Below are 243,976 nucleotides of genomic sequence, written 5' to 3'. Positions count from 1 at the left end.
TTTGTTTACATATTGATAAACCCTGTATGTTGGATGTATAATTACTCTTAAAATATAAATTTCCCTCATTAGTTACTATTTCTAATCATAACGTATACTTTATTTTTCTCCCTCACTGTGGGAGGCTGCTCTTTATCTTCTCTTGGACTCCTTCATCTGCATGAAGAATGGAGAAATCACAGTGGCAGCTGACAGACTCCAAGGACAGCATGATGCCATGGCAACGTCTTCCATCAGTAACTTAATTTCATCTCTGCTTTTACATCTTTCTCTCCTCAGCCCTGAAGCTGGGAATTTTTTAATTTGGAAAGAACCGAAGATGGCTTGTGGTTGCCATGCCGACAGCAACAGCACTCTTCCTAATGGGCTTGAATCTCATAAAGGAAACTTATCAGCAAATCAGAGAATTTTAACCCCAAGGAGCTACAGAGAGACTTGATCCCCTGCTTCAGCGAGGAGGGCCCTGGGGCTGGGAGCTGAGGCTCCCTGTCTGCTGAATGGCAGCCTGCCAGCCTGCTTTGAAGTCACCCCTAAGCAAGCTGCTCGGCCTGGCCAACCCTAGGGGTTTCGGCAGGATTTGGGGACAGAAGGCAGGCTAGAAGCCCCTTTAGGAGAATTACTTTAAGTGCTTTTTTTTTTTTTTTTCACTGAGCTTTATGCCCAACATGGGGCTTAAACTCATGACTCTGAGATCAAGAGTCGCAGACTTGACCAACTGAGCCAGCCAGGCACCCTGCTTTTGGTTTCTTTCTGCCCCCAAAGCCCAGTGTATTCGCTTGCCTAGGGCTGTCAAAGTAACACAGGCTGGGTGGCTTAAACATTACTGTCTCACCGTTCTGGAGGCTGGAAGTCCAAGATCAAGGTATCAGCAAGTTTGGTTTCTCCCGAGGCCTTTCTCCTTGGTGTGTTGATGGACAGTCATCTTCACCCTGTGTCCTCACGTGGTCATCCCTGTGTGTGTCTGTGTCCTAATTTCCTCTTATAAGGACACCAGTCACACTGGATCAGGGCCCATTCTAACGACCTCGTTTTGACTTAATCACCTATTTAAAGGCTATCTCCAGATACAGTTACATTTGGAGGGACCCAACTTAGCATATAACAACCGGCCAGACCAGATCCTCTGGGGAGGCGGACAAAGCCCTAGCCCTCAGCCATCCCTGAGTGTGAGAGCCTGTGCGGGTCCAGCTCCAGCACATGACCGCGGACGCGCCATCGTGTTCACGGGCGCTGGAGAGTCTCCCATGGGCACTGAGACAGCTGCAATGTCTTGGATCCCATACGGCAATCCACCTTCGACGTGTATAGCCCGATCCACTCAGCCGTGTCAGGCTCTAGTCTGTAATCACCAGGCAGGCCTGCCAGCAGCTTACAACACTGCTGAGCACCAAGGCACTGTGCCATCGCGGACCAGGGTCTCAGGGACTCTGCCGTCCCTTCTCCTCCATGGTGCTACTTCCAGTGCACTGGGCATCCCAGGGGCAAGAGCTGGGCGTCTTAGGGCTCGTTTGCCCTTCAGTCGTCCTGCAGGAGTGGCTCATTCAGCAAATTATGTCCCAAGCACTGCAGATACAGCTGAGGACAAACCAAAACCCTGCCCTCAGGTGGCTCACATACTGGTGAGAGGAGCTGGATGATGAACCAAACAGAGGAAGACACAGACCAGTTGTGGTGATGTTGGGGGGGCTGTTAAGGAGGAAAGCCAAAGCTGGGTGAGGAGGGAGAGGGAATGGTGGGCCAGAGCCCCTGGTCCGCAGGGCCTGGATGAGACCGCTTCTCTGGTGAGGATGCATTTGAGCAGAATCCTGAAGAAAGAGGGACCTTCCAGGGGAAGGGACAGCAAGCACAGAGTCCCCTAGAAGGGGCAGCACGGGGGTGGTGTGTCTGAGGAATAGTAAGCAAAGGGAGGTTGTAGGAAAGAATTTAAACTCACCCCCAAAGAGTGGCTTTTGCCTTCTGCTTTTGGGAGGCAGTTACCAAGCTCTACCAGGAGTGCCTGTTGGCCTGGGGGCCTTGCAATAGCCTAACAATGTGATTTCAAGTAGGGGCACGGCGCCAGATGATATTCAGGCTGGAGCTGAGCACACAAGAAAGACCAGCATTGTGATGAGGGGCTGCAGACTGAGATCGCGAGGAGGACACTCAATTAATCACACCTGTGTGATGAACACCAATAAAAGCTCTGAGCACCGGGCTCTGAGGAGTCTCCCTGTTGGCCGCACTGTGCGGGCTGTCCCTCATGGGTGCCGGAGAGGAGGCTTGCGTGCAGCTCCAAGGACGGAGGCAGCTGACAGCTCAAGTGTGGCACTGCCCTAGACTCTCCCCCGGGTGCTTTTCCTGCAGCTGGTCTTAATCTGCATCCTTCCTCTGCTGTAAACTGTAACCGTGAGTAAACAGCTCTCTGTGAGTCCCTCCAGGAAGCTGTCAACCTTAACTAAGGGTCAGCTTGGGGACTCCCAAACCTGCCGTTGGTGTCAGAAGTGGAGGTGGTCCTGTGCGGACTGGTCCCCCCCAAATGTAGTTGGTCAAATGCAGGGATAGAAGTAGGAAATCAGGAGGGACGGGGAGGTGCCAAGTCTTGGGGGGGCATTGGAAGGACTCTGTTTTCTTAGTCTGGCACAATGGAAAGCTCCTGGAGGCTTTTGAGGGGTGACAGATCTGGCTTTTGTTCTCAAAGAGTCAATGTGTGAAGAGTAAAGGAGGCAACCCTTGCTGCTCACCTGTGGCAGTCATCAACATGAGAGAGGAGAGTGGCCCAGGGGCTGGGTGCTGGTGGCAGGAGAGGGGCCGCTGAGGGGCCGTTGTGGGGCATGATGAGGAGAGCCGAGGTGAGGGGCTCGGAGGTTTTGGCTGGGCTGGAAATTTGGCTGTGCCTTTTACTGAGGTGGTAAGAGCTGTAGCTTGATTTAGGGCACACTGGCTTTGAGGTGTCTCCTAGAGCTCCAAGGTGGTTCAGAGTGGGTAGATGGACTTGGAAACCTGGGATTTGGGGGATGCGGGTCCATGCTGAGGCACACCCTGGGAGGCATCAGGTTGTACAGAGTGCTGCTTGACCACCCGTGAGACATGGCTGAACGCAGACATGAATTCTGGCAAGGAACAGGTGGAGCGGTTGTGGAGGGAGCCCGAGAGTGGGAGGAGCCCAGCTCAGCTGCTCCTGAGCAATCTTGCTCTTGAAGAATTGGAGAGAAGCGTGGTGATGGAGAATGTGGATACGGAGATGACACTGTGTCTCCTATCCTGATGGGACAGCCCAATAATGTGGGGATTGAGGACGCAGGAGAAAGAGGGCGCTGTGACTGAAGCCGACTGGCCAGCATGCAGGGGGGTGGGCCCCACGTGCAAGTGACATGCAGGTCTTAGAGGACAGAGCAATGTGTGCATGGTGGTGGGGGTGGGTGGGTGGAAGGTTTAGTGTGGAAGCAGCAAGGAACGTTCTCCTGCTGATGTTGACGTCTTCAGTAAAGTAGGACACAGAGCTAGTACAGGCAGAGGGCAGGGGGAGGTGTGGAATCATCTTCCCAGAAGGTGGGAATCTGAATTGCCACAACAGGTGGAGCAGGTGTAGGGTTGCCACAAGGACTGTTCTAGAAACTAGTCTCCCCAAGGGAAAGAATTTCTCCAGACATAGCAGAGAGAGTCACATTTACCCAGGACCAGAGTTCGCTGGGCAAGTCTGTGATGTGAGAAAGGTGCTAAAGGGAGGTGAACAGAGGGAGGAGGACAGCCTCCAGGTAGGTAGGTGGTGAGGACAGTGAGTTGTGTGGCTCCCAGTGCAGGTAATGACAGCTGTGGTCCTGCTAACAGGAGGGGGCCAGAGCGCCCAGTGGTGGCCCAGAGTGGGCTGTTTGAAACTGAGCTTATGGAGGGTGGTGACAACAGGGACCAGGCAGTGGGTGGCCGGCCGCAGGCCATGGTTGATAGATGCCTCATGAAATCACATAGTCATGTGCAGGATGTCGTCAATAAAATAAAACTGAAAAGGATAGACAATATTAGGGCATTACACAAGACAAGAGTATGTATTAAATCATGAAACTTTTCTCATGTATGTGTACTAGATCATAATGTAAAATTAGGGTTTTTAAAATTTAATTTAATTTTATTATGTTAGTTACCATACAGTACATCATTAGTTTTTGATGTAGTGTTCCATGATTCATTGTTTGCGTATAACACCCACTGCTCCATTTAATACATGTCCTCAATACCCATCACCAGGCTAACCCACCCCCCCACCCCCAAAATGGGTTTTTAAAGCTTAAAATTTGCAATTTTAACTGTTCTTAAGTGTATGAAGCCACAGTGGCATTAGGTACATTTATGCTGTTGTGCAATCATCCACACTATCCCCCAGATTTCTCATCACCCCAAATAGAAACTTTGAACCCATAAAATGTATTCTTTACTGTGGTCATAGTTTAAAACATTTGAAAGGCACTGGTCAGTGATCAGGAAGGGGGTCCATCTTAGGGGTCATGAGGGACAAGATCCTTGCAGGAGAGGGGACAGTGAGCTGACCGGCCAGGGCACTGGAAGGATCCTCCGTGATTCACATACATCAATTCCTTAGATTTTAAGGGAAAGATGTGTTTTCTAAGAATGAAGCTAGGAACCACAATGCAAAGAACAATAGGAAAACTGGTGCTAAATTTTTCAAAGAATGAAGGAATCCAAAGAAACGGAGCAGAAATCATTGATGTGCCTAACCACCACATAGTTATTTGGGTATGTTAAGTTTAATATTATCTGCAGCCACTAAAATCATTCATTAAAAACTGCAATAAGGGAAAAACGCCCCTTCTCAAAGCAGGATACAAAATTATATTTGAATCACATAAAAAATTAGGATTTTTTTTCAACAGAGGACTGGCTGAGAAAAGATATTTGCGGTAGCAAAAACAATAAAAGCTTGATATTTAAGACAATCTAAGGAATCTCTAAAATTCACAAGAGAAAGGAGCTCCCCTAACCCCAGTTGGAAACTGAAGATCTGAAAGTTGGAAATTGAAGATATGAAAGGCTTAATAATTAAGAGATGCTAACACTCATCTGAAAAACTCATCTTAAAAACGATCATGAGTTCCTACTTTGCAGCCAGGTTTGTAAAAGGAGAGTTGGAGACATTGCTAGGAAAATGGCTAAGTTCTGACAAATGGACAATATCCAGAGACCTTCTAAGTACAGTAATAAATCAGATGCATATCCAAAGACGCTGAGAGATCTTTACAGATACACTGCATTGCAAAAAAGAAACAAGATCTAAAGGATGCTAACATGTATAAAAATGTTACATACATTGTGACCTCAACACTGTGGTTTCTAAAAAATGATGTAATTTAAGAAACAACCTATAAAGGAAAGCTGTGGGACCAACAAAATAATGACATGAGAGTCGTGGGGGGGAACGGAGTGTGGACGTAAAGATGGGACGATCTGCCTGGGGGGCCGGGAGGGCCCCCGGAGAATGGAGCTTCCTATCGAGTCCGATTTGGGGGTTCTGGAGCAGAGGAGAGCCAGATGCAGATACAGAGGTTCTCAGGTGGAGCGGCTTGGAGAGTTCGGGGAGGATGGTCGGAGTGGGCGAGCACGGAGAACCCCATATTCTGGGGACCGAGTCTGCGAGTGGTCCGGCCAGGGAAACCCAAGTCCCGCGCACGGCCGGCCCATGAGCCCCGCTTCGGCCCCGGAAGCTGTGGGCCTGGCGTCCCTCGGCCGATCCAGGCGTGCGGAGAGAACGAGTGACCCGCGGGTTTCCCACTGCGGGGTAAGCCTGCGGGCGAAGACGGTGGGCTGACAGCCCCAGTGCGGGCCATCCCGCGCTTGCGCACTGCGATCCTCTTTGAGCCCGCCCCACGCCCCGCCCCGCCCCGCGGGGCCCCGCCCCCGAGCCTTTCAACTCTCATAGGCTGGCTCCGAGGCCGCGCTCGGCAGGCCGACCAATGGGAGCGCGGCGCGCCCCGCGGCACGTGCGCCCCCGCCCAGCCCGGCCGAGTGAGAGCCGGTCGAGCTCCGGGGCGCGGAGCGCGCGGGGAGGGAACGCGCGGGCGGGGCGGGGCGCGGGCGGGGCGCGGGCGGGGCGGCGTGCTGATTGGCCGACGACGCGTTCCGAGGCCGTTAACGGCGGCGCGGCCGGGCCGCGGCTCCAAAACAAAGGGCAGGCGGCCCGCGGGGCGGCGGCGGGAGGATGCCTCGCGCCCTGCCGAGGCGCCAACGGCCGCAGCGCGTCCCGGGCCGCGCCGGCGCCGCCTGAGAGCCGAGCCCGCGCTGACCGGGACCCGGGCCGGATGGGCGCTGCGGGCCGGGGCGCGGACCGCCGAGCGGCCGTGAGTACGGGCGGGCCTGGACACTGTTGCGCGGGCGGCTACTTTGTGGCGACCCGAGGCTCCTGAGACTGCGGGCGGGGCCGGAGGCACCTGTTGGGCGTCCGGGCCGGCGGGCGGGGCGCGAGCGGGCCGCACCTGTGGATGTTTTTGTTCTGATTTGATTTTTTGCTGTTATTTGGCTCACTCCGTATTGGAGCAGACCACAAAGCCTAATCTTTGATTTTGCCCCCCTTTCTTCCCTCCCTTCCCTGTCTCCTCCCCACTTCAGCCGCGAAAAAATTTACAGAGAGAATGAACTAGATGCCTGATGATAATAGGCTTTTTCCCTCTTAAAAAAAAAAAATGTTGCGACCGGGGAGGGAAATGAGGACAAAAGAAGGCTCCTAGGAATGTTTACTGAAAGAGGGGGATGTTTTCAAGTTGCCCACATAAAGATCGTGACTAAAATGAATTGTCCTCCGTATCAGTTCCCTGCTTGTAGCACTAGGCTTTTATTAAAGCACAGCTTGCAAAAGCCATAGCTTGGGAAACCTGCTAAGTAAGGTCCCCCTCCCCCAGGCCTGCCTCTGATTAACATCTTTGATGTCCAGATAATGTACTGAGTTCCAGGATGGAGAAAAAAAAGGCGGGGGGGGGCTGTAATTTCATTTTGGAAAGATAATGGCTTTGGAAGATATCAGTTTCCCCACCCCCAAGCTTTTTTGTTGAGTTGCATTTCTTCTTCCTCTTTCTAGCCAGATCATACACTTTAACCTGTTGTTTCCTTTGCCAAGAATGTTATTCTTTCCACCCACCTCACTCCTAAACTCCTACCCAAGCCTCAAGAGGAGGCTTACCTCCTCTAGGGAACTCTTCCAGGTGCTTCACCTGAGCAAGCTGCCCCTCTCCCACCTATGCAACCTCCAGCCTCTGCACCATTCTAGTAGATGAGTCCCTGCTCCGTGCCAGGAGCTGTGCTGGTTGCTGAAGTGGTTGAGTTTTGCAATCGTGCATTGGTTCCCCCCTATCCCTAGCCCCGGGCTCTTGGGTGACAGTAGGGGCACACTTGAGGAATGCTAATACTGAGGCTCTCCTGGACACTTATGCTCCCTCCCCTTGCATCTCACAGGGTTAGAGTGTCTTCTACTTGCAGGAACCTCCCAGAGGTAGGACCAGAGCAAAATCATCTCCTACCACAGACCTGTAGCATGGGTTCTGGCCTCTACTGAGCACTTAAGAAAAAAAAAAATAATAAATAACTGAATAATCTTAATTACCAATCTGAGCAATAGCCTTTGCTTTTTTTTTTTTTTTAAGATTTCATTCTTAAGTAATCTCTACACTCAATGCAGGCTCAAACTCACAACCCCGAGATCGAGAGTCTCATGCTGCACCAACTGAGCCAGCCAGGCACCCCAATAGCCTTTGCTTTTTAAACAAACTTCTTGTTTTGGAATAACTTTAGATTTCCGTGAAAGTTGCAAAGATAGTACAGACAGTCCCAATATGCCCGATGCCCAGTGTTCCGCATTGTTAACGATCCTCCACTGCCATGGTGCATTTGCCAACATGACATGGAGACATTCTTGAACTGAAGTCCAGACGTTAACTCTTACCATTTTTGAAGCCCTGGAATGTGTAAAGCTCTTTCTGTTGGAAGCAGTGTTCCTATAAAGTCTGTTCTGGATTTCCTGCCTGTCGTCCCTAAGTTTCACAAGGACCCAGTGTCCAGGGGGCAGGAACGAGAGTGGAGAGGGCAAGGGACTGCCATAGAGTTTAAATGTATTTTTTCCCCCTGGGAGACTGATAAATGGAAACTAGAATATGAAGAAGCAGTATTCTTAGTTGGTAGCATAAATAACCACTTCAGCCTCCCAGAGCTGTTCTGACGTGCAGAGCTGGCAAAACCAATCCCCAGCCGCTGGGAATGCTTGAAATGCTGAGGTCAAATTGCCAATAGAATCTGCCTGGGTGGGGGCGCCTGGGTGGCTCAGTCGGTTAAGCGACTGCCTTCGGCTCAGGTCATGATCCTGGAGTCCCAGGATCGAGTCCCGCATCGGGCTACCTGCTCAGCAGGGAGTCTGCTTCTCCCTCTCCCGCTCTCCCTTCTTGTGCTCTCTCTCTCTCTCTCTCTCTCAAATAAATAAATAAAATCTTAAAAAAAAAAAAAAAGAATCTGCCTGGGTGGTTAATGCCAGGAAGCTATAAAATTGGCATTTCAAGAAGCTACTTGGGCTAAACTTGAATAACACAGATTCTGTTAACCTGGGAGCCCCAATTCAAACACAGAGAAGTGAGGAAACCCCTATTGTTAACTAAGCCCATTTTGCCTATTTATTGCTATCCCTTTTAATTTGTGAGGGCACGTCAGACTGCATAGTAACATTTGTTCTCAACTTGCTGGGTCTTTGATTTTTGCCTTTTCCATGTGTTCTGTTAGATCTAGGTGCCTGATGTAACTTCAGTAGCGACTTACCTACATTTGTAGAAAATATGAAAACTTTGGAAAAGAAAGAAACAATAGAAATCCTCCTTTCAGACCATTCTCTGATGCGTTTCATTTGAGTTTAATTTGGTTTTACATTTGTAGAAAAGTAGTTAAATCTGCTAATCAGCAAAACCTCTAGGGAGTGGAAATTTTGACATGAGATTTTGGGGGAGGTTGGGAGAAAGTTCTGACCAACCAAGAGATGGAGGGCTAAGGATTCTGGGGAGGACAGCATGAGTTGGATTCAGAAAAGAAGTCCCCATTCCTCCCGTGATAGAAACCCTCTGAAAAGCTGTCTGCTGGTGATAGTGAAATGAAAATCCTGGAGCCAACCCACCTTCGTCCACACCCGGGGAAGGGGCCCTTAATCTGGCACCTGAAGAGCCTCAGGACCGGGACCAGGACCCGGTGGGGCTTGTGAGGTGTGGAGATGTGCTTGCCAACCCTCTGTCTCTCTGACATGACCTCTTGCGTGATTGTCTGGACCACCCTGTGAATCGCAGTTTACCCACATTTTACAGAGAGAGCACAGCTTGGCTTGAGGTTCCACGCCACCAAACACAAGGCAGGGTTTGAGCCAAGTGCCCTTGCAGCTGTGTCTGCCCTCACCCCTGGCAGCCTGTCTCCTGCCAGACCTCACCTCCGGGCTCCCCCGTGCTGTCACGTGGCTTCCCGGTGTTGGCACTCTCACCCCCAAGCACTGGCCCCCTTCGATTGCTCTTTGCATCTCTGGTTTTTCCTTCTCTTGCCCCAACACAGGCCCTCAAATGTTTGATTATGTCCTTTTTAGCATGTGATTAAATAATTATAGGTTAAGATTCCCACCTTCCGTCCTGCTTCCATCAGCCTTCTGGGTCCCACCCTTTCAAGTGAGAAGGGCGGTGGCATGAGGGTAGCTAGCACCTTGGTCTCTCCCCCTGCTGATAGCAAGCAAGCCAGTAACCTCTGCTAGGAAGTGTCCCTAGGCGCTGACTCTGGGGAACTTTGTTACTAGTGGGAGAAATACAAAGGGCATGTTACAGGTTGTTGGAAAAGAAGAGCTCCGTGCAAACACATTAATCAGTCTTGCAGACAGGTGGTAGGACTGAAGAAATCTTCTTGCCACTCCCAGTGGGCCTGCTGATCACCAAGCCTGCAGTTCCTGAAATGTGTGGAGAAAAGCGTTTCACCCTGTAATTCCAGTAAGAAGGCAGACCGTGCGTGTGAAGGGACGCTGGTTCTGCCAAAGGCAAACTAGACTCCTGCTATTGCCCTTTGACGTGAATCCTTCCAGGCCTTTCCATGCCCATGCTCTGTGTGTGTGTGTGTGTGTGTGTTTGAATAGTCAGTACGTACATTCAGTATCAACAATCTAAGGTTACCGGGACGCCTGGGGAGCTCAGTCGTCAAGCGTCTTCCTTCGGCTCAGGTCATGATCCCAGGGTCCTGGGATCGAGCCCCGCATCGGGCTCCCTGCTCAGTGGGGAGTCTGCTTCTCCCTCTCCCTCTGCCTGCCACTCCCCCTGCTTGTGCTCTCTCTCTAATAAATAAAATCTTTTTTAAAAAAAATCTGAAGTTACCAAAAAGCAGATGGTGAAAAGGAAGCCCCTTCCCCGTGCTTCCTAGCCCCCAGCTGAGGTGCAGGGGTGTGCACCCCAGGGCGCTGATAGGTGTTACCAGATGGCTGCATCCCAGCCAGTCCTCGCCAGTGGTGGTATCAACTTTTTAAAAATCTTCGCCCACCTGCTAGGTTGTCGGACCTACCAGACTGCCTTTAATTTGCATCGATGAGTGAAGTTCACACCGGTTCATGTGTCTGCAGGCGTAGTGGTCCAGGGCGTAGACTCTGGCTTTGAATCCACAGCTTCCTAGCTCTGGGCCCCAGTTTCCACAGTGGGACTAATAAGAACCCCCACCTCTGAAGGTTGCTGCCAATTCGTTTGGTTCTCATGGAGTCAGCTGCTTAGAATGGCGTCGGCCTGGGCTGGGGGGCTCAGCAGAGCCCCCGTGTTCCGTTTTCTGTGGAGGATGTGGAGCCACCCACCTGGGGTCCCACTTGCGCCATGAACTCTGGCTGAACGCTTTGTGTGCCCGGTGCCTCTTTCCCCCTCTCGGGGGAAGTGGAGGGCTGGGACTGAGCCTATCTGCCAGGTAGTGGTGGTGCGGGGCGGTGGCGTGGGGAGTAGAGAGAATGGGTGTCCCAGGGTGTGGGGCCCTCGGGAGCCTCCACTCCATCCCGGAAATGTCAGAGCTGCTTGGTTGGGGCTTTATTTCTCAATGTTTTTGTCTTTAGAAGTGTGGTAACAGCACCATATGGACTTGGGCCTGATTCACGTTCTCTTAAAATAATTATACATGTTTATTTTAGGAGAGAAATTTCTGGAATCCAGAATATTGTTTTTGCTCCAAAAAATTACCCCACAGTAGTATCTTCTGGGGGGATGGTTGCTGCCCTCCAAACCTAGGGGAAACATAATGTCCTGTAATAAACATGATTCACTGGATCCGTTTGCCTTTTGATTACTTCACAGCGGCTCCTAACTTGCCAGTAGATCCTGTTGTAAAAGCCCATTTTGCACACTGGTTGCCTGAAAACTTGGCCATGATTTCGCCAATGCCACAGTGGATACCCAGTTTAAAAGCCTGGTAAAAACACAACCTGATACCCTTCTCCGTGACCGCGAACCCAGGACCCCCTTTGCCGGGCAGTGACGGGGCTGGCTATCAGGACGGAGACGGTGAGATGTGTGTGCATGAGGCCCCCTCCGGCCTTGGAAGGGCTGGCCGTGAGTGCTGAGCACGGACGAGGCTCAGTAAAGGTGACAGGAGCCCATGAGGTGGGCTGTTCCGCAGAGACGGGCCTTCTGGACACTGGCGACTCCTCAGGCTGAGGTCACCCGGGGTGAGGGAAGGCACACAGCCTTGCCATGGAGCAATTCACAATAAGCAGAAAAGCCTTGGCAAGTTGCCACTTTGAAAGGTGTTGTGTTGTCCCATACAAAGGGAACCGCATGTGAGCTAAAAATGAGAGGTGTTACCCCCATTCTTATTATGAATAAAAGTGAAATCACTTTTTTAAAGTAATCTCTACACCCAGCGTGGGGCTCGAACTCCCAACTCCGAGACCAAGAGTTGCACACTCTGCCAGCTGAGCCAGCCGGGCGCCCTGAAATCCCTTGTTTCAAGGCTGGAGGGCAGTTTCTGTGGGTTCTCCATTCGGCCACAGGGAACCGTGTTTCTGCCACTGAAGGGCAGGACTCTCAAGACCTGACGAGCCAGCTGGTGCATGGTCTGAGATCCCTGTCTCTTGGCCCCTTCACTGCGTGCTTTTAGAATCTTCATTAGAGGGAGTCTGAGGAAAGAAGGGACAAAACTGAAGGCTCCTTTTGATAAAGAGGGAAAAACTCAGGTGAAGGTATTAAAACACTCAATGTGAGTTCAGTAAGAAGTCAGGTCGGGAAGTGCCTGGCCGGATCAATCGGAGCATGGGACTCTCGATCTCAGGGTTGTGAGTTCAGGTGTGGGGCCTACTTAAAAAAATATATATATATATTTCCTTCCTTATGGGTCATCACCAAATGGGACGGGGTGCACGTGTGGGTTGACAGTGTCTGTGGGGCCCATGTGGGACATGGGGTGGGAGCTGGGCTGCTGCAGGTGGGATCCATCCGAATTGACCCTCATCCCCATGACCTGCCTCCACAACCTCCCTCAAAACTGGGAGGGATGCCAGGGTTCAAATTCACAGAGTGCCCAGTAGTTTGGGGCAACAGATAAAACCTGATAAAATGTATTGGGGCTAAGGTGATGGCTTGAAAAGGTTAAGGTTTGGGAATCACTGGGAATATCAAATACAATCAGACTTCTTCAGAACTCCCTTAATCCTTGGTTGAGAAGACTTTTAGTGGAGAAAGAAACAGAGCTTCGTTTTGGAGGACGGGTGTGTAGGCGTGGGTGTATGTCCCTTGTATGGAAACTTCCTCCACAATATTCTTGCTAGCTGGTTTTCTCTGTTGGGAAATGGGACGAACCATTAATTTTTTTTTAAAGATTTTATTTATTTGACCGAGAGAGACAAAGTGAGAGAAGGAACACAAGCCGGGGGAGTGGGAGAGGGAGAAGCAGGCTCCCCACTGAGCAGGGAGCCCTGATGTGGGGCTCAATCCCAGAACCCTGGGATCATGACCTGAGCCGAAGGCAAACACTTAGTGACTGAGCCACCCAGGTGCCCCTGAACCGTTAATTTTTATTTCTGGTATAAAATAGGATCCAATTTTGTCTTTTCCTGTAGATGAGTATCTATAACATCCAGCACCGTTTTTGGAAACCTCTCTTTTCTGCTGTCGCTGTATCTGGTGTCCATCTGTGCATAGGTCTGTTTCTAGGCTCTCTTTTGGGTCCCATCCGCCCATTTTCCTGTCCCCCACCAGCAGTGCCCTGCCCCATGACTGTGGAAAATGGCAGGACGGCTCTCTGTCAGACTCAGGTATCAAATGGGCTTCCTTTGTGCTCTTCAAGAGCATCCTCACTAGTTTTGACCTTTGACATGATGGGGCTCAGGACGCACTACCCTAAAAATGTCACCTTGGCATATTGAATATCTTAAGCTGGAGAAATTTGAGAAAATGCCAGAAGGAGGAAGGTCATTCTGACCTCCCCTTTTGCCCTTATTCCCCGGCACAGGTCATAAGACCCCCCATGGGAAAGGTGTCCTCCCTGTACCAGAAGGAGGGAAGACATCCTCATCACCAGAGACAGGGAATTTGGGGCTGAGAATTGCGCACCACCTTGTTAAACCTACCCTGTCTTTCTAGTTGCTTCCTCTCCATGGACTGCCCCCTAGACCAAAGCCGTCTGCCTCGTCAGTTCTTCACAAATAGTTTCTTTGTTTAAGTGGTAGAAAAGCTTCCTGCTCGGCTGCTATTTTGGTTCTTCATTCTCTTCTGAAGGTTCCCATGGACATGGAAATGTTCAGTAAAATCTGTGTGCTTTTCTCCTGCTAATCATCTTTGCCAGGTTAATTTTCAGACCCAGCCAGGGACCCCAAGAGGGTTGAGGAAAACTTTTCCCTCCCCTATAGACATTTGTAGGGTAAGTTTTAGAATCCAATCTCGCTGCCTCTCACTGGCTCCCTGGCTTGTATATGTGTGCGTATACACACACACACACACACACACACGCACACCAACACATCTTTCTGGATTTTGATTTGAATTGCATTTAATTTAAAAATGACTTTGGGGGGCGCCTAGCTGGCTCAGTGAGCAGAGCGTGCAACTCTTGATCTTGAGGTCATAAGTTTGAGCCCCACGTTGAGTAGAGATTACTTAAATTTTAGGGGCGTCTGGGTGGCTCAGTTGGTTAAGCATCCAACTCTTGGTTTCGGCTCCGATCATGATCTCAGGGTCATGGGATCAAGTCCTGCATCAGGCTCTACACTCAGCAAGGACTTTACTTGAGACTCTCCCTCCCCCACTGCCCCTCCCCCTGCATGCACACTCTCTCGCTCTCAAATAAAATCTTCAAAAAAAAAAAAAAAGTTAAAATAATAAAAATTAAAAAATAAACACTACTTTGGGGAGTATTCATATGTTTACAATATCTTCCGGTCCTGATCTTGGTATATCTCCATTTATTTACGTATTCCTTATCGTCCCTCAAAATTTTATACTCTTCTCTGTCAAGTCTGAATTTATTCTTAGATACTTTGTACTGTTACACTGTTGCATAAGTCTGTATTTTCCATTCTAATCTGTATGCCTTGTTGCCTTGCAGAGCTGGCTGGGGCTTGTGGTAGGGCTGTGTGGAAATGGTGGTGTAGAGGTTCATTCCTGATCTCAATGAGGATGTTTTCTAAGTCTTACCATGAAGCATGATGTTCATGGTGGGTTGTTTCATTTTTATAGATGTCTCTTAACAGATAAGGAAGTTCCCTTATATTCTTATTTTGCACAGAATGTTGTTAGAATTGAGAATGGACGTTAGATTTTATCAAATGCTTTCTCTGCATCTATTGAGATAAACAGAGAACAATAGGTGGTACATTGTATTAACTACATTTTCTGACATTAGATGATTTTGTATTCCTGTGATAAAGTCAACCTAATTGTATTTTATTATCCTTTTAAAATAGTATTAGATTCTGTTTGGTAAAGTGATTTAGGGTGTTTGCATCTTGGTTCATGAGAAGAAAATCGTAGTGAATTTCATTCTTGGCACTGCCCTAATCAAGGTTTTGTATCAAGTTAAGCTAGCGGGTTCATTCCCATTTCTTTAATGTTTATCAGATTGTTTAATCTGATAACAAAATCAGATTGTTTAATCTGATAACAAAAATGTTTCTTCCTGAGTCCCATTTTTCAGTTCTGTTTCTTCTAGGAATTTATGTGTGTGGTTCACATTTTCAAATATATTAAATTGATCACAACATCCTCTTACCCACAAATCTCATCCAAAGAAAGTGATATTCCATTTCCATTTCTGCCAGGTTATTACTTATATCCGATCTCTCCCCAATGAGTCGAACAAAGCTCTATCAGTTTTATTAGTCTTTTCCAAGAACAAACTTTTGGCTTTGTTGATCCTCTCTTGCATATCCATGTTTTCCTTGTCTGTTGCATAAATTTTTTTCCTGTTTATTTCCTTCCTTATATTTTCTTTGGGTTGTTTCTCTGTTATTTTTTTAACTTTTTAAAAGATTTTATTTATTTGACAGAGACACAGCAAGAGAGGGAACACAAGCAGGGGGAGTGAGAGAGGGAGAAACAGGCTTCCCGCTGAGCAGGGAGCCCGATGCAGGGCTCGATCCCAGGACCCTGGGATCATGACCTGAGCCGAAGGCAGATGCTTAACGACTGAGCCACCCAGGCACCCCTATTTTTTAACTTTTAAAGATGGGTGTTTACTGTTGGTGGGAATGCAAGCCGGTGCAGCCACTCTGGAAAACAGTATGGAGGTTCCTCAAAAGGTTGAAAACAGAGCTACCCTATGACCCAGCAATTGCACTACTGGGTATTTACTCCAAAGATACAAATGTAGTGATCTGAGGGGCACCTGCACTCCAGTGTTTATAGCAGCAACATCCACAACAGCCAAACTGTGGAAAGAGCCCAGATGTCCATCGACAGATGAATGGGTAAAGGTGATGTGGTATGTGTGTGTACACACACACACACACACACACACAGGAATACTACTCCGCCATCACAAAAATGAAATCTTGCCATTTGCAATGACGTGGATGGAACTAGAGGGTATTATGCTAAGTGAAATAAGTCAGTCAGAGAAAGACAATTATCATATGATCTCACTCATATGTGGAATTTAAGAAACAAAACAGAGGATCATAGGGGAAGAGAGGAAAATAAAACCAGACGAAATCAGAGAGGGAGCCAAACCATAAGAGACTCTTAATCATAGGAAATAAGCTGAGGGTTGCTGGAGGGGAGGGAGGTGGGGAGATGGGGTAACTGGGTGACGGGCATTAAGGACGGCACGTGATGTAATGAGCACTGGATGTTATATAAGACTGATGAATCACTGAACTCTACCTCTGAAACTAATAATACACGGTATGTTAATTAATTGAATTTGGATTGAAAAAAATTCTCGGGGGGGAAGAAAAGTCAACCTTAAAAAAAAAAAAAAAAAAGGCATCATCACAGCAAGATTCCCTGTGTTGCCATTTGACATCCACACCCACTTCCCTCCCCTCCTCAGCCTACCCCTTAACCCCCGGCATCCTCTAATCAGTTCCCCATTTCCATGATTTTGTCACTTCAAGAATATTATATAAATGGAATAATATAGTATGTCACCTTTGGGGGTTGGCTACCCTTTTTTTCTTTTTTTTTAAGCATAATCCTCTGAAGATTCCTTCAGGTTGTTGTGTATGTTAATAGTTTGTTCTTTTTTATAGCTGAGTGGTACTCCAGGGTATGGATGTACCACTGTTTGTTGACCTGGCTTGTTTCCAGTTTCTGGCTATTATGAATAAAGCTGCTGTATACATTAAATAAATAAAGATAGGTGTTTAAGGGCGCCTGGGTGGCTCAGTTGGTTAAGCGTCTGCCTTCGGCTCAGGTCATGGTCTCGGTCCTGGGATTGAGCCCCACATCGGGCTCCCTGCTCAGTGGGGAATCTGCTTCTCCCTCTCCCCCTCAACTTGGGAGCTCTCTCTCAAATAAATAAATAAATAAATAAATAAAATCTTAAAAAAAAAGATTAGCTCATCAATTTCACCTGTCGTATTTTCTCATCTACATCCTATAAGATCATACATGTCCCTTTAAGTATTAGAAAGTAGTTATTTTATTGTTTTTTTTTAAAGATTTTTTTTTTTTTTTTTTTTTTTATTTGAGAGAGAGAGAATGAGAGACAGAGAGCATGAGAGGGAGGAGGGTCAGAGGGAGAAGCAGATTCCCTGCCGAGCAGGGAGCCCGATGCGGGACTCGATCCCGGGACTCCAGGATCATGACCTGAGCCGAAGGCAGTCGCTTAACCAACTGAGCCACCCAGGCACCCCTATTTTATTATTGTTTAATAATATTAATAAAAATATCTTCTAATTTCCATTCTTAGACACATGGGTATATAGACGTACATTCCTTTCTCTCCTCAGGTTATACTTTTTTAAATATCGGAGAATCATCGACACACAATATCCTATTAGTTTCAACTAAAGATCATCATATTGATCTTTTTATTGATCTGGATATTTTTATACATTATGAAATGATCCCCACCATAAATCTAGTATCCTCTGTCCCATACAAAGTTATTACAAAGTTACTGACCATATTCTCTATGCCGTACATTGTATCTCCATGACTTCTTTATTTTATAGCTGGAAGTTCATACCCCTTAATCCCCTTCACCATTTTGCCCATCCCCCCACCCAGTCCCCTCCGGTAACCAACCATTTGCTTTCTGTATGTGTGAGTCTGATTCTGTTTTTTCTTCCATTTTTTTTGTTTAGATTCCATATACAAGTGAGATCGTATGGTATTTGTCTTTCTTTCTGACTTATTTCACCTAGTGTAGTACTGTTGACGTTGATCCATGTAAGATTTCATGGTGAGATGGCTGCATAGTATTCCATTGTGTATATACCCCACATCTTCTTTATCCATTCTTCTATCATGGACACTTTGGCTGCTTCCATTGCTTCCCTTTTCTCCACATCCTCGCCAACTCTTATTTTTTTGTCTCTTTGATAATAGCCAATCTGAAAGGTGTGAGCTGATGGCTTACTGAAAACTACAATAAGGGGCGCCCGGGTGGCTCAGTCGTTACGCATCTGCCTTCAGCTCAGGTCGTGATCCCAGGATCCTGGGATCGAGCCCCGCATCGGGCTCCCTGCTCAGCGGGGGGCCTGCTTCTCCCTCTCCCACTCCCCCTGCTTGTGTTCCCTCTCTCGCTCTGTCTCTCTCTGTCAAATAAATAAATAAATAAAATCTTTAAAAAAAAATACAATAAAATCAAAACTAGATTGGTATTTCCCAGATGATGAGTGATGTTGAGTCATCTGTCTTTTCACGTGTCTGTCGGCCATCTGGATGTCTTCTTTGGAAGAATGTCCATTAAAGTCCTCTGCCCTTTTTTTTTTTTTTAAGTAGCCTCCACACCCAACGTGGGGCTTGGACTCACAACCCCGAGATCAAGAGTCACATGCTCTTCCAACCGAGCCAGCCAGGCACCCCCCTGCCCATTTTTAATCAGGGTGTTTGTTTTTAATTTGTGTTAAGTTCTTTGTATATTTTGGCTATTAACCCCTTATCAGATGTATGATTTGCAAATATTTTCTCCCATTTCCTAGGTGGTCTTGTGTTGATGGTTTCCTTTGCTGTGGAAAAGCTTTTTAGTTTGATATAATCCCATTTGTTTATTTTCTCTTTTGTTGCCCTTGTCTGAGGAGACTGGCCCAAAAAAACATACCGTTAAGAATGATGTCAAAGAGCTTACTGCCTATGGTTTCTCTGAGTTTGACAGGTTTGGGGTCTTACATTCAAGTCTTTAATCCATTTTGAATTTATTTTTGTGTACGATGTAAGACAGTGGTCCAGTTTCATTCTTTTGCACCTAGCTGACCAGTGTCTCCAAGACCATTTATTGAAGAGACTCATTGTGTATTTTTGCCACCATTGTCCTAGATTGGCTGTACACGTGTGAGTTTGTTCTGGGCCCTCTATTAAATTCCATTGATCTCTGTGTCTGTTTTTACGCTGCCTTGATTACTGTGGCTTTGTAGTATAGTTTGAAATCAGGGACTGTGATACCTCCAACTTTGTTCCTCTTTCTCCGGATGGCTTTGGCTATTGGGGTCTTTTGTGGTTTTATACATATTTTAGGATCCTCTGTTTTATGAAAAATGCCACTGGTATTTTGCTAGGGATTGCACTGAATCTCTAGATTGCTTTGGGTCGAATGAGAATTTTAATAGTATTCTTCCAATCATGAGCACAGAATATCTTTCCATTTATTTGTGTTAGAAGTACATTTCTGAATTTCTAAGCATACAAAGATTTTTCTTGTTCTGTTTTCCTATTTCTAACTTAAGTGTACTGTGGTCAGAGAATATACTGTATTTTCAATTTTTGGAAGTTGGTTGAGACTTGTTGTAGGGCTGGCTTTTGTAAATGTTTGTGTGCTTTGAATGAATGTGGATTTGGCAGTTCTTACAGCTTTCTCCATGTCTTTTAGGTCCAGTTTGTTCATCACATCGTGCACATCCTCTTTGCCCGTAATCATTTGTGTTTGTTCTATCAGTCACTGAAAGGCATAGTAAAATATAAATATATTTATATTATATATGCTATATTTTAAGTATAAGATAAATATGCAATAAGTATACCACATTTACACACTATAATCAGTAATCTTATTTTTTTTTAAACTGAGCTTTATGTCCAGCATGGGGCTTAAACTCATGACCCTGAGATCAAGAGTCGCATGCTCAACAACTGAGCCAGCCAGACACCCCCAGTAATCCTATTCTGATTAAAGATTTATCTGTTTCTCTTTGAAGTCATGTCAGTGTTTGATTTACATATTTTGAGGCTATGTTATTAGGTGGTAAGATTGACACTTGCTATTATTTCCCTGCTATTTTTATCATTATGAAGTAACCCATTTTTCTATCTAGTAAATGTTAATATATTAATATAGTTTTTCTTTTATTATTTGCATGTTGTATCTTTTCTATCCTTTTACTACTTTTTTTTAAAGTAATCTCTACACCCAACATGGGCCTCAAACCCACGACCCCAACATCAAGAGTCACATGTTCTACCGACTGAGCCAGCCAGATGCCCAATCCTTTTACTACTTTAACTTCTTTATTGTGAATCACATACATATAATGTTAGTAAATAATTATAAACCCTATGTCTGTGTTGCCACCATCCAGGTTTCCAGCCTTATCTTTCAGCCACTCTGTGTCCTTATTTTAAGGTATATCTCTTGTAAATTGCATCTAGATGAATTGTTGAACTCACAACTCCAAGATTAAGAGATGCATGCTCCACCAGCTGGGCGCCCCCTTTCTTGTGTCCTTTTAGACTGACATTTTATCATTCACTGATACACCCCTTTGTAGGTTTGGAAGTTAGTTAGGTTTTGTTATAGAAATTTCATCAAAATCACAACATGTATCCTACTTTACCAGAATCTGAAGCTTAACCTATACTTTATCTACTTTTTTGAATAATACAAGGACTCTAGAAATTTTTCAGCGGAGCTCCCACCCTGAGTTATTGTGCTCATGTATTACAGTCCTGTCTTTTTCTTTTATTTTTTTAGGGGATGGGTAAAGGCAGAGGGGGTGGAGGAGAGAGAGAGAGAGAATCTTAAGCAGGCTCCATGCCCAGCGCAGAGCCTGAGGCCAGGCTCAATCTTAGGACCCTGAGATCATGACCTGAGGGGAAATCGAGAGTCTGACAGTTAACCAACTGAGCCACCCAGGCGCCCCCTACAGTTCTATCTTTTCAAAGCTCTATGAGCTACTGCTGGTCTGTTTACCCAAGGACTTAACCATCCTCTATTCGCCTTTCCTTTTTTTAGACTCTAACGTTCTGTGTTGTTTTTCTTCTGTCTGAAGCACATCCTTGCACTTCCTTTAGTGATATTTTGCAGAAGTCAAACTTTTTAGTGGTCTGAAAATGTCATTCCGGAATTCTTGAAAGATATTTTCACTGGATTCTGGAATAGCCATTATTGCCTTTCAGGACCTTAAAGGTACCTTTCCCGACTGGCTTCTGGGTTCTGTTGTTCGGTAATTTTCCCTCCCCTTCTGGATCCTTCTAAGACTTTTATTTCTCTTTCTTTGGTGTTCTACAGGTGCTCTGCCCACATTTTTCTCTCACTTTACCTTCTGTAAATTTAAATATGTGTCTGGGCCTTTGTGTCATTTGGAGGAAATCAAGCCACGTCAGTGTTGTGGACGTTTTCCCCTCTAGTTTCATCTAACAGTTTATAGTTTTCATTCTTACATTTAGGTCTTTGATCTACTTTTGAGTTAATTTTTGTATAGGGTGTTAAATAAGGGTCCAACTTCATTTTTTTGCATGTGGATATCCAGTTTTCCCAGCACCGTTTATTGAAAAGACTGCCCTTTCCCCATTGAATCATCTTGGCACCCTTGTCGAAAATCATTTGACCATATAAAGGGTTTGTTTCTGGATTGATATGTAACTTCTTCAGGATTAATTAAACTGGATCCCTCACGCATATTCATAAATGTCATGGTGCTTTGAGTCATTAATTCCAGGATTCGGGACAAGCTGTGTGCAGGGCTGCTGGCCTCACTCAGACGGGAGGCTTGTTGGCTGTTCTTTCTTTAAGGCCTAAAATATACTTAATCAGATGTTTTTCTCAAAGTATTTGTATGTAAAAGTAGTTCACTTTGCCACTTCCAGCGACATTTAGAATGGTGAAACAGTGACTGATATTAAAGAATCCGATCTTCTAGTTCTGCTCCCCCAACCCTATTCCTCAAAACACACACATCCTAAACATGCCTCCTTGAAGTATTTCGTTCCCTCCATAACCCTCTGCTTTGTCTTGATTCGTTGACAGGTTGTGACATTTTTCTCTCGTCCCAGCTGTGTGGACAGTGCCACACGCCCTCCGAACAACAACGGCTCTTGCGTGCATCTTTCAGTGTTTCTTTTGTCAGAGAGCCCAGCAGAGCCACCAGCCTTCCAGTGCCAGCCCTGAGCTGAGCGAGGAGTGCCCAGCCGAGATGGTGAAGATGACAAAATCCAAAACTTTCCAAGCTTATCTGCCAAACTGTCACCGAACATACAGCTGTGTCCACTGCAGAGCCCACCTGGCCAATCACGATGAGCTGATCTCCAAGGCAAGTGGTTTGTGTCTGGGAAATGATGAGATCCCCTTAAGGATGATCGTACCTACTCCGCGGACACACATTTAACCATCACATGACTTCCTGGGTCGGTTGTGTTCCTACAAGTCTAGAGCCTTCTGGGCAGCGTTGATGAAAGTTTTGTGCGTGACTGAGTGTGACTGCGCTGTGATCCTGGTGTGATGTCGGTCATGGTGTTTGCACAGTGGGTGGGTTTTGAGGGCTAGGCAGCTGGGATAGAAAATTACAAAAGGCAAGATGAGTAGGTTACTTGCCAGAGCAGTAAAGTTCATGTAAAACCAAAAAACACTGAAGGAACAAAGGAAGTCTAGAAAATCTGGGGAAATAGTTTAATAATAGGGAAATTAAGAAATGTTAACTCAGAATGCTTAAGAAGAAAACAGGCTATCATGGGGGAATGGGGGCAATTGGATCTTTTAGAAAAATACCCAGGAGGGATGCTGTGAACAGGCCCACAGCAGCTGCTCTGGGCACTCTGCAGGGCCTGGAACAGCCTCGTGGATGTGAAAAGAACAGTCCAATTCATTATTATTAAGTTGGACTTCTTTTGGGCAACATGTGAGGTCTGTGATCAACCACTTGTGAACATGCAAAACGATAGATGAGCGAGTGTGCCCTCGGGAAACTGGGACCGTTTTCTCCTACCCATCCTCAAGGGTCATGACCACCCCCCGCGCCCCCAATCCTCACAGGTCTCCCTTGCCGGGGCTATGTGAGCCTCCTGCTCCTTCAAAAGCAAAGTCCATCAGGAAGTTGTGCCTCTCGGGAATCTCTGCTTAGGCTTCCCGTTTTACTCAGAAGAACGCTCACCTGCTTGGGTTTTAACTAGGTGATCAGGGCCGGCATCGAAACCTAAATGCGGTGGAACAAGGCAGTTTCTGCCGTGGCTCCTTTGTCCATTCTCGGTGGCCTCCGAGGCAGGCTCCGGGTGTCACGGCGTCCGAGTTCACGGAAGGCAGAGCCGCTGCGGGGCCTCCCCGGGGAGCCGTGTGGCCTGCTGACCCCCCGGAGCCCGGACGGCGGCGCGGACCGGTGCTGAGGTGGGCCCGAGGGGGTTTGAGGTGCTGCCTTGAAGGAGCCCGAGAGCCGTGACGCTGTTTTCTGATTCCACGGAGAGTAGAGGCCCGCTAGGCGGACACAGCCGCGGCCTCGGCGGAGCATCCCCGGAGGAGAGCCCTGCCGGAACCTGGGCGCCCCCGGCGCATGCGCGCTGCCGAGACGCGTCGGGCCTCGCGCGCCGGCGGGCGGTCCCGGAAGCGGCCGCGTTTCCTTCCGCGCATTGTTTGTCCACAGCACTTGCCACGTAGAGCAGAGGCCGGTTCACCTGAGGGCAGAGGTCCGGCCAGGGGTTCCCCGCATCCGGGTCCATCTTAGTCAGTGATGCCCTGGCCCAAGGGGGCCGTTCTCGGGGCGGGCGGGTCTCGTTGGCAGGCTCTGGTTTTACCTGTGGGCCACGGCCGGCGTGCCACCTGTTTCCGTGACGTGTATCGGGCCGCCGCCGCGTTCGTGGGTTTCCACAGCGCGGATGGCTGCCGCCGTGCCCTTCGGAGCGCCAGCGTCCTGGCCACAGGGGCTGCGCGGCCCCCAGAGCCTAAAACGCTTCTCCGCGGGCCCGCATTTAGGGCGGTTTGCAGACCGCGCTCTAGTGTGACTTCCGTCTAAAGCCGAGCCTCAGATCTGGCCACATCACTGATCCCAACCCTGTTTTAAAAAAAAAATAAGGATTTGGCGGGGAGGGGGGAGAATTTGCAGAGTCGGCAAGAGGCTTAGGAAAATTGGTCTACAGAATTGAAGGCTGATAAGGATGTGTGGGGAAGCCCGTAAGTGGATTATTTGGTAAATTGGACATCAAGTAATATTCCTAATTCTAGAAAGCCACTTGAAAAGGAAACCCTTATAAAGGATTTTTCTCTTTTTCTTTTTTCTTTTTTAAAGATTATATTTATTTGAGAGAGAACGAGAGTGTGGAGAGAGTGTGAGTGAGAGAGAAGGGCGGGGGGGGAGGGGCAGAGGGAGAAGCAGATTCCCCACTGAGCAGGGAGCCCGACGTGGGACCCTGAGATCATGACCTGAGCCAAAGGCAGACGCTTAACCCACTGAGCCACCCAGGTGCCCCTCTTTTTTTTTTTTTTTTTCCTTTTTCCCTTTTTCTTTCCCCTCTTTTTTCTCTGAAAGCTGTGTATTTAAATCAGAACACTGCTCGCCTCAGGCTAGGTTATGCCGCAGTAACAAGGAGCCCCCAAACTGCAGTGGCTTAGTAGCTTAGCATAAGGGTCTCTGTGTTGCTCCAGCGAACGCGTATCCAGGGTCAGCAGGGGGCACTGCTCTCTGTACTCGTGGAAGGGACTGCGAGTCCTGGTACAGCTCAGTGTCACCTGCACGTGAGGCAGGGACGGATCTGCTTTCCCCTCCTTACCCCTGACTCCATTCCTTCTGCTTGTCTCTGTTAGTCGTGTGGCATACATGGTCTCTCTCTCTCCTATAAGAACATGGTTTTCCCTTTTCCCTTTTTTTAAGATTTTATTTATTTGAGAGAGAGAGAGCGCATAAGCAGGGGAGGGGCAGAGGGAGAGGGAGAAGCAGACTCCCCACTGAGTGTAGAGCCCGATGTAGGGCTCCATCCCAGGACCCTGAGATCATGACCCGAGCTGAAGGCGGACGCTTAACAACTGAGCCACTCAGGTGCCCTATGGTTTTTCCTTTAACTGAAGGGCCCCCACGACCTGGCATTTTATGGCTAGCTCTCCTTCATTTCCCAGGGTCTCTGACTTTCTCCCCATACCCTCTCGTGCCCAGCTGCTTCCGTCCCCCTCTTAATGTCTGCGTGAGTCCTGGACGTGAGTGCCCTTGTTTGCTCACTTGTCAGTGGGTATCGCTGTCCCACCTTTTTGCAACTGCAAACACTTACCGGTGACCATTCTTGTCACACTGTTCCCTATGCATTCTGGTTGTTTGTCTTGATAGTGAATTCTTGGGAGTGGGGCAGCTGGTCACACAGTGTGTGCCTCTTACATTTAGATATTGTCACCCTGGGCTCCAGTCAACATTCCTCACCCGTCTTTTGAATTTGTGCTGAGGTGATAGGCAAAAAAAAAAAAGTTCTCTTGATTTGGTTATTTTTGAGGTCCCTGTGTTCCCCTCGGTCACTTAAGCCTGGCACCAAAGCGGACGAGCCCCCCCATCTGCCTAAGAGGGAACTCACATTCCCTCTTTTGCTGAGAGTGAAGGGTGCGGGCGCTAAGTCTGGAACTGACCCAACTGTACCCCATCCTGCCTCCTTTATCATCCCAGACTACATGAGAATGCTACAAGCTGTTTCTTAGCTTATAGCACTTTCCTGGGGGAGATGTCACTGGAAGGTCCCTTCCTCCAAGTAAGGGGTCATCTTGGGATGTGGTTTTGCTTTAAATTTCAGTGGAAAAGCATGGGAACATCCCCTCAGCCCTACTACCTGACCACGGTGGTGCTGCTTGTCCTGGCCGGGGGAATCGGGACGCTGAGCAGCCCCCCGGGGCTCTAGGAGCGCTGTGACTTCTGGGTCCTGTGTGGGGTCCGGGGTCCTGAGGGCCTATGGTCACTGCTCCTCCTGGGCGCTGCTCGAAACAGCCAAGGCGGCCCTTCCACTCACATTGAGGTCCATGACCTGAAACAGGCTCTCCACCTTCATCCCAAAATGCCAAACTTTTCATCTTACCGCAATAAATCTGTTAAAATCTTTTCTTCCTTGCAGTCTTTTCAGGGAAGTCAGGGACGAGCCTACCTCTTCAATTCTGTGTGAGTACTATTGCCATTGGCCATGTGGACATGCTGTGTTCATGGTCAGATCCCATCGAGCGCTTCTGTCCATCCCTGCACTTAATTACTCAAAGCCGGAATATGTAGATAGAATTCCCCAGTGGGCTAGAATGACCCAGTGGTTTTGTTTTGGGTTCTTGGGGTTTTTTTCTTAAGATTTTATTTATTTGAGAGTGAGAGAGAGAGAGAGAGAGAGAGCACGAGTCGGTGGGAGGGGCAGAGGGAGAGGGAGAAGCAGACTCCCTGCTGAGCAGGGAGCTTAACTGACTGAGCCGCTCAGGCGCCCCTGGAAGGACCCAGTGTTTTGATATGATCTTCAGGAATTCCTCTCTCTCTAGTGTGAGAGTTTGGGGGAGAGGTGTGCTCTTACCTGAGAATGAGCTCCCACACGCGGTGTGGTCTGTGACCCATTTGTGGTGGGTTTGATTTTGACCGCGCTCCATACAGAACTGTGGTCACTGTGAATCCCATGTTGGGATTCTCCTGGGGAAATTCTCCTGGGGAAATAGAGTTGTTCCTTCTCAAAGGTGGTGGTGGGCAGGGGGCGGTGCCTCTGGTAACCAGTTAGCTGGAGAAAGAACCACCCAGGGCGGGGTGGAGGGGGACCGGTGGAGAGTTGCGGGGGGCGGATCCTGAGCACTGTCCTCCCCTCCTCCCCTGCAGGGTGAATGTGGGCTGCGGCCCCGCAGAGGAGAGGGTCCTTCTCACTGGCCTGCACGCGGTCGCAGACATCTACTGTGAAAACTGCAAAACCACGCTCGGGTGGAAATATGTGAGTACCTGTCCACACCAGCCTCGCGGAGACTGCGCAGACTTACCACGATGAATAAAACACATGTCACAAACAGAAACAAAATTTGCAAAGGAATAAGACCTCCCGCTGGAAGTGTCAGAAAATCCGTGTTCTCGTAACAGAATCTCTTTTGAGCTGATTAAAGATGGAGGTCCCCACGTGGGCGCACCCGCGCTCACCTCACTCCCAGGGCAGGGGTGACAGCCACACTGGTTGGGGGAGCATGTGGCCCTGCCCTGCAGACCTGTGCCCTCCGAGGGCCCCCTGAAACGAGGGGAGTGTCCCCCACGCAGGTGGCTGGTGACGTTACTTTGCAGTAGTGACAGCAGACCCCACTGCGGTGCTGGGCACAGTTGCTGCCGGCCCACGGGGGGCTTGGCCCATGCACAGCTTCTGCCCACCCCACACACACACACACTCCCTGCTCCTGTTGTTCCCCACCCCTCCCGTTGACTCCCAAGTTTGTCCCCAGTGCCCCCGACCACCCCTGGTGGCATCCAAGAAGTGCGTGTGGGTGTAGCCGGTGCCTGCCTTCATTCAGTTGTCCTCTGCAGCCATTCTGGCCATCTTGGGCAGGGCCTCCTGTGCTCCCTCCTCCTGGAATTGCTGATTGTTCCTGTTCTCCGTATTCCCCATCACACACAAGGAGACGCAGTCCCCAGTATGGAGATGGGCTCCGTGAGGCCTGCGCAAGAGTGTGCATGCACACACACACACACACACCCCCCACAAACACACACATATCGCCGACCCCTATTCTGTTCCACCCTCACTGCCCATCCAAGGGTCTTCTCTTCCTCCAGCATCTTGGAGGAACAGTCCCCAGGGTGCTTGGCATAGTTGCCTTCACTTGCCTTTTACCTGCAGTCCCTGCAAGGAGTATCTTGCTCCTCTTCCTACCTCCCAGATTGCCTTGCGCATGGTAGATGCTCAGGGACAAACGTGAATTACCCTTCCCCTGTGAGTTGATCTGTACGGTAAGGAGGAGTAGAGGTGGGCTGTCCTGGCCCGCCCGGGCTTGTCATCGAGACCGATTCTTCCCCCGTCCCTGGTCAGCAGAACAAGGAACACCTGGGGAGACTTGATCTCATACACTTATCTTCTTTGCCAAGAGTGTAATGAGGTTGAAAAGTGAAATCGATTCTACCCTGAAACCTTCTTTCTACTTTTTTTCTTTTTCAAGGAACATGCCTTTGAAAGCAGTCAGAAATATAAGGAAGGAAAATTTATTATTGAGCTTGCCCACATGATCAAAGACAATGGTTGGGAGTAAAGTGAAAACTTTGTTCTCTTCTGAATACTATTTTGTGAAAGAGACTGTAAGCGTAACGGAGGCATCCTGGATGACAGTATTTCTTGAACTTGAACCTTACGGCGGGCTGGCCTCTCCCGGCCGTTCAGGTGGTAAGGTGTCCCTCCAGCCTCTCTCCTGTTCACGTACATGGCTGTTTCTGAAATGTTTCAATGACCTTTTTCTAACTTCTCAAGTTCTAGAGAAAGAATTAACCGATGACTTACCTGTCTAGTTAATACCTTCCTTTAAGCTATGCCTTTAAGATAGAGTTTGGCTGTGCTCCTTCATGTTTGATAGAAACCAAACCAAACTTCCACGGACCACAGGGTTAGGGGCTTTTTGGGGAGCAAGCTCACTCCCCTCTTTTTTTGAGTGAGGGTACTGTAGGCCACTTTTTTTTCTATTTGTGAAACTACAGATGGGTTATTCCTCTTGCATATGAGCTGTTAAGGCATAGTGCTCATTTAGGAATCTTCCAGAAACAGTCAAGAAATCTATACACCAAGGGACCATTTTTTTTTAAAGCCTTGTTGAGAACTAGACGACATCACTGATTACATTTTAGATAAGCTATAAATAGAGAAATCTGTCTAATGGAACATCTTGTTTATTTAAGCCAACAGCCTCCTTATCTAGAAAGCGTCAGCAAAGACTGTCCTCGCGGGCCGCAGGTGCACATGCGCATAGGGCTGCAGGCCGGCAGGGCTCTGGAAGTGGGGCTTCTGTGGTAGGTGCTGATGGGGCGGTCCACGCAGTTAGAGGTTAACGCACTGGACTGAGTCAAATCGGATTTCCTTTTTTATTCTGTTGTACTTGAAGAAAATGAATTACTTTTGCATATGAAAGAGACCAGAACTAGCGGGATGAACTTCCAAACTTGAGATTTGGGAGATTATTTTAAAATTTTTTTCAGGAAAGAGTCAAGTTCCAAAACAGATTTAAACTTTGTAAATGAATATGGGTCTCCCGTGCCCCACTGGTTCTGTCCCTTGAGCTGACACAGAAGCGACTTGGGCGGTCTTCTATGCCCCGTGTCTCTGCAATGTATTTTAAGTTCTGATCCACCTGTGCCTCCGCAGGGAGAGGGCACGAGGCAGGGTTATGGCCAGTTTTCAGAGAATGGAGGCCAAAAATCATTCCCAAGTAAGTTTTGGTTTTCAATATTCTGACCTGACTCCGGCTGCTGGGCCCGACCTGCTGCTCCAGGAGTCTGGTGGGGCCTTGCGTGTAGCATGGCATGAAACTCCTGAGACCCCAGTGCTGGGGGACGGGAAAAGGGCCCAGCGAGGCAGGGAGAGAGAAGGGCAGCGCACCCCGGCCCGCGGCTCTGAAACCACCTGCAGAGAAGGTCAGCCCAGGGGCACGTGTGAGCTGGCCAGGAAGGGTGGGAGAATGGCTTCCGGTCCCTGGGAGGTCCCTTCCCTCCCCCCAGCCCTCCCCTGAGCCCAGAGCCCACGGCCCGGGCAGGCACTGGGCTCCCGACTGGTTCTGGCACAGCTGCCCCCCTAGAGCTTCCCTTTTGGCACCCTCTTTCTGGCTCAGAGCGAAGCCTTGGGATGTGGGGAGATGCGGCGCCCTGCTCCGGGCAAGGGGACAGGCGCCCGAGTTAGCGTACGCACGTCTCCAGGTGTCAAGGGCAGGTCTTCGTACAGCTGTGTGAGCCTCTGCGCGTGCAGGTACTCCAGCAGGCTGCTCTTCCCCGAGCTGGCGTCCCCCGCAGATTTCGGTTGTCCCAGCACAGTCCCCGTGTGTCTAAGTTCACGTTCAGCTGTACAGCCTTCAGGCGCCCGGGCCCGCAGGCGCAGCGCACTCGCTGCCATGCTCTGAAATCCGAAGACGCTACGCCCTCGAGCTGGCACGTGCAGCGTGGACATCTGCGGCTTCCGTCCTTAGTGGCCACTTTGAAGGGACAGAAAGGCCCCTTCATTGAGGAGTGAGTACTCATCATCGAAAACGTCGCCTAAACTGACATTTCCCTTCTCGTCTTAGTTCCTCCGTAAGCCTCTATGCTGCGCCCGAGGCCCAGAGAGGATGAGGGCCGGGGGGTCCCGGGGGCGCCGAGGGCAGGGCTCCCGAGCGCTTCCCAAGCTCACTTAAACTGAAGAATCTTCTCAAATTTTTCTGACCGAGTTTTGTGTATACTAAACCTATATTTAAAGCTTTTGTATGTTCTGGGCAAGTTTACTGCTCCTTCGATTTGAGCACTTTGGTTTTTGTATTGTCTTTTGTGATGGCATTGAAACATTTTTACTAGTGGTCTTCTGCCTTATTTTGTAATTTTTTTTTTGTAATTGATACCAACGAAAACTCTTACCACTTTTTTTGTTGGTCTTCTGAGAAATCCAAGCTCCTTTCGAAACCAAATGAACGGACCGTGAGCTGGCTTCAGGGAAGGACATTCATGAGACCACAACCAGATGTGCTGGTAAAGTGTTGGAATGTTCCACCCTCTTAAATTCCTAAACAGTAAATATCATCCTGTGACTTTTATTTAAATTATTTAAAATATTTTTTTCCTTAAAGAATGGGAGGTGATGCCAGGATCATAAATGCATTTAACTTGAACTATGTAGTGTTCTCTGGCACAGCACATCTGCTTTAGAAGTGTGGTTTAGTTTTGTTGCCGTTTTATATATACATATATATAGTATTTTTGTACCTAATGCTTATTCTTGATGGCATCTGTCAGATATTAGGCAAGATCAGACATGGGAATTTTTCCAAAAGCCCTTTAATTTACCTGAGGACCTCACCAGGTACTTATAAAATCCAAGTGGTTTTAGTATCTAGAAAACTAATTTAAGTTCCAAAACGACCTACAGCAATGTAAACCGTCCTTTGTTAAAGGCTCTTGGGTGGACCTGCAGCCCAGGGTGGCCTGGCCGTCATGCCTTGGGCCAGGTAGGTGTGGCCGCTGGGCACAGCTGGAAGGACGGACAGATGGACAGCAGCCAGAAGGTTTGCCCCTTGGAGCAGGACTGCCACGCTCACGTGCACAAGCCTCCTTCAGCCTCCGTGTCCAGCCCTCTGTCCTCTGTCTTTGTGAGGTTGAACAATAAAGCTTCCACTGTCAGATGGTGTCCTTCCCCGTAGCACCTCCTGTCTCGGGCGCTCTGCTCTGATGCTGGGAGCTTTGGGTCTGGGGTCTCCGAGCTCCTCCTGTGGCCACTCCGGTCCCATGTGGTGACATGCAGCCCGCCGTGTCCCGGAGCACTGAGCCACCGGGCTCCCCACCCGGCAAGTCTGGGAGGAGGGTAGGGGGCTGGTGCACGTAGCCCGAGAAAGCCTCACCTGAGCTCCCCCCGCCCCCAAAGGCTGAGGAGTCCGGGAGCCTCCTGGGACCCTCCCTCTCCAGGGCCTCCACCCGCACCCGCACCCTGAGCCACCAGCAGCTGTGCGTTTACACGGCTGTCCCCGCGCGCAGCCCTCTCCTGGGTGAACAGGCTCTTGGCATCCTGGGCACAAACACTGCAGTGTAAGCCTTTCAGCAGCTACCTGATGTCTCGGTGTAGCCGGGAGGGGTCGTGGTGAGGAGGTCGTGAAGGAGGATGACGAGGGCCTGGCCCCGGGCAGAGGGGTGAGCGGGCGCTCTCTAGAGCCCCGGCCCCCGGCTGCAGGCTGCCACAGGCAGAGGACTGCAGAGGGACAGGGTGCACGGGGAGCACAGCCCTTGTTCTCCACACACAGGACAGCCCGTGACTGGTGTGAAGCAAGAGGACAACGGGCGGATGAGCTCTGGGAAGGGGGCCCAGATGGCACCTGCATGGACGTGCACGAGGGGCTTGAACCGAGGCAGCGAGAGACCAGGCTTGGGTCTGGGGTTCAGCATCAGAGGTGGAAAAGGGGGAGCCCAGGTATGTTCTGGAGCCGCTGTGGACATCTGAGGCTTGGGTGAAGGAAAGAACCAAGGACCGAGCCTGAAGTTTGCAGTGTGACCAGCTGGAGGGGGTCGTGGCCTGTGCCGGCCCGAGGACGACAGGCCTTGGGAGTGGGTGTGAGGGGTGGACAGCTGTCGCCACGCTTCTGCAGAGGTGCTCTGGGAAAGCCGAGGTAGCGGCGTCAAGGTCAGGAGCAGGGAAGCCACGCTGGCACGGGCTACAGAACGAACAGAAAACAAAGGGCGGGCCTGCACACGTTAGGGTTTTTTTTTTTTTTTTTTTTTTTACATTTATAGAAAAATAAAGTCAAGGGAAGGGATTCTTTAAGTCCGGAAACGCTGGTGAGGCCGGTCTGGAAGCCCTAGTGCTGGGGTGAGGGATCGACTGTTTGAGCACGAAGTCAGGCCCGGGGGGCGGGGGGTGGGCAGCTGCTCCCACGTGCGCTCTGCTTACCATCCTGGGGCAGGGGGTCCTGGGCACAGCCCCCACCTGGGCCGGGCGGCAGGAGCTCCCCAGCATGGGCAGCACGCAGGTGCAGCGCCCAGCCCGTGGCCCCAGGGGAGGAGGTCCGGGCTCTGCAAGCCGGTGTTTCTAACCAGGTCCCAGGTGCCCCACTGAGTAAACAGTCCCCAAGTCAAGGACGCAGACGGGGCGGGGGAGGGTAGGAGAGCCAGAGGCAGGAGACTGCCTTCCTCCCCGGCCGGGCTGCAAGGCGGGCCTAAGGGCAACAGCCCATGCCCGGCAGTCTGAGACGTGGGCTGGGGCTCGGCCCGGGGCCACTGTACCCGGTGAAGGCTGGGAAGGCCCGTGGACTCCGAGGGCCAGGAAAGGGGACTCGGGCAACAAGTAAGAGCTTTAGTGAGCTGTAGTCGGAAGGGCAGAGAACTCTGTGATGTGGACACAGGCCCCCAGCCCTGAGTCCCTCCGGGGCTCCAGAGGGGCCGACCTGCTGCTACCATGAGCTGAAGTCCCCAAAGCCTCGGCTGGGCTTCTTCTTGGCCACAGGGACAGCTGTGCTGGTGGAGGGCTCTTCCTCTGCTGCCCGTTTCCTGGAAAGCGGAGACTCGCTCTGGCTGCTGGGCGTGGACCAGTCCCCCGCGCTGGGAACCCACGCCCTCCCGCAGCACCTGCTCGGTGTGAGGTCACAGTCACATACGCAGCCCCCCCCCCCCCCGGGTCCCCATGCCCGGGGGCGCGGCCCCCCCCCCCCCCACCCCCCCCCCCCCCCCCCCGGGGTCCCCATGCCCGGGGGCCCCCCCCCCCCCCCCCGGCACCTGCTCACCCCCCATGCCCGGTGCTCGCTCGCCACGGGCAGCGTCTGACCCGTGGGCACTGGGAGGCTGGGAGAGCAGCACGCAGACGGGACGCGCGCCCTCACTGCACTCACGTGGCCGCTGGATTGATGTACTTGCCCACCCCCTGGCGGTACGTCTGGGGGCCCTGGCTCCCCGGCTTGGGCTGGTGGGTTTTTCCTGTGCTTTCTGGGGCTGCCTCCTCGAGCTGCGTCGTCTTGCGCTGCTCAGCAATCTGTGACGGAGCACGGTGACGGCTGGCCCGGAGCCCCGCAGGCCGGGCAGGGTCCCCGCAGCCCCTGCCCCCCTGGTGGCCCCCTCACCTGAGCATCGGCCTCCTCGTAGGGGTCCACAAACACCGTGGTGGAGTCGATGCGGATCTCCTCCTAGCAGCAGAGGGGGGCAAGTGAGGGGACAGCAGGAGGCAGCAGGCCCCTCCAAACCCGCCTGCCCGGTGCCCAGCCTGGGCGGCGATCCCCCGTTCTCTCTCGGCACATACCTTAGGGCGGTCGGTTTTGGGGTCGCTCTCCACGTTCTCCATGGCTGTCAGTGTGTCAAAGCCCCCAACAACCCTGCGGCCGAGGGACAGGGGTACCTCTGAGTGTGCCCCAGGGCAGGGCACCCCCAAAAGCCAAGTCCCTGTGGCATGGCAGGAAGAGGGGCAGAGGATGGGCCTGAGAAGGTGCCACAGGGATGAGAGGCCTGAGGTTGGGCGGGGGGGGGTCAGAGCAGGGCCAGCGGGCCACAGTACTCGCACTGCTTCCATGCACCCTAGCGCTTTTTGTGTGACAGGCTGCCGAGCTGAGGGGTGTGACACGCCACGAGGCCACAAGCTGGAAATACCATCTGGGCCTTCATAGGACAAGAGGACAGAGAGGCGAGGACGTGCCCAGACTTGCAAATTGGACCCAGCCAGAGGGGAGCCCAAGGGGGGCGAGTTTGGACACAGCAGCTGGCCAGAGGGGGCTAGAGCGGCCCGCCCCTCGGCTGGCAGGTCTGCGGAGCCACGTCCCCTGGCCAACAGAAAGGCCCAAGTCCCCACTTCTGTGTGGCCGTGACCGCAGCAGTGATGGTTGTGGGGGCAAGCAGGCACTGAGCCAGGTGTGGGGGCAAGGCAGTGAGAGGGTCCCACTGGGGAAGAAGCCTACCCGCACCAGCACCCCAGATCTCTTACCGCCCGAAGATGGTGTGCTTCTTGTCGAGGTACGCGCAGGAGCGAAAGGTGATAAAGCTGGGCGAAGAGGAGAAGGGGAATCAGGAAAAGCCTGCGAGCTTCCCCCGTAGCCTGCTTAGCCCCCAAGACTTCTGGGCACACACCAGGCATCCCCATCCCCCCAAAGCAGCTCTGGGAAGCTGGAGTTCCTTGTGTGTGCGGCCCCCACACCCTGCCTGGTCAGGGCAGGCCGTCAGCCAAGGCCGCCCAGGGGACCGGGACCCCAGCTCTGCCTCCAGCCCCGGCTGCTGCCAGCTTCTGGCGGACAGACACTGCCAGAGCCCGCGGGCAGAGGGGGAGACTGGACACCTGAGCCCGTCCCATTGTGACAGCAGCTGAAGAAGCAGGGATGCTGAACTGAAAGAAAGGACACGGGCAGGAAAGGGAGCAAAGACGCCAAGGAACGTAGGTAAACACCCCTAAATGCTGACCTAGTAAACTTTCACATCGAATAAATTTAAATGTCCAGCTATCTGAACCTGGGAGCTGGCTGGGCTGGGGGGACGGCTCGGGCAGGGTCTGTCTGTGAGGAAAGGAGAGAGAGATTAACTGGTAACTGCAGACTTTAAATCTACTTAAAGCCAGAAGTGACACTTAACTTCCACAGCAGGAGAAAAATAAGAAATGAAAAATTTAAAAAAAAGGGGGAGGGAACCAGGAAGTACAAATTAGGATAACAGAAAATATGGATACTGACTGGAAGTATGCACCTAAGACCGTCAGTTTGAATTAAAATAACCCCAAATCTAAGTGTGTGTCATTAAAAAGACGGCCCTAAAGCTTCGAGAATCTGGAAAGCTCCAAGTAAAAGAAAGGAAAGAGGTCTAACAAGAGATGGAGAGAAGCAGTGTGGGCAGGGCTGCCCTCCCGGGACACCAAACGATGCCGCCCACGTCCCGACGGCCCACGGCACGCACAGTCAGCAAGGGACAGAGGCCCTTTCCAGAAACCCACTCCACCGGGGACAGCACCACTTCCGAGCCCACCAGGCCTGACCAGACACGGCCAGCGGGCAAGTCTCCACAGACGCCAATGCCCACAAGTGTGCAGACCTGAACTCTGGCCACCAGGTGGGTCTCTCTGCCATGCGTTTCTAACACAGGTCGGGAAGCTTAAAAGGGAATGAAAGAGTCCTGAAGAGAAGGAAAGACAAGCAATAACAGGGCAAACAAAGATATACCAGAAAGGAAGTAAAGTCTATGATTCGTTCTTTGACCTAAGAAGACAGTGAAGCTGGGAAGTGCGTGCCCGTCAGCATGTGCAGACCTGGATATTTGTGGAGGCGGAGCCTGAGAAAGGAGAGAAACCGGAGGAAGCCAGTGAAGATGGAAACAGAAGGAAATTACATAAAATAAAACCAGAAAAGCCCTCCGTAAACCATTAAGGAGAGCGGGAATGCAGACACCACGGAAGTTTGGAAAGCTAGAGATGGACCAGTTACATTCTGGCAAAACAGAAGCTACCCAGATGGCGCACAAAGTGGAACCCGACTAAGGAATTAGTGTGAAGAATCCGCAAAAGCTGTCCTTGGCAAGCTACCTTACCAAGCAGACCCCAATGTAAGCTAACCCTCCCCAGGCTGTGCACACTGGGGAGGGTTAGCTTACATTGGGGTCTGCTTGGTAAGGTAGCTGACCAGCCAGCCCCGGCTCTGGGGTGAGGACTGTGGCACGCGGCCTAAAGCAGTGGCCGGTGGACCACCCGGTGCGGCAAGGACCAGCCCAGGTTTATTCCAGGACAAAACAGTGACAGCAAGGCTGGTCAACCCAGAGCTTCTATCCACAAATTCCAGAAGGAAGAGAAAATGCTCTGACCAGAGTAACAGATGCTAAGAGAAAAGCATCTGGAAACACAGCCTCTCCCAAAAAGTAGGCCCAGCAACAAATTTGATCAGATGGCAAAAGAGCATGTAACCTGGACAGCAGGACGCCCACATCCTCTCCTTACAGGCCTGACCGGGAGGGGACTGGTGTTCACGCTGGAAGAGCGGAACACCACCTTGTGCTGATAAACGTGAGTATCTAGGAAACCCAAGACACTCTTAATAAAAACCATTCCAATTTTAAGAGATTTTAATAAAGCAGTTAGATCTAAAATCAATTTTTTAAAAAAAGGTTGTTTCAGAGAGAGAGTGCGTGCATGCACACAAGCAGGGGGGCAGGGGGGAGGGGCAGAGGGAGAGGGAACAGACTCCCCGCTGAGCAGAGAGCCTAAGGCGGGACTCGATCCCAGGACCCTGGATCATGACCTGAGCTGAAGGCAGATGCTTAACTGAGCCATCCAGGCACCCCCCAAAATAGACTTTCTCTATATGAGCAACAGAATTGGAAAAGAATTTTGATTTTAAAATATCAAATTAGGAGCACCTCGGTGGCTCAGAATATATACTGGAATATATTTTAAAGTACTATGGGTGATTTTTCCAACTGGAAATACCTGGAAAAAAATATCTGGAATACAGACGCCTAATCTAAAAAGCTCTGAAGAAAAATACAAACCTCCTCATAAAAAACAAAGAGGAAGGAATTGACAAAGAACAAGCAGAAACAAAGAATTTTTAAAAATCAGAAATAATGAAACTCAGGTGAACTCCTACAGCTCCCAGAGAGGGAATGACAGACAGGTCAAGAGAAACCCTGGCTGGATGGGCACCCCCATTCCACCCAACCGGACGGTTCTGCAGGGGAATCCCATCAAATGTGCAGGAAAGCCGTCACCCCCGATGCCACCATCACCAGCCGCCACGTTGCGCAGACGAATCTCCCCTGTCCTGCCCACCCCATGGCGTGAGGCTCCTCCAGAAAACTGTCTTGCTGGGCGCCTGGGTGGTTCAGTTGGTTAAGCGACTGCCTTCGGCTCAGGTCATGATCCTGGAGTCCCTGGATCGAGTCCCGCATCGGGCTCTCTGCTCAGCAGGGAGTCTGCTTCTCCCTCTGACCCTCCCCCCTCTCATGTGCTCTCTCTCATTCTCTCTCTCTCCAATAAATAAAATCTTTAAAAAATTAAAATAAAAAAAAAATTTAAAAAAAAAAAAAGAAAGAAAAAGAAAACTGTCTTGCTACCACCCCGAAGATGCCCCTCCACCCCTGCCCTGCCAGGCTGGGTCTGGCCGCTCCCCTCCCCACACTCACTCCCGTTGGGCCCTCACCCCCTGCCTTTCCATCAGAACACGGGGCCACCCGGGCCCGTACTTCTAGCCCATTCTCACCCCCTCGGCTGACCCGCTAGGACCAGCCTAGGTGTTGCACGCATCAGACATTATCAGCGCTGCAAGCACAATTCTCATGCCCTCCCCAGGTCTCCCCGTTTCTATAAATGCAGTGCACATCCTAGGCCACCCCCTGCCTGGGGCCAGCATCTGCCACCTCCCGCGGCCTCCCTGGGTCTCTGAGCAACCACCCACGTTACTTCGTGGGCCCGCGCCACAAGGCACACACATGGGGGAGGTAGGAGTCTCCTCCAGGGCGCTGCCCACTTTCTGGGCGAGATTCAGGTTGAGCACACCCTTTAAGACAAAGCTGAGAGGGAGGACCCACCCACAGGCGCCCGCTGACTCACAACTGAGACTTGTTGGCGTTGGGCCCCGAGTTGGCCATGCTGAGGATGCCCCGGCCCGTGTGCGAGAGGTTGGGCCGGAACTCGTCTTTGAAGGGCTTTCCCCAGTACGACTCCCCGCCTGCAAGAGAAGCAGCATGGCTGGCGGCACCGACGCCGGGGTCCCGGCCCCGGTGCCGCCAGTGGGACGCAGCCCAGCTCCAGAAATGTGTGCTGAGTGCCGAGGGGCACCGCCGAGTACTTCAGAGGGCAGCCCTGGCCCCAAGGGACCCTCGTCACCATCTCCCCATGGATCCCTCCCCAGCCCCCTGGCCCCTCGGAACCCTGCGTGGGGCCGGACCCCTAGTTCAGGGAGTAAAGGGTGGAAGCTGCAGGTCATGACTGCTCACACCACACTGGGTGAGGGAGCGGCCTGGGCCTCGGAGCCGACAGGCCCAGAGGGGTCTCTAGAGCGACCAGAGGGCATCGTGTTGCCTCTCCCCGTCCATCCAGGCCTTGCGACCCTCTCAAAGTGAGAAAACTGAGGGATGTGCCTTAGGTCACACAGCAGGTTGGTGGCTGGCCTATCGGATTCCACATCTGGAACTCTCAACACGGCCCTCCCCACCAGCCCCCCGCCCCCCCATGGCCTACAGAGAAGCCAAAGCTGCCGGGGGAGCCCTCGGCCTACCTGTGCCTGTGCCGGTGGGGTCACCCCCCTGGATCTGTGAGAGGAACCAAAGCCAGTCAGCAAGCTGTGCCCATGAGCCCGAGCCCCTGCCCGGCCCTGCAGCCGCGGCCCACCTACCTCTGGTGAGGAGAGCGCCCTCCCGGGCCACCCCCCTCAGGACCCCAGCGTGGGGGTCAGCCCCCCGCACGTTCCCCGCCCGAGGAGCAGGGGCTCACGGGTACGACTCCCAGGAGTCACCTGCAGCACGCGCCCCGGCCAGGAGTCCCACGGCCTCCACGGACGCGCAGGTGTGCGGCCAGTGCGACTCTCGTCACTCACCACAAAGTTCCTGATGGATCTGTGGAAGATGGTGCCGTCGTAATACTGCTTCTTGCAAAGCTTGATGAAGTTTTCACAGGTCTTTGGCGTCTACAGAACAGCCCAGATACCTCTGTGAGGTGAGGAGCAGCCGACGGGAGGAGCGCAAGCACCACCGGGGCCCCTCTCAGCAGGGCTGCCGGTCAGCTGCGCGGCCCGGACGCGGTAAAGCAGGACCCGTGAGGCTGAGCTGCGGACACCGGCATCTGCCGTGACCCGGAGCGAGGGCCGCCGAGAGACGCTCAAGCAGGTGGGGGGCAGGGGGGTGTGTGTGGGGGGAGCCTGACCCCTTTCGTGTGATGGGTGCACACGCCCCTGCCCAGAACACGGGCCCAGGAAACACAGTGCGCGGCTAACGGGGTCCCTTCCGGCGAGGGAAGTGCGGGTCCCAGGCCTTCTAGGGACCAAGTGGGACATTCGTCCTACCACAAGCGCATACCAAGGGCAGCTACGGATTTAAGACCCTGGAAGGGAGCGCGGGCTCGGGGCGGGGACGGCGGCCACACGCACCATGTCGCAGTGCAGCTCCAGGTTGAGGTCGCCCTTGTTGGTGTGCAGCCGCACGTAGCCCTTCTTCTTCACAAACTGGTAGCGCAGTACGTCCTCGTCGATGGCAGCTGCAAACCGAGGCCCGAGCTCTGTGCTGCCCTCTGGCTGGGGCAACACCCCCCGACCCCACACACCAGGCTCTGGGGAGAGCCCAAGGCTCGGCCCCAGCCAAGCCCGGGCTCACAGGACCCTGGCCGCAGGACAGGGTGGGTGTAGGGGGCAGAGGGACGTGGCGCGGCTCGGCAACGGGGGGGGGGGGGTACTAGAAAAGCCTGGACACGTGGGGTCGGTGGGGAGGAAGGGGAGGAAGGGGACCTGTTAGGCCGAAAACACGAGAGGAAGGGGTGCAGGGCCAGTGCTGAGGTGGGACGTGGGCTGGAGCCCAGGGTGGTGCAGCCCCGACGGGTAGAGGGAGGACCTCCTGCCCCCGGCCGGGCCCCTGCTGCAGCCCGTCGCTGCCTGACCACGTGGGAGCTGCCGAAGCCCCCGTGAGGGCCGGGCACGATGGAGTGACGCTTGGGGGGGGGGGGGCAGGACGCCCGCCCTCGGCCGCTGTGAGGCAGCACTGCTGAGGACGCAGGCGCACGGGCAGCTACCTGCTTCGTGCGTGGTCTCCGGAACCATGGCGGTGGAGGTGAAGGAGGCGCTGACCTTCCCAGTGGAATAGTGCGCCTGCACAGGAAACCAGGGGGCCCATGAGCAGCGGCCCGGGAGGCCGAGACCCCATGGCTTGGGGCCGCTCAGGGCCCTTCCTCCAAAAAGCTGTCCCTGGCCGCCACCCACAGAGCCCAGCAGGGGCTTCTGGGGCGCTTGGCCCTCTCCCTAAAGGCTCAGGGAGTGAGGGGACCGAGCGGGGGCACGTGCGACGAAGGGCCTGGACCGGGCAGGAGGCTGAGGCCCAACTGGCCAAGACTCTCATGGCAGCTGAGGCCCTGGACTGAACTAGGAACTGGTCACTGCTGAGGTTCACAGTACGAGGGACTCTAATTCCTTCTCAAAGGTTTCAGTCTTTTACAGTAAACAGATTGCTTTTCCAATCAGGAAAAAATAAGCCCCAATATGTTGTATTTTTATCCAAGACAGAGAAGGAAAAAAAAAGGGGGATTTCTCCCCATCAGAAAGAAATACACCAAAATGCTAAGCGCTATTGTTTTAAAGGGGTGGGACTGTGAACAAACTTTCTTTCCTCTTGCAAGTTTTCCTGGATAATTCTCTGGGAGCCACGCTATCCCCCATAGCCCTGCCTGAACAGGGGAAGGAGCAGCTTTGGGGCCAGACAGGCCGGGGCACAAATCCTGGCACCATCACTGCCAACTGGGGGCCTCGGGGCCAACCAGTGGGTGTTGCAAGAAGCAAACGTGACACCCAGGCGGTGGGCACCAGCTGTGCCCTCCTCTCAGCACCACTGCACCCTCAAACACCCCTGCAGTCTCTCCCTGGGTTTCCTCTGGGCACCAAGGGACCAGCTCTGTCCCTTCCCCACTGTCCCGAGGCTACAGTGTCCCGTGGTAACCAGGCAGAGGTCCACCCAGCCTCCCCACTCCAGGCTGCTGAGCTCGGGCCAGGGTGAGATAGAGACCCCGTGTGGCCCCCAGCACACGCCCTGCCACCCCCAGCCTCAGTGCAGGCCACCTCTGGGCCCCCAAGGGGTAGCTGGGCTCTGAGGGGTCCTGGCCACCTCCCTCCAAATGTATGCCAGGGCCCCCACGAGTCCCTTCCCCCAGGACCCCTCTGAGCGCAGGCTGGCTACGCTGGCAGCTGTGTGGCCCTCTGCCTACTCACAGCATTCAGCTTGTCCACTTTCTTCTTCTCGGGGAACTTCATGGTGGCCGCCAGGACCTCGTCCCCTTTGAACTCCTTATAGAGCTCCTGCAGTGTCTCGCGGGTCTCGGTGTTCGTATTTTTCAAATAATAAGATGGGTCCTGTCTGGCCTTTTCCTCATCTACAAAACAGCACAGTGTCCCTGCTCAGCCAGCCGATCCCCCAGCAATGTCCCCAGACAGGCGTGACAGGGACAGGAGGCCAGAGCCAGCTGCAACAGCAGAAGCCCGGAATAGGACGCAGGCCAAGTAACCCAAGCCTCCACATGGTGACACTTTCCTGGTGGCCACGATGCAGGGGAGGGGGTGCGGGGAAGAGCTCGAGGCAACAGCCCGCAAGGATGGCAAGTCAGCCCGCCCACAGTTTCGGCTGTGGTCAGCTCTGGACTCCGTCCCCAGCGGTGCCCTGGCCCCAGTCACACCCCCTCCCAGGACCTGCGTCCACACCAGAGGGACCCAGCAGCCCGCAGTCATCACCTGTCCCCGCAATGGGAACAGAGACAATTTCTAAGGAGCGAGAGGAGGACCTGGGAGAGGACGTGGCCTCAAGGGACCCTGGGGCGGAGGCAGGAGCCAGGCCTCCACTGTATGCGGCTGTGGGCACCAAGCATATGGGCCCCAGCTGGGACTCCCCACATCAGGCCCCTGTGGGCGGGCGTGGGCGAGTGCGGTCCTGCGAACCTCGGCACAGAAGCGAAGCATCAGCCGGTCTGGGATTGGGCAAGGCTCCTGGGTGCTCCCGCCGCCAGCAAGGTGAGGGCTTTACCCAGAAAGCACTGACCTGTTTCACCCAAACCCCTGGCACCCAGGCCAGCTGTGGTTGTACCTACCAGGATCTGTTATTTTTAGGTTATTCTTCACATGGAAGAAATTGGAGACGTTGAATTTGTCCAAATTGGTGGGGTCCTGCAGCAAAAAGAACACACGCAGCAGAGTGAGCCGGGCAGCAAAGGATGGGCGGGCGGCCTGAGGGTCCTGGGCCCAGAAGGAGAGAGGCTGGGGGCAGCACAGAGATCTGGGCTATCGAGCAGGGAACGGAGGGCACCAGGTGTCAGGAGCAGGCTCTGCCCGGGCAGGGCCACAAGCAGGGGTGGGGACAGCGGCACACTGTGTCCCCTTCTCCCCGGCACACGGCTGATGAGCACGAACGGACGTTCATCTAGGGGATGTGGGCAGGCATGGGGCAGCCACCTTAGGCCTCCCACAGCCCCCCGCGCTCCCTTCAGCCCGGATGCCACAGGGCCTGCAGTGCCTCGGGCCCTGGTGACGGCAAGCCCACCCCGTGGGAGGGAGCACACATGGACCGCTGAAGAGGATGGGACATGCCAAGGACAGGAACGGCCCACGAAGGCCATCTCCGAAGTTTCTAAGTCCAGGTCTTTCAGGAACCCACTCAGGGCTGACACCTAGAGGCACGCCTATGCTCGACGCTGGGGCAGGGCACACACCAGCCTGTCCTCTCCCACTTGGATACGGACATGGCTTTGGGGGCAGAGATGAGCGGCCCTGACGCAGCAAGGACAGGCATCGGAAGGAGAGATGTGACAGCCAGATGGAAGCGGCCGTGTGAAGACCTGGGCTGACAGAGAGCAGGGGCGCTGGGGCTGGGGGCGCTGCCAGGAGCTGGGGGCAGCTGGGAAACCGCAACCAGTCAGGCCCCAGAGCCTGGGCAGGGAGGTGGGATTGACAGAGGGCACCCACCTGGAGGGTGATGATGTCCTGCCGAGAGAAGGGCTCGTCCGTCAGCAGGTCTCGGAAATTCTTGGCCTTGATATTTAGCTGCTCCACTGCCTGCAGCCAGGAGGGAGCCCACCGTTATGGTGCCTGCCCCAACCCTGGCCCTGGGTGGGTGCCAGCGCCACTCCAGGGGTGAGGAAAAGGACGGCCTGACCATGTACCCACTGCCGAGAGCCCCACCACGCAGGGCGGAGCCTGCTGAGCCCCCGGACACTCGAATCAGCCATCTCAGCAAGGCTCACCGAAGGACACTCCCATTACACACGTGACATCAGCAAACAGGCTCAACAAGGCCGGCCATGCAGCTCTACCAAACCCCTTGCACCAAATCTGTGTACTCTTTGGGCAAAAGCGACCCCGGAGCCCCTAGGGCAGCGCTGGCCACCCAGACCCTGCCAATGGCCAGGGACAGGTGGGAAAACAGCTCAGAGGGGGCTTCCCTGCCACACGGCGCCAACACGGCTGCTGCTGCGCCCTCTGCCGGCCCACCCGGAGCAGCAGGCTGGGGGCAGGGAGCGGGGCCTGCCCACCATCCTGCATCTGCCCCTCCAGGGGATGCCAGCGGCGGTGCAGGGGGGGGGGGGGGGGCGCCTGGCTCAGCACTCCCCTCAGGCCTGGGCCTGCCCTCAGAGCACAGATTCCCTCCCAGGGCCTGATCAATGAAGACAAAGACTGTGGGGCAGACCCCTGGGGTACAAAACCACACGCCAGGTTTCCGGTCTGGAGGCCGCAGGAAGGGCACACCTCTTCCCGACTGCACTGACGAGGCCAGGCTGTGCCCACGGTGCCTGGTGCAAACTCAGCGCCAGCCCAGGGTCGCCCTGAGCCACACACCTGAAAAGCCTACATGTGACACAGTTCCTGAGAACCCACCTCATAGGTGTAGACGTTACCAGTGGTCCTGACAGCTACGATGTGGGTGTTGTTGGTGAACACGGTGAACAGCACTGGGCAGTGGTACTTTCCTAGAAAGAAGGCCCATGCAAAACCAGTCAGAGAAAGGGCTAAGGTCAGAGCAAGGGAGGAGGCAGAACCCCGTGTCAGCAGGCCCAGAATGGAGACCCAGAGGGACAGTCAGCCGCTCACGCCCCCTGCTCCAATCCCAGTGGGGAACTCCCAGTCATCCTGCAAAACCCAAGCCCTGCATGGCCTTCCTTGGAGGAGTCTGCACCATCAGCCCCCAGCCCGCCGCTAGCAGCCACCACCCTAGACAAGATCTTCCTCCTCCATCTCAGACCTTGCCACGTTCCCTAACCTCCTTTACCCTCGCCTGCATTACTGCAACAAACTCCCACTGCCCTCCCCACCCCTGCCCTGCTGACTCCACACCAGGCAGCCAGGAAGCCCATTCAAGTAAGTCCCAATGAATACATTGTGGAAAAAAAGATCAGAGATTGAGGAGATAGCAATCACACGGATTTGTGTGGACTTTTAAAAAAATCTTGATTTGAGGGGTGCCTGGGTGGCTCAGTCATTAAGTGTCTGCCTTCGGCTCAGGTCATGGTCCCAGGGTCCTGGGATTGAGCCCCACATCGGGCTCCCTGCTCGGCGGGAAGCCTGCTTCTCCCTCTCCCACTCCCCCTGCTTGTGTTCCCTCTCTGGCTGTCTCTCTCTCTGTCAAATAAATAAATAATCTTAATTTGAAAACTATAAAAAAAAAATTATGAAAGCATTCCAGAATTTTGACTACGGGCTGGATATCTGATGATACTAAAGAATTCCCGTTAAATTTTTAGGTGTGATGATAGTACTGATTACTTTTTAAGTCCTTATCATTTACAGATACACACTGAAGTACTTAGGCATGAAATGACATGGTATCTGATACTTGCTTCAAAATTACCGAAGCAGGTGCCACAGGGGAGCAGATAAAATCACACAGCCCTGAGTGGACAGGAACTGAAGCTGGGTGATGGCTACGGGGCAGGGGATCACCATACTAATTCTCTCTACTTTCATGTGTCTGCAGTTTTCAATTAAAAACAAAGCCAAAGGGGCACCTGGGTGGCTCAGTTGGTTAAGCGTTCGACTCTTGACTTCGACTCAGGTCATGGTCTCAGGGTCCTGGAACTGAGCCCCATGGCAGGCTCCGTGCTCAGCGTGGAGTCTGCTTGAGGATTCTCTCTCCTCCTCTCCCTCTGCCCCTCCCCCTCCTCACGCACATGCCCATGCTCTCGCATCTTTTAAAACAACAACAAAGGGCGCCTGGGTGGCTCAGATGGTTAAGCGTCTGCCTTCGGCTCAGGTCATGATCCCAGGGTCCTGGGATCGAGTCCCGCATCGGGCTCCCGGCTCAGCGGGGAGCCTGCTTCTCCCTCTGACCCTCTCCCCTCTCATGCTGTTTCTCTCTCGCTTGCTCTCTAAAAAATAAATAAAAATCTTTAAAAAAAATAAAAAAAAATAAAACAACAACAAAGCAAAAGGGGCGCCTGGGTGGCTCAGTTGGTTAAGTATCCCACTCTTTAAGATTTTATTTTTTTTAATTTTTTTAAAGATTTTTTATTTATTTATTTGAGAGAGAGAGGACATGAGAGGGGGGAGGGTCAGAGGGAGAAGCAGACTCCCTGCCGAGCAGGGAGCCCGATGTGGGACTCGATCCAAGGACTCCAGGATCATGACCTGAGCCGAAGGCAGTCGCTTAACCAACTGAGCCACCCCCAGGCGCCCTATTTTTTTTTATTTTTTTTAAAGATTTTATTTATTTATTTGACAGAGAGAGACAGCAAGAGAGGGAACACAGCAGGGAGAGTAGGAGAGGGAGAAGCAGGCTCCCTGCAGAGCAGGGAGTCTGACTCAGGGCTCGATCCCAGGACCCTGGGATCATGACCTGAGCCGAAGGCAGATGCTTAACCTACGGAGCCCCCCAGGCGCCCCAAGCATCCAACTCTTGATCTCAGCTCAGGTCTTGATCTCAGGGTTGTGAGTTCCAGCCCTGCACTGAGCTCCATGCTGGGTGTGGAGTGTACTTAAAAAAAAAAAAAAAAAGTGCTTGCTGGTAAAAAATGTTAAAAAAACCCCAGGTGAATGGTCAGATCTCGTCTCTCCTCTCTGGCTGGCAGCGGAGAGTCCTGTGGTTGCCCATGCCCTGCACGACTGCTCTGCTCGCCCCAACCCAGACCCCTCTGACCGTAGCCCCCTGCTTCCACCCCTCACACTGTTCCAGCAATACAGGCCTCCTCAGGGCCTTTGCACTGGCTGTGCCCTCTGCCTGGAATGCTTTCCCCCCACATCCCCTTATGCCTCCTCTCTCATCGGACTCCCACGCAAACCCCGTCAGCGTGTCTTGCTATGACTCTCTCCTCCCCGCTCCTTATCTTCGGTTGCTGGAAGCAGCAGCATCTGACACGCTATGGGGAGCTGTTTTCCAGTTTCCTCCCTCACCATAACGTAAGCTCCTTTTATTCCAGGAGGGATGTGGCCTGTTCTGCTCTCTGCACATGGCAGGCACTCAGTAAGTATGTGCTAAATGAGAGACACACTGTGGGCCTCTGAGTTAGCCGATCTCAGAGTGGGGGGTCTACAGTGCTTGGCTACCAGCGTGGAGCTCCCTGACCTCCAAGACCGTCCACAAAGCGCTGTGCTTCTGTTTTGTCGAGGCCACTCCCTCATTTACGGTGAGCTGGCACCAGCTCTGGGGCGAGACAGGCGTGTCAGGCCCCAGCGTCAGGTGCCTCAGCATCTTGCCGGGAGCGCAGACAACCTCAACCGTGGCATCTACACGGGCTGAGAGAACTGTGCCAGACCCACAAAGAGCCAAGAGCAAGGTCGGTGCCTGCGAGTCACCTCAGCTCTGGTATCTGACAAGACCAGCGGAGGGTGTGGAGGACTACAAAGCAAGATCCCTGGGCTGGGGTGGGCTTCACAAGCAGTGGTGAGGAGAAGCCCAGTCGAAGAACCCGGCAAATCCATCACACCCCCACACCCACCTGCCCTGGGCCTCTGAGCAGCTCCTGCCCCCAGCAATGAGCAGACCAGGGTCGCAGCTAGACAGGGTCCATGCCCACAGGGCCCAACTGTATGCACAAAGGCCATCAGCAACCCTCACGGCCCCACTGCCCTCGTGGGAAGAAGTGCCCAAACTCAACATTTCATCCCCCACCCCATCCCCAGCTTTAAACTACCTAGACCTTTAAGGAGAAATTATGTTACATCTTTTTTTTAATTGGGGTAAAGTACACATAACCTTTGCCACTTTAACCATTTTATTATTTTAAGTAATCTTTACTGCCAATGTGGGGCTTGAACTCACATCCCTGAGATCAAGAGTTGCATGCTCCACTGACTCAGTCAGCCCAAGGCGCCCCTACATATTTGAAAAATTAAGTGTCCAGCTTGATCAGAAAGGAATGATGGATTCTGCAGAGAACTTGGTGAGAAGCAGGGGCATTGGGGTCTGTGGCACAGTCTTTGAATTGGCTGTAAAAGGGATCACTCACCTTCCTTGTTCTTTGCAAAGTTCAGCTTGATCAGGGACCTCCCGTCCAGTTTCTGGAAGAAGAAGAATTAATAATTAGTAATAACAAGTAAGTGGCTGATGTGAAGAAACGCGGGGCCTATGAGGCTGGGTGAAGCAGAGAGATGGGCAAAGTCTCTGACCACGCAGGCCTTCACAGCTGCAGGCAAGAGGTAAAGCCGCAGGGGCCGCCCCACGGAACCCCCAGCCTCTGAGCGGCACCCTGACCCGCTCACAGGGGCGACCCCCACCTAGAGGCTGAGGGTGGAGGTGTGTTTTATACTTCTCAAATGTTGACACGTTTTTATTGTGAGCCCTGATGCACTGACTACTTCTGAAGTTAAAAATGAACGTATTTCTTCATCTGGCTGCGGGGCACACAGGCGTGCCCCTACTGTTCTGCTGTAGGACTATTTAAGAAAGAACATTAAAAAGTGGGGGGGGGGGGGGGGGGGATGGGTTGGCCTGGTGGTGGGTATTGAGGAGGGCACGTTCTGCATGGAGCACTGGGTGTTATGCACAAACAATGAATCATGGAACACCACGTCTAAAGCTAATGATGTAATGTATTGGGATTAACATAACAAAAAAATTTTTTTAAAAAAAGTAGAGGGGAAGGAATCAACACCCCCACATGCTGAGTGATGGGTCCTCTATTTTTCACAGTTCCTGCACTGTCTGCGGTTTACCTCTTCTATGGCAAACCTTACAATAAAACAAAGTCCAGGCAGCCAAAGGAAAAAAGCTGCCCTGGAGTCGGGGGCCTGGGTTGGAGCAAGTGAAGGGGGCCGTGGAGAGACCCCAATAGGGGGAGGCAAGGCTGCGTGCCCAGGAGCGCCTGACTGAGGGCCCACATCCTGGTGGCCCCTGGCCACTCTGGTGCAGGCCCGGCCCTGCCTACCCGAGCGAGGCACAGAGGAAACGCTGGTGGGCATCCCAGGGCCGGGCCCCTGTGTCCTCGCCCTCCCCTCCCCGGCCCAGTGCAGGTGAGCATTCAACTCAGGGCAGACAACAGGGTCCTCGCTCCGAGGCTGCTCCCATCAGATAGCCCTCCTCCTTCAGGCCCAGGCGGCCTGGGTCATGACCCTGCACATAACATGCTCCTCCTGGGTCCCCGAGAAGTGACATGGGCCAAGCCAGCCCTTGGTGAACTGCCCTTGGTTAGCTGCCATATTGGGCCTGGCCAGAGGCCGAGGTTTTGGGGCCCTGCAGAGCACCCGTGAAGCAAAATGCCCAAAGCAACAAAAAGCGCCCAGAGGCAACCGGATGACAATATCCACGGGGAAGGAGACCGAGGCCGTGAGGACAAGCATGGACAAGAAGACATGAGGGAGTCCAGGGGCACAGTGGGGCCGGAAAGCCACCCCTGGGAGCGCAGAGTGCAGACCCTCAGCCTGACCCCGGCTGTTCCACTGAGGCCGGCGTGGCATTCGTATCAGGGAAGGCAACGGACCCTGAACACAAGCCAATCACGGGGCACAGGCAGGCAGCACGGACCCCACAGGAAGCCCCCGGAAGCCCACAGTGGCTCCCAGCAAAAGGCCTCACAGGAACACTGCCAGTCACGCTTCCAAATGACCAAAACTGAGAAAGACACAGCAGACACCCGAAGGACAGCGCTCTCCTTAGGGAGGCCAGGCTGCAAGCATCACCTCAACCGTCTGAGAAAAAAGCCCACAGGCTTTTTCTGGTGGCCAGGCCCAGAACGTGCACCCCAGTCTAGCCCCCTTTCTTCCAAGGGCAGGGAGGGACCACTGATGAGTCACCCACCTGACGCGAGGGGCCCACAGCACCCTACACTCTGTCACAGGGGCCAGCGGAGTCCAGACAGCACAGAAGGGCCTCCAGGAATCAGGTAACAAGACCTCGGCTAAGTAAAGAACCAGTGACATTTCACCTGTCCTACCTACGCTGGCAACCAGGACACGGTTCACACGGCTTGGCCCTCACTGCCTCCCCGTCAAGCCTCACAGAGCCCAGGTCCTCCTGGGCCTCCCTGACGGCGGCCTCCACCCTGCACGGCCTCCAGGGTCTCCGTCACAGAACTGACCTGGCCTCACGCAGCCTGCTGCCTTCCCCATCAGGACAGGGCCTTATCCTAGCAGACACAGCTCCAAGGCCCTGGCTCTGGCCGGCTCTCAGCTCCACGGTGCCAGAACCGGCCGCCTCCGTATTTCATCAGGTTAACCTCTCAGCCTCACGCACCTCCCCAGACACCCTGGAGCCGACTGTCCTCCAAGGTCACACAGAAGTGCCCACCCTCCCTGCTGGCCCTCCTCATTCCACCTCCACCCCAACTGCCTGCCCCTACTCGTGCACCCAAATCCCTCCTGCCGCTCGGGGCTCTGCTTCTGAGGGGTCCGCCTTCCTGCTGAAGCCCCACTGGCCCGGAACACCAAGCACAGGCTAGATCACCTGGTTCCACCTGTCCGTCCCTGGCATCCCTGGCATAGGACATGCTAACTGATCCAGTCCTCCAAAGATGGGACTGCACTAAAAGGCCCCTACTGGGCTCTCCCCGGCCCCGGGGAAACACAGACCCTGATGTGATGGCCCCGCAAGGCCCACAGGTCCATTTGTAACAGCAATGGTGGGTCCGACCTCTCTGTGCCACCTCCTCAGCCTTCTTCCTGGTCCAAGTTTGCACAGCACCTCTCGCGCAGACAAGTGCATAGCTCCCTGGCTGCTCTCCCACCTTCCACCCTTGCCTCCCTATAGTCCTGTTTCCCACACCGCAGCCAAGGCGAGCCTTTAAAACACAGTCCCAATCGTGACACGCTTCTGCCCGAAACCCTGCCCAGTTCCAGCACCCCCAAAACAAACCTGAGCTCCCCCAGGGCCTTCAAGGCCCCCGTGACGTGGCCTCTATCTACCACCATCTCCCCCCTCCAACCCCGGTCTCAGCTTCGATGGCACTGCTCCACAGACGCTCCCCAAGACCACCCCCCCGCCGGCTCCCTGCCGGTGACCGCCTCCGCCTCCCACAGCCAACAGCTCACAGGCCCTGCACACAGCACAGGCTCACACCTCGCTGAATAAGTGGCTGCAACTGAGGAACTGAAGAAATGGGCCTGCAGTGTGAGGGAACGCGAGGGCTCCGAGAAGTAAAGGGACCACAGGAAAGTGGGAAACGTAGCAGCCCCACGGGTTTATGATGGAGGCAAGGCGGGGGGGCAGAAAAGGCGACTAAGCTGGAACTTGGCTCTGCACCCAACCCGTGTTGGGTGCAGAGATTACTTAAAAATAAAATCTTAAAAAAAATTAACGCTTTCATACTGAGGCGAGGCAAGGAAAATGTCTAAAACCTGCTGATACTCGTTGGGGGAAAGGGGAACAGGCGTTTGCAACTTCCCTGGAGGACAATTTGCCAGTAGCTACCAAAACAGAAAATGCACCCACCCTGCGACCCAGCAGTCCTGGGAGGACACTCGTATATGTGTCCAGAGAAACGTGCACAAGGGTAGTCCCTGTCCGCCGTAACAGCGGGTGACTTCAAACACGCCGCGGCAGCCCCCCAGGAAGACGCATGCAGCCACCACAGAACACAGCAGGGCTCGACGCACGGGTGTTCAGATCTCCAACACTCCAAGGGGTGTGAAAGCAAGGTACAGAGGCGTTTGCATGTGTGACTGCATCCATGGCCCAAGGAAAGAAGATGTACACCTGCACAAAAGTGTGCACGTGAGGGAACATTTCCAGAAAGGAACAGTGTGGGGAAGGGAGGGGAGGACAGTCCCATTCACAGTGCCCCGTGAACGGTCCTCTACCGTGCTTGTGTGTACGCGAAAACCACAGACCCAAAGGACAGACGCGAGGATAGCGTTCACTCGGCATCACTTAAACTCCTGCCCGGCCACCTACCTCTCCATTGCTGGGGTTGGTCCCATACTTCTTAAGCCAAGGGACGATGTTACTGAAGGGAAAAGAGGAGAGAATGTCGGCCAGGCGGACAGGTGCGGCCCGGTGGCAAGGCCACCATCCAGGAGGGCCCCGTCCGGGTGAGAGCTGCAAATGGGCTTCGCTCCGCTTCACTTCTGCTAGCACCTTGCCTTGACCAAGGAAGTGAGGAGTGTTTCTAGATACGTGGGTTTCAATAAAAACACACCTAGTGTTTTTTTGTGGTTACGGATAAACAACACAAACCAGCGAGAAAAGATACATGTAAATGTTGATACGTCCATACAGTGAGATACTGGGCCAGCATCGAAAGTCAGGCTTCCAGAGAATTCTGAACGACACAACTGAGTGAAAAATGGATTCAGAACTATCTTCGCGTGGGGCGCCTGGGTGGCTCAGTCGTTAAGCATCTGCCTTCGGCTCAGGTCGTGATCCCAGGGTCCTGGGATCGAGCCCTGCATTGGGCTCCCTGCTCTGCGGGAGGCCCGCTTCTCTCTCTCCCACTCCCCCGCTTGTGTTCCCTCTCTCACTGTGTCTCTCTCTGTCAAATAAATAAAATCTTTAAAAAAAAAAAAAAAAGGAACTATCTTTGCAGTATTATCTCAACCATGTACCACAAATAAACTCACAGAAAAAGAGGAGTATAAATGTTGACAGTAGTTATCCTGGATAGTGTGATTATGATAAATTTTTCCTTTTATTTTGAAGTATTTTCCACATTCTCTAAAAAGAGACTGAAGCATGAAAAAGTTACAGAAGCTGGTTTATGTTGGAACATAAAACTGAGCATCATGCTTCAAAACACAGCACTGGGAAAGTATGTACCTAAATTATGACTCTGCTTTCATAAAGTGAAAAGTACTCAAGTTCATTAACATCCAAAACAGGTATAGGTAGGCCAATTAGAACCCTAGGCTCCCCCATGCGCGGGGAAAGGTCAATGCCACCCCAAGCAGGGACAGTAGCGCCTGCCAGCAAGGCTGCCTGGCCAGGGGTCACACCAACACTGCGGCCTCATCCCCGAGGCTCTAAAGTCTCTCCTGGGTCCCCAAGAGGCCACCCAATGCTCCCGAGGTTGCCAAGACCCCAGTGTGTGGCCTGGCTTGGCACTACCTGAAGCCACAACCCCTCCAGCTGGTCCCATACCCCCTTCCTGAGTGGGTGTCCACAGTCTCACCCCTTTTGTTAACTCTAAAGTCAAGGGAAAACTCACAGCAAGTCAAAGACGACGCCTTCAGGGGTGCAGACTGGGTAGACGAAGGGCTGCAGAGAGAGACTGAGAAAGGCCAGAGTCACTCCGGGTCACGCAGTGGCTCCCGTGACTTCTCCCTTTGTTCCTCCCTGCTTCCCTCCAACAATTCCGGGGCTCCTCTGCCCAGCCGGGGCCAGGGGCCAGTACAGAGGTGACCCCCACATCCTCGCCCCTCAGAAGCTCCCTGCACACACCAATCAATACAAGGCAAGGGTCCCAGGAGGTGCTGAGGGGGCCTTGGGGGAACAGCAGCCGAGTTCTCCCCACTCTCTCTGCCGTGTCACCTGACATGTGTCATCATGTTCGAGCCCAAAAGAGGTTCCTGAGGGTAGCCTTGGGGCAGCAGGACTGGAATTCACTCCCTAAAACCTCACATGGCATGCAGGCCATACTCTTCTACTGAGAGCTGCCCTCTCTCATCCCAAGAGACTCTGGTGGACCTATCCTGGTCTGGGGGTGCCCTGCTTGCTCCTGCTTAGAGTGTGCACACAATTCCCCCCACATGTCCAAGGGGTAGGCACATGACTCAGGCAAGTGCCCTAGGAGCCCTGGGTAAGTTCTAATACATGGATATGGGGGTAGATGGGTCTGCAGAGACCCAGACTGCCATAAGCCATTTACCACCTCATGGAGCATCTACTTGGGAAAAGCAGAACATACAGATGAAGGGAGACTGTACATGGTGACCTTGCTTGAGCCAGTACCCTTTTTCCTTTCACAGGAAGGAAAGGAAAGGATGGATCCTTTCCATCGCTAGCCATCAAGAGCCCTGGCTGACCTGGCTTATTTGTAAATCGGTCATCTCTAAGTTTGGTCAGCACAGGTCAGTCCCCCGGACCTGGACAGCCTGGCAGTGACAGGGTCACCTCCCCAGATGCTGCTCCAGAAAGCCCTCCCTCTCTGGCCCAACCTACTACTCTAACCCAGTGGTGATCCTGCTGGGGACTGATGAAAACAGGACCCAACACTAAAGCAAGCTCCAAATGGCAACACACCATACATGCATTTTCTCCCAAACGGGTCTTGAAGGGCATATTCTCAAAGCACATTTTTACCCAGAACCCAAGGTAGTTAAAAAGTGGGTGAAACACAGTTTAGAGACCTCTTGGAGGAACTAGGAACCAAGGATGAAAGTATTTCCATAAAATCCATTCATACACACTCTGAATGAGAACAGATTCCCATGAGGCTGATGACAAAACTTGGTGGGGAGAAATCCAGCCAATGATGCCTGGGTCTCACTTGTTGACCCTCCCTGAGCAAGTGCCAGGAGCAGGGAAAGCCCTCACTCAGTGCTCCGAGGGAGCCTCCAGGGGCAGACCAAGTGGCTGCATCCTGGCCCTTCCTGCCCTGTGGTGTCTGGCGGAGAACACTAGGAGCGCTGTCAGTTCTCAAGGCTCATCGTGACCTACGGAATCAGAAACCAATGGGACACACACACATGATGCATGTGTCCAGAGCAGGGATGATCACAGCTTGAGCTTGGGGAAACTGAGGCCCAAATGGACTATCCCCAAACCCCCAATGTCTTGAGGTTCATTAATGCTAGCCCCACTTCTCCAGCAGACCCACCTTCTGTTCATACACATACTAACCATGGTAGGAAGAAGCCTCTGAGTGTCTCTACAGCTGGGTCTCTCCCCATCCCCACCAGTAACCTGTGTTCCTGGTGGGGGGGAAGGGGTTCACAGTATCATGACTATTACTGATGCTGTTACTACCTAGACTCTGGACTAAAAGTAAAGCATGAAAGACATGGGCCCAGAGTCAGTCCACGGGGTTCAAGCCTCGATGGCATCACTTTCTAGATGTGACACCGGGGTGAGGGACTTCCCACTTTTAAACACTGATCCTCTCAAGTGTAAAATAGGCTTAATGACAGAGTCTACTTACCTTGGAAGGTAAAAAAGAAGCTAAAAGAAACAATGCATAAACATACAGACACAGAATGAACAGAAAGTAAGTTATTAGTTCTTATCACTGTTAGGTCACCTTTTCTCAATTCAAGGAAGATCTAGGTAGGGGAACACAGACAGAACCCACATCTGCATCTCCAAGGATCAGATTCACTGTCAAATAATGAGTATCAGAAAACAACTAGGAGGGACAGATTAACACTCAAAACTCTTACCTGCAGTGATCAAAAGGTAAACGACGAAAATTTGCTTGTGGAATATCTGTTTAAGATGAAAATAAAAGAAAGTTTATTCTGTGAATAACCTCATGGATGTGTTCTTACCAATAATTCAATCCCACGTTAAGAAAAGGTTCATGTAAACTACCTACTGCAAAAACTAGTGTAGTTTAAAAAACCTTTCAGTAAGTAGAACACATGGAGTACATCAAGAACATACTTAGAGGAAAAAGCACATACTTGCTTAAGCCACTGCAGTTGGGTTTCTCCCACAACCCTAACACCTTTGCTGTGGGGTCTGGCTTGGCTTTCCAAGACAGCTGTGCTGGTTTTATCCCCAACAGCAATTAATGAGAACGTGCTCTTTTTACTGCAGCCTTGATAGATTTGGGTATTATCATTCTTTTTATTCTTTATTAACTTGACAGAAAAAAGAATGTTATTTTAATCTATGTCAAAAAGTATCACCACTGGGGCGCCTGGATGGCCGTCAGTTAAGCGTCTGACTCTTGATTTCAGCTCAGGTCATGGTCTCCGGGTCGTGAGATCAAGCCCCACGTCTGCTCCGTGCTCAGTATGGAGCCTGCTTGAGACTCTCTCTCTCTCTCTGTCCCTCCCCCAGCCTGTTTTTGCTCTCACACGTGCTCTCACACACACAAAAAATATCACCACCAAGATTAAACATTTCTCATGTGTTTAGTATATTTTCTCTTTTGTGAATTATCTGTGTTCTCAACCTATCCGTCTGCTACACTTTGTGTTTTTTTGTTTTTTTTTTTAAGATTTTATTTATTTGACAGAGAGAGATACAGCGAGAGAGGGAACACAAGCAGGGGGAGTGGGAGAGGGAGAAGCAGGCCCCCTGCGGAGCAGGGAGCCCGATGTGGGGCTCGATCCCAGGACCTTGGGATCATGACCTGAGCCGAAGGCAGACACTTAACGACTGAGCCACCCAGGCGCCCCTCTGTGTTCTTGTTCATTATTAATTTTTACAGTCTCATTGTATAGTGAAGACATCATTCCTTAATTACACCCCCCCCACACACACACACACATACATCCACACCAAGGGAAACAGAAGGATTTCATGCCTTACCTGGTTTCTTGCCACCATAGAAGTGAGTGTATTCGGCACAGGTAATGTACCTGAAGAAGAGAAAGAGAATATTACTACCACCCCCCTTTATAAAGAGGACAGTCTCTGGAAGTAAGTGATGACTGAATCGTTTCACTCATTCAGCAAATGCTTATTAAACACCTACTTTGTGTCAGACCCATAGTGGTAAATACAACAGAACACAGGGATACACAAATTAATAAGCAAATACAAACAATCCTGCTTTCCTCTGAAGAAAATGAACAAAACTTAACAGAAGTCTTGATGATGCAAAGGAGCTAGCCATGGGAAGATCTCGGGGAAGAACTTTTCAGGCAGAGGGACCAAGCAGGCTTATCACATATAAAAGCCCTGAGACAGGAACAGCTGTTGTGTTTTCAGAAAAGGGTGAAGTCGCTGAAGAAGAGTGTGCACACGGGCATGGGGCAGCAGATGAAGAAGGGTGGTGGTCGGACCTCTCGGTCTTACCCAGAAGCTGGGTAAGAGCTGTGGATCAGCTTTAAGCAGTATGGAAAGCTGCTGGAGGGTTATGAGTAGGGCCCTGGCATGATCTAACATAAGTCCTCAAAGCCTCACTCTGGCGCCTGTGTAGAGAGGGACAAGCAAGAGAGGCAGCAGAAAACCAATCAGGAGGCAACTACAAAGGTTCAAGGAGGAGCGGACATAAACTCCACCTATGGGAGGGTTGGTGGATGAGTGAGAAGTGGTTCCTGGAAGAACCACAAAGATTTACCGATGAACAGGGGGAGGAGAGAGCCGCAGGAGAGAGGCACCAAGGCTAACTCCCAGACTTCTGACCTAAGAAACTAAATAGCAGTGTGACCACTGAGAGGGGGGGAAATGAGGGGGGAGCATATTAAATTTGAGATGTCTATCAGACCTCCAACTGGAGATGTTGAGTAAGCAGCTGACTATTTTAAGAGAAGAGACTACAAAGAAGAAGGTAAAGGGAGGAAAACGTGGAGAACATGGATGTATGAAGTCTGGGAGAGAGGGAGGAGGATCCAGCAAAGGAGACTGAGAATAGAGAGGCCACTGAGGCAGACATAAAACCAAGACCATATGGTGTCCCACATACTAAAGAAGGGCTTCAGAAGGAGCGAGATGGTCAGCTGTGTCATATGCTGTTGAGAAGCCCAACAAAATGAGAATTGTGAACTGACTACTAGACTTAGCAACAGAGAAGTTACTGGGATCCTGACAAGAGTAGTGCTGCAGAGTAAAGCCTGCCTGGAATGGTTTCAAGAGACATCAGAACACAGCAAGCAGATGCAAGTGTTTCACGTCTTGTTAGAAAAACAACAACAAACCACAGTGGCAGCTGGAGGGGAGCACGGGGCAAGACTAGTTTGTTTTAAACTGCAAAACTCGGAGCATGAGTGCAGCCCGACGAACCAGCACGCAGGGAGACTGGAGGAGCAGGACAGCAAGGGGCTGATTCAGGAGCAGAACTCAAGAGTGCAGGGGCCCGTGCTCGCCCAGCGCCGAGGTGGTGGGTGGGCCACGCTCGGATGAGGACACCTACGGTGCGTTAGAACCGGGAGCCCGGGAGACCTAGGCGCCGGGGTATGGGGTGGGGGGTAATTCTCCGCCTGGGGAAGGGGTCAGAGGCTTCTGGGACGAAGCGGCATTTGAGAGTGGCTCTGGGAACCAGCTCTGAGAGAGGGAAGGGGTCGGCGCGGAGTGCGGGACAGGCGGGCACCGAGCCGAGCGGGGCTCCGCTCCCGGCTGCGGCTCAACTTACATCTTGTCCTTCTGATGCTGTCGCTTCCCCATGGCGGCGGCGGCTGCGGCTGCGCTGGCAGTGCCAGGACCAGCGAGCGCGGAGAAACGACGGCAAACAATCCAGATTCCGACTTCCGGGCCCAGCTCCCTAATTACTTCCGGGTCCCGCGGACCCGCCCCGGAAGTGGGCGAGGGGCGTGAGGGAACGGTGGCGCTTGGTGCCAAGTGCGCATGCCCAGCAGGTACAGCCTGGTCCTAGGGTGCCAGGGCGGAGCTCGCGGTAGGGCTTAGGTGCTGGTGGGCCGAGAGGCCTCTGCCTCGAAGCCCCACTTTCCCGGGCGGGTGGGGGATGCTCTCTCTGGACCTTTCGCATACCAATCCAGCCCTGGCTATGTGTCGTCCCTGCTCAAGCCTGCCCTGGTTTCACCTGGATCTTTACAAAAAGTCTGCGGGTCAGGGCGCCTGGGTGGCTCAGTTGGTTAAGCGACTGCCTTCGGCTCAGGTCATGATCCTGGAGTCCCTGGATCGAGTCCCGCATCGGGCTCTCTGCTCAGCAGGGAGTCTGCTTCTCCCTCTGACCCTCCCCCCTCTCATGTGCTCTCTCTCATTCTCTCTCGCTCAAATAAATAAAATCTTAAAAAAAAAAAGTCTGCGGGGCACCACAAGTCCCACCAGCGTCTGTTTCCTTTCGTGGCAGACGCCTCCAAAGCCACGTCCACATTCGCTGTATGCCCGTTCTCCCATTCAGTCCTCACCGTCTCCAGGCCCCTCTCCTGGGCGAATTAGGGGCAAGTGGCCATTAAGCCCGAAAGTCCAAAGCCCTCACTCATCTGTTCCCCTTTCTTAAGGACCTTTCCCTCGACCAGATCACTATCTTCCTGTGCCCCAGCCTAAGCCCTGGGCCTCCGTCTACACCCAGGCTCGTGGCTTTAAATACCACTTGTATCCCTTGATTCTCATCATTAAACGGCCAACACTCCAGATTCCTGACCTCTACTTAGGTACCACTGATCTCAAATTTAACGTATCTGGTCAAAACAGAATTCTCCATCCCCCCTGTACCCCCTACTAGTCAACTGTACCACTAGCCAATCACCCAAAGCCAGTTGTCCTTGTCCTTTCTCATTTCGTGGCTGCCTCCTTCTAATTTTCTAGGTTTCAATATAAAGGTCATCTCCTCAGAGACGCCTTCCCTGACAGCCCACCACATACATGCCCAACTCAGCTCCCACAGGACTTACCACAACTTATAACCCTGTTAATTAGATCTATGCACTGGTTACACACACACACATGAGGATAGGATGTGAGCTCCTTAAGAGCAGGGACCCCAACCACTTGGTTTATTATCTCCAGTCCCAAGCAAGGTGTGAGGCATACACAAGGGTTCAATGAATATCTGCTAATGTCCAGCAGTCCCCAAGTATTCTGTGAGGACTCACATCTCACATGCAGGTTTGATTCTCAGGTTGGTGTGTGAGAGGAGTCACTGTCTCTGAAACTCCTTACGGAGGTGCCAAGTTGGAAACTAAGACACCAGCTTATTTTCCTTCAGGGTGGGAACAGATCACTGTTTCTAAACCCACACCAGGATAAGGCTTGAGTTTAGGGGCCAAGTGCAGGAAAAAATGGTAGACTTGCAACTCAGTGGGGTCAAGTGAAGCCTAAAGGGGCCACAGACACTGTAGGGAAGGGCAGCACTGTCTCATCACTCATTTCTCTTTCACACCGCCATGGCTGGGGCACCTGGGTGGCTCAGTTGGTTGAGCGGCTGCCTTCGGCTCAGGTCATAATCCCAGGGTCCTGGGATCGAGCCCCGCATAGGGCTCCCTGCTCAGCGGGGAGCCTGCTTCTCCCTCTCCTCCCTACTCATGCTCTCTCTCGCTCTCTGTCTCTCAAATAAATCTTTAAAAAAAAAAAAAAAGTACCATGGCTGAATTCCCATGTTAGAGTGCAAGCGAGGGGACTTCACAGTAGCACTGACCTGACCAATTACTGTATGCAGGCTCAGGCTGAGGGGGAACTCAGGCTTGCACTAGCCTGAACACCTCTTTCGACTGGAGGAAGCCCATGGGATTGTACAGCCTCTAGGGAGCCCAGCGCAAATAAGGCACCTCCGCGGGAACTTTATTCATTCCTTTAGCCACCTTCTGTAGGGGAGAGGTTATGGGCCCCTCTTGTGGGGCTCAGGCTCTGTGCTGCTAGGGTCGTTCTCAGAGTCATCTTTGGGTCTTGGCACAGGCTGGAACTTGAGCAAGACAGGCGGGGTGAAGATGGAGGCCTTCACAGGAGGGAGTGGTGTCTCCTCAGCATTGGGGGGACCACTACAAGCCGAGGTCCTGTGCAGGAGACAGCCAAGACACGTCCGTGAGGTGGGATACTGGCACAAAGAGCCACCAGAAGTACACATGACAACACTTCAGGCTGTGGGATGGCTTGCAATACATTTCTACTTCCAGAACTCTCTTCCATAGATGGTTGTTCCAGGCTGTTCACTGCAGCAATGTTTGTGATTGTGAAGACCTGGAAACAACCTAGATGCTCCTCAGGGAATGGCTAAAGGAACCACAGGTGCCATGTGGCAGGTGGTTCTGCAGCTGTTGAAGGGCTGAGGTAGGTCTGTATATCCCAACAAATAAAGATGCCCCAATGGCACAGTAGTGGAAAACAGCAAGCTGCTGGGAAGTACATGCAATATATAATCCTGTTTTGGTTACAGAATTAACCAGTGTATTTGTGTGTGTGTGTTAGAAGGGTACACGTGAAACTCTTAGCAGTGGGACTCCTAGAAGCAGGAGCCTCTTATATTACACGTATTCATTTCTCTATTGTGAACTTTTTCCCAGAGAACATGTCCTGCTTTTGTAAACTTTTTAAAGCCAATGAAAAATAACCCACTTTTGATGATAGCATCATGAGAACACAGCTCACTCAGAAAGCAATACGTAACAAGAGCCTAAAATTGTCCCCATCAGTGCAATGTTTCAACGAGCAAGAATGGTTGAGGAAATATTCCATCCATACAATGGAGCATTTTGCATCTATTATTATTGGTGAACTTAAGTATATTTCTAAAGACCCGAGGAGTAACGCATTCCAGAGCTGGCTACAAAGCTGCCTAACGGGACACTCCCAGTTAGGTGACAGACTACCATATGTGTATAGACGTGTTTCCACAGGGAAAAGACAAATATATGCTAGTGCTGGTTATTTCTGGCAGTGGGCGTAAGAGTGATTTGGTATGGCTTTTCCTCTCCTTTGTGTGCGGTTTTCAAATTATCTACAGTAAATACATATTTTTTAGAATCTGAAAAAAGAGTCGTTTTGAAAACTGTTCAGACCATTTCCCTCATAATTCCGCTTCAGGAAATTCATCTGAAGTTCAGGAACAGCTTCGCACATAAAGACTTTAATCCCAGCACTAACTATACTCGTAGAGAAGACAACTAGAAGCACCTCATGTGTTCGTGGAAGCCTGTGGAGTTAAGTGATAGCCCTACATGCACAGGATATTTATTATGCAGCCAACGAAGCTCAGCTTCAAAAGACCATCAAGAAGTGGACCAGTCCCCATGGCCACCATGGTAAGTGACAAAGGCAAGATAAAAGAAATGACATTGTCTAATTGAATCACACCCTTATAAAACTATGCCTAGGGGCACCTGGGTGGCTCGGTCGTTAAGCGTCTGCCTTCGGCTCAGGGCATGATCCCGGGGTCCTGGGATGGAGTCCCGAATCGGGCTCTCTGCTCGGCGGGGAGCCTGCTTCTCCCTCTCCCACTTCCCCTGCTTCTCCCTCTCCCTCTGCTGCTCCCCCTACTTGTGCTCTCTCTCTCTCAAATAAATAAATAAAATCTTAAAAAAAAACAAAAAACCAGAGCAAAGAATTTGAAAACGTCTATGGCTCCTGATGTTCTGATAAACTGCCTTTCAAAAGGACTAACCTTATACTTTTGTGCCTCAAAAGACACCACTGAAAAAGTGAGAAAACCACCCACACAGTGGGGGGAAATGTTTGCAGATCCTGTGTCTGATGAGGGACTTGTGTCTTCGGCAGTTCCTCAAGATACAGACTTACCATATGACCCAGCAATTCCACTCTTAAGGGTATACCCAAGAAAACTGAAAACTATGTCCTCACAGATACCTGGCCACAAATGTTCCTAACAGTATTATTCACAAGAGCCAAAAAAATGGAAACAGCCCAAATGTCCATCGACTCATGAATAGAGAAAATGCAATATATCCATACAATGGAATACCGTTCAGCCATAAAAAGAAAGTCAACCCATAGAATGTACAGCACCAAAAGGGAACCCTGATGTAAACGATGGACTTTTGGGCGACTAGGATGTATGAGTGCAGGCTCATCAGTTGTGAACACACGCATCACTCTGGAGGGGATGTTGATAATGAGGGAGGCTGTGCACGTGGGGGTGTAGGGGGCGTATGGGAACTCTCTGTACTTTCCTATCACTTTTGCTGTGAACCTAAAACTGCTCTAAAAAATTTTAAGTCTTAAAAAAGAAATTTAAGGGGCTCCTGGGTGGCTCAGTCGTTAAGCTTCTGCCTTCGGCTCAGGTCATGATCTCAGGGTCCTGGGATCGAGCCCCGCATAGGGCTCCCTGCTCCGCGGGAAAACCTGCTCTCCCTCTCCCACTCCCCCTGCTTATGTTCCCTCTCTCGCTGTGTCTCTCTCTGTCAAATAAATAAAATCTTAAAAAAAAAAAAAAGAAATTTAAAAAACAGGAAATTCATGTTAACTAACCCAAATTTAAATTAAAAATTTTAAAAATAAAAAGTAAATAAGGGCGCCTGGGTGGCTCAGTCGTTAAGCGTCTGCCTTCGGCTCAGGTCATGATCCCAGGGTCCTGGGATCGAGTCCCACATTGGGCTCCCTGCTCTGCAGGAAGCCTGCTTCTCCCTCTCCTGCTCCCCCTGCTTGTGTTCCTGTTCTCGCTGTGCCTCTCTCTGTCAAATAAATAAAAATAAAATCTTTAAAAAAAATAATAAAAAGTAAATCATTCTGGAGGCGCCTGGGTGGGTCAGTCAGTTAAGCATCCGACTCTTGGTTTGGGCTCAGGTCGTGATCTCAGCGTTGTGAGATCGAGCCATGCGTTGGGCTCTGTGCTAAATACAGAGTCTGCTTGAGATTCTCTCTCCTTCTCCCTCTCCCCACCCACCACCACTCACAGGAGTGCCCTCGCTCTCACTCCAAAATAAATAAATAAAATCTTTAAAAATAAATAAATAAAAATAAATTATTCTGCCAGGAAATTCAGCAGTAACACATGCTATGACATGGATGAACCTTGCAAACATTATGCTAAATGAAAGAAGGCAGTCACGAAAGACCATGTTATTGTATGGTTTCATTTATATGAAATGTCCAGAACAGACAAATCCACAGAGAAAGTAAGTTAATCGCTGCCTAGGGCTGGGGGTGGAGGACCTGGGGGTGACAGCTAAGTGGTGCTAGGGTTTCTTTCTTTTTTTTTTTAATTGTAGTAAAATATACATAACATTTACCATTTTAACCATTTCTATGTGTACAATTCAGTGGCATTACATACATTCACAATATCCTGTGACCATCACCGCTATCTATTTCCAGAACTTTTTTATCACCCCAAACAAACTGTACAATTAAGCAACTCACTCCCTTCTCCCAGTTCCTGGTAACCTCTCATCTACTTTGTCTTTAGGACTCTGCCTATTCTAGATATTCTATGTAACAGGAACCATACAATAATTTGTCCTTTCGTGCTGGCTTCTTTCACTTGTTTCAACATTCTATTACATGGCTAGGTCACATTTTGTTCATCTTGGATACACTTGGGTTGTCTTCTCCTTTTGGCCACTGTGAAACTGGTGCTATGAACATTCACGTGCAAGCATCTGTTTGAGTCTCTACTTCAGTTCTTTCAGCCATATACCTGGGAGGAGAATTACCGGGTCGTATGGTAATCCTATGTTTAACATTTTGGGGAACCACCAAACCTTTTTGCCATGATGGCTGCACCATTTTACATTCCCACCGGCCACACACTAGAGTTCCAATTTCTCCACATGCTCATCAACACTTGTCATCGTCTGTCTCTACGATGAGAGCCATCCTAGTGGGTGTGACGTGGTATTTCACTGTGGTGTTCATTTGCATTTCCCTGATGCCTAATGACGGGGAGCATCTTTTCCTGTGTTTATTGGCCATTTGTATGCCTTCTTTGAAGAAATGTCTATTCAAGTCCTGTGCCCATTTTTTGGAATGGGTTTTTTTGTGGGTTGTCTATGGGTTGTCTTTTCACTCTCTTCTTTTTGACACAATGGAAATATTCTAAAATTGGACTGTGGTGATGGCTGCACAAATGTGAATACATAAAAGGCACTAAAGTGAACACTAAATGGGTGAATTCATATGATGCTATGCAAATTATCTCAATAAGAGAATTTTTAAAAGGACAAAGCCAATTTATAGTATTTTCACAGCTAAAATGAGTCTCCTCCTAAAGCCTTGATAGCACAGGATTCTCTTTACTTGGGGCTTTTTGATAGGTATAGAGCATAAATCTTAGTAACCTTAACGTGTACATCTTTCATTACTAAGGAAGCCAAAAACATTTTTAAAGGTTCGCTTACACTTTGGGTGTCTTCGTGAATATACTTTCCATCAACTAAATTTAGAATCATCTTTACAGAACTGTGTAGGTTTCTTACACATAAGTCATTTACATTCTCACTCATTGGTAGTGGGAATACATAATGGTACAACCACTTTGGTAGTTTCTTTAAAACTAAACATATTATCACCATATAATCCAGCAATCATGCTTCTTGGTAAGAGAGTTGAAAACTTATGTCCACAAAAACCTGCATGTAGATGTTTATATAGCAGCTTTATTCAAAATTACCAAAACTTGGAAGCAACCAAGATGTCCTTCAGTAGGTGGATGGATAAATAAACTACAGTATACCCAGTTACTCAGTGCTAAAAAGGAACTAGCCAGCCATGAAAAGACATGGAGGAACCGTAAGTGAAAGAAGCCAATCTCGAATGGCTATATACTATAGGATTCCAAGCATATAACATCCTGGAAAAGGTCAAATTATGGACACAGTAAAAAGATCAGTGGTAGTCGGGCGTTAGGGGAGAGGGATAGATGAACAGCTGGAGCATAGAGGATTTTGAAGGCAATGAAATTGTTCTGTAGGACACTACAATAGTGGATACCTGTCATTATAAATTTGTCCAAGCCCATAGAATGTACAACGCCAAGAGTGAGCCCAAACATATGGACTCTGGGTGATAATGATGTGTCAATGTAGGTTCACCAACTGTAAGGTGGGGCATGTTGATAGTGGGGGAGTCTGTGCCTGTGTAGCGGGGAGGGGGACATGGAAACTCTCAGCACTTTCTCAGTTTGCTGTGAATCTAAAACTCCTCTAAAAAATAGCTATTTAGGGGCACCTGGGTGGCTCAGTCATTAAGCGTCCGCCTTCGGCTTGGGTCATGATCCCAGGGTCCTGGGATCGAGCCCCACATCAGGCTCGGCGGGAAGCCTGCTTCTCCCTCTCCCACTCCCCCTGCTTGTGTTCCCTCTCTCGTTGTGTCTCTCTCTCTGTCAAATAAATAAATATATTTTTTAAAATAGCTATCAAAGGGCGCCTGGGTGGCCCAGTTGGTTAGGCGACTGCCTTCGGCTCAGGTCATGATCCTGGAGTCCCTGGATCGAGTCCCGCATCGGGCTCCCTGCTCGGCAGGGAGCCTGCTTCTGCCTCTGACCCTCCCCCCTCTCATGTGCTCTCTCTCTCTCATTCTCTCTGTCTCAAATAAATAAATAAAATCTTTAAAAAAAAAAAGCTATTAAAAAAAAATTATCTGATGCAATGAAGTAGCCAGTCTAAATACATACTTTGAAATAACACTCCATGGAATGACATAGGAAATAACACCACCATAAATGGCAAAAACAGGTGATTAAAACAAACAAGCAAACAAACCACCTATTCAGTAAATCCCTGCTTTGCAAAACACATGTGTATAAACCTTAGGGCTACCCACAGTTGATGGAATTGTTCCCTTTCTAATGGGTCTCTGAGCTGCTTGTTTCCAACTCTCAGCATTTACAAACACTAGGAATGGGGAGCAACTTTTCCAGCACCCGATTACATTAGGGTCCTTTCATGAAATGCGAAGGACCATCATACAGAACATTTTTCTAGCCCTCGTGCACACTGGCATGATGCCATCATGCCAGGTAAGCCAGGACGATGTCCCACCCCAGATAGGCCCAGAGGCGTGCTTACCAGGGGAAGCCAGGGCAACGGAGCTTGTGTGCACTGTTTCCAGCCAGGTACGAGAAATGGAAGCCTCCGGGGTTGAGGACCAAGGGGGTCAGATCAACCATGTGTCTGCAAGACCGGAGAGAGAGGGAAACATCAGCTCTGGGCTCCTCCCCGGCAGGCCCTCCCACAGGGACTCCCGGGCACGGAGCAGACCTCTGAGCCTTGACTCCATCCCTGTACAATGGGAATAACCACCCCTCAGGATTGTGGTGAGGATTGACAACAAGGTGGGGAAAAATTGGGAACCAAGCGTGGCACACAATGTGCTCCCTAAAATGCTCTCTTTTCATTTGCCCTAAGCCTAGAATCAATTCCTTCCACCTCTTTGGGTTCGATGACAGGCCAGGCCAGTTCAATTTCACTTCTGACCTTGCAACCTCCAAGTTCTCCATCTGCAGGAAACAAAGAAAATCTTAGGACAAGTCTGGGGGCCCACTGGGAAGAAAAACACCTTACACAAGAACTAGGGAAACTATGTGACTATCACTCATTCAGCAAATACATCAGGGTCATCCTTAGCGCCCACCTCAAGCTTGGTGTTAGGGACGAGGATGGGATGGGGGCTGGGAGCTGAGAGAGGACTGGGGGCTGACTGGCATGAGAGTGCAGGAGGAGGGGACAGGAGAGGCATGTGGTTAGGAAGGCACTGCAGAGACAAGGAGACCACCAGCCACGAAGCGGGGCAGGCGTGGGGCTAGAGATGTTGGGGGGCAGGCCATGCTTCTCCACCTGTCCTTTGGGCACCCCAGGATTCTGCCCCATGTTTTGGCAGCTGCCTTGCTCAGCTGAGGCCAAGCAGGTGAAACTCCGTGCCTCCAACCCTTCAACCAGAGCAGACCCCCTTTTATCTGCTTTATCCATCAACATTCTACCCAAGACTTTGCCTCCAGAGAGCATTCTGCCGCTTAAAAACAAAGTTCTGACAGTCACTGCCATGGGCCCGGGGAAGCCGCTGGGGTGGTTCTGAGCAGAGGGGTAGGGGCTGCCGCTCCTGGGACCATGCGGACTGGGGGATGAGCTCACTGACCGACTTGCTGGGCAGCGGAGGGAAGGGGCCAAAGACCCGAGGCATGGTGTAGACAGGGGGTGATGGGGCCACCACGGAGGCCATGGTGGTGGCAGGTGACGGCAGCGGTGGAGGTGGCAGCAGGGCTGGTGGCAGGCATGGGGAAGTTGAGTGGTCTTGCAAGAGGACGGGTTCTGGTTTCTTCAGCTTTGGCTTTCTTCTCTTCTTCTTGGCATCTGTGACAAAAGGGACCAATGAGTGCCTACCCCATGGCCAGAACAGGGTAGCGTCGAGGCCAAACAATGGTGCAGGTTCTTCACAAGGTTCCTCCCCCAAAGGGCACCACATAAGAGTGCCTGGAGCCACGGCTGACAGGCACCAACATGTACCAGCTCACCGACCCCACAACTACCCCACGAGGAAAGGCTATTTTTGTCTCTCTCTTACAAGGAGAAAGGGAAGCTCTGAGTGTACGAGGCCCAGGAAGGACCCATACCCCAACTGTCTGACTTCAAGGCCAGAATTTCAGAGGAAGTAACATGAGTATCACCACCAAGGAGGGCTGGGCTTGTCCCAGACATGTCAGTCAGCCACCTACCCCAAGCTCCTAAGTCAGCCAGCACCTTCCTGGGGTATCCAGGCCCTGGACGGGGAGTTCACCAACGACACCCAACCCCAGGGCCATCCTGGGGGTATGCAAAGGCCCTTTCCTCTGTAAGGAAACTCTTCTGTAGGAGGTCTTACAGAAGTGGGCTCAGGGAGAGAATCTTTGAGTAGCAGGACTCTGGGGCCTGCCCCCTCTCCTCTTTCCACATTAGGTTTTCTTCCTATATTTGATGAGTCTGGCTATTTCTACTGGACACCAGCAAAGCGGGTATGAACAAGTGCCTCATACAGCCCATTAAAAGCGCTCATCTAGAATGACAATCACTACCACCAGGGAGCACTGACCTGGAGGCTAAGAGCCCGAGCCCTAGAGCAACCCATACCTGAGTTCAAGTCTAGACTCTACTACTTACTACGTGACACTGTTGTCATATCGTTGGCTACCCTCCCTGGGCCTCTATGTCCTCTTCTGTAAAATGAGTTTAATAGCACAGACACTACCTTGGGAGGCTGTGTAAGAGCTACACATGCTGGGGGTCCTTCAGATGCAATGGTGATGTGGAACACTCACACTCAGCATCATGGAAAGTGGGACCCCCAGGTGAGCCAAGCCTCCTGATACAATGAAGAAAGCTGCTCCACCACTAGCTAGGGTATCACTGAAGACAAATGCACCAAAAGAACTGAACCCACATCTAACATAAGGCTTTAGAGCAACTATCCAAGAAATACAGGGAGCAGGGGACAAGACAAACGGCACCAGGGGGGCCCTAACAACAGATATAAACCCATTGAGTGCAACGCCCCAAAGGACATCACAGTTCTTCAAGGTGATGGCATGGGGGAGTAAGGTGAGAGCATCCCACCTCAAAGGGACTTCAACAGACGTGGCCATCCCTCACTTGCCATCCCTACGTGGTCACTAGTGTGGCCCCCTTCCATTTCACTCTCACAAGTGTGCCAATGTGGACTCGAAGTATATGGCCATCCTAGTGAAAAGGAACCTCAAAGGACCTAACATCCAAACCAAGTATCAGCTGATATTAAGAAATTGTTGTCATGGGTGCCTGGGTGGCTCAGTTGTTTAGGCGACTGCCTTTGGCTCAGGTCATGATCCTGGAGTCCCGGGATCGAGTCCCGCATCGGGCTCCCTGCTCAGCGGGGAGTCTGCTTCTCCCTCTGACTCTCCCCCTCTCATGCTCTCTCTCTATCACTATCTCTCTCAATAAATAAATAAAAAATCTTTTAAAAAAATTGTCGTCGGGCGCCTGGGTGACTCAGTCAGTTAAGCATCTGCCTTCGGCTCAGGTGGTGGTCTCAGGGTCCTGAGATCGAGTCCCACATCAGGCTCCCTGATCTGTGGGGAGCCTGCTTCTCTCTCTCCCTCTACCCCTCCCTGTGCTTCTGTGAGCACGCTCTGTCAAACAAATAAATACATAAATAAATCTTAAAAAAAATTGTTGTCAATAATATCTAGGTAACATTGTGATTACAAAATGTCTTTTTTAAATATATAAAACAGCATTCTAAAGGATCCAAGAATACAATGATGTCTGAGATTTCCCCCCAAAATGCTCCAGAAAAAGGGAACGGGGTAGTAGAGTGAAGCAAGCATGGCAAGATGGGGATAGGTGCTGAAACTGAAGGGTGACCGGTACTTGGGTGTTCACTGCAGCCTCCAGTTTTGTATATGTTCGTTTTCAAAATACTTTAAAAATAAACACCAAATTAAAAAAAAAAAAAAAGTGCCAAGCACAGAACCAGGGATAAGGGAACCTGAGTCAGGTTTGCTGGGCACTGGAGCCTGGCAGAGGCTGAGCCTCACCCTGAGAGTAGAGGTGCACGCGGTGAATGCTCCTCTTCAGCTGCTCCAGGCGCTGGTGCATCTCCAGGGCACCCATGCTGTTGCAACAATTCAGCTCCCCCTGAACCGCACAGAAGAACTTTGCCTACGACAAGGGGACAGGCAAGGCAGGAGGAAGCCAGACAGGTGAGACGCCCGCCGGCTGCACTGTCCAAGCTGGGCCGCCTGGGGCTTCTGGACGAACCCTACTCTGCAGCTCCAGCTAGGCCCGAAGGCTCCCTCCACCCCCAACCCCCGCCCCACCCCGCCCCCAATCGCCTATCCTCACAGCCCCGCCCCAGAGGACAGCGAGCTGGAGCCGTGTGAGCACCCGCCCCCGTGGTCCCCACCCCGCCTCCCCCGTTGCAGCCCCGCCGGCCCGCTCGCACCCAGAGGAAGGAGAGGAGCCCGCGCCCCTCGTACTCGGCCAGCTTGCCCTTGCGCACCACCCTCTCGGCCAGCGCGGGGTTGCGGTCGATGCTGCGGAAGAGGCGGCGCAGCGCGCGCTCCGTGTAGGTGGCCGCCTGCCTCTCGAAGTCCTCCTCGGAGATGAGCTGGCAGAAGGTCACACTCTGGGGGAACTCGCTGTCGAACTCGTCCAGGACCTCCATCCCTGAGCGGCTGCGGGCGGGCCTGGGTGGCCTGGGGGCGGAACGGCCGTCGGGGCCGGGCCACCGAGGCTCCAGGCGCGCCGACCCCCACCCGCCTCGGGTCGGGGGACAGGGGCAGGTCCCGAGGGCCAGGGACTGGGTCGCCGTGGGCTGCGGGGCGGGCACCGCGAGGACGCACCTGCTCTCTGCCCCACAGCCGCCGCGCCGACGCAGCCTCCCTCGGCGTGCCGCCGCCACCGCCCCGACCGCTCTAGCCAATCCCCCCGGAGCTCGCGGGCGGGGGGCCAATCCGCGCGAGGCGGCCGCACGTGACAATGCCCACCGCTCTGGGCATGCGCTCTGGAGCCTTCGACGGGGCAAACGCTGACGGGGCAAACGCTGCCGCGCACCGCGGAGGCCCCGTCGCGCTAGCGTGTTGCAGGCCTTAATGGGGGAGCCGGCTATGACCACGCAGAGAACATGGTCAGCAGCCATACTCTTTAAACTTCTTTTTTTTTTTTTTTTTAAGATTTTATTTATTTGCGAGAGAGAGCATGAGAGGGAGAAGCAGACTCCCTGCTGAGCAGGGAGCCCGATGTGGGACTCGATCCCGGACTCCAGGATCATGACCTGAGCCGAAGGCAGTCGCTTAAGCAACTGAGCCACCCAGGCGCCCCTCTTCAAACTTCTTTAAGGCTCTCTCCCCTCCCCATTCCGTGTGCTCGCCCTCCCTCCTCGCGGTCTGTAGACAACACCCCAAGGGCTTCACTCAGTCCCTAACTCCTCTAGTCCCAGACTTCACTCTTCCTCTCCTGATTTACTCTCCAGTATCAAACCCAACCCTCCTCAGCTTCTGTCTTCTCTTCCCCTGTATAACCACTCCTTTGCTCTGTACTCGCGGTTTCCTCTTCACGAGCATCTCCAGCTGCTCCTTATGCATTTCAGAAGGCCTCATCTTCAGGGTACCATCTGGGACGATCTTACCCCACTTCTTGGTCCCAACTCAGAGCTGACTTAACTAACTCTAACCTGCGTCTCAGGCTCAGACCTCCCTTGAATTCCAGAACCACATCCAAGTTTCGGCTGGGGTTGTTTCTTGGGCGTCTCATGCTGAACATATCCAGTTTGGCATACAGCTTCTTCCCTCCCAACCCCAAACCTGCTTCTCTTCTCCCTTCCTACTTGATCAGCGATGTCACCACCAACCACCGCAGCCACATTGATTGATAAGGGGGTCCACCCTGGATTGCTTCCTCTCTGTCGCCCTCCACACCCATTCACCCCGATCAACCTGAGATCCATGGAGTGTATCTGAGAAGTCAAAAGAGATTTTTCACCTCCCACTGCCAAACCACCAACCCTCTCCCAGCGTAGGCCCTCACTTCCTCCTGCTTTGAGGTCAGAGAGCAAGATGGAAACAATCAAGGAGGAAAAAAAATTTTAGCCTAGGGGTGCAAACAGATATGATACACATGGGTTCAAATCTTCATTCTACTTCCTGATGCTGTGTGCTTCTCTCCCACTCCCCCTGCTTGTGTTCCCTCTCTAGCTGGGTCTCTGTCAAATAAATAAATAAAAATCTTAAAAAAAAAAAAGACTTTACTTTGAAATATATAGTATTTGCCTTTATATACAGCACAAATCCTCTGAGGGGTCAAACAGACCCCTAATTAATCCCCCCCACCATGTTATGCTAATAATACTTCACACTATATGTACTTATTTGTATTTTTTAAAGTTGTATTGGCCCCCTCCTCTGTGCCAGGCACTGCCAAGAGAGATATAAAAAGGGACATTGTCCCTGCCCTCAGGGCTCCCAGTGTAATGAGGACTTCAGCCACAATGAGAAATTTCAATCTAACAGGCTCTGCTGGAGGGATATTGGATGCTGTGGAGCCCAGGAAAGGCTTTCCCTAGGAGGGAACATATGAGCAAAGCCCTGAGTTCACAAGCATCCCCCAGCAAGGGCCAGAGACAGCTGTATGAGGGTCTCCAGCTAGTGGGCACAGAATCTACCCAGAAATAAGGATGGCCACTTCCAGCCATGGATGCCCGGTCTTCTACCCCCCAGGGTGGGGGTGAAGCTGACATCTTGATGTGCTCAGCCAGGGGTGAGAGGTACTCCCAAATGCCCATCTGGAAACGTAGGCCTCCTCTCAAAGGAGACAGGCTTGAATGACTCACTGGGCACATAAAAAAGCCTTTTGCATTGCGGCAGGTCCTGATAGAGGAGGTGGCCTTGCAGGCACGCCTGGGGCCTGGCTCCTTGGCAATCCCCCTAATTGTAGCTGTTAGGATGTGCATGCCAGGCACCTCTTGGTCCCTCCTGCAGTCTCAGGGCAGCATACCTCCCTGTAAGAGAACAAACTGGCATGGTTGATGGGTATCACCTGTGGGCTTCATAGCCCAAGTCCACCCACCCACCCCAGATAGTGCTGCTCCTAAGAACCCAGGAGAATGTTCTCTCCAGAGTCTGACCCTCCCCAAGCCCTCAAGGAGGACTGGGTGTAGTTCACCTGCACATGCTCAAAGTTGAGCTGGGTCTGAGCCAGGCAACACAGTGCGTCTCCATTTCTCCACAAGGCCCTGACCGAACCTGGAGTCCCCAGTCTTACCCAGGGAGTTAGTGTGGAAAGATCTTCTTCAAACCAGAGCTTTTCTGAATCCAGGGCCTCTGCCCCTTGCTCCTGTCCAGCCATAACCCAGAAGGAGAATTTATGGGAGGATCCCCCAGCTCTGCACTCACCTAATCCTCTGATGAAGGGTCCAGCCCAGTTCCGCACCTGCTCCTAACTGCTAGGAAGTGGAGTGAGGCCCCAAAACTCCCTCCCTTCAGGCGCTATGGGTGGTGGGCTGGGCCTGACCGATGCCCTTTCATCATTGCACTGCTTCCCAGTGGCCCACAGTAGTGCAACAGGGAAAGAGTGTCAGGCAGGCCTGCCAGCGCCTCTCCCGGTGGTGGTCCGGTGGTGGTCCGTGAGGATCTGAGACCTGGAATGCAGGCCCACTGGGGTGGGGCTTCTCTGCCTTGGGGGAAGGGTGCCCTCTGACCCTAGAGGCCCAGGCCTGGCCAGGATCTCAAGTTTCCATGGAGAAGGGAGTGAGGCCAGGGAAGGGGGGGGGAGGGCCTGCAGGCCCAAGGGGCCCGGCCTGGGGAGGGGGTTGGTAGCGTGGGGAAGGAGGGGTTCCCAAGGCTGGTCCCAGATGCTTTGACAATATCATTGCACTGCTTCTCAGAGCACAGTAGTGCAACCTCGTCAGAGCACCTGGGGCCAGCTGGGGGGACCCCTACGGCCCCCAGTAAGCTCAAGGCGGGAAGCTCAACCGTGGGTGGGTGGGGTGGGACTAGGGGCCCTGTCCTGGACCTCAAGGCGGGGAGGATTTCCGCAGGGCTGTGGTCCTGGAGGTCGTCAGAAATGTCCCGGCCCTTCCCCAGCACGCTCCACATTGCGGTGCGGGAGAGACCCCAGACTGAGGGGTAGCTCCAACCCAGGAGCGGGAGCGGACGGGGGAGGGGGCAAACACACAAAGGAGAGGGACCCGCGCTCCACCGCAGTCCGAAGCCCACTCGCGCACGGAGCGAGGGTGGGTACAGCCCGACGACCCTACGCCCTCACTCGGTCTCCGGCTCCGAGAGAAGGAGGGTGGCCCGGTTCCGAACGACGTTCCCCTGCCGGCTCAGGCCCCCATCCCTGGCCCCTAGCCCCCAGCTTGGGCTCCAGTCCTAAAGATTCTCTTCCTGGCGGCCCAGAGCGAAGCAAAAGAACAAGGGAGGCTTCCCGCCCTTCTGGAGTCCCCTGCCCGGAGAAGGCGCCCGGGGTCCGAGCTGCGCCCCTCCGCACAGTCCCGCCGGGTAGGGCCGCCCTGCCTGTGCCCTTCACCTCGGACCCTGCTACTCACGCGGCGGAACGCCCCTTCCAAACCAGGCCGGGCAGGACGCGGAAGGTTAGCGAGAGAAAGGTCCTGGCGGTTGGTCGCCCCCGTCATCCCCATCAGGACGACCCCGCACCTCGTGGCGCCCTCTCGCTCGCCGGCTCCATCTTTAACTCGCTGACAGTCGGCGGGGCCCGGCCCCCGGCTTCTTAGCATAACGCCGCGCTCATTGGCCGGAGCCGGAGCGGGGCTTCGCCTCCTGCACGCCTATTGGCTGAAACAGGAACGATTTCAAAATAGCCTCCGGGCTCCGATTGGCCGGGAGCGGGCCAAGTCCCCGGCTCCGTGGTTTTAACAATGAGTACTACAAACACTTTCTCCCCATTCATAACTTATCAAAAGGAATTTTGCCCGCCTTTTCTCAGCTCGTCTCCGCGAGTTTAATAGCGGCGCGGGCAAGAGCACTTGGAAGGCCGGAGGGGGGCGCCGTCCGCGCAGCTGAGCCCACTGGGAAGAGGGCTGCGATCCTGGGAAAACGCCCGAACCCTCTGTCTAGTTCTCTGTGGAGCAGGGCCGCGGTCTGCTTCATTATGCGTGCTGACATCGCTCCCCGTGCCTCCCGGACAAGATACTCGGCTCCAGTGGGCTTCCCGGCTGAGGTAGCCCCCGCTCCCCAACCAACCCCACCTCATCGCCTGGCTTGACCTGAAGCCACCCGGTTAGGCCTGGGCTGCAGAGATCTGGTCCTGGAGCCCGTGAAGCCTTGTGGATCTGGGGGAGGTAAGGGGAAGAGGGTGCCAGCTTGAGTCCCCCCGCGATTGCTATCCACTTTGTGGATACACATTAAGTGCCTACGCAGAGCTGATGACCCATAAGGATACACACCGTTCAGCCTTCACACAGCTGCAGTGTGTGTATGTATGTGTGTTGGTGCGGGGTTGGGGGGGGGTAGGGTTAGGCTACAGTGCATCGCTGCTTCCCCCCCCCCCCCATTTTATTCTCTCAGTCCAATGGCTGAGAGCAAAAGTTTCTGAGGCAGGTATAGCTGGGTTAAATCTTTACCAACCTGCTGCCTCCTCCGCAAAATTAAGACAATTGAACCTGCTTCATAGAATTGTTGCCAGGAGCAAATGAGATGCTGTGTAAATCGTTGGCCAAGTGCCCGACACTTAGTGTTCAGTAAATGCGTGCTCTGCTGCTGCAATTTAATTTTTGGTCTTGTCCTGCATTCTGTCTAGAGCCATCTTAAGTGCTCCCACAGCTTCAGCCTTGGTTCCCCAAGGATCCTACATGCTGTACACTGTTTGCTTCTGCTATTCGTCTAGGTGTACACAATCATGTCGCAGGTCAGGTAAGTGATGGGAGAGGAGCTTAAACTTGTAGACAATGCTTGAAGCGTTTGGCAATGGAGGGATCAGGAGGTCTATGTTTGACCAGAGCAGGAGCTCATGGGTTGAAAGGGTGGGGAAGTAATGGTCCAGGGCCTACAGTGTGAGCCACCTCTCATCAAGTCTCACAATTGGCTAGAGCTTTTCTCACACCCCCATAAGGCCAATTGATTTCTCACCTGCAAGGTGCTCTGCCCACACTCCTCCAAGCCCTTCCCACCAGCTGCTACCCCCAGCTTCTCCTTGGGCTCTTGTATTCTCATTCAGAAAGTGGCACTCTGTACCCCCAGCAGCTCCCTTAAACCCCTCCCCTCCTACATATACAGCCCCACCTGGGCCAAGGTAGCAAGTCCAAGAAGTCTGTAGTATCCCCCATAACCTCTAGAGGTCACCTACACACCAGCAAAACTAACTGTTCCCTTCCTTTATTAGGGCCCTCCTGTTTATTGTTCCTGACTTTAAGTTGCAATGCTTTGCCTGCCGGAATTGTGCCTCTCCTTCCAGGAAGCCTTCTCAGGTCTCTACAGGTAGCAGGTCTTTGTGGTTACCTTCCCTTGCAAAATCTTTTGAAGTTTTGTTATCTCCTTGGGACCCTGGAAAGTTGTAGTGGGGGCTGGAGATGCCACATGCCCAGGCAGGCTAGGGTGTGAGAATTTAACACGAAGGCTCATGGACCTCAGGGGCTAGGGAACTGGGGTCACCTGCCATCAGACCATCTAAGGGTGGAGAGGGGTGTTGTGATGGCAGTGTTGGAATACTTGAAAGAGCATCAAGGTTTGGATGGGTTGAACTGTCATTCCGTGCTGGCGACAAGAGATTTTGCACTAAGGAAGAGATGGTGAACCAGGTCAGGGAGGCTGGCACCTCCTGGTCACCCCCAGGCTTACAGCAAAACACAATCACAGACTAACATTCTTTAATCACAAAGGCACTTGAGAACCCCTACAAACCCAAAGTCTCCACCAAGAGTGGTCCTGCAGATGCCCCACCCTGCTACCCTCCATCCACTCATCCATGGCACTCAGAGTTCATCGTGACCTGCAGAGGGATCCACACTGGGCTTGATGAAGATGCCTTCCATGGCCTTCCACGTGTTGTGTGTATTGGCACTGGACATGCCATGCACTTCGTGCTGCCCACGGATGGGGCTCCCATACTGCTCTCCAGTGACTGACAGGAACACAGAGGTGCCCACGTGCTGGAAGCGCACAGTGGCCTCTCGCTCCCAGTGCTGCCCTGAGCAGCGCACGGTCCACAGATCCAGGTCGTCACCCTCACCGTCTTCCCCAAAGGCGCTCACCTCCTATGGGTGCAGGGGATAGAAGGACAGTGCTCACCAGAGGCACACTGAATCCCCTGTGGTCACTTTGGCAGCAGCACTCACACCCAGGGCACTGGGCCTTGAGTCGTTCCCTGTACCCTTCTGAGCCTCAGCTTCCACAGCTGAAAAATGGGACACTACTCCTGTCACCCCCAGCATCCAGTAGGCTCTCCCCAACACGGTCTCTTCAAACACATGCACATCCTACCCCATCTGTCTGGGCGATAACCACTGGCACCCAAGTAGCTAAGACCTCCTCCTCTCTCCTCCATGTTCCCCTTCCTAACCTCTCTGAGCCTCACTCAGCATGACATCCAACCCCTAGGCCGATAGGTCTCTATTTCATACTCTCTCTTCTGACAAGTCCCCCAAGCAGCCTCTATTCATTACTCCCCAATCCCTCCCTGACCCCACAACCCCCTTATACCCCAACTCCACCCCTCCACCTCTCCATCCTCCAGTTCCAGTGAATTCCATTGGAGCACAAGCTCTTCCCCAGGCCGGGCAAAGCCCCAATTCCTCCCCTCTGTGGCCTGGAGAACTACTCATCCTTCCAGACCCAACCTGCGTTTCTCCTCCCCTGCCAGGTTTCATATTCCCCACCCCAAAGGCCTTGTGAGTCCCCTTCCTGGGTCCAACCCAACCCCAGGAGATAAGCTATCCAGCAAATCTCTCTTCCTGTCAGCTGCCCCGCAGAGGTGGTGCTCAGTAAACATTTCTTAATTGAAATTCGCATTTCACACAGGAAGCTGAGGCTCAGAGCCACTGAGAGGAAGAGTCTAGATTCTGTCCCTGCCCCCCCCCCCCCCCCCACACACACACAAGGAGCCTCTCTGGGGCGAGGGCTCACCTGGTTGTTGGACAGCGGCGACGGAAAGTGGTGCGTGTGCAGGTTCTTGCCAGTTAGCACGTGCGTGAGCCGAACCGCCTGCCCGCAGCGCACCGGGGACCCGCGCGAGCACCCGCCGTCCGACCCACCGCGGATCCGCCAGTAGCTATTGGCGTCGTCCGACGCCTCCACGCCAGTCACCGACTGTTGGCCGCTGCCTGAGGGGCGACAGCCCACCCCACCCCGAGGTCGCGGTCAATCTCTGAACTCCCTACCCTTGACCCGGACACCATAAACTTTCCAAGACAACCTCAATCCTGGGACCCCAACGGCTCACTCCCAGCCCCCAACTCTGGCCCTTGGCCCCTGGCTGAACTCCCAAGTCCCTTGGCCTGCAGCTCCCGGACGACCCTCCTCGCCCCCGATATCCCGACGACCCCCTTAAAACGGCCGGTCCTTGGCCCCATTGGTCACCCAGCCAGGCTCCTTGATGACCCCCAGACTCGTAGCCCTGCAGAGTCCCCCAAGACCACCCCACCTTCAAACCCCCGGCCCCGGGCTCCGCCCCCTGATAATACCCCAGTCCCGGGCCCCGCGCACCGGATCCGTATTTGATGTCATGCGAGTGCAGCCGCACCCTGTGTTGCGTGTTGAACAGCTTCAGCACCGACCCGCAGGTCACGAGCCCTGCGCCGGTCTTGGCGGCACCGCTGCTCGGCACCAAGAGCGTCAGCAGCAGCCCCAGAAGCGCCGGTCCGGCAGCTCTGCCGCGGCCCGCGCTCCACATCGCCCCGGCCGAGCTCCGGCAGCTCAGGCCCATGGGACGCTTCCGTCTCCGCCACCAGCCAATCCGGCTCTGACAGAGCCTGTATGGGCAGCCAATCGCCAGCCAGCACGGCGCTCCGCCTGCATTGCCATTGGGTCGGCATTGAGTGGACCCGCCCCCGGCTTTCCAGAGCGGCGACTGGGAGGGGGCTGGAGACACGAGGAGGGCTTTGATTGGTCCACGCTTCCAAGGACTCACCAATGAATGCTAAGGGAAGGTTGGTGCGGCGCCGAGAGGTTAGAGAGACGCTGCGGAGCGGCGCTGTAGTTTCGGGCGACCCACCCAGGGGCCGCTGAAACCCTGGACACCTGGCTGGGGATCCCAGGACCCTGCGGGCACGTGTTCACAAAACCCCTTGATCTTGGATCGTCGGGCTTTCAATCACGATCTTTCCTCTCAACTCTGGGTCCTCAGCTTCAGGGTTCCTGGACCACTAGATTTTGTGGTCACGAGGTCGATGGATCTCAGATACTGGATAACTTGGTTCTTCAGTCCCTAGATCCCAGGATTAGTTAATTCCCCAGTCATTCGGTCATTGCCACCTTTCTGAGAATGGGTCACCTCAGTCCCTGGACCCTGGGGTTTTTTAATTCCCCTGGCAACTCACTGACTCTTTCCAGGGCAGAATCACATGCACTCGGCCATTGGGCAGCAGAGGGCAGCAGGGATCTGTGGTGTTGAGGATAATGATAGGTTCTCACCAGAAAGCCCCAAAGTGTCTTAGGAAACCAGAACCCTGGGAGACCAAATGACTGTGGGTACTAAGTGTGCCAGGTTTCCGATATGAGTGGGTCGCTGTCTCAGTGCCTTCTCAGAGGGCTGTCAGCTCAATCTGCAAGGGAGGAAAACTTATACGACTGTTTATTTATTCATTTGTGGAACATTCTTATGTTGACTTAACTCCAGGCCCTGTGCTGGGGGCCACTGGGGAACTGGCTCTGGGCTACATTACTCAATGGGCTGACTACCCATGCACTTGAGGCACCAACAAAGCAGGGAGAAAAGTTTAATTAAATCATTCAGAATTTTGCATTAAAAAAATCCAGAGTAAAGTCATTTTAATTACAGCAACATGTAATTTGGGGGTTTTTGTGTTTAATAGTGTTTCTATTTTGAATTACATATGGGATAAGACACTTGATCTTTTCAGGGTTTAGGGTGTCTAAATTGCTAAAGGTCTGCCCTGGCAATGGCAGACCCTGCACTCACTTGAGGGGCCTCCACTCCACGGTGGAGGGGCTAGAGTATAATCTGGGAAGCAATGGATATGTCCTCTTGGGCATACCAACAAGCATCTCAGACTTAATATGTCCAGAGCAGAATTCTTGGTCTCCTCCCTCAAACTTCTCCCCCCTCTCCCCAAGGCTTCTGAGTCTCAGTAATGGCACCTCCATTTGCCTTGATTCAGCCCCCAAATTGGGACTTATCTTTAATTCCTCTCTTTACCACATTTCTCACATCTCATCCAACACATCTTGATGGCTCTAAATCCAAAACAGATTGTAAAGCATCTCTCCTGCTTTCCTTATCACCACCCTAATCCAAGACACTCTCCAGATGGATATCTATCGATATCGGTATTGCCTCTCCAGATATGGACCATTGCCTCCTGATAGATTTCAGTACTTCCACTGCTCAGTCCCCTCCAAATCACTCTCCACACAGGGAAATGATTTATACCTTAGAAAGCATATATCAGGGGGCACCTGGCTGGCTCAGTCAGTAGAGCATGTGACTCTTGATGTCAGGGGTTATGAGTTCATGACCCACGTTGGGTGTGGAGCCTACTTTAAAATTTTTTTTTTAATCAGGGGTGTCTGGCTGACTCAGTCGGTGGAGCATACAACTCTTGATCTCCGGGTTGTGAGTTTGAGCCCCATGCGGGTGTAGGGATTACTTAAAATCTTAAAATATATATATATATCAAATCATGCCAAGCACCTGCTTAAAGCTGCCAACAGCTTCCTACTGCATATAAGACCAGAGGATGGAGAGGACACAGCAGGCAATCTCCCCCACAGGCAAAAACGGGATTCCAAGTATAGCAAAGACCCCAGAACTGGAGTAAGAGAAGCCAACGTGGTTGTCCCTCAACTTTCTCAGGGCCTCATGCCTTCTCACAGCTATTCCCTTTCCCTGCCTACCCCCTGCAGACCACCTTCCCCAGCTCACCCTATGGGCAGATGCTCAGGGCGGATTATGGTGTCTCCACAGACCTCCACTTTCCAGTCACAGATTGTCTTCAGGTTCACATGCTCATCTGCTCAACTTGGTTCCAGGGATTGCTCAAGGTGCAATCAGCTACGGGGCGGGGAGCGGGGGGGTGGTAAGCTGGCCTCCAAATATGGCTAGGAACAATTCCTCCCATCCCCATAGGTGTAAGCTGCTTCTCTCATCAAGACATGGACTCTCTCATCAAAACACTGAATCTGGGCCGGCATGGCAATTTGCTTTGACCAAGAAAATGGCACAGAAATGCTGTTTTGGGACTTCAGAGCACAAGCTGCAAGAGGACTAGTGTTTCTTGCTTCACATTCTCTAGATATGTGCTTCTGAGGCCAGGGTGGGGATATGTTCTCTTCCCCCCCGCCTTGAGGACTTGGCAGAGAGCCTTGGAAAGTTGGCAGGTATCGTGCAGGCTACCGTGTCTCAGAGCCCTAGGGCTCCCCTCCAGGCTCTTTTCTTCCCCCCCTGCCCCAGGCTCTTTTATGCAGACAGAGTTTCTTTCTTTTTTTTTTTTAAGATTTATTTATCTGAGAGAGAGAGAATGAGAGAGAGAGAGCACACGAGAGGGGGGAGGGTCAGAGGGAGAAGCAGACTCCCTGCTGAGCAGGGAGCCCGATGCGGGACTCGATCCCGGGACTCCAGGATCATGACCTGAGCCGAAGGCAGTCACTTAACCAACTGAGCCACCCAGGCGCCCCAGACAGAATTTCTTGCCTCTCTGGGGAGGGCTGGGAGATGGCCGCGCCACACTGTCCACACTGGTCTTTAGCGATCAGTGCAAATTGCGCCAGAATCTCCCAGTCTATCTTGGGGCTCCTGGCTGGCTCATTTGGAAGAGCATGTGACTCTTGATCTCCGGGTTGTGAGTTCAAGCCCCACGTTAGGTGGAGAGATTACTAAAAATAAACTTAAAAAAAAATCTCTCGGTCCATCCCAATTACCAGCTCCTGGGGAAAAAATACCTGACTGGCCTGGCTTGGAATAGGGATGTATCAAGAGGGCTAATCAACTGTGGCCAAGTGGTATGGCAAGAAGGTACAAGAATGTTGTGGCCCTACACTACAGTGGTGGTGGCAGTGGGTGGCCTCAGGGAATGGGCCTTATGAGCTGAGCATATGCCCTAAAAGATCCTTGCCACAAGAGCTTTCTGGAACAATGGGTCCCTGACCCACCCACCTTAGGGCCCCGGTCCCTCTTGACTGGAGCAGAGGAAGTGTTTCCTCCCGAATTGCAGAGCATGGATGTGGTGTGGAAGGTCCTCCCTGCCCGGCTCCAGAGCAGCTCTATAATCGCTTTGTCTTCACACGTGGGCCACTGAGCACGGTCAGGCTGGGTTCAGCAGACTTGGGCTCTGGTGGGATTCACCCAGGCGGGATCCAGGGGGAGGTGTGGGACACCTGCCAGTCTCCCTGCACTGGCAGCCTACACAGCAAGGCAGAGTGGAGCATCTTCACATGCTCTCTTGGCCACAAGGGTGACAGGGTGGTGGTGAGAGGTCAAGCGGATCCCTGGGTGAAGATGTCTGGATTGGGGAACAAAAAGGCTGCCCTGGGAAGGCAGAGAGGGAGAGGGTGCTGAGCTGGTGGCACAGGATGGCCAGAAGCCCCAGGAGAACCTTGGAGATGAGACCTGCCAATCACAACAGCAGCCAAGTCTGCAGACCCTTCCAGAGAGAGCTGTCTGGCCCAGGGGCACTGCTGAAAGGGGGTAATCACATGGCCAGCCTGGGGCAGCCAACTCACAGTTTGCCAGACCGGCAGCCCTCATGGGACCTAGCTTGGACCCTCCAGATTCGGGAGTTGGAGATGGGAAATACAAATTAGAAAGACAGGGGGCATCAGGAAAGGGCGACTGCATGGTTCCCCGAGAGGAACGTGAGGGTGCAGCATGTCAGAGGGAGCATGATGCTGCCCTGGCAGAGGAGGAGCCCTCTGGAAGCAGGACCATGATGCACAGGGACTGTTAGGGAAAGAGACCATGAGTCCTAAGAGGCTGGAAGAGCCAGGAAGGTGCACACTGGAGTGGAGGAAGAGCCCGGAGCAGGGACTTGTATTCAAGCAGAGCACGTTAGGTCAGGGGGTCGGAGCACGGCAGCTGTCAGGAAGGCCTGCCGGAGGTGTTACTCCAGGGCAGGTGCTCAGGCCTGCAGAAGTGGGGCTGCAATCTCTGGTCGAGAAAACTGTGCTCCATCAACACTAGCTTTATTTCCCCCACTGGCTCCCCTGACAGGCCAGCAGAGCTCCTCGTGGGCATCCAGCCCACCCTGACCTCTGCTCAGGGCAGGGACCGGCTGGGGGCGGGGGGGCAGGGCAGCAGTCCATTGGAGCAAGAGAGGAGCAGGGAATCAAGTGCTGGGTGCAGCTTACAGGGGGCCTCACGGAGGGTCGCTGCGGCCCACGTTTGTGGAGTGGCTGAGCCCCATCTCCACTTGAGGCTTGGGGGAGCTCTGGGATGGGCCATTTTCCCCTAAGAAATCCTCCTCCTCCTGCTCATCCTCTTCCTCCTCATCACTCTGACTGTCCATGTCTACTACTTCCTGATGCTGATGAGAGCCCATGCCTGGGCCGGAGAACACGGAGGGCTTGGGCTCTTGCTGGCTCGCGGGTTCCTGCTCCTCGGCTGTAGTATCCTCCTGAGCCGTGGGCAGCTGAGAATCGGGAAACTCACTGTCGAAGCTGAACTCCGTGGCCTCCTCCTGATCCGCTTGGGTGGCCGGCTCCAGCAGCGTGGAGAGGGACTCCATGCTGCTGTGGGGCGCCCCGTGGTGGGGGGCCCCGTGGTGCGGGGCCCCATAGTGGATGGTGCCGTGGTGGGAGCTGCGCTGGGAGGCGGAGTCATGCTGGGATGCTTGTCTGGACAGCTGCCGGGCCCACTCGGCCTCCTCCAGCCTGCGCAGCAGACAGCTCCAGTCGATCTTTGAGGACAGGCAGATGCGGGAGCCCTTCACCTTCTTGAAGCCCAGGAAGAGGTCCATGAGCGTCTCAGTGACAGGGAAGGAGATGAAGCCCAGCTGCTTGGAGAGGTTCTTCTCGAACTTGTACTTGTAGATGAGCAAGGACACGACCTGCTCCACCAAGTAGCTGACGAGCTCCTCGTACAAGGGGTTGGAGAGGTGGGATATGGTAGACTTGGAGGAGATGGAGGGTAGTGGCTTCTTCCTCATGAACTTGTAATTGGGGCTCTGTGCAACAGTCGGGGAGGGAAAGGGAGACACGTCATGCCACTCCCAATGCCTTAGGGTGCCCCTCACACCCAGAACACCCTCCACGTCACCCACACAGATGCCACGCTTGTCGTCACACTAGCCGTACGGCCTTGCCCCATCTGCTATGCTCAGTCCACAGCTTGAGCACACGTCCTGCGTGTCAGCCGCACCCTCACACTTACCACAATGGCCTCCTCACGCTGACCACACCAGTCAGGCCTGCGGCAAGGCTGGTGACGTCAGTCATGGCGTCAGCCAAACTGGAGCCTGGATAACCTGGGCTCTGGTAGGTTCTCCCCCAGGCTAAGGTTCAGAGGAGGGAATCCTGCCTGGGCCTTGATGGGTGAGACGAGAGTCAGGGGCTGTGGTGGGGACCTACCAGGGTGAAGCCACCTTTGTCTTCTCCATACCCTTCCTGAGTAACTCCCTCTCAGCAGACACACTGGAGAGTCCTGGCCTAGGTAGTGGAAGCAGAGGGAGCTGGACCTAGGATGCAGAGCCCCACTCTGGCTTAGGCTGCTGTCCACAAGGGACAGGACACTGCCCACATAGAAGGGCCTCTGAGATTCACATGCAAACATTACAAAAATACCCAGGATAAAAAATAGGCTTTATTCATCTTTGACCACACCTGGCAGTAGCTAGGCCAGGATTTCTGCTCCCCATCAGCTTGTCACCTGCTCAGGTGGTTTCCACTGCGCAGGGCAAGATACCTGGGACAGTGGTTGCTAAAGGTGGTAGTTGAAGGAGCCTTTCCCATGCAGATCTTTCCTTAAGCTTCCTAGCCCCACCCTTGAGGTCTTGTCTGGGTACAGTGAAACAGGAGATGGGGAGAAACTTCTTACCGAGGAGGCAAGTGGCGAGAGCACAGGAAGGTGGTGGGAGAAGCCAGGGCAGGGGGAGGTGAGAGGAGCTATGCCCCGGGTGGTGGGCTGGGTCTGGCTGGAGGACCCTTCCACCACGATCCTAGGGGCAGGCAGGGTGGGGTGCATGCTCCACCAGGGATGGGCCTTCTGGCTGGAGCTCAGGGGCCCAGAAGAAGGTATGTGTGGTCTCTGTACTTCAGGGTCCTGGTCAGGAGCCTCCTGTCTGGGGTGGGGTGAGGGAACCTTGGGTTCTTCTGTGGGTGTCACCTCGATCCTGAATCTGGTGGCCACTTGGGTACTAGACACAGGGGAACCACCTTCCTTGGGCTGGGCCCGTCCTCTGCCCTTGGTGCTCTTTCTTGGAATCATCTTGGAGCTGGAGACTTGGGTGGGAAGCACATCGTAGGGCTCCTCCCCGTCGGTGGGTGTGGCTGGCTTGGAGCCTGTTGTGGAGTCAGAATTGGGCTCTGTTGGGGGCTCCCATTCTGATGGGAAGAGAGGGCAGCCATCATGGCGGCAGGCTCCACTGAGCTTGTCCACAGCCTGGCGGACCACACTCTGCAGGGCGGGGAAGAGGTGGTGCTCAGCCAGGAAGTCCAGGGTCTGATAGGGCTCACGGAATGAACAGTAGCCAGGCAGGTCAAAGGACGCTGGCTGGCTCAACAAGGACTTGATCTCCTTATCAAACCCTCGCTTGAGGAAGGTCAGTTCCTGTTCTCCAGGCCCGGGCTCTGATGTTTGCGGTGTCCCTGTACTTGAGTCCAGCAGGCCTGAGAACCAGGACAGAGGTGGCTCCTGGGTCTGGGTCCACTGGCTGCTGGCCTGGCTGCCCAGTGAGTCCCACAGCAGGGAGTCCCTCCGGAAGCAGGACTGACCCAGGCCTTTCTGCAGAGAGAGGGGGGCTTTCAGGGGCATCCAAGAGCAGCCAAGCAAGGCCTAACCCTGGCCCTGGGCTCTGGACTGGGGTCCATCCCGCCCACCCTGGGCCATGGCCCTAGATCTCACCCCTCTGTTCTCCAGCTTCAGCAGCCGTTTGAGGTTCTTCTCCAGCAAAAGCCTGTCCCTCATGGATGGCAGTGAGCCCTTGCCACGGGTGCCCAGGTCACTGTCCTGGCCGTGGGAGCCCAGCCAGCCAGCTGTGAAGCTGCTATGGGAGTCAGATGTGGAACTGGAGGAGGATGGGTAGTTGTTGGGCCACCCAGTGCAGAGGCTGGGCCGGGCCCGGTGCCTGTGCGCGGTACTGAGGCTGGGCCGGGCGCGCACCCGCCGCCCACCCCTTGGCACCTCTATCGGGTCCTGCACCTCCACCAGTGGCACCCCAGCCTCTGTCTTCATAGTGGTCATGCGCTCAGTTGCCTCTTCCACCACCGTCTGTAGGCTGTCTAGCACCTGACCCTCGACGAGGAAATCCAGGAAGCTACCAAAGGGCCGAGGGTCCCTTGGGTTTCGTCGGTGGCCACGGAGCCTTAAGCTGTCTGTGGGGGTGTACCTCGATGGTGGGTGCGGCATGTGGCCCAACTTGGAGGCTTGCCCCATTTCCGGGAACAGTGGCTTCTTAGGCGGCTGCACCAGAGCAGACAGGCATGTCACATAGGGCAGGGATGTTCCACAGGGGTAGCGTCCCTGCAGGTCTTCCTAGGGTGCCAAGAACTAAGTGGGAGTGGGCAGTGGAAGGAAGTGTGCTTTGGAGTCAGGAAGTTCCTGGATTTGGACCCTAGCTCTGCCACTGCAGGCTGACACCTGGGCACGATGGCCCCTCTTGAGATCCAGTTTCCTCTTCTGCGAAGTAGGGATCGATTTCGGGTCACCCTGATGCTTCCCTGACACATAGATTTCATATATACAAGATGTGGCTAGGGAGCTTGCAAGCCCACTTCTGCCCTCACACAGGGCAGGAATGGGCAATCACAAACCCCTCTGAGTCCTACTTGGGCTCCTCATCTGTACTTTGAGCAGACCAGCCCTGTCTCCACTATACAGACCACCTGTAGTCCTGACCCCTGGGCCCCCCGTGGCTGCTTCTGAAACTTTGAGGCTTGGGCCCTGAGTAGACTCCATGCTCCCACTCGGGTACCACTCTACCAAGCTCCTCCAGAGCTGCTAGAGGTCAGGGGACACGGTGAATGAAATTGCAGGTGACTAGGGCCCAGCGGGCGGTCAGAGGAGTGGTCAAGGTGATAAGGATGTCACTAAGAGGCTCAGAGATGAGGTCAATAGGCACTGAGAAAGAGGGGCTGTGATCTGGGGTGCTGGAGCTGGTGGAGAACATTCTGGGGCATCTTGGGAGTCAGGGCCCTGCCGGACACACTTACCCGGGCCACGTAGGTGGTGTGGCCGGCCTCGTCGTCTGCCAAGTATCCGGAATGGTGGCGGCAGCTGGTCATGGTGAGGATGCACCGGCCGGCTATCCTCCTCCTCTCGGGTTCCGCAGCGCAGCCACTGATGCCTCTCTGCGCCGGGCGGGGAGATGGCGTGAGGGTCTCCCTAGGCCTCCGTGAGTCCAACTCTCCCTTCGTCTGTCAGCCACTGCGTCAGCGGTCCCGGGGTCCGCGGGTCCCTCGCTCCCCTCACCCCACGTCCTTCACGCGTCGGGCCCTTCCGCTGCTCGGCGTCCCCTGGGCGTCTGCGCACCGTCCGTGTCCAGAGTCGTCGGGGGTGGGGTCCCCAAGGACGTCCGCATGCTGTCTCCGACCATCTCTGGGCCTGAGTGTGTCCGACCCTCCCTCCTCCTAGACCCAAAACTCCCTGGCGTCTGCCCCTGGCCCAGAGCAGACCTGCTCACCAGAGTCCGCGCCTCGCTCGGTGCCAGTCAATGTAGTCTGCGCCCTCTCCAGGGCGGCGACACCGGGCTCTGGAGTCGCCCCCACCTTCCCCGCTTGCTCATTTACATGCTACGTCCTGATTGGCTCGCAATGCCTTCTAGCCCCCCATCCGACACAATGGCTGGGGTCGGGACCCAGACCGGCCCCTCCCTCGCCGCTCTGTCTTTGCCCCGCCCACATTCGCAGTGGTGTCAGGGAATGCTTCTGACTGCTCCCGCAAGCCAGGAGTCAGGCTGCGCACCTGAGGGGAGCCCTAAAGGGTCAAAGCCACGGCCTCCTCTGGTGACAGAAGCACTTTCCTCGACTCCACTCTGGTCGCTGCGTTTCCTGGGCTCCTGCTCTCTGACTGCTCCTACCTAGGGTTCTCCCCTCCCCCAGCGTGGACAACCCCAGTGGGGGTTGGGGGTGGGGGTGGTCTTCAGCCCTCCCCCCTCTGCGGTGTCCCTGAGCGCAGCGTACGAGTCCCAGTTCTAAGGCATAGACCTAGCTTCAATTCCTAGCTCTGCTGTTTCCTGACAGTGTGACTCAACCTCTCTGATCATCTGCTCCTCCTCTATAAATAACTGAGCGTCCTTCCATATGGGAGTATGGAGATTAAACCAAATCTGCGTACAACACACCCAGCACTCCAATAAGAGCCCTGGGTATCTCTCTCTCCTTTCCCTCCTTTCCCCCTAAGCCCAGTAAACTAATGTCCCTTCCAGGTGTCACCTCCTCTGAGAAGCCTTCCCAGAAGGCCTGCCACCCCAAACAGAATTACCAAAAGCCCCATTCCAGACTCTGCCACTTGTATTGCTACTTGTCTACCAGATGGTGTTCCTTGGGGGTACGAACTGAGGCACTCCCCCCTAATCTCTAATATTTCCAATACCAGTAGGTGCTGAATAAATGTCAATTTCCTCTTTCCAATCTGCTTGCCATCAGGGCCTCTGGCTTTCCAGGATCAGCTTCCCAGGGGAGAAAGATAGTTGAAGTCCAACAATTCAATAATCACAACTGAACACAACAATCCTTATGCCAAGAGCTTGATGAAGAGCACGATGAGGCCTCTGATCTGTACAACATCCCACGAGGAGCATATGATTTGTTATGCTCAAGCTCAGCTCTGCCCTCTCTGCCCCTGACCCAGAGGAGAGCTAGGGACTAGACAACCAGAGTAGGCACAACCAGAGTAGGCCCAGAGCTTTGGAGGCCAGTCCCAGCTCCACTACTCCTGGCAGGCTCACTTTGGGCAAGACACTTCTCCCCTCTGAGCATCAGTTTCCTCATCTGTAAAACAGGAATGACATTACCAACCTCATGGGCTGGACACAAATGCTGTACTTTCCATTGGGAACATCAGCGTAGCCACATCACAATAAAAACTCTCTGTCAACCATGGTGACTATTTGTATAGTCATCAGTAAGGCAAGTTTTTCTGGACTACAGAGGGAAAAAAAATGAGATTATAAATGTAAGTTGTAGCCTGACACAGAGTTCAAGTTGTGGAATCAGGGACTAACACGTCCTCAAACGAAGCCATTGGTATACATGTTTTCTAACTTAGAACTTTTATTTTAAGAAAAAGAAAGAACGAACGAAAGAAAAAGCCTCTTCCTAGAAAAAAATGTAGTCAATGTAGTCTGCGCCCTCTCCAGGGCGGCGACACCGGGCTCTGGAGTCGCCCCCACCTTCCCCGCTTGCTCATTTACACATTGCCTATTTGGCAATTTGAAAAAGTTCATAGTCACTATCAAAAAATGACACATTACAAGAACGAGATAACATTGATGTGATCATTATCGTCTCAAAACAACACAAAACTTTGGGGTGGGGGAGAAAAGGAATCGGGTTTATTTGCTTAGAAAAGTATTGGAAGGACACTATCCAGAAAGTTAACAGTGGTGAACTTACGGAAAGGTACGATAATTTTTTTTTCCAACAGGGTTTTTTTCTCCCCCTATTTTTCATATTTCTTTTAAAGATTGTATTTACTTGAGAGAGCACGAGCAAGGAGGACGGACAGAGGGAGAGGGAGAAGCCCACGCCAGGGTGAGCAGAGAGCCCCATCCGGGGCTAGATCCCAGGGCCCTGAGACCATGACCTGAGCCGAAGGCAGACGCTTAACCGCCTGAGCCACCCAGGCGCCCCTGTATTTTTCATGCTGAATAACGTTTTTGCAGTTGCTGAAAGTTCCGTGTTGCAATATCCAGCCATGGTGTTTGGTTAGGGCGAGCGCACTGTGCGGTGGGAGGGGATCGCTGCTGGCCCACACCGGGACCGGTAGGTGGCGAGAACAAAGACCAAGCGCAGCGGCGCCGGGGCGTGCGCGTCGGGGCGGAGCCTCGGACTGCGTCTAGGGTGGGGCTTGGATCCAGTCCTCCAGAGTCCTGAGCAGTCCCTAGGAGTAATCCATGGCTCGACCGCGCGTGCTGCTGGTGGTCACCGCCGACGACTTTGGTTACTGCCCGCGGCGCGATGAGGGCATCGTAGAGGCCTTCCTGGCAGGGGCTGTGACCAGCGTGTCCCTGCTGGTCAACGGCACAGCCGCAGAGAGCGCGGCGGAGCTGGCCCGCAGGTGAGTGGCTGCACCCTACAGGGTCTGGGCGGGCTTGGGGAGCCGCCGCTCCGGCCGCCAGTGCTCCCGTTCGCGCTCCGCCTGCAGGCACCAAATCCCCACGGGCCTCCACGCCAACCTGTCCGAGGGCCGCCCCGTAGGCCCGGCGCGCCCCGGCGCCTCGTCGCTGCTCAGCCCCGAAGGCTTCTTCCTCGGCAAGATGGGATTTCGAGAGGCGATGGCGGCCGGAGACGTAGCCTTGCCCCAGGTGCGGAGGTTCGGCTGCAGGAAGAGGCTCGCGTTGACCCCCAAGGCTCGTCCCGAGGGTACCGTGAAGCCATTAGGGGCAGGGTCGCGCGATGGATGCTTTCCTGGTTCATACTGGAGCAGTCACGCAGAGGCACTTGGAGGGAGTCCTAGGTTGCTGCTTCCCGACATTCAAGGTGCCTTGTCGTTCTCTCTCCAGGTGCAGGAAGAGCTGGAGGCCCAGCTGATACGCTTCCGAGAATTACTGGGCAGGGACCCCACTCACGTGGACGGGCACCAGCACGTGCACGTGCTCCCAGGTTGGGGGGTCGTTGTTCCCTGGTGGGGCGCCCGGGATGAGAGGTGGTCCCAGGTAGGGATGAGAGGTGGTCCCCGGTAGTAGGCCGTGCTACTTCCTGACTCCTCCCCGCCCGCAGGCGTGTGCCAGGTGTTCGCAGAGACGCTGCAGGCCAACGGGGTGCGCTTCACACGGTTGCCGGTGGAGCGTGGGGTGGACCGCTGCGCGTGGCTCGAGGCCCCCGCGCAAGCCTTCGCCTGTGCGGTGGAGCGCGACGCCCGGGCCGCTGTGGGCCCCTTCTCCCGCCACAGCCTACGGTGAGGCCCTCCGCCCCTGTCCCGCCCATATCCCGCCCATATCCCAGTGGGTCCTGCTGGCCCTTCACCTGACAGCCATGGCCGTTCCTCAGGCGTCCACTGACGTCGCCCCCACCCCAGCCCTGCCCATCACAGCCCTGCTGGTCCTCGCCGCTGATGCCCCTACATCCACAGGTGGACGGATGCCTTCGTGGGCCTGAGCACCTGCGGTCGGCACATGTCTGCTCACCGCGTATCAGGAGCGCTAGCTCGGGCCCTGGAAGGCATACCCACGGGCCACACCCTGACAGCTGAGCTGATGGCACACCCTGGCTACCCTAGTGTGCCTCCGTCCGGGGGCTGCGGTGAGGGCCCCGATGCCTTTTCCTGCTCTTGGGAGCGGCTGCATGAGCTGCGTGTCCTCACCGCGCCCACACTTCGGGCCCGACTTGCACAGGATGGAGTGCAGCTCTGCACACTCCACAGCCTAGACTCCAAGAGGCCTGGGGAAGCGGTCCTTGGAGAAGCCAGTCTGGAAACATTCCTGGAGCCCTCCCCACCATTCCCCTGACAGCCAGCCAAGCATAAATGTCCTTTAGTGCACAGTGTCAAGCCCTGGGACAGCCTAGAACGAGGCCGAGAGCAGGGATCCAGTAACATACTTCCCTGGGCAGGCCCCTGTCACCTCTGTGTCCAGGTCCTCATGGCTCAGAATGGCGGCCAAAGCTTTGGCAACCCATCTTGGCTGCTGGCAGGTAGGCCCTGTGACATCTGAGCCTGGGGCCTGCCAAAGCATCTTCCTTGTTCAGATATGGTAGAGAGAGAGCGCTGTATTAATAAAATGTATGTCTTGTAAATTTGGGTGGTTTTTATTTTTTTTAAAGAGTTTATTTAAAGAGAGAGAAAGAGAATGATCGGGCGGGGGGGAGCAGAGGGAGAGAGAGAGAAGCAAACTCCCCGCTGTGGGGCTCGATCCCAGGACCTGGACATAATGACCTAAGCCGAAGACAATCGCTCAAACCGACTGAGCCACCCAGGGACCCCAAGTTTGGGTGGCTTTTAAACTGTGCCCTGGGAACTGTGAAAACGTTCAGACACAAGACAGGGCAAACGCAACTCCTTCAGGGCCCAAACCAGGTCATTATAACAGAATAGATATGCAAAACATACTCCAAGTTCTAGTTTTGTTCATGCTTAAGTTTATTATTTTGGGGGGAGGGAGGTTGGGAGAAGAATGTCTCACCAGGCTACTTTTTGGAAGGTAATATTATAAGCTCAAATTTTATTTAAAAAGTCACTTGTTTTTCTTCCTCTTCCCCTAAGCGGCCTGAGGTGACCTCTGAAAATGGTTCGCTATTCGCTTGACCCAGAAAACCCTACGAAATCATGTAAATCAAGAGGTTCAAATCTTCATGTTCATTTTAAGAACACACGTGAAACTGCTCAGGCCATCAAGGGTATGCATATCCGAAAAGCCACCAAGTATCTGAAAGACATCACTTTACAGAAGCAGTGTGTGCCATTCCGTCGCTACAATGGTGGAGTTGGTAGGTGTGCCCAGGCCAAACAGTGGGGCTGGACACAGGGTTGGTGGCCCAAGAAGAACGCTGAATTTTTACTGCACATGCTTAAAAATGCAGAGAGTAATGCTGAACTAAGGGTTTAGATGTTGATTCTCTGGTCATTGAGCACATCCAGGTGAAAAAAGCCCCCAAGATGCGGCGTAGAACGTACAGGGCTCATGGTCGGATTAACCCATACATGAGCTCTCCCTGCCACATTGAGATGATCCTTACTGAAAAAGAGCAGATTGTTGCTAAACCAGAAGAGGAGGTTGCACAGAAGAAAAAGATATCCCAGAAGAAACTGAAGAAACAAAAACTTATGGCCCGGGAGTAAGTTCTGAAGAATAAATACAAATAAAAAGAGAAAAAAAAAGTCACTTGTTTTGTTGTTGTTTTGCGGGGCTTGACCTCACAACTGTGAGATCGAGACTTCAGCTGAGATCAAGAGTTGGAAGCTTAACTGACTGAGCTACCCAGGCACCCCGAAAGTCACCTGTTCTAAACAGGCATCCCTTTGCCAACCTAGGGGCAGATCTAAGGAGGTCCTGAAAGCCTATTTAAAGTTTTCCAGAAGGAACAGTCTTCTGTGGAAATGGGATCCAGGACTCCTCACCAGACCTGGTAATGTGTACATGCCCTGTCACTGGGGCTCATGTGTCTTGGATCAAGGAGAGGCAGGGCGCAGATGGGGAAGGTGGCAGGGAGTTCTTGGGAGCAGAGAGCCCCACTCTCGAGTGTGGAAAGGCAGATGGAATAATGATCCTTCCTGTCTCATTTATTTTTTTTTTAAATCTTATTTATTTATTTATTCATGAAAGTCAGAGAGAGAGGCAGAGGCAGAGGGAGAGAAGCAGGCTCCCCGCCTAGCAGGGAGCCCGATGCGGGACTCGATCCCAGGGCCCTGGGATCATGACCTGAGCCGAAGGCAGACGCTTAACCGTCTGAGCCCCCTTCCTGTCTCATTTAATCTCACATAATCCCCTATGCACAGGGACCAATATCTCCATCTTACAGACCAAGAAGTAGAAGTGGCAGAGCAGGGCTTTGAAGCTACCTGCTCATTTATTCACCATGCCGTGTCAGGCAAGGAATCGGGCGCCCAAAGAGCTCTCTCAGCCTAGGCAGCCCTGAGGGATGTATAGCTTTCTGAAGGGGTAAGGGTGGGATCTTGCTCCTCCTTCCTGCTGCCCCCATCCTACACCTCTACCCCCTTGACTGTGGCTTCAGCCCATTCTTTTCTGGCTCCATCTTTCTTTCTTTCTTTCTTTTTTTTTTTTTAAGATTTTATTTGAGAGAGACAATGAGAGAGAGCACATGAGAGGGGGGAGAGTCAGAGGGAGAAGCAGACTCCCTGCTGAGCAGGGAGCCCGATGCAGGACTCGATCCCGGGACTCCAGGATCATGACCTGAGCTGAAGGCAGTCGCCCAACCAACTGAGCCACCCAGGCGCCCTGGCTCCATCTTTCATACTAACCTTCCCTTGACCATGATTCTTTCAGCAACAGGCCCTTTCCTCCTACCCTTCCTCCGTGGCTGTAAACTGAAATCACTTAGTCCCTCCTAGTGCCTTGCCCTCACCTCCTTGCCTCAGGCCAGTGGGGTCTGGCCACACTCCTGCAGGCTGCTGGCTGGAGCTGGTAGGGGTGGCCTGACGGCAGCCTGTTGGCACAGAGGCACCTCCTTTGGGGGGGCGGTAGGGGATTCCACTATTTTGACAGGAGGAGGCAGCTGGCTGTGGGGCTCTGAGACTCAGGACAGAGGTGTGGGTGGACAGGAGAGATTTGGGGTCTGCACAGACAAGATGAAGGTGCGGAGTGGGCTCCTGTTGCTCAGGGAGGGAGAGAGGAGTGAGCGGGCTGAAGGCCCAGATCAGCCCTAGGGACCATGAGCATGTAACAGTGGAGAGAAGACAGGGGCCATGGCCACACTGGTAGAATAATCTGGAGACCGAGGTCCACCTCACAAGGGGAGGGAAAGTGATAAGGCAGAAGGCTGCAGGCCGTACAGGGCCTGTTGCGGAGCTGGTCATTAGGAGCCCCACTGGGGAGATGGGGGTATTCCTACATCAAACCTGCTGTGCACTGGGTGGCTTAGGCAAGGGGTTTACTGTTCTCCACCCATTCATCAGTTATGGAACGAAGGTCTATTGTGGGCCGGGCCAGGGCTGGGTGCCAGGACAGACCAGCCTGCAAGGAGCTCAGTCTGGCACGAACACGGGGATAGCTAGTGTGATCCGGACTGCAGAGGGAGGGGACTGGGGGAGGAACACAAAGCAGAGTGTGGGGCAAAAGGGGATTCCTAACCAAGTCAGGCCTGCTTGGAAAATGCCCTCTGAAGAAATGACTTCTTTCTCTGGGCCTCAGTTATGACCTCCGCTGTCAGGCAGCCCTTTGCGCTCTGATCCTCTGAGAGGCATGTAGGGTGCCCCAAGGAGCCCTTCTGCAAGAACGTGTTCCAATCACCCAGGAAACAGCTATCTAGCAAGTACCGCCTGAGCCAGGCTACCTTCATCTCTGCTCGTTCTCCAGCTGGTGCCATCACCCCGTGCTGCATGAGGGACGCAGGGAGAGGAGGAAGAGCCAGTGCAGACGGGGCAGGAAGAACCAAGACCAGCTCTGGCTTTGCCTTCGACCGGGTCAGGGGGCTGCCCTGGCAGGGTGGGACATGGAGGTGCTGCCAACGAAGAAAGAGAGCGGGGCTGAGAGGCCGCCAGCCTGTGGACTGCGCAGTGAGGAAGTCCTGGGGCCCTTGCCAGAGGAAGCCTCAGGGAGCCAGGGGCTGACAGAAGCCAGGCTGCCATGGGCACTGGAGTGATGAAGTAGATGTGTATTTTGAGCTGAACAATTAATACAAGAGTGAGGAAGGCAAGAAAATGGTGGCTCCGGAGTTGAGAAAGTTGAGAGAAGGTCCCGTAGGGCTCCGGATTTGGGAAGGGTCAGGCTCCAAGGAACCTGAGGGGTGGACTGTAACAGGCTCTGGAGCTAGACTGTAAAAACCCAGGCCTGGTTTCCTTGGCTGTCACTGAACCTCAGTCTCTTCCTCTGTAAAAATACGGATAATGGTGTCCATGGCGTTGTCTGGAGAGTCACGGAGGATGAAGTGCTAGAACACGGCAGAGTACCCTGCTGATGATCAAGGGAAAGAACCGGCTCCTTGCTTCCTGGTAAAAAGACATCCCAGGAAGGTTCCTCCTGGACACCTGCAGACCTATCTGACAGGGCAGGTCTGGTCTCCGCTGGTGTCAAATTCCAGACAGGGAAATAAGAAACAAGCATCACGGCCCCATGCTGCGTCAATACTACAACAGGAGGTCACTGGGACTTGGAGGCCAGATTCCTGGCTGGAATCATTCAAGGAAATGGCCTAGCCCCAGCCTCAGGCACACCCTCCTGAGTTTGGTGATGTTGAACAAGACAGCCACCCTTCCTCAGGGACTCAGTCTGCTCCTCTAATAGTATCACTCTCTTGGGACTGAGAAGTGTACTGAAATGAGGCATATACATAGAGGCCACTGTCCCCTCCCCTGACACCCAAGGTGCCCCTTGGCAGGCCCTAATGGTCTGGATCTCCAGCCTTTTTGGCTTCCCTCCTGGGAAGGCCACACACCTCTGTGCTCTCTTCTGGAAAAGCTGGGCGTGGGGAGAAAGGAGCAGGCAGAAGAGCGAGCCTGGGCCCTGGCCGTCCCTCCCCCGTCTACAAGAACATAGGCCCCGGGCTCTGCCCACTCCCAGTAAGGAAGAAACCCACAAGACCAAACCAGTGTCGGAGAGCATTTTTATTAAGGGCAGCAGAACGGGATCGCGGCATCTCAGAAAGCCTATTTCTCCGTCATGGGTGTGGCGGGGAGGGGCAGGGTGGGCAGAGAGGACCCAGCGCACTCCGAGGAACCCGGCGGGCGTGAATTCCTGAGTGGGCTCGGGTCAGCGGTGGCCGCTCCACAGCTCTCCCCTTCTCCAGAGGACCCAGCTGTTTGGTTGTGCAGCAGCCAGGGCTGCCCGCCAGCGTGCTCAAAGCCTGGCCTGGGGACTGCCCAGGCTGGACGGGACAAACTGCCTAGGCCTGAGGGAGGGCCCACCCACTGCCTCGCTCTCCCAGGGCCAGGCCTCTGATGGGGCAAACCCTGGGCTGCCATGCCAGGGCTGGGAGTCCCTGAGGGGCTGCCGGCTTTCACAGAGGTATCCTCCCATGATGAGCAGAGAAGTGAGAGGGCGACAGGCGGGCAGAACTATGCTGGTAGAGATACGAAGCAATGGGACAGTCTCCAAGAATGGCAGTATTTCTGGGTTCAGAGAAGCAATGAGAACAAATGGTGGCTTATTTGTATAGCTTCTGACAGAATTTGGCATTTTATTACAAATCTGCATGTGAGTGAAATAAAAGTCCATCATCACCTTTCTGCTAATGAAGAGACAGATGTGGAAACACTGGCCCGACGCGCTTGTGTTCCCGGGCACACGGGAGTCTCCAGAACCTGCCCCCGGCGTGCCTAGGACTAAAGAAGCTGAGTTCATTGACACACCGCAGGGGCCATGCACCTGGACAACTAAACAACATTATGCTGCCTAACCTACCCATCACACCCACCTCTGCACAGGTGAAACCATCTTACAGGTCTGTAAAGCCCCGGAAAGATCCCAAGTAAGAGAGCTAAAAACAGAAAGCAGTTTCTTCACGTGATCTTCTCCACAGAATCTAGCTCCCCCCTGAGGACCAAGAAGGGCAGCCGCCAGTGGCAGAAGAGGAGTTGGTGACACGGCGTCTGGACCATCGGCTTCCTCTGGGTGTCAGTGACCCGCATTCTCGATTTCAGGGGCAGTCCCGCTTGCTTTGAAAAGACATTAACATTCAAATCCTTACAAGTTCATCTGATGATAAATTCTAAGGTCAATTTTATTTCTACAAAAAAAGGCAGTCAAAACAATATAAAACACATGTAAAGGATATTACTGAGTGAGCTTCAAGTGGAGCTTGACTCTGCAAAGGCTGTGAGTCCAGAGGGAGAGGGAAGGCCGGCTTATTCCGGGGCTGGCCGGCAGGGCACCGGCAACCCCAGACCGTTGCTGGCTACAGCCAAGTCCCGCCAATTCCAACCCCGCAAAGGGTCAAACTGTGCCGAGCGAGGGTCGCAGTGGGGCTGCGCTGCACTGAGGAGCTGGGAGAGCGAGCTCCGTGGCACATTCAGATGGAGCTTAGAGACAGGTGAGCGTGGAATTTCACAGGGACATCTGGCTTCGGCGTTGTCCGCAGTGACCAGCACATCTTCTACAGTGGCTGCAGGGAGGAGCGTCAACCTTTGGCCGCAGGAGCCTCTCTGGCGAGAAATTCCTCACACAAATGCACAGCATCCTCTGGTCGGCAGGCCCTCCCCTGGGGTTGCCACAGACCTGGGTTTCCCCAAGCAGGCCAGGCCAGGCTGAAGTTCAATCACGCACACAGACATCAGGGTTTGCCCATTTAACCAATATTATTGTGGTAACACCAGCCAGATTTTTACAGAAGAACTGGGCCTCCCTTTTCATGGCTGGTTTTTGTTTTGTTTTGTTTCGTGGTGAGGGGGAGGTGGGGTGGTGAGTGGTGGTTTGCTTGTTTTTAAATTCTTTTTAAAGGACATTATAAATTGGAGCCAGGAGAATTTGAACCAACTCCCACACAGGGCAGTGCAACATGGGAGTAGAGAAGCCACCAGAATTGCCAGGAGCGGTCTCTTCTCCTTTGCAGAGGAGATAGCCCTGGGTCTGGGGGAAGTGAATGAGTGAAAAATAAACCAAATGCAAGAAAGTGGGAGTTGCAAGGGCAGGGGAAGAAAGGGAACTGCAACTTTTTTTTTCTTTTTCTTTTTTTTCCTTAACCATAAGGGCTAAATGTAAATTGAAGGTTTTGGATCAATTTGGACAAGAAAAGAAACACCATTCTTTTAAAGTAGATTGAAGCAGTGATTTTTAAAACAAAGAAAGCAGAACTAGAACATCTTAAATTTTTAATCCTTTCTTTACAGGTTACCTAAACCACTTTTGATTAAGAAAACTGTAGAAAGTTAGTAACTGCCACAAGCAAATGCCAGGCGGCGGCACGTGTCAATTTTCCACAGAGTCCTGCTTTGCGGGGTCTCCGCTCACACTCGCTGGAATCGGTCGCGGCAGAGTTTAGTCCACAGGTCGCTTCTCCCCGTATTTCTTTGTAAACTCTTCAGCATTCTTACAGAATTTTTTACGGTCCTTAGAGTATTCTTCAGCTAGGTCAGCCCGAAGTGGGTGCTCGGGCTGGGGGTCGTTCACCAGTGCTATGAGGGACTGGATTACTGCCAAGAAAAGGACCAGGCACCGCTGGTTAGAACAGTCTCAGAAAGGGCAACTTCTGACTGCAACACTGACTTACATCAATGTGCTTTTAAGATAAAGTGGCCTCCTGTTTATCCAAAATTCTAACCACCAGGGCGCAACCCATCTCTCCTCTGTAGTTGGGAGAAAGTGCTGGGCCACAAGCTGCTAACAAGACAGCGGGTAACTGTTCAGAGTGACACCTCCACCTCCTCCAGGAACCTTCCTGAACTGACATCTCAGGGAACCCCAGTCACTCTCACTCCCCCTTCTCCTGAACTCTGGAGATCTCGGTCCTAGCACGGACACCCCCTCACATACATATACACACACTTGCACACACAGGTGGAGCTTCTCCAGGGCAGGGACTGGGTGACGCGTCCCCTCACTACGATCGGTTCAGGGGACTTTGGTGTCTGCATGGTGTAAATGCATAATGAGCTCACCCTGGAAGACCCCTAAGAGCTTCTCAACTAGCTGAGACAGGTTCACTTGACACGCTGTCTTAACTGCTAGAAGGTAGCTAACCCTCACCAGTGTTATGCTCTCAATCCCAGAAGCAGAAATCACACCAACTGCTTGGGGTGGGCTCCACAACGCTTTCGCAAAGTACAGTAAGTCCTAGATGTCCTGGAAGGCTAGCCCTGGGATGGAAGGGCCACAGGGGAAAGGAAGGTGGGGGAGGGAGATCGAGGGGGAAGGACGGAAGGTCCAGGAACCCCAGGCTCCCTCACCTCAGAAGTGGGATGCATGTAGCCACTTCGCCTTCTCACACACGTTTTTCCTCACCCAGCCCTAATTAGGACCAACACCCCCAGAATGCTGTGTTCCTTCCCACTGCCACGTTCCTAGCAAAAAGGCATCTCTCCTCTGGATTACCGATGCCACGGATTCCTTTGCTGGGGACTGTGTTTTTCACCCCAGCATTACAAGTTATGGATTAAATGCTAGTGCTGGCTGAGCCAAGCACAAAGGCCTACCCAGCCCCTAGCTCTGCTCTGAGTGGGAGGAGCACAAAGTACCCCTGGCCAGGCAGCCAAAGCCCACTTGCCCTCACCTCTGCCTATCAGTGCTACCAGGTGAGATGGGGCAATTGAGGGTTTCTGTGACCATGGTGGACACAGCTGAGGAGGGGTGGCACATGCAGGGCTGACGGGGTCCAGGCTGAGTAGGGAGGAGGGGCTGGTGGGCAAAGAGGGTGGACTGTGAAGAGCAAGCAGGAGTGAAGGGCCTGGAAGCGTCTCTGTAGGCTGAGGCAGTTTCTAATCCAATCTCCACACCACCCCCAGGGGCAGGCATTATCACCTCCCACCTGTAAATATCTCTAAGAGGAAGCAGGCCCTGCAAGTATATTTTTGTCTGTTTATTTAAGATTTATCCCTTTCACATTTGATTCTTGTGTGACAGCACAAATGATAATAAAGCTATTTTGTTTGTTCCTGTTTCCCCAATTCCCACCACTGGTGTTCCACTGTTTGCCATATATCCACATATAGCCTAAATGATTAGTTACCTAATATATTTCTCTAAATCACCTCATTTTTTAAAATATAAATTTTTTTCAAAGAAAAAGTAAATGTAACTCCAATGGAAAATCACTTTGACTTGCCATAAACAGAAGGCATGCATCAACAAACATTAAAATGAGCACCTAAGGCCCCCTCCTGTCCAGCCAAGGGAAGCAACCACACTGAGACACTCTTCCAGAGCACACCTTTCACAGTTTCTCTCAGACACTACCTCAGCTCGAGGGCCATGCCCTATTTTAGCAAGCTCCCACATTGCCCACCCTGTGCTCAGCTGTGAGACTGCTCCATATCCCTCCTGTTGTTCTTGACTTCAGGTTGGAAACCTGCACCACATGTGACTCAGTGCATAAACAGATGGCTTCCTGTCTTCTGTGTGATTAGAAACTGTTCTATAGCAGAACTGCTGCTTCATTAGCATTTCAGGAACCTCAAGGGGCTCTTGCCTGGATGAGTGCGTTGGGGGTGTGTATGGGGGTGGGGCACTGAGGAGTTTTCAAGGTTTCCTGTTCACCCTCCGTGATGGGTACTCAGGTTCTCTGGCTTTTCACTAGGATCATCTTAATACCTGATGTATCAGTATAAAACCATTTGTTCATTATTAAGGCTGGCTTTTCAAAAGATAATCACTTTGCAAGTTTGCTATATCTGTTAAATTCTTTTCTGGTAACTTGCTTTCGCTTATTTGATCAAGTCGAAATATTCTCCAATTTATTTAGTAGTTCTGATGAGTATTTCATTCTTTCTCTGTTCCTTTGGGGGCATTTCAGGCTCCTTATTTAAACTGTAATAAAATCCAGCTGAGCTTAGCTTGCTTTGCTAGTGAGGACACTGACAGCTACAACTGCTTTTCACACTACAACTGTGGCCCCATCCCAGCATTTTCACACATAAAACAGCGCACTCATTATATTTTACAAATGGTCTAGCCCTGGCTTTTTTAAAATCTCTTCCTTGACCCAAATGTTTCTGAGAAGCTATTTTATTTTGCCTCCAAAATATAAGAGTTTAAAAACATTACCAAATTTTACCTCCTACTCTCAATGTATAGGACCACAGAATAAAGGCTATAAAATTTCCCCATTTTTGTTCTTACTGTCTCTTTGTAATAGGGGATGTAAACAATATCCGTGATTCAACACCCCCCTTCAGATCCAGGGGCTCCGTTCTCAGAATAAAATGTGAGTGGTACCCCAACCCTGAAAGTGTGCAATGCCTAACCAGCCTTCTACAGAATGTGCTACAAAATCTAATTAGTCTTCTGCTGTTTATTTCTTGAGTCCTCTTTCTAAATTTTATCTGCTTGATTTGTTTTAAGATAATTATGTGGGGGGGACGGAAACATTCAATTTAGGAATTATTTGATTTTTCTCTATATAATTTTGCTGCTGTTGTTTGGTACATACAGAGTCCATATTATGCTGGCTTTGTTACTGTCTCTAATTTATATGCAGATCTTATTCAACCACCAAACTAAGCCCTTGCTCTGTTGCTGAGACATCTACTAGAACCAGATACACTGCTGAACAAAACTATGTCTTCAAGTTCTTTTTTTCTGGTGTTATTATCGCCAACTTCTACTACACCTCTCTGTTTGATATAGTTTTGCTTTGTTTCTTGACTTTTGTCCTGCTGTTTTTGCTCAATTTTTAATGCTTCCCTACTTCCTAATTAAAAATTGAGATATTAAAAAAGTTGAGATATAAAAAAAGAAAAACTCTTAAAAGTAAAGAATTAAGTTGTTTTTAGTAGATACACAAACTGTGTGATACCACCATTTCACTCCAGAACATTTTCATCATTCCCAAAACAACACCCACTCTCAGTCACTTCCTAATCCCCTCATCCCAGCCCTAACAAACACTACTCTATGTTCTCTCTCTGTAGAATAGCCTATTCTGGACATTCCATGTACAGTCAATTCTAGGTATTTTTTGCGGTAGTCATGTACCCTAAAGTTGCTGTGAATGCTGAATTACATAGAGATACTGAGCCATGAGTGACCTCTGGAATGACCAGCTGCAGAACCACCCAGCTGAGCCCAGCCAACCTACAGAATAAGAAATACCAAATTCTTGTTATTTTAACCCATGAAGTTTTGAGGTCATTTGTAATATAATAATAGACAGCAGCAGCAAGGGAACACGGCAGCAAGTGCCAGGGACAACATGCTTGATGTACGTGAGGAGCTAGGAATTTGTACAGAAAAAAAAACCCAAGGACATGCACTTAAGAACATACTTCATCAAGCTTTTATAAATATCAACTTGTACATGACCGAATGCCACGTCCACTGGAGATCTTTCTATTCTGATTCAACATAAAACCCACTCTTTTCTACTACTCAGCTGTGAAACCTGATGGACACCTTTCACAGCTATTATTTCAAATAAGGAAGGCTTAACTTCCTGTGCAAGATTTTCAACTCCATCTTCCAGGGGTTCCACTGAAAAATGACTATATTGGTCACTGAAAAACCACCTGTGGCCTCACAAATTCCAGCCTCATCCACTCCCTTTAATCTGAAAAGACTGTATAGTGGTTCAGGTAGCTACACATCAAAAAGCCACGAAAAATATGAGATTCAGGAGTTCAAAAGAAAGTTCTCGAGTTAACAAAAACTGGACACAGTCTGTAACAAAATCTAGATACTTCCATGGGACAAGAGGAAGGCTAACCATAATAATGAATCAAGTACCTTTCCCAGAAAAATGAGCACATGTATGTTCACACAGAGGGACCCGGACACATGGCCACATATGGCCACATACAATTACAAGGAATTCCAGGCCCACTAAAGCCAACTCTGTGCTTTCATCAGGGTACACAGTCCACATGACCATGCCCCTTCCCCCAACACCACCCCCTCTGAGCCACTACCATTGTGCTGCCCACCACATGGCTTTGCCTTATGCCCTTCTTTTAGTCTGGCAGGACCTCTCCAATCTCCTTTCTTCCTTCAAGCCTGAGTTCATGTGCTAACTGCTGTGTGAGGTCACCTTAAACATCACTTGCCCTTTCTCACTCAGAGCAGCCCTGTGATCCTTCATGAAAACTTTCAGGGACAGTGCCCACACCCCCTCACTGCATAGGTAGCCAATGCTGGGCTGGTTTCTCTACATGTGTCCCCACTGGTTGGGAGCACAGGAGGGCCTCCTCCAATACCTACACAGGTCAACGGTTTAACTGAGATGTGCCCTTCCCACAAGGAATGGTGGGACCTCAGCAGCACCTCTGTGTGCACTGGAGTTGGTCAGGTAAGATTTCTCTGGACTCTGTGAGACATGGCCTTAGAAAGGACTGAAGAGACCCTGCCCCACGGCAGCAACATCCGAGGAAGACACCAGAAGCATGCTTTACCTTGGTCGGTTTTGGTTGCTGGCTTCCAGTTTTCAGCACTAATTACTGGCAGACAGACCTGCCCCTTTTCATCGATGTTCGGGTGATAGATCTTTGTTTTAAATGTGATCTTCGGTGGTTTGAATGGGTATTCTGCTGGAAAGTTTATTTCGATTCTGAAGGCCCCCTTATCATATGGAGGGTTGTCCTGCAGGGAACAAGAAAAGATCAAATGAACACGTTACAACTCAAAAACCTGTCGCTGAGACAGAATTGGTTTGTTTACTTGAAAAACTAATTTATTTCAAGCAGTATGCCAACTGAAGCCTTGTCACCTTGAGGGCAACCAACAGTCGATCAGTATTTCTAGAGCAAGATGTCTGCTAAGTTCCAGAAAGCTCTGAGATTGATGGTGTGGCCACTTTATCTTTGTATCCTTAATAGACTTCGAGTAGTTTTAGGTTTACAGCAGCACCAAGAGGAAATCCAGGTATCCCTCACTTTCCAAAAGTTCAAGTGACGCCACTTTACTTTCAGGAAAGGCCTACATTAGTACCTGTTTTGCTAGCCAACAGAAAGAAATCTGAAGAGGATTTTCACTTTTACCAAAAAAGGCAAAAAAAAAAAAAAGGCAAACACACGTGTTTGTTTTGCTGCAATCCTTTACAGAGGCAGCACGCGCCCCAGGAGCAGCCAGAGTGGTGGCGCCGCACAGCGCCTTCCCTGGGAACTACACTCGGTGTCTCCGTGACAAGCTCTGAACTGTCTGTGAGCACCTGTGCTTTATCTGATTTTGTGTTATGTGTTAGCAAGATGTGTCCTAAAGTATCAGACAAGCCTAAGAGAAGTTATTTTTGGGGTCTGGGAACACTAAACATTTTTTCCATGTAAATTAATGGTAACTAACTGCTTCTTTGCTTTACACCATTTTGGCTTACACAAGGTTTCCTAGGAACGCTCTACTTTTGTTTGTGGTTTTTAAGATTTTATTCTTACGTAATCCCTTCACCCAATCTTGGGCTCAAACTCACAGCCCTGAGATCAGGAGTCGCAGGCTCCACTGACTGACCCAGCCAAGGCGCCCCAGAATGCTCTACTTTTAGGATAGCAGGGGAAAGCTGAGCTGGGTTCCTGTATGTCCACTCCTCCACACACAGAGCCTCCCCAACTATCAACATCCCTCATAGAGTGGCTTGTTTGTTACAATCAAAGAACCTACACTGACACCTCATTATCACCCACAGTCCAGTTACATTAGGGTTCACTCTTGGTATCATTCATTTTATGGTTTTGGTATGGTATCATACATTAGAGTTAGAATCCGACAGTATATATAGCCTTTACAGATGGCTTCTTTCACTTTGTAATATGCATTTAAGGTTCTGCCATGTTTTTTTCATGGCACAATAGCTCATTTCTTCTTAGCACTGAATATTTCATTGTCTGGATTTAGCACCACTTATTTTATCCATTCACCCACTGAAGGACATCTTGGTTGCTTCCAAGTTTGGCAACTAAGAATAAAGCTGACTTACACATCTGTGTGCAGGTTTTTGTGTGGATACACCTTCCCAACTCCTCTGGGAAAATACCAAGCAGCATGATTCCTGGATTGTAGGTTAAGAGCATGTTTAGTTATTTTTTTTTAAGACTTATTTATTTTATTTATTTATTTTTAAAGATTTTATTTATTTAGTTGTCACAGAGAGAGAGCACAAGCAGGGGAAGCAGCAGAGAGAAAAGCAGGCTCCCTGCTGAGCAAGGAGCCCAATGTGGGGTCCAATCCCAGGACCTAGGGGTCATAACCTGAGCCGAAGGCAGATGCTTAACTGACTGAGCCACCCAGGCCTCCCAAGAGTATGTTTAGTTTTGTTAAAAAAAAACAAAAACAAAAAAAACAACTGTCTTCCGAAGTGGCTGCACTATTTTACATTTCCACCACCATCGAATGAGAGTTCCTCACTGAGCGACATCCTTCCCAGCATTTGTTGGTATGTTTTTTTTTTTTTAAAGATTTCATTTATGAGAGAGAGAGAAGGAGAGAGAGAGAGAGAGAGAGAGGATGAGCAGGGAAAGGGGCAGACGGAGAGGGGAAGCAGACTCCCCGCTGAGCAGGGAGCCTGACATGGGGCTCATCCCAGGATTCCGGGATCATGACCTGAGCCGAAGGCAGATGGCAGCAGACCTGCTTAACTGACTGAGCCACCCAGGAGCCCTAGTGTTAGTGTTTTAGACTGCTGTCATTCTAATAGGTGTGTAGTGGTATCTTGTTATTTTAATCTGCAATTCCCTAATAACAACATGATGTTGACTATTGATATGTTTATTTGCCATCTATATATTTATCTTCCTTGGTGAGATATCTGTTCAGATTTTTTGCCCATTTTATTAAATTTTTTGAAGATTTTCTTTATTTACTTAAGAGAGAGAAAACATGAGCAGGGGGAAGGGCAGAGGGAGAGGCAGACTCCCCGCTGAGCAGGGAGCCTGATGTGGGACTTGATCCCAGAACCCTAGGATCATGACCTGAGCCGAAGGCAGATGCTTAACCGACTGCACCATCCAGGCACCCCTTTTTTGCCCATTTTAAAATAGACTCTTGGGGCACCTGGGTGGTGCCCCTCTGCCTCTGCCCCTCCTCCAGCTTGTGCTCTCTCGCTCACTCTCTCTCTCAAATAAATAAAATCTTTAAAAATAAAATAAAAATATGGGGTGTCTGGGTGGCTCAGTCGTTAAGCATCTGCCTTCTGCTCAGGTCATGATCCCAGTGTCCTGGGATCGAGCCCCGGGTCAGGCTCCCTGCTCAGCAGGAAGCCTGCTTCTCCCTCTCTCACTCCCCTTGCTTATGTTCCCTCTCTCGCTGTCTCTCTCTGTCAAATAAATAAGATCTTTAAAAACAAACAAAAAATAAAAATCAAGTAAGAATTTTTTGTGTATTTTTAGATAACAGCCCTTTATCAGATAGGTCTTTTGCAACTATCTCATCTTTTAAGAGTTGGGGGTGCCTGGGTGGTGCAGCTGGTTAAGTGTCCAACTCTTAGTTTTAGCTCAGGTCATGATCTCAGAGTCGTAAGACTGAGTTCCCTGTCAGGCTCCACACTCAGCACAGAGTCTGCTGGAGTTTTTCTCTCCCCTCCACATCCCTAAAATAAATAAATAAATCTTAGAAAAAAAATAAATGAATCTAGAAAGACTAAAAAAAAAAAAAGAAAGAAAGAAAAAGAAAATATGAAGAGTCACACTAGGGGTAAATAACAACCCAACCAAGACCACACTGAGTGCTGATAGGCCAAACAGGTGGCCAGGGCTCCAAATTCTGGCTAGTTTGGTCTCCTCAAAGTAAAGCCAGTATCCAGCTGGATGGCTAGACTCTGGGAAGCTGAGCTTGCCCCTAGCTGGTAGCTAGTCAGGGCCAGAACCATGTCCCACCTCCTTGTCCCTAGGATGGCTCGAAGATCTAGACCTCAGGGGCTGGACACCCTGGTGGGCCCAGGAGCCTCTGAGAGATGATGAGCCCCAGCCTCTCCTCACCCTCCGTCTACCTTTGGGAAGTTGAGCAAACCCTTCATCTACTGCCTTTTCCTAGTACTCTGGCTCTCCTGCCATATCACACCCAACCCAAAGAAAGTTAAGCTTTTAAGAGTGCCCAGGAATGCTGTTGGCAGCCTCCACACCACAGCCCTTCCTCTTCAAGCCCCAGACCACCTGGGTATCCTCCAGCAAACACAGCTCCTCTGCTGGGAAACAAGGTTGGCATGCACCAGACATGTCCAAAGAAGGGAGGCATGGTGCAGGGGCTTTGAGGACAGGTAAAATTAGGGAATGCTGAAGGGTAAGAAAGGTCTTCCAGGCAGAGAAGACTGAAGACTAGGAGGTGGGGCTTGGAAGGGGCAATCTGGGGCAAGACGAGGCTGGGAGCAGCCAGTGTGGCTGAGGGGCTACATGGGGTCTTCCTAAGGAAAGGCTGGGGCCACGTTTAGGGCTCGGAACTCCCCTCTGAGCAGTGGGATACCCTGTCAGATTAATCTGTGGGGAAGCTTGTGAGGAAGCTGGGAGACTCAGGGTCTGGAAGAAGGTGGAGATGTTAGCGAACAGTCCAGGCCAGGTGCCTATGTGGGGAGACAGCCCTGCACACACCTGGGAAAGGTTACGATATCATTTTTATCTCAACAAAAGGTTGGGGTCATTTTTATCCCAACAAAACCGTCCCTAATCCCTTCTTTAGGAACACACAGTTCTCTAGAACACTGTCCAGAAGTTAAAGTGGCAGCAGACCCCTCCCAGGCCTTGTCCTGTGTGCCCACCTGGAGTTACTCACTACCAAGGACAGCTCAACTCACTGTTACAAATGTACAAATTTGTACAAATTACAAATGGGGGAACTCAGAGAAGATTGCTTTTGGTTTTGATTTTTGGTTTTTAGGGGTTTTGTTTTTGCTTTTGGTTTTTAAGAGGTTTAAATTTTCTAAGTAAAAATCACATTCACTTATACTGCTTGAGCCATGTAAAAAGAGCTTTCCTGTACAACTTTTGTTTGGCTGGTCATATCTGCCAGATTTATTCATTCATTGCCCTGGACTGATCAACCACCCTGTGCCTCACCTGATGCTGGGCCCTGTGCTAGGAGCTGGGAGACAAGAATGAGCCGGTTCCAGTTAGCAGTGCTAACCTCGGCTCTACCTCCTGCTCACTGGGCAAGCCGGGGACCCTTCCTGAACAGCTGTGAAATGGGAGTGTAACTGCAGTCTGCCGTGATGAGGTTTGAGCTCATACAGTCCAACGTGCCTGGCACCTGGGCAAGAAGCTCAAGAAAAGCAGCTCTGCTGCTACCAGAAGCACAACAGGCTGAGCCTCTCACCACCACTTAGGTAACATGGCTAAGCTCACCTTAACTTCTCTGGGCCTCTGTCCTTGTCTGGGGCTCTGGGGATGACCAAAGGAGTGGCTCGGGTGTGTGCCAATCACACAGACTGTCCACCTGTCCCAGTGATTTTTGCTGAAGAAGGTGTACAAAAATTAAAACACAGGATATACCTTCTGGATAAAGGCCCAGAGCACTTGTGAATCTTTGACATTTCAGAGCTAAACTTATTCTGTGGAAGGTAGCTCAGAAACTCTAAGGGACCTTAATGAGAAAACATGTTTGTGTTGTAGAAAAGAATTATACATCTACCCAGGAATTTGCCTCACACCAAGATCAAGCTATTCTAGCATTTTTATCTTTACGCATGACCCTGATCAATGTTTTTTTCTGTTATTCCTGCCTATATGGGTACCTTGCATTCCCTTTAGCTCATATTACTGTGTCAAGGAATGTTTTTATATGTAAAATTAATTTCTTTTTTTTTTTTTAAAGATTTTATTTATTTATTTGAAGAGAGAGACACAGCGAGAGAGGAAACACAAGCAGGGGGAGTGGCAGAGGGAGAAGCAGGCTTCCCGCCGAGCAGGGAGCCCGATGCGGGACTCGATCCCAGAACCCTGGGATCACGACCTGAGCCGAAGGCAGACGCTTAACGACTGAGCCACCCAGGCGCCCCAGTAAAATTAATTTCTTCTAATAATTTTACTTGCTCTCAATTAGTGCACAGCCTTGAAATTTTATTTCTCTCTCTCCTGAAGACACTACAGGTGATTAGCCAAACATGTATCCACTCTCCCTTTATATAAGTGACTGGTTTTTGTTTTTGTTTTTTTTTTAAAGATTTTATCTATTTATTTGACAGAGAGAGACACAGCGAGAGAAGGAACACAAGCAGGGGGAGTGGGAGAGGGAGAAGCAGGCTTCCCGCGGAGCAGGGAGCCCGATGCGGGGCTCGATCCCAGGACCCTGGGATCATGACCTGAGCCGAAGGCAGACGCTTAACGACTGAGCCACCCAGGCGCCCCAAGTGACTGGTTTTAAAGTGTTTATTGTTTATTTTGTAAACAGTAGAGTTGAGGAGAAAAGGAAGAAGAAAAATAACTTTTTTGCTAACAATCCACTTTTCTGCATTTGCTTCTAGTCATGATACACATGCACGTAAAGAAGATTCGACCACTCTTTCCCAAGGACTTACTACATGCTAGCTGCTTTTCTGTCTTATCTCCAGTTCACCGCCCCCGCCCCCCGCCGGCAACCTCAAGCAGATGCTGTCATCACCCACATCTGTAAACGAGACAAGTGAGATGGAAGTTAAGCAATCAGCCGAAGAACCTAACTAGACTTCCTCTCCTGTAACACAACTCACTGCACGTGCAGGAATCCATCTGGGCCCATCCTCGTCACCTCTGTGGGACCTGCGGGCCAGGGGCACTGATGAGAATGTGCCATTGCTCACGCTGCTTGCTGTGCCGTGAGTCACTGTCTCTGTCTGTCTCTGTACGAGAAGTCTTGTGTCTCCTGCTGACATCCAATAAGCTGTGGCAGGCTACCTTGTTAGCTTGCAAGTAGGGTAAAAACTTCAGATCCTTCACAGTTCTTGACCCCAGCTTTGCAAGGCACAAAGCCATTCTGCAGCAACTAAGACCACGAGGAAACTCCTCCACACATGGCACCAAACCACCCGGGGCCTTTTACCCACGTGTCCTACTCCTAACCCTGTGGCCAAACCTAATCTTTCCTTCCCAGGGCAACCCTCTAAGAATCCCAAAACTCCACTGCATTTTATGTCTTCCCTTCCGTGAATGAAGACCGATTCCTTCAATTATCCACAGAAGTCACAGTTTGTGTCACCGCCGTGCCTGCTTTCTCTGTGATGCAGTGAGGACACCACACAGCTCTCTGGCAGCGAGAGAAGTCAGGCCAATCCTCCCACTCCCTGACATGGACTGCTGCCACATGGCATGTCCCCACAGTGTGTGCACAGCTAACTGTCTGACACCACATGCAGGACTCATGGCTGACTTGATATGAACAGGAGGTCCTGGTTTAGATCTAATGAACACACTGTCCCTTCTTCAAGTGTCAGAGGGACTAAAGGCCCTGGGCATTGCATCCACTTCTGTCCACTTTGGTGACGACCCCTCAGCAGCATCTTTTCCCTATGCTTCACCCAGTAAGTTAACAAAGCCCGAGATTCACTACCACTAGTATGCCAAGCCCAGACCTGCCCTGCTTGCTGCCTGTCCCCCACAGTTGAGCTGTTTTGTTAAAGGGGAGCTTTCTATGCTCTCAAGCCTTCAGGGTCCACTCTAGAATCTTGTCAAAAGCTGAGACAAGCTCACGGGTCTTCTGAACACAGACGATGTCTTCTTACCCTTTGTAAATTGTCAAGTATTTATTCTTTCGTATCTATTCTGAAAATGCGCTTTCTGGTTGCCTGAATCACAACATCTGCTCGATCAGTAGGTTCATTTTGCACTAATGTTGCTTTCTGAAAAGGAGTCGTTTGTACTATTTCCAGCAGTTTGGTTTATAGGGCTCTTCACAGTATAGGTCTTTGTCAATGAATACCCAATGTTACAGAATTCCATCATACTGAAAGTATTAGTATTTTTGGAACTGGTTTTCCAGTCTCTCGTGACCAAACTACCCTCTGAATTATATCTGAATTTAAAAATCACAATCTCGGGGTGCCTGGGTGGCTTAGTCGTTAAGTGTCTGCCTTCGGCTCAGGTCATGATCTCGGGGTCCTGGGATTGAGCCCCGCATCAGGCTCCCTGCTCAGCGGGAAGCCTGCTTCTCCCTCTCCTACTCCCCCTGCTTGTGTTCCCTCTCTTGCTGTCTGTCAAAATAAATAAAAATCTTTAAAAAAATAAAAATAAAAATCACAATCTCCATGAACTGAATTCAATAAGGAACTTCTCCTCTGAATTCATATGTACCTCTCATAACACAATCCACTTTCCCCCCAAGAATGGAAGTAGCTAACATTTGTACCCAAAAAAGTGTATTAAATATTCCATCCTCCAGGAAAACAGCTGTTAGTCCCCTGCTGCATATGGCCCTAGTATGTTCTCTATGCATATACAGTGTAAACAAAGGCGTTTTATTCTGGACATCTGTACATATTACTTACAAGTAGTTATAAAACTGGAATCATACTGTCTATATTCTTTTGTACTTCTGTTCATGTCACTATACACTGTCTTCCACTCTGCAATCCAGATGTTTCCCACTTCTGTTAGGCCACAGTACCTTGCAGGTAGAGCCACACTCCATGTTAAAGAGGCCATGGAGGGCAGTGCCCCTGTGGCTTTTGTCCACAAAGCCTGTGCCTGGCTTGGACAGGAGCTCAGCAGTTCCCACCAACATGGAGGGATGCTCTTCCCCCAAAACATCCCCAGTGTAATCTGAGGTTGGTGACAAACTTATGTTTTATGTATGGCTCCCCTCATTTGGCTTCAACCATTACAGCTACAGGAAGGCAGAAGGGAGAAGCTGCAGGAGAATCAGCAGGACTTGGCTCCACCTCCGCCCAGAGAGGTGATGCAGAAAGAAGGAAGGGGTCTGGCAGGTGAGGACTGATGGTGAAATGGGCTGTAAGGTGAGTAAGGAAAGGAAGGTGAGAGACTGGAACTACAAATGTACCAACAAAAAGGTCAAAGAAGGAAACCAAAGCTTCAAATGTGCTGCAGGAGGCCAGGGTGGAGTTGAGACAAATCTTCCTTCTTCCTTGACACAAAAAATAACCCAGCACTGAAGGAGCTTTTATACTGTGCCCGGGACAGTGCCAAATACTTTTAATCAAGAACAGTACACCAATCACCAGAGGGCAACGGAAGAAAAAAGGAAGGAGCAGGTAGGCCTGTGTCACAGATATCCAAACATCCTACTGCTTTGGCAAGTTTTTAGGTTTTGTTACAAGTGGTGGGGGGGGGGGGGGGGTTTTATTTTTTATTTTTTATTAATACTTAAAATTTTTTTTAAAGATTTTATTTATTTGACAGACAGAAACACAGCGAGAAAGGGAACACAAGCAGGGGGAGTGGGAAAGGGAGAAGGCTTCCTGGCCGAGCAGGGGGCCCGATGCGGGGGCTCGATCCCAGGACCCTGGGATCATGACCTGAGCCAAAGGCAGACGCTTAACGACTGAGCCACCCAGGCGCCCCCAAAAAAGTTTTTTAATTGAGGCAAAATTCACATAACATACAATTAACTTTTTTTTGGCACATATGATTCAGTGGTATTTAGTGAATTCATAATGTTGTACAGCTCCCTCTAATTTCAAGACTTTCTTTGCCTTCAAACACTCTGTATCCATTAAGTAACAGAAAATGGAGGCAATAAAACTTTGTTCAATCAATTACATTTTTGCTTCAGTGAAGGCTGAGGGAGCTTGGCCAGAGGTGGCTAACTTCTCCCAGTAGGGAGAGGAGAGATGCTCAAGGCTGAAGGAGGGGCCCTCAGGTAGAGGGCAGGCAAACCAAGAAAGCACACATGTCGCTTTCTATAATCCGGCCTCTAGAGTTGCTAAAATGACATTCGGTGCTATCAGACAGAAATCTGTGTTTGTTGTAGAAAAAGTGGGAAAACACGCTACCCTCATCTCTCCTCCCTGGCAGAGAACTGAGGCCAGCACCCTGGCAGATGGCACTCCTGCCCCTTTCCTTCTAGGTGAACACATCAGCGCGCACTCTCTCACACACCGGGGATTTGTGCGCATGGTGCCATAACCACCTTTATTTTTATCACCGTGCAGTTTGCTGCTGACATTACCCTCATCACCCATGCACACTTATCTCCTCAATCTTCATAATGGTCTGGATGTACCACAATTTCTTTACCACCACCCCACTACAGGGCTGAATTCCACTTCATTTGTAAAGATGAAATCAAGAGTATCATGAGTGTCCATGGGAGTGGTAAAGATCCAGCATACTTTTTTAATAAAAAACAAAGCTACCATGCATTCCTGAGAGCACTGATCAACTCCCCTGGTTGAAAAGCAGAAAAGCGGGGCTGGCAAGGCTGTAGGGAACCATGAGGACACGGTGGAAGCACCCACTCTGGGAAGTCACAAGATCAACAATGATATTTCTTCCTTTTTTTTTTTTTTTTTTAGATTTACTTATTTATTTTGGAAAGGGAGAGAGAGGGCATGAGTGGGGGAGGGGGCAGAGGGAGAGAATCCCCTCTGAGCAGGGAGCCCCTTGTAGGGCTCAATCCCATGACCCTGAGATCATGACCTGAGCAGAAACCAAGAGTCGGACACTTAACCGACTGAGCCACCCCAGCGCCCTGATGATGTTTTCATACAAGGAAGAAGCCTGGTTTCATCTAAGAGAAGGAAAGTGGTGGCAAGGAACCTTGCTGTTCTGGTGGGCTCCTTCCGGTGTTCTGATAGTTGCATTTTGATCACCTGTCTTCCCCAATTAGTCCAGGAGATACCTGAGAGCAGGGATCCAAGGCAGCCTCAGAAGTGAGCCTCAAATGTTTGCTAACTGAACTGCTAAACCAGCAGATTCTCTTGATTATAAAACCATCAATGCAGGGTTTATGTTATTCTTTCGAATATGGCCAGGAATGTCGGCTCTCAGAATAATGGTTTAACATACCTGAAAAACAATGACCCCAGAAGCTTGTATACTGAAAACATTTCCACATCTCTGGATATCCCAGGCACCAGTCACAGCTTAGAGTGGCTAATAAAGTAGGAAGTATGAGGACCTCACAGCCAATCTAGGAGGAGGGAGTCAATTCCAGGTCCTTCACATGGAAATAAAACAAGTTCTTGTTAGGAAAGAAAAACTGAGGGGCGCCTGGGTGGCTCAGTTGGTTAAGCATTTGCCTTTTGGCTCAGGTCATGATCTCTGGTCCTGGGATCGAGTCCCGCATCAGGCTCCCTGCTCTGTGGGGAGCCTGCTTCTCCCCCCACTCCCCGCTGCTCCCCCTGCTTGTGTGCTCTCTCTCTCTCTCAAATCTTTAAAAAAAAGAAAAAGAAAAACTGGTATTATTGCTTTTTTAAAAACCAAAGCTAATTACAACTGAATTTAAAAAAAATAAAAACACACAGGCCCAAATAACCCAATTTTAAAAATGGGCAAGGTAACCTGAACAGACATTTCTCCAAAAAAGGTATACAAATGTCCAACAAGCACAGGAAAATATGTTCCACATTATTAGCCATCAGGGAAGTGCAAATCAAAACCACAATGGGATACTACTCTGCACCTACTAGGAAGGCTGTAATTAAAAGGACAGACAATAGCAAGTGTTGACAAGGATATGAGGAATTAGAGCCCTTATATTCTGCTGGTAGAAATGTAAGTGGTGCAGCCACTGTGGAAACGGTCTGGCGATTCCTCAAATGGTTACCCCAAAGAAATGAAAATGTGTGTCCACATAAAAACCTGTATGTGAATGTTCACACCAGCACTATTTTTAACAGCCAAAAACTGGAAACAATCCAAATATCCATCAACTGATGAATGGATAAGTAAACAGAATATAACCATTATAATGGAACCTTATTTGGTAGTAAGAGGAATGAATTACTGACACACGCTACAACATGGATGAACCCTGAAAGTATTATGCTAAGGAAAGAAGCCAGACACAAAAGGTCATATATTGAATGATTCCATTTATATGAAACATGCAAAATAGCTAAATCTACAGAGACAAAGTACATTTTTGGTTGCCTAGGGGGATGAGGGTGATAGCTATGGGTGGGGGTGGTTCTTTTGGGAATAAAGAAAAATATTCCAGAATTGTGGTTATATTAAAGAGGGCACATACTGAATGGAGCACTGGGTGTTAGGCACAAACAATGAATCATGGAACACTACATCAAAAACTAATGATGTGGGCGCCTGGGTGGCTCAGTTGGTTAAGCGACTGCCTTCAGCTTAGGTCATGATCCCAGGGTCCTGGGATCGAGTCCCGCATCGGGCTCCCTGCTCTGCGGGGAGCCTGCTTCTCCCTCTCCCACTCCCCCTGCTTGTGTTCCCTCTCTCGCTGTGTCTCTGTCAAATAAATAAATAAAATCTTTAAAAAAAAATAAAAATAAAAATAAAATAAATAAAAAAAACTAATGATGTAATGTATGGTGATTAACATAATAAAATAAAATTAAAATTGTGGTTATAGTTGCACAACTCTGTGCATATACTAAAATCCACTGAATTGTACACTTTATTTTTCTAAAAGATTTTATTTATTTGAGAGAGAAAGTGAGAGAGCGAGCACAAGCAGGCTCCCTGCTGAGCAGGGAACCTGACGTGGGGCTCTATCCCAGGACCCTGGGATTGTGACCTGAGTCAAAGGCAGGTGTTTAACTGACTGGGCCACCCAGGTGCCCCTGAACTGTACACTTTAAAAGGATGAAATGCATGATTTGTGAATCTCAATAAAACTTAAAAAAAATCGGGGCACTTGGGTGGCTCGGTTGAGCATCCGACTCTTGGTTTTGGCTCAGGTCATGATCTCAGGGTCATGAGATCAAGCCCACATCAAGCTCTGCACTCGGCAGGGAATGTGCTTGGGATTCTCTCTCCCTCTGCCTCCTACCCCTGCTCATGCAAGTGTGCGCACTCACTCATGCACTCTTGCTCTCTCTGCTTCAAATTAATTAATTAATTAATTTTAAAAAATCAAAGCTAACACAGAAATAGTAGTTCTCAACTAAGGGTAGTGTTGTTCCTCCCTCACTGGTTTAGAAATGCCAGGGTGGGGGGGCAGCACCTGGGAGGCTCAGGTCATAATCTCAGGGTCCTGGGATCAAGCCCCTTGTTGGGCTCCCTGCTCAGTGGGGAGTCTGCTTCTCCCTCTGCCTCCCCCACCCTGCCTGCTAGTGCTCTCTCCATCTCTCTCAAATAAATAGAATCTTAAAAAGAGAGAGAGAGGGGCGCCTAGGTGGCTCAGTTGGTTAAGCGGCTGCCTTCAGCTCAGGTCATGATCCCAGGGTCCTAGGATCGAGCTCCACATCGGGATCCCTGCTCAGTGGGGAGCCTGCTCTCCCCCTGCTTGTGCTCTCTCTGTCAAATAAAATCTTAAAAAAAAAAAAAAAAGAGAGAGAGAGAGAGAGAAAAGAGAAATGCCTGAGGGTGTCCTTACATTGTTCCGATGACAAAGCTGGCTGTTGGCACCTCCTGGACAAGAAACAGGGACAATCTTACATAAATAATCCACAGGCACACACCAAATTGCAGTTTACGATGCAATCGCATTGAGAAATACTGCTTTTGGATAACTACAAGTTCAATTTACAAACTGGGAGGTGCCTACTATGTGTGACACATAGTGCTAGGGCCAGGAAGTGGAAGGGAAACTGATACAGGCTTCCACCTGACCCAGAACTTGTTGAGACAGATATCCATACCACAGTAAAGCAAAAGTCACATTGTGAGGAGTGCCCAAATCGACAGAGCAAAGTGATGTGGGCCAGCTCACAGCAGACCCCAACAGGCTGTCAGCCAACAGGCATTCCCCCATTTCTTTGCAGGCAAAACCCCAGTTTTGTATGTGGTCATGCTGCTCCCTCACTGTGATCCAGGGGTAAGTCCTGACTGGTCTAAACCTGTCCAACAAAGCAGCCACTAGTTGCTAGTGGCTACTGCACACTTGAAATGTGACTCTTCTGGGGTGCCTAGGTGGCTCAGTTGGTTAACCATCAGACTCTTGATCTCAGCTTAGGTCTTGATCTCAAGATCAGGAGTTCAAGCCCCACAATGGGCTCCATGCCCAGTGTGGAGCCTAAAGAAAGAAAGAAATGGGCAGCAGCTCTTTCCACCCATGGGTCCTGTCCCTGTGGCTTTAATAAAATTACCTTTTTACATGAAAGAAAGAAAGAGAGAAAGAAAGAAAGAAAGAAAGAAAGAAAGAAAGAAAGAAAGAAAGAAAGAAAGAAAGAAAGAAGAAAGAAAGAAAGAAAGAAAGAAAGAGAAAAAGAAAGGAAGGAAAGGAAGGAAAGGAAGGAAAGGAAGGAAGGAAGGAAAGAAGGAAAGAAAGAAAGAAAGAAAAAGAAAGAAAGAAAGAAAGAAAGAAAGAAAGAAAGAAAATGTGACTCCTCTGAGTTGAGATGTGCTATGAGTGCAAAATACCACCTGGATTTCAGAGACCTTGTACAAAAAAAGAATTTAAAATATTTCAGTAATAATGATTGGTATTATGTATTAAGAAATATTTTTAATATAATGCATTATGTAAACTATTTTATCAAAATGAACTCCAAAATGAATTTTTAAATTTTTAATGGGACTACTAGAAAATTTAAAAGTACAGCTGTGATTCACAGGATATCCCTATTGGACAGCACTATCCACTGTGGGACTTTCCTACCTCAGCCAGTGATAGACGGGGGTGGGCTTGGGGCAGGGGTAAGCCATGTGTCCTGGTTCTGGATAATGACATGTGGGGGCCTGTCGGCAGCTTCTGGGATGGGATGGGTGTTTTGTTCTTGGTCACACCAAACTACACATATGATAAAACTACATAGACATAAACACACACATATTAAAACTGGAGAAATTGAGTAAGGTCAGTGGACTGTATCGCTGTTAAGTTTCTGGTTATGATACTCTGCTATGGATATGCAACGGGTAAAAGGTACTGCCGATCTCTATTACTATAATTGCGTAAGTATCTACGATTATCTCAAAATAAACCATTCAAAGAAACAGAAAAGAAGTAAAGGGAAGAGAAGGTCCTCTTTCTACCCTGGCCACGGTGGGCCCTGTAGCTGACTCTAGTACTTCAGCAGCTATGTGATGACTGAGTGAAAGCCAGGCTGAATAGAACCAAGAACAGGAGAAGAGGGACAGGCCAAACTTAGGTCCCTGCTCACATCACTGAGCTGCTGGATTAAGCCCAGAGCATGCACCATAGGACTTTCTTTTTTTTTTTTTTTTTTTTAAAGATTTTATTTATTTATTTGAGAGAGAGAGAATGAGAGACAGAGAGCATGAGAGGGGGGAGGGTCAGAGGGAGAAGCAGGCTCCCTGCCGAGCAGGGAGCCCGATGTGGGACTCGATCCAGGGACTCCAGGATCATGACCTGAGCTGAAGGCAGTCGCTTAACCAACTGAGCCACCCAGGCACCCTATCTTACCCTTTCTATTAGGTCCCACAGCCCAAAGTAAGACGTAACATAAAACTGCAATAATTCATTGTTTCTCATTTCGATTTGTTCCTTGATCAAGACTGTAAAAGAGCACCTGTAAACTCCTCTTTAAATTTTACATACAAAGAGGGGTGCCTGGGTGGCTCAGTCGGTTAAGCACCTGCCTTTGGCTCAGGTCATGATCCCGGAGTCCCAGGATCGAGCCCCAAGTCCGGCTCCCTGCTCGGCGAGAAGTCTGCTTCTCCCTCTGCCCCTCACCCTGCTCGTGCGCTCTCTCTCTCTCAAATAAATAAAATCTTAAAAAAATAAAATTTACATACAGAGTTTTCCAAGCCCATTCAAATATTCTAAGACCCATGCTTCTCCCTGTCTTGTGCCTATAGTCCACAGCATACTGAGCAGGAAGGCCCTGGATGACTAACTGGAAATTGGCCTTTCCTACCTAATGTCAATGAACCCCCTGAACCCCCTATCCTTTAGGTAAAAAGCATTCTCAGCTTCATATATAAAGCACAGATAAAACATCCTCTTTAAACCTGACCATTAATATCGTCTAAGCTTAAAATTTCCTTCATGAAAAAGAAGGAATACAACTTGTGAGAGAATTTCAAAGGTACTGGTAATCTAGTTTTTTAAAGGGGTCACATGGGTATTGATGAATTTTCTTTCTTTCTTTTTTTTTTTATTTGAGAGAGAGAGAATGAGAGACAGAGAGCATGAGAGGGAGGAGGGTCAGAGGGAGAAGTAGACTCCCTGCCGAGCAGGGAGCCCGATGCGGGACTCGATCCAGGGACTCCAGGATCATGACCTGAGCCGAAGGCAGTCGCTTAACCAACTGAGCCACCCAGGCGCCCGCACCATAGGATTTTCTGTCAGCAGCAGTAACTTTCCCTTTTTGAAGCAAAGCTAAGTTGGAGGTTTCCTTACTTGCAGTAAAAAGTGACCTCACCAGTATGAATGGTGACTGGAGAGAAAACAGAAGGGTGTGATTCACTGAGACCAGAGGATGCGGAGTTTCAGAGAAGACTCAGGAGGAAGAGGATGGGTGCCTTAAGTAGAAGAGGTATGCGTGGCTTCCTGAGCAGGAAGAGGTGTGATGTTCCTAAGAAAATGTGATGCCTCTCCTTGAAGGTTAACAGGAATTTAACTCAACAATTAGTTTTGAGTACCCTAGCCACAGTCCAACTTAGAGTCACCTGGTGAAGGGTACTGACCTGCAGCCCACAAGACAAGGGAGCAAAGCTGTTCAAAAGAGGCTGGTATCCAGCCCGGGTCAGGGAGATGTGATGATGAGCCTGGGAGGTGCTGCAAAGAACTTCTGAACTGGAAAAGCCTGCACAGAGACAAAAATACTTCCAGTTTTTGAAGGAGGGCATTATCAGTGCAACTCATGCCCATCCTCAAAACTATTCTGGAGTGGTTCACCAGAACCTGGTGTGTGTGGACACTGAAAGGAGAGCAGTGTGCCCCAGGAGCCAGCATGGAGGCCAGGGAAACTGCCACGTTAGACTCTACTTCCTCTCCCACCAGCTGGCATGGGAAAGAACAAGGAAGTACAAGGCCTCTCTAGAGGGCCTTCATTTCATTTTAAAAACAATTCTTGAGGCAGCCTTTGATATACAAGGCCTCAGGGATACAAAGATGACTCACAAGTCTGTGGTTCTGAAGCCCAAAGGCAAAGACATCCAGGGCAGCTGACTGGAGCATTAACCACAACATTAGCTGACGTAAACACTTGCTCTGCGCCAGGCCCAGGAGCGCTGCTGTCAACTTATTTAGTCCCCTGCCTGCTGTGAGAGGCAGGCACTTACTAGCTCCATTTTACAAATGAGCAACTGAGGCACAGATAGTCTGAAGGAAGACTTACTGTCACTGTTGGAATGTTTCCATCTGTGCATGTCTTACCTTTCTCAATAAAAGGTAAAACTAGTAGCAGCACCATCACAAGTTCAGGGTGACAATGACAGGGGACAGGATAGCCCAGGCAAGGAAGGAACTCAAGATGGAATGAATTCCTGGGGCACCTGAGCGGCTCAGTCGGTTAAGCATCCGACTCATGGTTTCAGCTCAGGTCGTGATCTCCAGGTCATGAGATCAGGCCCCGTGTCGGGCTCCATGCTCAGTGCAGTCTGTTTGTCCCTCTCCCTCTGCTCCTCCTCCCATTCTTTCTCTCTCCCTCTCTCTAATAAAATCTTAGGGGAAAAAAAAGATGGAATGAACTCCTGCCTTAAAGAACAAAGCACTCAAATCACAAAATTAGAAAAGGACAAAGAGAAAACACCAAGGAAAATAGAAGACATCATAACATAAAAGCAGAAATTACCAGAAAAGCAAAAATTAGCTACTCACAACACAGGAAAAGAATGAAATTTCTACTTCATAAAACATGAAGCCCGCATGACCCTTTTACCCAAATCCACCAGCACACAGAAAACACAATCCAATCTCACATATGAACACAGAGGCAAAAACACTAAAGACCAGTAAACTTAATACAACGGAATATTTTATTTTTTTTACTCTATTGTAATTTTTTTAAAAAGCATTTTGAAGATCTATTTATTTATTTTAGAGAGACAGTGTGTGTGTGCCCAAGCAGGGGAGAGGGGCAGAGGGAGAAGGAGAGAAGCAGACCCCCTGATGAGCAGAGCCCCACGCAGGGCTCAATCCCATGGCCCAAGATCACAACCTGAGCCAAAATTAAGAGCCAACGCTCAAACGACTGAGCCATCCAGGTGTACCTACAATGAAATATTTTAAAAACAGTCCATGATGAAGGAGGGGTTAATCCAGAAAGGGAAGAGAGGTTTAATTAACAGGCCACTTTGTAAACCCATATCATAAAATTTAATTGACAGTAATACGGCCTTTAATGAAATCCACGGATTCCTGTTTTTTATTTTATTTTTATTTCCTGATTAAAATTTTAAAATTTAGAGAGCAACTGGGCACCTGGGTGGCTCAGTTGGTTAAGCGACTGCCTTCCGCTCAGGTCATGATCCTGGGGTCCTGGGATCAAGTCCCACACTGGGCTCCCGGCTCAGCGGGGAGCCTGCTTCTCCCTCTAACCCTCTCCCCTCTCATGCTGTTTCTCTCTCGCTCGCTAATAAATAAAATCTTTAAAAATAAATAAATAAAATTTAGAGAGCAACATCAGCAAAATGGCAAAGCAAGCAGCTCCAAACTCCCATCCACAGAAACATAAAACAAAATAAAACAAAGAAACAAAAACCCCCCCACACAAACTGTCAGAACCAACTTTGTATGAACTCTCGAAAACAGTCCAAGGTTTACAGCAACCGAATGAATGCAGAACCAAGAAAAGGGCAATTGAAACTGGCGGGAAAGCTTTGTGGCAATTTTTCTCGCTCTTACTCCACCCCTCCCTGGCTGGACAGCAGACAGTCTTACAGATGGCAGCCTCTAGTTCCAGTGTGGGGCCCTGGTCTCTGGTTCCAGAGGGAGCAGAACAGATCTTACTTGCAAATTACTGTGTCTCTGTTCTAACCTGTCTTAGGGCTACCTGAGGGGCTGACACACAAGGCGCCTATCTTTGTTTTGCCTAACTCAGAATCCACACAAGGGTGGAAAATCGCTGGCACTGCTCAAAAACACTGTAAGGCAAAGAAAAGCCCACAGCCACCTGGAGCAAAGATAATGACTGAGACATACAATAGACTTCCTAAAGCAAAAGAGGAAAAGCCAGGGAGAAACCTGGGGAAATTAGGGCATTCAAATGTGCCCAGGTATACTGGGAAATTGAGAAAGCCATGCATATGCCTAGGACAGGCTACATGCTCAGCAAAGTCCTGAGAAGATCTGAAACTTTGACCACTGGCTAACTGTAGCTTCAATGCAAGCAACAAGTAAAGGCTTTGGGAGAATTGCAACTGACCTGGCTACATGTTAAAGTAGTACCCCAGCATGGAGCCAGTCTGCATAGATGGACAGAGACTGTTTTAAAAAAAAAAAATTTTTTTTTAAAGCTTTTGACATTCAAGGAAATTTCAGCCCAACCATTGGTAGGACACAAGTGAAACCTTCAACAATCAAGAACAACAAACCCCAGGGCGCCTGGCTGGCTAAGTCAATAAAAAATGTGACTGCTGATCTTGGGGTTATGAGTTCAAGCCCTACCTTGGCTGTATAGATTACTTAAAAACAAAACAAAAAACTCCCAGCAAATCCTGGGCAAAGGGGAGAATCTAATTCCACATTATAATATTCAAATGTCCAATTTTCAACAACAACAACAAAAATCACAAAGTACACAGAGAAAAGGAGAGGTGCCTGGCTGGTTAGGTCCATAGAGCATGCGATCCTGGGGTTGAAAATTCAAGCCCCACGTTGGGTGTAGAGATTACATAAAAAATAAATAAGTAAGTAAAATAAAATAATATCTTGGGGCGGGGGCACGCCTGGGTGGCTCAGTTGGTTAAGCGGCTGCTTTCGGCTCGGGTCATGATCCCAGCGTCCTGGGATTGAGCCCCTCATCGGGCTCCCTCCTCAGGGGGAAGCCTGCTTCTCCCACTCCCCCTGCTTGTGTTCCCTCTCTCGCTGTCTCTCTGTAAAATAAATAAATAATTAAAAAAAAATCTGGGAGAATCATCACTTTCCCTAAAAGAAAGAGAAACGGGAGTCCAACAGGCTAAATGAAAGGACAGTAACTTAAAGCCATATGAAGAAATAAAGAACAATAATAAATTTAACTACACAGAAAAACATAAAAGCTAGTATTATAGATTAATGTACTTTGAGTTTTTAACTGCTCTTTGTGACAGTAACAATATAAAAGTGGGAGGTAGGGACGCCTGGGTGGCTCAGGTCATGATCCCAGGGTCCGGGGATCGAGTCCCACATCGGGCTCCCTGCTCAGTGGAGAGCCTGCTTCTCCCTCTGCCTGCCACTCCCCCTGCTTGTGCTCTCTCTGACAAAGTAAATAAAATCTTTAAAAAAATAAACAAAAATAAAAAATAAATAAATACAATAAAAAATAAACATAAACAAAAATATATATATATGTATGAAGTGGGAGGTAATGGAGATGTATAGGAGCAGAGTGTTTAAATACTATTGAAATTAAGTTAGTATTATTCAAACCAACTTGTCAACAAATTAAGATGTTAATTGTAATCCCCAAGGTAACCTCTAAGAAAATAATAAGTATACATAAAAGGAAAGGAGGGAATCAAAATGGTATACTACCAAAAAATCAACTATATATATGGCAATAATGGAGGAATTTAGGAACAAAAAGTATATGACATCCAGAAAACAAAGATATAAATAACAGAAGCAAATCCTTTCTTATCAGTAATTACTTGAAATATAAATGGATAATCTCTCCATTTAATAAAAGACATAGATGGGACACCTGGGGGTTAAGCAGTGGCTGCCTTCAGCTCAGGTCATGATCATACATCAGGCTCCTTGCTCAGTGGGGAGCCTGCTTCTCCTTCAGCCTGCCACTCCCCCTGTTTGTGCTCTCTCATGTGCACTCTCTCTCTCTCTGGCAAATAAATAAAATCTTAAAAAAAAAAAAAAGACAGAGATCGCCAGAATGGATAAGAAAATGCCATCCATCTATATGATGATTGCAAGAGACTCGCTTTACAAAGACATAAAGAAGTTAGAAGTAGGGGCGCCTGGGTGGCTCAGTCGTTAAGCGTCTGCCTTCGGCTCAGGTCATGATCCCAGGGTCCTGGAATCGAGCCCCATACTGGGCTCTTTGCTCAGCAGGAAGCCTGCTTCTCCCTCTCCCACTCCCCTGCTTGTGTTCCCTCTCTAGCTGTCTCTCTCTGTCAGATAAATAAGTAAAATCTTAAAAAAAAAAAAAAAAAGTTAGAAGTGAAAGATAGAAAAAGATATTCTGTGCAGTTAATAACCAAAAGAGAGCTACAGTGACTATATTATTATCAAACTAGATAGATTTTAAGTAAAAAATATTACAACAAAGGACATTATATATTGACAAAGGTTCAATCCATCAAGAAGATACAATTATAAACCTATACACAACAAACATATGAACCAAAATACATAAAGCAAAAATTGACAGAAACGAAGGGAGAAAGATAAGAAATACAAGTTCTAAAATAATCTTTGGGGATTTCAATACCCCATTTTTAATACTAGAACAAGACAGAAGATCAACAAGGAAATGGAGTACTTGAACAACCAATTAGACCTAACATATACAGAACACTCCAACAGTAGCAGAACCTTTTCAAGTGCCCGTGAAACATTCTCCACAATAAACCATGTTAAGTCACACAAAGTATATTTTTTGGCCAGTGTGGAATGCAACTAGAAGTCAGTAACAAAAGGAAAACTGGAAAACTCACAAATATGTGGAAATTAAACATATTCTTTTTTTTTTTTTTTTTTTTAAGATTTTAGTTATTTATTTGACAGAGCGAGAGAGCACAAGCAGGAGGAGCAGTAGGAGAGGGAGAAGCAGGCTCCGCGCCGACCAGGGAGCCTGATGTGGAACTCGATCCTGGGACCCCGGGATCATGACCTGAGCCAAAGATAGATGCTTAACCATCTGAGCCACCCAGGCGCCCCGAAATTAAACATATTCTTAAAAAACAAAAAACAATGGGTCAAGGAAAAAAATCACAAGGGAAATTAGAAAATACCTTGAGATGAATGAAAATTAAAGCACAACAGACCAAAACTTAGGGATGCAGTGGAAGTAGTGCTCAGAGGGAAATTTACAGCTGTAAACACCAGTAACAACAATAAAGAAAGATCTGGAATCAATAACCTAACTGGACACCTTAAGGAATGAAGAAAGGAAGAGCAAATGAAACCCAAAGCTAGCAGAAAGTAAATAACAATTACAGAGGAGATAAATGAAACAGAGTGTAGAAAAACAACAGAGATAAATCAATGAAACCAAAAGCTGGTTCTTTGAAAAGATCAACGAAACTGATAAACCTTTGCCTAGGCTGACTACAGAAAAGAAAGGAGACTCACATTACTCAAATCAGAAATGAAAGTGGAAGCATTACTCCCAATTTTACAGAAATAAACAAGATTGTAAGAGAGTACTATAAACAGTTGTGTACACCAACAAATTAGATAACTTAGAGGAGATGGACAAACTCCCGGGAACACTAAATCTACTAAAACTGAATCAAGAAAAGAAAACAGAAATAAACCTATAATGAGTAATGAGATTGAACCAGCAATCAAAAACCTCCCAACGAAAGAGTCCCGAATCAGATGGTTTTACTGATGAACTATACCCAATGTTTAAAGAATTAACACTGATCCTTCTAGAATTTTTTTTTTGTTTAAGATTTTATTTATTTGACAAAGAGAGAGACAGGGAGAGCACAAGCAGGCAGAGAGGCAAACAGGGTGAGAGAGAAGCAGGCTCCCCGCTGAGCAGGGAGTCCAATGCAGGGCTCCATCCCAGGACCCTAGGATCACGATCCGAGCCGAAGGCAGACGCTTAACGACTGAGCCACCCAGCGCCCCCCCCCTTTTTTTTAAGATTTTATTTATTTATCTGACAGAGAGACACAGCGAGAGAGGGAACACAAGCAGGGAGAGGGAGAGGGAAAAGCAGGCTTCCTGCCGAGCAGGGAGCCCGATGCGGGGCTTGATCCCAACACCCTGGGATCATGACCTGAGCCAAAGGCAGATGCTTAACGACTGAGTCACCTAGGCGCCCCTAGAACTCTTCCAAAGAGGGAATACTTCGTAACTCATTCTGTAAGGCCAGCATCACCCTAATACTGAAGCCAAAGACACTATAAGAAAATTACAAAATCCCTTACGAGTTTTGAAAACACTTGCAAAATGAATTCAGAAGCATATTAAAATGATTATACACCACCACCAAGAGGGATTTATTCCAGGAATGCAAGGATGCCTAAATATACAAAAATCAATCAAGGTAATACACCACATTAATAGAATAAAGGAAAAAACACAATCATCTCAAGTGATGGAGAAAGAGCACTTGACAAAAACTTAACACACTTTCATGATAAAAACACTTTATAAACTAGGGAGAGACCACCACAAAAGCTATTTATGAAAAAGCTACAGCCAACATCACACTCAATGGTGAAAGTCTGAACATTTTCCCCCTAAAATCAGGAATAAAACATGGATGCTTGTTTTTGCCACTTCTATTTGACAAAGTGTTGCTGCTTCTAGCCAGGACAATTAGGCAAGAAAAAGAAGTAAAAGATATCCAAATTGGAATGGAAGATATAAAACTACCTCTACTCAGAGAGGACCTGATCTCATATGTAGAAAACCCTAAAGACCACACACACACACACACACACAGAACTAATAAATGAGTTCAGCAAAACTGCAAGATACAAAAGCAACACAAAAATATCAGTCGCATTTCTATACACAATGAATAATCCAAAAAGGGAAATTAACAAGTCCATTCAAAATAACATTGAAAAGAATAAAATACCTAGAAAGAAATTTAACCAAGGAGGCTGTTATAGACTGTATTTCCTCCAAATTCACATACTGAAGCCCCAAACCGCAGTGTGACTATATTTGGGGTAAGCAAGTAATTAAGATTAAATGAGGTCATAAGGTGGAGCCCTGATGCAACAGTTAATGTACAGTAGTCCCCCTTTATCTACACAGTATACTTTCTAAGCCCCACAGTGGGTATCTGAAACCACAGATAGTACCAAACCCTCTATATACTACGTTGTTTCCTATGCATACATACCTATGATAAAGTTTAATTTATAAATTAGGCACAGTAAGAGATTGACAAAAAAATAGAATGATTATAACAATATACTGTAATAAAAGTTATGTGAATGTGGTCTCTCTCAAAATACATTATGGTACTGTAGTCACTCTTCTTATTGTGATGATGTGATCAGATGAAGTAAGGTGAATCACGTAGGCATCATAGGGGTAGTGTTAGGCTACTATACTGACCTGAAGATATGTCAGAAGGAAGATCATATGCCTTGGAAGACCATCAGTTGACTATGGGCAACTGAAACCACAGATTAGGGCGGGGAGGACCTACTGTACTTACAAGAAGCAGCACCAAAGAACTCCCCTGCTCTCCCTCTCCATGTGAGCACAAAGTAGGTAGCCATTTGCAAGCCAGAAAAAGGTCCTCACCAGAAAGTGACCTGGCCAGACCCTGATCTAAGACATCTAGCTTCTAGAAGTGTGAAAAAATTAATTTCTGTCGTTTAAGCCATCCAGTCTATGGTGTTTTGTTATGACTGTCTGAGCTAATTAATACAGAGGCATAAAACTTACACATTGAAAATGACAAAGCACTGCTGAATGAAATTAAAGACCTAAATATATGAAAAGTCATACTGGGTTCATGGATTGGAAGACTTAATATTCAGATGACAGCACCACCCAAAGTGATCTCAAGATTCAATTTCTACCAAAATCCCAAGTGTTATCTTTACAAAATAGAAAAACCCACCCTAAAATTCATGGGATCTCAAGGAACTCTGAATAGCCAAAACAATCTTATAAAAGAAGAGCAAAGGGGCACCTGACTAGCTCAGATGGTAGAGCATGTGACTCTCGATCTTGGGGTTGTGAGTTCGAGCCCCACGTTGGGGGTAGAGTTTACTTTAAAAAAAAAGTATGGGGCGCCTGGGTGGCTCAGCTGCTAAGCATCTGCCTTCGGCTCAGGTCATAATCCTGCGGTCCTGGGATTGAGCCTCGTGTCAGTCTCCCTGCTCAGCCGGGAGCCTGCTTCTCCCTCTGCTGCTCCCCCTGCTTGTGCTCTCTCTCTCTCTCTCTCAAATAAATAAATAAAATCTTTACCCAAAGGAAAAAAAAAAGTAGACCAAAGTTGGAGGACCCACACTTCTGACTTCAAAACTTACTACAAAGCTACAGTAACCAAAACAGTGTGGCTGGCAAAAAGACAGACACACGGACCAACAGAATAGAACTGAGAGTCCAGAAGTAAACCCCCACGTATATGTTCAGCTGATTTTTGACAAAGATGCCAAGATCAAGAGCAGTCTCTCTAACAAATGGTACTGGGAAAACTGGATATCCACACGCAAAATAAGGAAGGTGGACCTTTACCTTACACCATATATAAAAATTAACTTAAAATGGATCAAAGAAATAAATTTAAGAGCTAAAACTATAAACATTCTTAGAAGAAAACGGGGGAGGGGGGGCCTGGCTGGCTCAGTGGGTAGAGCACGAGGCTCTTGCTCTCAGGGTCGTGAGTCCAAGCCCCACACTGGGTGTGGAGCTTACTTAAAAAAACAAAATTGGGGCACCTGGGTGGCTCAGTCATTAAGCGTCTGTGTTCAGCTCAGGTCATGATCCCAGGGTCCTGGGATCAAGCCCCACATCAGGCTCCCTGCTCCAGCGGGAAGCCTGAGACAGACACAGCAAGAGAGGGAACACAAGCAGGGGGAGTGGGAGAGGGAGAAGCAGGCCTCCTGCTGAGCAGGGAACCCAATGCAAGGCTCAATCCCAGGACCCTGAGATCATGACCGGAGCCGAAGGCAGTCGCTTAACCGACTGAGCCACCCAGGCGCCCCAGTAAATAAAATCTTAAAAAAAAAAAAAGACGAGGGGAAGACCTGTATGACTTGGATTTGGCAATGGTTTCTTAAATATGATACTGAAAGCACAGGCAACAAAAGAAAAAACAGATAAAATGTACTTCATTAAAATTAAAAACTTTTGGGGCGCCTGGGTGGCTCAGTTGGTTAAGCAACTGCCTCCAGCTCAGGTCATGATCCTGGAGTCCCTGGATTGAGTCCCGCATCGGGCTCCCTGCTCAGCAGGGAGTCTGCTTTTCCCTCTGACCCTCCTCCCTCTCATGCTCTCTGTCTCAAATAAATAAATAAAATCTTTAAAAAAAAAAAAAATTTAAAAACTTTTGTGCATCAAAGAACACTATCCAACTAATGTAACATTGTATGTCAACTATTCATGAATTAAAAAAAAAAAAAAAAAAGACACTACCAAAAGTGTGAAAGGACAGCCCACAGAATGGGAGAAAATATTTGCACATCATATATCTGATAAAGGTTTAATATCTATAACATATAAAGGCCTTCTACAACTCAAAGACAGGAAAGGAGAACACAAACACCCAACTAAAAATGTTTATAGCTGCTTTATTCATAATTGCCAAAACTTGGAAGCAAACAAGATGCTCTTTAGTAGGTGAACAGATAAACTGTGGTACATCCAGACAACAGAATATTATTCAGTGCTAAAAAGAAAGCACTATCAAGCCGTGAAAAGACATGGAGGAAACTTAACTGTGTATTATTATAACTGAAAGAAGCCAGTCTGAAAAAGACTATACATCCTGTGTGATTCCAACCAAATGACATTCCAGAAAAGGCAAAATTATGAAGATAGTAAAAAGATTAGTGGTTGCTGTGGGTGGGCATAGGGCAAGGGATAGGGGGAGAGGGGCAGGGAGGAATGAAAAAGCAGAATACAGAGGATTTTAGTGCAGTGAAAATAGTCCGTTATGATACTATGATAATGGAGGATATGTGCCATTATACATTTTTCCAAACTCACAGAATATACAACACCAACGATGAATCCTAATGTGTTTAGGTGATTATGATGTGTCAATGTAGGTTCATCAATAGTAACAAATATACCACTCTGATAGGGAATGTCCATAATAGGGGAGGTTAGGCATGTGGAGCCAGGGGGTATGTAAGAAATCTCTATCCCTTTCTCTTAATGTTACTGTGAACCTAAAACTCTTCTAAAAAACTTAAGTCTTGGGGGACCTGGGTGGCTCAGGTTAAGTGTCTGACTCTTGATCTCAGCTCAGGTCTTGATCTCAGGGTCAAGTCCCCTGCTAGGCTCCACACTGGGCATTAGAGCCTACTTTTAAAAAAAAAAAAAGGAAAAAAGAAAGAAAAGAAAACAAAAAAGGCAAAGACCTTGCTTGAATTAACATTTCACCAAAGAACTATACAAATGGCCAACAAGCACATGAAAAGATAATCAACATAGTCATGAGGAGAAAAAAAAAAATCAAAACCACATGAGATACCACTTCACATCTACTGGAATGGCTATAACTTTTTTAAAAAGTAAAATAACAAATGTTGGTGAGGATGTAGGAAAATTGGAACGCTTGTGCACAGGCCAGCCACTGTGCACAAAATCAGTTTGGCAGTTCCTCAAAAAGTTTAAAAACATGGCATTACCATATGATCCAGCAATTCTACTCCTACATATACACCCAAAAGATTTGAAAACAGGGACTCAAGCAGACATTTGTATGCCAATGTTCACAATAGCCAAAAGGTAGAAACCACCTTAATTTCTTTTTTTTTACCCTAGTTTCCATCAACAGATGAATGGATAAACAAAATGTGGTATAAAAACAAAGTGGAACACTATTCATCCATAAAAAAGGAATGATGTTCTGGTTCGTGGTACCATGTAGATGACCCTGAAAAAATTATGCTAAGTGAAATAAGCCAGATCAAAAGGACAAATACTGTATGATTTATATGAAATATCTACTATAGGTAAATTCATAAAGACAGTAGATTAGAGGTTCCCAGGGGTTGGGGGGCCACGGGGAGTAGGGCATTATTATTGAATGGATAGAGAGTTTCTCTGAGTGATGAAAAATTTTGGAAACAGACAGTGGTGGTTGCACATTTTGAACATAATCAATGTCACTGAATCGTATACTTACAAATGGCAAACTTTATGTTAAGTGTATTTTACCACAATAAAAAAAATTAATGAAGCAAAAAAATTTTTAAATTTTAAGAGAAACTTTCAAGTTAAGAATTCTTGAATAGGGGCACCTGGGTGGCTCAGTCGTTAAGCGTCTGCCTTAGACTCAGGTCATGATCCCAGGGTGCTGGGATCGAGCCCCACATCCGGCTCCCCGCTCCCCAGGAAGCCTGCTTCTCCCTCTCCCACTCCCCCTTCTTGTGTTCCTTCTCTCACTGTCTCACTCTCTGCCAAATAAATAAAAAATCTTAAAAAAAAAAAAAAGAATTCTTGAATAAACAAAAGAAAGAAAACAGTAAGCTGAAAAATATTTTTCCTAGACACAAAGGACTAATATACAGAATTCCTACAACTCAACGAAGCAGCATACTAAAACTCTGATAGATTATGGAAATATAAACAGTCAATAAATTAATTAAAAACCTTCAACTACAATAACAAAATTAGAAATGCACATTACTATGGTGTGAATGTTTGTGTAGCCCCAAAAGTCACACATTGAAAACTTAATGCCTACAGTGATGGGTGTTAAGAGGTGGGGCCTTTGGGAAGCAGATTAGATCATTAGGGAAGAGCCCTCATGAATGGGATTAGTGCTTTATAACAGGCCCCAGAGAGCTAACTTGCTCCTTCCGCCACATGGAGGATACAGGGTAAGTGTGTGACCAAGAACAAGGTGCCCTCCCCAGACTGGCACTCGGATCTCTGACTTCCAGCTCCCAGAACTGTGAGAAATAAATTTCTGTTGTTATAAACTAACGAGTATCTGGTATCTTGTTCTGTAACAGCCTGAATGGGACTAAGACACAAAGTCAATCGAGTACCTTTGCACCTACCACGCTGGCAACAATGATTTCTTTCTGCATGCTTGTTTCATCGGCTCTTTGCTACATACTGCCAAACAGTTTTGCAGCAAGCCCCACAAAGGCTTTAATAATAAAGAGTGAGACCAAGCATTCACATACATGCACTTACTGAACTTTGACAACAACCAGAAAGATGAGTACTCCTTTTAGATGGTGAGGATACTGGGACAAACTGCTTAACTTGCTAGAGATCCCCAAACCAGTCAGGGGCAGGGCTAGGGTTCTCACCTGGGGCAATCGGACCCCACAGCCTGGGAGCTGAAGTACTGCCATTCAGAACCCCATTTAATAACACCCAGCAACCTCCATGACGGACAAGGACATGCTCAGGCACTGGTTAAGACAGTGCCCTTAAGAGTATAAACTGGCACAACCTTTCTGGGAAATAATTTGACAATACATAGGCTTACAGATATATATAATATAATCCTCTTCCTCCTGGTCAGACTATAGTTATCTTAAGATCAAACATAAAATACGGGCGCCTGGCTGGCTCAGTCAGCAGAGTGTGTGACTCTTGATCTCAGGGTTGTGAGTTTGAGCCCCATGTTGGGTATGAAGGTTACTTTAAAAAACTAAAATCTTAGGGGCGCCTGGGTGGCTCAGCTGGTTAAGCGACTGCCTTTGGCTCAGGTCATGATCCCAGGGTCCTGGGATCGAGCCCCACGCCGGGCTCCCTGCTTGGCTGGAAGCCTGCTTCTCCCTCTCCCACTCCCCCTGCTTGTGTTCCCTCTCACGCTGTCTCTCTCTCTCTGTCAAATAAATAAATAAAATCTTAAAAAAAAAAAAAAATCAAACCTAAAATAAAGATGCTCACTAAGATTTTCACATACAGATGTTCATGGATAAATTATCTTAAAAATGGAAAAACAATCCAAAATTAAGGAATGATTGAATAAATGATAACAAATATTATGGGATATTGTACAGTTATCAAAAGTTACGTTCACAAAGAGTTTCAAGGCAAATGACTAAATGATGAAAACATGTAATAATTATGAAACTATCAAATGGTCCATTAAAAATTACAGTAAAAAGACTAGGAGGAATATGCTAATGGTTAAGAGTGAACATGTTCATTGGGTAAGAAATTCGAGAAGGCTGGGGCGCCTGGGTGGTTCAGTTGGTTGGGCATCTGCCTTCGGCTCAGGTCGTGATCCCAGGATCCTGGGATTGAGCCCCGCATCGGGCTCCCTGCTCAGCAGAAAGCTTGCTTCTCCCTCTCGCACTCCCCCTGCTTGTGTTCCCTCTCTCGCTGTGTCTCTCTCTGTCAAATAAATAAATAAAATTAAAAAAAAAAAAAGAAAGAAAAAGAAATTCGAGAAGGCTCACCACCATGCCTCCAGTTCCTGCAGGGCAGGTGCCCAAAAACTTACTTAATTTCTTCATGATAGGATTACGAGATCATTTTCTTCCTTAGCTATCACCTCTGAATTTCAAATGAAAAAAAAATTATATAAAAACAAACGTTTAAAGGGGATAAGCCTGAAGTGCCATGGTAACAGTGAAATGTCTCAAGGAAGCAACACATCTGGTTCACTCCCATCTTCCCTCTCTGGGGGGTCTGGGTCTGCCCCTTCTCTGAGCTACAGCTAGGTCATCTTTACTAAGCTGCTCCCTGAGGACCAGTACCAGGTGGTCAAGGCATGAGTCTGAACTACCATGCCTTTACTCTCTGGCCCTGCTTTCACCCGAGCTGGTTGTACCCTCAACCCAAGCATGCTGCATTCTACCAAACAGTCTCCACCTTGGACTTATGAAACCATAGCCCATTCCACAGGCTCCACCAACAGGACACCAGAGGGAGGCCTTGGGGCATACTCTGGGCAGAGCCTGATGACAACCACCTACCCTTGGAGCCGGCCTGCACTCTCAGGCCACTGAGATCACAGGGTAGACTGCCCAAATCTGAATGCTCAAAACCGTCCCACTCATTTTTTTTTTTTTTTAAGATTTTATTTATTTATTTGACAGAGAGAGACAGCGAGAGAGGGAACACAAGCAGGGGGAGTGGGAGAGGGAGAAGCAGGCTTCCCGCAGAGCAGGCAGCCCGATGCGGGGCTCGATCCCAGTACCCTGGGATCATGACCCGAGCCGAAGGCAGACACCCAACGACTGAGCCACCCAGGCGCCCCAGTCGTCCCACTCATTCTTATCATTTTTCAAAAGATCCATGGAGGGGCGCCTGGGTGGCTCAGTTGGTTAAGCGACTGCCTTCGGCTCAGGTCATGATCCTGGAGTCCCGGGATCGAGTCCCGCATCGGGCTCCCTGCTCGGCGGGGAGCCTGCTTCTCCCTCTGACCCTCCCGTCTCATGCTCTATCTCATTCTCTCTCAAATAAATGAATAAAATCTTTAAAAAAAAAAAAAAAAAAGATCCATGGATTAACTCTTTCTTATATCAGTAGGATACAAAAATCTCAATTAGAAAAGGGACAGGTCAGATGGTCCTGGCCATCCTTCCACTTGGCACCTAACAATTCCCTACAGTAGGTAAGCCCTGGGGTCACTGGTAAACCTTCCTAGCCAAGGGGCTCCTCTACCATCTACACACTGTGCCCTGAGTCCCACCATCTCCAAGCCTGGAGAAATCTCAAGGACTCACCCTCAAAACCAGACTGGATGCTGCCACATTTAAAATTTCTGAGTGTGTACTGAAACACTACAAAAGCGTATCTTTCCTTCGTTATTCAAATGATCAGGAAAATAAAGCATGAATCCAATAGCTGCTGTTCAAGTTGCAAGGACTTTTAAAACCGGCACTGAGAAGAAAACATCTACTAAGCATGTTCTGTGTTCTCCTTTGGTTAAAGTAGCCAATCTGCCCATAAGGAAAGATTCTGCACAATGATGCAGGGCAGGGACAGGCACAGGAAAAGGGCCTGAGGCTCATGGGGAAAGTGGGGATGAAAAGAGAAGGCAGTGGAGGCAGAAGAACAGGAAGGAAGGGAGCACTCGAGATGAAGTCCTGGTCGGGAGCTGGGGAGACTGGAAGGCACACGGCGTCCAAGTGAGGCCACCTCATGGACAGATGGTGTGGTTCTGGGGAGAGGGCAGGAATAGAGGCAAGGACAGGACTCCTTCATGTACAGCAATGATCTAGTCATCTATGATGCTGGAAGAAGCAGGGGCCCCAAGAAACAGCACGAGAGAAAGGCAGGGGACTAAACAAAGTCCGTGTCTAAGAGCTCAGAGGAAGCAGCGGCAGGACAGCAGTGAGGGGCACAAGGTCACAGAACCGGGCGCTGCACAGGCTCCCAAGGCTCGAGAGGCAAGCAGGCTCCAGGGCTGCCGAGCCTGAGGCGTGAGAACAGAGGGGAGCCCACGTGCTCAGTGTGAGGTGGTTCCAGGAGGGTGGGAGAAACTGGGACTGCAAACTGGAGTTAGTACCGGATGAGGCTCTCAAGGGGGGAGGAGATGAAAGGATGGAGAAAGAGCAGACACTAAATCAAGAGGACAGGAAGGCCACTGCTAGGAGCAAGCCTGAGACCATATGAAGGCAGACGTCTGTGAGGCAGAGGGAGGAGGAGCTGTGGGGGTCAGAAAGTAGAGGCAGAAGCCCCAAACAAGACAGTGGGTGAGGGGACCAGGTAGGCCATTAGGCAAAGGGATCTGAAACCAAGGGAAGGCACATATTGGAGGGTACCAGGAATAAAGCCTGGAATGCAAGTGTCCAGAGGGTTAGACACACAGATGCAAAACCAGGCAGGGAAGCAAAGAAAAGATCTAGATGGGAACAGCCGCCATCTCCCAAGAGAGGTCAGAGAAGGCAGCCCCGTCTGGACAAACGGGGCCAGGCACAGAGAAGCCAGGGAAGCCAGGAGCGCAAAAACATGCTCCTTTCCCCTGGCAATAACCACAGACATGGAAAGCTCGGGGGGGGCCCCCCAGAATGTTACAAAATCAGTGCAAAGACGGGATTCTACTCATGCACCTGAGGCTAAGGTCCCTGCCTCATTATATCCTAGGGACAGCCCGCTTCTGTGCATCTGTTGGCTGCCTCACCTAAGAGCCTACTTGGGAGCGGAGAGGTAAGCCCAACACACACATCACCTTGAAGAATAATCTGGTAAGAAGTGGAAGTGTTCAATACTCACAGGAACAATAAGCCCTTGCCAAGTCAATAAATTAGCTTCATCAACCTGGATGTTACGGAAGTTTTTCATTCCACATTTGCGGATTTCTTCAAGCTCCTGTTGATTAACAAAGCATAAAGGGGTGTCAAACACGGGAAAGCACCACACATTAAGATCCCTCCTGACTCCCTCAAATTAAACCGAGTGCCAACACCAGTGATGACCAAATTTCAGAGTGTGGACTAGTCTGCGCCCAGTCTGGTTAAGAGGCCTGGAGCCACAGTGGTCCCCTCAAACCCATGCCCCAGACCTAGACAGGCCCCCACCTCAGTGACCCCACAGAACTTAGTGGGACAGATAACCTCCTTCTGCAGACATATCGCCTCCTCTTGGGGCTGGTCACCAGACCTCTGCTTGAACACCCTCAGACCCCTGCACAGGGCAGCAACGCAGGAGGGGTGCAAGAAAGGTGCTACAGACCTGACTCCTTCCAACCAAGATTTATTAAGCTATGAGTCAGATGCTGAGGACTAGGAGCAAACACATACCCACCAGGTTTTCTACCCAGTGCATAAGTGTGATTTCAGATCTCAGACTCAGCATGGACACTCGGCAAAGAGAACAACTATCCAGTCTGGGATGGGGAGGGGGACAGGAGCCTTTCACTGGCCCTCCGTTTCCTCGGCTTCAAAACAGTAGTTAAGACCCACAGCTGAACACAATGAAGGGGAAACCCTATTGTATGCAACAGAACCCTTTGCAAACTGTCCATGCAGCAAATGCCATTTCGTCCAGAAACCATGACCACAGGGACTAACCACTTCAGGGCCCTGCCTGAGAGGTCTTTAGTCTACAATTGTCTGTCACTTGTTTTTCAACTGTGCACCACTGCTTTTCCAACAACTCCAGTCAACACCCAGCAGGCATTATGACCCAAGACCCAATGTGGGCCAGCCTGCTCACATTCCCAAAATTCCTCCATTCTCAGACCCCTGCACTGACACAATCCCTCCAATGTCCCAACCTGGCCTCTTGTCCTTGGTACACAAGCCTCCTCTGCATCTCTTGGGTACCTTCTTCTACATCCCTAGAGCACCACCCAGCTGAGCAGGCAGGACAGCTTCCTCAATGGCCCTGGCTTCCTCCTTGTTGGTCTAGCCCATGCACCCTTTTGCAACTGAGAAGCCCTTCCTTGTGTGGTGTGGCTCACAATGGCACAGACGTTCCGAACCAGCCTCTCCATCAAGCCCAAAAGATCCTTTGCACCCCACATTCCCATCACACAGGCAACAGTTCAGAAGGTCCCCTGGGGAAACAATTCCAGAGGAAGTAGGAACGAGCCAGCGTTACAGGTTCTAAGTTGGAGGATGTGTGTGTGCCCGGCATAGAGCAGGCTGAGAACAGTGTCGCAAATGAACACGCAGAACAGACAGATGGGACATGCTGGTGCTTCATGGCAGGTGACACACCCGACCAAGTTTCTTCCCACAGGGTGCTGCTGCTTGTCAAACCTAGCTGCTCACCACAACCATCTGGGCTTAGGCCCCAGTCCTGGAAATTCTGGTCCAGCAACTGTGGGGTGGAGTCTGAAATGTGGATTTTTAACAAGCTACACAGTGAGAAGAGAGAGCCACTGCCACTGAGAGAAGAGCTCCATTTCTAAGCAACGCTCAGCTTCCATAAGGAAGCTAGTTGCAGTGGTTGTGGCCCCTGCAGTGGGGAAGGCATGGTCCGGCCCCTCTTCCTGAGCCTGCAGGAAGGACAGTATGGAACCTGAGAGACCACTCAACCTGCCAACTGCCATCTGGTCCTCCTGCTAATGATGAGGACTCATCAGAAATGCTCCCCTGGGGACAATGAAGCCTTCAGGAGGGGGAATAAATAAATCTCACTCTACCACTCTGTCCCACTCCCCAAACAGCATATAAGTTCCATGAGGGCAAGCTTGATGGCAGGGATCTAAAAGCCCCAGGAGCTTCCAGTCATGCTCAAACACTTGCTTAATTATCAGGATAGTGAAGGGACAGGAAGCTGGGGACTGGGGAGGAAAAAAAGGCTCTAGGATGGGAAAGGCTCTCCATGTATTTGATTTTCTGGTCCCTGGTGCAAGATACTAGAGTAAGATTCCCAGCTAGAGACAAATCCTACCAAGCTATCAGAAATGTTTTAAACCAAATATAGGCAGGAAAACAATTCCAGATAGAAGTTTGAAACTGGACAACCAATGAGATTAAATTCAATTTTCATGGAAGGAAATTTGTTGTAAAATAATCTGTACATATACTCTATGGTTTCAGAAATCCACATACTAACAATAGGAAGTATCAGTAATAAACCCAAGAAGGTAAATTTCAAAAGAATTACAAAAATATGGCAAGATGAGACTCAACTGTAAGATGGCAGTGAAAACCTGCACCTTGCTCAAGACAAAGGGAGGAAGGAGTGGGCACTGTGGGCAGGGGTGCAGAGAGGGCACCTACTGGTGCTCTGATATCAAGAGACATATGAACATTGGGGCCCCCAGCTGGCTCGGTCAGTACTCAACTCAATCTCAGGGTCACGAATTCAAGCCCCACCCTGGGCATGGAGCCTACTTAAAAAAAAAGAGAGAGAGAGAAAGATACATGCACAAAGATAAAAACCGTACTGAGGGAGAGGATGCCATCCCTCCTACCCCCTGCCAGAGAGGAAGGGTGACACTAATGTTGGCAGAACTGGGAGACTCAAGGACTCCAAAGCTCAGTTATCAATTGCTGGTTATCAGATAAACTCTCAATTTACCTTGCTGTCAAGTTAAGCTCACCAAAGAGCGGAAGAAGCAACCTCCTTTGCATAATTCTAACCAACAAGGAAGAAGTGATTATAAGGCAGAAGTGAGAGAAACCAAGACAAGCAAGCAAGCAAGCAAGCCCTATAATCTCCAGGGAATGCTGGGCAGCCCTAGGAGAGCCTTTCTCAACAGGGTGGTGCCAGCATCCAGGCAGGACTCTGCACTTGAGCATCCCGAGCCCTGCCCATTACATGCCAAGCATTTTGACACCACCCCACCCTGATATCCCAACATCCTCTAGAGCCCCAGCTGCTGAGAACCCCTGACACCATCAGTGGCCAGGATGCTAAAAGTCCTGCATTGCACAGGAGGTCCTCCAGTCAAGAACCATTAGGCCCCAAATGTCAATCACACCTCCACCAAGAACAACTTGAAGAAGATGGATTCAAGTCATTCAGAGAAAAGACAGATTGATATGAAGGTCTGAGACTCAAAAAGGCAAGATGACTTTAGAGGCTTGACAAATCCTCAAGCAAAAGTGCACCCCTATAACTGAGAATGATCCTGAGAAGGAATTTAAAGAAACCAATGTAAATTCAGAGTTTAAATTCAAAAGGATATTATTACAAATGAGGGGGAAAAAAGGGACCTGACAAAGGAAAACTGAGAGTGGCCCAGCTCTAGAACAGAATCAGGAAGACCAAAGCCTCTAAGAATGACAGGAGCTTACAAAATATGCCCACAAAGGTTTGTTTCAGTTCTGCAAGAAGCTGTCCTGGGTCAACTGCTCCAGGCTGATAGTGCCATACTGACAAACCGAAAGAAGAGCACAAGGGAAAGCAGAACCAGCCAACTAGCTCATTCCTTCTCCAGGCAGGGGAGAGCAGACTTCCCAGCCAGGGCAAGTGGTGAAGGAGAAAGACAACAATGCTTCTCAAAATGAGGTCTATTTCTGAACCCAGAGGTGGATCTCAGTGTATTGAGGGAACCCAAAAGAGCGTGAGTGCGCTGCCCAGCTCTTCAAAAGGGGAAAAGCCCACTGCCTAGACTCCTGCCCAGAGAGCTTGATGCCCATGCCAGGCCAGAGTGCAGCAAGCTCCAGAAACAGATCACTGCCTAACAGCCCTGAGGGACTAACAGGAGACAGCCCTGACTCCAGCAGGGGTGGACTACTCCTGCATGGAAGCTTCAGCTCATCCTTGAGAGGACAGCAGGAGACAGCTATACACAGTGGGCTCTCTGTCACACAACTATGATGTATGCCTCTGAGTTAGGGAAAAGTGTTTAACAAGGTCTTTTTTTTTTTTTTTTTGGAGATCTATGATGGGTGCTGGAAAGGCAACCATTCAAAATCTCCCCAGACAACCCTCACACAGGACCTGACAACCCTTCAGGAGCCAGTGATTCGTAACTAGCTTGTGACCATGGTCCTCTTTAAAAAATCCAGACAGGTGTACAGAGGAAAAATGAGCTGTGAAAGCCAGAGCTGCTTCAGATGTCAAATCAATGCTATGGACAGCAAGTCACAAGGTAGGGGTGCTTATACAGTTTAAAAAAAGCATATTTGAGGGTGCCTGGGTGGCTCAGTTGGTTAAGCAACTGCCTTCGGCTCAGGTCATGATCCCGGAGTCCCGGCATCGAGTCCTGCATCACGCTCCCTGCTCAGCGGGGAGTCTGCTTCTCCCTATGACCCTACCCCCTCTTCTGCTCTCTCTCTCACAAATAAATAAAATTTTATATTCGATAGCATCCTGTAATTTCATATTTGTTGAGTGGAAAAGAGCACACTGTACCCCTAAAGGAACCACAGAAAGTAAAGCTGAGCGCCATCTTATTGGCTGTTGAGATGAGGTTAGAATAGCAGAGAAGCCCTATTCTAGGAACCTGGAGCAAGGGAGGCCCAGCAAGCAACAGCAGAGGGTAATTGGTTCATGGAAGAGAGGCTGTCAGACAGGCCTTGAAGGATGGGGAAAAACCAAACCACTGCAGAGAAGAGAACAGGTGTGTCCGTGTGTTAGAAATGTATACAGGGCCGTGGAAGGAAGAAATCACCGGGTGTGTTTGGGAAGCAGCTGGGAGCCAAATTTGGCTGGAGTGATAACTAATGTTGGGGGACTCTCAATCAGAGAGTGCACCCAAAGGCCCCAGGGGAATTATTCAACACTCATATGCAGAGAGGAGGGGCAAAGAGGGAGGGTGGAGGGAGAAAGCCTGAATCGTGCCTAGGCCTCATTCTAGACCTGCAGAATCAGAATCTCCAGAGCAAGGCTGGGCACCTGTGCCGGGGGATCCCCCAGTAACAGTGAGGCGCACCCCTGCTTAAGAGCCAACATGCACAGGCGCCTGGATGGCTCAGATGGTTAAGCGTCTGCCTTCGGCTCAGGTCATGACCCCAGGGTCCTGGGATCGAGTTCCGCCTCTGCCTCTGCCTCCCTCCGACTCTCATGAATAAATAAATAAAACATTAAAAAAAAAAAAAAAAGAACCACCATGCACGGGGCGCCTGGATGGCTCTGTTGGTTAAGCGTCTGCCTTCGGCTCAGGTCATGATCCCAGGGTCCTGGAAGAGTCCCGCATGGGGCTCCTTGCTCAGCAGGGAGTCGGCTTCTCCCTCTACACCCTTCTCCCCTGCTCGTGATCTCTCTCTCACTCTCTCTCTCTCAAATAAATAAATAAAATCTTAAAAAAAAAAACCCACCATGCTCATCCAATCTGGTCTTTTACAAAGGAAGACACTGAGGCCCTGATTAATTCACTGTCATTTCCATGACTAGAAATAAGCTCCTAAAAGAGCTAACACCTCCCACTGAGCCAGGCACACAGAAGCAATGTAAGGAATCCTTTTTACCCCAACAAGTCTGTGGTAACAGAAACCTGGAAATCTTTCTGAACTTTTTTTAAAAAAATGAACGCTTACTATGATTTACATTGCTTATTTTACTGTTCTCTGTTCTGGATTCCTATAGACAAAAAAATCAGTATTTTGCAATCCCCAACCGTTCTCTTCAACACTATTTTTATATATTATACAGAACATATTTTGATTTGACATGCAGTTGCTTCAACAGCTGTCAAATTGTCACTGGACTAGAAAGAGCAGAGCCCTCTGGAGCCAGACAGGCCTGGGCCTAAACCCCCACCCCACCCTTCATACCACCTGAAGATCCAAGTCTTCCAGTAGTCTCACCTAAAAAATAGGAAACCAACTTCACAGGGCTCTACTGAGAATTACAAGAAACTTTATACAGTGCTTAACACTTAGCACCCTTGATAGATAATTAATGTTAGTTTCATTCCCTTCCGTAATTGTATCACTATAGTTCTTAAAATCCAAGACAGTGTCGAGGCACCGACATACATTCCCTACTCTACACAACAGGGAATAGACATGGTATGGCGTTGACAGCCTATGACCACAACTCATAGGGTCTTAAATTAGAAATGAATATGGGGGCACCTGGGTGGCTCAGTCAGTTAAGCATCTGCCTTCAGCTCTCCCCTCTGCTCTCTGCCCTTCCCCCACCGCTTGTGCGCTTGCGTGTGCTCTCTCTCAAATAAAAAAGATTTGAGAGAGAGAGCATGTGTGCACGCATAAGCAGGGGGCACATAAGCAGAGGGAGCAGCAGAGGGAGGGAGAAGCAGGCTCTCCACTGAGCAGGGAGCCTGATGCTGGACTCAATCCCAGGACCCTGGGATCATGACTTGAGCCAAAGGCAGATGCTTAACCAACTGAGCCACCCAGGTGCCCAAATAAATAATCTTAAAAAAAAAAAGTTTGTCATGGGCGCCTGGGTGGCTCAGTTGGTTAAGCAATTGCCTTCGGCTCAGGTCATGATCCTGGAGTCCCAGGATCGAGTCCCGCATCGGGCTCCCTGCTCAGCGGGGAGTCTGCTTCTCCCTCTGACCCTCCACCCTCTCATGCTGTCTCTCTGTCATTCTCTCTCTCTCTCAATAAATAAAAATCTTTAAAAAAAAAATTTGTCATGTTAAAAAAAAAAAAGACATATGTTTATAGTTGTTGGCACAAAGCTTTTCCAGAAATGACCTGATCAACTGTATCTCAATGAAAGAAAGAAAGAAAAAAGGAAAAGGAAATATAAGGTCGAGGAGTTGCTAAGAATATATAACCACCACACTCCCCCTTGGAGGGCAACAGCTTAGTGTCATCACCTTCAAAATCCCAACAAAAAACAGAAATGGGAAAATAAAACAATAAAAAACACCATATAGAAACGGAGTGATGCTAGGGAACAGGTGGTCTTCTAGGAAAGAGCCGGTTATTTCTGGAGGTAGTCTCCAGAAATTAAGATGCTACAGGTGTGTGCCTTCAGTGCAGGAGATAGGCACCCAAAGCAGCCGTGTGAAAAGCAGGAGCAAGACCCTGAGAGAGAAGCGTGAGAGGTGGTTGGTTACAATACTCTGCAGTGTTTACAACAGAATAGGACTAGAAACTCACAACACCCCTGAAGCCAGGCAGGTCAGGCATATTTAGCTTCCTCTTAGAGATGGTAAAGCTAAAGTTCAGAGAGGCCCAAGTCACAGGCCTTTTACAGGGTACGGCCAGGACTGGAGGCAGAAGTAGAATCTCTCAGCCACACAAAGCAGTGGGTGAGGGTGGTGAAGACTTCCACTGCAAACAGGCAGCGAAGGGGCTCCTATTTCCTGAGCAGGATCCTGGGAGGGCTCAGCCTGCTCTGGAATAGCACTTCCCCAGATTTATGACAAAAGCGTGAACATATACAGCATTTGCCCTAACCCTTCACAGCTGGTCATTAAGTGTTTATGTTGTGCAAGGAACGTTTCTAGGCTCCTCTTGTCCAGGCAAAATGAAACCTGGCAGATGAAGCTGGATGCCTAAGGGAAAGTGACACAAACCTGCCTTAAATCTAAGTACAGTATCACTCTCAAGTAGCAGCTACACAATTGGTGGGACATTAATAATTTGAAAAAACTACTTCCTGCTTTTTTGTGTGACAGGAGCCAAGTAATAATTTTGAAAGAAATGTGCTTTCCAAGCTTGCACAAAGCAACCGGTGGCAATGACACTAAATCATGACTTTAATAATTCCAAAATACTGTACATCTAAACATAAGGTTTCAGAGCCCCCCAAACATGATTCTCTTATTTCAATGAATACTCAGCAAAGGAGGCGGGACCCACAACAACACATCACCCCTTCCATGGGTCAGCAGTATACCATCTTACACTTAGTTATTATCACAACCAGTGTGACAGAAACGAGTCCGTGGCAGAGGTTAAGATCTGAACTCAGGTCCCTGTTATTCAACCATAGCACACTGCTCCAGGGTGGTGGGCCACTTCTCAAGAGATGAGCATGGCCCGGGTCCCAGCTGAGTGGGCTCTGACGCCAGCTCCACACACAGTCAGCTTCTGGATGTTGGTCTTGCCCCTGGAATAGGTTTCTGTCCCCATCTGAACATGGTTATACCTGGCATTCTTGACCTACATCACATATTCCAGAGTCCAGCACCCCAGCACAAGTGACCAGAATGAGAACCCCATGTGGAAAACACATGGCAGGTCTCCTCCTGTAAGGTTAGCTCTTCTGTGCTGCGTTTTCTTAACAAGAGGTACACTGGTGTGAAGTAGATATTCTATTTACCATGTCAGAAGGGACTCAGAGGCTGTTCAACTTCTGAGTTGTACCCATTCTCCAATCCTGTGACAGAGTCAGGCCGCCTCCCCTCTCAGAAAGACAGAGCACCACCATGAGCACTGGATTTGACATTACTGATTGCTTTGCTGGCAAATGTACCTGCTGGGCCAGGGACTGTCAAAACAGTATTTCACTCCTCAGCTGAACTATGCTGGTAAAGAAGCGGGAACAAAATCTGACCAAGATCATGAAGTACAGAAAACTACAATCAACACAGACCTGGAAATGTTAAAAACTGAACAAAACCTAAACCACCACCTAACCTGAAATGAATTCTCCTCCTCTCCACCATGTCCTTCCTTAAAAACCAGAAGCAGCCATGTGAAGAGCAGGAGCAAGACAGAGGGCAGGGAGGCCTGGGCAGTGAGGGTGCCCGACTTCACTGTGAGCCTGTGGGTGGTGGCCCCCAAGCCTCAGCCTCCTGTCTGTCAAGGGGGCCCCTCGCACCTCTGGAATTCTAAACAGACTACGCAAAGGGCCAGGAGGAAAACGGAACAGCCACCAGAAGCAACCTTCCTTAACTTTCTGCTTCAGGGCTGAAAGAGAAGACAAAAAGCAACAGCGTTATTTCTGGGACTGCAACTACTTATTTAAGAGTGTCCTTAGGGCGGATCAGCCAGTTGAGCATCCGTCTCTTGGTTTTGGCTCAGGTCATGACCTCCGGTTTGTGGGATCAGCCCAGGGTCGGATTCTCTCCCTTTCTTTCCCTCTCCTTGCGCGCATGTGTGAGCTCTCTTACTCTCTTTCTCAAATAAATAAATAAAATCTCTTTAAAAAAAAAAAGAGAAAGAGAATTCCCTTCAAATTCCCACCCCCCGGGGCGCCTGGGTGGCTCAGTTGGTTAAGCGACTGCCTTCGGCTCAGGTCATGATCGTGGAGTCCCGGGATCGAGTCCCGCATCGGGTTCCCTGCTCTGCGGGGAGCCTGCTTCTCCCTCTGACCCTCTTCCCTCTCATGTTGTCTCTCATTCTCTCTCTCTCAAATAAATAAATAAAAACTTTAAAAAAAATAAAATTAAATTAAAAAAAAAAAAATTCCCACCCCCTCCTCCCAGCTCAGCACCTTTTGGTGCCTTCCATTGCACCTGGGCTCATCTTTGGACACAGTGACAGTCACTGCACTGCACATAATACACACAGGACAGGGGTGCCTGGGTGGCTCAGTCATTAAGCGTCTGCCTTCGGCTCAGGTCATGATCCCAGGGTCCTGGGATCGAGCCCCGCATCGGGCTCCCTGCTCGGCGGGAAGCCTGCTTCTCCCTCTCCCCCTCCCCCTGCTTGTGTTCCCTCTCTCGCTGTGTCTCTCTCTGTCAAATAAATAAAATCTTTAAAAAAAAAAAAATACACACAGGACAGGAAGAAATAATACAAGGGTGAGATTTTAAGATACTGGGAAGACAAATTTTGAATTCAAGAGCTTTTCAATTTTGCTGAGAAAAGTATACATCTTTGAACAAAGACATATTCACACAGCTGTCTCAAGAAACCTCTTGCTAGGAGAGAGTTTCAAAGACTAAATCTAATTTAATCTTATCACACTTTACAAAGACCCCGCACCATTCCCCAGCTTAATCGGTGAGTCCTCATCAGACACATTTCAGACTTCTGTTGAGAGATCCCGAACATAATAATCAAAATGCAGCCATGTAGCTTAACTGAAAATGCTTCTGGAAGAAAATGTGGGAAAGTCTGGCACTGGTCTCCTAAAAAAAGCCATTCCCAAGACTACAAAAGAGTGTGGCACACACCACAGGTTAGAAAGAGCGCAACAGCATCTCTTGAACTCACAGTTCATACTGTCACTAAAATGCATGTTAATTCTATTTATAAAGATTTAGCTTCTGCGTTAAAAAAAAAAAAAAAAAGAAACCTCTTGCTAGGGGCGCCTGGGTGGCTCAGATGGTTAAGCGTCTGCCTTCGGCTCAGGTCATGATCCCAGGGTCCTGGGATCGAGCCCCGCATCAGGCTCCCTGCTCAGCCGGGAGCCTGCTTCTCCCTCTCCCTCTACTGTTCCCCCTGCTTGTGCTCTCTCGCTCTCTCTGTCAAATAAATAAATAAAAATCTTAAAAAAAAAAAAAAAAAGAAACCTCTAGCTAACCTTAAGGAACAGGTTATTTCAAGAGGCAGGAGAGAGGGGAGGGAAAGAGAATGGGCTCTGCCTATGGTGAGATCATGTCCAGGTATGCTGCCCCTACCTGGCCCAACCCACCTTTTCAGCACTGAGCTCTCCCCTCCTGACAGGCTGCTGTCAGGAGGACATGTCTTGCTGACTGCCGATGATAATAATGATGATAATAATAATGATGATAATAATAATAATAGGGGCACCTGGGTGGCTCAGTCGTTAAGCGTCTGCCTTTCGGCTCAGGTCATGATCCCAGGGTCCTGGGATCGAGCCCCACATCGGGCTCCCTGCTCGGCGGGAAGCCTGCTTCTCCCTCTCCCACTCCCCCTGCTTGTGTTCCCTCTCTCGCTGTGTCTCTCTGTCAAATAAATAATAACCTACAGGTATCTCACACTTAGGATATGCTAAGCACTCTCCAGAACATGTGATATATACTAATTTAGTTCACTTTCACACACAGGTGAAATAAACTAACACAAAGAGATTAAGTAACTTGCCCAAGTTACCTCCAATTAAGATGTGGCAGGCCCAGGATACGCAATCTCCAGAAGCTTTTTTTTTTTAAGATTTTATTTATTTATTTGACAGAGAGAGCAGGAGAGCACAAGCAGGAGGAAGAGCAGGCAGAGGGAGAGGGAGAAGAGAGTGCAGAGAGCCCAGCGTGGGGCTCGACCCCAGGGCCCTGGGATCATGACCTGAGCCAAAGGCAGACAGATGCCTCACTGACTGAGCCACCCAGGCACCCCTCCAGAAGCTCTTACTCAGTATACTGTATTCTTACTCTCGATAGCTTTGCCCTGAATGAAAGATCCTTTCCTCCCGTCTTTTTACTGGGGTGAGGGTTAGGTTTATCTATGCCCTTAAGGACAGACAGGACGAGGCTGGCTAGAGGAAACCTGGAGACAAAAGCTCTCACACGTGAGAAGCCTGCTGCTTTCTCCTGGATCCTGAAGCTGAGCATACATCTGACCCCCTCAACTTAAAGGCCCAGGCATCTCTTTGCCACCTGTCCTTAAACACATCAGCATCGCCCTCCGCAACGCCCCTTCATGGAGAGACAAGTCGTCCAGTCGCTGGCCGGAGAACTTAGCCCTGCTAGGGCAGAGGGAGGGAGGGAAGGCTTACAGTTCTGGAGGGCCAGGTGCACTGGATATACCAACCTAGGGTAAAACTAGGCCACTTACCCAGTGCTTCTGGAAAATTCCTCAGGGCTGGCCTAACTAAAACCTAAGAAAGGGACAGCACAAGGTCAGAAGCAGGCAACCGTATTGGGAGGTAGGTGAACTGTCACCAGGGTTCCCCAGGGCATCTCTCATAGCCACTGCCCACATCCACTTTAAGGGATGAAAGCTACTTAACCTCACTGGCTGCCAGGCCCCTCCCCTCAACAACCCAGACCCTTGCTTATTCTTCAAGGGCCAGACCAAGTTCCACCTTCTTATCAATGTCAGAGGATCTTTCCCTCCCCTGTACTCCATTATTCAGCTGGCATACATTCAGCATAGAGTGGACAGCCCAGGATTTCTTTGTTCTAGATGCATGCCATTTTTCTCCCTCACTGAGCTCCTCGAGTGCAGAGCCAAGAGGAGGTGCCCTGTGAACTGAGTCTTAAAGGACAAGAAATTACCCTGATGTAGAGAAGAGGCAGGGATGCCCATTAAGAGACCCAAGGGTGCAAAGTATGTTTAGGGGATCCCATGGGCAAGTGGGGGAAGACACTGTCGAGACCAGGCCTTGTAGGACATGCTAAGGTATGTGGGTTTTTATATACAGAGCCCTGACCTCTTAAATTTGGTTCTAATCTCTGAGAGCAGGGCCTGAGCCCTGAGCATGTGCACTTCTCTTTGATGAACTGCTGGTTAGGAATCATGTGGGACTGAGGACAGACTAGTGAGGAATAAGAGGAAGCCACCAAGGAATCCGATGCAGGTGTCCTACCACAATGGATGGCCTCAACTAAGGAAGCAGTAGTGCGTATTGAGAAAAGACACACAAAGACCAGAGATAAAGGCCTAGTTCAGCAGAATCTGGCAGGTGGCTAGATGTGGGAAGAGGGGGCGAGGTGGGTTTCCCCAGGTTCTTCCTTGGGTGACTGAGTAGACAAGTGGATCATTAACTAAGAAAGGCAAGACAGGAGAAGCATGGGACACAAGATCAACTTGGACAACTACAGGTCTACATGCCATTCAAAGGGAAACTCTCAAGGCGGTTAGATACAAAGTCTGGGCTCAGGAGAGATATCTTGGGGTTCTCTAAATTTAATCCCTTAGTGCTACAGCAAAGAAAATAGAAGTATCTCTTGAACATTTAGTGGTACTTTTCAATAGAATGAGAATATGTCTAAGTGACTTGGTACAATACAATGCTAATTTGACAAACTCTTGATAGAGTTGTAACAAAACCGGAATAGGCCCAAGTACCCTAAGACAAGTATTTTTGTTCTAGTAATATAGACCCTTAAGAAGGTCGCAAATGTTGCAACAACTAAGTACACTCTCTTTTCCAGGGCCTGTCCCAATTTTCTTTTAATGGAGAACATTTACAATGAGTGCCATTAAGGGAGGCTGAAATAGTCCCAACTTACTGGGATTTTACATTTAGGATAAAAAAAAAAAAATACAATGCTTTTCTGAATTCCCCAAAACCCAGTGGATTCAGGACACTTATACTGGCATAGCATCATCTGGAAAACTCCCCTCACCATCTGACACGCACAATACACCTACCAGACACACTCACTGCTCTGTCGTGTTAATTACCCAACTTCAGAGACCATAAACTTGTACTCAAAAGCAAACCAGTTTATTGCCTATAAATTCCAAGGAAAGAAGTGTTATTTAATGACTTCTCCTACTTATTCATGTGTAATTATGGACTGAGAGAAAGTACACCAATACGGAGTTCTGACTGAACATTATTTATTTTTCAAGATTTATTTGAGGGGCGCCTGGGTGGCTCAGTCGTTAAGCGTCTGCCTTCGGCTCGGGTCATGATCCCAGGGTCCTGGGATCGAGCCCTGCATCAGGCTCCCTGCTCCGCGGGAAGCCTGCTTCTCCCTCTGCCACTCCCCCTGCTTGTATTCCCTCTCTCGCTGTGTCTCTGTCAAATAAATAAATAAAATCTTTAAAAAAAAATTTTATTTGAGAGAAAGAGCACGTGTGCACGACCATGAGTGGGGGGAGGGGCAGAGGGAGAGAATCCCAAGCAAACTTCCCGCTAAGAGAGGAGTGATCCCATGACCTATGAGATCATGACCTGAGCCGAAATCACTAGTAGGACGCCGAATGAATGGCCCAGGCACCCTCTAACTGAACATTATTTAAATAGCATTAAAAGGCTGTTACAAATCTCAATTCCTTATCTTAACAGTTACACCGTAATAACTAATTAAATGTCACCCCCACTTCTTAAATCCACAACTTTCCTCACTTAGAAATGCCCCTCTGGGAAGATACTCAGCTGGAGGGCCCTTAGGGGAGATGTGTGCAATTCAGAAGCTGAAAAGAAATGATCAGACTGCAATCAATTTCCTTAACCACAGCTACAGGTTTCACTTTTGTAGCTATTTCCCTTCCTGATAGAAGCAATGGTTACATTCCCACTGTTGCCATCAATGCTGAATTTGCTGCTTGCTAATTAAAATATATTTAATGTTTTATTAACATTGTAATTCCTAAAAAGGGATGTGAAAAAAGGCTACTCCTTTTGGCAAATGCTTTTTATTTTATTTTTTAAGATTATTTTTGAGAGAGAGAGTGCGGGGGAAGGGGCAGAAGGAGAAGCAGACTCCCCGCTGAGCAGGGAGCCCAACGTGGGACTCCCAGGATCCTGGGACCACGACCTGAGCCAAAGGCAGACGCTAAACCAACTGAGCCACCCAGGCGCCTGGCAAATGCTTTTTTTTTTTTTTTAAAGATTTTATTTATTTTGAGAGAGAGAGAATGAGAGAGAACACATGAGAGGGGATAGGGTCAGAGGGCAAAGCAGACTCCCTGCCGAGCAGGGAGCCCGATGCGGGACTCGATCCCGGGACTCCAGGATCATGACCTGAGCCGAAGGCAGTCGCTTAACCAACTGAGCCACCCAGGCGCCCTGGCAAATGCGTTTTAAATTAAAGACTTGATCATACCCTGCCTAAAATAACTTCTCAGCCCAATATATGCAAATCACTCTACTTTTAATAATGTATCTTATACTATCTACAGACATTGTTACAAAGAAATTTTTGACTGTGAGTGTCCTGGATAATAGTTTTTGAGGAAATCTAAAGTTCTTTAAGATGTAATTCATTTGGGGCGTGTGGGTGGCTCAGATGGTTACACCTCTGCCTTCGGCTCAGGTCATGATCCCAGGGTCCTAGGATCAAGAGTCCCACATCCGGCTTCCGGCTCAGCAGAGAGCCTGCTTCTCCCTTTCCCTCTGCACATCCCCCTGCTCATGCTCTCTGTCTCAAATGAATAAATAAAAAAAATTAAAAAAAAAAAAGATGTAATTCATTTGATTTTTCAACATATTTCTTTCATCATCGAAAACGCCTTTTATTATTTCCACTCCATGTATTGATCAACATGCATCAATAATTTGGGTTTGTTTTTTAAACTAACCAGCTTAAACCCTGACTCTCAGAGCCAATGACCTGCATCATGTAACCAGCATTCCTCTACTGAACTAAAAGAATTTCCATCCACAATTCAATAAACTACATAGTCTTCCAAGCATCCTTGGAGTAAGAAAGGGGCATGGACCTTGGGATTTTAAGCTAGGGAGATTTAACTTCTTATCTCTCCCCACCCTGGTCAGCTTGCTACTCCACCTTAGGTAGCACTCAACCTATCAAAGCCTCACAATTCTCTCATTTGTAAAATAAAGATGACAATACACTAACTCTAAGTGTTATTGAAAGGAATTAATGTAAATGATCTAGCACTTAAAAGCATTCAGTTAATGTTACACATTTTCTCTAAGCTCCAATTTTTTTGAAAACCACAGTTAACTCCCCTCTCAGACCCCTGGAAGCCTGGGAACCCCAAACTAGGTCAAATGGGGTAGACTAGGAGATACCATACAGGGATGAATTAGGTCAAGACTCCTGTCCTTGAGGAGCTCAGAACCCAGTAGGAAAGGCAAGTCTAACACAAATCTGATTGGGACAAAATCTCAAAGAGAAACACAAAGAAAGTGCTGTGGTCACAAAAAGGAGGAAACAACTTACTCTGAAGGGGGATGGGGGCAAAGGCCTCACAGAGTAGCTGGCATTGGAAGTGAACCTAGGATTCCCCTGGAAGGGAGGAGAGGCAAGGGGAAGGCAGCCTTTCTCCAAGCAAGTGCAAAGGAAGACCATATAACAACTGAGTAAGAGCAGGGGGCTCTGGAATCAAACAGAAGTGAGATTACAGCTCACTCTCCCAAGCTAGGAAAACTGGGGCAACCCAACAAAATCTCTCAGCATTCCATTTTCCCACCTACAAAATGGGAATGTCTACTTTTCAGGGAAGATTAAACATGATTATGAATGTGAAGTACATGGCTGCACAAAGTAACAGTTTTAAAAAAAAGGTAGCTACTGTGATTTGCAAGGGTAGTGGGAAAATAAGGGGTGGGACGTGAGGCTAAACAGATTACTTTCAGCCAGCCTAAGAAGGGTCTTACATGCTAAATAAGAAGTTAGGATTAACTGCTGAGGACAGTAAGATCACAGAGGCTTCAACAGGAGTGAAAAGATTAAATATTTGCTTTAGAAAAAGAATTCTGGTGTCCAAGAAGGGGAGTCAGAGGAGAACAGTAGTACTTGGAAAGGCATCTGAGAGATGAGGATATGGATTCTGGTAATTGCTGTAAGATTAGGAAGGAAAGCACACTCAAGAACTCCCTCTAAAGTAAAATCCACAAGTCTTAATGGGTGACCGCAAGTAGTGTACGGAAGTAAGTGAATAACAGTCCTCTCATCTGGATGACTGGTGGGTGAATGGTGGTGTCACCGGCAGAAAAAAGATGAGAAGAAGTCTGGAATCTGCTGACTATTCTTTTGTGCCCACTTCCAATCCAGTTTTATGAAGTTAAATGCCGTCCCCAGCCCTTAGTGAACAAAAGAAAGGAAACGTTCCCAGGGAGGGAGGGCCCAGAGGCTATGACTCCAAGTTCAATGTCTAGTTCCACCAAGCCCAAGAGGAACCCCAGCTCTTTATCTCCTCTCAGGAAATCAGCTCCTGTGTCTTTTTTATTTCCGGCCCGGTGCAACCCGGCAGCACTATCCAGGCGCGGACTCACAAATCTTGACGAGGTTGGCTCCGGAGGACGGCAAACATACTCGGGAAAGAATTTAGCCAGTTTAGCATCTGTATTCCTCACCAAAGGAGCCACTTAGCAAGAAGGCACCCCGCTGCATGCAAGATACAAAGTACCAAGTTATTTTTATAAACTTTGGCCAGTTTGGGTTCGAACGATTGAAGCCAACCCCCACCCCATCCCCCAAAATGGCACTTTTGCTTCGGCAGGGAAAGGAGATCCTGATGATTGTTAAGTGGTAGGTTGAAAAGGAGACGGGGAAGAAGAACAGCGCCGCGAACGCGGCCGACCCCACGCCTTCCTGGAGTTGGAACTTGCCCGCTGTGTGACTCTGCAGTCACAAGGCGACAGTTTGCTAGGACCCAGAGCAATTTCAAACGACCCACCAACAAACTGACCTAACTTTTGTCGCCTGGCCTCCTCCTTCCTTCCCCAGCCCGAGCCTCCCAACCTCCCGGCCTCCGGAGCTCTAAAGCCGGCGCGCTGCGGCCCAGGGCGGGGCGGCTCCGCGGCGCGGGCTCCCGGCCGGAGCTCCGGCGCTCGGGCCTTCCCCGAGGGCGCCCGGTTTGGGACCTCCCGGCCGGGCCCCCACATCAACGCCGCCCCCGGTCCGGGAGGCGGCCACCGTGAGGAGGACCTGGCTGGGTTCCGGGCGGAGGGCGACGTGAACGCCCGGAACCGGGCGGAGGGGCCAGCGGCAGCTCCCAGCGCGGCCTGGCGCTCCCGCCCAGGCTGCGGCCTAGGCGGCCCCGTTACCTCCCTCAGCCCGCGTGCGGGCAAGGGGGCGGTGGGGCCACACAGGGACGGGAAACCGAGCGGCGACGCCCCGAGGAGTCCCGGCCCGCCGCGGGGACCCTGGGCCGGGACGCCGCCCCCCCCCTGCCCGGCCGGCGCCGGAGAATGGCTTTTACCTTCATCAGCCTCCTGCTGGCCGCCATCTTGGATCTGGTGCTGCTGCTTTCCCAGAATGCATCGCGGTCCGCCGGGCGGCTGCAGCCCCCGCACTTCCTGGAACGGGGGAGGGGCGGGCGACGTGCGAAGTGCCTACTGTGTGCCACTACGGTACTGGGCGAACACAGATGAACGGGACTGGCAGTCACCCTGCCTTTACCGGACGTCCAATACGGAGGCAATTACAAAAGTCCTTGGCACATAGTAGGTGCACAATAAATATTGGTTGCATAAGATCATTGAATAACCAAGATTATTTCTGACACTGATAAGTGCTGGGAAGAAAAGGAAACTGAGGGGCGCCTGGGTGGCTCAGTCAGTACAGCGTCTGCCTTCGGCTCAGGTCATGATCCCAGGGTCCTGGGGTAGAGTCCTGCATGGGACTCCATGCTCCGCAGGGAGCCTGCTTCTCCCTTTCCCTCTGCTGTGCCCCCTGCTTATTCTCTTTCTCTCTCTCTCCCTCTCTCTTTGTCAAATAAATAAAATCTTAAAGAAAAGAAAAGAAACCTGGGTGAAACCTAGTTGATGGGAAAGTGACTGTGGGGACCTACTTTTTTTTTTTAAGAGTTTATTTATTTGTTTGACAGAGAGATATAGCGAGAGAGGGAACACAAGCAGGGGGAGTGGGAGAGGGAGAAGCAGGCTTCCCGCGGAGCAGGGAGCCCGATGCGTGGCTCGATCCCAGTACCCCGGGATTATGACCTGAGCCGAAGCCAGAGCTTAACGACTGAGCCACCCAGGTACCCCAGAGACCTACTTTAAAAAAAAAAAAAAAGATTTTATTTATTTATTTGAGAGAGAGAGCAGCACGAGAGGGGGGAGGGTCAGAGGGAGAAGCAGACTCCCTGCTGAGCAGGGAGCCCCATGTGGGACTTGATCCTGGAATTCCAGGATCATGACCTGAGCGGAAGACAGTTGCTCAACCAACTGAGCCACCCAGGCGCCCTTTGGAGACCAACTTTTCATTGGGAAGTCAGGGAAACCTCACTGAGGAAATAGTAAAATAACAGCTAACACTGGAACCTCAAATGCCAGCTGACCCCTCCTGTGCCTTATTTTCCTTAATCTTTGAAACCACTCTATGAGATGGCTACCGTTAACAACACATCTCACAGGAAACAGAAGCATAGAGAAGGCCAATGATTTGCCCAAGTTCATGTAGCCGGCTAGGAACAGAGACTGACCTGCTGGCTTCAGGTCCAACTCGGGAACTTGAAGGATGGGATGGAGCAGCTGAGAGACTGGGAGGAGATTGTTTCAAGCAGGAGAAAAGACACTGGCAAAGGCCATGAGGCTGTCTGGTTGGCCAGAATGGAGTAAGAAGTTAATAGGGAGGGGCGCCTGGGTGGCTCAGTTGGTTAAGCGACTGCCTTCGGCTCAGGTCATGATCCTGGAGTCCCGGGATCGAGTCCCGCATCGGGCTCCCTGCTCGGCAGGGAGCCTGCTTCTCCCTCTGACCCTCCCCCCTCTCATGTGCTCTCTCTCTCTCATTCTCTCTGTCTCAAATAAATAAATAAAATCTTAAAAAAAAAAAAGAAGTTAATAGGGAGCAAGGGAGGCAGGTGACAGACCAGGACAGCCTTAAAAGAACAGAAGGGGGTTGGCTTTTCTTCTGTACTCTGCGAGAGACCTCGGTGGATGTGTGTAGCAGCCACATCGTCAGATGTACGTGTTTAAGGAAAGTACTATGATTGGAGAATGAAGAATGGGGAGGGATAAGCAGGGGAGTAGGGGCCATTTGGAAGCCTACTGTAGCCAATCGGCAAAACTGATGGTGGTTTGGACACCGGGTAGCAGTGCAGGCAAAGAGAAGGGTCCAGGGGCGCCTGGGTGGCTCAGTCATTAAGCGTCTGCCTTCAGCTCAGGTCATGATCCCAGGGTCCTGGGATCGAGCCCCGCATCGGGCTCCCTGCTCTGCGGGAAGCCTGCTTCTCCCTCTCCCACTCCCCCTGCTTGTGTTCCCTCTCTCGCTGTCTCTCTCTCTATCAAATAAATAAATAAAATCTTAAAAAAAGAGAGAGAGAAGGGTCCAGCTTCAGGACACATTTAGGCCTTGTGAAGGAGTTTTTCTCCATTCTAACAGCAATGAGTTTCCCATGAAAGGAGAGAAGAGAACTGGAGATTATGTAGCCTGGAATGGGGTTGGCCTTCCACACAGTGTCCTCGGAGCCCAGGCTTGACACAGGTTGGGGGGGACAAGATGACAAGCTTCACGCAATCAAGGTTCTGTCTGCCTTTTATCTCCCCCCACCCAGGGCTGGCATGCAGTGGGTGTTCAATAAACATTCAGCAGATGTGTGAGGGACTCCATCCGCTAGCTCCCTAGAGGCATGGGGGACTTGGAAGTCTGGCCTAGTGACTGGCTCCATGCTCCTACTGTGTACACTAAGCCTGGTGCTATGTAGGTCCAGGTCAAAGAAAGAACACAACTTTCTTGGGACCTACCTCCTCCTATAGAGAAACACAGAGGGAAAGGGAGCCCCGCCCTGAACAATTCCAAGTCGGTTGGAATGCGCAGTGCATACCCTTAACCTGGACACGTGAAACTGGGAATGGAAGATGAAGTCAGAAGAGGCCAAGTGCCAAGAACTAGCCTCTGCCATGGCATCTTCCTATGCCCTCCCATCACCCTGCAAGATTGCTTCCTCGCAGGTGAGGAGCAAAGGCTCTGAGCAGCAGAGTACCGTTGTTAAACAAGCACGCAGAAAATGTACCCAGCCCCAGTGGAAAAGATACCTGGTCTGTGGGGCCCCTCTCCTGCTCTAAAACTTTTATTGCTCCCCATGGCAGGCCTGGCTTCTGGTTACACCAGCCCCCTTCCACTGAGACAAACCATGTTCATTTGGACCTGGCTTTTCATCTGGACCTCACTTCCCTGAGCCTTCCATTAAAAGTGGCTTCTTCCTCCTCTTCTTCCAGTCCTCGTCCTCTTCCTGGACTACCCTTTGGCTAGAACTCACCACATGCTTCTTCTTCTCCAAGTCAGCACAGGGTCTTGGGTGCTCACCTGCTAGAGAGGGAGATACAAAGGTAGCACCTGCCCTCAAGTAACTTGCAGCATCCTGGGGAGGCACTGAGAAGAACGCCAGAATGTGGCAATGGTCGGGTGAGGTATGGGAGCCCAGGGGAGAAGCCTGACAGGGGCTGAAGAAGGGGCAAGGGATGGAAGGAGCTCCTCGGCAGGCTGACTGTATGCCTGGCACTGGGCGCTGCACATTTACACCCACCACCAAGTTCACTGGCACCACAGAGCAGTGCTAAGATGTTCCATTTCACAGATGAGGAAGCCAAGGCCCTGAGAGTGGTAGCTTGCCCTTCATCACCCCGCTAGGAAGAGGGGCTCCAGAAGTTAGACCCTGATCTGGTTCATGCTGGTGAGCCTCTGCCTTGACCTCCTTCTGCTGGCCCAAAACCTCACATCCTACATCTCTCCCTTCCCAAGACCAGTGCTCCCACCACACCACACCCCCTGCCTCTGTCCTTGGTGCTCCTTTGTCCTCTGTCCTTTGCCTGTGATGCCTTTGTCATTCTTTCCCAGCAACACCACCTTATCCATTTGGCAAATGCTAATTCTTCTCCTTCTCCTTCTCCTTCTCCTTCTCCTTCTCCTTCTCCTTCTCCTCTTCCTCCTCCTCCTCCTCCTCCTCCTCCTCCTCCTCCTCCTCCTCCTTCTTCTTCTAGTAGGCTCCATGCCCAACACAGAGCCCAACATGAGACTTGAACTCACAACCCAGAGATCAAGACCTGAGCTCAGATCAAGAGTCCAATTGAGCCAACCAGGCGCCCCAAGTGCTAATCATTCTTGAAGACTCAGCTCACAATGCTTGTTCACTTGGTTGACCTGACAGCTGGGTTCCCGTGAGTGCAAATGTACAAGTGTTCTATTGACTCTCCCAACAGCCCTCTGAGGTCAGAACTGTTATCAGCCCCATTTACAAAGGAAGAAACTGAGGCTCAAGGGGTCAATTTTCAGCCACCCGGCTGGTCAGAAGGTCAAGCCCAAGTCGGCTCTTCGACTGTGAGGGGGAAACTAAGGTCTAGAAGGCTCAGCTGACCTAATGGGCTCCTTCTTTCCCTTCTACCCTCCCTCCCAACCTCCCTGTTTCCTTCCATCCTCCCTTCACAAATCCCATTGGGGGTTTGTGCTTAGTGAATGAGGAAATTCACATGGTGCCCGGCCACCCTGCCCTGACTAGATTGGGTACTCAACAAACAGTTGGTGAAGGACTGTCCCTTGGGGTTGCCTGGGTGGCTTAGTCAGTTAGGCGTTTGATTCTTGATTTTGGCTCAGGTCATGATCTCAGGGTCATGAGATGGAGCTCTGCGTCGGGCTCTATGCTCAGCAAGGAGTCTGCTTGAGACTCTGTCTCTCCCTCTTTCTCTGCCCCTCCCGCCGCTCTCATGCTCTCTCACTCTCTCTCTCTCTCTAAAATAAATAATTCAAACTTTGAAGTGAAAAAAAAAAAAAAGATTGTCCCTGACTTAGAGCAATGACCAAATGACTGGACCAAAGGTATTGCCACTGGTGTCAGGAAGAAGGTAGATCAGGCCTTGTGCTTCAGGCTGCCAAAGGAGGGCAGAGGGAAGAGGTGCCGAGGGGAAAGAAGTGGAGATGGCAGAAGATGGAAGCTAGGTCTGTCCTGGAACCAGGGCATAGCTGGAAACACTGATGCTGCCAACAGCCACCGGGTCCTCGGGAAGGAGCGGCCATTTGTCTGAAGGCTTGCGGACGACCGTTCCACTCAGACTGCCAGAGCCAGTGGGCCAGCCTATAGTGGCAGCAGTTCAGAGCCCAGACTTCGGTCATACAGGCATGAGCACAAGTCCCTGTGTGACCCTGAGCAGTTGCTCCTCTGGGGAGGACAGAGCCAGGCTCCCCGACTATAGGGAGGACTCCAGGAGAAGCCCACAACATGTAGGTAGGAGCAGGCTGGCCACCCACAGGGACACGTGCCTGAGGAGCTGGGCCAGTGCTGCTGGGAGGGAAAGAGCAGCCCGGCAGGCCGGGGAGCCCCAGCCAGAGAGCGAACACACTTGTCCTTCCCTCCCTAGGAGGGCATGGAGTAGGCCACACACGGCCTCAGGGCCTGGGAGGTGGACCCAGACAACAGCATGGGTCCTCCCCAGGTGCCCAGCCCCGTCCAGGAAGGGGCCAGTGCTGGGGGTTCCAGGCCTACCCACCACTTAGAGGGAGAAGACCTGGTCGGGCCCCTGCTGACTGACCCTTCCTTCCCCCTCTGAACTCCTGTTTCTCTTCAGGCCACTGAGGACTGGGACACAAATGCGAAGAATCAACGTCAGACCCTCATGGGCGTGCCCTGGGTGGGGCGGGCATGGGAGCGAGTAGTGCAGGCAGCCAGACCACAGAGCGCTGGGGGCTTGGCAGGTCCTACTGCCGAAATCTGATCTGAGCTCTGGGCAGCCCTCCTGCCCTCTCCTGCCTTGGCTCCCAAGGAAGCCTGCTCTGGCAGGGCTCTTCGCCCCATTGGCACCATACCCCACACTCACAGCCCCCTGCCCATGATTCACATTTACTATAGTCTTTTGCCATTATCTGTGTTTAACCTCTGTGTCCTCCCCTGGACTATAAATTCCATGAGGACAGAGACCACACCTGGCCTGCATGCCTCTGTCTTCTTCAGTCATGTATTTATTGAATATGTGCTAGGCACTATTCTAGATGCTGAGGAGACATCAGAGGACAGATAGGAAACACATTGACCCAGGGGCGCCTGGCTGGCTTAGTCGGAAGAGCATGCAACGCTTGATTTCAGGGTCGTGAGTTCGAGCCCCACGTTGGGTGTAGAGATTACTTAAATAAATAAACATGGGGTGCCTGGGTGGCTCAGTGGTTAAGCGTCTGCCTTCGGCTCAGGTCATGGTCTCAGGGTCCTGGGATTGAGCCCTGCATCGGGCTCTCCACTCAGCGGCGAGTTTGCTTCTCCCTCTCCCTCTGTGCTCTCTCTCACTTTCGCTCTCTCTCAGATAAATAAAATCTAAATAAATAAATAAATAAACTTACTACATAAATAAACTGAAGTAAAAACATGTAAACAAGTAAAGAAAACCCTTTGTTTAAAGAAAGAAAAAGGAGCACCTGGGTGGCTCAGTCGTTGAGCGTCTGCCTTTGGCTCAGGACATGATCCCAGGGTCCTGAGATCAAGCCCCGCATCAGGCTCCCTGCTCCGCAGGAAGCCTGCTTCTCCCTCTCCCACTCCCCCTGCTTGTGTTCCCTCTCTAGCTGTCTCTCTCTCTGTCAAAAAATAAATTAAAAATTTTTCCTTTTAAAAAACGGAAAAAGATGGGGCGCCTTGGTGGCACCGTTAGTTAAGCGTCTGCCTTCAGCTCAGGTCATGATCTCAGGGTCCCAGGATCGAGCCCCATGTCGGACTCCCTGCTCAATGGGGAGTCTGCTTCTCCCTCTCCCTCTGCTGCTCCCCCTGCTTGTGCTCTCTCTGACAAATAAATAAATAAGATCTTAAAAAAAAAAAAGGAAAAAGGAAAAAAAGAAAAAGAAAAGGAAACACATTGACCCAAAAATAAGGGATGTAGAGTGGAAGCTGGGGCTACAGGGGTCTGTCTGGAAGCTTAAAATCCTCCAGTGGGGGGCGCCTAGGTGGCTCAGTCAGTTAAGCATTTGACTTGATTTTGGCTCAAGTCTTAATCTCAGGATCCTGGGATCAAGCCCCACATTGGGCTCCACGCTCAGTGCGGACTCTGCTTCTCTCTCTCCCTCTGCCACACCCCCCACTTGTGTGCTCTCTGTTTCTCTCTCAAATAAATAAATGAAAAAAAAATTTTTTTTAATCCTCCCGTGGGCTGGCTCTCTGGATGGAGTCTTCACCTCTCATGAAGGCCAGGCAAGCTCTGCAAAGCTCCAGGAATGGGTGGCAGAGCTGAAACAGGGCCAGGCCAGGTTGGCAGAGGAAGGATGTGAACCAGACTGCCCAGGATCACATACCCCATAACCACATGGTCCAAAGGTCACAGACCGGTGCTGGGGGGAGAGGCAGCATGGAGTATAAGGCTGGTGATGTGGGGTAAACTAAGATGTGAGGGGCACAGGTGCCTTCTCTCGGGGTCAATGGAATCACCGAGTGTCAGGGCAATGTGTGTTTGCATGTAATAGATAGAAGGGGCTCTAACCCAGAGGTTTCCAAACTTGCTTCTAGCGGTATACCTCTTTATTAAGCCAAAGTCTTCCTTAGAACCTAAAGAATGACACTAACAGGGTCTCCTGGGTGGCTCAATTGGTTAAGTGTCTTCGGCTCAGGTCATGATCCCAGGGTCCTGGGATCAAGCCCCGCGTCAGGCTCCTTGCTCGACAGGGAGCCTGCTTCTCCCTCTCCCACTCCCTCTGCCTGCCGCTCCTTCTGCTTGTGTGCATGCTCTCTCTTTTAAATAAATAAATAGGGGCACGTGGGTGGCTCAGTTGGTTGAGTGTCTGCCTTTGGCTTGGGTCATGATCCCAGGGTCCTGGGATCTAGCCCCACGTCCGGCTCCCTGCTGAGCAGGGAGACTGCTTCTCACTTTGCCCCTGCCGCTCCCCCTGCTTGTGCACTCTCGCGCTCTCTCTGTCAAATAAATGAATGGAATCTTTAAAAAAATAATAAATAAATAAATAAATAAAATCTTAAAAAAAAGAATGACACTAACAAGTGAACATGCTCTGTTGAAGCAGGTAAGGGCAGTGTTTCTCCTTCAGCGCCAGGCACATTCCCCCACCTCCAACAATCCTACAATATTTCTCAGGAACCCTGAGGCTCTAAGGAACCCAGTTTGAAAGCCACCCATGTAATCCATCTCTTTCATATAGGCAAGAAAGCTGAGACCCAGAGAATGCATCTACATGGTCTGTGCTCTCCCTGAGCTCAGAGTTGATGGGGGTGACAGGCAGGTCATTAACAGTCACTGTACAACAGGATGAGTGTGGGGGTAGCAGAAGCCTGGCATTGCAGAAGCCCTGGTTTGCTCATCCACTCAACCCACATTCTAGAACGCCTCTGACATGCCACAGGTGGTGCCAGCCCAAGCAGCAGCTGGATGGTGACTGCGGGGTTCCCAGAGACTCAACCCAGGGTCCTCTTCCTTGGCAACAGCCTGCTCTCCCGCCCTAATGGTTGGTGGTCCCTCTAGAAGCCGAAGCAGACATCCAGGCTGTGGAGCGCCCCCCACCACTGCCTTGAAGTGACAATCCAGCTCTAGCCTCAGCTGCCCGTGTGCCCCCACCAAGCCTCGGGTTCTCCTCTGTCAAACAGAGCTGCAGTGAGGATTCCATGAAGATACTCTGCCTGTGGCTGCCACATCCAGTGGCCCAGTGCCAGTTCAAGGCTAAGGCCATCCCTGCATCACTCCACCCCCCATATCCACATCGCCTCTCTAAGAGAACATCTGGAGTCACAATTCTCTGTGTTCTTGTTACATATCACTGCCCAAAGGTATCGATCTCCCACGGCGCACCAGTGGTTCAGGGGAACTGGATTTGAAAAACGTGAGTAGAACAGAAAGGGTGGAGCCCACAGAGCCACATGCTGAATGAACAGGACATGTGCTTCTCTGAGCCTCTGTCTCCCCACCTGTGAGATGGGGCCAAGGTCACCTGCCCACCTACCTGGGGAAATGACTGTGTGACAGGGCCTGAAACATAGAGAAGCCATAGATTCCATAGACAGAGAAGCAAAGGGGTTTCTAATGTGACCACAACATCAGGGTCTAGATGCAAATAGCCAGGTATCGATGTCCATCTGCCTCTCCCAGGAGCCGCTTGGTGCTGGGACAGGAAGAACAGGGAGGAGCTGGACTTAAGTAGGGCTCCTGATCTCCCCAGCCACATAGGTGGCCGGGCCTGGAGAGGCCATGAGTGTGTGAGTGTGTGTGTGTGTGTGTGTGTGTGTGTGTGTTACACAGCTTTGGATCCTGCCAACATCTCTAATGAGGTCTGGCCCTCACTCCAGCCTAAGGTGTCTGCCCAAGGCCCTGATAGGCAGCCCAGAGCCTGGGGCTTCAGCCCTTGATCCCAGGTGGTACCTGAATGCGGGAGGTAGGCAGGCTGGGTGGCCTGGTTGGACAGGGCCCTTCCTGCTTGCCTATCCCTCCTTTTTGGGGAGGGACTTTTCACTTACTCCTTCTCTGAAACCACTCTGGGCAGGGACACTAATATATATCAGATACATCCCTATTCCAAATGGAGGGGTGCCAGGTAGGGTAATCAGGGCTGTAGAGTTCTTGGGGGCCCAGACCCAGCCCGGAGAGTCAGAGAAGGCTTCCTGGAGGAGGAACGGCTAAGCTGAGGCTAAAGGACAAGACAAGGTTAGCACTAGGTAAGTGGACAAAAACTCTTGCTCCACTGAGGCTTGAGACCTCTCATCTGTAAAATGGGTGGTGTAAATAATGAATGGCAAGCATTTAGTACTGAGCATGGCACATAGTAGGTTTTTGGTCTGCAGGCGGCATTGTTGTTATTTTTGTGTTGAGCAATGTAGGCATCCCAGGCAGGGGGAAAAAACACATGCAAAGGCCCAGAAGCCTTTGAGGCTGGGGATTCTTTAGATTCCTGGAAGAAGCGAGAGTCTAGGCCAAGCCCTGGGTGGGAAGATGAGAATTTACACAGACCTTGATGCACCTCCTATTGCACACCTGGCCACCAGCTGACAGAGTCCTGGTGTCTCTCTCTCTAACCATGGAAGGCCGATGTTATCAAAACATCCATTGTGTAGAGGCCAGGAGAGGTGAAGTAGTCAGCCATGGTCACTCAGCCAAAGAGTGGCAGGGCCTGGATGGACACCCAGCTCTCTGAGGCTTCCCTTCTGCCATGAGAAATCCAGAGTGTGTCCCAGGGAGCACAAAGGGTACCTGTGCTCTCTCTACCACAGCTGCCCTGACCGGCCTCAGCCAAATCTCTGCTTGCCCACCTCAGGTTCTCTAGCTGCAAAAAAGGGATGGGGATTAAAATCAGTGAGCTGGGATGCCTGGGTGGCTCAGTCAGTTAAGCATCTCCCTTTGGCTCGGGTCATGGTCCCAGGTTCCTGGGATCAAGTCCCACATTGGGCTCCCTGCTCAGTGGGGAGCCTGCTTCTCCCTCTACCTCTGCTGCTCCCCCTGCTTGTGCTCTATGACAAATAAATAAATAAAATATTTTTAAAAAAATAAAATAAGGGGCGCCTGGGTGGCTCAGTCAGTTAAGCAGCTGCCTTCGGCTCAGGTCATGATCCCGGGGTCCTGGGATCGAGCCCCGCATCAGGTCCCTGCTCAGCAGAGAGCCTGCTTCTCCCTCTCCCTTGGCCTGCCGCTCTGCCTACTTGTGCTCTCTCTCTATCTCTCTGTCAAATAAATAAATAAATCATCTTTAATAAATAAATAAATAAAATAAAATAAAATCAGTGAGCTGCAACCAGAGCCTTGCTCTGTTCTAGGCACTGTGTGCTCCCACCTTGGTAAAACCTCACAAACCAAAGAAATGCATGCTCAGAGAGGTCAGGGAACTCCAGGAGGTCACACAGCACAGAAGGGGGCTGCATTATTAGCCCATTTTACAGATGAGGACATGGAAGTGGCACAAGAAGCTGAAGGACTGTTTGACTCCAAAGCACACCAACCCTAACCATCTGGCCACATGGCCCCTTGGAGAGCCATGGAAAGTTCTCTGACCTTGCTACCCTCAGGGAGATGGTGTCAGGAAACAGCTGGGCCCATAAACATCTGTGCCCTTACCTTTTGGAGAAGCAGGAAGCCCTGAGCACTCATGGGCCAGACAAAGGGTGGGCTGGGCACCTATGGCATCCCCATTCTCTCACCTCCCTCCCGGGCTAGCTCCCCATTCTGGGTTCTACTTGATTCTCTCTCCTTCTACAGAGGCAAAGTGTGAGACCCTCCCCTGAGAGAAAGACTGAGGAGTGGTCTTCACAGCTGCAACCCTAAGATTGGGCAAATGGAGTCAGAGTGCCCACGGACTCTGGAGGCAGAATTTTCCAGGTTTGACTCCCCACTAAGCTACTTCTGGGTAGTGTGACCATGAAGAGGTCCTTATCTCTCAGAGTGTCCTTGCAAGATGATCATAACAATGAACCAAGAAAACAGGCCAGGGCTTTGGTTCTCCAAGGTGGCCTTCTCCTTTTATCTCAGCTGGCATCATGCCCAGACTATGTGCCTAAGACTTCTCATCTATGTAAAAAAAAAAAAAAAAAAAAAAAGACGTCTCATCTGTAAAATGGGCATAGTAAGTTTGAATAGATAATGCATGCAAGTGCCCAGCTCCTCAGGGGTCCTTAGAAGGGTAGGCACCTTGGGGGTGCAGACACCAGATGCACCCTCCCCTAGTAGGTGTTCAGGGCTCACCTCCAAGTTTGGGGGTATTCTGTTGTGGTTCCCAGACACTTAGGCCAAACAGGCCACCGGAACCCGTGGCAGGGCCAGGCGGGATCTGCTCACACCCCATCCTGACCTTGATCCACACGTGGAGCTCCTCCCTCCAGGTCCAGAGCCGTGGCGGGGGCTTGCCCCGGTACAAGTTGGCCTGAAAGGTATTGTACAGTGCCTGGGAGAATATCCGCGGTGAGTCACAAAGGACATGACACCAGAAACAGGGAAGGGCCTGGGATCAGAGAGACCCCCGGGCATCCCAGAAAGGACATGGGCTGCGTTGAGCAAGGGTGTCTGGAGCCCAGCCCCCGCGTAGGCAGCCAGGAGAGGAGCTCAAGCTAGTGCCACCGCGGCAGAGGTGGGGGAAGGCTCTCAGAGGCGGAAGGGGCGCGCGGAGACCCCCCCGGGGGCGCCGGAAGGGGCGCGCGGGGCGGTTGGCCGCACCGGGGGCGGTGGCCGTTGGCTAGCAGCGGCCTGGGCCAGGCGAGGTCAGGCGTCTGGCCGGGCCGTGGCCACCATGACCAAAGACTCGCCCAGCCCTTCGGGCGGCGGCCGCGCGACACCCAAGAAGCCGGGTAGTCCGGGTCCGTCGGCGGCGGTGCTGGAGGAGCAAAGGCGGGAGCTGGAGAAGCTGCGGGCGGAGCTGGAGAGTGAGCGGGCGCGCGGGCGGGCGGAGAGGCAGCGCTTCGCGTCGCAGTCGCGCCAGCTGCGGGAGGCGGCCGAGCGGGAGCGGCAGCAGCTGGTGAACCATCTGCGCTCCAAGTGGGAGGCTCAGCGCGGCCGGGAGCTGCGGCAGCTGCAGGAGGACGTGCTGCGGGAGCGGGAGGCCGAGATCCGGCAGCTGCTGCGCTGGAAGGAGGCCGAGATGCGGCAGCTGCGGCAGCTGCTGCACCGCGAGCGCGACGGCGTCATGCGCCAGGCCCGGGAGCTGCAGCGCCAGCTGGCCGAGGAGTTGGTGAACCGTGGCTACTGTGGCCGCGCGGGAGCGCCCGAGGTCGCTGCTGCTCAGTGCCGCTGCCGCCTGCAGGAAGTGCTGGCACAGCTTCGCTGGGAAACCGACGGCGAGCAGGCTTCGCGCATCCGACACCTGCAGGCGGCGCTCGACGTGGAGCGCCAGCTCTTCCTCAAGTACATCCTAGAGCACTTCCGCTGGCATCCCGCTTTGCCCGGCTCCCCCGACCCCCAAGCCGTGTACTCTTCGGAAGGGCCGCTCCCCCATTCCGCCGACGACTCACGCGGGCCCCCAAAGTCCGTCTGTAGACTCGAATCCCTGAATGCTGACAGCCTGAGCGCTGGCGTCCGCCTGCGCTCCCGCTCCCGCTCCCTGGACGTGGTGCGGGCCGGGCGCTCCACCTCCCCGAACAGCCTGCTCCACACGCGCGCCAGCTCTCTCGACTCCTTGGCACCAGCGCGTTGCCGCTCGCTCGACAGCACCCTCATTTGCCCCAAGGCCCCCGAATCCGAGGAGCGGGCCTCCTCGCCGGACGCTTCCATCTTAGGCTCCCCGAGTCCCCCGCCGCCGCCGCCGCCGCCGCCGCCATCGGAGCCCAGGAGACCCAGCGATCCGCCAGAAGACTCCGGGAGCCAGCCCTACGAAGCCCTCATCCCCTCGCCGCCGGGTCTGGACTACCAGGAGCTGGTGAAGCAGAACTCGGAACTGTCCCAGGCGTTGCAGGCGCTAGCGCGCCGCTGCTCTGGCCTGCGAGAGGAGAACGCGCAGCTGCGGCGCGCAGGCTTCCAGGACAAGTCCGACGAGAAGATGAAGCGGCTCAAGGTGAAGCACGCGAAGCTTACAGGCCTCGCGCGGCGCCTAGAGGACAGAGCCCGAAAGCTGCAAGAAACCAACCTGCGGGCTGTGAGCGCGCCTGTGCCGGGCGAGAGCCGCGCTGGCCTGGACCTGTGCCAGGCCTTTTCCCGCCAGCGCGCCCGGGACTTGTCCGAGCAGGCGAGCGCGCTGCTGGCCAAGGACAAGCAGATCGAAGAGCTGCGGCAGGAGTGCCACTTGCTGCAGGCGCGCGTCGCCTCGGGCTTCGGCAGCGTCCCGCACGCTGGCGGGGGTGCCGCCCAAGCCCAAGCCCAGTGGCTCAACATCAGCGAGTTGGACCGGCTGCAGCGCGAGTCCCAGCGGGAGGTGCTGCGCCTGCAGAGACAGTTGACGCGGCAGCAGGCCGCGGGCAGCGCCCAAGCGGAGGCGGACAGCCAGAGCGCGCCAGGCGAGGAGGCGCGGCGCCAGGTGCAGGCTCTGGAGCTCGAGCTGGGTGCGCGGCGGCGGGAGTGCGAGGAGCTGGGCGCCCAGGCGGCAGCGGCGCGGCGGCGCGGCGACGAGGCTGAGGCGCAGCTGCAGGCGGCGCTCCGCGAGGGAGCGTGGCTGGCCCGGGAGAACGCGCGGTTGCAGGCCCAGGCCGGCTGGACGCGGAACGCCGAGAACGACGATGTGCGCGGGCAGCTGGGCCGCGCGTGCCAGGAGCGCGACGCCACCGGCATGCTGGCCGAGCAGCTGCTGCAGCAGGCGGCGCGCGGGCAGGACAGGCAGCAGCAGCTGCACCACGACCTGCAGAAGGCCCTGCACGATCTGCAGGCTGCTCGGGAGGAGATGCTAGCGCTGCAGTGTCAGCCTGCTCACCCTCCCCAGGAACCCCAGGAGGCCCCCCAAGTCCCCGGGTCTCAAGTTAGAGCTAGCGAAAGGACCGAGCTCCAGCCGGAGCCTGTAGGCCAAGCATCTTCACAGCCCAGCAGAGACAAACGGGAGAATCAGGAAGCTTCTCAGCCGGAAAGTCCAGTTGCCATCGGCGAGCCAGCCAGTGCCCCTCAAGTGCCTGACAGAGTCCTCCCAGCCAGTCGACCTCTGGACTCCAGGTACCAGGCCAAGAAAACTAGCTCCCAGTCGAACTCTTCCTCTGAGGTGGAGTCCATGTGGGCCACCGTGCCCTCTTGTCCTACTCTGGACATGGACACAGCCAGCGAGGTGGAGGATCTGGAGCCTGACGGTGTGTACTCCACCTTGGAAGTGGGGAGCTCAGAGGCCCCCCTGGCCCCCAAGGTCAAGATCTTTCTGGCTCGGTATAGCTACAATCCTTTTAAGGGGCCTAATGAGCACCCTGAGAGTGAGCTACCCCTCACAGCTGGGGATTATGTGTATGTCTTTGGGGACATGGATGAAGATGGCTTTTATGAAGGGGAGCTTGAGGACGGCCGACGAGGGCTAGTGCCCTCCAACCTGGTGGAACAGGTTGCAGACAGTGACATCCTGGACTGCCCGCCCCTCAGATCCCCTGACTTTGGCCCCACTCAGCTCCCACCTGGACAGGGCAAGTGTTTGAAGGAAGACACTGGCCACGGCTTCTTGCCTGGGAAAGTCCAGGGAGCTATGGACAAGGGGCCGTGCCAGATAGCGGGAGCAGGCTCCAAGGCAGAAGTGGCCACGGAGATCTCAGGTGCCAAGACAGAAGACAGCTGGCTCGGTGCGCTGCAGTGTGTGAAGGAGAAGGGCTTCTCCAGACCCTTTCTAGGGGCCAGAGGGGCTCTTTGCACGGCCCCCATGCAACTACACCTGCAAAGTGTTGCAGCCACATCGGCCAAGATTGCCTGGGTCTACAGCAGCAGCCACCTCCATGTGGTGTATCTCAATGGCCAGGAGCACGCCCTGACCCCCGCGGGTGTGAGCTGCTACACCTTCCACGGCCTGCATCCTGGCACGCGGTACCAGGCCCGCGTGAAGGTGCAGCTGCCGTGGGATTCCCTGCAGGTGCCCTGGGAAACGTCCTCTACCCTCACCTTTGACACACCCCTGGCAGGACCCCCTGACCCTCCACTGGATGTGCTGGTGGAGCGCCATGCCTCCCCGGACCTCCTGGTGGTCAGCTGGCTCCCTGTAACCATTGACTCTGCTGGGTCCTCCAATGGAGTCCAGGTCACGGGTTACGCGGTATATGCTGATGGGCTCAAGGTTGCGGAGGTCGCTGATGCCACTGCTGGGAGCACCCTGTTGGAATATTCCCAGCTCCAGCTGCCCCTGATGTGCCAGAATGTCTCCGTGAGAACCATGTCGCTTTGTGGTGAGTCCCTGGATTCGGTGCCAGCCCAGATCCCTCAGGACTGTTTCACCTGGCACCAATTGCCAGGGACTTCTTCCTTTAGCTACCCCTGTGGTGACCCATCTACCTGCAGGGTCACTGTCCCCGTCTGTTCTCAGAGGCTGGCACTGGCTCCCCTGAGTGCCACAACCAGCCCCCACACTCCTGGAAGCTGCGGAGACCCCCAGGCCGAGTTTCTAGAGGCCTTCCCTGAAGAACCCCCAAGGAGGCAATCCCCAATGTCCAAAGTGAGTCCAGAAAGAGAATGTGCAAGTGCAGGGTGTAGCAGCCAAGCCCAGGGGCCTACTGACGCCCGGGAGGTCTACAGAAAGGCCCTGCTCTTTCAGCAGGGCTCCCCCAACCACGCACCCCCTCTGCCCAGTGGCCAGTCAAGGGGAGAAGACCGCTACTGGCACATGGGCCCCAGACAAAGCCCTGCTTCGGGAGTCATCCATCTGTTTCCGGAGCGCAGGCTCAACAAAGAACCTTATCAGGGAAAGGCTGCCCTTGAGAAGGTCCTTAGGCAAAAGCAAGATACCCAAGTGCTGGTCCCTCCCCGGCTGGACACCAGCCAACCGTCTGTGTCCCACTTCCATTACACTTTGCAGCAGGAGGAGGCAGTGTGCTTTAGTCCATGGGGCACAAAGAGGCGAGCGCAGAGAAAGGAGTTTAGGACCCAGAATGGGAGAGCTCAGGCTCTGGGGGGCAAGAGAATGTGCCAGCTCCCAGAGTCCAGCCCTGCACTTTGTCCAGCTCCATCCAGCAAAGTCATTAAGATGCCCAAGGGTGGCCCGTCGCCACTGGGGACAGGGGTGGACACTCTGGTCAGGGTCTTTGTGGCCCTCTTTGATTACGACCCTCTGGTGATGTCTGCCAACCCCGAGGTTGCAGAGGAGAAGCTGGCCTTCCAGAAAGGGCAGTTGCTGAGAGTGTGGGGCTCTCAGGACCCCTGTGGCTTCTACCATGGCGAATGCAATGGGCAAGTGGGCAACATACCTGGGCACCTGGTGGCTGAGGTGAAGGTGGACACAGAGCAGGTCGGTGGGAGGTGGCATTTGCCAGTGCAAGGGTACCTGCCCCCTGTGGCCCACTTCGATGATTTTGGGGGCCTCACCAGCCCCCAGGGCTCCTTTCCTATGCCCCAAGGAAACCCCAGGATGTCACTGCTGTGGACTCCAACAACCATGATGGCAGCTTTGGACTATGACCCCAAGGATGGGCGAGCAGGAGGCCAGGCGAAGGACAAGCTGTCACTGAGGGCAGGGGATGTGGTCACGGTCTACGGGCCTGTGGATGACAAGGGATTCTATTATGGGGAGTCAGGTGGTCACAGGGGCCTGGTCCCAGCCCACCTGCTGGATCACCTTTCCCTCCATGGAGAGTGAGCAAGGCTCCCGCCAGTGTGGTGGCCCCTGGCCACGCACGTCCCGCCCAAGGAGAAGCAAGCACTGGGACCCTACCTGCAGCACCCCTCCTCACCTCCGTGAGCAGCACTTGCTCCAAGCGTCACTGTGGCAAACTGACGGCAGTCCCCGGGTGTCCCCTAGCCTCTGAGAGGAGCAGGGCTTAAGTCTGAACTGAGCTGTTGCCCCAAAGAAAACAGAACAAGCAGCCCGTGAGAGTCCGACAGGCCATTTTGGAGTTGTCAGTGACCATGACGATGTTTGGAGAAGTGCCTTTTTCTGTGCTCAGTATGCATTTTCTCTAGGAGTTTCTTTAGGAGTTTCCTCATCCATTGCCTTGTATGAAAGTCTCAAGAAAAGCCTGCCTCTTTAAAAAAAAAAAAAAAAAAAAAGTGACCAGAATGTTATTTTTCTATCTTTTGTTCAACCCCTCATTAAAATGTTCATAGAAAAAAGAAAAATAATACTTTAGAAGTAAAAGCACAACCAGGAGAAACACAAACATGCCTGTCCCCCTCCCCCTTCTGTCTAGGGATCCTGCAATGACGGCAGACATGCGTTCTCAGCTGGGGAGGGCACCTCCTTCCTCTTTAGCGGGGCTCAGCTTAGGATCTTCCAGCAGGGCTACCAAGGGGTCGGCCAAGAGCCAGGGTAGAAGAAGCAGGGCCCCACAGGCTCGGTGAGGTTGATGTTCCCCACAGGTTTCCCTGTACATGGCCTGTGTCCCTGGGTGTCAGCCTTTGTGGAGAGTGGAATCAGCATCTCCCAAATGGGGATCCCACTCTGCATGGCATTTGTCCCTGTCCCCTTTCCTCAGTGCGTCTCCCTGGGAGGGCATTTCCATATTTCCCCCATCTTACAGAAGAGCCTTGGAGGCTCAGGGGGCCCCCTCTTTGTCAGGTCACGCAGCTGCAGAGCTGCTTCCTCCCACAGTCTTCTGGGCTCCCCCTCTGGGAGAGTGGGAATGAAAGGTGGCCTTATCCATGTCTGCTTCTGTCTGACACTCCTTTGTTTCCCTGAGTCCCACGATGATGTCAGAGGAAGGGCACTGCCTTCCTGGGTGCAGGAGGAAATGACCAGAAGCCTTCCTGGGCAGGCAGAAGGATTGAAGGCACTAGCAGTTAGTTTCCTTGGGGAATTGGGGACTTGGGTCCAGAGGGCTCCACCAACCTGGCCCTGGGGCTGAAGGCAGGAGACCCGGGGGGAGGGCGTGTTGCTGCATTATCCTCACAAAACACGGGGGCTAAAGCCGTGGCTGTGGTGGGCACACACACACCACTCTCGTGCGTGGAAGGCTTCTGGCCGATGCCTGGGAAGGAAATTGTTCCTTACTCAGCCATTTTTAAAAAGATTTTATTATTTAAAAAATTTTATTATTTATTTGAGAGAGTGAGAGAGAGAGAGAGCATGATTGGTGGGGTGGGGCAGAGGGAGAGGGAGAAGCAGACTCCCCACTGAGCAGGGAGCCCAACGCAGGGCTCGATCCCAGGACCCCGGGATCATGACCCGAGCAGAAGGCAGCCGCTTAACCAACTGAGCCACCCAGGTGTCCCTCAACCCTTTTTTAAAGATTTTGTATTTTTAAGCAATCTCTACACCCAACTCGGGGCTGGAACTCACAAGCCTGAGATCAAGAGCTGTGGGCTCTACCTACTGAGCCGGCCAGGCACCGCGCATCTTGACCATTTTTAAGTGTATAATTCAGTAATGTTAAGTACATTCATACTGTCGTGCAGCCAATTCCCCAAGTTCTTTTCATCTTGCAAAACTGAAACTCTGTACCCATTAAACAACTCCCATACCCCTTCCCTCAGCCCCCAATAACCTTCAATCTACTTTCTGTCTCTGAATTTGACTACTCTAGGGATCTCCTATAAGTGGACTCACACAGTAAATTTGTCTTTTTGTGTCTAGCTTATTTCAGTGAGCATGATAAGGTCCTCAGGGTTCAGCCTTGTTGTAGCAGGTATCAAATCATCCTTCCTCTTTAAGGCCGAGTAATATTCCCCTGGATGGATAGACCACATTTTGTTTACCCATTCATCCATCACTGGACACTTGGGTTGGTTCCACTTTCTTGGCTATTGTGAATAATGCTGCTATGAACATGGGTGTGTAAATCTCTCTTCTCAGCTCTCACAGTGTTTCACACTGTCAGGTGCCTGTGAGCGCCCAACCCCGAATGGAGCCTGAGGACAATGAACAAGAAAACCGCTCCTGCAAGGGAGGCGAGCCTGGCCCCTCCCAGCTCCTGGGCACAGGTTGGGAGGTTGGGGGGGCTGCCCATGGACCGAGGGGGTAGGGACAAGAATGTTTTCCACACATTGGAAGAGCAACAGCAGTTCAGCAAGAGAAGAGAAACTTCAATCCACCTACTTTCAAATTTAAAGACAATAACTGTAATTCCATAAGAACCCAATGAGAGGGCGCCTGGGTGGCTCAGATGGTTAAGCGTCTGCCTTCGGCTCAGGTCATGATCTCTGTCAAATAAATAAATAAAATCTTAAAAAAAAAAAAAAGAACCCAATGAGAATTATGCTAACCATATTGTCCCGTCACTTTTTACTTAACTTTGCATCCTTCCCTGACCATTGGTTGAGATTGCTCCCATTGTTCCAACAGCTGCAGAATAATCTGCCGTGGTTATGAAGTGGCCCCCCCACCCCTCGCTGCAGTCCCTACCCCGCTTTATTTTGCCCCATAGCCCTAATCTACAGTTGGCATGTTGCGCATGGTTTTTATGTCACCTGCGTCCCGCCCCCACAGCCATCTCCACGGACGGAATATAAACTCCGCAAATGAAGAGACCTCTTTGGCTTATTCATTGCCTGGCTCATAGCGGGTCCTCAATAAACGCATGTGGAATGAAGGAACAAGCAGGTTTTGTTGTTGTTTTTTTTTTTAAGATTTTATTTATTTATTTGACAGAGACACAGTGAGAGAGGGAGGACAAGCAGGGGGAGAGGGAGAAGCAGGCTTCCCGTGGAGCAGAGAGCCCGATGCGGGGCTCGATCCCAGGACCCTGGGATCATGACCCGAGCTGAAGGCAGACACTTAATGACTGAGCCACCCAGGCGCCCCCCCCCCTTTTTTTTAAAGATTTTATGAACAAGCAGGTTTTGACCATCCTCTGTTACGTGGCCTCTGTGCTGGGCTCCAGGCATTCGTACCACACACTGGGCTAGATCCATTAGAATAGAGGAAGATGTTGACCCTGAGCCTGCCAAGCTATCTTTGCTAATTCTGACCCTGGGACACTCGGGTAGGTGAAAAGGAGGGGATCCTCATCAGTGGCAACAGCAGAAGCAAAGGCCCTGAGGAATGAGAACAATGAATGATTGAATATTTGGGGAACCTCAGGGAGCAGGGGCACAGGCAGGGGAAAGAGATTGAGGATAGGTACCTACCAGCTGGTGAGGGCCCCTCCCTCTCCTGGAAGGGCTTCCAAGTCCCTGGGAGCTTCCTCCCACCGCCACCAGGGGGCAGCCTGGGTGCACCAAGGGTTGCTCCCCAGGGACTGTGCACCAGGGCAGAGCTGCCTGGGTCCACACCTGTTTTTTCAGGGTAAGCAGGGTAAACAGAAACATCTCTTTGACCCTGCAGGCCTGGGTTTCAGGCCCTACCTGTCCCTGTTCTCTCCCTCCCCTGTCACCAAAACACCCTGAGGAGCCCCTCCTCCCTACCTACAGTGGTTGTCCTTCTGGGCACCCCGGATCCATATCAGGGCTGGCAAGTCTGACACCCAGCTACAGGGAAGCCTCGCTCTTCAGAACTCTTCTTCCAGGCCTGTTCCTGCAAATCGTGGTTTCCTCGAGGCCATGGGAAGTTTGAGTGAATGAGTAAAGAATCACGAGGCCTGGTGGTCTAGAGGAGGCAGGGCCACGAGTGGTGGAGCCGCTGGCCTGCAGAACCCAGCCAGCTAGGTCCGAACCCTGGCCTGCCCGTGGACAGCTGGGAGGCTTCTCTGAACCTGTTTCTTCACCTTTGGCAGGGCCGGGGGTGGGGCAGGAGGTTATATTGAGCAGCTCATATGTACAGAGCACTCAGCCCAGGACCCCAAGGAAGACCAAAAAAGCTGGTAAGGACACAGGTGGCAGGGGCTGATGGGTCTGGGTCCAGCTTGCTTCCTTCCAGGGCACCGAGAACCTGAAGACTTTGAGCAGAGGTACAGCGACACCACGCAGGTCTAGCGAGGTGGGCAGGCTAGGAAGGAGCAGGTGCCTGGTTGTGGTCTGTACTGGGGCCCCTCCCCAACTGACCAGACCACCTGGAGGCCCGAAGTCTGTCCAGGCCTGCCCAGGAGGGGCTGGGGGGTGGGAAGCCCAGCTGGCCAGAGGGCAGAGGAGCCCATGGAGTGGGCAAAGGGGCAGCATCCGAAGAGCCTGGAGAGTTCTGGAACAAGGGTCACAGAGCCTGTCCTGGTGCTGTCCACTTCTGCCCAGGGGCCTCTGGTCAGGGCAAGTCTCAGCACCTCACCAACCCTCCTCCCACAGAGGAAAGGCTTTCGGCTTTTGGTTATTTCTCATCAGGGACCTTGTTTCCTGCTCCTGCTCCCCACCATATTGGTATGGGTTACCCCGATTCACAAATGAAAGGAGAGACCCAGTGGCAAGAGAAAAGTAACTGCCACAAAAACAGCATGAAGATGCCCAAGGGACTCTGTCCAGCCTTTTCCAAGGCCCACCTGCCATACGGACCCCCATTTGGCTAGAGCCCATCCGTCCCCGCTCTACCTTTCGGTGACCCGCCCCTCTTGCCCCTTGCCACTGTGCATGTTTCAGAATATCGGGACACAATAAAAAAAAAACTCAGAGATACTTCCGAGGCCCATCTTCAGTTCATTCCACCTTTTCATCACGCCCTCCTGTGCCTGTCTCACCCCAGTGGAAGTTGGATGGGTGGGGGCCTGTAGGAGGTCAGATATTCCACCTAAGGTAGAACACACTGGGCCAACTCTAGTCTTGTGAAACCAGGTGGAGCTGGCCCCCGGAATCTGGGCACAGAGGGTTCCTGGGGCCATGGGGGTGCTACTGACAGCTCACCAGGCTCCCCAGGGGCAGCCAGCCTCCGGGCTCAGCCCCACTTGCCACTGTCCCAGGAGGTGGGTGGGGTCTGCAGTGGGTCTATTCTGGGCTGCAATGCTCTGTATTTGCAGGTCCCCCCTCCTTCAAAAGCCCTGGTGTCTGATACCTGGCTATAGGCCTGTGTGCCCCATTGTGCCCTGAACCCCCAGGTAATCTCCCTTAAAATCCTCTGGTAAATGACCACCTGGCAGGCTGTGCCCACCTAGCTGGACCTCTAGGACGTTGACCTTAGCCTGGGGGACTGCACTGGCCACACCCCTTGGCTAGAGAGTGCCCTCTCCGGGGCTTGGCTCCTCTTGCTCAGCCTGAGAGTGGGGTGGGGGCTAAATCCGAATCCTGGATCACCCACTTCCAGTTGGGAAACCTCAGGCAGTTTTTTGATTCTCAGCCTCAACTTCCTTTTCCCTACTTCCCGGCTGGGCTGCTCTGCCCCTTCAGCCAACTCACTCCAAGGTGTCCTTCAAAAGTGCCCTCTATCCTGTCTCCCAAGGCAGCTTCTCCATCCAGCCCCACCGGCACTGGATTTAGCTGCCCCTCCCAGGTGCCTGAACAGCCCCCAGGCATAATCCCTGTAAATGAGTAAATTACCCATTCATTTCACTGCCTCTCCCATCAGCCTGGGTCTAACTACGTGTTGCACCCTCAACACCAGCATCTGGACCTGGTGTGGAGTTGGCATCAGGGTCTGTGGGCCAACACATTCCTAAATTTAGGACAGGGGCACCAACTGGCCTGTAACTAAGACCGGCTCAAGAAAGTGTTGGCCTGGGGCTATCCATGGGCGCTTCCCAATAAGAATTGACCTTTATAAGCCCTCACCATGTGCCTTAGCTCACGTCCTGCTGTCCTGCTGTCCTGCTCACGGCAACCCTATGCAGATGGTGTAATTATTTCTCCCTTTTACAGATGGAGAAACTCAGGCTCAGAGAGAGGAGGTCATTCATCAAGGTCATTTGGTTGGTAGCAGAGCTGGGTCTGAACCCAGGTGTGTCCCTTTGCCCCTTGCCCTTATCTGAAGGATTCCTTCCCCCAGCCTGGGGGCAGGGCCTGGGTCTAGGGAGGTGAGTATAGGGAGGGATAGTCAGGAATTCAAATTGGTAGAGCTGGTGGGTGGGTGGGGGGAGGGCAGGAGGTGCTGGGGAGTGGCCAGTAGTTAAGGCTTGGGCAACAGGGTGCTCCTCAGAGCTTCGCTTCGGGGAGGGAGGGGACAGTGGGGCAGGCACAAACCTGCTGAGCCAGAAATGCCCAAGGGTCTCCAGGGGGAGGCATAGGGAAAGTGGTTGTGAGCTGAGGCCAGCAAAGCACCCGAGGGTGGTGGGCCAAGGGAAAGAATTGGGCACTGAGGCCCCACCCCAGAACCATGGGGATTTAAGGAGAAAGAGGCCTCAGAGAGGGCAGGGGGCCACATTTTCTAGAAGGAGGGAGTGGTCAGTATCCACAAGGTCATGCAAGATAAGAGTCACTGGGCCCAGCCTCCCTCGTGACTGTGACCAGAGGCTGCTGTCACAGCCCAGGGGCTTCCGTGTACTGGCCAAGAGGGAGCTGGCCCCCTCCCCCACTGCTCCAGGAAGCCTCACTGAACCTGATGATGAGGGAAGGCTCCCCAAAAGAAAACTGCAAAGTTGGAATTTGGAAATTCCAAGCCTTCCCCACAGTGCAGCCTTGGTCCACTGCTACGCCTCTTGCTACTCAGGCAGAGCCCCCAGGAGTTTCCCGGTGCTCCAGGACCCTGTTCTCTGCTGAGATTCAGGAGGAGATTGCCCTCTCAGCTCCTGCCCCCCTCGAGCTGCCGGAGAGGAACCTCACTAAGGAAATTGCCTCACCTTATGCCCACCTTTGCCCTGGGATACTTTCTCTGCCCACTTTTCCCCCCTCTCCTCATCTGCTGAGGCTCTGCAGGGCTTCTGCCTGCCCTACCCAAACCAGTGGGGGCAGATACAGCTATCAGCCCCATTTTACAGGTGGGGAAATTAAGGCCAATAGAGGTCTGTACTAGGGCAGCTGGCTGGTCACTGTTACAGCTAGGATTTTGATCCAGGTCTGACCACCTTTCCTCGGGCTTCCCCCAGAAGCACAGGCCCACCAACGTTCATTTCCACCTTGCTCATCACGGAGCCATGACCAGGCCTCCTCCTTCACCCATCCATTCTGTGGGGCCAGCCGCTGATCAGGCACAGGGGTCAGAGCATCCTGCAGAAAGACCCCAGAACAGACCCTGCCAGTCGAATGGTGGAAGCAACCAAGAAGCCAAAGGGCTTAATGGGAGGTTAATCAGAAGGGCCTGAGTGGGCTTGCAACCAAGTAGGACACAGGCAGAGTTTTCCAAGAAAGGGAGGCCTCACTGAAATCTTTCTTTTTCTTTATTTCTTTATTTCTTTTTTTCTTTTTTTTTTTGCGAGAGAGAGAATGAGAGACAGAGAGCATGAGAGGGAGAAGGGTCAGAGGGAGAAGCAGACTCCCCGCCGAGCAGGGAGCCCGATGCGGGACTCGATCCCGGGACCCCAGGATCATGACCTGAGCCGAAGGCAGTCGCTTAACCAACTGAGCCACCCAGGCGCCCCTCTTTTTCTTTATTTCATAATGGTTTTTCAAAAAAAAAAATAACAAAAGTAATACATAGAGGAAGGCCAACAATACAAGGGATTAAATGTGGAGTTAAATGAGAAGGCTCCCTCCTCCCCCCTCCTCCATTTCCCTTCCTCCCCTGAGACTCCTGCCCCAGCTTTCTGTAGGGATTTCTTTTTAAAAAAATATTTTTGGGGGGGCGCCTGGGTGGCTCAGTTGGTTAAGCGACTGCCTTCGGCTCAGGTCATGATCCTGGAGTCTCTGGATCGAGTCTCTGGATCGAGTCCCTGGATCGAGTCCCACGAAGGGCTCCCTGCTCAACAGGGAGTCTGCTTCTCCCTCTGACCCTCCCCCCTCTCATGTGCTGTCTGTCTCACTCTCTCTCTCTCAAATAAATAAATAAAATCTTTGAAAAAAAATATAGAAAAAAAATTTTTTTTAAGATTTTTTATTTATTTATTTGACAGAGAGCAACACAGCAAGAGAGGGAACACAAGCAGGGGGAGTGGGAGAGGGAGAAGCGGGCTTCCCATGGAGCAGGGAACCTGATGCCGGCCTGGTGCTGGGATCATGACCTCAGCCTAAGGCAGACGCTTAATGCCTGAGCCACCCAGGCGCCCCAGGGATTTCTTTCTTTAAGATTTATTTATTTATTTTAGGGAGAGGGAGAGAGAGAGAGAGAGGAGAGAGAGAGAGAAAGCGCATGTGCGTGGTGGGGGAGGGGCAGAGGGAGAGAGAATCCTGGAGAAGACTCCCTGCTGAGCGTGGAACCTCAAGTGGGGCTCGAGGTGGGGCTCCATCCCAGGACCCTGAGATCATGACCTGAGTTGAAATCAAGAGTTAGCCGTTCAACCGACTGAGCCACCCAGGTGCCCCATTCTTTAGGGATTTATAAGCATAGATAGAAATGGAAACACATACAATGTTGAAAAACCAACAATGTGATTACATCATACATAGTGTTCTACATCTTGCTTCTTCCGCTTAGCAGAATGTCTGTAAACTTCTCCCCCTTCTTGGCCAGTATGCCTGGTGACAGTGTCACTGCGTTCAGCCGGGTTCCAGGGCTGTCTTGCCTTCCCTGCAGCTTCCCCGGGTTGCTGGGGGAGCGGACTCCCCCCCCCACGCTTCCAGTGCAAGTATGTTCAAGACCCCTGCCGCTGCCCTGGGCTCACAGTGCTCCCTGTCTCTTGGTTCTCGTCACATCCCATCCACCTGCTCTGCCAGCCTCCTCTGGGTGTTTCAGAAAGCCCTCTCCCCTTTCAGGAATTTGTACGTGCTGCTCCCCTGCCTGGCCTCACCTTACCTCTCACTCCAGTTCACGAGTGCACCAAACGGTAAGGACAGTATAGCTGCCTGTCCCCATCCTAGGCACTTTTTGCAGCAGTGAAGAGTGGATGATGGTGGCTTGCACAGAGTACTCATTCTGGTGAGGGAGAGAGAGGTGAGCAAAGAAGCACATACTCAGTAAGGTCTTCGAAGATGGTGCAAGACCTGGGAAGGGGATAGGGAGCGAGGACGGAGAGTGATGGGCAGCTATTTGAGAGCAATCAGGAGCACCGGGCTGGCTCAGTTGGTAAAGCACGTGACTCTTGATCTTGGGGTTGCAAGTTTGAGTCCCATGTCAGGTGTGGAGATTACTTAAAGATAAATCTTTGGGGTGCCTGGATGGCCCAGTGGGTTGGGCACCTGACTCATCGGGCCCTGCCTGGGGCTCCGTGCTGGGCATGGAGTCTGCTTGGGATTCTCTCTCTCCCTCTCCCTCAGCCCCTCCTCCTGCTCTCTCTCTCTCAAATAAATAAATAAAATCTTTAAAAACATTTATTTGAGAGAAATAGCTGAGTGGGGGGAGGGGCAGAGGGAGAGGGAGAAGCAGACTCCCTGCTGAGCGGGAGCCCGACATCCCAGGACCCCAAGATCACCACTTGAGCTGAAGTCAGATGCTTAACCGACTGAGCCACCCAGGTGCCCCTAAAAATAAAATCTTTTTTTTTTTTTTAAGATTTTATTTATTTATTTATTTGACAGAGAGAGACACAGCGAGAGAGGGAACACAAGCAGGGGGAGTGGGAGAGGGAGGGAGAAGCAGGCTTCCCGCTGAGCAGGGAGCCCGATGCGGGGCTTGATCCCAGGACCCCGAGATCATGACCTGAGCCAAAGGCAGACGCTTAATGACTGAGCCACCCAGGCGCCCCTAAAAATAAAATCTTTAAAAAGAAAGAAAGAGCAATCAGAGGAAGTCGCACTGGGAGCAACAATGGAGCTACTGCTGAAACACGGCCAGGCAGAGGGCACAGCACAGGCAAAGCCCCTTCCTTGGCCCCGCAAACCAGAGCACTCAGTTTCCCTGTTATGACTTCGCAAAGCAGACTGCACATCTCTTTGCCCAGATCCAACCCTTCTCTGAGTATTCCCTCATGTCCTCCCTTGCCCATGGTCTTCCAGGGCCAGGGACCACCACTGTGCTGTTCATTAGCATGGTGCCCACCATACTGACATCAATGGTGTCAGCAACTGTCGACTGAATGACAATGGAGGGTGTGGCCTCTCTTGGGCTCAGGGTGTCTGGCTCCGCCTGGGTCCCTTGGATGGCAAAATGAGGGGAGGTGGGTAGTGAGGAAGCCTCCTCCCACCAAGGCATGGCCTTTGCTCTAGAGAATATCATGTTGGGGGACTTTTCTTTCTTTCTTTTTTTTTTTTTTAAAGATTTTTATTTATTTATTTGACAGAGAGAGCGAGAGAGCACAAGCAGGGGGAACAGTAGAGGGAGAGGGAGAAGCAGGCTCCCGGCTGAGCAGGGAGCCCGACGTGGGGCTCGATCCCACGACCCTGGGATCATGACCTGAGCCGAAGGCAGACGCCCAACCATCTGAGGCACCCAGGCGCTCCTGGGGGACTTTTCTTAATTAAAACAAAAGACAGATTGATTGATTGATTGATTGATTTAAAAAAGATTTTACTTATTTGAGAGAGTGCACGCACATGCGAGCAGGGAGAGGGACAGAGGGAGAGGGAGAGAGAGAATCTCAAGCAGACTCCTTGCTGAGCTCAGAGCCAAGGGGGGGCAGAGCTCAATCCACCCCCACCCCCAGTCCCTAAGATCAAGATCATGACCTGAGCCGAAATCAAGAGTTGGCTGCCGGGGATGCCCCTGGGTGGCTCAGTTGATTAAGCGTCTGCCTTCGGCTCAGGTCATGATGCCAGGGTCCTGGAATCAAATCCTGCATCGGGCTTCTGGCTCAGCAGAGAGCCTGCTTCTCCCTCTGCCTGATGCTCCCCCTGCTTGTGCGCCCATTCTCTCTCTCTCTCTCGAATAAATAAATAAATATTTAAGAAAAAAGATGAAGAAAACCTTATTTAAAAAATAAAAAATAGGGGTGCCTGGGTGGCTCAGTCGGTTAAGCGGCTGCCTTCAGCTCAGGTCATGATCCCAGGGTCCTGGGATCGAGCCCCGCATCGGGCTCCCTGCTTGGCGGAGAGCCTGCTTCTCCCTCTACCTCTGTCTGCCACTCTGCCTACTTGTGCTCTCTCTCTATCTCTGTTAAATAAATAAATAAAAATCTTAAAAAATAAGATAAAATAAAAATAAAAAATAAAAAGATTCAGCCACTCAACGGACTGAGCCACCCTGGTGCCCCTATTTATTTATTTGAGAGAGGGAGAGAGAGGTCAGGGGCAGGAGCAGTGGGAGAGGAAGAGAGAAACCCAAGCAGACTCCTCCACTCCAGAGGAGCCCACCACAGGGTTGGATCTCAAGACCCTGAGATTACCACCCTAGATGAAACCAAGAGTCAGTTGCTTAATCAACTGCACCCCCAGACGCCCTGGGTGGACTTTTCTTCAGATGGGGTACTGTTTTAAAAGGCAGGACCAAGCTCTTGCCTATCAGAGGGGCTTGGGTTTGAGCTTAGCTGTGTGACCCTGAGCAGGTGACTTTAACCTCTTTGAGCCTCAGTTTTCTCATCTATAAGATGGGATTGTAGGGGCGCCTGAGTGGCTCAGTCGGTTAAGCATCTGCCTTCGGCTCAGGTCATGATCCCAGGATCCTGGGATTGAGCCCCACGTCGGGCTCCCTGCTCAGTGGGGAGCCTGCTTCTCACTCTCCCTCTGCCTGCCACTCTCTCTCTGTCAAATAAATAAAATCTTAAAAATAAAATAAAATAAGATGGGATTGTAATAGCATCCTTCTCATAGGTGGTGGTGAGGAACAACGCGCCCATGTGTGTACAGTGCTTTGCTCACATGTGGAGTGAGGACTCAATGTTGGGCGCGAATGACAGCAACCAGGAATTGGGTAGGACTGTTGTACTTGCAAGAGTGATTCTGCTTCCTAATCGAGTGACCTGAACACCAGGTTTCTGCAATGCCACTCTGCCTCCTGTGTGTACCACTCACATTACATCCTTTGTGACAGGGAATGAATGAACCCTATGTAACTTGGGAAGCAGCAGATAGGGTGCTTTGTGGTAGGGGAGAACGGGGTGGGAGTTGGGGGGAAATTCATTCATTCATTCATTTGACTTTTTAGTTGACCATCTATTTGATGGCAGGCATGAGCTGGGTACTGGGTCTGCAAGAATGAACAAGACCAAGTCATCCTGCTGTCATGGCAACTGCCCATCAGGGGCATCAGGACTTATCAGAGTGAGCAGGCTGGGGTCAGGGGAGACTTCCTGAAGGAGTTGATGTCTGAGCTGAGTAGGAGTTGGCCAGGTGGAGGTGGGGAGAAGGAGGAAGGGTGGCAGGCAGGAGGAGCCCTGGATGCTAACGCCCAGAGGGGGGAGGAAAAATCTTGGCATGTACAGGAACGGAGAGTTTGCCACTGTGGCTTGAGCTTGGGATGGGGGGAGGTGAGGTGTGATTTTACATGGGATATACTTACACCAAAATATCGGTTGTTTATCTGAAATTCAAATTTACCTAGGCACCCTGTATTTTTTGTTTGTTAAATGTGATTGTCATGTTAAGAAGCTGTGATTTACCCTTTGGGGATATTTTGCATTATTTGTTTTCCTTTTGTTGTTTTATAATTGAGAAAAGATGAGGGTAAAAGTAGCAAATCAGCTCTACCATCCTTACTTGATCCATACTACATGACATAACAATCATAGCTACTTTAGCCGGGGCTTGCCAGAGCCTGATTCTGTGTACTCTATCTGCCAGTTTCATCTTAATCAGTCCTCAAAAGAGCCCCATGGGCAGGTGTTGTTATGATTCTCAAATGACTAATGAGGAAAGATGATCAGAGAGGTTAGCTCCCATGCTAGACAACACAGAGGGAGCTGGAGTACAAAATACACCTAGTTCTCAATGGCTCTCCTGTCCCCACTACTGTGTGGTTTTTATATTTCCATACTACCTTCCACCCAAATAAGAGTTTTACAGGGTTGCTATCAGTGTGAACAAAATCTTGAAATCTGCTATTTTTACTTAATATATCGAAAACTTTCCCCTCAAGTTTCAAAGTTTAAATTAAGCTTATTTACTATTGCACTAGAAGCATGCTTGGATTTTATAAAGTGTTTGGCAGGAAATGGGCTTGGGAGTCAGCATGGAGGTGGGGAGACCATGCAAGCCTGCTCAGGACAGAGATGGTGGGGGTCTAGGACCTTTTTTTTTTCTTTCTGATTTTGTTTGTTTAAAGATTTTATTTTTAAGTAATCTCTACACCCAACATGAGCTCAAACTCACCACCCTGAGATCAAGAGTCCCGTGCTCCATCGACTGAGCCAGTCAGGTGACCCTCTTTCTGATTTTAAAGGGAGTATGTGCTAAGTATGGAAAACTTGGAATGTTCGGGGAAAGTTAAAGAAGCAGGAATAACAAAACCCTAACTAGCAGGATATGAATTGCTACACCATATGGGGGAATACCTGCCAGGACCTTTTCAAACTGAAAATGCCCACTTATCATTTAACCCATAGATTCTATTTCTAGTAAACTATTCTGCACAAGTGAAGGCAGGAGAACGTAAAGATATATATTCAATGACTTTAAAAATTTGTTTTTTTAAAGCACCAAACTGTAAGAATCCTGAATAGCTATTTTTTTAAAAGATTTTATTTATTTATTTGACACAGAGACACAGCGAGAGAGGGAACACAAGCAGGGGGAGTGGGAGAGGGAGAGGCAGGCCTCCCGTGGAGCAGGGAGCCCGATGCAGGGCTGGATCCCAGGACCTTGGGATCATGACCTGAGCCGAAGGCAGATGCTTAATGACTGAGCCACCCAGGCGCCCCAGCTATGATTTTTTTTTTTTAAGATTTTATTTATTTGAGAGAGCGAAAGATCGAGAGAGAGAGAGAGCACAAGTGGGCGAGGCGGGAAGGGGCAGAGGGAGAGGGAGAAACCGTCTCCCTACTAAGCAGGGATCCGACGTGGGGCTCAATCCCAGGAGCCTAGGATTATGACCTGAGCTGAAGGCAGATGCTTAACCGACTGAGCCATTCAGGCGCCCCCTGAATAACTATGATTAAAGCAAGTGTTTACAGAACCCTGGAATCTGTCAGCTATTAAAAAGTGAATTTATGTGATACTAGAAAGATATCTGTGATAGCTTCTTAGGGACAAAGAGCAAATGTCTTGTAAGTTCTAAAGTGACCTACAGTTTATATAGTATATTATTATTATTATTTTTAAAGATTTATTTATTTATTTGTCAGAGAGAGAGCAAGAGAGCACAAGCAGGGGGAGCAGCAGAGGGAGAGGGAGAAGCGACTCCCTGCTGAGCAAAGAGCCCAATGTGGGACTCGATCCTAGGATCCTGGGATCATGACCTGAGTCAAAGGCAGACGCTTAACTGACTGAGCCACCCAGGTGTCCCCTATATAGTATATTATTTTATACTTTCCCCCAAAAAGTAAGGCCTTTTTTGTAACATGTGAACAGATACGTGTTGATGTCAAAGAAAGGAGTGAAAGTACATGTCAACCATTAATGTTACTTCAGAGGACAGATGGGAGTGGGGAGGAAGGAGAATTATTTCAGCTAGAATTATTCCTAGTAGAAATGTTACTTTTCTAATAAAATACTAAAATATACATGTGTATGAAAAAAAATCGCAACCCCTGGAGAGAACCTCTGTAAATAATTTGGTGTATTTTCTTCATTTGCTTCTCCATGGATCAATATTTTGTATTTTGTATGTACTTGCACAGTTTTTTCTCTTAATATCATTTGCACATTTCTAGGTCATAAAACATCTTTGTAAACACTGCTTGTAGAGGATGCTTAACATTTTATCATGTGGGCTGTTTAACCAATCCTCTACTGTTAGACATTTATGCTGTGTATGAATTTATTCATTATTATAAATGACACTGGAAAAATATGATTGCACATTAATTTTCAAATGCAAACGAAACAAGTGACTACTGAGTGCCTATTAAATCTCAGGTGTGCTCTGGGCACTGAGGTTCCAAGCTTATGGTTTGGTTACAAAGACAGATCATCAAGCCTATGGCCTTCAAATGTGGTTAATTTCTTTAAAACAGAATCTGGAAGATAGATTACTACTGCTCCGAGGACGTATTGATCATTGTAAAAGATTTTTATTTTTGACTCGTGCTGTCAAGTTCACGTTCAGAAATTTTGAGGCAATTTGTATACTTCCAACAATATATGAGAGTGATTACCCACCCCTGCCTCGTGTTTGAAGGTTATCGTTTGAAACCAATTCCTGATTTGGTAGAAAACAAAACAACCCCCCCACCCCCAACCCTCAGTATTCTGTAGTTTTAATTGGCATGTCTTTGGTTATTAGAACATTGACATTTTTTCAGTAGTTTCTTTCTTTCTTAAAGATTTTATTTATTTACTTGAGACAGAGAGAGCACAAGTGGTGGAGAGGGACAGAGGGAGAGAAGCAGACTCCCCGCTGAGCAGGCCCCTGGGATCATGACCTGAGCCAAAGGCAGACACTTAACCCACTGAGCCACCCAGGTGCCCTAAATAGTTTCTTCAAATAGTTGAGTTCTCTACTAAAGGCTATTCATGGAATATGCTTTTTCTTCCTTACCAATGATTGATATTTCTCTTTTCATTTATATGTTCTTACCATTTCTAGGATCTGTTTCTAGGCTCCGGCTCTTCTTTCGCCCCCCCCCCCCCCCCCCCCCCCCCCCCCGGTTTGTACCACACTGGGTTGACTGCAATAGCTTTATAACGTAAGTATCTGTTAGAGCAAGTCCACCCTCATTTGTGGGAAATGATAGCTTTTGGTTATTTATTCTTGCAGATGAACTCAGAAATTTGTCAAGTCTGGTTAGGATTACATTAATTTTATGCATTACATTCAATACACATTCACATTTAATATACATTAAATTTATACATTAATCTGGAAAGAACGGTCGCATAACCAGCCTTCTGAGGGGGATTATTGAATTGGCTTTCTGTTTTGGCTAGTGCTAGGGCACAACTTCCCTGCATGGCAAGTCTGGGTTCTTCTCAGACTTTGACTGTGGTGTATTCTTTTGTTTGGTGTCCAAAGTAGAAAGACGTCCATTAAGTAACTCCCTAGAGAAGTGGCTACGGCTCAGGGCCAGTTCCAGCCTCTGAGCAGGCCATCTGAACGATTGCCACGAGCCTGGGTCCAGGCGGGCCAGCTTAGGCACAGTCGCTTGACCCCAGGGGCCTGCGAGGGGCTGCGGTCACCGGAAGGGGCTGGCTGAGCACCGCGTGCTCGCGACCTCCGCGCCCTCTGAGCAGGTAAGGCCAGCCCGCAGGGCTGCAGGAGCGGGGACCCGAAGGGGCGCTGGGGTCAGGGGTCAGGGAGTCCCCTTCCCCTCCGGACCCAAACGGCCCGGGCCTCCTTGGGAGCCCAGATCACGCCTCCTGCAGTCCCGGGGGTGCTGCGCCTTTGACGGTGGGGTCCCTGCGGGGGGCGCAGAGCCGGGGTGCGAAGGTGTCCTGGAGGTGGGGCGCACGCAGGTTGCTCAGGGATTCCTGATGGGGGCCTCCGAAGGGTCAGGGTCAGGCTCAAAGGGGGTCAGCTCTGAGTGTGCGGGCTGGGCGTGGGCCTGTGGGGATCCAGAGTCCTCTTCCTGGGGGTGGGTGGGCGGTCCGGGCGTTTCGGTGGTGCTGTCGCGGTCCCGCCCCTGCACCTGGGGTCGGGGTCGGGGTCGGGCGGGGCGCCCACGGTCGGGGTTCCCGGCTCCTCCGCGCACCCCTCCCCCAAGGCGCCGTCCAGCAGGCTTGTCGCCCCGCCCTGCCCAGTGTTCGGACCGCTCACCAGCTCCGCCCCGTCCCTCAGGCCCCGCCCACACCAAGAACCCGCCCCATCCCGCCCCCGGCCCCGCCCCGCCGCTCGCCCATTCAGATGTGGGTCAGGGGTGAGCGGGCGGCACCGACGTCACAAGCTTCCAAGATGGCGCCGGGCGGGCGGCTGTGAGCGGCGCTCGGGGCGCGCTGGGCGGGGAGCCGAGCCGGGCCGGCGGCGGGCGGACGGGGCGGGCGCAGGCGGCGCGAGTCGGGCGCCGAGGACGAGGGGCCGCAGGCAGGGCCGGCCGGCCGGCGGGCGGAGCGCCGCCGCCGACGCACACGAGGTGAGAGCGGGTCGGGGGCAGCGGGGGGCGCGGGCGGGGGCCGTGGGCGGGCGCGCCCCCGGGGAGAGGGGCGTGGGCGGGCGCGCGCCCGCCGGGACTGGGCGGGGGCGCACGCGGGACCCCCGGCCCGACGCAGCCTGCCCCGGCTTTGTGGTCCGGGTGCCCGGTAGGGCGCGGGCGGCGGGGGACACTGGGCACAAAGCCCCGGGGCCGCGCCAGGCCGGGGCGCGGGTCTGCGGAGCGGGGGTCGGCGGGCGAGCGGGCGCCGGCTCTTTGTGCCTTTTCATTAGCAATCTAATCCGAACAGCGTCGGGCGAGCTGCGCTGCCTGACAGGCGGGCGGGCTTCCATTATGCAAACGGCCCAGCGCCCGCGGCCGCCCCTCATAGGGGGATTTTGCTATTTCCAGAACTGCGGCCCTTCTCTGCCTGCCGGTCCCTTTTTCTTGCCCCCTCCCCGCGGGAAGACCGGCCCGGGCAGGGGCAGGGTTGGCCTTGGAGGGACCGCTCCCAGAGGGCCAGGCCCTACGGCTGGTGGGCTCGCTGCCCTGCCCCCAGACCTCTCCTGTAGGCAGCCACTTGGCAGGAAGAGAGATGGGCTTGGGGGAGGGGGTCGGCTGGCAGGGGGAGGGGACCGGCTGGCAGAGGAAGGGGGCTGAAGGGCCTCAGCTTGTCACTCTCTGTTTATCTACCAAGATGGTTCATATCCACATAGACTTATTTGGTGGGGGGGTGGGGGCTAGGGGGGAGGCGGGGATGCCTTTCCCTGGGGGGCAGTGACTTATGGAGAGGAGGGAGGGAGGTCAGATAATGCGCTCAGCGGCCCCACCCAGAACAGCGTGGGACTGCCTGGGGAAGGGAACCTAGTGCTGATCCGGATGGGTTGGAACGGTTTTGAAGTTATTTATTCGTGTCTTCTATCCCCTCCACCCTCAGTGTCTTTCTTAGTAGGAGTTGCCAAGCACATCTGGAAAGCTAGGTTCCCGCCCCCCCACCCCCCAACAGCAGGAGGGGTGTAACCCAGGGAGGCCACCCCTCTGACATATGTGGTTGGGGGGAGGGGTAGAGCTTTGCCCATAGGAATCCTGTGGCGGTGGATTGTTGACTGATGTGGGGATGGCTGCGCTGGGGGGAGGAGGAGAGCTGGCAGGTAGTGGAGGGGCCTCCAGAGCTTCTAGGCTGAACTTGGGGCTGTTCTCCAGGGACTTTGGATGGAGGGATAGGAGCTAGGTCACCCAAACCCAGGACCTTTCTGGATCTAGCATTTATTGGTTCCTGGCTCCTGGCCTTACTTCTGCCCTTCCATTCCCATCTGCCAACTCTGGACTTGCTGGCCCTTTTAGCAGACGTTTTCAGGAGCACGGGCCATGTGGCTGGTCTGTAGCCCTGGCTCCAGGAGAGAGTGTACACTTAGCAGAGCAGGGTTGCTGGAGTGGTCTGAAAAAAAGCAGATGGGCCGGCCTCAGGCTGGCCTCCAGAGACAAAGCTGTGTGGTGAGATTGCTGGTTAGCCGGCTCTTAGCACCAAGGGGGGGATGGGAAGCTGATACTTGGGGGTTGAACTGAGTCTTTTGGCCCAGGAGTAGGTTGCCTTGCCTTTGAGTGAACCTTTGGTCTTGTGTAGTTGGGCTTATGAAAATCTCTGGGTCCCACGGGAAGGCAGTAGACTCAGAAGGCTGGGAGGGGGCTCCCCACCTGCCTGCCCGCCCGCCTTAGGGGGTCAGAACTCCCAGGTTGATCTGCTTTCCTTTGGCTTCTGGCTTTCTGCAGACCAGTTGTGGGGAGTTGCTGAGTACCTCTTGCCCAGCTTCTCTGGCCGTTTGACTCAGTGTGCTGGTGTGTGCCCAGAATTTCTCTCTGCAGTGTTTTCCTGCCAGTTGTTAGGACTTGTAGATTAGTCACTCAGCTTTTACAAGCGATTCCTGAAAAGAAAAATCACCCTCTGGTTGCTGGCTCTGCATAGAGGAAGAAGCAGCCCGAGGGAGCCAGGCCTTTAATTAAAGCAAAACTGAAATGATTGCTGCAATTGCTGGAAGGAGAGGCAGCAGCGCAGGTGGGGCAGAGGCGCTTCGTCCTGTCCTGCCGGGCAGTACCTGCTCTGGGGACAGGTAGGCAGGATCCCATCCCATCCTCATTCCCTGGTCTTGGCCAGCAGCCCAGGCTTCTCCACAAGCTGCAGTCCTGGATTAATCCTCACGTAGTGTTTTCTTTCCATAGATCAGATTTCTCATTTTGTTAATAAGCACAGCCTCCGATCCACTTGAAGTCAGCTGTCGTGGACTTGGAGCAACAGGGTTTTGCATTATTGAGCTGACAGGCCTGCTGCCTTCCCGGAGTCCTTATTGTGTGTCAGGGTCAGGTCTGGTGGGGGGGGGGCTTGGGGGCAGTGCCTATTAATCAGCAGCTAGCCCCCAGAGAAGGGCTGGCTGGGCAGTTCTGGAGAGTCGGAGGAGTGAGGAGGGAATAAAGTTCAGTTTACCCAGGGGACCTGTGGTGTTGCCCTTTTGCTGGCCTGTTGGCCTCAAGCTGTCAGCCCCACCCAATAGCTTGCTAGCCTTGCCCACTGGGGCTGAGGGCCACTGCCCCCAGGACCTGATCACTAAGAGGGTGGGGGCTCTTCCTGTTTCTGGCACCTGGGAGGCAGCTTTCAGCATTGAGAAGAAACAACCAGTCAGGTTCTTGCCCTCCTGGCTCTTGGATCCTGGCTTGGGAGGGACTCCTGGAACTGGACTTAGAAAGTCTGGAGTGCGACATTGGCTCTGCCGTTTACTCTCTGTGTGACCTTGGACAGTGATTGATTCTGAGCCTTAGTGTCCACATGTCTAAAATGGGAGCAAAACTTGAGTTTACATTCATGTATCACTGCCCTCGAGAGCTCAGCCTGGGGCAGACAGACAGGCAAACAAACGATTGTAAGATAGGCTGATAAGGGCTGGCACAGTGCTGTATGCAGTGCAGAGGGCACCGCGGGGCTGGTGGCTGTAGCTGCGAGGCATGGAGGAAGGGGCCGGCTCTGGGCTGGAGGAGAGCCACAGATGCCATGCTGGGTTCAGGTTGGCTGTAGGAGAGGGGTTTTAATGCGGAGCGCTTGGAAAGACAGTGGCGGTGTGGAGTGTGGCCAGGGAGACGGGAGAGCTGTGAAGGGAGAGCCGCGAAGCGAGAGCGCGAGCCTGCAGACGCTGTGTGTTAGAGAAGCTAGCACAGGAGCGCCCTCTGCGTGCCAGGCAGCTGGGAGGCTCTTTCGTAAGCTTTTCATGCCTCCAACAAGATTTTCTGAGAACAGACACCCCAGGGGCGCAGTGCTCAGCCCCTGCAGCTCGGCTGGATCGTGCTGGTCTTGGACTCTCACAGCCTTGCCAACAAGTGGTCGGCCGTAGGCCGGGAGATAGGGGCACACTCGAGTTTTCTCGGAACCCTTACAGGTCAGCACGCCAGATAGTCTCCTCTTACAGACGGTAAATGAGGCTCAACTGGGAGGTTACATAATTTGCTGGGGCTGCAAGTAAGCAACTGGTCAGGCTGGGGCTGGAGGGTAAATGCCTTTGACTCCAGGGCTTTGTGAGGGCCCGTGTGGTGTGGAGGTCTGAGCTCCAAGCAGGGAGAGGCCAGCAGACAGCCCCCTCCCCAAGAGGATCCTGGTTCCGGCTTAGGGGCTTCCAAACAAGCCAGGCCAGTTTGACTCTGCCTGGCACCGCCAGCCTGTGCTTCCTGCTGGGAGGGGCCTTGCCCTAAGGGATAGGGACCTGGGCTGGGGGAGGTCTCTGAGAGCTCCTGTAGCCTGGAGTGGCGGGAGTGGCGAAGCAAGGCAAAGCAAGAGTAGCGGGTGGGGGTTGGGGGTTGTATGTGGGCCCCTGGTGAGCTTGATAAGGAAGGGAAAGCCAGGAGGCGACTCCAGGCCTGTCACAATCCGGAGGGAAGGGCCCAGGCTGGGGTGCCTCTGCTGAGGGAGGGTGTGGCTGGACTTCGTTGAGAGAGTGATCCTAAGAACCTGCCTAGGACAGTCAGGAAGGGGTTCAGAGCCTCTCCTTCAGACTGCTTAGTTTTCATGTTTTTCATGGTAATGTGGAGGAAGGGGGGATTGTGGCCTTGGGGTTAGAGCAGGTCCTTCTGTGGGTGAGAGGGGACAGAACAGCCAAGGGGCCTTGCTGCTGCTTCTGAGATACGGAGCCCAGAGTGGGTGCCTGTTTACTGTTTGAGGGTAACCCACCTCCGTGGGCACTCAGGGTAGGGATGAGGAGGGAGAGTGGGGTATGGAAAGGCCGGTGGACCCGCCTTCCAGGGCCATACCTCCAGCTCTCCCTGTCCATTCCATGGCAATCCCAAGGGCCACTAAGGAAAGGCAGTGTTAGGGCTTGGCTGGGGGGCTGCTTCCAGGTGGGGAGTTGGCCTCTTGAGGAGATAGATGGAAGCCGCTGTGCAGACTTGTCCCGTGCAGACTTGTCCCATGCGTTCCAGACTGCGGCGGCGGCCTCAGGCTTCTTTCCCAGCAGCACCTGTGGGTGGGTGGGTTCTCTCAGTGAGTATCGGGAGGGGCCTCTCCAGTGCCTTGAGAACAGTAACTACCTGCCACGTAACACCCCCCCCCCCCCCCCCGCCCAGAGGTGTTCCCATCACCACACTGGGGTCTGAGCTCCCTCGGCCTCTTCATCAGCCTGGGTACAGGCCCTTTAAGGAGGAGGAATGCCCGTGGCCTTTGTAGTACCCTCACCTGTGCTGCTTTGGAAGCTCATAAGATCTTGGTGAATTCTTGTTCCTGAAATGAATGAGAAGCGAGAGTAGGGTAGATGGCTGGGAAGGTGGAGTTCTGAGGCCTCCGTGGCCTGCCCCTCTGTGGACACCATGGTACTTTACTTGTGATGAGTGCTTGCTACACATTGACCCATTAAGTATGTGTTGGTACCTGTGCTGCCTGGAAGAGGCCTGCCTGCTGGTGCCGTTTTTCAGCCCTGCACATGAGGATCACCTGGGAGCTGGTAGAGGCTGGCACAGCCTGGACTATTTCTAACATCCATGTTTCCTAAGACTTGGAAATGAATTTGATATGTAGCCAAGATCGAGAACCACTGCTTTAGCAGGTGATGAATCTATGTTGGTAATAGAATCAAGCAAGTAGTGAGTCCAGATCGACCAATGCATTATGATCTGGGGTGGTCATGAACTGCTTTACTCTGATGGCCCAGTGGGATCGAATTTACAGAACAAGTTGGGTTGATTCTCTTAGTTACTAGGGTCTTGGAGAAGCACCAGACACAGAAGGGGTCCCTTTTACGTGGGAGACACCCCCAGGCCGTGTGCACTAAGGGGGCATCTCTTTGGAGGTCCCTGGAGAGCCACCTGCTGCTCTTGACCCCAGGACTCTTCATCCTGCTTGGTTTTCAGAGTTTACCTGTTCTGGTTTTGGGGTTGCATTCTTGGGTCCTGGTTGACCTCTGTGTGTCCTGGCAGGGCCTGATGTAGTGACATTTGGGATCCTTGTGGCTCCCTAATGAGCCCACTGTGACCATAGCTGGGGACCCCTGGGACCTGAGCCCCTATTTTTCTCTTTGACCTCAAGGTCCCCGGGGGAGAGAGGTTGGTCCCTGAGGTTGCTTTTCTGGATGGTTATCTGGCCAGGGAACAGAGTAATGGGGGTGGCTGTGAAAGGGCATTGGAGGTAGAGCTTCAGGTAAGACCTGGCTCCAGCTCTCTTTGCTAGAACAGAACAATGGGGCGGTCCTGGGGGTTAGTGCTTATCTATGGGCAGATGGAACGTAAGACAGCCCTGCTTGCTCTGGGCAGCTTACAGAATGAGGTGAGCAGCAAGGCCCCTGAGTCTGGTGTGGTTCTTATTGGTGTCCTGGTTAGGAAGTGCTGCCTATTAGGGAAGGAAGACCAGCCTGGGCTGGGGCAGTGAAGGAGAGGGGATCAAGAAGTCTTGGCTGGTAGTCGAGGAAGAAGTGGGTGGTGTTGGGAGCACAGGCAGCGTGTCTTTCCTCTCTGTTCTTTCCTGCCTGTGCACATCTTGGTAGATGGACTCTGGGGTTCTGTCTTGAGGCTAGTGATCCTGGAGGGGTGGGTTCCTGCCTCAGCTCTTTTGTCTCTTTGTCCCACCCTGCCGCAGGACTTCCCTGCTCTTCCTGCTGGTAGAAAGTGGCTGGTGGTTTGTCTGACAGGTTCTACTGTAGCTCTGCTTGAATACTGGGAGAAGGGTGGTTCCCACAGAATTCCTGACAATGCTAGGGAAGTAGGGGCAGAAGAGGGCCAGGGGCTCACTTTTGGGCTCTTACCCCATGGTAACCCTTGTGGGAAGTGTTCTGAATTTAATCCTTGGAACATAACCCATGCAGTGCCAATCATTTTATCAGTCTTCACTGTACAAGTGGCTCAGAGAGGTTAGGCAATTAGTCTCAAGTCACATAGCTAGGAAGCTGGTAGAGAAGTTAAATCTTTTTTTTTAAGATTTATTTATTTTAGAGAACACAAGCAGTGGGGGGGAGGGGGAAGGGGCAGTGGGAGAGAGAATCCTTTTTTTTTTTTTTTAAGATTTTATTTATTTGAGAGAGAATGAGAGACAGAGCATGAGAGGGGGGAGGGTCAGAGGGAGAAGCAGACTCCCTGCCAAGCAGGGAGCCTGATGCGGGACTCGATCCTGGGACTCCAGGATCATGACCTGAGCCGAAGGCAGTCGCCTAACCACCTGAGCCACCCAGGTGCCCGAGAGAGAATCCTTAAACAGACTCCCTGCTGAGCATGGAGCCCAGGATCCCAAGATCATGACCTGAGCCGATATCAAGAGTCAGATGCCCAACTGACTGAGCCACCCAGGCGCCCCGGTTAGAGAAGTTCTAAGAGTAAGGAAACACAACCACACGTGTGTGGCAGCCTCAAACATGTATGTGTGGGCTCCTTCCTCTGAGCAGTGCTTGGGCCTGAGGACAGTCAAGGTTTTCATTTTGAGTGGGTTGGCAGTATGGCTGTCTTAGACAAAGCCTGGAGCTGGATGGTAGTTCCTTGTAAACTGGGGAGGGACCACAACAAGCCTGGTGAGCAGGTCCGTTCCCCATCCTCCAGGTGGGGTCTGGGGGAGCTCAGGGGGTTAGGACTCCCTGGGTCATCCTTACCCTTCCAGTGCCAACTCCTTCCCTTCTGGCACGTTGGATTGTGTAAACTTGGGCTTTTGTTGACCACTTTCAGAGGATCTGTGAGGGGGATGGTCTGGGGGTTCCTGGGAACTCCGAGCTGAGCTCCTTTTCTTCTCTTGGTGTTCTCACTGCGGGCGGACAAGAGGTGCTTGGGCACTGCCAGCGGTGCTGTGTGGGACTGGGCAGCGTGGCGTCTCTCTCAGCAGTGTGAGGCTGTTTCTTGGTAGATGGGTGATCTTGGCAATGAGAGGGGCCAAGCCATAGCCTAGTCAGGTGCCCTGGGCCAGCTCTAGCAGGTGCCTTTCTCACCTGCCACTAGGCTCCAGGTGCAGGTGGGTCGCACACTGAGCCTGGGTTGTCCTTTGGCTGTGGTAGGTGAACCTGAGCGCCAGAGGGGTGCAGGCCAGGGGAGAGGACTGTTTCCAAAGTCCCACATTCCATGCGCGTGTTGACGCTGATAAGGGCAGCAGGGCTGGCTTAGCTGCTTTGGGCAGGAGGGGACTTTGACTTCATGCCCCCAGCAGGCTGCGAGCTTGCACATCCTGCTTCCTGTAGCACCCCCCCCCCCCCCCCGACCACCTCTGCCTCAGGAGGGCCGAAGCAATCAGCCTGGGACCTACAGTGTACAGAGGCCCAGCTTGCTCCCAAAGCATTGCCAGCTCTGAGTAAGCAGGCCTTTTTGGAGGTCTCTTCAGAGTTTTCTGTCAGCCCTGCCTCGTAGAGTATTTGGTGAACAAGTGTGGTTTTGGGAAGAATGCCTCTCTGCCTCACTTTCCTTGCCTGTAAAATGGGTTGTTAGAAATATTTGAGCTGGGGCGCCTGGGTGGCTCAGTTGGTTAAGCGACGGCCTTCGGCTCAGGTCATGATCCTGGAGTCCCAGGATCGAGTCCTGCATCAGGCTCCCTGCTCAGCAGGGAGTCTGCTTCTCCCTCTGACCCTCCCCCCCTCTTATGTGCTCTCTCTCTCTCAAATAAATAAATAAAATCTTAAAAAAAAAAAAAAAATTTGAGCCTAGGGTGCCTGGGTGGCTCAGTCGTTAAGCGTCTGCCTTCGGCTCAGGTCATGGTCCCAGGGTCCTGGGATCGAGCCCCACATCGGGCTCCCTGCTTGGCGGGAAGCCTGCTTCTCTCTCTCCCCCTCCCCCTGCTTGTGTTCCCTCTCTCGCTGTGTCTTTCTCTGTCAAATAAATAAAATCTTAAAAAAGATATTTGAGCCTAGTGCATATCAGCTGTTTTCAGTGATTTGTGGACCACTTGGGGTCCCCAAGACCCTTTTCATAGTTCTTTTTTTTTTTTTTTAAGATTTTATTTATTTGACAGAGACACAGCGAGGGAGGGAACACAAACGGGGAGTGGGAGAGGGAGAGGGAGAAGCAGGCTTCCTGTGGAGGAGGGAGCCCGATGTGGGGCTCGATCCCAAGACCCTGAGATCATGACCTGAGCCGAAGGCAGACGCTTAACAACTGAGCCACCCAGGCGCCCCGACCCTTTTCATAGTTCTTAGAAGTTACTGGCCTTTGTCCTGTGCAAAGCCGTGGTGGGTGGTACGCATCACCCAGAGCTGTGTTCTCTATAGGTAGTGCTCCAGATGGAGACAGCCAGTCTTTTTTTTTTTTTTTTTAAGATTTTATTTATTTATTTGACAGAGAAAGACACAGCGAGAGAGGGAACACAAATGGGGAGTGGGAGAGGGAGAAGCAGACTCCCTGCCGAGCAGGGAGCCCGATGCGGGACTCGATCCCGGGACTCTGGGATCATGACCTGAGCCGAAGGCAGTCGCTTAACCAACTGAGCCACCCAGGCGCCCGGAGACAGCCAGTCTTAATGAGTGTCCTGGGGAAGCAGTACAGATGACTGAGGAGTATATCTAGACCCTGGGGTACACGTCTTTTTAGTATTAGTGACAAAATGGGGACTCTGCATGACTATTGTGAAGTATAACTGTTGTCTCCGGAAAGCACTTTGCATTTGCTTGGGCTGTGCTCTGAACTAGCTGCTTTTTCTCCTGGAACATTGTTTTTAGTTGAAAGAACAACCGACAGACAAGGTGTGGTTATTCAGACTTGGAGAATTTGTTCAGACATTTTCTCAAATGCAGAAGGTGAGCTTTGCCACGTCAAGGAAAACAACTGACAATATGTGTTGCCAGTGCTAGAACCCTCAAGGGAAAATGAGTTTTGGAAAACTCCTATCCATCACTGTGAGCCTGACTTAGCCTTCACTGATAAGATCAGCGGTGATATTAACACCTGGAGTTTTTTGGTGTCTATAATGAAATGTGATGACATTTGGAAGATCTGATCAACTCAGTGAACCAAAATTTTCCAGATGACCAGTGCTTGAAGTTGCACAATCTTGCATGGATAGGAGTGCGGCGTAGACCAGGGGATTTTTGCGTAACTGAGTGTGAGATAGTCACGGATACGATTTCAGAGTCTCCATTGCAACTTTTTTTTTTTTTAGATTTTTAAAATTTGAGAGACTGAGCATGAGTGGGCGGGGGAGGGGAGAGGGAGAAGCAGACTCCCTTTTGAGCTCAGAGCCTGATGGGGGCTGGATCCCAGGACCCTGATACCATGACCTGAGCCGAAGGCAGACATTTAACTGATGAAGCCACCCAGGTGCCCCCTCCATTGCAACTTTTAAGAGACCACCACTTGAGTTTCAGTGTAATGTCAATGAAGAAGAGCCACAATTAGCTGAAAGGATTATTAAAATACTCCTCCCTTGGGACGCCTGGGTGGCTCAGTTGGTTGAGCGGCTGCCTTCGGCTCAGGTCATGATCCCAGGGTCCTGGGATCGAGTCCCACATCGGGCTCCTTGCTCAGCGGGGAGCCTGCTTCTCCCTCTGCCTGCCTCTCCCCCTGCTTGTGTTCTGTCTCTATCTCTGACAAATAAATAAATAAATAAATAAATCTTTAAAAAAAACAATACTCCTCCCTTGGGGCGCCTGACTGTTGAGTGTCTGCCTTTGCCTTGGGTCATGGTCCCGGGGTCCTGGGATCGAGCCCCGCATCGGGCTCCCTCCTTTCCATTTGCCTGCTGCTCCCCCTGCTTGTACTCTCTCTTAAATAAAAAAAAAAAAAATCTTTAAAAAAAAAACTCTTCCCTTCTATCTGTGTAAAGTCACATTTCTTTTTCTTTTTTTTAAAGATTTTACTTATTTAACAGAGAGCGACACAGCGAGAGAGGGAACATAAGCAGGGGGAGTGGGTGAGGGAGAGGGAGAAGCAGGCCTCCCGCCCAGCAGGGAGCCTGACCCGGGACCTGGGATCCAGCAGGGAGCCCAAAGAGGATCCTGGGATCATGACCTGAGCCAAAGGCAGACGCCCAACAACTGATCCATTCAGGGGCCCCTAAAGTCACATTTGTTCAGAGACTTGAATCAAAACCTCATCTTGTAATAGACCTAAGTGTAGAAACAGATTTGAGAATCTAGCCACTTCTGTTAAGTCAGATGTTAAAGAGATTTAAAATGTAAAACAAATGCAAAAATGTAAAACTCTGCTCATTGATTTTTTTTTTTTGAATTTGGGATTTTTTCCCCATAAAAATGGTATTTATGTTAATGTGGTTTTTTGGTTTTAGATTTTTTTTGTTTGTTTTTAATTTTTAAGCAATCTCTATACCCAACGTGGGGCTCGAACTTACAACCCCGAGATCAAGAGTCACATGCTCTTACCGACTGAGCCAGTCAGGCACCCCAACATGGGTTTCTTATTGCTATCTTAAATCAAGACATTGTTTTGTTTTATTTATTTATTTATTTTTAAAGATTTTATTTATTTATTTGACAGAGAGAGACACAGCGAGAGAGAAGGAACACAAGCAGGGGTAGTGGGAGAGGGCGAAGCAGGCTTCCCATGAGCAGGGAGCCCGATGTGGGGCTCGATCCCAAGATCCTGGGATCATGACCTGAGCTGAAGGCAAACGCTTAACGACTGAGCCACCCAGGCGCCCCAAGATACTGTTTTAATTGCCAGTTTGTTTAATATGGTAACTGGAACAGTAACACTGACTGTAGTAATACTATTGTAGTAAATACTACTGTAGTAAACCGCATGGAAGTTTGCTGGGAGTCCTAAGTTTGAAGAACGTAAATGGCAGTTTTGGAAGTGCTGACGGGAGGGTGTTGGGCAGCCTTCTCTCCTTTCTCATTACCCCCTCTTTACTGCCTGCCTCTCTTCTCTCATGTATTATTTCATCCTCTTCTCTGCACCGCTCCTGCCTGGCCGGTATTTGCTCACCCAATACACCTTTATGAGAGCCTGCTCCATGCCCGGTGCCGCTGTGGCTGCTGGGCTAGTGGGACACAGGTCCCTCACCTTGGGAGCCTGGTTGGGGGTGGGAGGGCATGGGCAGAGGGGAGGTGCACAGAGGGAAGCAGCTGGGCCGCTAGCTCTGACATCGGGCCCTCGGAGAAATGCAGGGCTGGCTTCACAGATGATGGGCACTCAGGCATGATGGTGGACCAGATTTTCTACAGAAGCACCCTGCAGGCCAGCCTGGAGTGTGGACTTTATCCAGGCATCGGAATGCATTGAAAGCTTTAAGCAGGGGAGTGACTGGATGAGATCAGTGTTTGAGAAAGATAACTCAGGGTTGATTGGACTCTGAATTGGAGGGGGCAGAGGCTGCAGAGGGGGAGATGTGTGCTAGACTTCGGTATTTTCACTTAGAGTGGTATTAACTGCCCTTATTCCCCTCCAGTCCTTTGGAGGGTTCCTGGGCTTTCCCTTCTGTTGGGTGAGGCACATGGCCTCCCAGGTATGGAGGCCCTAGCTTCTGTTGCTTTCTTTTAATTAATTTATTTTTTAAATTTTGTTGCTTTCTATTTATTAGGACAGAGTGGTACTTTGTGGGCTTCTCCGGTGGGACTGAACCCTCTGAAGCCCTTCTTGGCATCTTGTTGCCATATTCGCCCAGCTGTGTGGCCCTGCAGTGTTTGGAGGGGGGGGTCTCTAGGTCAAGTGACTATGTGAGGGATGCTCGAGTGAGTGTCACACAGCTGTAGTCGCTGGCACCGCCCTGGATCTAGAAGGTCTCGTCTCGCTCCCCTTTCTTTTGGGGTTCCTGCACAGAGCATGCCAGCTTCCTCAGTTGACTTGAGGATTGCGTTCTGGGTGATTTACAAACGTTACCGAGAGAGTATAAATTACGTGTGCACACCTATAGGTACAGTGGACACGGCACACCCTCGCCTCCCCCACCCGTGTGAGAAACAGCCCTTGGACACCCGCCTGTGCTGCTTCCCACTTCATCCCTGCCTGCCTCCAGAAATCACTCTTCTGAATTGTGGGTTAACCATTCCCTAGCTTTTCTTTGTCGCTTCCCTGGGCTTGTCTGGATCCTTGAACAGCAGGTGGCTGGGTTTGGCCGAGTTTGCTCTTTGTGCACTCAGAGCCCGGCACTCACCTCTATTTTGAGATTCACTGAAGTGCCGGGTGTAGCTGTGGTTTCTGCGATTCCGTCCCCACTTGGAGTGGGCCAGGGTGGCGCTGTCCTCCACTTTATTGTCCGGCCTGCTGGTGGGGGTTTGGGTGTTTTCAGGGCAGGGTTTTTGTTGCTTCCTAAGTAGCCCCATTTTCACCCCATCGCCGGCTCTACTTCTCCAGGCAGATAAATGCCTGTTCAGTTTGCTTTCTGTCTCCAAAGCCGATTTCGTAATGCTAGGCAATCCTTCCAGTACCACTGAGACTCCATTTTAAAAGTAGAGTGACACTGGGAGTGTGTTTTCCTCAAGTCTGAGTGGATTTCTGTCCGAATCCCTTTCTGAGCTCTTGGTCTCTCCTCTGTTAGACCCTTCAAGATACCTGCTGAACACCTGAGACCTCTTCTGTAAGGTGCTGCACCTGGAGGCTTTTTAGGCACAGGCCATAGAGTGTGAGGTTTTCTGTAGAAGTTCCCTAATTTTATCCTTAAAAATGGCTTTTTAAAAACTAGTGGGTGCCCATGGTGTCTCTACTTGATTTTTTTTTTTTTTTTAATCTTTGGTCTTTGGCTGTAGTTCCTTGAGCCCTTTGTTTGAGAGTTGGGGGGTTTGATCACACTGGAGCCAAGGGGGCTTTTCCTTCTGTTCAGCAGCTCCCTTTGACCCCCTATTCCGGAGGGCCTCATCTAGTTTCTCCTTGGCTTCCTTCCTTTGATGTGCCTAGCTGGCTGCTCTGGGATCTGCTCAGGCGTTGGTGGAATGGATCCTGTTTGTACCTCACCTGCCAGTTGGAATTTCCTCTTTTCTCCTGGGCCTGTCTGATTTTGGAACTCCTCTGTAGAAGTATCGGCTAGACACTAGGATGATTTAAAACTGTCGTCATGTTGTTGTTACTTTGGATGGCAGACACTGATTTTATGACGGTTTCTAGGTTTTCTGTAGGTTCCTGGCTGGTCTGCAGAGTTCTCTCTTCTAAGATGGACATTCCGTCCTGGACGTGGCCACTCTGTCCTTCAGTGCTCTTCTTCTTGTCTTGTGATGATGATTATTAGTTGGTGGTTCAGGGAGGTTATTTCCTGACTTGGGTCCACTGGCTAATCAGGACCAAGACTGGGCCCAGCTTCCCACCTGAATGTTTCTGTGCCTTGTATTATATTCAGGTACGTTGTACATAGGCAACGTGTGCAGTTGTGAATGACAGCTCTGAGGGTTCTTCACAGATGGACATACTTGTGTAACCAGTATCCAGAATGAGAAACACAACCCCGGAACCCCCTTGTGAGTCCTTTAAGTCACCCCCTGTGCTCCCCCGCTCCTCCCTCACCCTTGGACTCGTCGTGCTGCCTGCTTTCTGACGTGCATGAATGGAATCAACACCATATAGTCTCTTTTCAGCCTGGATTCTTTGGTCAACAGGATGCTCGAGAGACTCATCTATGTGCATGTAAATCAAACTGGTGACCTCGCCAACAGTCAGCTATTTTTAACCTATAAAAGGCACATTTGTATGGTCCTGTTCAGATGGTCAGTTGTGCTCATGGCTGCCTAACAGCCCCTATACCTTCAGCTACCCCCTGTCCTGTAGGTGTCGGGCTCCTGTGACCAGGGCTGCCGCGCATATGCCTGCCTGGGTTTTGGTGAGCAGGCGGGTAGATTTCTGTTGGTGTAGACCTTGGAGTGCATTTTCTGGACCACAGGGTTTGCATGTTTTCATTCTTGGCCTTATTTCTAAAGTATCACCTATCTCTTTCCTCGGGAAATATTCCTTTAGTTTTCGCCCAGCTAATGAAAGCCCCATCATTACTGTCTGGCATCAAGTTTTGTTTTTCTCTGATTCCCCTTTAGGGTGGCATCTCTGTAATCCTGGCCAGGAGGGTCACGTCGAATTGCGGGGCAGGGCAGTGCTTCCTTAATGCCAGCTTGCCTTGAGACTGACTGGCCTACAGCAACCATGTGGGTGAAGGGTTGTCAACTACCCTTTCTTGGGAAGGACTGCCCTACATTGAGAGGTGGTTCTTGCCCCCTGCTTTTTAATTTATTTTTTTAATTTATTTTTTATTTATTTATTTGAGAGAGAGAATGAGACAGAGAGAGAGAGCATGAGATGGGGGAGGGTCAGAGAGAGAAGCAGGCTCCCCGCCGAGCAGGGAGCCCGATGTGGGACTCGATCCCGGGACTCCAGGATCATGACCTGAGCCGAAGGCAGTCGCTTAACCAACTGAGCCACCCAGGCGCCCCTGCCCCCCTGCTTTTTTAAAAGATTTATTTAGGGGCACCTGTGTGGCTCCAGTCAGTTAAGCATCTGCCTTCAGCTCAGATCATGATCCTGGGGTCCTGGGATAAGGCCCCATGTGGAGCTCCCTGCTCACCAGGGAGTCTGCTTCTCCCTCTCTCTCAAATGAGTAAGTTTAAAAAAAAAATCTTAAGATGTATTTTTTTTTTTTTTAAAGATTTTATTTATTTATTTGACAGAGAGAGACACAGCAAGAGAGGGAACACAAGCAGGGGGAGTGGGAGAGGGAGAAGCAGGCTCCCCGCAGAGCAGGGAGCCTGATGCGGGACTCGATCCCAGGACCTTGCCATCATGACCTGAGCCGAAGGCAGTTGCTTAACCAACTGAGCCACCCAGGCGCCCAAGATGTATTTATGTTTGAGAGAGAGCGCAAGCATGAGGCAGGGAGGGGCAGAGAGAGAAGGAGAGAGAGAATCTTAAGCAGACTCTGCTGAGCGGGGAGCCGGACGCGGAGCTCGATCTCGACCCTGAGATCACGACCTGAGCCGAAATCAGGAGTTGGACGCTTAACCAACTGCACCACCTAGGCGCCCCTCTTCCTGCTTTTTGGTCATGAAATATTTTTTTTCTATGATGTGACTGTGATAGAAGATGGTAGGGGTTTGGGTTAGTTTTGCTTTAATTCTTGTAGAGCCCTTAGTTGGCATAAGAAATTGTTAGCTACTAGGACTGATTCTGAAATTGTGGAGTTGGAGTTTCTTTCCAGGAGCCATGGGCGGGCAATTGCAGCTCTGTGACTCAGCTGTGACCCATGTCTCTCCCTCTGGGACTTAGTTATCTCATCTGAAGGGTGTCCCCGGGGCAGCTGAGATGTTTGTGATAGTCTCTTCCAGTGGGGCTGCCCAGGCTTTCCAGGTGCCCTTTTAGCTCCTCGAAGGTGGGATTTCCACCTATTTACCACTGTGCCGTGCTGCTGGTCTCCTCCCTTCAGGTCTCTGCCTGCCTCCCAGGTCCAGCAGCCCCTGCCCTTGGCCACACCCTGTCTCCACAGGTGCTTGGTAACCATGCTCCACCTCGGTCTCATGTTCCAGGTCCAGCGTCTTTTGTTGTTGTTTTTTATTTTGTTTATTTATTTTGTTTTAAAGATTTGCGAGAAAGAGCGTGCACATGTGTCATGAGTCGGGAGGGGGCAGAGGGGGAAGCAGACTCCCCGCTGAACGGGAAGCCCTACCTGGGGCTCGATCCCAGGATCCTGAGATCGGGACCTGGGCCGAAGTTGGATGCTCAACTGACTGAGCCACCCAGGTGCTCCCCAGGTCCATTGCTTTTATTAATCACTCTCTGGGCTTGTTTATCTGGGAAATAATGTCTTTCCTTTGGGAGCTGTCTTTTTCCTCTCGACACCCAGTGGCTGAGCGTTTATTACTTGGAGAGCGGTGGGCTTCCTGGGCAGTAGAAAGCTTAGAACCCACCTTAGCGCTTCCCAGACTTGAATGTGCGTGCGAGTCCTGTGAGGTTAAAATGCCAGTTCTGGTTTTGAGGTCTGGAGTGAGGCCTGAGCAACTGCCTTTCTTGCGAGACCCTGGGTGGTGCTGCCGCACCTGTGGCTGCTGGCCCGTGGGCCGTACCCCGGGTGAGCCAGACCACTGGGACCTGGGGCCTCGGGCACAAGAACCAGTGCCCTCTCCTGTCGGCCGACCTTCCCTATGCGTGCTTCCCTGCCTCCAGGCTCCTGCTCTGTTATTGCCAATAGTTCAGGCCCTTCCCGAGGGGAGTGCAATGTCGGGGAGAGAGTCTGGGAGTGAGCCTAAGTTTTTGTAATGATAATCCTAATCTGAAACTGCTGTTCCCCTTCTTTGAGTGGTGCTCACCTGCCTCTCCCCAGTGGCATTTATGGCTTGGCCTGGCCCGGTACACTTGCAACACCTCGCCCTCCAGTGGCACCCTGCCCTGTGCCTTTCCTGGTGTCAGGTCACCGGTTGCGTCAGAGCCAGGAAGGGACATCCAGTTGCAGGCCCCCAAGGCCGTCTTGGCCTTGCTTCTGGTCGGCTCCAAAGCCAGGAGTGATGGGGGGCTTGTAGCCCTGGGGGAGGGAGAAGACCCGAGGCTGCCCTGGAGAAGCAAGGTTTACAGGCCACCGGGCCTGTGCAGTGTTGAGCTTCCTGCCAGGGCTCTCCTCACACGGGCACTTTGTCGCGGTGTTGAATTACCCGGGAGCGGGCCCACTTCTTGGATGGGAGAGCGTAGAGAAGAAGGTGGTCAGGGCCCTGGGCCGTCATGGGCAGCATGGGGTCTTCAGTGGGGCCTGAAGGGATTTCAGGACAGACTCGAAGTCCAGCTGGGGTGGATGCCGCTTCCCTTGCTGTTCAGAGTGAGCGGGTGGCTGGGCAACAGGGCTGGCCTGAGGGGCGGGGAAGGATGCCAGCACTGGGTCCCTGGTGATCAGATCACCAGTGCACTGAGTGGAACCCAAATGTTTATTTCGTAGAAGCCGCGTCCGAGGGAGGGCTGGGCTCCTGGCATTCGCAGAGCCTGTTGCTTTCCAGGAGGATGGTCTGGGAGAAGAGCCAGGAGCTGCTGGCCGGCATCCAGGTCTGGGCTGGATTACACGGCTGGGCTTGCCCAGAGCACTGAGTCCCACCCACCACCAGCCCATGCCTGGAGGGACAGACCAGAGAGGTCATGGAGGCCAGGGGTGTTCTCAGAAGAGCGCCGGGCACAGCCTGGGCACCCAGAGCAGGCTGCGTGCCAGGGCGGGGGAGGGGGCACCTTGTCACTTGTAGCCCCAAGCTTCTCACTGGCCTCAGGCGATAAAGGAGCCGGGTTGACCTTATACACTGAGGTCAGGAGAATGCAGCCCAGGTAAGGCTCTGCTGTGATGGGCAGGTGGCTGGTGGTGGGCAGGGGGAGATGAGGGTGGAGCTGGAGACCAAGACCCTCTTTCTGATGCATGGAGGGCTGTGCTCCTGTAAGTGATCCCTGCCCCTGCCCAGCAATGGGAGGTACGTGATATCCGTCTATGGGGTAGGGAGAGTCTGACATTAGCTCTGGATCAGGCTTTGAGTCCTCATTCTGCCACCTACGTGCTCTTGTGACCTTGTGCAGGTTCTTTAACCCCCAGACCTTTGTTGTCTTATCTGTCCCTGGAGGTGGAGATAACACACCAGTCTTCCCCAGGGGGGCAGGCTGAGGTGGGGTGAGGGGCTGCCTGGGTGGGTGGGTGAAGGGGAGAGAGGCTCCCCCCGAACAGTGAAGGGGATGGGAAAGACTTCATGGAGGAATACAGACAAGAGGGATATAGAGGGGATGCCTGGCTGGCTCAGTCAGTTGAGCGTCCGATTCTTGATTTCAGCTCAGGTCGTGCTCTCAGGGTCGTGAGATCGAGCCCTGTCCCGGACTTCGTGCTCAGCGGGGAGTCTGCTTGAGATTCTCTCTCTCTCCTTCTGTCCCTCTCCCCACTCTTTCTCTCTTTAAAAAAAGAGAAAGAGAAGAGGGATATAGAATAGAACTCCAGGCCATTGGGACAGGAGAACGCGGTCTGGGGCTTCTGGCCAATGCAGGGCTGGTTGGTGGCTTGGGGACTGGGCCTTGTGCTCTTCTGGATCCTGGAAGGTACAAACCTTCCAGCTTGTCTCCACCATGCCCTCAAGCTGTTCTCTTGCAGCCTGGGTAGGGCCAGGCCTTCAAGGAAGAGGCACCTGTTAGGGCCATACCTGGAGTACCAGGTGACCAGTGCAGGTCAGCTGTGACTAAGGCGGATGCTGATCTCAGATTCAGGCTTGGGGACAGTAGCCAGCATGTTTAGGACCCTTTCTGACACAGATGAGCTAAACCCCTGTGGGTGTGGAAGCTGCCTTGTGGCTGGCTGTACCCAGCACTGTCTCTCTGCTTGGCATGCTTTGTGTCTCCCATCTGGCAGTGGGACTCTGGGTGGGCAAGGGGTGGCTGGAAGATTCCTGTGTCACTGTGACTTCTGGCTAGGCGTTCCTTCCCAGGTCGTTAAGGAGAAAAGACAGTCTCCTTTTGGGTGCTTTGGAGTGGGCTGGATGGAGTTCCTCCTGTCCCCCGGCATAGCTTCAAGACTCCTGTGGGAAGTCCCGCTCAAGAAAGTGAGGGAGGGCCACCAGAGAGGGAGGTGGGGTGGCAAAGTTTCTAGGAGATCTGGGCAAAGGGGCCAGCCCAGGGAGGGGAGGCAGGTGGGCCCCTTTTCCCTGTCCTTCACCTTTCTCTCTAGGGCCCACCCTTCTGGTTGGGAGAGAGGTAGAGAAGTTTTGTGAAATTGGGAAGCCTTTCAGTCGGTGCCCGCAGTTGCCTCTGGAGCGTGTGGGGGGGGTCCTGCCTGCAGGAGGTTAGGCATTGGGTAGAAATGACAGCATTTTTCAGGAGCATACTGCTCACGAGGGTCAGGGAGTGTGCCAGCTGTGAAACCACACCCTGAGTCTGGCTCCTACCCGTGGGGGTGGGATGTGCTCCTCTGTCTCTAGGAGGGATGCAGGGCCTGCTGCCAATCTGGTCTCTAGAGGGCACCAGTGGAGGTTGAATGACCAGAATAGTTTGTTTGTTTTTTTCCCTTGAGTTTTATTTTTAAGTAATCTCTACACCCAATATGGGGCTTGAACTCACGACCCTGAGATCAAGAGTTGCCTGCTCTGCTGACTGAGCCAGCCAGGTACCACTGACCAGAGTAGTTCTGAATGCCTAGGCCTCCTGGAGCCCAGGCTCTGGACACAGTGGGTGTCCAGGCTAAGTTGGGCCAGTTCCCATTGGATAGGTGGTTGGAATTGTTCTTCTGGGCTCTCTGCTTAAGCAAAGATCACTTTTACTTTACTTTATTGTTTTAAAAGATTGTATTTATATATTTATTTTGGCGGGGGCGGGGGAGAGCGTGCATAAACGGAGGGGCAGAGGGAGAGAGAATCTCAAGCAGACTCCATGCTGAGCGTGGAGCCTGATGTGGGGCTCCATCTCATGACCTGGGGCTCAATCTCATGACCCTGAGATCATGACCTGAGCTGATAACGAGAAATCAAGAGTCAGATGCCCAGCCGACTGAGCCACCCAGGCACCGCAGTGATCACTTTTATTTTAAAACCTTCTCTCATGGCCTTCGAAAGGCTGGGCCAGAGCATATTCTGCTTTTTATTTTTTATTTTTTTAAGATTTTATTTATTTGAGAGAGAGAGAATGAGAGAGAGCATGAGAGGGAGGAGGGTCAGAGGGAGAAGCAGACTCCCTGCCGAGCAGGGAGCCCGATGCGGGACTCGATCCCGGGACTCCAGGATCATGACCTGAGCTGAAGACAGTCGCTTAACCAACTGAGCCACCCAGGCGCCCCATATTCTGCTTTTTATGGGGTGCTAGGAAAAGAGGCCTGGAAGTTGGCCCCATTCTAGCCTCCCCACGAGCCCTTGAGGCCATGTAGACTGCCTGGAATCATGGGCAAGTGGGGCTCCTAATGGGGTGCTGTTCCATGGGTCAGGAGGCCATGGGGCCATGCCTCCGCTGTCCACGTTGGCCTTTTGGCTGCTGTGTGTTTGGGGGGCAGGGTGGGGGAGTCTTCGGAGTATCCTTGGCCTTGGGCTTTGACTACCTACTAAAGACCCACAAGGGCTGCCGAGCCAGGATGGAACCAGGAGGGAGACGGATTTGTTCGTGCTATGACCACTCTGCCCTCATGAACTGCTTCCTGTGTGCCCAGGTTGAGTGAATGTTAGCTGGTAGTGAGCTGCTGAGAAGGGAAGCTCTGTTCTTTTTCTATTTGTTGGAATTTTTGTTTTCTTTTTTTTTTTTAAAGACTTCACTTTTTCTTTTTTATTTTTTTTAAGATTTTATTTATTTATTTGAGAGAGAGAGAATGAGAGACAGAGAGCAGGAGAGGGAGGAGGGTCAGAGGGAGAAGCAGACTCCCCGCTGAGCAGGGAGCCCGATGCGGGACTCGATCCCGGGACTCCAGGATCATGACCTGAGCCGAAGGCAGTCGCTCAACCAACTGAGCCACCCAGGCGCCCGGAATTTTTGTTTTCAATTTGACATAAAATTTATATGCAACATGGTACCCAAATTTCAGGCAACCCTTTGAATTTTGACCAGTGAGTACATCCACCTTAACAAAGATAGAGAGCCATGCTCAGCCCAGAAAGTTCCTCATGCTCCTTCCCAAACAGTGCTCACCTCACCCTCCACAGGGTCTTTTGATTTTGTTTCTACCAGGAACTAGTTCTGTCTTTTCTAGAACTTACTTTAAATGGAATTGTGGGTCTCTACTCTTTTGTGTAAGGTTTTCTTCATGACGTCATGATTTTGAGATTTATCCATGTTCGTGCATCAGTTCTTTTTTTTTTTTAGGATTGTAAAAGTAATACATGATTATTTTATGATTCTGAATATTACAGAAATGAATATACAGAATTTATAGTTTTCCTATACTTCCACCCCCTATCCTCAGAACCTCGTTTATTGATTGGGCATTTGTGCCCCCAAGATGTTTCTTTCCACAGGATGGCATTGCCTCGTTGGGCCTTTCACGCCTGTAGTGAGGAGGGTAGACTGGAAGGAGCAAGCGGACAGGTGCAGGGAGCTCAGGCAGCTCCCTCGGCTCAGCTTTGTGGGCCTGGCCTTCCCTTCGGTGTGTGTGTGTGTGTGTTGTTTTTTTTTTTTTTTTTAAAGATTTTATTTATTTATTTGACAGAGACACAGCCGAGAGAGGGAACACAAGCAGGGGGAGTGGGAGAGGGAGAAGCAGGCTTCCCGCCGAGCAGGGCACCCGATGTGGGGCTCGATCCCAGGACCCTGGGATCACGACCTGAGCCGAAGGCAGACGCTTAACGACTGAGCCACCCAGGCGACCCGGGTGTGTGTGTTTTGTTTTGTGTTTTTTTAAATATTTTATTTACTTATTTGACAGAGTAGACACAGCCAGAGAGGGAACACTAAGCAGGGGGAGAGGGAGAAGCAGGCTTCCCGCTGCGCAGGGAGCCCGATGCGGGGCTCGATCCCAGGACCCCGGGATCATGACCTGAGCCGGAAGGCAGACGCTTAATGACTGAGCCACCCAGGCGCCCCTGAGTGGGTGTGTGTTTTAAGAGTCTGGGTTGTCTGGGCCCTGGGCCTGCCCTCACCTCAGTGTGTGTGTGTGTGGCGGGGCGGGGGCGTGTCTGGCTTTTCTCTGGCAGGGACTTGGAGGGGGAGAAAAGGGCATGAGAATTCAGCAGAGACCTGTGTAGTTCTCTGCCTAACAGCCCAGCTGGGTAGGTGGGGGTGGACCATTTTGTAAACAAGGACCTGGGAAGGGAATCCAGGTGTTATAGCCAGGTCTCTCTGTTCATTCTCCCTTCTGTGTTCACAAGAAGCCAGAGCTGGCCTTCCCCAGGGACTCTTTTCCTACTGCCCTTCCCCCAGGGTCAGCCTAGCCAGGGTCTCATCTCCCCCTGCCCCCCCCCCCCCCCATGGGCTAGGTCTTGGCCTCAGAGGAATACCTGATGATCCCACTGCCCCAGATCCTGGGCTTTCTGGAGCCAGTGCTCCGGCAGGCAACGGTTCTGAGCTGGGTGTGGATCCTTGGGGCTGATAGGCACGCTGCCTGGGCCTGCTGCCAGGGGGCTGCTGGGTGCCAGGAGCTGGTGCCAGGCGGTATCTTCATCTCAGCTTGTGGGCTCCTGCCAAGGCTGGGCACCAAGCCCCTGGACCCGGTCGGGGCCTGCGCTGCCAGCTTACTGGGCCAGCCCCCACGGTCATGTTTCCCTGGCACCCCGCCTCCCCTGGGGCTGTAGCCTCTCCAGCATAGGTGCCTGCTCCTCCTCCAGCCCGTGTTGAGCTGTAGGGCAGAGGATTGTCTGCTTGTTCCTGTTGGCTGGGAAGAAGAGAGCAAGGCTTTGCGGGGATCCTGGCCCTGCAGTAGTGGGGCGCCCCTCCCTTGTGGTGAGGTTAACATCGGTGGTCGCGGCCTGCCTGGCCCCGCCTGGGGTGGGAGGCAGGTAGGGTGGCATTGTGCTGGCTCTGACCGCCCAGCAGGCAGCCCTGCTGTGGCCCCACCCAGTGGAGGGCACTGGGGAGGCGACTCAGCCCTGTCCTGTGGAGTCCCTGTGGGGAAGTTGGGCCCAAGAAGAGTCATGTCTGACCCAACCTCGGAGACCTTGGTCAGTCACTCTGCCTTCCCGTGGCTGGCGAAGTGGCTGGTGAAGTGGCTGGTGAAGTGGCTGGCAGGGCTGGAGCAGTGAGTACCTGTGGAAGCCCCCGAGTTCTGTTCTGCTGCCCCCTCTGTGCATGGTGTTCAGTAGTTGTTGGCCTGATCTCTGACAAGGGCAGGTAATACCTATTTGTGGGGTCTGGTATGTGCTAAATCGGGGGCCACGGTGTGGACGCTGTGCCCCAGCAGGGCTTGGGTTGCCCTGAGATCTGGTGGGGAGCAGGCTGTGTGGTGGGCATCTGGTAGGCTCGAACACACCGCTGTGGCTCCCGCTTCATTTTTCAGGGCTGCTCTCACCAGCGCTGAGGTGGTCTCTGCCCCCCTTCCTAAGGCTGAGCTCTACTCTGTCCTGCTGGCCACCTCTGGTGTCACTTGGCAGGAGAGCCTGAACTCTCTACACACACAAGGGGTCCAGGGCCTTCATTAAATGCAGACGAAGGTGCTCTCAGGCCTCTGGACCAACAGAATTGGTTCTCCTGCCATCTGGGCCATGGGTGGGATTCTGGACCAACCGTTCCCCCTCCCCACTTTCCCACACCCCCGGGCCACCCCATGAGAGGAGGACTGTGCTGGGGGCCAGAGAGACAGCTGGCTGGCTGGAGCAGAGGCCTCCCAGCCACCCCGCACCCCGGGTCTGGTCACATTCCTGAGGGACCTGCTGAGCCGCCCTGGCCCTGGGGGTGGGGGAAGGGCAGGCAGGGATGGGCTCCAGGCTGCTGTGCGCCTCCGCCCCCACCCTTGGCTCCATTCCAAGGGAGCCCAGGCTTGCTGAGTGGGGTGCAAAAAGTCAGAACCTCAGGATCCCCCTCCCTGGGGACCTGCATCTCTGGGGGAGGGGGGATGGTGGGGGCAGAAGGAGACCTTCACATCTGGCGGCAGCTGGCTTTGGCGGGCTGGTATTGAAAGGCCAGGCCTGCAGAAAGTCCTGCGAGGGGAGGCCATGTGGTCCGACTGGGCTGGGCAGGAGGGGGCTGGGCCCTCTGGGCAGGGAGGGGGTGGCAGCAGCAGATCAGGAAGGGAAGGAGGCAGGAGAGCCAGAAGCGGCTGAGACTGGTTCTTATAAATAGCCCATTGCACTAGTGCCTCCAATTTTGACCTTTTGTTATGTAAATGTGGCCAGCCCGAGAAGGGCGTTGCCCAGGCCGCCTGCCACCAGCGCCCCCCACAGGCCTAGGTGGCCCTGAAGCGTACCCTAAATCTTCTGGGTGGGAGGAGAGTGCAGCCCTGCTGAGCTCTCCAGGCCTGTGGCCTTCCCTGCCACCGGGCCTGATGGCTGCTGGGCACTGTGGCTGCCCCTGGTACCCCAGCCAGAGAGACCCCAGACCTTCCCAGGAGTGAGGGCCCCGGGACCACCAGGTACCTGCCCCTTTACTGGCGCTCCTTCTTGCCCTTGGCTGACCCTGTCCATCTTCTCCTCCCCAGGTGACCAGGCATTGATGCACCCCCAGGGAGGCCGCGCGCTCAAGGAGGCCACCCCCGCTGGCTGCTGCGCACATGGTTTCTGGGCCCCTGGCACTCCGGTAGGCTGGGGAGGGGGGCAGACGAGGGGGAGGGCCACCTGGGCTGCCCACACAGTCCTGCAGTTCGCAGCCTGGCCCTTTGTGTGCACACAGTGCTGGGTAGCATGCAGGTGAGGCTGGGGCCCACTGCCCTCAGCCTGCAGAGGAGGGGCTGCTGCGGCTCATAGGCTCTTGGAGGATGGGACCTCCTGCCCTTGGCCTGCCCTCTCTTGCCAGCCTGGGAGCACCAGGTATCCTGAGTGCTGGTGGGGCTGACACTGCATTTCCCTGGGGCTGGGTGTCCCGGCCAGTGTGGAAACCGTGCCTTGGGCTCTTTGTCCCTTCCTGGCTGGCTGAGGGGCAGGGGGTGGCAGAGGGTAGGTTCCCTCGGGACACAGGCTCTAGCCTCTGAGCCCCAGCTGAGCGGTCTTGTAAGGCTGTGCTGGCTGAGCGGGTGCTTGCTGCCTCCTATTAGGCCCTGAGTGCTAGCTTGCGGCCGTGTCTCCCCATGTGTGTTCACAGTTCCGAGGCCACCTTTGGGGTGTGCGTGGTTATTAGGGTTTTCCTCTCTTTGCAAATGAGGGCAGGCATGGGGCAACGGCGCGCGGGAAGTGTTTGTGTTACAGGAAGGCAACGTGGGCGTGATCCCTTCAGACTCTGCCCCAAGGGAGGCAGGACTGGGCTGGGTACGCTGGTAGAGGCAGAGGGGTCCCAGGTGGGGCAAGGCTCAGAGTAGTCACTTTCAGAGATTGAGCCCTGAGCCGAAGGACGTGAAGGTACCCTTGTCAACTGCATGGCACAGAGTTGCCTGTGGGAGGGTGCATGTTCCCTGAAGGGCCGGAGGGAGCAGGGAGCCACACCTTGTGCGTCAGGTCCTGCTGCTCATCGGGGTGGCTGCCTGGTCAGAGCACCCTGCTCTCAGAGACCCATGTGCATGCTGTTGCACAGCCCACCTGCACGGTTCCCGTGGAGGTCAGAGGCCTCTCTCTGTTTATTAATGGCATCAGTTAGCGTCTGTGCCGGTCTGGCAGGGCCAGCTGGCTGCTTTTCCTGGGGCCCCGGTGGTGCCAGGGGCTTGACCAGGCCCCCTTTTCTGCTCAGCACCTAGAGACCCAGGCTGGGGTACTCAGGGCCCTCCCGGGGGGCGAGGCCCTTGTGGGTTGGGAGCAGGCACTGGCAAGGGACTGTGGCTGGACTGCAATGTGTCTGCAGGCAGGACTGAACGTTGGCAAACCTGAATTGGGAAGCCAGGGGTTTGAGAGGCACCCGGGGCAGAGCAGAGGTCACAGGTGGAGGCTGCATATTTGATTTGGTCCACGTGGTATTTAAGGAAAAAGAACCTTTATTTGGCATTGGGAGATTCAACCTGAAAATCTCAATTTCTAGCTTGTCCTAAAAACTGGGAAGTTGCCTGCCCATGTGGGAAGTGAGCCCACCTGGGAGCTTCTGCTCACCTCAGTCCCTGCTGCTTCCCAGCACCTCACAATCCCCTGCTCGTCATTTTTTAGTCTCCTGCGAGCTTGTGGCCGACTTCTTTAGTGTGGAGAGGGTGCCCTGGGCTGTGGAGCCAAAGTCACATCCCATTTTCTCCGCTCGGCACCACGTGACCATTGTCCTCTGCTTCTGTGCAAATGGGACCGGTGCCCCTGTCGCTTTTCGGGCAGCATGAGTCCCCATGGGTAGTGTGAGTTCCTTTCCTGGGTACCATGCCTGGTGAGGCCTCCCTGAGCACCACCACAGCCCCACCCTGTCCTGGAGCCCTTGCCAGAGGCTCCCAGGTGGCTAATGCCCATGCGCCTGTTCTTGCCCACAGGTGGTACGCGTGGGCGGGGCGTGGGGACATGGGGCCCGACATGGAGCTGCCCAGCCACTCCAAGCAGCTCCTGCTGCAGCTGAACCAGCAGAGGACGAAGGGCTTCCTGTGTGATGTCATCATCATGGTGGAGAACTCCATTTTCCGTGCCCACAAGAACGTCCTGGCTGCCAGCAGCATCTACTTCAAGTCCCTGGTCCTGCACGACAACCTCATCAACCTGGACACGGACATGGTCAGCTCCACGGTGTTCCAGCAGATCTTGGACTTCATCTACACGGGCAAGCTGCTGCCCAGTGACCAGCCGGCCGAGCCCAACTTCAGCACTCTCCTCACTGCCGCCAGCTACCTCCAGCTGCCCGAGTTGGCAGCGCTCTGCCGCCGTAAACTCAAGCGAGCCGGCAAGCCCTTCGGCTCCGGTCGGGTGGGCGCCACCGGCATGGGGAGGCCACCCCGCAGCCAGCGGCTGTCCACAGCCTCCGTCATCCAGGCGCGGTATCCGGGGCTCGTGGACGGACGGAAAGGGGCCCACGCCCCCCAGGAGCTCCCCCAGGCCAAAGGCTCGGATGACGAGCTCTTCCTTGGAGGCTCCAGCCAGGAGGGTGTGCATGGCCTGGGCCGGGCCGTCTGTCCAGCCAGCGGGGAGGCCGGCCTGGGCAGCTGCAGCACCAATGGGAGCAGCGGGGGCTGCGAGCAGGAGCTGGGCCTGGACTTGTCCAAGAAGAGCCCTCCCCTGCCTCCCGCCACCCCCGGTCCCCCCCTGACCCCTGACGACTCAGCCCAGCTGAGTGACAGCCAGCACGGCTCGCCCCTCTCAGCCTCCGCCCCTCCTGTTGCCAACAGTGCCTCTTACACTGAGCTGGGGGGCACCCCCAATGAGCCCATGGACCTGGAGGGGGCCGAGGACAACCACCTGAGCCTGCTGGAGGGGCCCGGTGGGCAGCCCCGGAAGAGCCTGCGGCACTCGGCCCGCAAGAAGGAGTGGAGCAAGAAGGAGCCCAGGGTGGGGTCCCCCTTTGAGCGGAGGGAAGCGGGGCCCAAGGGCCCCTGCCCAGGGGAAGAGGGCGAGGGGCTAGGGGACAGGGTTCCCAATGGCATCCTGGCCAGCAGTGTTGGGGGGGGTGGCCCCAGTGGGCCCTACGTGGAGCCCCCGTACCCCTGCAAGGAGGAGGAGGAGAACGGCAAGGATGGGAGTGAGGACAGCGGGCAGAGTGGGAGCGAGGGGGGCAGCGGCCACGCCGGCACGCACTACATGTACCGGCAGGAGGGCTACGAGACCGTGTCCTATGGGGACAACCTGTACGTGTGCATCCCCTGCGCCAAAGGCTTCCCCAGCTCCGAGCAGCTCAATGCCCACGTGGAGACACACACGGAGGAGGAGCTGTTTATCAAAGAGGAGGGTGCCTACGAGACGGGCAGCGGGGGCGCCGAGGAGGAGGCCGAGGACCTGTCGGCGCCCAGCGCGGCCTACACGGCCGAGCCCCGGCCCTTCAAGTGCTCGGTCTGCGAGAAGACCTACAAGGACCCGGCCACGCTGCGGCAGCATGAGAAGACGCACTGGCTGACCCGGCCTTTCCCCTGCAACATCTGCGGCAAAATGTTCACGCAGCGCGGCACCATGACGCGCCACATGCGGAGCCACCTGGGCCTCAAGCCCTTCGCCTGCGACGAGTGTGGCATGCGCTTCACCCGCCAGTACCGCCTCACCGAGCACATGCGTGTGCACTCGGGCGAGAAGCCCTACGAGTGCCAGCTCTGCGGGGGCAAGTTCACCCAGCAGCGCAACCTCATCAGCCACCTGCGCATGCACACCTCTCCCTCCTAGAAGCCAAAGACCCTTCTCCCCGGCCTGAGGCTGCCCTCTGCAGACTCGCCCTCGGGAGCCAACCGAAGGAAGGAAGAAAGAAGCACGGAGGCCGGGCGGGAGGGGCCAGGACCCCCAGGTCCCGTGGGGGTGGCTCCTGGGGGCACCTGCAGCCAGCCCCGCCCCCCACACCCAGAGCTTTAATGGACAAGTCTGTACCAAGGGAAGCGAGAGGAGGGAAGCCGAGAGGCCCGAGCTCCGAGTGCACATTGCTGGTGTGCCGTCTACCTCCCGATTCCACCCTGGCCCCCGGCTTCCTGAGAGGGGCCGCTGCAGGGCCTGTGGGAGTGGGTCACGGGGGTCTCGATGGGACCTGGCCCCTTTCCTGCAGGCCAGGTCAGAGCAGGGGGAAGTGGGGGCCTCCCTCCGCTGGGGAGGAGCAGGGCTGCCCCGTGGCCAGGGGCGCAGTCTGTGTGCGTGCACGAGTGCTTGTCTGTGTGCGGGCCACCCTGGCTCTTTGGGGAGCGGTGCTGGAGGGGAGGGGACGGAGCCCTCCTTCCTCGAGCCAGGGGTCACTGCTCACTGGCACTAAGACAGTCAGGGGGCCCCCACCGCCTACCTCTCCACAGCTAAAGAGCCCTCTGGGCCTGTGTTGCTGTTATTCCTACTGATCTGATGCTTTTTTCTTTTTGAATTTTGTTTTTTAAACCAAAACCAACAAGAGTTTATTTTCCTCCCGGCCCCTCGGGGCTGAGCCTGGGTCTGCAGACTGAATGTACAGGGGCAGCTGCCCCTCCTGCCCCCGCCCTGGCTGTGGGCTGAGGGGCGCCCACCCCTCCAGGCCCCAGAAGCCCTTCTTGGCCAAAGGCTTCCCTGGGCCCCGAGCCCCGCCTCGGCTGCCTCAGGAGAGAGAGAGATTTTCCTATAGTTTCTGAGGAATATTCTTTGTTTAGAGGTACTTCTTTTTTATTAAGAGAAAAACCAGTGTAACGTTTATGTGAATGTTCAAACTGGAAGGTCTGGGATTTGTGGGGGGGAGGGGGGAGGCTGGACTCCATGCCAGAGCCGTCGGTACTCTTCTTTTTTCATTTTCTGTGTGTGTGTGTGTGTGTATGGATGTATGTATGTATGTATGTAGTGTGCGCGGTGCATGTGGACAGATAACTGAGCTTTCCTTCCTTCCTTACCGATCAAGGTGGAGAGACTTCTGACCTTTTGCTACCTCTTGAATCCACGAGAACAGTGTGTTGGTGGCTGGCAGCTGAGGCCGTGACACTTGGTTTCCTGCTGTTAGTGTGCACAGGAAAACTCACGTGTGAGTGAGCCTCCTGGGCCCCCCCTACCCCCAGCGCCCTCAGAGAGGGGCTCTGCGCCCCAGAGCGCAACACTCACTGTGTCCACCTGCAGGTGTTCTGAGTGTTGCTGAGCATCAGGGAGCCCGTGTGTGCTTCTGATCTGGGCCTGGGTTGGGGGGCAGTGGGTGAGTGCTTCAGCCCCAGCCCCATGGGACATCAGGGCGTGGAGCCTCACCGCCAGGGCCAGCTCCTTGCAGCTCCCCACCAGGGCCAGGATGAGGTGGAAGTGAGCCCCCCCCATTCTGCCCCTTGGGCCTGCAAGAGCCGGAGCTTGGGAGAGCAGCAGCCCCTGCCAGGCCAGTGCAGAGGCATGGGGAGGCACTGACCAAAGTGATGTATACCCCCCTGGGGGACAGGGAGAGGGCCTGCCCTACTTTGGCACCTTCTTGGGGCGGTCCTGGCCACTCTGGCAAGAGGCTGGCTGCCACTAATTGTCTTGGCCCTGTCTGGAGTCCCACCACTCGCCCCTCACCGTGGGTTTTCTCTTCCAGCCTCAGGACCCTTCCATGGGCCAAGGGTCAGGCTCGCGAGGCCAGACCAAGGCCGCTGTAGGGCTGGGCCAGCGGCTTTGTTTTCATTTTGCTTCATGCTTTTTATTTTTTTTTTCTTTCTACTTTTAAGTTCAGACCAAAAAATTCTAGAGTCATCCTCTACCTTCACCCCTCCAGAGACCCTCCAGCTGAAAACAGCCTGAGTTCAGGGACCCGAATGGTGAAGGGCGTGTTTTGCAAGTGAGGGCTCCTGGCTGAGCCCATCTCAAGGCGCCCCGAGCCCCAAGTTGGGTCTTAACTCCCTCTGGGTGGGAAAGGAACACTGGACCCAGGGTCTCGTGTTCCCGGAAGTCAAGTGAGGGGGGCAGGGTCCTTTCCAGGCCTCTCCGCCCTCCCGACCCCACCCCACTCCGTCAGCACTTAAGCCACACGACACAAAGTCTGTACCGCACGGGAGTTGTACGCACGCGCGCGCCCGGCCTGTGTGTGGCCTCTTGGGCTGTGGGCGGCTGCATTCATGAGGTGACCCGTGAGAGTAGGTGATTCATTTGCAGAACTTCAGGGACTGGGCGCAAAGGCCCCTCACTCAACGACGTTCGTGCGACATAGTATTGTACCCACCTGAGTATTGTATCGAGCCTTTTCTGTATTTTAACAAGAAAGCAAAACACTAGTTTCCTATTTAAGATTTTAAGGGTTTGTGGGGAGGGGTGGGACTAACACAACACTTGGTTTTGTTTTCTTTTCCCTTTGATTTCATGTGGAGTGTGTGCTTGCGAGTGTGTGCGTGGAAATGTGTTAAGAGCCTCACAAGGAAATTAGGCCGTTGGAGGCCAAGGGCGGCTTACAGTTCTCTGCTTTAGTCACTTAATTCCTGAATGTTTCGGAGAAACAGGAAACAGAGAAAATAGCAGATGTCATGTAGGAAAGAGAGGATAAACAAACAAACAAAAAAAAACAAAAAAAAAAGAAAAAAAAAAAAGCTCATACCCAAATTCACAAAACCTATTTTTTAAACCAAAGCACATTTTGAATGAGTATGGAACCTCAATGGGCTCAGAAAAAAAGATACTAATATATTTATCTCATTGTTTACATAAACTTTTACAGTTTCAGACCTCAGCAGCTGTAAGGCCAGTCCCAGTGAATCCCCACCTTACGCTGGAGGCCCTTCTGAGTCAGCTCACGGGCAGAGGGGTGGCCGGGGCAGGCACAGAGCCCCCTGGATTCACCTGAGCCCTCCTCCCCAGCCCCAGGCCTCTCAAAGCCCAGCTGGCACCAAAGAGCGTGGGCCGGTGCTGACCGGCCCCCAGGCCTCCTGGCCGGACCGTGGGGGTCCCGGCCAGCTGGCACAGCAGGGGATGGCCGTTGGCTCTGGCCATGGGACCCGAGTCTGGGCTAGGGCCCTGGGATGGAGGGCCCCCCCATCTCCCCCACTCTGCCTGCGACCCTCGGGGTGGGTTGATGTGAGGGTCCCTCTCAAGCCAAAAAGCCCCGGGACCTTTGCACAGCTCTGTTGACTCCAGTGGGTCCCCACCCCCAGGGGACACCCCCACCCCCACCCCCGGCAGTGGGGGGGGGCTTACTGGGCTGGTCCTTACCAACACAGACGGTGCAAACACTCTGAACAGTGTTGTTTTTGTATCAATATGTTTGTGCAGTGATGAATGTATTTATTTCTCAGACTTGGGGAGAGTGAGCGGCCAGCTCTGCCACCGCTCGCTCCCACCAGACCGAGCCACCCCAAGGGCTCCTCCAGGATTGCAAAAAAAGGTAAAAAAAAGAAAAGACGAACCTTTAAGCAAATAAGAATCTCAGAGACTTGCAGCATAGCCATACACCTCAGCCTGTGAAATGAACAATCTGGACCTTGACGGACTTTTGGAACCTCACGCAGCCGTGTGTGTACTTCCTGTTCGTCACCACTCGGGGGCGCTGGGCTGTCCCGCTGTGCCCCCACCCCCACCCGGTCAGTATTCACTGGACTGGGCCGTGTGCAGGAGTGCGATCTGGGCTGGGCAGGCTGGGCAGGCAGACCCTACCGCCCTCCCCACAGCCGTCCTGAGTGGGGGAGGCCTGGGCAGCCAGGAGGGCAGGGCTCAGGGAAGAGGTGGCTGCATCCGTCCGCCCCCTAGCTTAGGGGACGAAAGCAGAGGCACCAGGCCTCTGAAGAACAGACAAGGGATCTCAGCCCTGCTGTGCCCCTCAAAGGGACCAAGGCCCTTGCTCTTCCCCATGGTCACATTGGGGCAGATGTTACTGAACCTGTGAATCCGATGCCAGGAGTGATGGGATGGAGAGGGACCTAACCAGAGCCTCAGTGTGACATTCCAGATCAGGGGGTGGATGTGCGCTGTGGGAATTGAGGCTGCCCAGGACCCCCCTCCTAGGACCCCTCCCCCATCAGCTTCAGTCACTACTTTAATTTTTCTACCGGGAACCCCTCCCCCTACCTCACCTTGCTATTTATTGCTGTAATTTATTGACCTCAAAAATGCTGCATAACAGACCTCACTTGGGGCAGGGAGGATCCCCAGGGCTCCCCCCCTCCACTTGGCGGGGCCCCGTGGGGCCAGGTGCTGAGGGGAGCCTCTCTGTATCCCACCCATCACTTGTTTTCCCCCTCCCCCCTTGGGGGACCCCAGTTTGGGCAGCTGCCCATTCGCAAATACCTCGAGGGGGAGGGGGAGGGATGGGGTTATAGCTGTTTTGTTTAATCAGAACTGGAAGAGGGATCACGTCCTACTCTATTCCCTTCCCAGAAGGGGGAGGGACACCGTGATCGCACTCCTGTACTGGCCACCGCCGCTGTCAGTCATCACATTGAGCTCACTTCCTTTGAGAGTTTGGATAAATTCAGGTCAGAGCTGCAAGTACGCAGCCCTCAAGTGTCATAGAAAAGCAATTCACCGACGACTGATCTCTCCATTCAGAAGCGTGCAGTCTTAATGTACAGTGATGAGAAACTGTTATTTTATGATCTTTTCATTAAAAGCTTGATTGAAAACTATCTTATGTGGGGCTTCTGTGTTCTGTGGTTGTTCTTACTAAATGACATACTGCTTTCCTTTCTGTGTCCAGCACTTCCAAGACCTAGGAGGGCAGGAGCTGGGATGGGCACGTGCCCACTACCGTCCTAAGGGTGGGTTTCAGATGGGGCTGGGACCTCACTTGGCAACGTGTGTGCATCCTGGGCTTGGGCACTGGTCCAGGGACCCAGCACCCTAGAGTCAGCATCCTCTTGGGCAGTGTTGTCCCAGGTTGGCTAAGACGGTTTAGGGAGCAGTGGATATGTTGGCGGGGACAGGGACCTGGTGGACTGGATGAGGGGAGGTCTGGCCCATGCCCAGGACCACCTGTTGGAGCAGCAGAGTCAGGCTGGGGCAGGGCAAGGGCTCTCTCTTGCCCACTGCTCCTGCTTCCTGCTTGGGGTCAAGGAGGGGAGGAAGGAAGGGATAATCTTAGTCTCCATAGGCAGGGACAATAGTTCCAGTTTCCTTCGGTACTGTCCCTCCCACCTACCAGCGTGGGAATTCCCAGGATGAGTGAAGATCCGGGAGGAGCATCAAGGATGGGACCGGGAGGGTGGTCAGCCAGCTTAGATCCCTGACTGGGGGCTTCAGATGTCCAAGTGGCTCCAGGGAAGCAGCGGTTGAGCCTGGGACCCCCAGAAGAATATGGGCATTGCTGCTTTAATCCATGGTAAGTTTTGTTTTTGTTTTTTAAATGTGTGTGTGTGTGTTATTTTTAAGTAATCTCTACGCCTAATGAGCTTGAACTTAACAACCCTGAGATCAAAAGTCACATGCTCTACGTACTGAGCCAGCCAGGTACCACCTGTTCAACTCTTTTATTTATTTTTTAAAAGATTTTGAGAGCATGAGAGGGGGGAGCAGGGAGCCTGATGCGGGACTCCATCCTGGGACTCCAGGACCATGACCTGAGCTGAAGGCAGTCACTTAACCAACTGAGCCACCCAGGTGTCCAGTTCAGCTCTCTTAAACCAGGTGTTCCCTCTCTCGCTGTCTCTCTGTCAAGTAAAATCTTCAAAAATTATTTTTTGGTTTTATCAAAGCAATAACTGACCATAGTTTAATCAAAAGTTCCTTTAAAAGGCTTAAAACAGGGACACCTGGACTGGCTAAGTTGGAAGCCCATGTGACATGTGATCTTGGCGTCATAAGTTCGAGCCTCCCTTTGGGTGTAGGGATTGCTAAAAAAACAAAGTCTTAAAAAGAGTTTTTTGTTCCCTTAGCCCCATCCCAATGTATGCAGACACCCACTTTTAATTTGTAGCATTTCTTATGTATCTCCACATTTCTAAATAGTAGTAGTATCCTGCTATCTTAATTCATCCTTTTAAGAATCTGGACCTATAGATGAAGATTTTAGTTCATTTTAGTGCATTTATACCCTCTTCCCCTTCCCTTAAATTCCCCAAGTAGTTTAGTTCAATCTAGTGGTTGGGAAACTTCTGTAAAGTAGCCAGATAGTAACTATTCTAGGCTTTGTGGGTCATAGAGTCTCTGCAGGGACTTCACAACCCTGCTGTCACGGTGCTAAAGCAGCATGACAATGTAACAGGTGGGCATGGCTATGTTCCATTGAACTTCATTTATAAGAACTGGTGAAGTATGCAATTTACTGATCATACTTGCCATGATCACCGTGTGCCTTTGTTCACTGCTGAGCCAAGTGGCGTAGCACATCTTTTTGTACCATTTCTTGTTCTCGTGGAGGTTGATTATGTTTTCAGTTACTCAGATTGATTTGTGTCTGTCTTCCTCCACTCTGTAACTCTGTGAGATCCTTCCCAGTACAGTTTCCCGCAGAATCAGACGCTATCTTTTCTGTTATTTGCCCTCCACCCCCAGGGACACCCATGTGGAACCTGCTGCTTTCCTGCACAGATGGGGTGGGAAAAGTTTTCTGTCCTGCTTTGGAAGCCCAGCTTTCTGGATCCTGTGTGTTCTTTTCTTAGATTATACATGCTTGTTTGGGTATTATGTTTTCTCTGGTACCATCCTGAGAAAGAACATATGGGAGGTAGGTTTTTTGAAACTTTGAATGTTGAAAATGTTTTTAAACTACACAGAATCGATAGTTTGGCTGGGTATAGAATTATAGATTGGATATCATTTTCCTGCTGAATTTGGAAAGTGTTGCTTCATTGGCTTCTACCTTCCAATGTGATGAGAAGTCCAGTTCCCTTTGTATGTAACCTTCTCTGGAAGCTTTTAGGATTGTCTCTATTTCAGGTGGTTTGTCATTCGTTGGGCTGGGCTCTTGATGGATTGGTTTCATTCTGGATACCTGTTTCTTCGTTAAATCTACTGGTTTTTGAAACATGTCAGCTGTTATTTTTAATTTCCCTTCTTTGATTATTGCATTTTGTTCTCTTTTCATAGATTTAATCTCTAAGGGAAATTTAATTTTTTTTTTTTACATTTTCTTCTGTTCCTTGTATCTAATTCCCTTTTAGATTCCCGCTTTAGGTTAGTTTTTACCTTTTAAAAAATAATTTTAAAGGCTTTCCTCAAATGTTGGGTTACTTTGGCAGGTCTGATATTCAAGAATGAGACCCTAGAAAGCTTCTTGGAATCAATCCAGTGGTCACCTAAGATGTGTGGGATGAAGGGAGATGAGACACTGCTTTCTCCTGTGCTGAGTTGGCCGTGGTGCTTCTGAATGAGAGGGCCTTATGCGGAAGTGGGGCTTGAAGAGCATTCTAGAGAAGGGTGAAAGATGAGATGAAATACCCTATTGCAGGCTGACCGTAAGTCAGGGCTAGGTTAGGGAGGAGTTCCATAGTTAGAAATCAAAGACAGATTTTGATGTGGGCACTGCTGTTTCCTTCCATAAAGTGTTTAATCTAAAACATGCCTCTTTCCAAAAGATATTTGAGGTAGACAGCAGTGAAGGAATTCTTTTTTTTTTTTTCTAAAGAATTTATTTATTTATTTGACAGAGACAGCGAGAAAGGGAACACAAACAGGGGGAGTGGGAGAGGGAGAAGCAGGCTTCCCGCCTAGCAGGGAGCCCGATGTGGGGCTCTATCCCAGGACCCTGGGATCACGACCTGAGCCGAAGGCAGACGCTTACGACTGAGCCACCCAGGTGCCCTGTGAAGGAGTTCTAAGTAGTCAAGAATGAGCCAAAAAAAAGGAACAGGGAAGAGTAGGAAAAAACTCCTCTGTTGTCATTAGGCCAAAAATTGTGAGTGAGGGTCATGGTCGGCTCTGTGTGTCCAAACAAGAAGGAAGGAGGGAAAAAGGACAAGGTCAGGATGAGTGAACTAGAGGCTGTTTCCACTTCCTTGCGTGAGGAAGTATCTAAATATTTCAAGAACTGTTTCCCAGGAGACCTTCTACAAGGGCGTTTGCTAAGTTGTATACCAAACGGACAGGGAACTTTGAAATGGCCCCTTCCTCAAACCTGGTAAAAGCCAGGGCGTGTCATTGAAGTCTCAGGTACGCCACAAAATGTTGCCGTTGGTGATTCTGAGGTACCGCCCCTGCTTCTGTGGGCCACCTGTAGGTGTTGTGCACATCCAGAGTCTGAGTGAGAATGTGTGGACACGTGTGAGACCTACGCTTGAATGGCCCAGGCACCCGACTGGCTCTGCCCATCTCCTTGGCACAGGCCGGCCTTGGCCCTCCTACAGCCCTGGGAGGCGGGGGCGGGGGGGGTACCCTTCAACATAGGGATTCTGGAGGACAACTCAGCCCATAACGGGGTACACAGGGGTGTGCCACGTGCAGCCTTAGGTGGCCACAGGAGTCCCAGGCAGCCCTCCGTCTGTCGGTGTTCACACCACAGGCTCTGCAGGCTTGGCCTCATGGCCTCGCGTCGGCCCCTCTCTCCTCGGGGCAGGAAGCCCAGCACCCCCTCAACCTGGAACCTGCAGGAGCCTCGCCCTGAAGAAAGCGGTCACTGAAGAGGGCGGTCCCCTAGCAGCTGGCTGGAGGAGGGTGGCCAGCAGAGGGCAGCGTGCGCAGGCTCCCTGGGAGAGCAGGTGGCCACGTGCCCTAGACGGCATCTGCATCCCACCAGCTGAGAGCTGGCCTCTATGCTGGAGAAACCAGATAGAGGAAAGGGTCTGATTTCTTGGGAAAGGTGGGGAGCAGGGCAGGTGTTGGCATCAGTGTAGGAGGCTGGCCCACTCTCTGGGCCGGGGCTGTCTTTCTCAGCATGAGGCAGAGATGCTGGAAGTCTTACCAGTCACCAGCCGGCCATAACGAACCCCCTGTCCTGGGCACTTGGCTTTCTGGGAAGAGAGTCTGCAGTTCTCCTTCCGCCTGCACTGGTCTCTGCAAATGCCGCTGACCGGTGAGTTTAGGAAATGTTGTCACCAAACGGTTTTGGTGTTAGCCTATTTCATGGTCAGCCCTTCTTTCTGGCCACAGGTGACAAAGCTGATCGCCACCTGCAAGTGTCCCTGATGTGAGATCAGGGCCAGCACCAAGGGGATGTCACCATTGGCTTCTCTGTGGCAGGTGGGTGTGCGTCCAGTCCTGGGTTTGTTGACGGTGCATGAATGTGGCCCCTGACTTCTGGGATCCTTGAGTCCTGCGGAGGGACCAGGCAAGTAAGTACTAATGCCGACTGAGTCCCCATAGCCCGCACTGCACCAAGTGCTCAGCCGCACTAGCTCTTCTGCTCACCCTGGGGGTAAATGGTGGTACTGCCCGGATGGCCGGTGACTCACAGGGTGGGTGGGTGGGGCCGTGTCCGCAGGAGGTTTCCGGAGCTCTGGGACAGAGGGCCACCTGGTGGGGACTCATGCCGGGGCTGTGGCCGGAGGCAATGGCCCTGGGCCACAGTGCTCTGTCCCAGGCAGCCAGAACAGTATGGAAGAAGGCCAGGGGAAGAGTCGGTGTGTTGCTGGAACTGAAGCAACCTCCCAGTGGCCAGAGAGGAGTGTGTGTGGGAAGAGTGGCCCCAGACTCCAGCCAGGGCAGGAAGGGCCTCCAAAGCCAAATCAAACAGCCGGGCTTGCCCCCAGGGTGAAGGAGCCATGGGTAGCTCATTGTCTCCCCAAGAGGGCCCTGCCCTCGAGGGGCCACCCCCGGCACTGGGAGATGGAAAGGGGTGTGCGTGCGTGCTCGGGCTGCCGTAACAAAGCCCCACGGCCTCCGGAGCTTGACCGGAAGTTCTCACGGTCCCCGAGGCTGAAGCCTGAAGCCACGTCTCGACAGGGCTGGTTTCTCTTGAGGCCTCTCTCCGTGGCTTGTAGACGGCTCTCCTCCCTCTGAGAGCGTCTGTGTTCAGATTTCCTCTTATAAGGATCCCAGTCAGATTGGCTGAGGGGCCACCCTGACAGCCTCGGGTTAGCCTAACCACCTCTTTGAAGACCCAGGCACATTCTGAGGGGCTGAGTCTTAGGACTTCAACATAGGGATTCTGGAGGACACAGCTCAGCCCATAACGGGGTACACAGGGGTGTGCCACGTGCAGCCTCAGGCGGCCACAGGAGTCCCAGGCGGCCCTCTGTCTGCGTTCACACCACAGGCTCTGCAGGCTTGGCCTCATGGCCTCGCGTCGGCCCCTCTCTCCTCGGGGCAGGAAGCCCAGCACTCAGGCCTGTGCTCGCTGCGGCGGGCGCCTGCTGGGCTTCCATGCCCTTTAGTTAGGGTGTCATCATCCACAGGGGCAGGCTGTGGGGTCAGAGGAAGAACGTGGTCTTGGGCCACACCTGCCAGCAGTTTGGATCCCAGCTCTTCAGGATCATGGCCGGTTTGTGGCTTATGTCCTTGGATAAGACTCTGCAGTGGAGACAGGCTGCCCCATGTCCACTCAGCAACTCTGTATGCGCCAGGCCCTGTCCTAGCTGAGCTCCTATTCCAGTGGGGGACACAGTAAAGACAGTAGGTAATACATGCGAGGCAGGCACAGAGAAAGCGCCACAGGGAGGGGGTTGCACTTTTGGGTAGAGTCGCCAGGAAAGGTGTTTTTTTTTTGGAGTACATTTTCTTTTCTTTTTTTTTTTTTAATGTTATTTATTTATTTATTTGAGAGTGAGAGTGAGAGAGAACAGAGGGAGAGGGAGAAGCAGACCTGCCACTGAGGAGGGAGCCTGATGTGGGGCTCAAATCCCAGGACCCTGAGATCATGACCTGAGCCAAAGGCAGACCCCCAACCTACTGAGCCACCCAGGTGTCCCAGGAAAGGCATTCTTAAGAAGCTGGAATTGGGGTGCGGGGGCGCCTGGGTGACTCGGTTGAGTGCCCGGCATTTGATTTTGGCTCAGGTCATGATCTCAGGGTCCTGGGATCAAGCCTTAGCAGGGAGTCTGCTTGAGGACTCTCTCTCCCTCTGTCCCTACCTCCCCCCAGCTCGCTCGCTCTCTCAAATAAATAAATCTTTTTAAAAAATCTTAAAAAAAAAAAAAAAGGAATCTGGAATTGGGCTGAAAGATGTGAGGGAGGGGGTGGGCAGTGGGAAGAGCAGGTGCAAAGGCCCTGTGGCAGGCACGTGAGTCTAAGGAGCAGTAGGAGACAGATTTCTGGGCTCAGAGGTCAGTTGCCTGGAGGAACAGTCTAGGCTGAGCCCTTGTGACGGTGTGGACTTGTGGGAAGTTGCCAGAGGGCTGAGTGTGTGTGTACGTGTGTGTGTGGGGGGGCAGTTGTCTGTCTGGCTGCTGTGGGGCGACGAGGTGGGAGCAGGCTGACTCCTTAGGAAGTTTGGGAATGATCCAGTCTGGCACAATGGCATTGAACATGGTTAGAGGTCAGAATTTGAAAATTTGTTTTTTATTTAAACTTATTTAACATGTGCTTCTGTGTCACTTACTGGGTACCAGACATCTTCTAGCTGCTGTGCAAATAAACATCAGCTTCTTTATTCCTCATAGCAGCACTATGAGGTGGACTGTCCATTCACAGTGGAAATGGAGGGACGGATAGGGCAGTAACTTGCCATGGAAGAGCCCCCAGGATTTGGTGACAGGATGGAGGGTGGGAGAGGTCAAGGAAGCAGGGAAAGCATCAAGATTTCTAGGGCCACAGCTGGAGGAGAGAGGGCAGGATTAAGTGGAGAGGCTATGGGGGCAGCCTTGGGGGTGAATCTCCTGGTGAGGGTACACGGTGGTAATTGGGCATAACCATGTGGAGAGGGCTCAAGCCCAGGACCCTGCATGAGATCTCCGAGGGGGAAAGGGAACGGAAGAGGCACAGCTGTACAGAGAGGGGCCAGAGAGGAGGGAAGCCCAGTGCAGGGAAGGGGCTTTAACCAGGGGGCTGAGACCTGCTTGCCTTGGGTGAGCCCTTGGGATTGGGGGCCACTCCCCTCCCCCCAGCGTGAGCCTGGCTTCAGGAGAGTCCTGCAGGCCTTCCGTGGCAAGCGAGCTGCATGGAGGCCAGGTTGGCACGGGTCGGAAGTGGTGGCCAGGTGCCTGTCTTCGAATAGCGCCCATCTGAGACTCGACTGTCCTGTCAGGAAGCCAGCTGGGAGTCTCTGTCACCAGCCATGCTGGGCATCAGCGGGCCAAGCAGGTCCTTGTCCCAAGGCTGTAACTGGCTTTCATCGGTCTTACATGCCACAGTGCTTTCCTTCTGCCAATTACGAATCTTTATTTTTTCATTATAAAAGCAACAAATGTCCAAAAAAAAAAAAAGGTAACAAATGTTGACCATGAAAAAAAAAAACAACCCAAAACCCAGATCCAAAGAAAGGAGCAAATAAGAAAGCTCACTGTTGGGTCTTTAGAGTGACTGCTGTCGCAGCTAACTGAAAGTCTAACAATTAAAACAGGCTCTCACGAATAAGAGGTACGGTAGGAATTGGTCAGGAAGGGCCACAAAAACCTTGTGGTCAGCAAAGTCCTCACAGAAAGGGCAGCAGTCGAGCAGTGATTCAAGGGAACAGTGTTGGGAACAGCGGAGGAAAAACAGTGAGACATCAAACTAGACAATTTGTTCAAGGGACTAAAATGGGGTTCACATTGGCCATACTGGGAAAAAGACAAGAAACAGGCTGGCGGGTGGGCAGGGCCCATGTACTGGGGACCTCGTACGCCATAAAGCACTTTTTGGTTTTGTATTCTTCAAGGGAATGCTTTTGGTGGTGGTTGTTGCTTAAAACCACCTAACTTTTCTTTTTAATAGTTGTTTCCATGGAAACTTCATTATTTGATATATCATAGTTACCTACATCCTTTTTCTATTATTGGGCAAAAAATAAAAGTTTGAGGGGCGCCTGGGTGGCTCAGTCATTAAGCGCCTGCCTTCGGCTCAGGTCATGATCTCAGGGTCCTGGGATCGAGCCCCACATCGGGCTCCCTGCTCAGCGGGGAGCCTGCTTCTCCCTCTCTCACTCCCCCTGCTTGTGTTCCCTCTCTCTCTGTGTCTCTCTCTGTCAAATAAATAAAATCTTAATAAATAAATACAGATGCAGGGGCAGGGCCGGTGGGGGGGGGGGGTGGTGTCACTCATCAGCTCCTCCTCTGCTGCTGCAGAAAGGGAACCCAGGGAGTGAGCCCTTGTCACCGGCCCATCCTGGCTGGATGCTGGCTGCCCGCTTCCCTCCTGAACACGGGTGGGGACAGGGGATCGAGCCCTGCATTGGACTCCCTGCTCAGCGGGGCGCCTGCTTTCTCCCTCTGCCTACTTGTGCTCTCTCTCTGTGTCAAATAAATCAAATCTTTTTTTTTTTTAAGATTTTTATTTATTTATATGAGAGAGTGAACATGAGTGGGGGAGGGGCAGAGGCAGAGGGAGAAGCAGGCTCCCCACTGAGCAGGGAGCCCGATGTGGGGCTCGATCCCAGGACCCCGGGACAATGACCTAAGCCGAAGGCAGATGCTTAACGACTGAGCCACCCAGGCGCCCAAATAAATAAAATCTTAAAAAAATATTTCAATATGTAATCAGTGTACAAATTATTAATGAGATGCATGGGTGTTTTGTTGTTGTCATTTGTTTGTTTTTAAGTAGGCTCCACGCCCAACATGAGGGTCAGACTCAGACCCTGAGATCCAGAGCTGTGCACTCCGCAGACTGAGCCCGCCAGGTGCCCCAGGGAGATGCCTGTTTTACCGCCCGCCACATCTTGGTTTGGACTCGCCACCTTCAGCTGCTCAACAGCCACCATCTGGACTGCACGTGTGGAAGTGGAGACAGAAGTCCTAGTGCCGAGAGCCAGCTGATGACGTGGAGGACTGGGAGGTGCCAGGCTCAGCGCCCAGAGGCTTAACTGTGTGAACTCATTGGCTCCCCTCAATCCTTTGAGGGAGAGTCGGTAATAGCCCCACTTTACAGGTGAAGAAACTGAGACGCAGGGGCTTGGGAGCCTTGTTGTGGGTCACAGAGCTGGGAGGGAGGGAGCCAGGGCTCTGGCTAGAGGGGACAGACGCCTCCTCTCTCATTCCAGTGTCGGAGGGTTTTATGCCCCCAACCCCAGCCCCTCATGGGCTCAAACCAGGCTTCCACCGGGCCCCAGGGAGCCTTCCTGCTGAGCAGGCGGAGCGGCCATGGTGGGCAGCTGCTGGGAGCAAGGGGTGTAGGGGAGGCTGTTCACGTGAGGGCCAGGGCGCTGGGCGGGATGGCAGCAGGGCCTGAGCCTGCTGAGTTGCCCCTGACGGTTTGCGAAAGCCCCCAGCCCGGGAGAGGCTTCCGTGCCAGATAGCCAACGAGAGGCGCCCACGGCTGTTCCAGCTGGTGCCTCACCCCCGCATGGCCCTGCGATTTGTCCCAGGCTCTCCCCAGTGCCCCCATTTCTCCCTATTCAGTGCCCACCGTGGTGCCTGAATCCATGGCCACTCTCTCTAAGATTCACGGCCCAGGGAAATGGGCTCTACTTCCCGGTGGCAGGCCTGCAGGGAAGCTGTGGCCATTTTTAATCTACCGTGTAAGTAACTCAAAATGACTTCAGTCTTGCTTAGTGAGAAGCAGCCCAGCTCCCCTTGATGTCTGCAAAGGTGTCGCCTCCTGGTCACTCTCTGCTGTCCCACTGTGGTATAGCATGCATGGCCCTCATCCTCAGCCCAGGTCCCTGCACAGCCCCCTCCTCCCACCCCCAACCCCCTTCTCATCTTCCCCACCCCCTGGGACTCACCCCTGCGTACTTAGTTTCAGTAAATACTACCATGGGCACATCTCATTCTACTTGCTATTTTTTACCATCAGCATTAGTTTCAGGTCTCTCCATCTTGATTTTTGTAGATCCTAGCTCATTTTAAGTGCTCTATTGGATTCCTTTATAAATCGTCTCCTATATCACATTTCAGTCTTTAATTACACATTGGTGGCACTTAGGCTGCTCCCAAGGCTTTGCAAACGTGTAAGAAAGTTCCTCTGAAATTGTGGATCATGGAGGGCCACCATACCCAGTCACTGTTCATCCCCAGCGGCTCCCCCAAATGACCCAAAGGTGGTGCTGGTAGCAGGGCGCAAGGATTCCTGTTCACCCACATCATTGCTTATATCTGATGCCAACCAATCGTCTTCCTGTTGGCTGCTCTCGTTGACGGAAAATGCAGACTGTCTCTTCAGACTCCTCCTGGGCATTCACGGTCTCCCCACTGAGCAATGCCCCATCAGACCCTTTGCCCTTTGATGTTTGGTCTTTCTCATGATGGCCCCTGGATTTCCCATATAGTCTAGTTACTAATCATCAGATTACAAAGATTGCAAAGGTTTTTTCCTATTCTGTCACCCATTTGTAACATTTGTCCATGGTGTCTTTTTGTTCCAAGTGGATTTTTTTTTTAAGTTTATTTATTTCACACAGAGAGAGAGATTGAACACAAGTGTGGGGGAGGAGCAGAGGGAGGGAGAAGCAGACTCCCCGCTGAGTAGGGATCGCAATTCGGGGCTCGATCCCAGGACCCCGAGATCACGACCCAAGCTGAAGACACATGCTTCACCGACTGAGCCATCCAGGCGCCCCCCAAGTGGATTTTTAAGAGAGATAATTACATACGATAAAATGCATAGATCTTAAGTGTTCCATCCAGTGAGTTTTGACTGATGTCTACGCTCAGGTATAGTTTGCAAGTGCCATCTTCAATACCGGGGAACCAATCATGCCTCCATTTTTCTGCATTAGGAATTAGTATTTTATTAACCTTTTACTGATCCGATTTTGGCTCCTGCATAACATTTTTTGTGTGAGGGACGAAGTGCGCTGCCCGACTCGCGTCCGCCGCGGCTCGGGGCCGGCGCTCGGGCGCCCCCTGCCGCCCATTGTGACGTCGGCCGCCGGCCAGATCCCCGAGGCGGGCAGCGGCGGCGGGACCGAGCCCCTGGAGCCATGGCCGAGACGCAGGAGCTGCTGCTGCAGCTGCAGAAGGACAACCGCGACGGCCGACTGCGGAAGCAGGAGCTGGAGGAGCTGGTGCGCGGGCTCGAGGCCGAGAGCGAGAGCCTCACCGGGCGCCTGCAGGACCTGCGCGAGCGCGAGCGCAGGTGTGCGGGAAGGGCGGCTGGATGGGGGCGAGGCGGGCGCACGAGGGTCAGTCTCACGGCAGCGGCACCCGGGCCTGGGCAGAGCCGCCGGCCGGCCGGTGGGTTACTCCTCCCCGCCGGGCCCGAACCTCCGCTCTAGGCCGGCGGGACCTGGACGATCTACTCAGGGCACCCACGAAGGGGAGGGTGCGGCCCCTCGGCGCGGACTTCCTCGGCCCCATCGCAGCTGGCCTTTTCCGGGGGCCGCGGGAGCCTGAGCACCTGCCGCCTCCCGCGGTGGCACCGCCTCAGTTTCCCCTCTGCAGCCTGCAGCGGAAGCGAAGCCAGGTGGCACGGAGCCTGCGCGGGGAGGCGCGCGAGGCGGCGCGGGAGCGCGTGGAGCGAGCGCGCGGGCTGCTGGAAGCGGCGGAGCAGCACCAGCAGGACTTGGTGGGGGCGGGGCCCTGGATGGGGGCGGGGCCACCGGGGAGGACCGGAGCGGAGCCCTGGATGGAGTACTGCCCGCCGCGAGGCTGGGGTCTCCGAGAAGCCCAGACAGACTCCCTCGACCCTCTCCGCAGAAGCAACACAACCGACAGCTGCAGGAGCAGTGGGAAGAGCTGTCGAGTCAGGTAAAGGAGACGGCCCCGGTCTCTAGCTTCCCCTAGGAAGTCCTACTGTCGTCCTCGCCCCCGTTTTCGCCCTGTCCCCGCCTCCCAGGACATTCCCCGCCCCTCGAAGCCCCGCAAACCCCACCCTCCCAAAACCCATCCCTAGCTCTTCTACTACGGAGGGGAACACCTGAGTCAGCAGCGCGCCGAGCAGCAACTCGGGACCCAACTGATGGCGTTGCAGGTGTTTGGGTGGGACCCCCAAGGCCGGAGCGGCGGCGCGGGCGGGGCCATGATAACGTGGGGGCGCGGAGGCTCCCTGAGGGGCGGGGGTGGGCAGAGCGGAGGCGTGGGTGGGGACCCGGGCGTCCTGGACTCCTGACATTCCTTGGATCCGTCGGAAGAAACAACTGGAGCTGGTGGAGGCCAAGCACGCCAAGCAGGCGGAGAGCCTGCGGCAGGTGAGGACAGAGCCGAGGCCCGAGGGAGAAGGTCGGCTTCGGGTGGGGGTGGAGACTGGGCAGGTGCCGGAGGATGGAGAGGGGTGTGCTACCTCGAGTCTCATCGGGGCTCCCCTCATCCCAGGGCGCGCAGCGGACGGAGGAGGCCTGGGCCAGCTTTCAGGAGCAGAGCGGAGTCCTGCAGGTACCGCCCCCTCCGCCCCGAGAGCCGCTCACGTCCGACTCCCCTCCAACCCGCGAGCTGCGCCCCCCCCACCCCCGCCGCCCCCGGGGTCTCCTACCCCCGTCCTGAGGCCTCACTCCCACTTCCTCCAGGAGCTGCAGGGAAAGGTGACGGAGGCGGCGGCTGCGCTGGACGCCTCGCGGGGCGGCCTGGAGCTGTAAGGGGGCCAGGACTGTGGGGTAAGGTGGGGCGCCAGTGGGGCCGAGTTAGGTCGCCCACCTCGATGCCCTTCCCGGCAGGTGCGACTCCCAGCCTCGCCGGGAGCAGGACTGCGCGGGCTCGCTCATGGAGGAGGTGGCCAAGGCCGACTGTGTGAGCGCGGGCCGGGGCTGGGCGGGCGGGCTGGAGTCGGGCCCCGCCCCGGCCCCGGGCCACCCGCCCCCTCGGGGCCCCGCCTCCCCTCGAGGGCCCGCCCCCCCGACGGACCCGCGACCCCCGGGCCCCGCACTCGGGGTGGGGTGGGGTGGGGGGGTTCTGGTCCTTTACGACTCCCGCCCCCTCCATGAGGGACCCGGAACTCGTGGCGCCCCCGCCCCGGAGCTGAGCTAGACGCCGTTCCCTCCCTCCGCAGGAGAGGCGGCTTTTCACCGGCACTGGCAGGGCGGGCATCAGGTGAGCATGGTGGCAGGCGGCGGGCGCGCTGGGCTCGGGTCCATCCCACGACTTACCCGCCACCTCCCCGCCGCCTGTCCGTCGGTCCTTGGGTCTGCAGGCTGTGGGCGCTGGGCGCGCTGCAGACGCTGCTCTTGCTCCCGCTCGGCGTCCTGGCGCTGCCGCTGCTCTACCTGACGCTCATGAACCCCTCCGCCCTCCGCCGGGGACTCCCGCACTTTGTCTCGGACGCTGCCTTCCGCCGCCTGCGCTACACGCTGTCCCCGCTGCTCGAGCTGCGCGCGCGCGGCCTGCTGCCCGCCTAGCGCGCATCACGCCGGCCGCGGCCGCCTGCACCTCTGTCTCCCGTGTGGTTTCTGGGCGCCTGGGTGGAGGCCGAGGGGGGACTCTCGGGGGTGGGTCATGTGTCCCTTGGCCCAGCGGCCCTGGCACCTCGGGCTCAGTGGGTGCAGGGCTTTCCGGGCGGTTCTTGGATTTGGAGAGGCTGCTCTGGGCGCCCGGTGGCGGAGCCCGCGACTCGGGCCTGAGCAGGGCGCGCCCTCGTCCGGCACCCGCGCCTTGGGGGGGGGGGCTCGCACCAAGGGTTTCCCGGGAGCCCTCCTAGGAGCCCCTTTCCTACAGTCCCTGCTGACGCACCAGAGCCAACTTGGAAGTTGGCCAGTATCTTTTTGCTAAATTTGCTTTTTCTGTGCTAGTGAGCCTTGGGGGCAGAGGAGCAGTCGGGGCAGGCCTTCTCCGTGGAGGTCCGTGGTTCCCCTGGCCCGGCTGCGTGGGGGTTGAGATCCCCGCAGCATCCTTTGGTTTTCTCGGGGCGGGTTGTTCGGGGCGCCGGCCTGGGCATTCCTCTCCTGTGGTCCCCTTGCGGGGCGTGCCAGCTTTGCTGGCTGTGCGCGCTCACCACGGCGGTCTTCGTGGGGAATCGGCTTTTTATTTAGGTGAAGTGTTCTGCTTGGTGAAAATGATGAACCTTGAGTTTTTTTGTCTAATACAGATACTGTCCTACTTTTATTCTTTACGTTTTTTGGTAGTGAAATTTTTCTGTGTTGTGTCCTTTTTGCGGGTGCGCGTGCACACACATCCACACCCATCGACCCTCCCCCCCCACACAGGTTTTTGCTGTGGTCTCCGAACAATCGTTTTCTTATTGATGTGTAGGTACTTTTTCTTTTAGTCCTTTTGGGGTTAAATTTGTTTATGTAATCCTGTGTATATATTTCATCAAATTTAGGAATCGTGTGCTGTGTCCTAAAAAAAAAAAAATCCATTCTTGTCTAGGAGTCGTAATATTCTCATACGTTAAATACTTTTATTTTTATTTAGTTTTTTTTAGATTTTTTATTTTTTTTAAGATTTTATTTGTTTGACAGAGTAGACACAGCGAGAGAGGGAACACAAGCAGGGGGAGTGGGAGAGGGAGAAGCAGGCTTCCTGCCGACCAGTGAGCCCGATGCGGGGCTCGATCCCAGGACTCTGGGATCATGACCTGAGCCGAAGGCAGACGCTCAACAGCTGAGCCACCTAGGCACCCTTTTTTATTTATTTATTTTTAAAGATTTTATTTATTTATTTGACAGAGAGACAGCGAGAGAGGGAACACAAGCAGGGGGAGTGGGAGAGGGAGAAGCAGGCCTCCCGTGGAGCAGGGAGCCCATTGGCGGGGCTCGATCCCAGGACCCTGGGATCATGACCTGAGCCGAAGGCCGACGCTTAACGACTGAGCCACTCAGGCGCCCCCATTAAATATCTTTAATTGGTGTATTTTGTTTATACATTCATTATAACATTTTGTTGCTAACCATTTTATTGATTCATGCATAGATGGGCATTTGGGTTATTTCCACCTTTTGGCTGTGGTGAATAATGCTTCTGTGAACATTGGTGTATAAATATTTGTTTGAGTCCCTACCTTCACTTCTTTTGGGTAAATACACAGACTTGGAACTGCTGGATCATTGGTACTTCTGTGTTTGATGTTTTTGTTTTTTTTTTTTCTTCAAAGATTTTATTTATTTATTTGAGAGAGAGAGAATGAGAGAGAGAGAGCACATGAGGGGGGGAGGGTCAGAGGGAGAAGCAGGCTCCCTGCTGAGCGGGGAGCCCGATGCGGGACTCGATCCCGGGACTCCAGGATCATGACCTGAGCCGAAGGCAGTCGCCTAACCAACTGAGCCACCCAGGCGCCCTGTATTTGATGTTTTGAGGACAAAGCGCTATACTGTGTTCCACATTTTACATCTCCATGGCAGTGCAAAAGGGCTCTAATTTCTCCACATCCTCACCATCTATTTTTATTTATTCATTTTAAAAGATTTTATTTATTTATTTGAGAGAGAGAGAGCAGGAGGGAGAGGAAGAGAGAATCTGAAGCCGACTCCACGCTGAGTGAAGAGCGGGGGGAGGGCTCGATCCAACCACCTAGCTGAAGCCAAGAGTCAGATGCTTAACCTGAGTCACCCAGGTGCCCCTGTTTTGTTTTTAAAAAAATTTAAATATAATAGCCATCTTCAGGAGTGTGATTTTTTTTTTTTTGCTTTCAATTTTTAGGGATTGCATTATCTTGTTTTTCTTTTAGATTTTATTTTTATTTTAGAGAGAGAAAGAGCATGAGCTGGGGGAGAGGCAGGGAGAGTCAGAAGGAGAGGGAGAAACTCTCAAGCAAACTGCACTGCTTGAGGAGCCCTGCTGCGGGGCTCGGTCTCAGACCCTGAGATCGTGGCCTGAGCCGAAACCAAGTCAGATGCTCAACTGAGTCACCCAGGTGCCCCAGGCATTGCATTATCTTACTTAGTTTCTTCCAAGTTTTTATTTAAATTTATCTTATTTTTTATAATCTATAACTACAAAATTGAATCTGTGAAATAAGACATCTTAGGGACGTCTAGCTTTTATCCCTGTGCCCTCTACCCTGTTGCCCGCACTCCCTTAGAAGAAACATTAGGTTTTTTGTTTTTTTTTTAAGGATTTTCTTTTTCTTTCTTTCTTTTTTTTTTTTTAGGTTTTCTTTTTTATTTTTTTTAATTTATTCATTTGAGACACAGAGATACGGGGAGAGAGAGAGAGGGAGAGAGCATGAGCAGGGAGAGAGGCAGAGGGAGAGGGAGAAGCAGGCTCCCCGCTGAGCAGGAAGCCCGATGCGGGGCTCGATGCCAGGACGCTGGGATCATGACCTGAGCCGAAGGCAGACGCTTAACCATCTGAGCCACCCAGGAGCCCTGAAACATTAGGTTTTTTTAATGGACTCTTCTTTTTTCCCCCTTAACTAAGTGATACATACAGTCACGACCTCTTCCCTTTCTTAGATGAACACAGGGCACCACATGGACTTCTCTTGGCTCCCCTTTCAGCACCTGGCTCTGAGAATGTCAGATGAGTTGTGTCCTTTACTCAATGGCAGTGATGCTGGTGGATTCCCATGCTTTGTTATTAAAAACAGTGTCTTGGGGTTCCTGGCTGGCTCAGTCGGTAGAGCATGTGACTCTTGATCTTGGGGTTGTAAGTTTGAGCTCCATGTTGGGTGTAAAGATTAGTTAAAAAATAAAATCTTTAAGGGCGCCTGGGTGGCTCAGTTGGTTAAGCGACTGCCTTCGGCTCAGGTCGTGACCCTGGAGTCCCGGGATCGAGTCCCGAATCGGGCTCCCTGCTCGGCGGGGAGCCTGCTTCTCCCTCTGACCCTCCCCCCTCTCATGTACTCTCTCTCATTCTCGCTCTCTCAAATAAATAAATAAAATCTTAAAAAACAAAACAAAACAAAACAAAACAAAAATAAATAAAATCTTTAAAATAAAAACAAAACAAAACCCAAGCAGTATCTCAATGAGGAGGCTTCTGCAAACACCTTTGTATTTCGCCAGTCTTTGAGATCGATTCCTAAAAGGGTTTGTGGTCAGAGGGTGATCTCACACATGATAGCGCTGGATACTGCCCAGCTCCTCCTTCTGCTTGGACTGTTTTCCATTCCCACCGTCACTGGATACGACGGCCCCTTTCCCCACAGCCTCAGCCATGGTGCATATTGTCACACTGGGGTCAGTCTGATGGGTGAGAAATGGCACTTCAGTGTAGTTTCATTTGCATTTATCTTATGATCAGGGTTAAGGATATTTTTATATTTCAGGGCCAGTTGCCTTTCTTTCTGTAAATATCATTTGCTTATCTGAAAAATAACAGGATCGCAGGGTTTTATTCTCCCTCAGTTGGCATTTTGAGATCTTTTGTAAATATTTACTGTTTGTCTTGCACTTTGTTCATGGTGTTCTTTTGCTATCCATACATTGTTTTGTAACAATTTACTTTCCTGTATTGATTCTGGATTTTGGTAGGAAAGTTCTCACTTCTAGGTTGTTGAGGAATCTCACCCACGTTGCCTTCTAACGTTTGCATAATTTCATTATTATTTTTTAAAGTAATCTCTACACCCAACGCGGGGCTCAAACTCATGACCTTGAGATCAAGAGTTGCATGCTCTTCCACCTAGCCAGCCAGGTGCTCCTTGCATGGTTTCTTAGTTCACCTTTCAACCTCTAGTCTAGTTCAGACTTACCATGGTTTATGATGTGCAGATGGTTTGCACTTCTGTAGAAGTTTTAGACTTGGCTTGTCAATTGGGAATGTGAGTATAGTGAATTTAGAGACTATTTTGCAGGGAATTTAGTCTTCCAGTCCTCAAACATGATGCCAATGTCCGGTTTTTATTTATTTCAGCAATGATTTGTATTTTTTTAGTGTAGAAGTCTCACACATCTTTACTTTTATCCCTAGGTATTTTATGTTTTTGGATGCTATTAAAAATGGTCTAGATGTTTTTTTTTTAATTTTTAAAAAAGATTTTATTTATCTGACAGAGAGACAGCGAGAGAGGGAACACAACACAAGCAGGGGGAGTGGGAGAAGCAGGCTCCCCACTGAGCAGGGAGCCCGATGCGGGGCTCGATCTCAGGACCCCAAGATTATGACCCGAGCGGAAGGCAGCCGCCCAACTGACTGAGCCACCCAGGTGCCCCAGGAAAGGCATTCTTAAGAAGCTGGATGTTTATGAGAGAGATACTGTGCTATGATTATATATATTTTTTAAGATTTTATTTATTTGACAGAGACACAGCGAGAGAGGGAACACAAGCAGGGGGGATGGGAGAGGGAGAAGCAGGCTTCCTGCTGAGCAGGGAGCCCGACGCGGGGCTCGATCCCAGGACCGTGGGATCATGACCTGAGCCGAAGGCAGATGCTTAACGACTGAGCCACCCTGGCGCCACCTATGATTATATTTTCTTGGCATGTCCTAGTCTTAGGGCTATGCTACCCTCATAAAAATGATTTGGGGAGTGTTCTCTATTTTCTGAGAAAGTGTGTAACATTGGCATTTTTCTTCCTTAAATGTTTAGATCCATCTTGGCTTTATGATGAAAAGAAAAATTACCCCTAATAATTTTTGTTGTTAACACAGAGAAGTGTATGAATCATCAGTGAATTTCCCCAAAGGGAACGCCTCTGTAGAATAAGAAACAGAATGTGACCAGTGCCTTCATTTTCCCTCCTGCCTCCCTGGTTGCTCCCTCCTTCAAACATAACTACTGTCCTGACTTTGGATACCATCAAATAATTATGCCTGTTCTTAAACTTCAAATAAAAAAATGCAGTATGGGGACACCTCGGTGGCTCAGTTGGTTGGGCACCTGCCTTCGGCTTGGATCATGATCTCAGGGTCCTGGGATCAAGCCCCGCATGGGGCTCTTTGCTCCACGGGGAGTCTGCTTCTCCCTCTCCCTCTGCCTGCTGCTCCCCCTGCTTGTGCTCTCTGACAAATAAAATCTTTAAAAAAAAAGCGGTATGTATCTTTTTGTGTCTGGATTCTTTTGCTAAACATTGTAAGAGTAGTCCATACTGCCTGCTGCCATGTTCATTTATTTCTATTGCATTTTAGTCTATCACATGAACAGCCATAGTTATTTATCTCTTGTTGAAGGGCATTTTGCTCATTTACAGTTTTTTGTTGTTATGAATGGTGTGCCTCACAACAGTCCTATTTGTGTCTTTTGGTGCACAGATTCTGTACCTCTGTTGGGTACCTATCTAGGAGTGGAATTACTGGAGCATGGAGTATGAGATGCTCAGGTTTAGTGGACACTTCAGTTTTCCAAAGTGTTGTACCAATTTACACATCCATCAGCAGCTTCTGAGTGTCTTTGTATATTTCAGACATGCAGGTGGTGAGTAGGTATCACATGTGGCTTTAATCTGCATTTTCATGATGACTGAAATTGAACACCTTTTATTATTATTCGTTGGCTCAGGATAATCTGTTTTGTGCCATGCCTCTTCAGGTTTTTGTCCATTGTTCTAGTCAGTTGTGTCTTAACTGATTGCAAATACCTTCCCAGGTTTTCACACACACACACACACACACACACACACACACACACACACTTTAAGTAGGTGCCATGCCTAGCATGGAGCCCGACATGGGGCTTGAACTCATGACCCTGAGATCAAGACCTGAGCTGAGATCAAGAGTCGGATGCTTAACTGACTGAGTCACCCAAGCGCCCCAATACATATTTCCTTTATTAAGATTTTATTTATTTGAGAGAGAGTGAGCATGAGCAGGGGGAGAGGCAGAGGGAGAGAGAAAGGGAGAAGCAAACTTTCCGCTGAGCAGGGAGCCTGGTGTGGGGCTCGATCCCAGGCCCCTGGGATCATACCGGAGCTGAAGGCAGATGCTTAACTGACTCAACCACCCAGGTGCCCCGCAATACATATTTTTTTTAAAGCTTATTTATTCATTTTAGGTAATCTCTACACACAATGTGGGGCTCGAACTCATGACCCCAAGATCAAGAGTCACATGCTTTACTGACTGAGCCAGCCAGGAGCCCCTGTCATGCCTTTTCATATAGTTGAAATTAATTTTTCTTTTACGATTAGTGTTTTTGATTCTAAATCTTTTTGTGTCCCGAGGTCATCAAGCCATTCTTTTCAGTATCTTCTCCTAAAGTTCTTTTTTTTTTTTTTTTAAGATTTTATTGGAGAGAGAGGGCGCGCACACAAGTGGGGGGAGGGGCAGAGGGAGAAGCAGGCTCCCTGCTGAGCGCAGAGCCCAACATGGGGCTCGATCCCAGGACCCTAAGATCATGACCTGAGCTGAAGTCAGATGCTTAACCGACTGAGCCACCCAGATACCCCTCTCCTAAAAGTCTTTAAAGTTTACCTTGAACATACAGCTCTACAGTCCACCTGGAATTTTTATGTCTGATGTGAGCTGGGCAGTGATTATATTTGTGTGTGTGTTTTTTTTTAAGATTTTATTTATTTGACAGGAGAGACAGCGAGAGAGGTAACACAAGCAGGGAGAGTGGGAGAGGGAGAAGCAGGCTCCCCGCAGAGCAGGGAGCCCAACGCGGGACTCAATCCCAGGACCCTGGGATCATGACCTGAGCCAAAGACAGACGCTCGATGGCTGAGCCACCCAGGTGCCCCTGTATTTGTTTTTCTATAGTGGTATCCAGCTGACGCAACACCATTATTGAAAAGACCATCCTTCCCCTGCTGCCCTGCAGTGTCTCTATGTATGGGTCTGTTCCTGGACTTCTCTTCCATTGTAAGCCACATTGTCTTAACTTGTGTAGCTTAAGGATGTCTTGATATCTAGGCTTGTTGGTCCTTAAAATCAAAATAGCTATATTTTGACCTTTGTATTCTCCCATTAATTTTTTTTTAAAGATTTTATTTGAGAGAGAAAGATGAGATAGAGAAAGCAGGAGCGGGGAGGAGAGGGAGAAGCAGGCTCCCTGGGAGCCTGATGTGGGGCTTGATCCCAGGACCCTGAGATCATGCCCTGAGCCCAAGGCAGATGCTTAACGACTGAGCCATCCAGGCAGGCGCCCGCCCCTTCTCTATAAATTTTAGACATGCCAATTTCCACCACAGAACTTTCCAGGATTTCGACTGGCATTTATAGTGAAACTACAGATCAGTTTGGGGAGAACAAACATCTGTATGATGTTGTCTTCCAATCCATGAATATGTTACTGTTTGTTTAGATCTTCTCTCAGCATTTGTAGTTTTCAATATTTCTTAGGAATCTCTCATCAGATTTCTTGATATTTGGTGTTTTAGGATCCAACTGTAAATGATTCTGTTTTAGTTTGTCATCGTGAGGTACATGTTGTACACATACACACGACTTGACTTTCGTATATGAACCTGTATCCTATTGCCTTGACTAGAGACCATATTTATGGATTATTTGGATTTTCATGTACACAAATGCCATTTCTGAGTTTTGTTTTTTCCTTTCCAGATTCTAAAACTGTTTCCTTTTACTCCCTGACGGGGCCGCGAGGGCCTCCAGCACAATGCCGAGCAGAGGCTGTGACAGCAGGCACGTGCGCACTTTGTTCTTTGGGGATGGCTTTATTTCTAGTACACCGGATCCTGAGTGTAGACCGAGCTTCTCTAATGAACTCCTCAGAGGCGGGCTCTTGGGTTGGTCTTTTGTCACCAGTGTCATCAAAACAGGAACGTTACTCTTTTTTGAAATTTCATTTTGTCTTTAGTCTCTAAAGAGCCCTCTTTTCTTTTCTTTTTTTTTTAAGATTTTATTTATTTATTTGAGACAGAGAGAATGAGAGACAGAGAGCATGAGAGGGAGGAGGGTCAGAGGGAGAAGCAGACTCCCCGCAGAGCAGGGAGCCCGATGCGGGACTCGATCCCGGGACTCCAGGATCATGACCTGAGCCGAAGGCAGTCGCTTAACCGACTGAGGCACCCAGGCGCCCAGAGCCCTTATTTTCTTATTAGCTCATGGATTTAGATTTTCTTGCCAGTATTATAAACAGCATTTCTAATTTTTCAAGACATACTATTTGCCATATTGCCGGAATCTTGTATGTAGCATTTGACTGACTTCCTTTTTTAACACCGATTTGGTAAGTCTTTTCAAGGATTGTGGCTTGAAAACATTTCTGTTATGTTTGAATATATTTCTACCATTTTATAATGTGTTTATCCTGCCTTCTCTATGCTCTCCCAACTCATATTCTTTTTTTTTTTTAAGATTTTTTTTTTTTTTTTAAATCTGAGAGAGAGAATGGGAGACAGAGAGCATGAGAGGGGGAGGATCAGAGGGAGAAGCAGACTCCCCGCCGAGCAGGGAGTCCCACGTGGGACTCGATCCCGGGACTTCAGGATCATGACCTGAGCCGAAGGCAGTTGCTTAACCAACTGAGCCACCCAGGCGCCCCACCCTTATATTCTTTTTGATCTTTCTCCAAGTTATACCCTATTTTCTGGTATCTTTTTTTTTTTTTTCTTAAGGAAGCTCTAGGCCCAAAGTGGGGCTGGAACTCACAACTCCCAAGATCAAGAGCTGCACGCTCTACCGGCTGAGCCAGCCAGGCGCCCCTCTGGTATCTTTTCTCCTTGAACTTGGCTATCTCTACCATCTGCCCCAGCCACTGCCTTAAAGCATGTGGACTCTGGTCATTGCCTCAGATCTTCCATGTACTTTGCATTTTAGTTCTATTCTTTTAATTTCTAAATATTTAGGGTTCTTCCAGATAGCTTTATCGTTACTGATTGCTAATTCAATTCCATGGAATCAGAGAACAAACACATGCTGCGTGACGCTGAGACTTGCCTTGAGGCCCAGCAGCCAGCCAGCCTATGGCGGCAGAGAGGATTGGGGGGGGGGGGGGGGGGGGGGGGGGGGGGGGG

At 51.6% G+C, this 243,976-nt stretch overlaps 11 protein-coding genes and 1 pseudogene across 16 annotated transcripts; 6 read left to right on the top strand and 6 right to left on the bottom strand.

Moving 5' to 3' along the window:
• The first annotated feature begins 6,180 nt into the window (after window positions 1–6,180).
• On the top strand, window positions 6,181–28,261 carry YPEL1 (yippee like 1). 2 transcript variants are annotated; one of them, XM_034989205.1, is made up of 5 exons: window positions 6,181–6,326; window positions 21,847–22,129; window positions 25,887–25,930; window positions 26,615–26,723; window positions 27,928–28,261. In XM_034989205.1, exons 2-5 carry the CDS (start codon window positions 22,013–22,015, stop codon window positions 28,015–28,017), a joined length of 360 nt encoding a protein of 119 aa, XP_034845096.1. In that variant the 5' UTR covers window positions 6,181–6,326; window positions 21,847–22,012; the 3' UTR covers window positions 28,018–28,261. The 2 variants fall into 2 exon arrangements, with proteins under 2 accessions (XP_034845096.1, XP_034845097.1); XM_034989206.1 differs by lacking the exon at window positions 6,181–6,326 and having other exon boundaries at window positions 21,377–22,129.
• A 2,490-nt stretch (window positions 28,262–30,751) lies between these two features.
• Window positions 30,752–57,851, bottom strand: PPIL2 (peptidylprolyl isomerase like 2). Of its 2 annotated transcripts, XM_034989204.1 has the most exons (21): window positions 57,708–57,851; window positions 55,943–55,992; window positions 54,844–54,889; window positions 52,674–52,736; window positions 51,425–51,476; window positions 47,547–47,598; window positions 43,984–44,075; window positions 43,075–43,164; window positions 42,204–42,279; window positions 41,335–41,495; window positions 40,149–40,224; window positions 39,514–39,620; window positions 38,965–39,054; window positions 38,647–38,680; window positions 37,980–38,097; window positions 34,383–34,439; window positions 33,708–33,780; window positions 33,532–33,594; window positions 33,304–33,443; window positions 32,863–32,965; window positions 30,752–32,133 (listed from the first exon to the last, which is right to left on the bottom strand). In XM_034989204.1, exons 1-20 carry the CDS (start codon window positions 57,737–57,739, stop codon window positions 32,869–32,871), a joined length of 1,569 nt encoding a protein of 522 aa, XP_034845095.1. In that variant the 5' UTR covers window positions 57,740–57,851; the 3' UTR covers window positions 30,752–32,133; window positions 32,863–32,868. The 2 variants fall into 2 exon arrangements, with proteins under 2 accessions (XP_034845095.1, XP_034845094.1); XM_034989203.1 differs by having other exon boundaries at window positions 30,752–32,965.
• A 1,943-nt stretch (window positions 57,852–59,794) lies between these two features.
• On the bottom strand, window positions 59,795–70,298 carry LOC117999745 (proline-rich receptor-like protein kinase PERK8). The gene is made up of 6 exons (XM_034989085.1): window positions 69,909–70,298; window positions 69,468–69,591; window positions 67,058–67,272; window positions 66,352–66,422; window positions 65,992–66,096; window positions 59,795–60,027 (listed from the first exon to the last, which is right to left on the bottom strand). The coding sequence occupies exons 2-6, from the start codon at window positions 69,541–69,543 to the stop codon at window positions 59,853–59,855; spliced, it is 642 nt and encodes a 213-aa protein (XP_034844976.1). The 5' UTR covers window positions 69,544–69,591; window positions 69,909–70,298; the 3' UTR covers window positions 59,795–59,852.
• Window positions 70,299–76,235: 5,937 nt separating this feature from the next.
• SDF2L1 (stromal cell derived factor 2 like 1) lies at window positions 76,236–78,327 on the bottom strand. Its single transcript, XM_034989084.1, has 3 exons — window positions 78,087–78,327; window positions 77,508–77,704; window positions 76,236–76,639 (listed from the first exon to the last, which is right to left on the bottom strand). Exons 1-3 carry the CDS (start codon window positions 78,304–78,306, stop codon window positions 76,358–76,360), a joined length of 699 nt encoding a protein of 232 aa, XP_034844975.1. The 5' UTR covers window positions 78,307–78,327; the 3' UTR covers window positions 76,236–76,357.
• A 4,585-nt stretch (window positions 78,328–82,912) lies between these two features.
• LOC117999754 (coiled-coil domain-containing protein 116-like) lies at window positions 82,913–84,164 on the bottom strand. The gene has a single exon (XM_034989092.1). It carries the CDS (start codon window positions 83,699–83,701, stop codon window positions 82,913–82,915), a length of 789 nt encoding a protein of 262 aa, XP_034844983.1. The 5' UTR covers window positions 83,702–84,164.
• A 37-nt stretch (window positions 84,165–84,201) lies between these two features.
• On the bottom strand, window positions 84,202–87,373 carry LOC117999743 (coiled-coil domain-containing protein 116-like). Its single transcript, XM_034989083.1, has 3 exons — window positions 86,916–87,373; window positions 85,615–86,172; window positions 84,202–85,494 (listed from the first exon to the last, which is right to left on the bottom strand). Exons 1-3 carry the CDS (start codon window positions 86,991–86,993, stop codon window positions 84,472–84,474), a joined length of 1,659 nt encoding a protein of 552 aa, XP_034844974.1. The 5' UTR covers window positions 86,994–87,373; the 3' UTR covers window positions 84,202–84,471.
• Window positions 87,374–89,721: 2,348 nt separating this feature from the next.
• Window positions 89,722–92,256, top strand: YDJC (YdjC chitooligosaccharide deacetylase homolog). 2 transcript variants are annotated; one of them, XM_034989200.1, is made up of 5 exons: window positions 89,722–89,988; window positions 90,076–90,235; window positions 90,434–90,533; window positions 90,651–90,828; window positions 92,131–92,256. In XM_034989200.1, exons 1-5 carry the CDS (start codon window positions 89,825–89,827, stop codon window positions 92,141–92,143), a joined length of 615 nt encoding a protein of 204 aa, XP_034845091.1. In that variant the 5' UTR covers window positions 89,722–89,824; the 3' UTR covers window positions 92,144–92,256. The 2 variants fall into 2 exon arrangements, with proteins under 2 accessions (XP_034845091.1, XP_034845092.1); XM_034989201.1 differs by lacking the exon at window positions 92,131–92,256 and having other exon boundaries at window positions 90,651–90,832.
• Window positions 92,132–92,721, top strand: LOC117999822 (annotated as a pseudogene).
• A 4,515-nt stretch (window positions 92,722–97,236) lies between these two features.
• Window positions 97,237–154,036, bottom strand: UBE2L3 (ubiquitin conjugating enzyme E2 L3). 2 transcript variants are annotated; one of them, XM_034989198.1, is made up of 4 exons: window positions 153,982–154,036; window positions 136,235–136,330; window positions 103,576–103,762; window positions 97,237–98,670 (listed from the first exon to the last, which is right to left on the bottom strand). In XM_034989198.1, exons 1-4 carry the CDS (start codon window positions 154,006–154,008, stop codon window positions 98,516–98,518), a joined length of 465 nt encoding a protein of 154 aa, XP_034845089.1. In that variant the 5' UTR covers window positions 154,009–154,036; the 3' UTR covers window positions 97,237–98,515. The 2 variants fall into 2 exon arrangements, with proteins under 2 accessions (XP_034845089.1, XP_034845090.1); XM_034989199.1 differs by lacking the exon at window positions 136,235–136,330 and having other exon boundaries at window positions 153,982–154,020.
• An 11,860-nt stretch (window positions 154,037–165,896) lies between these two features.
• Window positions 165,897–170,837, top strand: LOC117999753 (RIMS-binding protein 3A-like). Its single transcript, XM_034989091.1, has one exon. It carries the CDS (start codon window positions 165,897–165,899, stop codon window positions 170,835–170,837), a length of 4,941 nt encoding a protein of 1,646 aa, XP_034844982.1.
• A 17,140-nt stretch (window positions 170,838–187,977) lies between these two features.
• Window positions 187,978–225,641, top strand: HIC2 (HIC ZBTB transcriptional repressor 2). Of its 2 annotated transcripts, none has more exons than XR_004676329.1 (3): window positions 187,978–188,049; window positions 212,438–212,535; window positions 225,474–225,641. XR_004676329.1 is itself a non-coding variant. In XM_034989197.1 (3 exons), exons 2-3 carry the CDS (start codon window positions 212,510–212,512, stop codon window positions 216,150–216,152), a joined length of 1,851 nt encoding a protein of 616 aa, XP_034845088.1. In that variant the 5' UTR covers window positions 187,978–188,049; window positions 212,438–212,509; the 3' UTR covers window positions 216,153–219,760. The 2 variants fall into 2 exon arrangements, 1 of the variants encoding a protein (XP_034845088.1); XM_034989197.1 differs by lacking the exon at window positions 225,474–225,641 and adding an exon at window positions 214,328–219,760.
• A 6,161-nt stretch (window positions 225,642–231,802) lies between these two features.
• TMEM191C (transmembrane protein 191C) lies at window positions 231,803–234,631 on the top strand. The gene is made up of 10 exons (XM_034989082.1): window positions 231,803–232,382; window positions 232,688–232,811; window positions 232,943–232,993; window positions 233,139–233,216; window positions 233,377–233,433; window positions 233,558–233,617; window positions 233,749–233,813; window positions 233,896–233,968; window positions 234,228–234,268; window positions 234,369–234,631. Exons 1-10 carry the CDS (start codon window positions 232,228–232,230, stop codon window positions 234,571–234,573), a joined length of 909 nt encoding a protein of 302 aa, XP_034844973.1. The 5' UTR covers window positions 231,803–232,227; the 3' UTR covers window positions 234,574–234,631.
• The last annotated feature ends 9,345 nt before the right edge of the window (window positions 234,632–243,976 follow it).

The sequence above is a fragment of the Mirounga leonina genome, unplaced genomic scaffold (assembly GCF_011800145.1).
Source record: "Mirounga leonina isolate KUSES-001 unplaced genomic scaffold, KU_Mleo_1.0 Mir_481, whole genome shotgun sequence".
NCBI lineage: Eukaryota > Metazoa > Chordata > Mammalia > Carnivora > Phocidae > Mirounga > Mirounga leonina.
Note: the sequence above shows the minus strand (reverse complement) of the source record. Positions and strands in the feature narration are given on the sequence as shown.

Bases quoted from the DNA above. Each gene is read 5' to 3' on its own strand.
- YDJC (XM_034989200.1), top strand. From the start codon at position 89,825: ATGGCTCGACCGCGCGTGCTGCTGGTGGTCACCGCCGACGACTTTGGT. The intron at 89,989-90,075 runs GTGAGTGGCTGC...CTCCGCCTGCAG, and splicing joins GCGGCGGAGCTGGCCCGCAG to GCACCAAATCCCCACGGGCC. The intron at 90,236-90,433 runs GTGCGGAGGTTC...TTCTCTCTCCAG, and splicing joins GAGACGTAGCCTTGCCCCAG to GTGCAGGAAGAGCTGGAGGC.
- TMEM191C (XM_034989082.1), top strand. From the start codon at position 232,228: ATGGCCGAGACGCAGGAGCTGCTGCTGCAGCTGCAGAAGGACAACCGC. The intron at 232,994-233,138 runs GTAAAGGAGACG...ACCCATCCCTAG, and splicing joins GGGAAGAGCTGTCGAGTCAG to CTCTTCTACTACGGAGGGGA. The intron at 233,434-233,557 runs GTGAGGACAGAG...CCCTCATCCCAG, and splicing joins AGGCGGAGAGCCTGCGGCAG to GGCGCGCAGCGGACGGAGGA.
- PPIL2 (XM_034989203.1), bottom strand. From the start codon at position 57,739: ATGGGGAAGCGACAGCATCAGAAGGACAAGAT. The intron at 41,496-42,203 runs GTAGGTACAACC...GCTGTTTTGTAG, and splicing joins CCTAAAAATAACAGATCCTG to ATGAGGAAAAGGCCAGACAG. The intron at 38,681-38,964 runs GTGAGTGACGAG...TTCCTCTCACAG, and splicing joins GATCCATCAGGAACTTTGTG to ATCCAGGGGGGTGACCCCAC.
- LOC117999753 (XM_034989091.1), top strand. From the start codon at position 165,897: ATGACCAAAGACTCGCCCAGCCCTTCGGGCGGCGGCCGCGCGACACCC.
- LOC117999743 (XM_034989083.1), bottom strand. From the start codon at position 86,993: ATGACCAGCTGCCGCCACCATTCCGGATACTTGGCAGACGACGAGGCC. The intron at 86,173-86,915 runs GTGTCCGGCAGG...GCTCTGGTGCAG, and splicing joins CCTACGTGGCCCGGGTAAGT to CCGCCTAAGAAGCCACTGTT. The intron at 85,495-85,614 runs GTGAGATCTAGG...CTCTCTCTGCAG, and splicing joins TGAAGCTGGAGAACAGAGGG to AAAGGCCTGGGTCAGTCCTG.
- UBE2L3 (XM_034989198.1), bottom strand. From the start codon at position 154,008: ATGGCGGCCAGCAGGAGGCTGATGAAG. The intron at 103,763-136,234 runs GTGAGTATTGAA...TGTTCCCTGCAG, and splicing joins GGCAAGGGCTTATTGTTCCT to GACAACCCTCCATATGATAA. The intron at 98,671-103,575 runs GTAAAGCATGCT...TTTTCTTGGCAG, and splicing joins AGCAACCAAAACCGACCAAG to TAATCCAGTCCCTCATAGCA.
- LOC117999754 (XM_034989092.1), bottom strand. From the start codon at position 83,701: ATGAGGAAGAAGCCACTACCCTCCATCTCCTCCAAGTCTACCATATCC.
- HIC2 (XM_034989197.1), top strand. From the start codon at position 212,510: ATGGTTTCTGGGCCCCTGGCACTCCG. The intron at 212,536-214,327 runs GTAGGCTGGGGA...TCTTGCCCACAG, and splicing joins TCTGGGCCCCTGGCACTCCG to GTGGTACGCGTGGGCGGGGC.
- YPEL1 (XM_034989205.1), top strand. From the start codon at position 22,013: ATGGTGAAGATGACAAAATCCAAAACTTTCCAAGCTTATCTGCCAAAC. The intron at 25,931-26,614 runs GTGAGTACTATT...CCTCCCCTGCAG, and splicing joins GCCTACCTCTTCAATTCTGT to GGTGAATGTGGGCTGCGGCC. The intron at 26,724-27,927 runs GTGAGTACCTGT...TTCTTTTTCAAG, and splicing joins CCACGCTCGGGTGGAAATAT to GAACATGCCTTTGAAAGCAG.
- LOC117999745 (XM_034989085.1), bottom strand. From the start codon at position 69,543: ATGGGTGCCCTGGAGATGCACCAGCGCCTGGAGCAGCTGAAGAGGAGC. The intron at 66,423-67,057 runs GTCAGTGAGCTC...TGTTTCCTGCAG, and splicing joins CTCCGCTGCCCAGCAAGTCG to ATGGAGAACTTGGAGGTTGC. The intron at 60,028-65,991 runs GTAAGCACGCCT...TCTCCTGCACAG, and splicing joins CGTTGCCCTGGCTTCCCCTG to GACCTCGGCTTGTAGTGGTC.
- SDF2L1 (XM_034989084.1), bottom strand. From the start codon at position 78,306: ATGGGCCTGAGCTGCCGGAGCTCGGCCGGGGCGATGTGGAGCGCGGGC. The intron at 77,705-78,086 runs GTGCGCGGGGCC...GTCGCCCCTCAG, and splicing joins TGACATCAAATACGGATCCG to GCAGCGGCCAACAGTCGGTG. The intron at 76,640-77,507 runs GTGAGCCCTCGC...CTGCACCCATAG, and splicing joins CGCCGCTGTCCAACAACCAG to GAGGTGAGCGCCTTTGGGGA.